Source organism: Cyprinodon tularosa, unplaced genomic scaffold (genome assembly GCF_016077235.1).
Source record: "Cyprinodon tularosa strain WSP-4 unplaced genomic scaffold, ASM1607723v1 ctg43, whole genome shotgun sequence".
Classification (NCBI taxonomy): Eukaryota; Metazoa; Chordata; class Actinopteri; order Cyprinodontiformes; family Cyprinodontidae; genus Cyprinodon; species Cyprinodon tularosa.
The window spans coordinates 97,678-378,500 of record NW_024039152.1 but is presented as its reverse complement, the minus strand read 5'-3'; the positions used below and the strand labels follow the sequence as shown (position 1 = coordinate 378,500).

Below are 280,823 nucleotides of genomic sequence, written 5' to 3'. Positions count from 1 at the left end.
AAATCTGACTGAAACGCTGTGAGGAGACCTTGAATGTTCAAAACCTTTTCAATGTGGCTCGTTTAAAACATTTCTGAAAAGAAAGGAAGGTCAACATTCCTACACAGCAATGTAAAATACTAAGCAGGCAGCTAGTAATCCCAAACCCTTGTTTGTAGTCATCACTGCTACGGGTGGGGTGGGTTGGTTTTGTGGTATTTGTCTCACTCACCATACTGGTACCCCATGCTGCCTAAATATTCACAAGTCTAAGAAATAAGCATTTATTGAAGAAATCTGTGATTTAGGACTTAATGTCTTATTAAAGTAGGAGTACTTTTGAAAAACAGACATCGATACTCAATGTTAGATGTAGCAGGTAAGAAAGGTTCTTCTATAGATCTCTGCCTAACAGCCCTAACAGGGTGCTGTGGACGCTGACGTTCTAATTATCTTAGTTCTACATGTTGTGTATAGTTTTTCTCGATATATATTTTATGTGATTATTTTTATACTTGTGATCCCACTAAAAAGGCTTATTCAATTGTAAACTACTAAATAAAGATTATAAAAGATAAATAATTAAATACTCCTAAAGCTGTTTTGCCAAAGATAACCCATTTTTACTGGTTTTACATTTCTGGATAAAAGCATTTGTCAGACTTTAACATTTCATCATTCTCCTTTAACTATTTGCATTTGCAAGAGCAATGTTTATCATTAGCAATTTCAACACAATTTCATTAAAAATAATAATAGTTTTCAATCTTTTGTTCTTTTTTAAGCTCCCTCTTCTTTAAATTGCAACCTATGGTTAATATGTTTTGCTATTTATTAAATTTAAAGCAGACATGTGCCACATAAGTAATTGAAAAAGTATAAAAAATGTTCTATTTGTGATAAATAACTAACTCCTGATTTTATAAACGTATCTTCCTCTCCTTGCAAAGAGAGCATGGTCGCCATTATTTTCCCAGTATGTATAAATCAGGGTGAGGTGAGCGCTAATAAACGGCTTCAAACGTCGCAGAGTGAGGCAGAGAAAAAGGCCAGGCCTTGTTTAGGGAGATTTTTTTTTTTTCTCTCCTGTAGCATACAGAGCGTGATGTCAGTGGTGGCAGCGCTGTTGTAATGGACTTGGTGGGGGTGATGGCGTCATTTTCTGCCCTAGCGTAGCCTCCTGCTCTTGATAGCGAAGGGGAGACGGATCCTAGGCCGGCGCGACCGTGGCTCCCTTGGCCGGGACCGAGTACCGCGGAGTCGGACACATCACCCCGGGAAACATGGAGGCTGCGGACGAGGAGCTGCGGGCCGGCTCTCGGGTACCTGTCACTATCGATCATGTTGTTAACGACACGCTGGTGGTGACGCTGACCTTCCGAGAAAGGAGCTACACTGGGATTTTACTCGAATCTAACAAAAAGTGAGTAATATTTGAGACTTTCTATTTATCTGGGAAATTATTAATTGCTGCTACAGCGTGCTAACGGCTAACATAGCTCGGTGCTAACCGAGATGCTAACTCTGTAGCTATGTAGCAGCAAACGGGCCTTCAGATAAAATACATGGGTTATTGTAGCTGACAGGGGAGCTAACGGCTAACTTAGTGGCTAATCATAAAGTACTATTTAACTTAACCTAATGATACAGTAAAATAACTCGACGTATTGATGGGAAAAATATTTAACATTAGCAGCCAAGATACCGCAGGAATTAATAACTTATATTGTGCAGCCTCTACTGTTACTGAATTGATCAATAGCTTATTGTTAGCCTTATCAAATGCTGAAGAAGCTCAAAGCAACTGAATAAAAACAGTTTGGTGAATCAGTTGTTAATGCATTTATTCAAATACAGTTAATATAATTTTTTTGTGTGTTGAGAATAATTTTAAGAGTAAAGTGAATGTTGTAAATTTGAGATACAGCTTTGTTATAGACATGAACTTCTAGTTCATAGCAATCATGGAAAATTACTAAAACAGGCTTTGATGGATTATTGATCATGTTTGACCATTTGGCTTTAATCAAGGCTTAATAACCTGTGACCTTTTATGTTGTTTGGCATTACAGGCCCTTTCTGGGTCTATAAAGCACAATCATGTTTAAGCATAAGAAAAGATGAGAGACTAAGAACATTGTGATATTTTTAATGGTATTATTTTCTTTTCCTGTCAGCTCACTGTCAGCTCTGTGTTGCTCACCTTAAAAGCCATGGGCTTAGACTATTTATAGCCTAGCAGAATCAAAATCTGACCAGCTTTGGCCTTTCTTTATGCAACAGCTCAAACTGCTGAGAACAACCCAACCAGATTCGGGAAAAGAAGGCCTTGAAATAACCTAAAATAGACCTCTATTCCTCTATTTCAGGCCTTGTCAAATGACAAGTTTGACTCCTTCTTCCTTTTAAGGAAAGGAAAATCTTAAGGAAAATCATTTCCTCACATTGTTTTTTTTCTTCTCTCCTTTTTAAAAATATCCTAGTATAGTTGTATCATTCAAATCTCCCACTATCTAGTTGCATTGAGCGCAACATGAAGTGGCACCAGCTTTAGTGAATCACTGCTTATCATATTGTGCGTCCTTGTGCTATGTTTAACAGGCACGGCCTGTTCCTTGTAACAGGCAGAACTGTTTGTACGCTGTCAGTCGCAGTGGAGGCTAATATTTGGCAGCTTTGGGGCACGTATAGAAAGGTTTGAGAGGAGCAAACATCACCAGGAGACTATAATTCACAGAACCCTGCCAGCTCCTTCTCTTGGGGACGGAAATGGGCTCCCCAAATGTGCACTAATTAATAATCTCAGCACACAGGAGCCCCTACGTAGACACGGATGCAAAAACAAACCGAAATCTCCAGATTGCATCTTTGGATCCCGAGTGATTCATGGGATTGTTTTTGTTCAGTCAGATGTTGGAAAGGCGAAGGGGGGGAAGCGCCTGGGCATCCTGTAGACTCTTTTGTTTGCTGTCTCCTGACTACAGCAGCTCAGCCATGTTACTTCTTGCCTGCCAGCCACCTCTTAATGACTTCTCGGCCGTTTGGCCTTCATTAGACATGTTTATTGATCCCAGAATATGAAAGAAGAAGAGTACAATCATCCAGAGAAAGTCACTGGTACTATTGCTCTGCTGTTGTAGCCTGAGGTATAAGGAGAGATTAGCACACAGCAGAACCCAACCCCCACTCCGTAAGAACTTTTACAACGCAGGTGAACGGAGAACGGTTCCTTCATAGTGAAAGCAGAGTTCACATTTCTTTTTCTTCTTTTTTCCCTTCCTATTATTTCAACATTTGTATGCATAATCCCGCTTACTGGAATCCCTGGTAAGGCTGTGTTACCAGAAAATGAGTGGAGAAAACCTCAAAATGAATTTGATTTGTGCGGAAACAGCATAATATTGCATAGAAAAAGAATGTTGAAACTTAACTGTTAGTTTGGGAACATTTATTATTTGTTGGGGCACAGATCCAAATTAAGAAATACTGTTTCCCTTGTCACAGTATTACTGCTTCAATCCAAAGTAGAAATCTTAATTTGTAACCAATGATGGATTACAGAAAAACATTTCCTTTTATTATTATTAAGAATTGATAACTTTAAATATCTCTGAGGTGTTTATATGACATGGCCAGAGCCATTCTTAGCCATCCTTTAGTAATTAAGGGGGAGAAAACAAGCAATTAAAGAAAGATCTATGTTCTACTTCATACATATGGAAATCCTTACAAAAAAATGGCTACATGCTGAAACATCAGGAATGAACAGTAAAATATGATCTTGTCTCACTGTATGACGAGCTGAATTTATTTAGATTTAAAAAGACTTAATTATTTTAAAGGAAAATTCAATGTTTAACCAGGCTTCCTGCGTTTCCTGGACCTGGGAACATTGAGGGTTGAGCCCACATCCCTATTAGGGCAATCTCTGGGAATTTAACTAAGAAAAGGGGCTTTTCATTCAAGCCTTATTGAGCATTCTGGCACCTTGTTTGAAGCCAAATGCTGCAATATGTACAGTCAGCTGTACATATATAAACAGCTAGAGACATCATTTGATTTAACCCATAAATATCAGATCAACGGAGTATTAAAAAAGCTTTGGAAAGAAATTAACGTCACTCTTGGATAAAACAAAAAGGAGTGAAAGCAGTTTTACACTCTTGCTGATACTATATAAAAAGCTTCCTGGTCATATTGTTTTTTTTACACCCTGCATGCATCTTAAAAAGTATAGACAATTATAACCTAAAAATATAACAGTTGAATAACACCTTTTATTTTTTGTTTCTAGTCTCTAACTCCTACATTTTGATTTTTCCAAAATGATAAGTAATACGATTTTTTCATTTTACCTATACTGAGCCTGATGCAACACTTACAGAGGGCTTTCTTTATATAAATATATAGAAAATATTTGGGGTTTTTTTAAATCGTGATTAACAAAAACAAATTAATCAGTTTAACTTGACCCACTTCAATTTTTTTCAGTCATTTCAAAAACTGCCTTATAATGCAATGACAGTCCTGAACATAATATAAAAAAAGCATAATTTTAATGACGATACAAGAAATCAAAATCCTAAGAAAAAGGAATTACAAGACAGAAATATTCCAGGAGGGTCTGTGCCTTTCATTGTGGGGCTTTTTATAGAGTAAAATAATTAAATATTAATTTTGAATTTAATACAGGGATTTCTTTGGTAGAAATTAAAATAAAGTTTTAAACCAACTCCCATGAAATGGAAGAAATAAAATCCAAATGTTGGACAAAACGTGCTGAAGATGCAGTTTTTTCCAGAGCTAAACACACAAAGACCGATAGCAGAGCAGAGTTTCTTAAAGTTATAGCACGCAGCACACACCTATTGAAAAGCATGTGAGGTTTAAACACACACCAAGTGTCTCACTGCGATCAGAACAGGGCGTGGATGGAGGTTTAGTAAAAAAATTATCAAGCTTTTTTATGTTTTCATCATGAATGAGTTCCCTGATATTTATATAATGTTGAGAACATCCCAGAATGAAATGTTTGTTTGTTTACAATTTCCATAGAGGCTCTTTCTGCCAGCTGCCAGCCTCCACAGGAGAATTATTTCCCTTCTTTCTTTAATCTGCTAACTTTCTTCTGTGACAACTCTAAATATTATCAGCCCTGATGGACAAGGAAAGATGGACGAGTGCCCGCTTCCACCCAAACTCCTCTTTGATTGATCATGCTTTGCCTGTGTTGCATTCACCGGAGCTGGGAAATTGTAAAACTTCTTTTTATTTAATAACGTAGGGCGGCTCAGACTTTTATTACCTGAGTGAAAAATAATCCTTAATGAGAATCATCTTGGACTAGAGTCAGGCCAGGTGACGCTTCTGCTTCCTTCTGATCCTTAAAATGTCTTACAAGGCATTGAATTGATGAATCTAATAACAAGGCCCTAATTAGCATTAAAATGCCTTAAATGCATCTTTCAATTCAGTTTTTTATATAGCGCCAAGTCACAACACATGTCATCACAATTGACTTTACAGAGACAATTCAACTGGATTATACAGTCAGATTAGTTCAAAGTTTTCTATCTAAGAAAAACCAGCTGATTGCATCGACTCATTGACTCAACAGCAATCCCTCACTGTTTCAAAGGTCTTTTAACACATCATTCATAAGATTTCATGATTGTAATTTGTGTTAAATCCTGAAATAAATTGTAGCATTTATTTTTTTAGTTTACCAAAAGCGTCTCATGTTAAAGTTACATAACCAAAATAGCGGAATAGTGTCTCTCATTTCCTCCATAAAAGCTTTTTTACTGGACCCCAAGTGTTTTATTTTAAAATTTGGGGGATTTTTATTTTTCCCTTATCCTGTGTAATTTATTAAGTATAAAATAAAGAACCTCCTTCCAAGGTATTGAAGAGGGTTGGTGATGCTGTGGGCCTGTTTCTCTTTTAAATGCCCCTAGGAGAAATGCTAGCATTCAGTAGCATCATTAATTATAAGAATACTTCTGCTTTTTAAATAAAACCTAGTTCCTTTTCCCAGACAGCTGGAAAAGTGATTTATGGAAAATATTTGGGTATAACAACAAGGACATAGTTCACCAGGGATATAATAATCCATTATATAGTCATCTCACTCCCCAGACATAAATTGTTTAAAAACTCTGTGGGAACAGGAAAAGGGTGCTATTAATTTGTTATTTAAGCTATTATGAGACCACAATAAGAGCTGAATTTATAGTTTTTTTCCCCTACACCTTTTAATAAGCGATCCCAAAGTGTGACTGGTTCTATTCTTAAGTAACCGTTTCTCATGTCTTTTTTTTTTAATCCTAGGACCGGGCTCTTCTGTCTCCCAGATTTGACAGCCAAACTTGGAAACTCCCCGGTCACTAAGCCAGCCTGTGAAATCCCAGAGATCCTGAGCGAGGAGCCAGTTCCTAAATCCCCCAGCCAGGCCCCCCACAGACCAAAGGATGAAAACTCTTTCCCTGAGAGCAGCGAACCTACTGCACCTCCAGCAACGCCCTGCCCCGCCCCCACCCCGGTGCCCGCTGGACAGACTCCTTTTCCTCCTTATTTTGAAGGAGCCCCCTTCCCTCCACCCTTATGGGTGCGCAACACCTACAGCCAGTGGGTACCCCAGCCCCCTCCGCGGCCAATAAAGAGAAAGAAGAGGCGGTCGCGAGAGCCAGGCCGTATGACCATGAGCACCATCCGCCTGCGGCCGCGACAGGTGCTGTGTGAAAAGTGCAAAAACACACTGAACAGTGACGAGGACAGCAAGGATGGCATTAGCAACACTAAGACTTCTAGAAAAGAGAACACGCTGCAGAGTGACGATGATGGTGACTATAAGGACGGCCCAGCTAAGCTGTCCAGGAAAGAGGACGTCATTGCAAAGGATGCCAAAAGACGAGAAAACGGCCCCAGCCTCGACAGCAAGCGGTTCAGAAAAGACAAAAGGAGTGAAACTGATGTGGAGAAATACGCCACAAGCGATGTTATCCCTCACAGTCCCGTCATAAAGATCTCCTACAGCACCCCGCAGGGAAAGGGGGAGGTCATGAAGATCCCATCCCGAGTTCACGGTTCAATCAAGCCCTTCTGTCCGAAACAGCTGGTGCAAAACGGCGTGGGAGGAAATGGCAAGAGGGCCAGCGACGCCTCTAAAGATCAGCGACACATTCTAGACGCCACCAGGTCCGGCCTGACGGTGTCTATTCCAAAACTGAAATTAACCAGGCCTTTTGCAACAGTGAATCAAGGCTCATCCTGTCCAAAGATCCGCTTGAGACCCCCACAGAGTCAGGGAGAGGAGACCATGATGGAGTATGAGGCAGAACTGGTGGAAGGCAGCAGGAGACGGAGCCCCAGGGGGCCCTCCTCCTGTATCCCCCACTCAGAAGACTCAGGGGAAGGGAAAAACTCATTAGAGTTATGGTCAGGAAGTTCTGGAGAGGAGGGGGATCGCAGTCACAGCGACCTCACCCTCCTGATCAACTTCCGGAAGCGTAAGGCGGATTCCTCCAGCCTGTCGGTGTGCAGCAGCGACAGCCTGGACGAATCCAAGTCTTTCAGCTCAGAAGGGACCTCGCCGGAGATGTGCGATCTGGCACCGGGCGAAGACCTGTCCGTCACCTCGTCCTCTGTGACCCCGCGGGACGAATGCAAGACAGTGCCGCCGATCACGGTGCGCCTTCACACCCGCAGCATGACGAAGTGCGTAACAGAGGAGGGGCACGCCGTGGCAGTGGGGGACATCGTGTGGGGGAAGATCCACGGCTTCCCCTGGTGGCCAGCTCGCGTGCTCAGCATCAGCGGTACTCGGAAACAGGAGTCTGACGGCTGCGAGGCCCAATGGCCCCAAGCGAAGGTGGCGTGGTTCGGCTCGCCCACCACTTCCCAGCTCTCCGTAGCCAAGCTCTCGCCCTTCAGAGAGCTCTTCAGGTCCCGCTTCAACCGCAAAAAGAAAGGGATGTACCGGAGAGCCATCCTGGAGGCAGCCAAGGCCGTGGGTCACATGGGACCAGAGATCACGTCACTGCTCTCCCACTGCGACACGTAGGTCAGTCCATAGCTGGTATCGGTCATGAGACCATCATGAACTTGGGTTGATAGATATAAAATGCCCTCAGAAGAAAATAATTAAATTTGATCAATACTGATGGATGGTTGCCATTTAAAAATAGTTTCAAATAGTTTTACCCAGTTGAGTAATAATTTAATTGTAACTTTTAAGTCCTTACGAAACTGAGTCAGTGCTATGCATAACTATTGATCACAGAACAGTTAAAAATGTGTAAATCGGTCATAGCATAGCCAAAAGAACAAAGGTTATCAACAACGTATGGAAGCTAGATGGGCTCTAGTTAACCAACCAGTAAACCAAACTAAACAAAATGACCTCGAATGACTCGGATTAGTGAGTCACAGGTTTTTTGTGAACGCTTGTTTTTTCCTGTTGTGAGTCAAGACCAAAAAGATTCTGTTGTGGGGCAGCAGACATGAAGAGAAGCAGGTTTTTCTGATTCTCAACCCCTCAAATTAGATGGCTGTTAGGGATCTATGTGTTTTTGTTTACGCACAAGGGAAATAGTTATCCTTTCCTTCTGAGGAAATGACAAAGGATTTTGTGTGTATTTTTGGCCAATACTATAATAAATACACCTACTTCATCATACAATTAAAAAGGGTTAAGAGCTTAAAGGTATTAACTAGAATTCTGTGAAATCTGTCAAACTGACTCTGTAATCTGAAACATGTACTGTTACAGCCATTTGTTTATAGTTATACTGTTTGAAGGTGAGCCTCCATAAAGGGTCAGCCTGTTTTAGCTAATGGTTGTTGTCTGTCACTACCCGATATGGACTAGAAGATTGAACCGTACCATCGGCTCATTCGCGCACGTGCAAGCAGATATTCATCCAGGTCATCACAAATAATGTAATTTTGATTCTAAAAGTACTTATTTCTATCCTTGAATCAAAAACAAACAAAAAATCTATGACTTTTCTCAAACAATTTGATTCTATTTACATTTTCTCTATTAAACTGCTTGTCTGACGTCCTCATCAGACATGCTCAGAGTAGGCCGGCAAAATATGATTAAACCGTGTTAATCTGCATTTCAGTTGTTTCTTCCTTTAAATTACACAAATAAACACTATATACCATAAGGTTAACACGAAATGAAATAATAAAACTCAAAAAGACTATATTAATATTTAAATCCAAAGCTGCAAAAGTTGGCTCCCAGAAGTAGTGTAGGATCCTGTTTTTGGCAAAGATGAGTGATAAAACTAAGGATTTTAAGGCATTAATTTTTGCAGGAAATACATAATTAAGCTTTAACACATTATAGTTTAGTACGCTTACTACTTTTAGGGAGGGAAAAACCAAATTTAGGTCTTGTTTTTTATAGAGTAAAGTTGGGGTTGACTTTATATCTGGTTAAGCAAATGAGCTGATGGTACAGTTCGTTCTACTGGTACAGTTCGGGTTGTGACAATACCTCATATTTCCACATGGAGATTGTGTGTTCAGGTTGAACCATGTTGTTGTGGCTTTTTGGAGTCATCTTATTAAAATTCAAGCTTCCATTTTTATTTTTAACTTTGTTATACCCTTACCCTGCTTTAAGCTCTGCTGCATTCCTTGGTCCTCAGGATGCTGTTTGTTTGCTGATGTTTAAAAACTTTTAAATCCTTCTTAGAAAAGCTGGATTTATAGTGAGAATAAATTGGGAACAGATGGTTCTGTTTACTAATTGAGCTGTTTAATTTTTTTGGGAAATTATTTGGACTATTTATTTAGGTTTATGAAAAGAAAAAAGGAACTGAAAACTCATGGGGTGTGATTACTTAATGTTTCTGTTTTATATAATAAAGCTGTCTATAGCTAAAGTGGTGCTGCACCTTTAAACGCAGACTAAAGTTTGAGCCCAGTTAAAACTGGTGAAATGCATAAACATGTGGTTTCAGTTATGTCTCCAAAATACTTTGTCATGTGGCTATTCTGAGCTCCTTCCTCTGGTTTCTGGGGGCAGTGACTGAGGAAACCAGGCTACTGCACGAGCACTAAGTGCTCGCATTTAAGTGCAGCTCTTTGACACACACTTAAACGAGAAATCCTGTCCCATTTCCAGAGACGGGTCCACATTTTCCAACCCTTTGTTTGCCTGGTTCAGAGCTCAGCAGTCAGGAGACGGTTGGTTTGGTTTGGTTTTTTTGCCCACTCAGCCACATAAGGCTCTGAACCAGTTGAAAATCAGCTGACATTCACTTTAGAGTTCCTCACTGTTAAAAAAAGATTGTAGACCACCTTGCAAAAAATTTTATACCCTAAGCTTTTTTCCTTTTTTGTCTCCCATCCAGATTCGTACTGATTTTATTCTAAAGACGAACAGAAGTAAATCCAATCCAGTGCTACCAGTTATCTGAAAATTCGCCTTACTGATAAACTGAGTGCATCTGTGTTTGAGCTAATCTCAGTATCAATCCAGCTGGTCTAAATGGACATGTAGCATCATGAGGACTGAGGAACACAGCACAGACGCTGTGGAGAAGTTTAAACTTTTATTTCCTGCTGACTTGATTTTAAACCTGCTCAGGTCTTACTCTTCTTTTTTTTTTTCTTTTTTGCAGAGGCTGAGGACCAAACGACTCCTTAGGTTTTTCTGGATTCTCAGACTCAGCCATCAAGGCCCAGGAAGTGTGGATGTGCCGTTGCCATGGCTACTATTTATATACCTTTTTTGTGTCCCTATTCTTTTTCACAACGTTGATGGAAGATGGATTATATCGATGAGAGTGGATAAGGGAACAAAACAACAACAAAAAAGATCAAAGGCCCGAATCTCGTGGTCTTCTATGAACTCAAAACATTTTGTTTTTTTCTAGGTTTTATCATATTTCTATAGAGCCGGATAACACTACATGGACCCAAATGTATTTATTCTCTTTGAGTGCCCCTCCCTCCCTGATAGTTGTTTTTGAATATTCTGTTTGCTGCTGTTATTCTGAAGCTCTCTGCGGCGAGGTCCGACCTGTCCAGCCGGGTGGAGCCCCCCCCCCCCCTCCAGCCACGCCCTCCTAAAAAGTCTTACTCTAAACCCTCTTTACTTTGGAAAATGTGAATGCTCCATCCAGAGACAGCATTGACTGCAGCGTCCCCTCCCTTAGGGGTCGGTGGATGTGTTTGTAACAAACTGTCCATCTCCGGAGTCGCGTCGCATCTGTTCCCCATTTCATTTCCCACTACACCGCCCTCCTCCAACTATTCAGATATCCTTAAAACCATTTTTACATTTAATTATTTAAAGTGACACATTTAAAGAAAATAAGCACTTTATCTGTACCTTGGTGGCCTGCTGTAAACTCACTGTCTGAAACACTATTGAGAGATACAGCCTCGATAGGCAGCGGGGGAGTTCAGAAGTCTTTGTGGTTGACTATCTATGGCCTTGGAGATACAAAACTGAAATCTACTTTTTGTTTTTATTTAATTTAAATTTTTGATCCATGGGGAAACAAGACTCTTTCTTTTCTGACATTCTGACTTTGCCACAATAAGCGAATCCTCTCGCCATTTCCACTGGAAACTGTAAACATGTTAACACCCCCCCCCCCCCCCCCCCTATGCATCATCAGTTAAAGCTTTATGAATTCATTTCAGAGGAAAATTCAAAAACGTTACCATGCTGTATGAATACTGTGAATTCAGCTGCTGAGTGGACTGAAGGAAAAACATAAAAAAAAAACGGTCTTGCTTCTAGTCGTAGTATTTAGTCACAGGGTAAATACCGACTGTAGCACTGACTTTTTTTTTACTTTGGGGGTTTAAAGCCGGGCGTGCAGTGAGGCTGTGAGTTGGTCAGTATTTTTAAAAAAAGCCGTAGGTTGCACAGGCACACTCGGCCAACCAGCTCGACTCCTTTCTTCCAGCCCAGAACTGGAAAAGCAGGCTAAAAGTTTAGGTGACAGAGTTATTATTATTATTTTTTAAAAGAGATGCTCCCTTCTTCCTGTTTTGGTAATCTTTGTTGTGAAGCTGCCGTGAGGCGCAGCTGGAGCATTGTGAAAGTGTACGACTGAGAAGGGAGACGGTCGTCAGGATCTTCCCATGGATAAGAAACATGGCCATTTACTGCTGCCCATGTCGGTCAATGTTATTGGCTAATTTTTTTTGTTCATTTTTCTTTATTTTTTACATGTACTGTACATAAAATAAAATATACAAGCAATATTTGTGCAGTTGTGTATAATTTCCCACCATTAAAATACACAAGTATTTATATATATATAAGTATTTAGTACAGATCTAATCTAAAAGGGAAATGGAGCTGTACATTTTCATTTTGTTTTTTGGAGTAATGTAAACCTAAATTTAAACCCAGTGATGGTTATCTCAATGTAAAGCTCTACACAATCAAAAGGAGAGATGCCACCAAGGAGGTTAAACCCCAAACGGTTGTTGCTAAAAACTTTAGCAGTTCATTTTTACATATCTAAATTTATAAACAATTTTGTAATTTGTAAATTATTTAAACTGAAAGAACAGAAGGAAATTGGACCATTTTCATTTTGCAAAGTCACTTAACTGTTTTTTTTTTTTTAAAGTTTGAGAACAGAAGAAAAAGCCTAACCATGACATGTTGGTATATTGGCACAAATGAAAACCAAAGAGGGACATTCTAGATACCCTTGATGGCAGATGTCTTCTTACGTTTAATCCTTTCTTTGACTAGCTGTTTGCTCTACAACTAAGTCGTTTCTATAAATATGAAAACTAGGGAAATATTTTTACCACCATTTTAATGAAGTGACACATTTGTGTTATTAAACTAGATAAATCGATAAGACCAACTGTTAGTTTGAATAGCATTAATAAACAATACATTTGCTTTTACATCTGCTTTTAAACGTTTCAATTGTTTAGACGTGTTTAAAGGTTGAATAAAAGGAAATGGTTCCTTTAAATAATGAAGTAGTTCCAAATTTTTTGGATCCTTTTTACAACATCTGATTTAGTGTATTTCTTACATTTTTAATTATTTAACAGTAAAATTGCTCTTATAAAGACCTTTTCGGTTTGATTTCTGGTGAAATTTATTGCTTTTTAAGACAATCAGATTGGGTCTGGTAAAACAAGCCATTGTGTTTGGTGCACTGGAAAAACGACCTAGAAATAAGTAAAACATTCTTAAATTAAGTGTATTTACACTTAATTTGATTAGGTAAATGAGAGAGTTTGCCATTGCAATGAGTATTTTTACTCTTAAAATAGGATAATTAGATAGTATGCACTTGAAATAAGACAATGCAATTGTGTTTATTTATTTGAAGTGTAAATTGTCTTGTTCCATTGGCAAAATGTCTCTCTTACCTCCTCAATCTAAGAACAAATGCGCTTACTTTAAGACAAAATTACTTATCTATTTTCAATTTTTTCCAGTATGGTTTTCCATTTTCACTAAAAGTATTTTGAAAGCTTGCTAAATTGCTTATAGGGTTAATTTTAGCAGCATAGTAATTAATAACAGGTAGAAAAACATTAGGTGATCCTGTAATATTTATTTCTCCACTGCTCCACACCCTTAAACCAATCCATACAGCTGAGTCAATGTCAGGCATGTTGATTTGTTGCCTCTGTGCCTTAGATAGGACTGGTTAGGTATGTCTGTTGCATAACCAGTCTTCAGATGAGAGGATAGGCTGTTAAAAATCAACCGACCCATGCCTGGCTGACTGTTTCAGCTGTTGGTCCCCCTTCCCCCACAAACCCATCTTCACGGCTCCTCCTGTTTCACACATCTGACCTGATTGGGTCCGGCGCCAGACCTTTCATAACTGCCTGCTCTGTTTCCAGAGGACCACAGCCCAAAGTAAACTGACTGATTCAACAAAGAGAGGCCTAAATAATGGTGGGTGGTAAAATGGATACTCTAGAAATAGACCACTTTGAGTTTTAGATGTCAACACCAACTCTACGTACAATTGTAAGCCTTATAGATGGCCTCATAGGACTCTTTTTTTTTTTAAATAATCAGATAATGTTTTTCTTTTGCCTGGTTCTAAAACAGCAGGGCTAGTGGGTCATTTTAAGGCTAGATAATGAGAAGCAACTGGCCTCACCCAAACTTGTAAACATCTTGTTCCTTTAAAATATATCATCAGCTAGAAAGCCAACCAGAACCTGTTATTTATCACTGTTGTACTCTAAATATCTACAGCTGCAGTGGGCATACATAATCCTGTAGCTTACAATTAAAGTCGTAGCTTATGTGGAGATGCAATCTCCTGCTGATGTGTTTGGGATAAGGAGAATGATTAAATTATACAGAACTATTTTCTAGCACATACATACACACTCCTGGTCTGGTTTATTCTCCAGAAACCTAGCAATAATGTGCACTGTAGTCAGCTGGAACCAAACTTGAACTAGGCCACAAAATCAGCTTCAAACATTAGCAAATGAACAGCATATTACCTGCGGTTTTTTGTTGGGATGGACTGCGGTTTTTCATTAATTTAGATTAAAGGTATAGAGAAAGATTTTCGTGAATTTTTTTTAAAAGACCTGCCCTCTCCACTTTAAAAAAAAAAGAAGGAAATGCACAACCCTGTACCCGCTCCTTAGAGGGAACACCTATTAAACAGGTGCGAGAGCGTGCACAAGGAGAAATGGACTCGTGCACGCTCTGTTTAAAAGTTGCTGTATGCATCGCTCATACAAGCTTACTTACCTAAAGAAGATTTGCAATTTTTCCACTATGTCAGACTCACAACTGGTAAGTGAGAACGAGGACAAGCACATATGACAGCCTTATGTAAAATATCACCAGAATGACTGACAATTAGGAGGACCACTTATTTTGATGATCCACCCGGAAAAAGAACATGCTCCACCAACACTATCATAAATCTAGAAGGCTGAACAGGCTTTTACTCATTTATCCTCACTAGTAGAAACATAGATCCTAATCAGTAAGGAGGATTTTATTAGAGAGGATTAGACCTCTGGATCGAAAAAATCAGATTTCATAACTAAATCTGTCAGAAGAAGTAGAGGGAGGTCTCATGAAGAGGGCTGTGGACAAGATATGTCCTCACAATCAATCACAGAGCTGGAAAACTCTGCATATATTCACAAGTTTAGGAATCCTGATGGACTCCTACTGGTTTAATCCGGTTTATTTATATACATGTCATCTTAAGGAGCTTTACTGAATCCCTTCAATTAGATCATACAGACAGATTGGTTAAAGGAAACTCAGCAGATTCCTTTTTGTTGATTTTTTCGGCAATCTCTCACACCAAGCATGCATGCAGTGACAGTGGAGAGGAAAAAATGTGGCCTTCTGCTGAGGAACAGTGAGAGTTTGAGACAAAAGAAGCAGATGTAGATAAGGAAGATATTAGCACCGATCTGTAAATATTTAGAGACGGTTTTGGTAAAATAGAACCATAGGTGGCAACCAATGAAAGCAAAAGGTGTTTTAACAAAGTATCAGTTCTACAATGTGAATCCTTGTACAACTAGATTAAGGTACTTTTCTTTTATTTTACATTTTTAATCTTAAAATTCAGTTTAATTCAATTTTACACGTGAATCCAACATTGAGCATTGAACACATTTAGAAAAGATTTATCTTTGTCATCGTAAACACCTGGCATTTTAATGAGTGAATGTACAATCCCACTAAATCTGTAGCTTTCTTAGATTACTTAATTAAAACCTGTATCTGTTTATATATTTTCTTCTTTCCTCAACTATGTTCAACGTCTGTTAAAAAAAAGGGGGTAAAATCCAATTTATTTTTGTAGTATAGTGCATTTGCATTTCAACCTTGGCTGTTTTAGTACAGCATGTCCTGAACTAGTAGGAGAGAACAGAAGTTCTAGTGTTTACATAAAAACAAGAACACCTCAGCTCAAGCTTGCACAACAAACACACTCCGCTCTGGCGTGAATCTCAGAGTTTCCAGGAGATGACATGGAACCTCATCTTCCATCCACATGTGCACCTCTGTCTAAAATTCCCTGTGTTCCTCTCATGGACAGATGTGCAGGCCAATAAAGTTGCATCACTCCTTCCCCCATCGTCTTTTTATTTGGAGCTGCGCGCTGCTCCTTCATGGATCAACGGAGCCTAAATCTGGAACAAAGATGGAAAAAAATGCGAGGCACATGGCAGTGAGATGCTGTGTGCAATTACTGCTAATGATATGCCTCCATGCAAGCTGTGGCCTTAATTAACTTTGCAGGAAGCCAGGCCTGTGTGAGCTCAGCATGAGGGGATGCAGACGCAGAACTTGTAGCTGAAGCTAAGAAAGCACACCTGTCCTTGATGTTGCTCAGGCAACACGCCTGTTATCCCTCATTCACGTGTTGGGTGGTCTTGTGTGAGGAGTAACATGATGCGCATGATCCCAAGGGTTTGCAGAAGAAGTTCTGGTGAGAAGGTGGTTAAGCGGTTCTAGAAAGGTGGATATTAGAAGTATGGAAAACAGTTTCACTAGAGGAGAAGAGGTCCATTAAAAAAAAAGTTTATAAAATAAAAGAAGAGGAGTGGTTGGTGTTGTCTCCTGGGTTCAAACCGTGGCTGGAACCTATGCATGTTGAGAAAGCATCCTTTATCCCCAGGACCTCCAGTTTGTTTCCAAAGTCCATAAACTAGAGAACATAAACCAATCCAACATTAAATAAAAAACACTGACATTCAGTTTACATTGTTCATATGTTAGAGTGAGGAAAAATGGGCAGATCGGCTCAGAGCATCTTAAAAACGTTTAACGATAAAAAGTTATCCAATGCAGCTTAGCATATCAAAAGGACAAGCTGTACTAGTTCCAATACTAAGGCTGGTTCTGATGGAAAGAAGGCAGAATAGACAGTGCATGGCTGCAGAGCAGTCAGGGTGTCAACCGTCGGCATGCAAAACACCAAGACTTTACCAAAGAGCAACAGAGGAAGGTGGCTGCATCTGGTTTCTCTTTCCGTCTCATGGATATGCAGGTGCATTGTGGGAAGGGAGCAGTAAGCAGAGATATTGTGATAGTTTGGATACTGTTCTGCTTCACATTGCACCTACCTAAAATTGTTCTAGACCATATACACCCTTTGAAGGAAACTGAATTCCCTAAAAGCTGTGGTCTATTGTAGCTGATAAATGACTCAAAGAAAATTTGCTTTAAGATTTAAGAATATGGGGTGTTCGGACTGACTAGGAAATCAAAAGCTCAATTTTTCAGGTAAGCTACAAAATGGATGTGAAAGAAATTATTTTTCTATGACCACATTCAGGCTTTTTTAAATTTTATCCTAAATTGAATATTTCAATTTGCTGAAAACAAGGACCTTTTTAAATAGATGATGACCCAATACACAGATTTACAACTTCATCTAGTTCCCCTTAAAGTTTTTTTTTTTTTTTATCAGAGTTTATAAACTCCTAATATGAACAGAGATGAAAAAATAAATAGGTTATTTTCCTTCTCCCGCCTCAGCAGATGCTTTTGCTCTTTGGCTTCTAAAAACACAGTAACCTTAAAGGCCATTAGATACAATGAAAACCATCCCACCTAACAAGTTGGTGTTTATTCGACACATTCCAACTTCGGCTGAAGTTGCAAAACAAAAGGTACGGTAGCTTTAGGCAAACGGCGTTGGCCTGTGTTCAGAGCCGCGCACAGGAGACCTGTCACCTTCTTTGTCCTTGACGTCTCACAGTCATTTCTAATTCCTGCCATCTATTGACAACCACCTTTTGCTGGGCGGACTTTTTAACCAAGTCGTTTTTATTGATCCTGGTTAATCATTCGGGGATTGATTGCTTTACTCCTGGCATTCAGATGTAGATTTAGGATAGTATAGAGTTGGAAAACAGCCAGTGTTTGATACCTTATGGGCTTTATCTCCAGTGAATGTTAATGCATAATTATTTAGTACATCAAAAGAACAATGATTACTTCTTTATTCCAATCACGTAACAGAACATGTTGGTTTAATATGACAGTTATATAATGCAGATGATAGATAGAGCTAAATACCTAATCTGAAGGTTTTCTAGTAGTCAAAATGGTAACAGAATCACTTTATAGAAAAATAAAATACTCCAGTCAGCTCTGCTGCTGCTCATTTTTCCATGATGACTTGGCATCTTCATGGGGATTTCAATATAATCTACTTTTTTTCTCCTTTTACTAGAGTTACAATGGGAGCTCCATTATGTGTAACTTATGTAAACCAATGAGTGCTGATATTTTCCGAGATTAAAGCTTTTTGCACAACCCTAGTATAGTTGTTCATCAGATTGACTAGCTCTACTCATTCTAGGCTATTAAATCGATTGCATTTCTTATGAACTGCTGCATTTTTTCTTCATTTCTGTTTGATATTTTCCCAATCTTTCCAAATGGGACTGATATAATTCCAGAGAGAACCACCCATAACCTAAGGATCTGGGTGTGGTTCCACAGGACAGTTTACTGGACCAGCCTTTAGGTTAAACCAGGTGACCTGGATAATCACAATCCAGGCCCTGGCAGGAAGCAGCCGTCACTTATGATGGACTTTAAACCTGTTAAATACTGGCGTGTTAGTGTCTTGCGCCTCCTCCCACCCACTCAGACACGCAGAGCTTCTTTAAATGTTGACACAAGTGGACAGACTGAGTAAACATGGAGACTTCTTTGTGAAGGCCGTTTTTATTTTCAGGCTGATCTGCTTCATGGCCGTGAGCACGCATGAGTTCTTCCCTGAGTCTTCCAGGATGTGGTTGTGGCTCTGCTCGGCCATAAGCAGCAGCCCCAGGCCTCCACGAGCAGCTGTCAAAGGGCCCCAGGGACTGGAGGAAGGCAGAGACAGGGAGCAGCCCTGCCCCCATCTTTTACCAGACTTGCATGCTCTCTCTGCAGGCACTGAGAGGGGGGGATGGGCTTTCAACCTCAGACATAAAACGGCAGAAGCTCCTCTGCATCTACATGCAAAATTAATTCAAAACATGAAGGCTTGAATGGATAACCCAAAGCATCTTAATCCGTTTGTCTTTTTACAAATGTTACATTTACTAACTCGCCTTTAGTTTGGCTTTTTTTTTTCTCAGCCTCCTGTTTCTCACCTCCTCCATTGTCCTCTGACTTTACTGTAGCGTTTTACTGGAAACCTTCAAAATGAATAAAAAACAACTGCAGCAGCATAGAAATGAATTAAAATCTTAATTATACCATATCAAGAATGCTGGGGAATCTGATTATAGCAATGCAACTCAAAAATTAAGATGCATATTTTTTTTCACATGAGAAACAGAGCAGATATGTTCTCAGATTGGGGGTGTAATAACTCGTTTAGCGACATGCAATGTCTTGTCAAGACAAGACTGAGTCACAAGACAAGATGTTGATGATACTCTAGAAAACAAAGAACCTTGTCTTTTGTTTTCACTCATAAAATAAAGGTTTCACTTAAAGCATCTAAAATCAGTGTTGAATGATTCAGTGCAGCTTTGAGGCCCCTGTACATCCCATCCTGAATGCAAAATGCAAAAAAGACACAAAGTGGTATCATGTATTTTATTGTTCTGCCTATAAAACAGAAATGTTTTCCTCCAAAGAAAACTAAACCTGACTAAAATCACCTAAACCCTTGTCACGGACTCACACAGGTGCAAAACAACAATGAAACATGGTGGTGGCAGCATCATGCTCTCAGTTTCAAAGGTGGGAACAAGATTTTTTGAGTCTCAAGTCGTCATCCTCAAGTCCCACTCAGGTCTCAAGCAGAGATAGTCGAGTCAGAGCCGTGTGTCAAGTCAGAAAGGTAACAAGTCCCAAGTCTAAGACTTCTAATTACAAGTCGTTTTGAGTCTAAGAAGAAGTTAACATAAAGTCAGCTATTGTAGCAAAAGAAAAGATGGAAGTTTCCCCATCTCTGATTTTTTTTCTTTATGTATTGCATTTTTATTGAGTACTCTGAAGCAGACATGGGCAATGTGGAGTCAACAAGTCATCTCCATGTCATGTATTTGTTCTACCCAGCCACTGAAGCAGGTGAGTCCAATCTTCACCGTGAATTAACCTGTCACTGCATGAAAAGTGAGATTTTCGTCCCCGTAAACTCCCGCAGATCTGCCTGATTTTCGTCAGTTTCCGACAATTTGCAACCCGTGCTTGTCCGCGTTTGTCGTGCCACAAATTGTCGGAAACGGACTCTGACGTATGTGGAGAGCGATCAGCTGTACTGATGGCCCTAATTAGCATATGAATGCAGCAAACCCGCGCGGCTGGCCAGGTCTGGCTTGAATAACCTTCTCAGTATTGGCTGAAACCACTATTCTCAAACAAATGAAATCGCTCGTGATTGGCAGCAAAACCAAACGTGGCCACGCCAGGCTTTAATTTTCTTACTGAGTATTGGACGGAACCACTTCTTTTTAAACAAGTAAAGTCGCTCGTGATTGGTTGGCATATATATATATATTTACATATAAATTTACATATATATATTTATTCATATATATATATATTTATTCATTCATATATTTATTCATTCATATGGTGTGTATTTATGTTATCCTACACTACTACACAATTATTATGCTACCATCAAGGACATGAATGAATTTATACAGGAAATGAACATTTGCCAGGAAGCTGTTTATGCAAAGAAAGAGCTTTATTAAAACACACACAACTATATACAACGCGTATCCAAACACATGCGTTTCTAAAAATTACAACTCCGTGAACGGTCCGTTTGCTTCCTCGGGGTTGGAGGTAACTGACAGCATTCCCTCCGAGGCAGGTCCGATGTGCAGACGCCTACTGTGCGTGGCTCTGTACTTCGGCATCGCTTCTAACCGGGACTGCAGCTTAACACAGAGTTCAGTGAGATCCGGCCTACGAAATGGCGGCGACCGTACAAATCCGGAGTTCCACTTCCTCATCTGCTAGCACACTCTGCCTCGCTTTCAGCAGCTGAAAAAAAAACAATGAATCAGCGCACTGCGTATGGACACAACACATCTATTAATGCACCTGAAAAATAGTCACCAAATAAAGTCTTACCTTCTTTCTTCTGGCCCGACTCCGAGCAGATTGCCTCCGCACACAGCGTGTTGGCTGGCTGCGTATATCTGAAGCTCCTGCGTACGGTCTGAAAATACGTCTAATGCTGCGTTCACACCGGGGGCAGCAAAAGCAGCAAAATCGCGTCTGCTGCTTCATTTTTGCTGCTTGTACCAGTTAGTTCTGACGCGCGGCTGAAGCAGCTTTGCTGCTCTGCCTGCGCAGTCCAAAAGTGGCTCTGACGCGCGTTGGGCGGAGCTTCACTATCCTTTCTCTGCCTTGCAGCTATATTTGCTGTGATCAGTGGGAATAAAGTAGTTTTAATATGTTTTTAAGTGAGAAAATACACCTGAAAACTTCATCAGTGCAGTCAGTTCATCCAGATTACGATCCTGCCTCCCAATATTATTTCTGTCGGAGCCGCTCAGACCCCCACATACCGGCGGTGCGCCGACAGAAGGAATCCATTCATCAGCAGCCTCTGGCGGGTCGCCTCCTCGCGGTTTACCGCGGCGGCTGGTAGGTGTTTTTCATCTAAATAATCCGATCTGCAGGCACCACAATAATAAAACCGAACATATTCTGCCGGCAGATGTATATATTTTAAGTTAATTATGCGTTAATAAACTGTTTAAGAGGAGTAATCAGAGCGGTCTGTGTCATCAGCGCTGTGTCTCTCTCCCAGCCAGCTCCCAGATCAGCTTCTCTGATTGGTTGACGCGGCGCGTCGAGCAGCAAAAATTAAATTTTTCCATCTCGAGCAGCAACGCGTTTGCGGCGCGTCACGCGCGTCAGATGCCAAAACGCGCCCGACGCGCTGCTTCAGCTGCTCAGACGCGCTGCGCTTGCTGCTCGAAACGCGCCGCAGGACCTTTTGCTGCGCCTTGACGCTCGTCAACCATTGACTTTGCATGTAAACTCGCTGCTTCTGTCGCGCCAGCTGCCCCCGGTGTGAACGCAGCATTACAGGCAGCTGGAAAACAATTAAATGAGAGTGGTATAAATAAAAAATCAAACGCAAGTCACAGTAACAAGGAAGGAGAAAACATTAAAACAAGTCACTTACACACAATGTCGTCTTTATCAACATCGTGCAAATCTGGACTTGCTGATATGGCTCCGAGCAAATAGGAGGTCACCGCCTCATTGTGAGGCGACAGTAGTCTGTGAAAACAAAATGTAGAGCTATGATCGGTATCTATCCATATCCATTGCCTTTTACCGCAGAATGAAAGCATATTCTTTAAATCTTACCCTTGCTCCGGTTCATAGCGCCTGCAATTAGTCTCCGAGTTGTGAAGACGGCGTACTGCTTCCTGTGAATCACAAAAAATACACTTAAATAAAGCTTGTTCTTGCAAGGCTACTATTAGTGGTAGCTTAGGCTAGGCTACTATTAGCGGTGGCTTAGGCTAGGCTGCTTTTAGCCTAGCAGGCAGTAATAGAACATATATTTACCGCTAGCATCTCTTCTTTGAGTTCGTCTTGTTCGATGCAGAGTCGCCATCGCGTCCAAGAGGAGTTTTACCCCGAAATCCAGACTCTCCAGACCGCCTGCACAAAGCAAAGCATACATCCTCCACTATGGCTGCTCACCGCGCCGCTCTGAGTTTCTTGGAGATCGTAGAGAGCATGCGCGAGATGAACCAGGGTTTCCGCGGATCAATAAAAATAATTAAAAAATCATTCATTTTTTTTAAATCAAGGTCTTAATTGGCACTAAAATTATTTAAATATGTTTATCGAAGTATTTATAATTCTTTAATAAAAAATGCTTATAAAAACAATTTCGTCAGATATATTATATCGCTCCAGGCGGAGAAAAAGCTAGAGGATATATATATACGTATATATGTGTGTGTGTGTGTGTGTGTTTACATACATACAGGAGTCATGGAACTGTGCTTACAGATCCTTCATATTTCATGTACACTAATAACTTGTGTACATGGTTCTTGTTGATGGCATTAAAATAATTTCAAATAGCATTAAATTAGAGTCACTCATTCCTGTATGAACCCTGTGAGCGCTTAATTTAATATGACATATTAAAAAAATCCCACCATCATCCAGCATATGTTCAGTTTCTGCCCAAAGATATATTTATATTTTTGTAGATTTTTGTAACGGGGATAAGGATAATTCAAAACTGCTTTTTTTTAATGAACTTGTTCACTACTTCCAAACTCAGCATATCTTTTCATTCCTGTAATAAGAAGTTTCTTTTGAATGGATTTGATTAAAGTTTAAGTCCCTCGGTATAAAATAAATATTTTTATGGAGATGAGAAATCTGCTTCCTCGTTGGTGAATAACCAATAGTTTGGATCCAATCATTTAAATAAACGGTGTTAGTTTTTTTTTTTTTATATATAAGAATTGTGCTATAATTTCTAGTCACCGATCTGTTGCTGCTATATTTTAATTTGACGAACCGGAATTTGTCGATGTTCTTTTTCCTGTTTGGTGCAATTGCAATTGCGGATCTTGACCTGGCCGGACCTTATGACCACAGTGTACCAATCTTCTGATGGCTACTTCCAACAGGATAATGCGCCATGTTATAAAGTGAATAATCTCAGACTCATTTCTTGAAACTTTTCCACTTAAGTTATTGTGAATTGAGCATATTGACAGACAACATTTTATTTTTTATCTTAAATGCAATTTTTTTTTTTTTTTTTTATAATTACTGCTCTAAATGTATTGCTCTGTCAGCTAAAGATCTGTTTTGGTCTCTATACTTTAATTAAATAAATCAATTCAAGCTAAAATGTAAGAGGCTATACTAAGCCTGATCTCTTTGTATCAGAGATTTCTTACCTTTTAGAAAAATGTCACTTGGAGTAAAAACCCCCTGCAACCCTGATTTGCATTTGTATAGCTCACAGCATGTTCATTTACATGTTAAAGCCTCCCCTAGAATTCCATGGGGGGGAGGCATGGGGGGAACACTGCCTAACAAAGTCCACGTCAATTTCTGACAATTTAGGGGAGTTTTCGGCGAAGCCTGCAAATTGTCGTAAACTGCCACTAATCTGAAGTTCCACGACAATCTACAGTGCCGCATATTGACGAAAATCCCACTTTTCATGCAGTGTGTGCAGATTGGACTCACCTGGTTAATTGGCTGGGTAGATTACGGTAAATACATGACATGGAGATGACTTGTTGACTCCACATTGCCCAGACTTCTGCTCTGAAGTCTATGTTCCTGAAACATTGTTTTTAGGATCCCACACTTATTTAAATACCACATTTATCTGAATTAATTTAATTTGCTCACACGCAGACACCTAGAGAGTGTGCAAAGAAACTTGGGTTTATTGATAATGATGGTAAAAATTACTTAATGGTTTAAAAACGTAAGATTTTGGTAGAAATTTCCAGCCTTTTCAACTAAACAGGTGTTAGTCATACTCAAGTTCCAAGTCATTGGCGTAAAAGTCCAAGTTCCAAGTCTAAAGTCATAAAATCTAGGACTTGTATCTGGCTTGATACCTCTTCTTGGCTTTCCTTTTTTTTTAGTTGGAACTAGAAGTATGCAAAGATGTATCATTTATAGCAGTAGACTGAGACTAACAATACGTCCAGACAGATGTTATTTTTAACAGTGTCCTGTCTGGTGACGTGGCAATAAGAATAATTGTCTTGATGCCAAAAAGAGCCCAACAGATTTTGCTTTCACAAGCAAAATCTGAAGCAGTACGGCTATCGCCATAGTGTTCTGCTTGTTTCATGCATATAAATAGCTTTATTATAATTATGCTGGGAGTTTTACAGATTATATGGACACTGCAATGCAAGTAGAACAGAAAAGGAAAAAGAAAAAAAAGGAGAAAAGATGAACAAAAGAGGAGATAAAAGAGGGATAATGACAAAACAATCAGTCTGCTTCATCACCTGCAAAGAGATGTAAAAAGAACGGAAAAACCAACAGACATGGTGGAATTTAATGAAATGATTAAAATTTCCTGAACCAAAAGGTGAAAAATATATGCAGCACTCGTTGGAGCATTTGTTTGTCAGTTGAATTTTTATATAATAAAGATACCATTTTATGTGGAAAGTTATTAAAATCATTCATGGAGCCTCTTTAAATAATCAGTCAGACCAATCACTGTCTATGGTAAATAGCCCCACTTACTGACTTTGGTGGGTATGTCAGACGGATTAAACAATGTTCTGATGGCGACTTTAGACCATTTAACTAAAAAAAACCACAAAGTCTTTATTATAGACGCCATGTTTGGTCCTAATGTGTATCTGAAAGGCTTTATCAACACTGCACAGACTTGTCACAGTGAATTTGTGTTAAGGTGTTCCTACAGAGTTGTAGGTGGGGGGGGATGAAACACACAGTGATTTCAACATCTCAACACTTCGCTTAGATATTACCTCTTCTCCATCTATTGTCTCAGTTTACGTGTGTAAATACTTTCCATAATCCCGAATCCCTGTCGGTTGCTTCGTATCTTTTAGACTGAGTTTGTCCTCTGTCTGCTTTCGGCCATCTTTATCCATCAATTATTATGATCCGCAGCAGGTTGTCTTTGCCAGCACTGATGACATCTGGCACACAGGAAGAGGACATTCCAAGAGTATGTGATTCACACACAGACACAAGCTGAGTCACACATCCTTATAGTCAGTATTACTCAAAAGAAACCAACAGGGTTTCTGTTTCTGTTATATTTCTGGAAGCTAATTGATAATAACCGGGTGACATAGGTGGGAATATTTTAAAACTATATTCAGCTCCATTCAATGTACATCACAGCTGAATGATATCAGTTTTAATATAACTTAACAAAAATTAGAAATAATATTTATTCTCTGACAGAAATGTATCATGGGTGCAGACAATGGCGTATGTTGCTGATCTTCCTCACCGCTCTTCCTTGCAGCATTAGTAGAATTCATTTAAACTGCTTGGTTTTCCTGTCAGAGACATGATTTTTAATAACCCACAAATTATTTCCCAAAGGATGAGATCTGAGCTTTGGGGAGTTCAATGCCAGCCTGTTAGCCATTTAAACCCTTTTTGGGGGGGGGGGAATATCTGTAGAAATATCTATTCTTGTTCAAGGTTCAACCATCTTGGTAATAAATTGAAGTGACACTGGCAGTATCAGTGTGTCATAGCATGATGCAGCCACCACTGTGCCTTACTTTATTCTCACAGAATACTAATCTTTGTTTTTTGGATTTTCCACATGGGAGGCTGTGATTTCGCCCAAGCTTAAGCTCATGTCTGGTTTGTCTCTTGTTTGTTCATTTGTTCCTCCAAATGTGACATTTTGGGTTGGATGGTTTGGTCTCGGACAGAATTGGATGTTCAAAAAGGGCAATGATAAAAAAAAAAATACATAAAAAATAATAATAATCTGATGGGATTAAGCTGGCTAACTTTTCAATTCTGCAAAACCTTTTTCTGGCAAAAAGATGTAGTCTAAGGAATAACTTGCAAACAAAACAAGCACTATTGGGGGATGTGTGCACATTTTCCTAGCCTGTATACTTACATGAGTTTGATTGTATAATAAGCCTACAGAGGAATTACATGCAAGGAACCTATTCTTATTTTTTGCTCATTTATCTTGCCTAATTACTTCAACCTCAGTTTTGTTAGATTTGCATATGCCAACTCTATATGCATAATGTGTGTGTGTGCAGTGTTGGGAAAGTTCTCTTTCTACGTGAACTAGTTCAAAGTTCAGTTCACACATTTTAAAATGAACTAGTTCAGTTCATAGTTCACAATTCCAAAAAATGAACTAGTTCATAGTTCTTTTTTTTTCATTTTTTTTTCATATATTGCTCAATTACACCATAGCCTACTGTAGAACCACAGACAGCAATTATTTTATCAGTTGTAACTCTGAAACTGTGCGTCAGATTTCATCTTCATATCCAGTTTTGAATCCTTATCCAACCAGGGTTTACATTAGCATTGAGGGGACAGCATTTCCATTCACTTCACACTAGTAGCAGCTGCAGCTTTCACCCCTACAGTATATTCTCAAAAACATCAGGAAAAATGTGCTGCTTGAATGGTCTTTTTTATGAGTAATTATTAAAAGAAAAATAGGAAAGTAGTCTTTAAGGTGCAAATGTTTTTTTTTTTTATTTTAATATTTTTTTCCATTTGAAATTCCATTTCAATACATACTAAAAGGAATCCTGGAAAATTATACCAGGCAGGTTTAACAAACAAGTTACATGGATAGTAAAACCCTCAAGAACAGGGGTCTTCTTTTCCAGACCAAGAACCCCCAAACTGATGGCGAGATGGAGCGGGGACCCCCTAACTATATATATTGTATGAAATTGTGTCCTATAGTCACTCTATTACAGATGGAGTAATGTAAAGAAATTAATTTCTCCCTGGGATTATTAAAGTTTTTCTGATTCTGATTCCTGGTTGATGGGACAGGTGTTGTGAAGGAAACGGTGCCCAGCTTGAAAGAGCTCCTGTGTGTCGCTGAATGTGAGCATTGATGACTGAAAGACATCTTTTGTCTCCATTTATCTGTTTACTACAGTGTGTTGATTTCATGTTAATGAGTATTTAAAGACATTTCAATTAGTGGGGGAAAAAATGCGGGGGGGGGGGGAATATAAAAATATCAACTAACCATGCAGACCCTCATGCAGTACCTCCGTAGACCCCCTAGGGGTCGCGGATCCCCTGTTGAAGACCTCCGCTCAAGAAGATTTTACTAACACAAACTGAGGGACCAGGCTGAGGTAGGAATTTAAGGTTACTGAAGTGCGGATTTATTTACTGAAAGCCGGCGGGCAAACTTGTTGCCATCATCCTCACCGACCACCTGGTCATAAACCTGTTTTAAGTCGCCTCCATGCTGCTGTAGCTTCAACGCTGCATTTTGTTTTGATGACGCACGCGGCTGTAGGCTACGAGGCTGGTAGCTGCTGTTGCCAGATTGGGTGTTTTTCCCTCTACATATTAAGGCCTGTTTACGGTGTGATTTAGCCGGGGTTTCGCCTGGAGGGCTTTATAGAAATCTGGCAACCGATTGAAAGGAACTGAACTGAGAGAGCGTGCCGTTCACAGACACCAGAATGAACGAGTTCACAATAACGTTCATCAGGCAATAATGCAGTACGTTCAGTTCACGTTCGCCCAAAATATGAACGAGTTCATGAACTTTCGTTCAATGAACGCGTTCAGGCACAACACTGTGTGTGTGTGTGTGTTAGTGTGTGTATGAATGTGTGTGTTTACAGCCCAGCCCTGCAGCTATGTTGATCCCATCTGTGAACCCTGCCTCCTCACAGCTTGATCCCACCACCACATCTATTGTTTGACTAATCCACACTATTACCACGGCAGCACCACGACAGGCACTCACAGGAGATCCGGATGGCTCCTGAAACCTTCTCCACTAAACTGAGAGCAATCTAATTAATCTAGAACAGGCCAGGGTGGCCGGGGGCGTGCGGCTAGTCGGTACCTGTGTGTTTGTGCATGACGTTAACAGAATCCAATGGATTAGTGGCTGTTTGGTAATGGGGTAGAACCTGCCAGTCACAGGTGGTGATATAGAATGACCTCAGTCAGGGTTGATCACATTAAATTATCAGGCAGTGTGCGGCATCAAAGTGTCCCATTGTTTAAAAAAAGGATTGTTTTATGTTTTCGAAAGGGAAGAATTCTGATTTATTGTCAGAGAGAGACTGAGAGGGCAGCTTTCTCCATTTAAATGTTGAAAGAAAGTAAATTATTTCTTATATTTAACAAACACAACCATTAATGTGTTTTATTACTTTTCTGTTTCAGACGTAACGCAGAACATAATTGAGATTTGAAAGAAAATAACTTTTCATTATTCATAAGAATAATGTATTAGGTCAGTTTTATCCCAGCTGTGGGTATTTTTCTGTGTTTCTTCTATAAGCTGAGAATTGTGCCCGCTGTTTACAATATTGTCCATTCAGATTTAAAGAAGGGATTTTAACCATTGGTTTTCAAGTTTAATCAAAGATCATAAGTCAGATTTAGGCCTTTGACGAGACCATTCTAATACCAATATGCTTTGTTCTTAACCACTGTATTGCAGCTTTGGGGTCTTGGTTTGGGCTATCGTCCTTCTGGAAGCTGAACCTTGCCACAAGTCCATAACAAAACTTTCTATAACTTTTTGAGCTCCCCACAGAATGATGCTGCCACATCCATGTCTTACAGAAGAAATGGTTTGTTGATGTGATGTGAATTATTGGTTTTCAATCCCACATATTTTAATAAAACATTGGTTTTATTCCATACTTCTGCTGTATATATCTTTCATCAGTGACTCTCTGTCTTTTGTCTCTATTAACAGATTCCCCCCTGAGCTGTGCATCTCTGCAGCTCCACCATGCAAGCTGAGGAGGGATGAGGGGGGATGGCGTCCCCCTTCTTAAATTCTCATCCCGCAATACCATCCCCTGTAACATTTTGTTACTAAATGTGCAAAATCTCTACTATATATTAATAGTAATGACAATAATATAGCCCTTTCAACATTTGGAAGGCTGTGGGCTTATGAGTAGCCTGAGCAAAATAAATAAAATCAAAGAAGTGTCCTACCATGACTATGAAGCTGATCCCAGAGGGAAATGAGTCCCTAACTATGTAGGGGCAGTGATGGCCTTGCCAATCCAGGGACTGACTGCAGTTCTGCTGTAAGGTGCCTTGGTAAAAGTCAATGACCGGCATACCTGACATGTAACAACCACACCATACATATTGCTTTAGGTTAATAGACTATATTAATTAGGCTATGAATGCTCCAAAAAAAGAACAAAAAAAATCCACCATCCCCCTTCTGTTTTTTTTACAACTAGGCTACTGGCGGTAACCGTGGGCATCCTAGCACTTCTTTGATCAATTCTTTCCTTTAGGGCCTGTACGTTAAGTTGGACTGCCATTTCCACCTAATTCCTTTTAGAAGTCCCCTCTCAGATGTTCAAAGCTTGGGACATTGTTTTATGAACGGATCTTGTCTTAAAGGCTTTCATAACTGTCCTACCTGGATTTTTCCCCAATTTCTGAAGCTGATGGTTGTTGTGGATTTAATTAACTACTAATTTTCAAAATGACCAGGTAGAAATTTTGAAAACAGATGATTTATAATGTATCATTTACCTTTGGCTTAACACATTTTGAGTTGGTCTCCCACATAAAATCCTGTTGAAACGCATTGAAGTTTTTGTTGTACCCTGACAAAATCCAAGGCGTTATAGATGTCTGTGGCCACAAACACACCTTTGTCATATGTTGGTTCTTTCATTATTCTGTACAGTCTGTGATTCTCCAAGGTACATTTTATTACAAGGTAAAACAATGTCAATTATATATACAATACGTTTGCTTCATACACATTTTAATCCATTAAAAAGCTTTTGACCTATGCCTCAAACCAAGGAGGTTGTTATTCTTGTTTGAAACGGCTGGTTTTGCTTCTTCTTTCAGTTTAACATTTCAAAGCATCTCATTTGTTTGAAAGTTCATAAAGGATGTCCATCTGCTGAGAGAACAAATTATTTCTGCTTTCACTTGTTTTCTTCTAAATGTGAAAAACTTCTTTCCCCTCAATCCTCCCAAGCCTTTCTGTCATTTCTCATCAGCTTTGCAATAAACTGTTTTTTCCGAAACGCCTAGAGGCTTGTGGTTTAACTGAAGGATTATGAATAGTTCATATGAATAGTTCATGCAGATAAAAATCAGATATCATGACAGGGTACGGGCAATCATGTGTTTGCCTCCAGTGCTTCAGGTCCTGTTTCTAGCTGTTCTAGTTCAGCTCTGTCTCTGCAGGAGAAGAAACAGGATCTGTCCTAAAGTTGAGGTTAATCCAGGGAGCTTTCTGAATGAATGTGAGAGGAGCTGACTTCGCAAATATTCCAACTCCTGAACCCTGGGAACTGTTGATTCTTCAAAATGTCTGCCGCTGTGTGTGTGTGTCTTTTATGCTCAGATATATGAAAACCTAGCAGAAGTCAGCTTGATCTAAGCTCCAAGCTAAGCACTGAATCCTGTGATTCAAAAGCCAGAGAGCTCTCTCTGCAGACAGGCTGCCCTTCCCCCACAATTGACATTCTTCAGCCTTGTAGGGTAGATCAGCTTCAGATGTTGTTCCAGAGGAGAATAACCGCAACTCCCCGCGTCTACTGTGCACCTCCGCCCTGTCCACTGAGAATAAAAGAAGCTGCTTATGTCATTCTATAACCCTGGCTTCATTTTTAGCCACTACATCTGGAAAAGCAGGAGGATGTCTGCACAAATGGTGGCGATAGAATAAGAAATGCACCGTTGTCCTTCTGTGCCGATGAGTAACTGCTTTAGGCCTTAAAGCAGGACTGAATCCTCAGAGGAAGGAAATGCCAATCTGCAAATTCATACCCAAAGCAGCGTGGTCATTATCCTCACAGCTGTTTGTGTAAAACTCATGACCTCTCGATTCAGTGAGACGTCAGCATGATTTCGGGCAAAGAGAAAGGCAAGGTATGCTGTTTGTTGAAGCAAGCTGGAAAATGGGCTTGTAATCGCTGCTTTATGCCTCGGGGCTTCACAGCAAGTTAGGCTTGTGGTTTTGGCTTTCCCTGAGGAATACTTGGAAATGTTTACAGTCATCAGAATGAAGATCTGATGTGAGATGACAGGGCAGTGAGCTGTTTAAGCAAAATAAAATGAATAAGAAACTAAAGAAATCCTTCTTATTATTAATGCTGAAACAATGGTTTCTGGAGGTTACTGCAAACATTTACATCAAAGTAAATCTAAATGTGTATCAGTGTTTGTATAAGTATATGCTTTATGTGGTGAATTTTTAACCAAATGGGTGTTCACTTTGAGCATTGCAGCAACATTCTGATCCAAACGTTTTGATTCCTGGGATCTCGCTCCCTTTTTCCATTGTATTTCTCTCTGTCGCTTCATGCTTCTCCTCCCCCACCTGGTTGGTCCGATTGCATCAGCCTACTTACCTGTCACGGCTCAGCTAATGAGGTCACTCCAGTTTGTCAAACCATTTTATGCATGTGGTTTGGGAAATTAGTTTTCTGGCAGAGGTGATCAGATTTGCAGCTGTGCAACTTACATGACACATTATTTTTCTGTCCAAGCCTCTCTGTGTGGAAGAGGCTTATTTGTTCTGTGTGTACATGGATTTTCTTTAAGGTTGTTTTCAGACAGTCTAAATACGTGTATTTCTGCTTAAAATGACTAACTGTGAGTTTGCTTCCCTTTTTGTGTTTATTTTCAGTGGGAGAAAAAATTAAAAAGACAGTTTTTTCTTCCAGTAAATCAGTGGTTTCATAATTACTGGCATCTCTAACCTAAATTTAGAAAACAAAAACCTATTTTTAAAATCATATTTACATTTAGTTTGTTGTAAACATGAAGGAATAAATTCTGAAATGTATTAACAGAACAAGATGACATCGATGCTAACTTTCCAATTCACAACAAACTTCACCTGAAGGCTCATTATGGAGACAATCCAGTGGGATCATCTAGTCTGATTGGTAAACAACTATAAGAAAGCCAGCTTGTTGCATCAAGTTATTGACTTTGCAGTTTTGTTCGCTTGCATTATGTCTTTGACTCTTCAGCAATCCCTCACACCGACTATGCATGCAGCTACAGAGAGGAAAACTCCCTTTTAACAGGAAGCAACCTCCAGCAGAAGCCTTTGTGTGAGCGGCCTTCTGCCGAGGCCCACTGGGAATTCAAGGAGAAAGAAGCAGACATATAAAACGAACATTAAAGCAATGATCTATAAATACTTTCTATGTTAGAAAAGGTAACAGCGTATTAGCTCCACAGGTGGCTCTGCATAGGAAAGGAGGAAGCAGACGAGCTACAGCAACAAAAAAATAAATCCTATGAGTTACCACAATATTTGATTTCCCTTTGGGATCAATAAAGTCTTTTTTTAAATGACTTGAACTGAATTTGGGATTATTTCTGTTAGACTTCTGTTTGTTTTTTACCCTTGATTAGTGGTTTCTCTGCTGAACCTGTTTATTAGTTTTCCTCTGCCTACATTCAGCCACCATTAATCCACGTAGCATCTGATTAGCTTCTCTGGTTCAGCTTATTTCCACGCTTGTCTCATTATAGAAGCTCACAGGCTCTCTTTGCTTGTTCTTCTGTTGGTCTGCCTGTTCCTTTCTTTGTTTGCAGTCTATGATCCTTGACCAACATACAATTCTATCTCTAATTTATCTTTTGTTTATTTTTAAAGGACTCATATGTGCTTATGAGTTCTGTTAGTATTGATGCCTAGATTTGTTTCCTCACTGTCTGGCTAAACCACTTTATAAGCTGCCCTGGTTTGTTCTTTTCTTTTGTCAGGGTTATAAGTTAGGTTGTGAATACCTTTGTTTGTTTAGTCATTTTTTAACAATATTTTAGTTGAGATATAGTTAGTAAATATCTTTATGGGACACGTTTCCTGGGAATCTCATGCCTTCAATGCTCAGTCCCTTAGAAAGGTCCTAGCAGTTATTACAATAGTGTGATGGTGAATAATTTGCTGTCATGGCAACAGTGGTTGGATTCCCACCAGAGCATCCTGCTCTTTCGGAGAGGTGTGGATGCACAATCAAACTCTGTTGCGGCTCAAAGAAAGCAGACTCTTGGCTGCCTGAGACATAAGTCTTGAAACCGATTGCAGAAATTGGACTTTGGTGCATTACGGAAAAACACAACCAGATTAAACAGGCTTGGAGGATAGTCAGAACAAAATGCATCATCCGGACGATGATTTAGGATGAGGAACAAATCTCTAATAGAAATAGGGTAAGAAGAAAATACACACGATTAATCAAACGTTCAAACTAATTAGCATTAAAACAGAATCCAGAGGAAGCTGGCGAGGTGCACATCATACCAAAACGCTTTCAAAGATGTGTTGGTTTTTAAACTTTCCTTTCAAAGACTATTTCTGCTATTTTTTTCCCCATTTTTTAAAACAACTTCATCATAAATGCCAAATTTGCAGAAAGAAAAATCTTAAGAAACCCTTAAGTCTGTAGATAGTGCTCTTAATGTGCTAGAAGTTGTAAATGTGTAAACAAGACATACAAGACATGTCTTACCTAAAATAAATGATATAGTGAGTCTACTGTAGGAGAAAGTAACTGGACCACATATGAATGAGGCCCCTTCATCACTAATGGCTGAAATATAGTGTTGAAATCAAACAGAGATGCTACACATCTCTCTCACACACACAAATCCCTGCAGACGCAGTGTATCTCACAGCCAGCTTACAGGTTTCCCTCTCTTCTCATCAAAGACATCTCCGAGCTCCAGCCCTCCACACTCACACACACACAAATCAGTAGGGAGGAAATCAATGGCTGCCTCTGTACTGAATTGCTGCTTAAGCCATCCTAGCTGCTCTTTCAGCTGATCAGCATTATCCTTCGAGTGTTGACCCCCCTAACCCCTCCCTCCCAGCATGAATGTATCTTTGATTCGTCCTTAATCAGAGCAGCAATTACAAGCTCTCTAATTATATCTGCTGCAATCTGTGCTTAATTTGATAGCGGAGCCAAATTTGTAATCCTCAGTGTTTTTCCCTCCACAGCTCAGGAAATATGAAACATCTTTTTGTGCTGCCTGCAGTTACAAGACATGCAAGGAAGCATTTTAACCACACAAACAGCCCATATCTTCATTGTTTATGACTGCAAGATTAAAGCAAGTTAGGATCCAAGTTCAGTGATGTAAGCGTAACAAAGCATTAATACCTGCTGTGTAAGTCGGACGGGGTGCTGATCGACGTATCTTACATCACATCCGTGTTAATATTTCTGAGCTTCTCCCTACTGGGCGTGGTGTTCAGTTTAAATTCTTAGTGCTAACCTTTTCTCGCAGGCTCCTGCCGACATTAGTGACCTAGTTAAGCCCTTCAGCCCGACTTGAAGCCTGTTAATGGTTCCACGAATCTTTGAAACTAGGAGTGACTGTTCTTTTAAAGCTGATGCTTCTTGACTTTGGGATGAACCTGCTCTCCAGCTCTGCCCTCTGGACTCATTCAATGCTTATAAAGCTCCAGAAAACCCTTTATTTTAGGGATTTGTGCATCCGATGGTCCAGGTCCTGCACTTAAAAAATGAAATTGTCTAGACCTGTTTTAAACGATATTTCTTTTTGTTTACATTCGTCTATACAAAATGAAAAAATAAAATCTGTGTAATCTAATCTAATCTAAATGTTTTAACTGTGAAGAAGAACTTTGCGTCTGTAAAAAGTGCTATAGAGATAAAGCTTAACAAATGCATTTGGGTAAAGATATTGCATTCAAATAATGATAACAGAAGATAATATATAGAAATAAGCTTTTTTTTTATTTCAGTACCGTTTTTAAGGAAATAACTAAAATGCTAAATGCTGCCTTCATTTGATTGTTCTGTCTCTAGTAACTAAATAAATAGGTCAGTCTAAATGGTTTATATATGGCTCATATTATGTGTAGGAAGATTCAGTGATTTATATATCAATAACATTTTAAATGCTGATGCAGTGATCTAAGGACTGGCAGCAGCATTTTTGATTCTGTAACTAAATGTTTGTTTTTTGTTTGCAATTAATGTGTTTTATTTAGTCTGAATAGCATTTCTCTTAATATGTGAAATAAGAATTTGAAACAATTTTTTTTTTATAATACTGAACTTATCTTTGTCTGAAAATAATATATTTTAATAAGCAGAAAGATTTGAAAAGCAAAAACAGGAAATCCATCACATGACCCTATTTATATAAACCGTATTTTGGATGTTATCATCTTTTAAATACTAATGTTTAACATTTAGGTATGAACATTTATAGTTTAACTAAATGTTCTTGACTGCTAGAGTGAATAGATCTAAAGTCTGTAACCTTAAATGTTCACATCATGTACAGAAGACCTTTAAACAAAAGAATTTTCCATTAGGACATTATTTGGCGAGCTTAGCTCTATGATCTCAATCTAATTTCTTTTACAGCAATTTTTACCTAACTTTTTCAGGTGCCGTAAACAATGTAATGGTTGTGAGCTTAAATACAGGAGAGTTCCCATCAAGTATTGTGATGAGAGGTACCTAAATGTGGGAACAGGATTATGAATCAAATCAAAGGATTTATTACCTTTGCTTGATTTAACTCCACCTTCATGGCTCAGAAAGAGATTCAGCAAACAAAGAAAGGGAAGTTCATGATCTGATTCCTGTTTTGCTTCTTTATACAGTATGTTTTCCCACACTGGGAAAGCATAACTACTAGAGTGGTGTACAGACAGAAGGAGTAATCTCTCCACAATTCAAGATCAAACCATTCTTAAATTGATTATGAAGACAAATCTTTCTTTATTTCAAATAATGCATGATAAAATCTAAATGATCCTTTTGCAGTAAAGAAGGACAATCTATTTTTGTTTAAGTAAATGAAGCTTTGTTGAGAACAATCCATAAAATTAACAATTTAAGAAGAAAAGCTGATTTCTGTGAGCTTGGCTCAGCCTGCAAAACCATTTCGATTATTACAATATGAACTGTTCCGTAAGGTTTCTGATTACACAGTTCATTTGTTTCGAAATATTGAATTGCCCTGCTGACTAATGTTACAGGATTTATAAAACGTACAGCAGTGGTGACTAAATGTTAGTCTTTTGTTAGCAGTTTTAAATGAGTCAGCCTGTGTTCATGACCTCTGACCACAAATTATTACCCAAGAATCAAGACTGGACGGAACATTCTTCTTTGTTTCGCAAGAAAAATATGGATAACAGCATAGTCATAAAAAAAAAAAAAAAAAAAACATTTTAGTGTGTCCTTTTTGTTAGCTGCTTGGCTCACTGGAAGGCCATTGTTCCACTTTCCCTTTAATCTTTGCTAAAATATCTCATCAGTCATTGGTTTAAGTACTTTAAGGTTTTTTCTGATATTGGAAAAAAACATTAAGTGTTCCTAATCATTTTTGTTCTACTCCTCAGCTCTATAGGCTAAGCTAAGCTAGTGGTTTGATATTATGAAATCTACGTTTCTGGAAAATTTTTTGTTTTATACAAGTAATGAAAATAATAAAAATTCAACAAATTTTGTTCATAATTCTACATTAATGTAAATTAGGATGACCAGACGTCCTCTTTTTCACAGACGTCCTACTTTTCAGACCTAAAAAAAAGAGCAGCACATAGTCGAAACACACCGGGGACTCGAACAGAGCTTTCAGCTCCAGGGCCGGTCCAGGAACCCCGGCGGAAGGGTGCAGGGAGCGACCGAACCCAATGAGGGTAGCCTGGAGATCTGGTTACCCTACTGTAAATATTAACATTAAATTCTAGCTGATACAATGAGTTAAATTAGGGCACAGAAAATAATAAAACATAGGCCGACCTTTTACTTATATGTTTAAGTTTTATGAAGGCTTTCTTCAGAACATTTTAGGCTAAGCGATCCTCTTACAGTCATGATTTTAGTCCTTTCTATAAAAAAAATGGAGTTAAGCTTTAAAGACGTGTGTCTTGTCCCATTCCCACATTTATTCAAATTCTGTAGATTTCACTTTCTAAAATTACATTTAGCAAAAAACATTATTGTGATTTTTGAGATTGTAACCTATACAATTATTTTGAAATGATCCATTGATCACACTTTTCAAAGAAAGTTCATTAAAAAAATGTTATGCTCAGACACTGAAATCAATGAGACAAAAACAGCTCAAGATGGAAATTACTTGAGCTAAGAGCACATCTGTTGTCATGACAAAGTGAGCTAAAGGTTATACTATTGAAATCTAACAATAATTAGCGATAAATAAAACTATTATATCAAAAAGCTCAAAGTATTTACAGCTGGTGCACTAAGGATAGCTAAAAACATATACAATATAATAAATAAACATATAATTGTGATCTTCTAAGATACTGAGATAATTATCAGTTGTTATGATAATAGAAACTAAAGGTATTTATTGATATAATAAGATAATTTTACTTTTATAGCAACACCTGGTCAAGATTTTATACTTGAGATGAAACGAAAATGAAAATATTGTCACTGCAACCTAATGTCAAGGCTGTATGTAGATTCACTATAATAACTGTAGACCACTGAAAGATCTTGATGTATTAAGATAATGAGATGATTAATATGTGGTGATCATAAAAGTAAGTTTGAAAGATGAGTCTGGCTTCTTGGTTTTTGTGTTGTGTTTGATTTCTGGAACTCCTCTGATGCTGTGATGAGCATAATGTTCAAAGTTTGCATTACCTTGAATGTGTTGTTTTCTTTTTACTTTCTGTTCCACTTTTTAAAGGTTATCATGGGTGGATATTTCTTTGTATTAACACACCTGGCCTCAAACTGTGGTCCCCACACCTGTTGTTTATTTCTTTTCCCTTCCCTCAGTGTATGCAGTCCTTCGGTTCCTTTGTCCTTGCCAGATCTTGTTTCTCTTGCTCCTTTGGTTTCTGGTTTGTGTTGCACTGTTTTATATTTTAGTTTAGATTTATTTACATTTTTGTCCCATGCATCTACAGCTTCTTGGATAGATAAAGTATATTAAACCCCTATCTATCTTTAACTGATCAGTTCTTTATTTATCCTCTGTTTCTGCACCAACGCCAAGAAGATCACCTTGTTCCTGGTTGTTTTTCTTTGCTTTAAGCTGTCGTTTTTTGCGTAAACTCGATTGTTTTTGTCGCCGATCTGTATTCGTCCTTCATATTATTAACAAGTGTGAAGGTTTGGAAGGTCAGCAGGTTATGGTTAGATGTAATGATGTGGAAAGCTGTGCTGCAGGAGGTGGGTGAGGGTGAGAGGGGGCTATGACAGCTGTCACACAGTAACAAACGCCTCGCTCTGTGAGTGGATGCCTGGTGATGAAAGGTGGGGGCAGGCGGGGGGGGCTCCCTCACCACCCAGCTGCTACAGACTTGTCACTCAGGATGTTATCACAGATCCTCATCTGGATGCTGGTCGTCGGCTCAGTATTATTAGCTGCACATCTCCACGCCTCTTCATGCCTCTTTTGCAGCAACAGGAAGTGTTTATTCATGGCCCTCCAAAGCTATTTATCATGCAGTGAACCAAAAATGTCCACAACCCTCTGGCCTGGGAATAACTGGTCAATTTAATTGGTAGAGGGTTATTTAGAATTAGGATTACCTTGAAGCCATGTTGATCACAAGTTTAGATGATTTCCTCTCAGTATAGGCAGCTGTGATAAAACTATTATTCAGTTATTTAGAGCAGTCTTACAAAAAGAAAAGACTCTTACATAATTCAATAGCAGAATAAATGCAATGATGCCACCTTGTGGTAAAGGGATGTAACTGGCAAGATTACGTCTATTAGCTGAGTTCACTGTGATTAGCCAATCACAGTGAACCATCCATTATAAATTGTACCAAACCTGCATGGATTTAGATCAGGTCAAATAACCAACAGTTTTATGGGATGCTTTTTAATTCAATGGTTTAAATTCAGGACTTCACATAAACCAAAGTAGCTGTACATTTGAATAAAATCACTTAGATGGTGATTTAATGACTCTGATCTTTGGAGATCGAAGGATAATATTTAAGTTAATGATAGACACATCTGTCCATTGTCTTATAGACCAACATTTTAAGAGACAGTTTGTTTGATACCAAGAAAAAATTAGAGGGATAAGTCAAGGCATCTCATATATCTGTTCAAATAAGTGAACAGCATGGGAATATCCAGCTAGCAAAGGTTTCAGAAAGGAGACTGGTTTATTGGTTTTATGGTGGAAAGTGTTTCAGTGAGAAATGTGTTAGTCCAACCCACAACGGAGAGAAAAGACCTTGTGATGATTCTGGCCCAAGCTAGTAAAAGACAGAATTCATTGCTGATGAGTCCTGAAAAACCATGAGCTGAAAGGCCATTCAGGAAGGAAGAAGCAATTGTTCTGAAAGGATTCATGAAAAAGATTTACACAAAAATAAATATACACTGGGAAAAAAAAATAGCTCAACTTTTGGAGACATATCTCATGATCTCTTTTTATTTAACCAAAATGATAATGGTTGAAATTTAAAAACACAGTTTTTATCTTTTTAATATATGGGCTGGCGTCAACATGATCTCAGGTTGTTTGACTTTAGGAGAGATTGGTGCATTTCACAAAAAGGCAATCAGAAGAAAATATTAGAAAAAGTTTGTTAAAATGGAACATTTTCAAAGCATCAAATTACTTATGTATTGGTAGAGTCAGTGTTTTGGAGTGGCCTTCATAAAGTCTCTCAGATGGTTAGTGTGGGAATAAATTGCAATGATAGTGATAATCCTGCCTGATTTCCTGCAGGAAATGACTAATTTGATTAAATCATGACAGTAAGAAAATACTGTGACGTTCCTTATTTTTTCATGTCTATAAAAGTGTAAAATAGAACCATTTTTACACAAACAGAGAATTAAGATTAACTGCAAATATCTTTGTGAAGGAAAACAGAATTTAAATTCATTTTACTCTTCATAAAGTTTAACTTTTTTCAGTACCTTTCTTTTATGTTAGAGCAAATTTTGTATAATAATTAATTATAATTGTCAGAGGAAAGGTAGAAGATTTAACGTTTTAATTCAGCTTTTTTTTTTTTTTTACATACATCATTGTACATTGGAGGGATGCTGCTTTCATTAAAGGTGCTTGTGCTCCATCTAGTGGTAAGTAGAAGTTTTACATCATCTTATTTCTAACCGAGGTATTTACACATGTAGTTTGTTCCACCATGCAGGCCTCTCATTCAATAAAGTTTTTTCTTCAATGATGTGGATCATTGCCTTTATATAGTTTATTATTCTATTCTTCATAATTCATTTTTGAATTCAGTCATATTGGAGGATTTCTTTCAGCATCAACAGCCAGGAAATCCCACAGCATCTCAATCAGATTTAATTCCAAACTTTGACTAGACCACCTCAAAATCTTTAATTGTTTGTTGTGAAAAGCAGGATGTCTATTTGTTTTTTCTAGTTAGTAGTAGAAATCTTGGTTCAGATAAAAAATGGCAAATGAGTTTCTCAAGCAGCAAAGTGGGACTATCACAGCACAACGATTGTATGATGTTTTTTTGGTTAAGTTTATGGTTTTGCTTTATGACTAAAATAACAAAATGTGTGGCTTCTAGAGAAGGTTAGTTCTGTATTGGAGAGAATATTTTCCCATAAGACTTGAGATCTGCAGGATCTGAAAATATGAATCAGATCTTAGTTGTCATCTTTTCTAGAAGTTTGAATAGCCTTGAAATTCTCTCATGGGCATGGACGGTTCTAGATAGGGGCCAACGGGGGCCAGTGCCCCTGGCCCCTTTTATGGCCCCTGTACTGAAGACATAATACTCTAACGATGATATGCACTGGAATAGAAATGGTTACTGATAGATCCATTGGATCTATTTCATTCTTTTTCTTTACAAATTCTGTTTAACTAATTATTTAAAATCTTAAATAAAATCAATAGGGTGATAATTGTATTTAGATAGGATCCCAGTTTTCATCTGTTAAATGTTTAGTTTTCAAAACAAATAAAAAGAAATACTGTTTGTTTTTTACAACTGAATTTATCAGTTTTTCTTGAGTTCTAATTCAGATTCCATAGAAGACGGTAATTTTAACTTAAATTAAGTCAAAAATATGTAAAATTCCTAAATTATGAAGGTATATTGACCTAATAAGACATATAATTTCAATTAAACCTAATTGAATAGAAATTTTACTTCTTGCAGCTATATTAATATATTTAAATCCCTTGCCCTGTTTTTTTTTTTCTTCTATTTCATGCTTTTCTGTACCCCTTTGAAAACAAAGCTGGCCCCCTCCTGGCCCCCTGGTACATTTGGTCTAGAACCGCCACAGCTCATGGGTGTAATGATCCTTATGTGTTTGGGTTACGGTTTTCCTTTTTTGTGTAGTTTGTTCATTTCCTGGTTCATCTTATCCTAATCAGACATGCATCAAGATCTGTAGTGAACGTCACCTAAAAGAGCCTCATCAGTAGTTTGGCTGCCTTCTTCCTGAACATTAGATTCTAGTCACTTCCTTAGGATGCCTCCTGAATGTTTTACTTTGGGGGTTTTCTTGTCAATTCCCACTGGGAGGAAGCCATGAAAAGCTCTGGAACTTTGTGAAAGGAAATGGAGATCTCCTCTTTTTATGATAATACTTACAAAACTTCTCTTTCCAGGAAAGTATGAGGAAGAAGAGTGAAATTTCAGGAGTCTGTCTTATATGGAACACAAGGAAGGTTTTCCCCCTTTGTTTTTTTTTTTGTCTCTAAAGCTGAATTTAAATTTACTGTTTGAGCATTTCTAACCTTCATTTACACAATATGTCCCCACAGCTTAGAAGATGTATTATTTTTTTAATGCGATGCCAAATATAGGGTAAAATAACACAAATCTTGAGAGTCTAAACTGTTCACTTCCCCTCAAAGTCAGTATTTTATAGGCCTTTATGCGTGGTTAATAAGGTTGCTTATGATGAACCTCTTGCTGAATCTTTCCACTTGGATTTTTAGCTGTTCTTCAAGGTAAATCTGCTTAGTCTCCATCTTGTTTGATGATTTTCACTTGTTAGCCGCAGCATTCAAGTCCAATCACTGATTCTCAGTTTGGTCTAGACTTTCACAGGCGGATTCAGCAATCTTGAAATGTTTTCTTTTACACCTCTGGACTTTTGTTTTTACAGTATGCATTGGGTTGTTGAGATGCTAGTAAAAACTTTTCCCAGAAGGTACCACCATCCTTAAATGCCTCAGACCCGTTTTTCAGATCATTCTGCTGAGAAATATCCCCACAGCCTGATGCTGCCACCACCATGCTCCATATTTTGAATGGTGTTCTTGGAGTGAAGAGAACAGCTTTTTTTTTCTTAAAAAAAGAAAAATGTCCATCTTTGTCTTATCTGTCAAGAGCCCCTATTTGTATTTTTGTTGCAGCTCATTGCCATCCATTAAAATTAGCAAATTACAATCTTTGCTGTGGAACTCTGTAATTCTGTCAGGTTTCCTATCTAATTAATGCCATCCTTTTTAGGCAGGGTTGTCAGATCTGTCTAATTCTTTCCAGCCTTAACACAGAGTAAAATCCACCCAGCTCATTTCAAATTAGGTCAGATTTCACTGCTTTTGAACCTTCCATTAAAATGGAATCATGAAACTATGACATACATAATAAAGAGCACAGCTTCAAAATTGTTTGAATCTTAAAGTTTCACTCTGATTTCTTCCTAAGCTGAAATGAGCAGTGGATCATCCTCTGGGAAAGGGACAATGTGCAAATTTAGCAACAGATCAGCCTCCTATTCTTTCTGGTACAACATGATGACATCTCTTAGCATTGAGTTGAACTTAAGAGCAAAATAATGCTGTTAAATGCACCTTTTTGTAGATTAGTTAAACTTTTACAGTTTATGTAAACTGGCATCATTTCACAGTGAAACTTAAACCACTGACTATTCACTGATAGTAAATGGATAGTCATTGGAAATGTGCAGAACTTCTGCACATTTTAAAATAGTGATTGTCTTAAAAACAACTATTGATAAAGTCCAATTTTTTCTGCTGCATAGGAAAACATTCCCAGTCTGGCAATACAGTTGCACATCTTGGATTTCTGGTGCGGTCTTCCTGTGACAGGTTTGTTGTGTTGGTATCGGCTTTCTGTCAGAAGATGATGGATTCAGTAGTGCTTTAGTCGAACATCAGGGATTTTGATTTTTCTTTATTTTCTTTTTACCTCACACTGACTTCTACTTCCCAACAACATCTGACCTGCCAATAAGATACTTCAAGCTTAAAGGTGTGGCAGCTTCTGAGGCCTTTCAGAAAAAAAAAATTGTTTATACTGACAGACAATAGGGCTCTATTGTGTGATTATGTGACTTTTGAAAGTCATTCTGGTGATCTTTTAAAGGTGTTTAAATGGGTGGAGACATGCCAACATGACATGTTCTGTTTTCATTTTTGTTTTATTTTATTTTTTTCATTTCACCATCTTAGACTAGTTTGTAGACATAGAATTAGACATTAATTACATGCTGGACTGTTGAATAAACGATTGAATACTTTTGCGAGTCGTTGTAAATTCGGTGAACTGTCTTGGTTTTTGCTGCCATCATATGGAAAAAGGTGAGAATGCACCCCTTTCTTTCAGGGTTTGTTTTTTTTAAAAAACAGGTTCTCTGAACAATCGTTTTGATCTTATCATATAAGACAGGCTTTAAAAAAAAACTATCAATCCTCTCTCTCTGATAGTGCCTGTGACGTGAAGATTTTCAAACTTACTGTGATTGAATAGATCTTTTACACTGAAAAAAATAAAAGTTGGATTTAAAATCAATTTGTGGTCAAAAGGTGGAAAATTAATTTGTTAAATCCAGCCAAAGTCTCCAGTTGATGCCAATTTAGCTCCAGTCTGCAGGGACACTTACATAAGGCTTGAGTGCAGTTTGTTTCTCATTTTGGCAACTGCTGTTTCCTAGATACACACAAGCCTGGTTTTAACACCTTCATGAGCTTTGTGTTTGACAAGCACCAAAAACACACAAAAACAAGCCTAATCCCTGAGGTTTATATTTAGAACAGCTGTCTCATTACAAGATCTCTGGATCACCGGGTCGCCGGCCTGACATGCTGCCAGTTATGCTTTCAGTTTTAGAAGGAATGCAACATGAACGTTTTTCTTATGACTTTTTAATGTTTTATTTTACTAATGTGTTTAAAAAGGGACCATGTTTTTGGGACACTTGGAACGATCTAGAAATAATCTTTATGCTTTTAACACTAAACTAATTAGTCTAAAGAATTTTTGCTTTGAAGAAATGAATTTAGAGGCTGACAGTTTCAGAAAACATCAGTGCAAGCAGAAATAGACTCATTGGTTTTAAAAGTGACAGAATCCAACAGGTTTATAAAGACCTTTTTGTTGAATCTGCTTAGGGGTCTAATACCTAAGTTAATCATGTTTGGTTCTGAAGATAAAACCTAGTGGTGAATCAGGGACATAGAAGTTTCACATTTTGTCATGTTTTACATCATTTTATTTACAGGTTTGTTAAATGTTGTGCAGCAAACTTTTAACAAGGTCCAACAGGCTTTTTCTTCATAAAGGAACGATGAGCCTGCATTCAGTCTGTGGCATTTTAGTACATTAATTGTTTTCTTTAAAGCCAATTGCTCCTGTTATTTTTAGGGTCTTTCTGAAGCTCTCCCTGGGGTGATGGGTGGAGGTAAATGGGGGGTCAGGGCTGTCCACAGTCAGGCAACTCTTAACCAATCATTTCCCACCCCCTCCCATGTTATTTGTTGTTCCCATGTAAACAGCAGTTCCCCTCTAAACCAGGATGACAGCAGTAACAGAGCTAGATTTTGAGTTTTATGGGGAGAAAGGAAATGTCTCTGCACTCATCTGGGATCTTCTGTGTAAGTAAAGATAAAGAGCAACTCTTCAGCTCATTTAATGTGTGTGTTGTACAGGTCCATGAATTGTTAATTTGGAAAGCATAGATAGATGAATGTGTCTTTAGATTTATTAGCAAGATCGTAATGGAAATCTGTGTAAAAGCAGCTGGTCCTGGTAGTTTACAGTCCAAAGATGTTCTTTCACTTCTTGATTACAGTCCCCATTGAAATACATAAAAGTTTAGAAAACCTTCTACTGTATGACCAATCAGCCATCACCTTTAGTAATTATAGGCCTACAAACGTCTTGAGACAGACCTTCACTTTCTCCAGCTCTCTTTCTTGTATTGTTCAATTCCTTATGTCATAGGTTTGTTGGAAAATACAGTGAATAAATAGCGCCATTAAGACCAAAGCACAATGCAGATAGTTTGGCAAGAGGGTTGTAAAAAATGTGCAATAATAAAATAACATCCTAAGCTTAGAGAACTGCTTGATCCATTTTCTGAAAGAGGAAAAAGAAAAGAATAACACTGAACCTACAAAAACCTCCATGTGTTGTATGCCTTTTATATTTAAAAATCCCTTCATAAATAGCAATATCAAGCATACATTTCTGTATTTTGATGTAATATTCTAATCTTAATTGTTATCTACTCATTTGCTATGAGCTGAAACTCACGATTAACAAAAATAACCACTTTAAAACATCAGCATGTGTTTCATTAATCTATATATTGTGTTTAACTAAGCAAATTCTGTTACTGAAATAAATCTTATTGGATGAGCCTGTATGTTAGAATGTCCTGGAAAAGTCCAACTCAACAATCAGCTTAGAACTAGGGGAAAAGTGGATATTTAAATGCTCTGCATCTGTCCAAGTGAACATAACCTCAGCTAAAAAACAACCAAAGGTCTGACACTAAAGATTTGTAAAGCCGATGAAGAGATACAGAGTAAAATGATCAGGGTTAATGTAACACTTGAAGAGTCAATTTCAACACTGAGCCAGGTTATATATTGTCCTGCCCTGTACAGTGTAAAACTAACATTGATCATAGTGTCAGGAGTTAGTTTTACTCTAGTAGGAGTCAAATTTAGTTATAGAGTAAAATAAAAATTACTCTGACAATTGTTAACTTAGTTTAACACTTGTAAAAAAATCAACACTAAGTGGAATAAAATTAACTCTAAAATTCTGAAACCGAGAGCAGTGTAAGGGCAGAACCATATGTAACCTGGCTCAGTGTTGAAAATGATTCTTGTTGTTAAAGTACAATTTTCAAGTAATAACAATAAAATTTTGAGGGAAAACAACCCTAAATATATCCATGTTTTATCAATTTATTAATTTCAGCACATAAAAAAATAAAAAACTTGGTATAGAATAAAAAAAAATTGCATTTTTCTATTTGGAAAAGAAGAGGATTATTTTTCATATATAGACCATCTTTTAAATCTACATACAAACCAACCTTTGAAATATTGTCAGATGAAAACATTTCACATACATTTGGATTTGTAAGAATAGATTGCAGTGTATGGCTACCAACTCATCTTTTTTTCTGTATATTTATTTTAAATAATTTAATAAATTTACAGTAAAAGGACATTTAAAATGTATTTATAAAAAATATATTGGAAACACAGTTATTTTAACAAGAGTTTCGGACTTATGTCAGATGAAATTCTGAGGGGAAAAAAGTTAAAATCGCGGCACTTACCGTGGTTTTCCAGCGAGGAGAAGTAGATAAATGGTGCAGAGAAAATTCTAGACTGTTCGGAGCGTCAGGGTTTGAGATTTTCAGAGTAATTTTCACCATAACTCCGAAAGAGTGAACTTAACACTTAACAGATTACACTATCAAGGGTCCTCACCAAACCGATTTCAACTGAATAATTTCAACAACACTGCAATACGTAGTTAGGCATTTTACACTCACTGTTGTTGGAATGACTCTGACAATTTGACTCTCTGAATTTTACTGTGTATCCTAAATGTTTTGCTTCTGTGATTCAGCATTCTGCTAGTTAAAACTTATAACTGGGCAGAGAAATGGTCCTAGCTACGTCCCACAGCAGGTACGATTGCATCAGTCTGGCTCTGCTACACCAGAAACGATTCAGGCCATGCTTCTGGCCTCTTTCAGAAAATAACTGACCTTTTCTCCCAGTAGAGGATCATGTTCCAAATTAATTGGTAGGGGAAAGCTAAATTAGTAATGGAGCAATATTCTCAGGTCCCCACTGGGAGCTCAGAAATAGGTTTCCTCACAGTGGGATCCATTCTGGCCAAGAGAGAGAGGTGGAGAAATATGCCACAGATTTAAGATCACAGTCCAGAACAGAAAAAAGCTAATTTTATGCATTGACCCAACTAAAAATGATGTGACAGGGTTTACCAAAGCTCCCAGCTAATCACAGGCCATAGTACATAATATTCCACTTATACTTCAAAGTATTGTTTATATTTGGATTTAAACTATCTGTGAATATAGCTGTTTGATCTAATGTTGGAAATGTCTTCTTTTGACTCTTTGACTCAGGAAAAGCTTTAAAGTCTCCCTAATGTGTGCTTTTGAGGAATCGAAGCCCAAAAACAGGAGAGGAAATACTGTTTCTACTTGTGTGAATAATTTGTTTTCGTGATAAAGTACAACACAGAGAGACGCAGACATACAGATAGCATAAGTAAATACAGGAACATGAACATAAACAATTAAATCTAAGTTGTATATTTAAACCATGGTGGCACCTATTAAACAATTTATTATATTAATACACATAATATATGTATTACTTTTCATATATTAGTGGGAAAAGTGTCAGTGGGGGACCTGAGCCTTGTTTGTGAGGCTAATAGCAGATGGGAAGAAGCTGTTTTTTGTGGGTTAAAGGTTCTGCTCTTGATGGACCGCAGCCTCCTGCTGCCAGAGGAAAGAGTCTGAAACTGTTAATGTCCAAAGTAGGAGGGGTCAGCTGCAGTCTTGCCTGCTTGCTTCTGGAGGTGTACGGTTCCCAAGGAAGATTTCAGCCAATCAGCTGCTCTGCAGAGCGAATGAGGCACCCGTTCCTGGTGGTCACAGCAGTATGCCAAATGATGGTGAAGGATAGGATGGACTCAGTGATGATGGAGCTGAAGTGAACCATTTGAGAGGCTGGACATCTTCCATACAGCAGCAGGAGGTACAACCTCTGGGTGAGGGAGTTGTTTATGGCGCCCAGAAGGTGGAAGGAGGACGATGGAGGGAGAACCTGTGCTCCCTTTCTTAAGTCCATCACATCTCTTCTGTTTTTAGAGCCAAGCGGTTAATCAATCTCCCACCTTTAGCGTATTCATTTCCCTCACACTGTAAAACCTGATAAGAATGAATCGATTGCATTTAAGCATTTAATCCTATTAACTACAACTATTAAGTTGAATAGAAAAATCCAATGAATTAAGTTTAGATATTTTTTGTTTAGGTAACATAAACATTTATTGTACCGTTTCATTCAGAAAACTGTATTTGAAATCAACACGTTTTCTAGTTTGATGCATTATTTCTTAAAACTGATCAAAATGTGTGGATTCTACTCTACTCACCTAACCTAAATAATTCAAAATTTTAAATTTGATTTGTACGTCAAAATTTACAATTTTTGTCTATTCAACAAATTAACAATATTTTACAGTAACTTAACATGTTTGGTTAAGAGGAAATTACCAAAATATTGAGCTTTAATTAATTATTCTAATAAACCACTTACAACATTCAGGCTCACATTGCAGAGGTGACTCCAGTGAGGCTGGTAAGGCAAGGCAAGGCAAGGCAAATGTATTTGTAAAGCACAATTCAGTACAAAGACAAGGCAAACAACTTTACATGATTAAAATATAGGAATAAATAATACTAATGATAATAAAACAGAATCAAAGCAAGTAGGAAAATAAATAAATAAAAAATGCAGAAACAAAAAAGAACATTAAAAACTGTTGGACTAAAGAAAATAAAAAAGTTGAACTAATGACGTTTCAGTTGAACAGTTTAACTAGAAAAGTCGAAGGCAATCCTAAACAAATGTGGTTTTTAGTCTTGATTTATAGGAACTGAGGCTTTCCGCACTTTTACAGTTTTCTGGAAGTTTTTTCCAGATAAGTGGAGCATAGGAACTAAATGCTGCTTCTCCATGTTTAGTTCTGGTTCTAGGTATGCAGAGCAGGCTGGAGCCAGAAGACCTGAGTGGTCTGGAGGGTTGATACACTGATAGCAAGTCTGTGATGTATTTAGGTGCCAAGCCATGCAGGGATTTATAGACTATCAGAAGTATTTTAAAGTATATTCTCTGAGATATAGGGAGCCAGTGTAAGGACTTTAGAGCTGGGGTGATATGCTCTACTTTCTTAGTTTTAGTGAGGACATGGGCAGCAGCATTCTGGATCAGCTGTAGCTGTCTGATCCACTTTTTAGGCAGACCTGTGAAAACACCGTTGCAGTAATCAATTCGACTAAAAATAATCGCATGGATTAGTTTTTCCAGATCATGCTGAGACATTAGTCCTTTAATCCTGGAAATCTTCTTCAGGTGATTGAAAGCCGACCTTGTAATTGTCTTTAAATGCTTTTGGAGGTTCAAGTCTGAATTCAGCACTACACCTAGATTTCGGGCCTGATCAGTGGTTACTAGCTGAAGCGATTGAAGCTGTGTGCTAACTTTAGATTTCTCCTCTTTTGGTCCAAAGATTATTCCTTCAGTTTTGTTTTTATTTAGTTGAAGAAAATTATGGCACATCCAGGCATTGATTTCTTCTAAGCATTTCCTTGATTGGTTCATAATCACCTGGTGACATGGTGATGTAAAGCTGTGTGTCGTCTGCATAGTTATGGTAGCTGATGTTGTTTTTTATTAACTGAAGTTTTCAGATGGTGTCATCTGAAAACTTTTTGGCAATATATTGTTTGTTTTTTTCCAGTCACTGTGTGTTTTGCATAACTTATCTTTTTTTTTTTTTGCTTTCTTTTTCTATTTTAAGGGTTATCTCTGTGGTAATTTTGCTTCTTTTGTATCCAAAGAAATGCTGCTTTTTTCAGAGCCACGGCAATAAAATCTCCTTTGTGTATATTTCGGGATACAAATCCGGATAACAATAAAGATAAATCTGCGTTTATGTCTAACTAACTGAAAAGTTTATTTATTTATTTTTTTAACAGTGTCCTGTCTGGCAATGTGGCAATAAGGATAATTGTCTTCATGCCAAAAAGAGCCCAATAGATTTTACTTTCACATGTGGAGCAGTAGGGCCATAGCCATAGTGTTCCGCTTGATTTATGCATATAAATAGCTTTATTATAATTATGCAGGGATATACTGTACAGCGTATAAACGTTTCTGAGGACAGCAATGTAAATAAAACATGCAAATCATTAAAACACCGGACCAGATTTATAGTAAATGAGTAAACGTATTTAATAAATTGTGAGTAGGTAATGGTCATCATCTGTCCTCAGCAGAGAACTCAGGCAAACACTGAAAAGGGAAGATGGAGAGCCAGGTGAGGAGAACTAAGGAAAGTTGTTCAAAAGAACCAGCATGATGAAGATAATAAAGACAGCTAATTGATTTTGCGTATTGAGTGGATAAAACTCTCTAAATCAAAGTGTGTTGTTTGGTTAAATGTCCGTCTTATTGAGCTCAAAGATGAGATCAAATGATAAACATCAGATTTTTATGCCAAACTTTGGAGGCAGATGGCTTATTGTAAAACACATTTTTCAAGGCAAAACCTTTTGAGCCATGTCCTCTTAAACTATATTTGCACTTCCGTGCATCAGTGTTGAGGCAGCATATATAATACCACAATCTGAATATCTTCGAGGGATCTCAGAAAGGACAGATTTTAATAATTTTTTACAAAAATGCTGGAAATATGTTGAGTGCATGGCAAAATAAAAAAAGTGCTGGATTTGTAATTTTGTTGATTTTGTCACAAGCTTGACTAAAATAACTAAGCAAAGTACAACGTTGGCACAATGGTGCGTATCACAGCTGCTGAAACAGACAAGTCAGGGTTACCTTTCTAAAAAAAACTCAAGATAATAAAGAATAACAGGCCGACTGACCTGATGCCATTGTGCTTCATTTCCCTCTGCAGAGTGCTGGTTTGTTAGGCCTCGATGCTACTGCTGTCATACAACATCTCTCCTGAGTTCTTTATCCCTTATATGGTAAATTAATATCTAAACCTTCACTTTATAATCTCAATCTTGACCTGCAGACTTTATTACTGCTTTAGTCTTGGTATGTATTGATGCCTGGCAGAGTCTTTAAAACATGATGTCATCACATTCTACAAGTTTTGGCTGAGTTCGACTTCCCCTCACAAGCTTCATAAGTTAAGTCCCTTAAAACAGAGAAATTGGTTTACTGCACAATAAGTTACTGTATTCCAAATTGCTTTCCAAAATGCCAGGAATATTTATTTTAATAGAAAACAGTCCCATGGCCCTGAAATGAAACCATATCAACTCTACATCACATGTCTTCACTGCTTTAAAGGCATTTAGCAGTCAGGCCTCCGCTCCAACGATGAAATATTCTTCTCATGTTCCCATGGTAGCAACGCTGCGTCTCATGGGATCGACATATTGGCTCCACATGACCGACTCCCGACTTTCAGATGGAGATAAGACCTCACGTTGCCCGTGTCTGGATACATCATCACGTGCTTGAATTTCAGCTCCCTCAAAGACGTTAGTCCCCTAAAATTTTCCATGTTTGTCTATTTTTAGATAACTACATTTTAGCTGTAGTATGATCCGGGTCAAAGTGCACATATTTGCTAGCACTCTGGAATTCCAACACAATTTATTTTCCGTCAGCCGCAGCAGATGAGGGGGGGTTGTGGCCACTGACCAGTTTGCAGAGCTTCTTTATCAGTGGACACAAACAGTCAGAAATGTTATCACCCCCCTCCCATACGTCTCCTATGTAGTATATTCAACCTACAGAGAAGAGTCCTTATGTCAACAGTGTGGGGACTGTTGTTACCTGTGTCCACCCAGAGCTGCACACATGTCTCACATTATTATGTTTTAGGTCTATACCTACTCAGTTTTTCCAAAAGTAGGGAAAGTTGGGGGATAAAAGTCTCTGCATGATGAATAGAGTCCATGGAAATTCCAACTGGAAAGAGAAGCTTGGCCACATCTATGAAAGGGTTGGTAGTCTGAAACACACAGGTCTTTGTAAACAAAGCCAAGCTTAAAAGACACCAGCTATGACCGTAGAAGGTGGCTGTCAGTCAATGTGGAAATGGTTCTGATGTCATTCCTTCACTATCCAGTCCATCATTTCACCTAGAGAGAGATTATTTAAAGGAAAACTTGTAGCTGCTGATCCTCACAGAAAGGTCGTTACAAGCAAAGATCCCAGTGTGCAATTATAAAATGCTCTAACTCAGACTCTACAGATATCTGTTTATGATTTATACCTTTTAACTTATGATGTTACAACTAGGCACAATTCAGCATACATGGCTTTGATTGCAGGGTTCCCTAGGAGAACCCCTGATATGGCAGCACAACTTTGGTTTGCAAAGGTGCATTGGAACGGACCAGACTCTAGGTCGGATGTCGTTTAAAAAAATGAAATGATTAAGAGACAGCTGGCCATAATGCGGCTCCATTGTTGCTTTGCAGCAAGAAGGTCCTCGGTGTGACTCCCGGCATCGTGTCTTCCTGCCTGAATTTGTATGGAATGTGTGGGTACTTGATTGACTTCTCTACGAGGTGTGAGCGTATGTGTGGGTTTGTGGATGGTTGTTTGTGTCTGTGTTACCCTGATGGATGGATGGATGGATGGATGGATGGATGGATGGATGGATGGATGGATGGATGGATGGATGGATGGATGGATGGATGGATGGATGGATGGATGGATGGATGGATGGATGGATGGTCATTTCTTCAATGTGGTGGTGCACTGCAAACCCAATTAAGTTGACTGAATCAAAACTTATGTGATAGCCTTGCCTCAAAAAAGTCACCTAAATCAACTCTTTTATACAAAGAAGTATTATAAAAAAACAAACATTATTTTCATACTTAACTTAAAATTTTGTAATTTATTTTGATTTCAGGTCACTTATAGATGATATATTTCCATTTAATGTGGATACAGTGTTTTCCTTTTAAGACCAGGTTGCTTTAAACTTCAAACTTTCAAGTTCTGCTTAGATGGAGTTATCTCAATCATGCTTGACTGACACAAGTGCGAGCTGTTTTATCTTAGACTTAGAAAGATTTATTTAGTTATTTTGTATACACATGTGTAAACAAAAATAAATTTCATTAAGAACAGCTCTAGAAAATTCCATTTTTTAAAGTGCAGCCTTGATAAGGTAAGCAGCACTGATTAAAAAGATGTGGTGAAAAAACAGTAATGTAAACATATGACTGTAAGTTACAGTTTTAACATTCAGTTTTTTTTTTTTTTTTTTTAGTTCCTGGCTTACTTTAAAGACCTGCCCATTTATGTCCTAAGTAACTCAACAAAATGTGCTTCGGATTATATTCAATTCAGTTCAGTTTATTTCTATAGTGCCGATTCACAGCACATGTCATCTCAAGGCACTTTACAGTTCACCAGGTCATACAGTCAAATTAATTCAAAGTTTTCTATTCACGGAAAACCAGTTGATTGCATTGACTCATTGACTTAAAAGGCAATCTCTCACACTAAGCATGCTTGTAGCGACAGTGGAGAGGAAAAACACCCTTTTAACAGGAAGAAACCTCCAGCAGAACCAGGCTCAGTGTGAGCGGCCATCTGCCGAGGCCGACTGCGGTTCAAGGAGACAGAAGCAGAGATACAAAAGGTAACAGTTCCAGGAAACAACCAAGCCAGGCAGACAAGCTCTGGGCCAGCTTCCATGTCAGAGGATGAAGAGCGCACATCCAGTTAGTAACAGTCAGAGAAATAGAACTACACTGAAAAACAGAAAAAAATCTCCAACATCTATAAACAAAGGTGTTGATGGCAGCAGCATAGCTGATATTTCTCTCCAGGATGGAGTCACAGCCAGAAACAGGAACAGATGAGGCCAAACTACTATGAGAAAAAGCAGAGAGAGCATAACGTTAGAGATTATAAATATTTACAGCTAATAATAACACAATGTTAAGCATGGAATATACAGATTTATTATGTTATCAAAACTCAACCAAGGACACTGGTGATTTTCAGGTAAGTGTTAACATGATGTGCAATGCACCAATTTACCAGCAATAGGATGATATAAATGCCCAACATTTACATATAATACCACAGATTGTAACAGCAACCTTACCGGAAGCAACACAATAGTTTTTTTTTTTATGTTAAGTGGGGCTTTTCAATCTTAGTTTCATTTGTGAGAGAAGGAAGTAGGATCTATGCAACATTTAAATTAGATCAAAAATTAGACCACTCAAGGTGATTATTGTGTCATTACTTATAAAACTCTGGAAGTGAAAGAGGATTGAGTGCTTTTATATTTTGTGAAATCAGTAGTGTTTTAATGTGGTTCTTCTTCCAGTCTAATGATGAATTTCCAGAGAGTTCTTGCAAGTTGAGACAGCTACCTTGTTCTGATCAAAAGCATTATGATATATTTGATGTACCACCACAATACATTAACTAATTTTAAATTAAAAACTAATAAAAAAAAAGATAGAACTAATTTACTTTTAGGTTGGATATGATTAGGTGTTAGTGATAGATTTGGAATAATAAAGAAATCAGTTATTTATCTCCACACAAGCTGCCAAATAATTCTAGTCAGAATTATGTGTGCTGCTTTTGACACAGCTCAGGATTTGTTATGTTTTCTTTTTTCTCAGGCAGTCCTTAATGGGTTTACTGATATGATTGTGGTCATTGTGTAGCAGGACCCAATTCTACTTTAGCTTCACGATTTTGGTGGATGTTATAGGTCCTGTGATGACATTTTAGCAGATTTTCGCAACCTATTTTATGTGAGATGGACAAGATTCTCGCTCATATTCTTCAGATGAAAGTTAAACTTGTGACCTCTTTTAGCATCTTGCAGTCAGCTCTCAGGATGAACATGCCGGGTCGACCAAGCAAAAAGTTTCCAGTAAGTTTTCAGTTGCTTTGAAAGTCCTCTGCCTGAGGGCTATAGTCCATACAGTGTTAGATCCTGTTGAGACCCAATAAGATGAAAATGAAGATACCAAATGAAAAAGAAAGACATGAAAACTGAGTCAGGATTTAACAAGACAATGCTTGTTGGAAAAGCTGAATAAATTGTTCCAATCATGGAAACTGAATGTTAAATAATTTAGGTCATAGTGAGTGGGAAGAAATGTATTATTTCTAACAAAACTACACTTTCCCTGCCACCACTTTACTGTACATAACACACTGTATATATAAGTCACATTAAATCTCTCCTTTATTTTTATACCATCCACTGTATATATCTAGATGCACTGTAATTATATACTTTATGCACCTTTTCCTCCTCCTTTGTGCTCCTTCTGTTTGTTTATGAGGACCGATGTCACAAGCAAATTTTTCCATTATCAGATCATTAAAGTTCTATTCATTCATTCAAACATAACATTTTTAAACTTTATTTTACATGAAATTTGAAAGGTATTTTCCACAATTTTTATTTCGTTCATCCCATCAAACAATTTTTTCCTGATGTTGCTAAAGTTGACAAGCATATAGACTGCCATTGGATGTCCTGTTTTACTTATTTTTATTTTTTTTTTCTTCATTTTTTTACTGTGACTGTAATAAAAGTGAAAAGTCAGTTGGATAACTAAAAACAATCTAAGAAAGGCAATGAGATGCTAAATTATTCTTGAAGTTTATGCAGCTCACTGAGATCTAATGCTTCTTAATTTGCTGCAGAGGGAGCTGGGATGACACTGGGCTGAAGAGATATTATCATATTTAGATTGTTTACAGAGCTGTGTTTAATTAAAGCTCTCAGTGGTTATTCCCCCCCCCCCCACCCCCCACCCCCCACCACCACCACCACCGCACACACAGAAACACACCCACACCAACAACAACCCACACCCATCTCTTTCCTATGCCAAGCACAGCTGTGAGCACTCTCATTTGGGTGATAATCTCTTAGCTCTCTTCATAGACTCTTTGTTAGCCATGACTACCCCAACACACACACACCCACACTCACTATCTTAAATAAAAGTAGCTAAAGTCTGAGGATGACCACGGTACCCAGTGGTGTCTTTGAACAGCTGGATGGTCATTAGCTACAGAATCATACAGTCCTCCTGACCTGCAAGAAAACACGGGAATTACTTGTAATAGCCTTGTTTTTATGTTACCAGATTCAGCAGTTTGTTTTGATGGTTTTCATATGACTGAACTGTGCTGCAAAGGTTAATCTAAATGGTTTAGTTCAAAGCTACACTTCTAGGGTGAAACAAATCCACAATTGACAACTCTAACTATTTTTTTGTAACAAAGCTTGTTTTCACACATTTCAAATGTTTTGTGTATTTTCAATAATCCACCTTCTTAAACATATCAAAACATTAATCTGAACCTTTTAAGTTATTCAATTCAATTCAGTTTATTTATATAGCGCCAATTCACAACACAAGTCATCTCAAGGCTTTTTACAATTCAACCAGATAATACAGTTAAATTGGTTTAAAATGTTTTATCTAAGGAAAACCAGTTGATTAGATCGACTCATTGACTTGAAGGCAAAATCCCTAAACTAAGTAGTGGTGCTGAAGGTTCTGTGTTCTGTTTGGTGAGCGTAACTGACTTCAGGCAGTAGTTTCGCTTTAGGGCTCAATTGACTAATTAATGCTGCAAAGTTTATTAGTTAATAAGTTAATATTCCCATGCAGTGAAGCACAAAAACACATGAGCTTAAATTGATGTCAGTACTGTTTTGCATATTAAATGGTTGGATGACATAAAAACCGCCTGAAGGAATTTATTGAATGAGGAAATGAATACCGTGGGTGACATGCTTTTATTTACACCCACCATATGAGATTTGGAAAACTTGAACTGGGAAAACTGAAAGTTCTCAGTTAATTTTGCAGTCATTTTTAGTGAAACTTTAAAAATTACCATTTCTGAGTTCTGCTGCAACCCACAAGCATATTTTGTTGGTCTCATTGGAATATTATGAATAGTTTCTAAAACTATAAAACTAGCTTTACCCCCCTTGCCAATTTTTCTCATTTTTTTTTTTTTTTTGCATTTCTGTTACAACTAAAAACTCATGACATGGTTTTCTGGTCAAATACAGTCGACACACAACAGTTGAAGAGGAAGGTAATCCAACATTTAAAAGTATTTCCCTCCAGTAGTAGTCTTCCTCCCTCTTGACTTTGCACCAGTATCCTTGGATATTAAAAGCTACCCTGTTTAGCAACAACCATTTATGGGCTAACTCTTCTTGTAGGGGGGAAACATTTGTGATATACTTTTTTTTTTCTACATACCCAATTGAAAAGTAACATCAGATAAGTTCCCCCCTCTGCAAATAATAGCAGTAATGATAGTAATAGAGATCCAGTTTAATACCAATACCTGGGCTGATACTGTTGAATGGATAAACCCTGTACCATGCCATTTGAATGAGGGCCTCAGGCTTAACATAAACATTGTTCACAATGATAATTTTAACTGTATTGCTTTATGACATTAATGAAAAAAAGATATGACCGATTAGAATGTTGGATCAGCATCATTCAACCGATATCCAACATTTATACAGTCAGTATACTGTAGGGGGCTGATATCTGATTGGATTGGTGGATCTCTAGATAGTAATTATAATAACAGCTGTATAGCAGTAGTAGCATTTTTGTTGTGGTAGCAGCTATGTACACTTTATTGCCACCAGTATTCACTTACCAGCCTTGAATCATGTATGAGCTTAAGCCACATGCCATTCCTAATCCATAGTGGCAGGCATCCCTAAAACTGGTCCCCGGGGCCCCCTGTCCTGCAGGTTTTAGAGGTTTCCCTGCTTTAGCACAGCTGATTAATGATTTCAGTAGACCAAAAGCCTGTTAATCAGCTTTCAATTAAAATCAGCTGTGCTGGAGCAAGGAAACTTTTAAAACCTGCAGGACAGCGGGCCTTGAGGACCGAGGGTGGGAATGCCTGAATAGGGTTTCAATATGATATTGGTCCAACCTTTGCTGCAAGAGCAGCTTTAACTTCTATGGGAAGGCTGTCCGCAAGGTTTAGGAGAGTTTATGGAAATCTTTGCCCATTCTTCCAGGATTGAATTTTTGAGAAAACACACTGCTGTTGGAAAAGAAGGCCTGATTCTCAGCTGTAATTCATCCCAAAGGTGTTCCATTGGCCAGTCAATTACATACACACCAGACTCTGTCACCCATGTATTTATGAGCCTTGCTTTGCACCGTCATATTGAAAGAAGAAGGAGACAACATTAGGGTGAAGGTACTGTCCGAAATGTCCAAAAGCATTCAAAAACACCCCCATATCACAATCCTCCCTCCACCAAACTTTACACCTGGCATAGAGCTGTCATACCAGTACCGTTCTCCTGGTAACCACCAAAACTAGATGATTCTATCAGATAAATGACATAATTCAAAATACTATCTTCTCAATTTATTTGCTTTTTAATATTTTAATTTTTTATTACTTTGCACCGTGATGAGTTTATCCTATGCAGTAAAAAATAAAGAGGATTCCAACATATTGTGTATGATGGGCCATAATGATTGTTCTTCAATTATCTGCTTTCTCAAATCTTCCATTTTCTGTCTCGCTTATCCCAAGGGGTGCTGGTGCATATTTTCAGCTGTCTATGGGCAAGAGGCGGGGTACACCCTGGACAGATCACCATACAACACAGAGACAAACATGACAAACACACTCAGACCTAAAGAGAATTAAGAGAAGCCAATTAACCTAACAGTCATGTTTTTGGACTGTGGGAGGAAGCCAGAGTACCCAGAAAGAACCCACGCATGCTCAGGGAGAACATGCAAACTCCATGCAGAAAGACCCCGGGCCAGGAATCGAACCCAAATCCTTCTTGCTGCAAGGCAGCAGTGCTATCCACTGCACCACTGAGCAGCCCCATTAGTGGAAAAAACCCCCAGTAAAATCAAAAGATATAATTTCCTTTCATTATAATAAGAGACTTTTGTTGATGCTACTGACCCTTATTAAAATGAAAAGTAAAAAATGCAGAAATTATGTTATGGTTTTCAATATAGTATAAAAGGGTTGTATGTGAAAAGCGAAAGGGAATGCCCTGCTGTGTCCGATAATGGGTGCAGCTGAGGCGGTGGCTGAGGGGATCCTGTGTTTACGGTGAGCTGGCCCTTTAAGAGAGTCCCGTGTTTCCATTGGCACGGTGACGTCAGAGCAGCGGAGGACTTCAGCCTATCCTCAGCTGACGGTGAAGGCTACGGTCCTGGCACAGCGTCCAGCTTCAGGAGGGGGAGTTTTACACAGCTCAAAAGGTTGGAAAGCCTTCCCCGCTGAAGCCTTTCAAGCGCACACCGTGGATTACAACGGGAAACTTTTTCACGATGGCACTGAGCGTGGAAAAGTAGCGCGAGAAGCATCCGCCGCAGAAAACGGAGCCTCTCTCGCTGCAAAGCAACAACTCCTGCTTAGATGCACGAACACTGCTGAGGAAAAAAAATATGCTCCAGCCCAGCCTCTGCAGCAGCACCAAGAACCCCGGCTTCAAGCGCAGATTCCCCGTCTTTTAACCACTTTCCCGTCGGCCCATCACCCGGTTCGGTTCCAAAGCCTCTAAGCCTGCAGAGTCCGCCGTCAGAAAACCGAGCCTCCAGCAGCCGGAGAGCCATGGCAGGGAAACTGACAGCCGCGCAGGACGCAGGGATACTGCTGGTGACAGCCAACGTTGGATCTCTGTTCGAAGATGTGAGTCTCTGTTGATAAACACGCTCTGTCTGTGGCGTTTGCGCACACTAAACGCTTCTTTTCCTCCCACGCAGTCCACGCTTTATTCACGGTCTGTTAAGTAACGTCTCATCTGGTCACGACTGGTACCGTTATAGTATCACCTACAAAAATAGGCGTCTCCAGACCCACTTTACTAGGACGCATGTCCTCTGTGTCCCGGGCAAATGGGTGCAACATTTCAGCAGCTATACAGCATCTATAATTGAACTTTAAATCTTAAAACAGCCTTTCCATTTTAATGTTTCACTGCTTTCTTAAGTTTTTGCTTTGGAACATATTTACAATCATAAAGAAGAGTGACTGAATCAAATTTCTAGGTTTAATAGATCTAAAAGATGTTTCAAAGTAAGCAAAGTTATCATTAAAAATAAAACTGCACCATGGAGAAGCATGGTGGTGGCAGCATCATGAGGCGGGATAAAAAAAAATACAGTTATAATTAATAATACATGTGGTATACTTTTAGTATGAGTGTTTTTTTGTTTTTCTGATATCTCAGCTATTATTAGTTTCAGCTTGACGATCGGTCACATTGTGTTATGAAAGCTATACTCTCTATATGATCAATTAATTATTTAGGAATCTCCGAATTAACATTTGACCAAAGCATCCCCAGATCATGACGGTCTGTGTTGCTTAGTTTGTCTCAGCAGTTTAGCAAAAACAAAGTTTAAGTTTGTTTATAAATGTTGTTTTCCTGCCTGTAACTCTGTAAGGTAACCCTGTGTGGCCTGCAGATCTGCACCTTGATGCCTGAAAAGGCAAAACTTTTCAGGTACTTTTTTATCCCCAAAGGTTTTCTTTAATGATGACTTTTTAAGAATCAACCTTGACCAGCTGTTCAATCCCTATTGAATAAAAGCAGCCCCCCAGCATGACGCTGCCCCTGCCATGTTTCACTATGAACGTCGTGTTTTCACCCTCAGGATTCTCTGTTTCCCATAAAAAAAAAACATGTTCCATCTTCCCGTTCTCTCACAGCCGACATACGGTATCATTATGGTTATTTTTATTCAAAGGAATAACTTATGAATTAAAAAACTGAATAAAAACAATATTTATTATTAATATAAAATGAAATGTGAAGAGAAAAAAGACATAAGAACTCTTACACATTTTGCTGTTTCCACCGTCAACATTCAGCTCCCAGTACAATAATTTCATTTTGTATAAAAAGTGTTTTTCCAAGCAAGTTGTGTGACTTTGATTGACTCGCTGTCTCCCTGCTGAGGGGGGTTTTCTCTGGGTGTTTTGCATCCTTACAATTGTCAAACACTCTCATAACAGAAAACTACAGCCAAGCATCAACAGCTTTTTGCATATTTATGAGGACCACCAGTCTACCTTTGAGAGCAGAAGTGTGTTCTGTATATAAGATCAGTTCTTGTGGCCTTCTGTGGAGAAGTGCTGGAAGTTGTTCAGGAGAGACCCACTTGGTTCTAAGGACATAACCAAAGGAGGACAAGGCCTCAGCTTTAGGAACCAACCTCCTCCTCCTTCCTCCTCTCACTCATGTGAAGCGCTGATCCCAAACATAAGGGAAGAGCTGTCTCCAGCACTGGAGTAAGCCTATAAATAGCTCGCCTCTCACCAGCATCATGTTTTGGCTGTCTGTTTTTTTTTTCTCTCCTCCACACTAAAACCCACTGAGCCCAAAATGCACATTTTGAGCTTGATTCCTGCTCTGAGTGGGAGAGCCGTTCATACATAAGGCAACTTCTCCAACATGTTGGTACCCCTTGTGAAGAATATGTGGGCTGAATGGATTCTTTGTCTTTTAAAAGCTGTTTCTATTATTAGCCCTCTGTGTGTGAAACGGCACCGACTGACCCTGATTTTTAAGAGCGAAGAAGGAAAATATTTCAGCCTTTCGTTGTGAATTACCCAAATGGAAAAATGATGGTATGAATACCTGTGTTGTTACAACCCAGATGCTGTTTGCTTCTGCGTCGTTTTCTGTGGTTTTAGCATCACTCAGGTTACTGTTTACTCTCCTCTGGGATCTTACTTATGAAATGTATCTGATTTATACTGATTCCCATTTTTCTGGTGCTGATTCCTGTTTTGATTGAGTCGCTTTCTTAAGGCCGACCCTCCTGCATGATTAGATCGAATAGAATAGAAATATTCTTTATTGTTCCACAGTGGGGGTCTTCAACAGTAATGGCAACAACATGACACATTCAGATTAACACAAAGATGAAAAATAACAAGGAATTTACAACCAAAAGAATATGTTTTATTGTAAAGAAAAGCAGCTTAGCAGAGGGATTTAAAAAATGTTCAAAACTTTCATACATAATTGGAAGAACAGTTATTCATTTTGTTGGAAGCAGTGATCCTTATGAAGTCTAACCCCTGCTTAGAGGAAGGATCTGCAATTATGCTTCTTTGTGCATCTGGGATTCTCTGACCCTTCCTATAAAGAACTATTTTATTTACAGGAAGTTCAAGCCAGCTCCTTGGCTGTTTACCGCTGCTGTTGAGGCAAGAAATAAACCAGTAGCTCTGGTTCCACCGGCAGCAGTTCCAATGTAGTGCCAGTTGATGATTAAAAAGAATGAGCTCAGTTCACAAGGATTAAAATGAACTGTGCAGTATGTGCAGTGAATCCTTTATTTAGCTAAATTACACAGAACTTCAGAAATATACAGGAACGTTCAGGTTCTGCTAAAAAGATATGCATCAAAAATAATTTCTTCCGTTCCTCATTCAGTAGCAGATATTTCCCAAGATAGCTCGGATGCTTTAACGCGACGTCTCGCTTTAAATTTGAAGTGGACGTGGCAGATATACAAACTTGTTTGTTAAGTCCTGGTTGGCCCAGTTTGCACAAAAACGCAAGTTTTTCTTTTCTGAGTCTAAAACTCTGCCAAGTGCTCTGCAAACCTGGCATCAGAAATATCAGCAGATGAGTCTGAATCGCACAGACCAGTACTAGCAGTGGACATGCTGGTCTATCATGTTGTTTGCTATAAGTGTCATAAAACCTGACGTTATCCAATGAAAGGTGTCGTTATCAATTGAAGGCAAACATAGGCTGTGTGTCTCTCATTCTTCTCGTCGCTCTAGTTCACATTCATTACCTCAAAACAGATCAGTTCAGTTCGCCATTCACTAAAACTATCAACGTATTCAGTGAACGCTGTCATTGAACGTGTTCGTGCACAACACTGACCAGTCCACTAAAATCCTCTGTCAGCTGGCCGTTATCGGAGTCATCCTCTAATGTGACAATGCTGACTATGACAGTCATCTGATAATTTGTTGAGATGATAATCTCGGCAGTTGATGGAGAAGCCTGCAGTGAGGAGGGCAGATTAAACCTTGAAACATTAAAAAAACAGCGGGATTCTGGTTCTTGAGCTTCAGGTCCTTTGGTGGAAATAGTAGGCTTTGAGATGCTTGTTTTATCACAACATTTAACAGCAATCATTTTAATTCTTTTATTTTATTCTAACTTTATCGCCTCAGTAGTTTAGCAGAGTGGATTCAGTTCCCTAAATTGTTTCAGAAAGTAGGATTCATTTATTCCCAGACATATACAATCAAACTTGGAACAACAGACCATTCAGGGCTCAGTATTTGTCTCAAAAGTGTAAATCAATACCTGGTGAGTGTAATGTCATCAGATTTCCCTGTTTGTACTTACCACCTGCTGCAGACAAAGTCGATGCATCCTGTATCTTTTGGAGCAAATAGCGGCATTCTCCCTCCTGCATTCAGATTTCTTTTATTGTGATAAACCTTTTTTAAAAACAAATCGACCAGTTTTGTTCCTTTTTCTTTGCAGCAGCCAGGTGCTGTGGAATCATACAGCTTTTCTCTGTAAACAGAGATGTCTCATATAGATTGTGCACCATTTCGATGCAGCTTCTTTTTAAAGAAAATCAAATTCAGACAAATTTAATATCAGTTTTAAGGTTTGATAGCACAGGAAAATCATTGAATGGAAAATATACTGTTTGGCAAATAGATGTTAGCATTTACTTTTGTTTGACTTTGATCGATCCGACCCCTCTCTTTGCATTGGCCTGAATTTCTCTTGAATAAGTCGACAGGTTTTTGCTGTCCGTTTGCCGTAGATCGTATGTTTCCAAGCAGCAGCACAAGAAGGTAGCAGAGTACAGAGACCGCTGCATCATTTCCTACAGGAAGCCACTTTTAATTTATTTTCTTTTACTATTTAGCAACATGTTTTGCTTAAGTGTATGCCGTGAGTTGATGTCTGGTGTTGTAAACAGAGCTGTTGTTTCTGTTGATAAAATAACATCTCTAGTTAAAGGCAGAAATTTATGAAGGAATGAGAAGCAATATAAGTGGCATCTCTCTGTCAGCACGGGTTAAAAGTGGTTTAAGGGTTTGGGTGTCCAGGGAACCAAACTGGGAGACCAGTTCCACATATGGGGAATGCAGATTTACAGACACAGTTTTTTTTTAAGGCCAATAGCAATTATGACATGCTGTTGATTTCCTTTTTTCTTTTTTAGGGCAGATTCTTGAGGCACAGGTCTCAATTTAAACAAACAAATGAACAAAGCATTAAATGGATGGATACATACATTCTAAGGGACATCAAGCAATGGCTGCTGAAAGCGTAAGTGGATCAGCGAATGCATTCATGTTTAGCTGATGCCTCTAATGGAGAAGATATAGACCAGCCTACTGGATATAATCAACAAGTCCCATTCTATGTCTGCTTCTCTCTCCTTGAACTCCAGTCGGCCTCGGCAGATGGCCGCTCACACTGAGACTGGTTCTGCTGGAGGTTTCTCTCTGTTAAAAGGGAGTTTTTCCTCTCCACTGTCGCTACAAGCATGGTTGGTGTGGGGTTTGCCTTCGAGTCAGTGAGTCGATGCAATCAACTGGTTTTCCTTAAATAGAAAACTTTGAATCAATTTGACTGTATGATCTGGTTGAATTGTCTCTGTAAAGTGCCTTGAGATGACATCTGTTTTGAGTTGGCGCTGTATAAATAAACTGAATTGCATTTAATTGTCATGCAGGAGATGATTTGAAAATTAAAATTTCCTGTAGTTATCCTGGTGTGAGATAAACTTGTTTGTGACTGGAAGAGCTAAGCTCCTCCACATTGTCCGGGTCATCGTCGTGAGGTTTGCCTTCAGAAAACGTCACCAGCTGATGACACTGAGCAGTGATTCATGGCTTCCACAGAATTCACCTTCTTACAGTAAAAACTTTTCTTACATGTAGTTAATTATAGATGCAGCTTCCTGGTGCAGTCATCAGCGACAGGGTGGCTAATGGGTTTTACAGGAAAGACAAGTGAAAGAAAAATGAATGGAAAAAAAAAAATTGTTTCTTCAAAAGTGAATGATTGTTGTCATGAACCTGAGTGGCGGCAGGTTGATGTAGTAACTGGAAAACTGGGGAGTGGCGGCCTAAAGGTTAGGGCATAGAGCTTGGAATCCTGAGGTTCTGAGTTCAAGACCCACTCCCACAGGCTGCCACTCTGGGTGTCTGAGCAAGACGCTTAAACCCCACACTGCTCCCCGACCGCCGCACAATGGCAGCCCACTGCTCCCCGGGGTGATGGGTTAAATACAGAGAGTTCATTTCGTTGCTTTGTACTTGTGACAGTGTAATGACAATAAAAAAAAAACTGGAAAAACACGAAGTGCTGGCTGAGGATGAGCCGGAAGAGGTACCACAACTAAGCTGAAAATCTGGCTAAATGGACACGTTAGAGAAACAGGAAAGCGTTTTCTGTTCAGTGTTTATTCGCACAGGTGAACCTGGGTGTCAAACATTAGGATACGCGTTTGTTTTGAAATGCCATCCTGGCAAAGTCACTCAGCACTGCGATACAGATCTTAAACAGAAAGCTTTGTTCTTGGAACTCGTGCTTGGATAAAAGCACAACTCGGCAGAATGAGCTGAAAGCTAAATGAAATCCAACTGTTCAGGTTCATCGGAAGGACTGAGAAAACATCGCAACTCATGAGCCGGTGCAGATTTATCTGATATGCTTACCCTAAAATTATGTTTGGATTTAAATCTCTTAAAATGTCTTAATTTGTCCTGTAGTAAATTAATTAATTTACTATAAAAAGACTTTTTTCCACTTTTGATGGTAATTGAAGACCTGGTGTTACGCCTTTTGTCTTCCCCTATTTTAGTTTTGATCCTTGAATCAAACCAGAATAACTTTGGAGGGGAAAAATTCAGCATCCAATCTAGAAATAAGTTGAATAAATTTTAACGTTGAGCTAAAATCTGGCGACACACATACTTTGCATTTGGATCGATTAAGAATATTGCAGCAGTGACTTTGAAAGAGAGGAAATCTTTGTCCGGATGTAACCTTGTAGTTCCCGTCTTTAATATATTCCCAAGGTGACGATATCGCTGCAGCAATCATAAATCCTCGTCACTACAGGCAGCTTTTAGTCACATGCTGGATGGTGTTGTATATCCTGACTGAATAATGTAATTGAGAGTCCATGTTTTAAGTCCTTAGCGCTGCAGCTTCCTGTGGATGTTTGATGGGATGGAACAGAGTGTTGATACATAGAAGGAGAATCGATTTCAGTCTAATGTCAAGTCTTTACAACAGTTTCATATGGAGAACCTCCGCTGAGCGGATAAATTGCTTCATCTGAAGGGTTGGGTTTCGCCTTTCTTCTGCTGCCAAAGTTGCTCCAGCATGCTGTTGCAGGAGTGGAAAAGTTCATAAAAGAAAGTTCAGATGGTTCTATTTTTGCTGGCCTCCTTTCTCAGCCCTCCTTCCATCCCACCCTAAGAGACAACCAGTTTATAAAAAGGAGAAACAAAGAAAGACGGATATAATGAGTGAATCCTGAATTATCAGCAGTATATGATTGACAAGGTGCCACAATCAGCCTGTTCTAACACCTCCTTGGTAATTATAGATAGAGCTGTGAATGACAGGCTGTCATTAGTATCCCTGTCAGATCTTATTCTGCACCAATAAACAATAGGCTGAACATATCACGATTAGAAAGCGGTCAGTTTTTATAAAAACCTCTGACGAGACGAGGAACGATGATCCAGAATGTTTAGAGAAGCTCAGGGTGAAAGCTGTGCGGGTTTTCTGATGCCTCATCACTGCATGAGCTGAGCATCAGTCAACATGTAAACCTTCTGCTCTTATCACTGGAAGTTACTTTGCAGCTGTTTCATTATTCCCTGAACTGAGTTTTTATTTTTGTCACCACAAGAAACAGAGGCAGTCCAGCCCTAAACTTAAAAATTTGCAGTTATGGGAACTCTGGCTTATTGGTTAAATATGATGTAAATTAGGGAAAACGATGAGCTTTAGCAACAAGCAGAGATTCTAAACTGCTTTTTAAATGATTTTAACCGACAGCACATCAAAGCACAGATTTAAATACATAAACTAATGGCATGATTTGCAAGCAGACATTTTCCAACTTTTAAAAAAAATTGTAATTTCACTCTGCATTTAACAGGGTTTCTGTGGGTCATTAAAAATCATTAAAAGTCATTCAATTATTATTTTTTTAATTAAGGTCCTTAATTGGCATTGAAATTCATTAAATGTGGGGCGGCAGTGGCGTTGGATGTAGGAGTTTGCCCTGAAATCGAAGGGTTGACGGTTCAAGCCCCGACTCCGACTTTCAGTGTCGTTGTCTCCTTGGGCAAGACACTTCACCTGCATTGTCTACTGATGGTGGTCAGAGGGCCCGGTGGCGCCAGTGTACGGCAGCCCCGCTTCTGTCAGTGAGCCCCAGGGCAGCTGTGGCTACAATGTAGCTTGCCACCGTCAGTGTGTGAGTGTGTGCATGAATGGGTGAATGAATGTAGTGTAAAGCGCTTTGGTCAAGTCTCCTAACTTGAATAAAGGCGCTATATAAGTACATGCCATTTACCATTTACCATGTGATTATTGTGGCATTTAAAATGTTTTATAAAAAAAAAATGTTTATAAAAACAATTTTATCAGATATATCAGATATAACTGTGTTCTGAGTTAGGGAAAATGCAAATTTCAACAAAAGTGGCTGGAAAACGAGGAATTCGGGACATGGCTGCAGCATATATATATTTATACTATATATATGTATGTATATATATATATATATATATAAAGACTCATGGGTACTTGTTGAAGGCATTAAAATAATTTCTAAGAGCATTAAAAGAGCATCAAATTAGAGTTACACATTCCTACACAAACCCTGTTTAACCCATCGCCTTGGGGAGCGGTGGGCTGCCATTGTGCATTGAGCAGTTTGGGGTTAGGGGTCTTGCTCAGGGATCCAGAGTGGCTGTCTGTTGGAGTGAGGCTTGAACTTTGAACCTCTGGATTCCAAACGAAGTGCCCTAACTAATAGGCCGCCACTACCCTAGAAATGCTCCAATCTAAGCTGGAGATTAGGAAGAAACTCCTCACTCTCGTTTAAATCTATGTAAAGTCGGAACTCTCTTTGTTTTTGATCTATGCTTCCATCAATCAAGTGTAAGCACTTTTATACATGTTTTTTGTAGAATAAACTTCAGATGGAAATCATGGACACGTTTTGATGCATGCATTTGCAAACTCTTGTAATCTATTAACACTATTAACTTCATTTTTATATGAAAGTAATACAGCTATTATGCTCTTATGCAGGCTTTCAGGATCATGTTTTTAGATCAATATTTGAACTTCATTAATTAATCTAAGATGAATTTGCCCTGAATTTTGTTGTCTTCTTTTCCTGCCTGCATGACCCAATTCCAGCCAAACTTCAGCTGACAGGCAGATGGCCTCATATTTGAGTTTTTTTTCTTTGTATTTCTATTTCTCTTCTATCAACTTAACAACTGCAAGAAGTCCAGATCCTTTGGCCCATATCATCAGCCCTCCTCCACCCTGTGTGAAAGCCTGTGTAAAGATGTTGCTTCTGATATGCTGTATTTGGTTTTCTATAAAAAGACGTTACTGTGCACCTCTGCATTACCCTCAGTGTCTAAATGTCAGCCTTTTCATTTAGATGCATCTTCCATGCTTCTTTTTTTCCTTTTAAAGGAGAAGAGGTCTTCCTATAACAACTCTTCCATACATGACATGCTTTTTCAGTTTCCTCTCGTTAACTATAACATTTACCTTGCCTACTGAGACCTGTAGAGTCAGAGACGAAGCTTGTTTTTAGTTTCTCTAAGGCTTATTGCTCTGACCTCTGAGAGCATAAATTTGCTGGGACATCCCCTGCTGTGGATGACTGCCAATGTGTTAAACATTTCCCTCTTGTGAATAATCTTTCTTACAGTAGAATTCATTTCAGACTTTTTTTGGAAATGGCAATTTAACCCTCTCCATATCAATGGGACCTTGCTGAGGTCTTTCCAACCTCCTTAGTATCAAACTGCATTAATAGATGAGATTCCATTGATGGTTGTTTGTGTTTAGTAGCAACTGGCTGCTATATAGTGCTTATTAATAAGGCATCATTAATATTAGAATGTATTTAATTCAGATAGACAGTTGTGAATCATTTACACAAAGAAACACACAATTGTTGCTTTTTTCCACACAGAGCCATGGTTAAACCTGTTATTTTTCACATATTCTAATAAAAACACAAAGTTCATAATCAGAAACTCCAGGTTCGGATATATTATGTAATGACAATGTTATAGTACTGAGTCCTGTGTTCAGGCATATTAATGAAAGGTTAATTGGAAGGAAATTAGATAAAACTGCACAGGGAACAAAGATAATTGGAGTTTGATTCACAAGGTGCCGACTGCTACAGCTCTCACATCCCTCATGGGAAGCTGAACTTTTTTCTCTTAACATGGGTTAAGAGGAAAAAAGGTTGGACCTTTGCTCTTTGGCTGAGGGACCTATTTAAAAGCACATTTCATTTGGTCTTAGAGTCTGAAGAAAAAATAGATGAACCTAAAATCCGAGTTATTCAGATTCACATTGAGAATTTGCCATTTCACCTGCTGGTGTTTGACCTCTGTGTTTTATTTGGACCTCAGAGAGCAAGCCCATCTCTATGCACTTCCTTCTGAGGTGAAATTTATGGAGATGTAGAGTAGAGTGTTTTCCAGCTGGCACCTGCCCAAACTGCTAAAAATAATTTAAGGGGTGTCAAATAGAAGATCAGAGACACCACACCCAACAGTGCAGAAGAACTAAGGGCTTCCTGGACACTTCTGCAGCTCTGCAGAGCCAGGACCTCCAGGCCATGCTGCATGCATGCAGTAATTTATGAAGACTGAGCCTTAACCAACACAAGGCAAGGTTGTCCTTCTCAGTAGGCCAAAGTTTCATTGGTTTTATGGAATCAGGATCGATAAATGTACATACTTTTAAACTGAACAGTGCATTTACAGTAATGTATTGAGACTCATTATCACTGTCCTGAAATACAGAGAACCTTTGATTGACTTCTTCCCATTTCAATAACACTGTGAAAGCTGAAACCATTTCAATATTCGGATTTTTCCAACTGAAAGGGGAATTGTTAATAGCTGGGCGTTTAAAGTTAACAGATTTTTCTTTTTCTCTCTCCTTTTCACACTTAGAATATTAAATTGCTTACAGAAGGAGTTTTCCTGGGTTCTTGAACATCATGTCATAATCTTGTTTTACATTAGTTTATGTTCAGTGGAAAAGCTTGCCTCTGTTTATTGGAAAACATTTGGCTTGACTGTATCTTGTAAACGCAAACTGCAGCACTTCAAGAGCCCCGCTTGGCCTTGGTTCCTCTCTGAGATGCACACCCATTTCACTTTCTCAGAGGCTTTTCTTTCTCCTGCTCTGTTTGTTACAGTCAACACTCTCACACCTGCACATGCTCATGCTAGGCTCTGTCCTGCTGTGTTTTATCTTAGCAGCTGGCGGTTGGGGAGAAAACAGCAGCAGCTGAATGATTGCAGGAGGACTCATACCTCTTTTATCACCACAGAAGCCAACTATCTGCAGAAGCCGTCTCGTGCCGTGGCTAAAGCGGACGTAAAGTGAGACTGTGGTCGCCACTGTGCTCTACGACTTCAAATAAAAAAGAACCCTTACAACCAGCTGCTGCATAATTTGATCTGAAAAGACAAAGATTGATCTGCTAACCAATGGGATGCAAGAAAGCTTTCAAGTTTTGATTTCTGGGGGATATTTTTGTCCAAGGCTTTTATCTCAGTTTGATTTAGTTATCAGAGAAACAGCTTAGAGCTGAATAGGTAGGAAATGTTGTTTTCTTTTCAAGCTGTTCTGAACTAATATCTTTCCGTTATAGTTGAGGATTTTTGTGAATTTTTAAGACCTGCCCTCTCCACTTAAAAAAAATGCACATGCACAACCCTGTACCCGCTCCAGAGATGGAACGCCTACTAAACGCTTGCAAGTGCATGCATGAGCTCATTTCTCCTCATGCACGCTCTGTTTAAAAGTTGCTGATTGCATCGCTCATACAAGCTTACTTTCCAAAATAAGATTAGCAATTTTATCACCATTTCAGACTCACCATTGGTATGTGAAATGGGGACGAGCACGTAGGACGGCCTTAAATAAAAATACCACCAGAATGATTGACAATCAAGAGGGCCTCTTATTTTGATGATCCATCTGAAAACAGAACATCCTTTAAGGCATTTACTACTTTTTGAATACATTTTATCAAAAGATAATGGGTTTTACTGGATTATTTAAACGATTCAATCAAGAGTTTTTAATTATCTCAACTAGCCTCTAAAAAAAACGCGAGTTTCTACTCTAAATGGCTGCTGGTCACGTTAAGTGGTGCTAAGCTCTGCATGGTGGCGGGAAGTTTCATTTCTCCATTGGTCATTGGTCACACATTCGAAAGTGATGGCAATTTAGAGAAATTGATGGCTTTGGTTGGTGACAGGACACTGGAGTACCTGGTGGAAAAACTACAGATGGCTCACTCCATCCAAGTCGAGCCAGACTGAAACCAGGACCTCCTTGGTAGAAGGCAGCACTGCCAACCACGTTTAACGTCTCTAAGAGATCCTGGAAATATGATTTCAAAGTAAAACAAGTTCATCTTGCTACTTACACAATCCAAAAGCTTCACGTGTTTAAAATAATTTGTGTTCTCCTGTTTTAGGAGGTTTATGTATAAGTATGTTTTCAGTGAGCCTTGTCATTTATCATCCTATGCTATTATATGGTATATTGTTTTGCATGTTCCACCCATCCAAGCAGGAAGAAAGTAAAATTATATGCATAATTATATGCATAATGTGGTTTGCCCCTACAGTATGAGGCCAGAACAGCCCTCAGAATTTTGATTATTTCAATCCCATTAAATTTTCAATCTCCTTTGTTGAGAAAAAAGGCCTCTGCTCAAAGAATCAATCATACTGAGTCATCTTTTCTAATTTAAATCTCCATTTAAAGGGTTTGTCACCAGGCAGGGGCTGGTTAGAAATGTTCACTATGATCACGTTTAGTTAGAAAACACATTTACACAATATTTACACCAAAAATCAAGATACAACATATGTGAATCTGTCCAGGTGGTACAAGGCTAATACGATCTCATTAATTTTTTTCAAAACAGAAAAACCATTGCAGTCGCCACAATGTCATGTATTCTTGACATTAAATGATTCTGATGGATGGACTTGAGAAAAAATATAAAATAAAGCCCCATAAAACAGTAGATTTCAGTTTAACATGCCTATGCTGTATGTTATTACACCCATAGCTCCATAGTCTTGTATAATAAGCAGGTGGTAGCCTGCCTTGTTGGAGAGACGAGAAGCTCTGCATCTGTAGCCTTAAAAACCCTTGCAAAACAAACTGTTGCAAACAGGAGCCTTCTTTGAGCCAGCTGGCAGGCAGTGTACAGGAATATGACAGGAAGCGGATGAACTCTGCTACTTTGAAGTCAAGCCGCTCCTGGGCTTAAAAATAAATGGCTGATGGTGGAACGTCTTGCGTTGTTTTTAAACCACTGTTATGTCAGTAACTGAGCCAAGCCTGTTTTTTAAAATGCAAAAATAACAACTGACCATCAGGAAAAAGCCTCCTAGATACCCTCAAGGGCATATACTAGATAAAACTTGCCTCAGATAAAGTTTAAGGATGATAAAGCTAGAAAGTTTGGATACTTTGAGAACATTTCCCTGGTGTTTAATCTCCAAACTGGCCTGTTTATATTGATTCCTGCAGTGTAAGAATGCTGCATAACTGAGTTATACTTCTGTTGTCTATCTGCTGTGCACAGTCAATATGTCACCCCAGGTTGGACGGTGTTTATTTAACCTCAAGTCTTTCACACAGAGGGCCTGTTTTCTCTGGTCCATCTACAGTCATTGGTGAAGTACTTTCCAGTAAAGGCTATTGTTTAGTTGTTTTTGTTTTCACCGTGGCTCTAGCATAAGGAGCACAGACTCATCTGGCCAAGTCATTAGGCTAAGTCTCGTAGAGGCTATCCTTATCCTGCATTCTGTCGCCCTTTGGGATTTCCTGCTCTGGACTCCTACTGTGCCTCTGAGTGCTCAGGATACCTCATGCTCTGCTTCTATAAATACCTGGTATCCCTGGGTCATGCACATACATTAAAATTTAAAAGCAAGCTCATGCATCATGCAGTTACGCTGCTCAGACATTGTTTATTTCCCCCGTCAGTCAGAGCTGAGTCTGGCTTCTCTCAAGAACTTTTTCTAACCATCCAGCATCAGTATTTCACTGTTTAAAATCCTCTGATTCCCATTTAAGGAAAAAGGGCTACATTTTATAGATAAACAAACCACTATATACCTGCTTCTGGTACTCAATCTGTGTGGATATAGCTCCATATTTTCTGATATTTTCATTCTTACTCTAGTTTGCATTATACTCTAAAGTTATGCAAATTCTGTATGGGGAACATTGAAAAATTTGTATTGTGGCTTTTGCTTTAGTCGTCCTGTTTCGGATGCATCTATAGTGTTCGTGTTTTTCCCTTGCCACAGATGCAAACGGAGGGTAGGAATCTATGGGGGGTAGCAGTGGCACTGGGCGTTCCTCCCTGTCAAGCTGCTGCATGGTAAATTATGGTCTGGAACAGTACATTAACACGTTAGAACAGAACAAAGCCTGTTTAGGTCTAGCACTGACCAAAAACCAGATCAATTAGACTGTCCCACTCCGGCTCTGCCTTTGATGCACATAGAAGATGTATTTCTATACCCCTCATGTATTTCCTCTCATGACGGGTAAAGTTTCTCAGCCAGCTTATAAACGAGCCGTATCACACAGCATTCCTTTATGCTTTTCCATGCAAAATGCTTTAAATACACAGCATTTAACATCATATTGGAGCTTTTTTTTTTTTACATCTGATTTGCAGTTGGATGTGTTTTATGTCTAAATTCTTTATTTATTTGGGTAAGAAAGTGAAACCAAAGGAGCCTTAGTGTTTTAAAAGTTCATTACTTATCCATGTTAGGATCTAAAGCAACAATTTGTTGTGGATGAAGCATTAAAGTACATGACTTTATTGTTGGGGTTGATAGGCTAAAGCATTGTGATACAGGAACCAAAGTTACTTTAACTCTAATTTGGCCAAACGGCTGCAAATAGATTCAGCTTGTTCCATAATAGAGACGGTTTAAATCTAAACAGGATAGAATAGATTTACCTGTGCTGTATTTTTTTAAGCCTTACATTATATTTCTACTAAATTAATGTCACATGTTCAAGTGTGTATTAACAGCCAGCATAGAGATTCAGGCTTTTATAAATCATGAGCTTTCCCTTTGATTCTCAGTGAAAACCTCCTTATGGAAGATTTGCCATTTTGCTCCAAACGTAGCTTTACTCTGTTGATTTACTAAACTGAAATTAGATGATTTTTGTTAAATTTAGGTCAGGATGATGGAGCTTAAAATATTAATTAATTCAGCACCACAACATTATTAACATTCACAATTTAAATTAAACTGAAACTTAAAAACGTGACTAATGTTTAAGAGAAATTAGGGAATGTTCTGTAACCTGTTAGGAATGACATGTCAATTTTTTTTAAAGATAGATGAGAACAATATCTGGAATTCATGTGTGCATAGGTGCATCAAAAAGGCGGTTGTGGGGTTTTTCCTTGGAGCTTCAGCTGCTTAACCCGTTTCACAAAGCAGGTTTATTAAACTGAGACTCAAATTCTCAACTCTGAATTGATCTAGTCTAAGGTTACGAGACGTTTCACAACAGTTGCTATGAGTTAGTTTAATCAACTCTAAGTAGGTCCACTCAGAGTTGAGCACGTGCGTAACACGTACAGTATGAAAAGCATCATCAAGAAAGACAACAGGAAGTGCCTGTTTCATACAACTTGAACTAGAGATTTTAATGCAGAAATTTAAAAACAGGAGAAAGTGTTTAAAAGACAGAGTAACAGAGCTACAGCTGCAAAGGAGAGGTAGATGAAGTAGGAGAAGATAGCAGCTAGAGTTTAGTAACTTTAGTAAGTTTGCAATATGGAAGGCCATTTAATTTTAATTAGAAGTACTCTCCCCTGTTGTTCCTTTTGTAGATCATTATAATAGGATTTTGAATTTCAGAAAGTAAAAAACAAACAAAATTGTAATAGTAAGATTTAAGTTTTATATACCTAGAAGTGTTTGCACATTTTAAGTTGCCATTTTGACATTTAACAGCTTGAATGAATATTTATTCATGATATTTGAAATAAATTTCTTCCTTAATACAAATGCTGACCAGTAAAAATAAGTATATTGGGATCTTAAATTGATTTTGTTTAAAAAGTTAATTTTGACAAGGAAAAAATATATTTCAGATATCAACAATACCTATTCAGACAAATTAATAAATATCAAAACAGCCTGCTGTAGCGGTTCTAATCATCATAACATTATGAGGGAAAACTAGATTAGTGCTTGAATGATAGTGGATCAAGGTATTCCATTCTAGGTGCAATCATCTGTGAGCAGGTGAAGATGAAATATAAAAACGTTCATTGTTCTAACAGGTAGGACCTGTGCATCATCTCGTGGGATTCCTCCTCATGTTGATCCTATTCTCCATTACACAGTAAATGCTAACCAGCTGTTTGACTGTGCAGCTGTTTTCTATAATGCTTTTATCACATATTAATGTTCTCTCACCAATATCAACTCCTGTTAAATATCTGTTAAAGAAGTCAGTGTAATACTGCTAATCTGAGGACGGATAAGATCTGGATCTATGTGACGGATTGTGAGCTGATACCGTAGGGATCATAAAGATAACTTTCTGAATATGTTAGGTACGCCTAAGAACCCTCTGCCTATAGATATTTAATTCTCTGCTAATTAATGCAGATCATTCTTTGATTGGATCCTCGCCAAATGATGTGCTTTTTTAACACCCAGTGTCTAACAGACCTAGAGACAGATTCTCTTTTTTCACAACTACCCAAAACTCTGTAAGGAGAACAGAGACAGAGGACACTCTTGAGTTTACTGAACAAAACCTGCTCTGGGAAGGTTAACTCTGGGAAGAATGTTAATGGTAACAGAATCAGAGGTTGAGGAAACTCTTTTTGTGAAACGACTTTCCTTGATTTCTGGTTCAGAAAACAAAGATTTTCAGTAAACCTACTTTGGGAAATGGGCCTGCAACCTAGACCTGCATATTCACATATGGAGGGAGTTTTGTTCATTATTGCTGCAAGCAAATAATTTTTTTTTTTTTAAATGGTAATTTGGAACAAAAAATGCAACCCTTCATGTCAAAATTTGAAAAATACAAACTAAAAAAGAAAAGTTTTTGGAGTGACATTGTGGTTTTCTCTGATTCTGTTCTGCACTTTCTTCCATATTTTGTTTTATTTCTCTTTTGCTTGATTTAGTTTTTTGATTGCATTTTTTTTTTTTTATTGTATTTTGCAGATCACATTCTCCTCACTTGAGTGAGCAGGCTTTTGTCTGGACAAGGATCAAAGATGCATTTCTGTCCTTGGCAACAACATTTTGACTGGTCTTAGAGTGAAGGAAATGTAATTTGTAATTTAAAAAAGAATGCAATTCATAAAAAACAATCTGAAGTACAGAAATTGGACAAAATAAACTTTGAAGTTAAAGAATTTGTAAAGGATAAAAAAAAATGTTTAAATAAATAAAAAAAAATATGAAAGACAAATTATTTTGAAAATTAATTAAAGTTGCTCTCAAAACCTTTGTTTGATTGTAGGACCTTTCAAAGTTTCATTTCTGGATTGCATTTTTCTTTTCTAGTTTCCATTTACTAATTATGCTCTTTGCTTACAACAATAATGGACCAAAATTCACTATACACAAAGATGATACTGAAAATATTAGTCTTTGCGAAAAGTGTAAACTGCCCACTGCATATTGGACCCATCCAAATGTTTATCTGGATAACCGGAACCCTTATGGGATTTACATAGGCTGCTGGTAGTAAAAAAATACGTACCTCTTGTATCTCACCATTATACCTGACTGATGTTCATTTCCCTTCACATATTAGACCCTTAGAATATTGGTAGAAAAAAAAAATTAGGCTCCAGATGTGACTATCCCCTTTTTGTCTTATGGACCAGAGTTTAATTCATCTATAGATTTAATGTAAAGTAACTGCAGGTTAAGTTGGGACAAAAATGGGTCCAAGATGGGACGATGACCGATGCTGCTCATGGGGTTGATCAGTCGGAAAGGCCTCTATTGAAGTTTGTTATGTTATTCCTGTGATGCTGTTTAAATACCGGGTCCAGATTAATGAAGCTGACCTAAAGATATAATTATTTTCTGTCTACATTATGGTACTTTGTTTATTACTCAGGTTTTATGCAGGGCAACTGGACCACCTATGTGAGTTGTTTCTTAGAAAATAATATAATTTGTTTATATTTCTGTTCTGTATTGGCAGGAAATGGACTAAAAAGTATTTTGCTCACTAATTTTATTATCTGCTTGTTACATTTTGTTCCTTTTTTTATGTAAATGTGACGAAAAGCCACTTTGGAGAAAATTGGGAGCCATGGGGGTCGTAGAAGTCTTTGCATACACTTGTCGGCTTGGAACTACTTTCTGTCCAGTGAAATGGCACTATTGATTTAGACTGAGCTATGAACTCAGCATTATTGCAGCACATTAAGACATTTGATAGGGGATGTTGCTAATGGAGGCAAAATAAATTTTCTTTATGTGCAAATGATCACATTAACAGTCCTAAAACGTTCTGCTGATTTTTCCACATGGTGAACCAGAGGTAATTTAACCACTCCCCAAATGATTTCCTCTGTGTTTTCAAACAACGTGGGGGCTCTCTGCCAGTTTTCCAGCTCTATTGTTATTTGTTTAGTTCCTCTCACTGCCTTATCGCTGACCTTTGCCGAAGGTTATCTCTTGCTCTTCCACTGTGGACATAGTAGTTTCCACTGTGGACAGCTCAAACAATGCAAACCCTCCCTACTTGTCTCCATCATTTCTCTAACTCTCCTGGTGGCTATATTTGAACACGTTTGTTCAAGACGTCCTATGTTTTTCTATTTATGTCACTGCTGTAGAAGGTTCCCTGGTTCAGAGATGTTTGGCCTGCGGTTACAAAGTTTCCTCTGATAAAATAGCTAAAAACTGTGAGAATGTCAAGAATAGATAAAGAAGAGCTGAGTTGGTGATTTAAAATAAGTGTTTTCCTGTAGGGAATGTTTTGTGTTTGGAGGCTCTGACTGTTCTGATCAAAGTTTTTGTGGGCATAAAACTAATATCGTGTTTGATCTCCTACTAAATCGGTTAAACCTAATTTTATTTTAGTTAAACATCTTTTCCAAATCTTGTTTTTATTTGTGCTTGGTAGAATTTCTAAGATGGAACCCCCAGTTTTCTCCACATTTTACCCCCTGGCCCTTTGGCCAAACCAGCATGTGATCATAATTGATCAAAATCAGATCACAGCTACACACATCGATCTTCCATCTATTATGAAAATGGGTTTAACAGTTGAAGGAGATGCCTCAAGACAGTGTGTGTTTGGAAGAAGCTTGGGCTTAAAATATACCAGCAATGTGGAATGAAAGTAGCTGAATCATGTTGTGGGACTATTTAGCCGTCAGTAATTTTGTAGCTATTTACACATTCTGCCAAGGAAAGTGGCATACCCTGGCAGTGTTCGTTTTTTGTCCTTCCATCCTGAAAAAGTGTGTTTCATCACTAAAAGCTCCAAATGAATATGACAGTTATAACGAATTTGCCTCTGTGCTATTATTGGAATGCCTAAAGGGGCTTAAGTGGGTGTCACTTTAGTAGGAAATCAACATTTTTTCTCTGGAACGAATGTATTTAAACATAGGTGAGGATTCCCTTGACTGACAGAGGGACGACAGAAGAATGTATACTTCACACTTGGCCTCTAAGCACACACTTGTCTGAAGAGATCTCTTGGCCATTTGCCCACAGCTTGTCAGCGCTTGCTGACAAGAGTCCGTTCATTTCCTGGACTCCATGGAGCGGGCCAGTACCATACCCTCTGAACAGATGGCATCATCTCCACCTTGTCTGCTTCATGGGTTTTTATGACCCAATTAGGCCGACGGGAAGCTTGTTAGAAACAGAAGACAAATGCTCCCTTAAACAGGAGCCCATTTAATCTCCCTCTGTGTGTTTTTACAGGTATTTGCTTTGCATGTATAGCAGATGGAAACTGTCTCAATTTCTGAAAAAGTAGGATTTTAAAAGGACTTCATAAGTTGGTAGGTGCATTACAGATAGATTTCACTGATGATAAAGGGGTGGGGGGCAGCCGCAGAGGCTGTTTAGAGACTGTCCAGGACACATAAAAACGTCTGAAACAAAGCAGTATGTAAAGTTTACAAGGCTTGGCCTCTGCTCTGTTTTTCTCCTTCAAAACAAGTAAATTCTGACACTTGGCAGCCTCTGTAAGCAGTATATCTTTATGACCATCATACATAGAGATACACAAAGATATGATGGAAAATCCTACCATATTTATAGTTTTATGGGCACCATTGACTCCTTACCCCCTGACCTAGTTAAGCTGATATCAAATGTTCTCTTCCTCCTTTACACGTGTAATAAGTGCATCAATAATGATTTCAGTTTGTTCTAAATCCCAGAAGATAGAGCTCTGCCTCTGTTTATTTTTGTCTGACTGATGCACCCATCGTGACAGCAGAACTGCTATGCAGAGCAAGCAGGAGCAAAAGCAGGATTTGAAGCTCCACTGAATGAAGAGAAGAGCAGCATTTCTTGTCAGAGTGGCAAGTCAGTAGCAGACTGTTGTTTGCTCATTTGTGCATTTTATGACCTCAAGACAAGCAAGCTGTAACTATTTTCCACTTGTCTGTCAGACTATTTACAAGCATGTGGAAATGTTACACCAAGTTTTTGACTAAAGTAATGTAAAGTTTTGAATTTTTGGAATATGAGCAAAACTTTTTTGGTGTGGATTATCTGATCCACACCAGGAAAGAAACTAATTCCTCCACTAAAGGGTTTGCACTCAGTGATCCATCTTATCTGATCTGCTGCAAGCTTACATAAAGTGGTCAAGTAGAGGCAGTGAAATAAAAAAAAAAAAACCTGTTGATGACAGAGGTCATGGCCATTAGTTTTCTTATTTCCCTCTTCCTGTGTAGATAAATGCACTCTATAGCTCTAGTAATGAATTACACGGACTGAAATAGCTCTTCATGTGGGGTGTGGTCTCTGTAAGACGTGGAATGACGATGTTAGTGAGTTTGCAACACCTTCATGCCACTGAATACAGCTCCTTGCAAGTTTAATATCTTACCTGATAATCACTGATCTGTAAATTAAATGTATCTCAGCCAGATTGTAGCATTCTCTCTGTGGGGTATCAGCTGTTTCCTTCAGGGTTTTGGGAATTCTGTAGAAATTCTGGAAGATCATCAATTACATAGTGCATGGCAAAATTATTAGTATTTCCCCATTTTATTGAGTTGTCTAAAATGCCCATCCATGTGTTTTGCATTTCTGTATTTTACACAATCCAGTGCCATAAACAATATCTGTTCACATGGGAATTCTTCCATACAGTAAATATTGGCTAATTGATTTTTATTGCAGCCAGCACAGCGGTGTAATTGTTAGCTGTTTCCTGAGTTAAATTCCGTGCTGAGAACCTATTTATATATGCAATTTGCATGGTTTTCCAATATGAACTAAGTTTCTCTCCAGGTTTTTTTTAAATTGCTCCTAAGTCTATTTGTATGTATGTATCTTTATGTCATCACGTATGCACAGTGTGTGTTTGTGTGTGTCTCTGTGTGTGTGTGCATAGCTGTCTTTGTTGTTTGACTCTCTATTTCCTTATGATTAACCTGTCCTGGGTGTAGACCACCTATTACCTTTTGGCCACTCTAGACCTTGTTATGATTTTAGCGTTTTTATTGTCATTACACTGTCACAAGTAGAGAGCAACGAAATTCATCCCAAAGGGGATGGGTTAAATGCAGTGAATGAGAACCAGGAGACTGAGAACCACTGGGCCGCCACTCCCCTATGATTAAACGCATAACAGATAATAATTGTGTTTTTTGTGTGAGTTATTAATGTCAGCTTATTGAAAACAGTGTATCCACCGCATTACCATAAGTATTTACTCACTCATTTGATTGGGTGTCTCTAAGGAGCTCAGTAAAATCAAGCTCTGATGGAGTACCACCTGTTTAATTAGTCTAGTCATGAAAGTTCTTACACTTACATTTTCAACCATCATTTGCCAGTGGCATTATAGCAAAGTTGAAGTGATTGGGAACAACTGCCACTAAGGCCACACATTGGTACTGTAGGCCATAGCTGAAGAGCATCATATGGAGAGCTTCACTGATTGGGTTACCATGTGGGAGCAGCTATATCAAAGATGTACAATACTAAGTGTGATGCAAAGCATTAGATGCAGTGGTGTAAAGTGCAGCACAACTGGAATCCAGAGCGATATAAGCTCTTTTTTTTCTGCAGTGATGAAACACATTTGTCCTTTTAGCGATCTGCTGGACACATTTGGGTTTGACAGTTTCCTTGAGGACGATACTTTTCTCACCTTACTGGACCAAGTGTAAGGTTAGACTGTGCAGAAATTATGTTGAGGGGTTGTTCTTCAGGAGCTGGGCTTGGTCCTTTGGATCCAATGAGAAGAACTCTGAATTATTTTAGACAGTGGGAATTACCTCTTCCTTTTCAAACACCAGTACATAAAGCAAGGCCAATAAAGACATGGACGGGAGTACTTGGTGTGGATGATTCCTGTTCTTTACCTGAATAAACTTTTGGGATCAACTTGAGGGGATATTGATAACCAGGTCTTCTTGTTTATGACCTTAACCATGTCCTTCTGGGGAGGCATAGTAGAAAAATGTCCATAAAGACCCCTGTAATCCATGTGGATGGTCTTTCCTGAAGAGTTAAAGCTGGTATAACCACGAAAGATCAACCAACATAATATTAAAACTTATGGATTAAGAACAGGATGTTGCTTTAGCTCATATAAGAGTAAAGGCAGATGAGTGAATGCTTCTGGCAATATATAATATTTTTATAAAGGCAAGACTCTCATTGGCAAATAGCTCTGAAAATTAGATTTTAGGTAATAGTTGGTGATCAAAGCCAGGTGAGGCAACTTGTTTCCCATTGTCTCTCCTTTTTTTCTTCCAAGACATGTTTTAAAACATAATGCTATAGTTAGATCCACTGCTTCACCTGTAATCTACTGTTAATTAAACTTGATGGCTACCCTGTAAGTGATGCAGGTCCATCTAGAGTTTGTTACTCAAGTATCATCTGTCAAGACAGAGCTTTTGCATGACACATTTGCATGTTGGAGTTAGTTTAATCTCCTCTGAATGACTCAGCCTTGCTTCGCTCCTGTGAAGGAATCCAATGTAGAAAACATCTAATCTCCTTAATTGTCATGACTGAATGTGGAAACCATCATATGAAAGTAGATGGATGCATTTATTCGCCTTGAGGACGTTCGCTGCCATCAGTTCCTTGTTAGGGGAATTTTATCTAATGACTGACCATGAGAAAAGCCATCAATTAGCTGAGATTTGAGGTTAGGAGTGTTTTCTTTTTCCACCTGTAACTGAAGAAACGACCCTTGGCTTGAGAGTCAATGTTTCACCTAATCTGTTAGGGCTCTACAGATAATGTCTAAGTTATGCATTTAAAAAAAGTGATTGTGGGAGGAACTGGTTGTTCTAAGAAGATGAATTGTAAATTAAAAATGTGAAGAGAAGAGTTTCTTTCCCTGAGTTCCAGTCAGTTAGCTAAAATTGCTAAATTGGTTCGACCCTTGTATCTGGACCAGAGAGATTACATTTGAATTTGTCCTCCACTTCCTGCTTACATGTCTTCCTATTTGAGCAATTTTAGCTCCTCATCCTGTTTGTACGACTTTGCGCTTTTGTCTTTAACACCACTACAAGCATGTAAAAAATAATATATTTATATCTATTTCTTTTGACAAAACTACACAAAGCAGCACAGTTGAACAAATATCTACAACTGTGCTGCTATGCAACTGTGCATCTTCTAGATTCTTTTGATCCCATCATGGCTGCAATATAGTATTTTGGGGCATGTGTCTTTCAGCTCTCTATCAAACCCTATTTCAGTCAGATTGTATCTGTAAACATAAACATTCAAGTCTTGCTTATATCTTAACTGGGTTTAGGTCTAAACTTTGACTAGACCATTCCATTGTAGCTCTGTTTGTATGTTTAGAGCTGCTCTAACAGTTTATCTGCCAGGAATTGGCTCCATCCCTTCACCAACTCTGCACAGTTTCCAGGTCTTCTCTGGAAAAAGATACCCAAACATTCCTAATGCATACTGTTGCCAATGCTAATCACAGGGTGAGGTTCAGTTTCATCGTCGTGCCTTACATAGCGTTTGCATTAACGCTAGCATTTTTTGTCAGTTAAACAGTGCAACATGTTTCACATAGCTTCTCTGTCCTTTCATATGGCTTTTGGCCAAATGTGATCTATTTTTAGTTGGGGTGCCCTGGTCCGCTATCAATATTGGAAATCAAAAGCTGTAATATTCGTATTGCATCAGGAATGGTGGTTTAATGATAAGGTCATGTTTGGTCATCCATAGTTGTTTTATATGGCCTTCTTTTGAGGTCTTTATTCTTGTTGTGTGTCCACAAAGAGCAGATTTGTAACTTTTGTTGCTAGAAGATTCTCCCTCTGGAGGTGTTGCTACGTCCTCCACTCATTTCTTATGGAACTTATGGGATGAGATGACAATCACTCCGCCACGCTCCAGACCGCCTGCACAAAGCAAAGCCTACAGCCTCCGCTGCGGCTCCCGTCCGCTCTGCTCTGAGTTCCTTGGAGATCGTAGAGGGCATGCGCGAGATGATTAAATTCAAAGCAGCAAAATATGTGGAAATAATCCAGAGTTTCAGCGGATCATTAAAAATAATTACAATTCATTAATTTGTTTGGATTTTTTCATTGATTTCATAAATTTTCATAAATGTTTATAATTTTTTAATAATTTTTGTATATTTCGGTGTAACAATAAACATTTACCGAACCGAAAACCGTGACCACGAAACCGTGAACCGAACCGTGGATTTTGTGAACCGTTCCACCCCTAACGCGTAGGCTTGCGACTCAACCCAAGCTATTTTAAAAGTGTTTAACTTTTGTTGCTTTTGCACAGAACAGAACCAATCAGTGAGGGTTTTACTGACTAATCATAAAATACAGAGTTGTTCTGCAGTCTGCAACATCTTTAAGCTGTATCCGAGTTTTTCTATCGTCTAAATTCAGTCAGTTCCAGTAAAATCTTCTTAATCTTCATCCTTGCTGCTTCGTCTGTCATGGATTACTAGGGAAATGTCGAATTCCCTATTTCATAGCTAATAATATTTCTTGAGCTTGATTCCAACTGTTGCTACTGCCTCCTCCTGTGTTGGGTTTCAGGGCGTTGTGGGTTTCGATAAGAGCCTTTTGATCCTGTTGCTTGTCGCTTCCAGTGTATTGAACCCATAAAGCTGCCAATCATCCACTCCTTTGATGTCACCACAGTTTGTTTTGGTTGACTCTCTGATTAATGCCATCTATGGGGACTCTGCTTATAATTTGAGTCCTAAAGGCAATTTATTTCTCTAAAGTTTATTTTGAAGTATAAGAGTAAAGGGGTCTGATAGCAATTTTTTTATTATTATTTGTGAAAAAATTTGAAAACCATATATGTTTTCCCCCCCCTTTTCCTCCTATGCTCATATAAAAAGGTGATAAATTTGAGGGGATGTTAAAACTGGAACATAATCGTTGTCCCCCGGTGCTTCATGAAGAATTCACTCCTGACAGCTGATTCAGCTGATTTAAAGAACACAAAGACCTTGTTTCTCTTAGGATTGCTGTCTATAGAACATGTGCGAATAACTTAACGGAGTAACAGGAGGCACTCCTATTTAAATTTCCTGTATGACCAGAAACCTAACCAGTGGTGTTAAAAGGAAAAATGATTTACTTTTCAAATAGCTTTTTTAATCCACCTCACTTAACAAACTGGTTCTATGTGATGTTACTTCTCAGGAAAATTACTAAAGCGAGTTGTGAAATTTCTCAAGAGTTCTCATAAAACATGAGCTCTTGATGCCAAAAAAGGAAAGCGGCTAAGGGAGCGTGGTTCTGTGTATGCAGGGACCTTAGCAGGGCTGTAACTCACACTGAGAGCCTCTGCAGTATCAAGGGTTTTTGTCGCGATGTATGTAAAGGTAAACAGGAAAACCGTATCATTATTTAGCTAATTTTATTCAGGAGGGAGATGTGGGACGTTGAAAATAACTCACTTACACCCCAAAAACTTAAAGCCCATTTTACTGCGTGTCATCTGCCTGAGTCCCGTGTCTTTAATGGATATTGTCCAATCTGTTTTTGTTACTGGGAACCTTTTGTGGTGGTCTTGGGCTGCGACTCTTCCTCTCCGGCTTGATTCATGGCGGCGTGCTGCGGAAAATCCACCGCCTCCCTCTTTGTTTATTTTGGAGGCCTGGTTTTGTGTCCGTCTCCGGAGAGCACTGCTAAGGGGAGAGCATTGAAATGAGGGGACTTCTTGGAAGGTTTGACATATTTCCGACATTTTAGAGGAGCTTTCAGAGTCTTGGTTGTCCCATTTGAGGCTTTTATTGTGAAGATGTTAAATTATAACATAGAGCCCCCATGTTGACCATTCTGCCTGTCTGTGTTGCAGAAGAACATAGTAGAGACACAACTTTTTAATTTGGGTTGGTTAGAAACAGAATTATGGCCCCCCTCCATCATCCACTTATTCCCCGCCTTATTATTTTTTTTCTTTCCTTTCCAACTTCTCACTCATTCCCTCAGCAGGAAGAAGCTAATTACAGAGATATCAGAGCCACGCTGAAAGTGTGATACTCTGTGAAATGTCTTCGGCATCACACAGAGACGATGTTTGTCCTGCTGCAGCGCAAACAGGATGCCGAACGCAGACAACGCCATGAGATAACACGCCGCACTACAAGGAGGGAAGACAAAAAAACACACAACATGCAAGAAGGCGGTGGACTGCTTGAACAAAGAGAGGAAAAAACAGCTGTGAGACTGATGATGCAGAGGTGATCCAATGACCTCATCTCGAGCAAAGACGAGCACTAGACTTACAGGAGCGCTCAGATAGTTCAAACCCTGCACAGGAAGTAGAGCTGTGTGCAGTACAACCTGTTGTGTAGATAATGCCTTGTTTCTCCTCCTACTCCTAACCATTTCCGGTCGGTTCCTGTTTAGAGTTCTCTTATTCAGGGCAGCTACAAACCTGATCCGAGAGACAAGTCATAGTTTCTGCATAGTCACCAACCACATTACTGACACAATCCCTCAATAATCACTCCCTTTCTATTTGGGCTTAATATTTCTGCAGCATTTTTATCATCATACCAATAAAGAGTCTGTTTGGTTACATCACAAGTAAAAACTATGATTATATGATGCACAATGTCGTTATCTGCAGATATGTTTTTTTAAATACATATTTGAGGGCAAAAACCACAGTTTTTATGTCATTTATCATTACTTGTGTTCGATACTGGCTACAACCCCCTTTTTTACTGCAGAATCTGGTCTTCCGCAATAACATTTCTCTAAGTTTCTCTAAGACTAAATATGCAGGTTCTTCCCCACTGTCCCATTTTCAACTGCTCATCTGGGTTGAGTGGGTTGAGTACTGAGTATTTGAAACCAGGTGGCACGCTTTGTTGTTCACTTTTTTTTTAGATAATTTTTCTTCCAAACAACTTATTTTTAATATCTTGCTAAGTATAGTGGAAAAATAGTATATATTTTCCTGGAGCCATTTTCTGACAAACACTGACATTCCTTAGCTAATTGTAATGCTCCCATTTTTCCCATATTGAGGATTTCCTAAGTTGAATGGGTTTCAAATCCATTGTAACACAGCGAAACAGAAAGTCGTGCATAACAAACAATCTTTAACAATTCTGATAAACTGCAGGAAGTAAAGTAAAAAAACTTCAGCTGAATTTGTTTTAAAATGATTTTCATAAATGCAAATATTTCTTAAATACAAGTAACACAAATGTGGATTAATTATAAAAGATTGACTGATAGTTTATTCTTTTTAAAGCTGATGTCAATGCCGACCGACTATTTTGACATCAGTCTAACTGATCCCTTATATGTGCTTTTTCTAATTCTTATTTACATTTGGCAGATCTTTTTTTATGCTGCTTTATGCCATTGCTCTATAACACAATAACAAAAATTTTAAGCAAAAACAAAACAAAAAAACAAGCAATTATTAATGATTTAACAATAGCAAGCAAATGGAGAGGGGGTGTTTATAAACAAACCAGTAATATCAGCCCTATATTTCGATCAGCTGAGGTTTCTGTCTGTTTCTGTCGTTTTACAGCCCCGTGTTTTGCTTATATCTTACAGGCCCTTGTCTAGCTGTTTTCATCAGAAGACATTTCTCAATATTTTAAGCTGACAATAAAATAACCTTTCAATGTTCCATCTGATCGCTTGAACTATTTCATTTCACACTATCAGAGCCTTTATTTTATGTTCTTGCTTTCACTACACCCTAAAGTAGATGCTTATTCTGCATTAAAATAAAAAAAGAAAGAGCCTTTCTTGCAGTTCAACATTTACAGTAACAAGGGATTGCTGCTGCAGCTCCCAAAGATCAATCTAAAATTCCCTCTCTTGTTGTTTGTTTCATTTGATCAATATGGCTAATGTGCCTGAAAGCGACACTCATCCGCTAGGATCGATTCTACAGTAAATGCTTGACTTTTAGCTTTTATGCACAAATATTTGGACATACACTAGAGAGGAAGAACTTTCTCTATCTCCATCAAGCATTTCTGCACTAATGCCCTAAGATCGGCAAGGCAAGTTTATTTGTATAGCACAATTCAGTACATGGACAATTCAAAGTGCTTTACCTGAATTGGATAATAAAATGGAAGAAAAATAAAAGCAAATGAAGATAAAAATGATAAGTGCAAAAAAAAAGTTAAATTACTCATACCTTAGTTAGCAGTTTAACTTCAACAGTCAAAGGCAGTTCTAAAAAAATGGGTTTTTAATTTTGACTTAAAATAACACTAATAAAATCAGGCGTTCCTCACTTTTACAGACTTCTGGGAGTTTGCTCCAGATCAGTGGAGCATAGAAACTTCAGTGAACCAGTGGAAAGACTTCAGAACCGGGCTGATGTGCTCTACTTTCTTAGTTCTAGTGAGAACACAGGCAGCAGTGTTTTGGATCATTGCAATGATCAATTCTACTAAAGATAAATGCATGAAGAGTCTTTCTAGATCCTCCTTGGACATTATTCCTTTAATCCTAGAAAAGTTGTTAAGGTGATAAAAGGCTGATAGTTAAACTTTATGGTGTTTTTCTCTCCTATGATTTCGAGCCAAAAAATGAATCACTTACTTTTTATTTATTGCAGTTGTAGAGAAATCATCTTAAAGGCTTCAAACTGCTTAAGAGTAAGAATTTCTCTCTCTTCAGAGAAAAAGATGGATCATGACCAGAAAAATAGTCTCCTGTGGCTTTGAGACTTGCGGGGATTTCCTTCTCTTTGTCACACATTCTATTAGGAAAAATAAACAATCTCTGATCTTTCTAGAGTTATCAGAATAGTTGGGAGCATGCGACCAATAGCAGTATGAAGTAACTGCTGTCAAGTATTGAGTTATTAACTTGAACACATTTGCAAAAGTTCAAACTCTACTCCCAAAAAATCTGTGGGAAAAGTTATTTTGGGGAAGAAGCACCCCAGCATACTCTGAGGAGCATGAATACTCTGCATCCACTGATATATCCTGACAGGGGAAGCAGCCATGTCTGCTCCCTGTGCATAATGGCTCTGCTGGTAGCAAAGTAAACATTAGGATTAACCTCCATGGCATTGCATTTGTCTGCTTTTATTTCTCAAATGGAAGTGTCCAGCTCTCTAGCTGAAACCTAGAAGTTTTACTTTAAACGTTTTCAGGATGTTTTTGTTTAAGCTTATTGCTTTTAAAGGCGATTTTCCACTTAAAGTGACGGTAACCAGGCATCTTCTGCTTCTTGGTTGTTTTTTTTGTTCATCTTTCAGTTGTCGAAATCTTCAGGAACGTTGATTGGCTCTCCGTAAAGTAAGTTATTTTGAAACGTGTCAAACTCAAGGCCTGTGGACTGAATCTGGACCATTAAAGCAGTTTATTAGGCCCTTAAGAGCCTAAAAAGGTTTATGATGTCATAAAGTAGAGCCAAACTGGTTTAAAATACAGGATTAATTGGGAGTAAAGTTAAGGTATTGTTGCATTATATTCACATAAGTTTACTGGCACCACTTTGAAAGACAGCTTTTAGACTAATGGTCTCTGTCCTTTGTTCTACACTGATTCAAATGGCTGAACTATCTCCCTCGCAGCAGTCCAGGTCTGAACTCTTCTGCTAATGAGCTCATATTGGAGTCAGGTGTCGTGAAAAAGAGATGGATCTCGTCCCAAATTCCCACATCTTCAATAACTTCCCTGCTTGGTTCCAGACTGCCTTCGTAGAGCTGAGCCTACAGCATCAGCAGATCCTCCTGTCTTGCCGCTGAGTTCCTTGGAGCTCAAGGAGGGCATCCGCGATATATTACAACTTGCAATCAGCATCCAGTATAAGGGCTGCTTCTGACCAAACCTTTTATTTTCATTTAATAAAGATGCCCAGGATTCGTCCATGCCTAGGAAAAGAAATTTAAAGTTGCTGCTACTGGATTTGGCAAACTTTTTAAGCCTTTTAGAATAAAGTAAATATTTTTGATTGAGTTGACAAATCCACTTCCTTGTATGTTGAAATACCAGTAGTTTGCATCAAATCATTAAATAAAAGTTTCTTCTTTTCCGGGACTATTTCAAAATGATGTTGTAATTTGTAGTTACTGATCTGTCATCATTCCAGTTTACTGTGACAAACCAGCTTTTCTAGATGTTCTATTTCCCGTTGGATAAAATTGCAATTGCAGATCCTGACTTGGCTGGATTTGATCGGACCAAAGCGTAGCAAAGAATAGATTTGCTCTGTATCTTGGAGTAAAAGGACAGAGATGTGGACGGTGATGTTTGGAGGAGTCACTGTGGATGTGGAATAATATTGATTAACATGACTGTGCCAGCACTCCGCCGGACGTACGTGATTGAGGATGTGGAATCTGGGGATAAACCGGCAGGACCCCACCACATCAGCAAGCTTTTGTAGTTGGTTAAGGGCGTTGTGGGTCGACTGTCATATAAACAGTTTTCTGGAACACAAGATAACATTTCTGTTTGCTAGTTTCTGTTTCTTAGTAATATACATAGCAACAACAGCTGAGAATTGACAGGAAAACATATTTGACAGCAGTCATTATAGACATTGGAATGTGGACAATAAGGACAGCTCACTATGTTATTTATAATATTTGAAAAATGTTCCCAGGAAGGCATAACCAAGAGGATTGCAGAATATGCAAAGAGGTGAAAACTGGAGGCGGTTTCTCCTGTGACTGACAGCGACACACTGATATAGTGAAACAAAAATGCTCTCATGGTGAAGGTCAAATATTTGAACCAAACGGTCTAGAGAAAGATTAATAACATTCACGTCACGGATCCATTCACACAAAAAGAATGAATGCTAAATTATTATTTTAGATTATTTTAAACAAATTTCTGTCAAATTTGAGGGAATTTTCTATTTTTTATAGAGGTGATCGATCTGATATCTGTGATTTGATATTGGATCCAATCCTGTGCGCTTTACATGGAACTGTTCATTCTTTTTGCTGCTTACTTGGTAATAGATTATACAAAGTATTTTTATATCTGAGTTAATTTGTTAGGTTTCTTTAAACAATGTTTATGTCGAGGCTGAAGACTTTATGGGTCATTCATTCAAAAGTTGAATCAGATCGATATCGGATTTCACCCAATAGGCTAATCTAGGGTCTCGGTATCAGTCTAGATTGGAAAAAGATAGATTAGTGCAGCTCTAAGTTTTGTATAGTTCTCTTCAATATCATTTCGTTTTCTCTTTCAATAGCTTTCAGGTCATGTGACTGATTAATACAAACCTTTTGTCAAGTCATTATAGTAGACTGGACAGATGTTGCAGACATGCTTTTATGCAATTTTAATGCATTACCAGTTGTTTTATTAACTTTTATTATGATTTATTGTCGTGATCACTTATAAGAAACTCACTTTTTTTTATCCATCCCTTAATGACCATTAGGAAGAAAAGCAGAAAGCAAGGTAGAGCTGCTGATGACAGTTCTTCCTTGATAAGGTCACATCCCATGGTTAGCCAATAGCAGAAATCCAAAGCAGTGACCTATTTTAACCTGAGGAGGGCACAAAAAAAGGTGTTAGGAAAAAAAAAGCAGGATTTTAACAAATAAGCAGTTAATTGTCAAATATAATGACAGGGGCATGTAGAGCATAAGAACTTCTATTTATACACTTATACTTAAGTTTTTTCTGACTTATACTGATCTTTGACTGAGGGATTGCTTTCGAGTCAATGAATCGATGCAATCAGCTGTATGATCTGGTTGAATTGTCTCTGTGAAGCCAGGCATACACTGTACGATGTTTTTTCAATCATTGCACGCACACAGCATGGTTTAAAAGTTTGTCTGAGAGGAAGAAGAAGAATCCTTGTTGGCGCATGCGCTTTGAGCAATTTGCCCACGACCACCTCATGACGGCCGAATGAATTTCAAACCACCCCTCATTAGCCCCTGTACACTACACGACACATGATCAGACTGATATCATCTATGAATGTATGTCCGGCTTGAGGTGAAATTTGTTGTGATTTGGTGGTATATAGACTGAATTTCATAAAACTTTTAGGCCTAAAGGCTGATTTATATTTCTGACGCATAGCCTCTGCAACCATCAAATCTGTCTCTGTCCGCAACCATGTCCCCGGCGCAAAGGCTCTGCAACCATTGTCGCTTACCTCAAAAAAATCCTAACTACACGTCGGACGTTCGCAAACCTGTGCAGACCTCAAGCGGAAGTGCGCAGACACAAAGCAGCTTTGATTGGTCCTTGGTATGCCTTTCCGGCTGTCTGTGTGGTCGTCCTTCTCGATTTGGTGCCGGGGCGCGCCATTTTTAAAAACCGAAGAGTAATAACAACAATGGATAACCACGACGAAAGGTTGATCGAGGATGTTCGGAAGTACGATGCCTGAGACATGTTGTTTTGGAAAATAAACACTCCCCCCAGCACCACCGAAGAAGTTCTCGTGACCATCCGCCGAAGTTCTTGCAAGTTCTCGAATAGGCTCCCCCTTGCACTTTGGCGGGAAACTGCTGTGCGTCCCTAGAAATTCCAGACCGACGGTGCAGAAACATACCAGAAAACTGGTTTACTATCAGACGCAGGCGACATTTAATGTGTGCGGTTTCAGAAGTATAATCCGCCATATAGCCACCAGTTTCAGCTTATAACACACATTAATAAACCGCTCAGATTCTTTAATAAAAAGTACTTTTGGATTTAACATGATTAAAATGAACAAATGTAAACATAAGAATTATATGCTGAAACAACATACTTAGCATAATGTTTAAGGAATAAGAAACTAATCAGTTTTCTTTTCCATATCTGAGCAGCTGATCAGGATTAAGAGAATCAGAAATACTTTAATAATCCCAGAGGATAACAGAGAATATCTTGACTCCCGGTTTGATTTGTGGATCTCCAGTGCTAATGATTTGTCATACACACATATTTTCACTCTGAATTTTCAAGGATCTTTTGATTTCTAGGTTTTTTACTGAAGAGGAATTTGCAGCAGTGAGGTGCATCATATTGTGGTGCTGACTCTGCTGTTCTTCGTTGAGTAACACATGGCAGAGGTGTGAGTGGGAGAGCAGGTTTGTTGGAGATCCATTGAGGCCTCCTGTGGATTGCACAATGCAGCATTTTGTAGATCTCTGACTCTTACTGTAAAAGGTCGATTAAAAGTTGATAAAAATTACTCGCCCATATTTTGAAATCAACACAATCTGGTTAAATACAGACACAGCTGGTTTCAGGGTGACATCCTCATCACGCCGTCTCACCTGGCAGAGAGTGAATCACTGCATGAGCTGTGTCGTCTTAGGCTGTGAGAGGGGAAAAGCCTTTTGAATCACACAGCTGTGGTTTCTGAGGGCAATCATTTCCTGTCTTCTGGTGACACATCATTGACACAAATCCCAGCTGACTGCAGCGTTTATTCATCTTTAAGCTCTGGGCATAGTCTACAAAAATACAGACATGCAAAGAAATCTAAATAACACAGAAAAGTATCGGAACATTTATTTCAGCAAAGCTGATATAGCGATTTATTGTTCTTAGATTTATCTATTTTAAGTAGGGCTGTCAGTTTTAATTATGCGTTAACTGTTTTAGACTATAACGGCGACATTTTTTTTAACGCCCGTTGATCGCGCATCAAAACACACTGTTCGCTTATGTTATTTTTGTTCCCGCAGAGCTCTCTGTACTATTCGTTTTACCCTCGACGCTTTCCGTAGTTCCAGGAATGCTAAGTGTGCGGGAGAGTCCGCAGCATAGCAGACCCTTGCTTTGAATGGGCAAAAATGGGCAACAGACAAGGTATCCTGAATTATAAGTTTCTTTTTAAAGTTATGCCAGAAGGCTCTCTTGACAAAACCCAAGTCGTCTGTCTATGTTGTCGAGAAAAAACAAGCATCACACTGGCTTAGTGCCAACAATACAAAGAAATGAACTAAGACTGCGCTGCTGCTGCAATTCCTGTGCAGACCAAAGGAATATTAAAGCATTTTGAAAATGTTCTACATGTAAAATGTTATGTTGCTGAGATGACTGCTAAAGCCAGTTATTGTAATTTCGTTAGATTTATTTATCATTTTGTGAGTAACTTCATTTTATTTGAATTAAGTCTGTATTTCATAACACAATGTGCACTTTATTTTAACAGTACATCTTTATTTTTGTCCTATGTTTGAGAAAAAACTTAAGTTTACAAAGTACTTTGAAGTACTGTTTACTGTTGTGTAGTTTTGTACAGTTTTGATGGAAGTATGAAACCTAATTTTTAAAATTTTTGAATAATTATTGGCCAGAATTTAAAAAAAGGATATTTTTATTCTAATTTCTTAAAAGTGCTTGAAAAATAATAATAATAAAAAAGCTTTTTGTATAAGCATGTTTTTTTTTACATATAAGCATGTTTACATGTCATTTATTGCACAATTGCACAAAATTTTAAAACATTTTACAGCACTAATTTTAAGTGTTTATTTCACCTGACTTGGATGTTTATGGCTTAAAACGCCTGAAAAAGGAAAAATGAGGAATTAACTTCAGATAATTTTTTAGTTATTGTTCAAAGGCTTTAGTTTCCTTTTCAGGTTGCCTCCAGCCAACCATCTGAAAGCTAAACATCTGTTTACACTTGTTAATGCTAAGAGGACTATAGCACGCTGTGACATTAGACTCGTAGAAAAAGGTTTTCTTGAGATCTTCCGATGATTTTAAGGGTTGTCTTCCGAGATAGTGCTTTGCTGCTTTTGAATAGTGCATTTGCATATTAAACTCCCTTACTTAAATCAAAGCAGATTGTATTTGGTTACCAAATCATTTAATTATCCAACTCTGAGTCCTCCAGTGTCACTGTGGGCTAATCGATTGAAAGTTTCAGTCTGTGAGGAGATGATAGTTGATTAAATGTTCTCCAACTGTGTCAAAATTTAAGATCGCAAACTAAGAAGAATCCATAGTTATGCAATTTAATAATTAAATCCTACATATGTACATGATAGACATTTTATTCGGTACACCTGTTCTGTTGCTTGTTAACACAAATTGACAGCCAGGCAATAACACACTAGCTTGATTGTCTAAAGGTAATTGGTGCCAGAGAGACGGGTTTAAATGTTTCACAAGCTGCTGCATCTCTCACCTTTAATACCTGCTTATAGCTTGGTAATAAAATACTCGCCTATTTGGGCGAAAGTTCAACATATTCTGTTTTTGGAAATGCTTTTCTGCAGTCTGTATTACATTTAGGGAATGTTTATTATTGGAAAACTGACCAGTTTCTACCCAGGGAATTACCAAAAAGGAAGTGAGATCAGTGAAAAGCACCTTAAGATGGTTATCTGACTCTTTGGTCAAAAAATAAGAATCTCCAAAACATAGTTTTTTTGTGTTATTCATTCTTATCTAGGGCTGCAACTAAGGATTATTTTGCAAATCGATGAATCTATAGATTATGTTTTCGATTAATCGATAGTAATCGGATAGCAAAACGTGCATTAAAGAAGACTTTTTAAGAAGAATTCTGGATAGTACAGAGCCCCTAATGGGACATGAAGGGAAAAAATAAACTTTTGCAAGATCTCGCAAAAGTATTGCGGGATCTCGCAAAAGTTCTTTTTTCCCCCTCCATGTCCCTTTAGGGGCTCCGTAGGATAGAGCATATTGATAGACCAAAAAGTTATTTTATCTTAAATCCAAAAGGTTTCTATAGTTTTTTACAAGTTTTATATAATTACAACTCAGAGTGGGTTTTTCTATCAGCTAAACGCATGTTTTAGAGTCTCTATGCTCCAGTAAATGAATAATCGATTACTAAATTAGGTGATCATTATTCACGATTAATCAAGTTAATTGTTTCAGCACTAATATTATCCATTATTAAAAGCGTTGCAGTCTTTGTAACAGTGGTCAAGCAGCTTTATTTAGCTCTTGGTTTCATTAAAATTATTAACCAAGAAACTATAGCTTCGATTTGTCTAAGTTAACAGTATATGGATGCGTTCAGATTTGGATGCACTGATACTGTAACAGACTTTTAAGTTTTACACATGCGGACGGTCGTTTCTTATTGCTTTGTTCTAGAATTGAATTTGCCTCCCAGCGATGCACATGTAACATGTGGGCAAAGAGCTCTTTAAGTAGACATAAAACGCTTTGTTTGAAGCATCCCTCCTCCATATTTCCACCTTAGTCTCCAGATGGATGAAGACATCTCACAGGAGCCAGCCTCGGTCTAATTTAATGCTTCAGAGCGGGTTTGCTCTAATTAATTCCTTAATGAGCCTCTTTGATGTGGAGTTACATAAAACACAGATGGGACCCACCTTTCCATCACCCTGCCTCTGCGGAATAACTATAAGGTAGAGTTGTTTTCAGCTTCAACCTGTTGAAAGATACTGGGTCAGCCTATTCTCCCTCATCGGACCCCCTCCCTCTTCTTTGGACCCGCAGCTTCATCCTGTCAGGGTATTTTTAGTTAGCTGTGTGCTCCCCTGAAAGCCAATAACCTGCTTTCAAACAACTTGTCAAAACACACACACACACATACACAAGCTTCAGCTTTCAATGTGCAGCAAACAAGGCCCTGATGTAAAATACTTCTCTTTTATTCCTACTGCTAAATATGCTGTATATTCTAACTTTCAATTGCTATTAACTAGGTGGATGGGTTAAAGTTCTGCAAAGAATAGTCCTGTTTGTAAGAGGTAAGGTATGTAAGTACATCAAAGCAATGCAAAGATTAATCTGGGAAAGCTTGTTTTATGAGGTATTTGTTTCCAGACACTTTCCTCGCTGTAAAAGTCAGGCTCAGATTTATTGTTGCGTTTTGCATGGCAAATGAGGTGGTCAAAAATCTGCTGCTATCACTTGTTGGCTGCAGTTTGATAAAATGAAAGGTTCTTTTACATGCAGTCACTGGCTGCTCTCCTGGAGCCTGTGGTCAGCAGCTGTTGTGGGGCAGGGATTGCTGTTTCAATAACACTGAGCTGTGTGAGAGCAGAACCAACAAAACATCTCCTTTCTTCCCCTCATGTGACGCTCAGTTTAACCTTTAGGAAGTTATTTTCACCCCATCTGGATGCCTTAATTCACAAAGTTGCTGTCATTAAATAAAGTGGTTGTGAAGGTATGACCTATTGGACCAGAACCATGAAACCAGTGATCAGTGGTTCAGTTTTGAGGCTGTTTTAGGTACGTCTGGAATGGACACAGTTTTTGCAGTTTAGTTTAATGTAATTATGTGTAACAATTTTAATCAGAGTTGTGCTTTTGTTGTACTGGAAACCCAAACTAGTCTTTGCTTTTGTTTTACATTAATACAATCATTTAACTGTCTGTCTCTATATCTCCGCTTCTGTCTCCTTGAACCACACTCGGCCTCAGCAGATGGCCGCTCACGCCGAGTCTTATTCTGCTGGAGGTTTCTTCCTGTTAAAAGGGAGTTTTTCCTCTCCACTGTTGCTACAAGCATGCTTAGTGCGAGGGATTGCCTTCGAGTCAATGAGTCGTTGCAATCGACTGGTTTTCCTTAGATAGAAAAAGGAATCAATTTGACTGTATGATCTGGTAAACTGTAAATCGCTTTGAGATGACATGTGTTGTGAATTGGCATTATATAAATAAACTGAATTGAATGAATTAAACTGGGATTTCCTTCCTTGGGGGGCTTTTGGATGATCTGCAGACCAGGAACAGTGGAGAAAGCAGAAAAGCCCTGATGAAACATGTTGAAATGAATAAATTAGTTTTACCATCATGTCCAGCACATTAACCTATACGTAACCATGAGCATTTCATCAGTTTGTAAGCCAGACTTGCCTCAGGTCAAACTAACTTTCACTCGGTCACTGCATTTGATCTGTCTTTTAAAGATTGATGAGAAGTCTGCAAAGATTCTCAGGAGGCTGTGCAGCCTTTTCTGTACGCAGAGGACATGTAGTACCACAGTCCCGGAGGTCTGCTGCGGTTTAAAATGGATCTCCTGAAATAATTGCTCCCTTGTGGGCTTGCTGTTTTTATTTAGTTTTATTTTAGCATATTATCATAGACTCCTAATAAAAGCTCCATGTTCCAGCTGTACTCAAGCGCGTGCTGTTTTCTGGTTTTGAAGGTTGATCATCTGCAATTAGTCTCAGGTGTAACCAAGCAACCAGTGGCTTTTTTCCTTAAAGACTGCTCATCCCCGCTCTCTCATATCAGTTTTAGAGTTTCTTAGCTACGGACGTAGTTGTAATAAATCTTTTAGTTTTTCCTGGTCTAAGAAAGAAAGGAAGAGCTTTTGGAGATGTCCTAATGAGAAGCTTTTAGCAGAGATGCAACTTTGAACACAAGATTGTTTCAGTAAGTCCCAAAGGGTAAAATGACATAGTTTATAACGGAAGTATACTGTCATTGATTCGAGTTTCATTAAATTTGTAGTTTGAAAGATTTATTTGAACAGTTTTTTTTTTAAGGGTTAAATGAAAGAACAATAAACAGAAACAACAAAGACTCCTGAATAGGTGTCAAATCGTCTTCAGAAAAACTGAGCGGATGTTTGGTTGCTTTCAGTTTAAGCCCATTTTGTGGTTGCCATACATATCTCTAGATGACTTAAATTTACACAGGCATTAAAAACCTGTGAACATTTTGTGGCTGTCAGTCTTAATTCTACATGAAATTCAGACCCCTGTTTTACTTTTTATTTAATGGCAAAATTAATGGAGCTAATTGCAGCAGCTGACAGCAGCACAGCCCCACAGTATAATGCTGCCACCTCCATGCTAAGCCAGTGTTTTTATGTTTGCGAGCCTTACATTCTCATCCATCTACACCATGTGTTATATTAGGCAAGGCAAGGCAAGGCAAATTTATTTGTATAGCACAATTCAGTACAAAGACAATGCAAAGTGCTTTACGTGATTAAAATATAGGAAAATAAAACAGAATCAAAGAAAATAGGAAAAAAATAAACATAGAAACAAAAACGAACATTAACAATAGTTGGACTAAAGAAAATAAAAAAATGATGTTTCAGTTGAACTGTTTAACTAGAGCAGTCGAAGGCAATCCTAAACAAATGTGTTTTTAGTCTTGATTTAAAGGAACTCATATTTGGTTGATATCCTAAAGTAACGGACACCTCAATCATGTCTTCTTTGTTCCGTCTGCATCTTCCTGACATACGTCTGTCTAGATATTTTACTGCTGTTCACGGATAATATGATTAAATTTTTTGGCTTGTTGTAACAAAACTAGATTATTTTAATTTCTTCATGCAACATTTGTGGCATTTAAGGGATGCAGTTTAGAGGAGCTGTTTTGCTACATGTGTTGGAGGGATTTTACTACATGACAAGTAACTTAACACTGTATCCAGCATCCAAGTACTACATCACTTGACATTTTTGTGTTGTTATCTTTCCAGCTACTACACTAGGTGAGTCCAATCTGCGAAGGTTAATTCACTCTGCAGATTGGACTCACCTGGGCACTTCACCTGCATTGTCTACTGATGGTGGTCAGAGTGTCTGTTGGCGCCGTTGTAATGCATCCTTGCTTCTGTCAGTGATCCCCAGTGCAGCTGTGGGTACGATGTAGTTTGCCATCAGTGTGTGAGTGAATGGGTGAATGACTGAATGTAGTGTAAAGCCCTTTGGTCAAGTCCCCTGACTTTAAAAAGCGCTATATAAGTACAGGCCATTTACCATTTTACCATTTACAGCTATACCCCCCACACAGAGTGCACGGGACTAGCAGCTCCCATGCCCAGGAGATGCATGGTGAGATGTAGAGTACTAATTAAGGTCTTCTTAAAAATCTCTGTAAAATGTTGAGATGTACGGTTGAGTTAAATGAAATGGTTCGAAGTGATGATCCTTGGATCTGCATTTATTTAGAAATCACCAACAAAGAGATGTTTATATAGTTATTAATAAGCCAATGAGGGCAAAGAGGAAATATTGGCTGTTGTAAATCAAGCTCACAACACAATTCTTAATATGTTTTACCCTATTCCAGAAAAGACTTTACAGAAACTAACGCTCCACTTATTTGAGTTACAATATGTGTTTTGCACGATTGTTCTGTCTTCAAAGAATTGCAACATAATGTTCTGTTGTATTGTTTTTTTAAGAACACATGATGCATGGCTTCAACGTTGTTATCCATTATTCCTATACCTAAACCTGTATTTCAGGATGGTAGGTTGTTGGCTGTGTGGTATTTGTTTAGACATCTTTCAGTAGTAATGATTCAGCGCAGGATTGGCTTAACTGAAGCAGAGAAATAATTATTTTTATTACGGGTTGACAGGGTAGAAAAAAATCTTTTAAAATCCACTAATATCAGTCAATGGCCCCTGCACTGATGTTGATATGAACTGAAAATATTCTTGTTGATGCATCTTGGTTTGTTTTAGTAATTCAGCAACGCTTGAGAACAAGTGGTGTTAATTAATATAAAAAAACTGATGATGGCACGTTGCTTAGTTTTAGGAGCATAGACAGCAGGATAAGTTTTCTCTTTGTGTTGGAGCAGGAAGAAGAGCTCATGTGTTAACCATGTGCTCCCAGCTGATCACCACGGGGGGGGGGGGGGCCTTTAATGTGATGAGCCCTGACGTAACTCCAGCACTATGAGTTTACACAGCCTGCTACGCTGCAGTATGCTGGCGAATGCTAAACGACTGTCAGCGAAGGAATTTCTCACTGAAGAGCTCCAGTGGAAAGAACAGCGAGTCCACTTTAGGTCACGACCTCAGAGTCATTGTGGGGGACTCAGGGTTATGACCTGACACTACTAGGAGAAAAGCAGAAGGGAGTTTCTCTGTGATGGTCTTATTGCCCCGTGGGGAAACCTATTGTTGGTTAGGTTTAGGACGGTCCTAATTACAGGCATATTGGCTGTGTATCTTATTTTGCCATGATGGTAGACTTGGATCTTGGGTTGAACACACTTAGAAAAGACTTAGTAATATATGTTTGTAATACAGAAACTGAAAGGACAAAGTCTTTGCATGCTACTGCAGTCCTGACTCTGAAAAACAGCGTCTTTTAGTGAGTTATCGTCACAGTGAAGGTTTGTTTCCACTCCTATTCTGCCGAGCTCAACTGTTTGAATAATCCCTTTGAGGGCTGTCCCTTTTTGCTGCTTTTGATGGAAAAACAGCTTCACAGAGATCTCAGCTCCAGTGTTTTGCATGCCTGTATTTCAGCTCAAACATTGAGTATTTGCAAGTGGCAAATATCTTGTTACAAGACACTCATCCCTGCAGCCGGTGCCCTGGGGAAACACTGACCAGGGTGGTGGCCTAGTTACGCTGATTCAATCCAGGTTTTTATTTTGCATGAAACAAAAAAACAAGGCTAAAGGAATGAGTTCCAATATAAGAAGTTACATTATTACACTCTGAGGCACAGTGATTTGGAACAGTGTTTTTATTCTTGGTGACTTAAGTACATTGTGTTTCATCTGTATGTTACTCACTAGCAGGAAGTACAGTGTGGTGGGTATTAGGGCTGGGCGATATAGAAAAAAAGCTTATCGATAAAAAAAAATGCATATTGATCGATATCGATAATTATTAAAAAGATTTGAAACCATATTTTATGTGCAGCTCTGCCTGGACTTTTTATAATATTGCTAAATGATTTAATTTTAATAAAAAACACAAACACAGACTTCGAATTAAATCTTTATTTAACCAACTTTTTTTAACCATAACAGAATTGTTTTAAAGAAAAATAACTTAAGAGACCTGAGTTATGTTATTAAACACTGACAAAGAATAAACTAAAGTGACCAGAAAAGTGACCAAAATAAATATAACAAATAAATAAATGCCCCCCCACCGCCGCCCCCGTTTCCTGCTTTAACCTGAGTTATTACTTTGAAGTTTCTGGCCCCTCAGCATTTTTATCTCAATTGTTAGAACTACGTGGGAAACTGCCCAGAACTGAAAATATATACATATTTTCCGAAGATTCCTCGGAGGAGAGCCGCGTCGGGGCCTACACAGCTCGTACTCCTGCGGCTGTGAGCGGCTGAGATGATAAAAAAAAGTTGGTTGAGTTATCAGACTGGTTTTCACTGGTTCCCGACACATTTTACAGATGACTGTGGTTTGTTTTTGGTCCGACTTGCCATGACCGAAATACTGCCAGACTGCCGAACTACGAAAACCTTTCTTTGAAACAATTTCCTCCGCCTCTCCTTGCTGCACATCTTCATGTGCTCTGTGTTGTGGTTTGAGAGGGCGGCGCTTGGTGACGGCATGCCTGGGTCCGCGATTGTGTTTGGTTGGGAGGAAGTAGTGACTAGCATAAACCTACATGCTAGGCTACAATGAGAAGGAAGGAAAACTGCGTTTCTTTTTTATCGAACTTTTATCGACCCTCTTTTTTTCTATTGCGCCACACGTCTATCGATCGATATATATCGTTATTGAATTATCGCCCAGCCCTAGTGGGTATATATAATCATCAAAGTATTAACCTAAACATAGAGGTTTGTCTATCAGCTTTTTTCCTCTATTCAGAAAGTAAGAGTTGAGGAAATGCACCTTTGAACTTTGCAGAATTGACATTTAGATCTATGTCTGGACTTTGACTAGGACATTCTTAATCAAGATGCAGCACTGGGTTTGCGTTGCTTTTCTGGGTTTAGCTTCATTCGATGCTGTTGAAAGAAAGCGTTCGTACAACATCATGTCGCCTCTAGGGTTGGGTTTCTAATCAAATTTCAAGATTTTTTTTTTTACTTATAGGTCAAATTGTTCCATTTTGACAACATATATGTGGAAGAACGTTCTTGCACATACGTTTGTCTCCAGCACAGCCACCCACAAACGGAATGTTATTTTGCTGTCGTACAACAGTAGTAACTTTTCCTTTAAGGCTGAAACTGTACGGCTGTATTTATGCTGCAATTATATTAGATAACGTTGGCTCTGTTTATTAATTAGGTGTCTTCTGAAACTATATTGTTTTTTTAGGGGTTTTAGAGAAAATTAGACTAAATAAAGCTGGTTTTAGCTTTTAAAGAGGTGTTATTAAAAATGTATTCATGTTTTTCTCCTTTACGTTTCTGCTTCACACACAGTCCAGATAGAAATAGTTGAGGTTTTTTTTTGTAACTTTGGGAAACCTTTGAGAGATTTGGTTATTCCTATTCTCCAGTTTTCGACATAAAGATTGTTTTTCGACCCTGGTTATAAGCAGTTCAGATATTTAAATCCCACCTTCTGTGGAGGTTTTACTGCTAACCTGATTTGTTTTGCAGCACAGTCTCCTCGTTCCTCTAAGGGTCTGTAAAGGAGGCCATGGAAAACAGGCAGCGCAGAGACAGGAGGTGGAGACAAGTGAGCCAGTCAAAGTTTCACTGAAGGATGAGGAGACACTGGGGAGGGTGTGGGTCTATTTATACCCCTCTGTCTGCGTAGCCCCACTTTCTAATTAACTCCGAATGAACTGGTGATATGTTGAGAGTGGGCGGCTTTGAGCCGAGGCTACAGATATAGACGTTTCTTCTCTTATTAGCCCAGTTTCCCTCCTCGGCTCAGGCCTCGGAGGCCCCCCCCGGTGCTCCTCTGAGCCAACCCCGTCAAGGCCGACATCTGTTCCCCAGAACCATCTTTGCATCACTTCAAAGCTGGAACATCAGCCTTATCTCAACTGATAGAAAGAAGCTCTCTGTAGTTTCCTGCACCTAACAGGCAGTGGTGACACACTTACAGACCTGGTTGGAAGACTGTCACCTGCATGAATTTATTACCCTGAATTGTATTCGGATAATTAGCCATTATGTGAAATGAAAACAGGCTGTATTGTTTCTAGATTGTTTTACCAGGAATTTGAAGGTCAGGATGAAAACATAAGGCATTACTGTTTGTTTGTTTCTCCATTACCATGGCGGTCAGGTGGCATCTTCATGGCTTGAACCTGTTCTCTCCTTTGTATGTCTTCATCTGTCTCACTCTCTTTCTGTTCCTCCATCCCTGTGACTAATGACAGGCTCCACTGCTCATTTCCTTATATAGAGCAACACTCTGTCTGATTTGCCTGCGATTGAGGCAGCACACACACTAAGCCCTCAGATATTCAGGTACTCATTGGAAACAGTAGCATTAACAGTTATACAGCATTTCCTCTTTAGCCTGTGTCGTCTAATTAGCTTGGTCCAGGGATGTGGATCCAGGGATACAGTTATTTCCTGTAAACATATAAAGCCTCTACATTTATTTTAAACATAACAATATCAGTTATAGCTTTATGCTGCTTTTAAACCACATAATAAAACACTTTTTATGCCTTTAAGAGTTCAGTTTTTGCCTTTTGGTTCCACATAAATGATTCACATTATTTTGGTATCTAACAATATAAGCGAACATCTATAAAAGGTTGCTTTTCATTTGATGATCACTACAAGTAAAAAAGAATAAATATTAACTGTTTGACAACATGAGGTTTGCTAAAATGTCTCATTAAAATAATGCAAACCAAAAATCCAACATATTAGACAAAAAGTCACTGACATTGTTCTACAAACAAAAGATTTAGACTTCATGTTTAATTAATCTCCTGTATTTAAACAAGTTTATGTCAAGAAATCCAGTTCCATATAAAGACCCACAGCCTCCACACAGCATACTTATCTCTTGAGCATCTGAACAAAGCATGTTTTTTGTGTGTTTTTACTCACACGTCTTTGCCAGCGCCCTATTCCACCATTATTAAAGGAAAGCTTCGAAAACGAAGATCAAAATGGCTTTCATACACAGCAGAGTATATGAGTACAATATAACTGTATTGATATGCTTGGCTGATGTACAAATGTGTTAATAATTTGGTAAAAACTTGTAATACCTACTCAGCTGGAGAGCCTCATGGCCTGAAATCTGTGTCTGTAATTCTGTAGCTTTCATATAAATGGTCCTTTAGTTAAGTTGACCAAAACAAGTATGTTTGGTAAGCTTATGTAACATTTGACCCAATATTACTGCTATTTCTGGCAGTATACCATCTCTTTTCTCTACAACTGCCTTCACATATATAAATAAGCGTTGAAAGAATAAATGATTTGTAAATATTATTCAGTCGTAACAGTATTTAATTATGCTAGGGTAAATATCCCTCAATTAGAGGCGATAAAGATTTCACAGAATTCTTCAAGCAGATATAGTTATACTCCTACATAGTTTAATACAGATTTAATCTATGTAGATTGAAACAGATTTTTTTAACTGGAATAAAAGGGTTTTTTGATGGCTTTAAAGATTGGTCCGTGCTTTTTAAGTTTCCATCGAAGTCAGAATGCCGACATTCGACATTAAACTCCTCCATTAAAGATGCTGCCTGTATTCGAATTTCTAGGTTGACAAAAACAAAACATTTATTAACAAACAAAACAAAAACATTGACATCATTTACATTGAATAGCAGGTGGAGGGAGCAGGAATACCTGCTCTTCACTTGGTCTCAAGGCATGGCTACTGAATGCGCTAAAACATCGGCAAACACGAGCACGTATTAGCTGATACTAATACATGAAAAAACGCTAATTTCAACCTAAAACATCAGCTGGCAGATTTACCGGTGCATCTCTAATATCGCTGTTGGTTCGATAAGAAAAACTGGGCCAACATTAGGGATGAGTATTGGCATGGGAGTTGCGATACAATGCGTGTCACGATACTTGGGTCACGATATGATATTATCACGATATTAGAATATAGCGGTGCAGAGTTTCTGTTAAATTGTTTAGTTTTTTAAAATCGATATTAGGACCAAAAAAAAAATCAATGTTAAATTTTCCCGCACCCCTAGCCAACATTAACAGATGTTTGTTTTCATTTTGACAGGAGCTGATCAGTCATGAGCTGTTAGCTTATTGTTTAACATTGATAGTGTCGTACCAAAGAAATATTGGTTATCGGCCATAACAGCAATATTATTATTGCTTTGGGATTTCATAAGATTGGTGGAAAGTATCATTGGGGAAATCAAACCAGATAGGTCATTATATCTGTGAGATATGAGCTTTGTGCCTCGTTGCCATCCTGGGATACTGAATCTACTATTTTATTGTATTCGCTCTTTGTAATAAATGCCAACAAAGTCTGTGAAATCCCCTATGTGCTCTCATTATAGACTGGTCACGTTAGGACAAACTTTTTTGTTTCTCTCTCCAGCGCTGCACTCACACTCACACACATGGCCGTTCATCAGACCTAGTTATCGACATTGGGAGATCTCTCCTTAAATGGTAGACTGCCCTGGGCCCTGTCTCTGTTTCCACCACACAGACTAAATGAAGTCCAGGTCTAGGAATAGCCTTTTTACAGGGGAGGGGTGGGAGGAGAAGGGTGTTAGAGTGAGGGAAATGAAGCAAAAAAAAAAAAAAAAGTCTAGAGGAGAAAGATGGTGAGAGGGTCTGGAGATGTTTTGTTTTAAAGATAAGGCCATGTGAACTAATGATGTTTATGTCTTTTATGAATTTTTCAATTTTTTACTTTGAAGTTTAATAAAGTTTCATAGTTAATCTTTTTTTGCAATTTGTTTGTATATTCCTAGTGGGGTCCTTTTAAGGATTTATCCACTTCTGAATGTTTTTATGTTCTTTCTCTGTACTTTATGTTGCATTATGAGCCATATGTCTCACAAATTTTCATTATGGTCTCATAATGACAATAAATATTCAATCCGTGTATCATTCGTTCTTTCTATTTTCAATTGTCAATCAAAAAACAAAAAATTAAAAATTGACTGGTTATTTTGTTTTTTATGGTTAAACCAAAAACGAAAAAAGGATTTGTTTTTCATATATCAATTCTAAGCTCAGATCTAGAATACGAAATGGAAAAACGGACAGCAACGCAGAATTTGATTTTAATATTTAATCGGTACAGTTTACGTGACCCGGAAGTTTGGTGGAGCTTTAGCTAAAAAAAACAATTGGCTTACCCCCATAGATATCCATAATAAAGGCTTTATTATGGATATCTATGCTTACCCCCACCACGTTCGATCAAGCTGCACCAGATAAGGCACTCGGACCTATCAGCCATGGACAGTTACGGTCGAGGATCCAAGCGTGTGACTCTTAAGGAGGAGGACATGACAACGGAGAAAATCAGCAGGATTTTCCAGGTATAACTTTTTTCTTGAAACTTTTCTGTGCACTGTACTTTTAACTAGCAACAACAAACAGCGTTCTAGCGTCGCCATGGTAGCCACTTCATCACCCCACTGCCTCGCAAAGAGCTATTTCCGGGTCACGTAAACTGTACCGATTAAATATTAAAATCAAATTCTGCGTTTTTCCATTTCGTATTCTTGATCTGAGCTTAGAATTGATATATGAAAAACAAATCCTTTTTTCGTTTTTGGTTTAACCATAAAAAACAAAAAACAAAATAACCAGTCAATTTTTTATTTTTTGTTTTTTGATTGACAATTGAAAATAGAAAGAACGAATGATACACGGATTATATTCTTGCTTCTTTATAACTGAACTGAAGAGAAGCAAATTGCTACTATATATATATATATATATATATATATATATATATATATATATATATATATATATATATATATATATATATATATATATATATATATATATATATATATATGGCAGGTGGAAAGAGTAAAGACACCTCTGTTAAAAAGGCTTTTCAGTTCAACCAAAAAAAAAAAAAATCTGTTTAATGTGGCATCTGCAATCACCCAGGTGAATAAGTAACCGCACCTTTACACTAATTCTGCATTAAAGCTCAGGTGTTTACTGTGTCAAGTCTGCTGAAGTTCATGGCTATTATAATTTTTAATAAAACTGATGAACTTACAATATATTTTAAGCTCTTATGAATGGATTTCCCTCAAAGTTATCTCTTTTAATTCTTTATTTAAAGTACATATTTCTTACAGAATGATTATTTTAGAGAAATGTTATAGTTAGTGCAATGTTTTTTGCACATTGTATCAATTTAATGGAGAATTTAAAGCAGCTCAAGATTAGGGTAATGGCAGGGAGGCCCTCTAACCTCCAAGAACTGGAGTCAATCATTTCAAGATAATGCTGGGCTCACAGTGACTGCGGGGGGCCGCTGTAAGGAACCCAAATCATTCAAAGTAGTGCATTAGGGCTGAAACAATTAATCGGATTAATCATGATTAGCTTGATTAGAGAAATAATAATCACCTTATTTAATAATTTTTAACTGGGAGTATAGCGACTCTAAAACACAATTTAGCTAACAGAGCAACCCACTTATAGCAGTTTCTACATTAAAACTGTAAAAAGAAAATCAACAAATAAACATTTTACATTTAAGTTAAAAAAATATATATATTTGCTCCATTAATATGTTCTATCAACAACACTGGTAAGTGGAGAAGTTTTAGTTTCACCTGTATTTCTGTAAGGAAAATTTACCATCCGATTATTAATCAAATAATCTAAAAAATAACTGAAAGATTAAACGATTTGCGAAATGATTATTAGCCTCCTACTGTGCAAACTCACATTAGCCATAGTGCTTTTGAATTTCACAAGGAAAAGTGAGGCGCCTGTCGGTAAATGTCAGAATAAAATCGACCCAACAAAAAAATTCCTAGGGTCTGCTGAAAAGAGTTATACAATACGTAGGTAGTGCCAAGGGATGATGGAGATTGCTGATAAAATGCTAACAAAGAAGGCAGAATGTTGGAATTAAATTAAAAGCAGTCAGCTACATATTAATTGCTGTCAACACTGATACAAACAGGTTAGAGGAGGTGAAACTGTCTGAACATGTATGAACATTTCAACGGAAAATGGCTGCTTAATTTATCTGTTTATTCCGCCTGTTCCTAAAATAAAGATTTATTATTTTGCTAATTTCACTAACTGGTCTATCCTCTTTGTTTCAGCTTGAAAATCTGAAGAAGACGTGGCTGAAAGAATTTTACCAGGTAAGACTTGCATGACACAAACTCAAACGTTCGGTGATAATTTCAGTAGTTATGGGGGTTTAGATCTGAAGAACAGAGCTAGAGCACATAGAGATAAAACTGTAGCTGAACAACCCAGTACCAGCATGCAAGTCTCTCTGTTGATGATGGGAAATACTCTCTGTTTCTCTGTCCATCAGGAGTAAGATTTATCACTTAGTGGAACGTCAACTCTGAGCATCTTTCCTTCCATTAAAAACCACCACGGTTAGATGTGAAGCCGGGTCTGGTTTCAGTTTTCTTTTTGTTGTGTAACAGTTTGACGCTGCATCCTGGAACGTTACTTAATGCTATATTGAACAGATGTTTGTTCTGCTTTCCTCTGTACTTAAGAGCACTAAGAAAAAAGAGAGATTAACATTATGATTAAGTATTTGTGCCGTTTCACAGAAGGTCCTCTTTGAAATGCATATAAATAGAGTAGAAGCCGTAATTCAAATCTTTCTTAAGGTGACCTTAAAACTGAATGAACTTGCGATTTGTTTTTTTCACCCTTCCTTTAATTATGAAGGATGAAATTATATACATGCTAAAACTTCCTAAAGATGTCTTTGTTTAAAACTTTTCATGTTGGAACTATTAGCTGAGTGCGTTTAAAAAATGATGGAAACTGAACAAGTGGGTGAAACCGAATCATCTACCAGATATGTCAAAGATCTGACAGAGAACTCGAGATTTGCATATGACCCCGTTTGATATTGTGTGTTTTTTTTCCGACCTTTTATTGGTTTTGATATTGTGTAGCTTTTAATCCACATATCCACATCCCAGTCTAATGTAATTGATATATAATAACATTGGAAAGTAGCTTGAATAATTTATGTTTTTTGCTTGATTTTTATCTGTTTAAAAAAATTTTTTTTTATATTTTGTTGGGTTTACTTGGGGGTCAGTGAACTACACTCTGCAAAAATATTCAATCCTGCATGCCTCTCGAACCACAAACATCAATTTATATGATTTGCATTTTATATCATAGATCAATACAAAGTGATGCATAATTGTGAAGTAAAAGGAAAAAGTGTAAGGTTATCAATAGAATTTTTTTTTTAATCCATATGGTGCTTATATGCATTTTACTCTGGTACTTCTAAATAAAACTTTATCCAGCAGAGCAGCAACCCTATAGCTACTGTAGAATGGTTTTGATCAATCTAGGTCTGTCTAATCTGACTAAACTGGAGCTAATTTCTGTTGCTATAGGGATAAAAAAAAAATGACAAATTCACGCCTTTTTTTTTTTTTTTTTTTTTTAAATAAAGGTTTGGTTCTCAATCACATATAACAAACCCAGGCAAAAAAAAGCAAAAAACATTGAAGTGTACTTTTGGATCCCACTAGTCTATTAAAAGGTTTTTACAGACACCCTGTGTTTCCCCTGTGCAAAGAAAAAAATCATATTTTCCTGTAAGAGAACATGTCCAACTCTGTAAGAGCAGGCAGCCTGATGTTAATGTAGCTGTGATCCTGATGTCTTCATGCTCTAAAGCCTTTTTTTCACAACAAACAAGTGCTTGAGTTCTCACGTTGTATGTCATAGTGTTTTATCTGCCAATGAACCCCTGACTAACCACAACTCTTTCCACTTGGTTAAAGGACGTGAGACAGCTAACCCTCCTGACCAGTGCTGCTAATAGTGAATAAAGAGAGACTGATTCAGCTTCCCAGTCAGCTAGGTTTATATAGACGGTAGAAGGTAGAATGTGAAAGGAAGTACATGTAATTTTAGCTTAAGAAGTTCATTTACTGTGGTTTTGGTGTGCAATGCCAGATGCCAGAGTGGGTTCCACCCTGCAGGGGTTGGTAGGTAACCTAACATACATTTTTATCTGCCAGGTTGAAGGAAGGCAAATATACACATTTTAAGGCTATACATGGGTCGAACATGCTTTCCACATGATGGTCTATGCTAGAATTTGAGGCTCTTTGTTGTACAAAACCCAACAAAAGAAAACAAGAGACTAATTATTTAGTGGTTCTTTCTCTTGTTAGGTACCCGCCTAAAAACCAAGATCTGTCACTTTTTTATTTCTAAAAGACTCAAAGAGCACCTACTTCCTTCCTCTGGAGTTTAGTGTTGCTTTTTCCTTTCAGCGTCTCCTTTTTTAGTCCACGTCATAAAAATATCTCACACCAAAACATGTTCACCCCTCAACTGCACAGGAGCTGGATGCTCTGATGTTGTTTATGCTTGCAGGAAACTATTTGAGCAGAGGTATGTGGCTACTGCAGAGATTTGGAAATCATACCTAAGGATCAGACAGTCTTATAAAGGTTTGGAGTTCACCTCTGGATAGGAAAAACAAATAATTAAGGAACATGAAATGCTTAATCTTTTTTATTCTCAGAAGTTAAAGAATAGCTGCTGTTTTTAATTCGGTTTTGTCAAATGTCTGCTTTCAACTTTGCATCAGGTGTGTGCAGAAAGAGTGTGAAAGTCTAACCATTTGGCCAAATGTGTTTTTGCCAAAAAAGGTTTGAATGCATGACATCTAGCTTATTGCACATATTGCATGCATGCAGCCCTTTGTGATTACAGCCTTCTGCTTCTTAAAGTTGCACAATTAGACATGTTTTGCAGAGTAATCCCTTACACACAATTGAAGACGTGGATCCAGAGTTAATTATGTTCAATAAGTTATTGTGTAACACAACGTTGGTCAACACACCCCTGGTGTTGCTTAAAACATATTTATGTGTGTGATATTAGCCTCATGATAAAATGAAAACTGGAGTGCATGAGTTAAACTCAGCGTTTCTGTAACATAGATCCCCGTTACGTATGTTAGGGCCATCAGGCTGTTGATGAGAAAAGGTTTTAAAGTTTTTTTTTCTTTCAACAGAGGTCGAGTTAGTGAGATTTTCTAAGCAGGAAGTGGTTTGACCTAGAGCACTTTTCCATTCACCGTTTTATCTAAGCATAAAAGAGTGACTGCTGTATGATTTAGAAGTTTGTGTTGCTTTAATTAACCTGTTAATTGTTAATATATATATATATATATATATATATATATATATATATATATATATATATATATATATATATATATATATATATATATATATATTTATTTATTAATTTTATTTTTTGGATTTGCTCCCCACAATGCATTTATAGCAGGTGCAAATGAGTTTTAAGAATCAGATTGTGTTTGTAAAGGTTAGTTGAATGATAACTTGGAAGTGTTTTTTCAAGTGCTTCTGTTTGCCTGCAGGGAGAAGCAGAAAACAAACAAACTAGAACTGCAAGCAATTATGAACACGTTCCAAGCCCATCCCTGCTATTTGTCTGCTAATATTTTTGGCTACATGGAAAGTAATTTACAATCCACATTTACTTATGCAATTCCCCAGAAATATTTTTGAACACTGTAAATGCGTAACAAACACTATGATTGCTCATAGGACTTTCTGCCTCGTAATTTTTTACACCTAAAAGATTGTTTGTTTTCACTTTGATGGAACCTAACCAATATTAATTTGTTTGTTTCTTTAAAAAAACAGTCAAATTTTTTTATAAAGAGGATAATAGAATAAAGAATCGAATATGGGGATGCATTAAAAATCCATATACAACGATAAAATTCCTAACATATTTTCAGAGCAGTAGGAATACAAGAAACACTACAAATGTTGACATACGGCCCTGTTTTCTTGATTTTATTTTTTTTTTTATTACAAAAAATGCTAAATTTCATTTTAATTGTCCTTAGTAAATATGAAGAAAATGAATAAAAGTACATAGGTTATGAAATAATTACTGAAATATTATCTGTTAATTAGCACCATGTCTGCATTAATATGCATTTTTCATCATGTTCCTAGACCTTTAAATTATTTTAGAAAAAAGCGAGAAAGTTGAGAGTGAAAAGTAGGAGTGAATAAAGACCTCAACATTAAAATTAATTAAAAATCCATATTTCATCAAATAATTACCTAAATAGTTGTTGAAAGACCAGTATTCTTAATACGCCCTATTAGTATTTTGTCAGGTCCACGGATTGTGAACTTTCCTGAATAAATACAATTTTCAGTGTGACTTGGTCCATATTCAAATAATTGTAAAATAGAAAGGGAATAAGTTGATCAATTTACAGATGATGTTTGCCCAATAAAAAACATCCTTCAGAATTTTAAGTAATATATAACAAAATTATAAATAATCAGTCTATCAAAACACAAAAAAATAAATCACATCAAAGTTTGTATCACGAACCAAATTCATATTAGTAATGCCCAATTAATGTAAACATGTTCAAAATGTATTAAGATTCTATTTATATAAATATGCAATACTGATGGAAATTTTATATCACCTGTTTGTCTAAAAAAATCCCCAAATATTCACAATGAGCCTCTTCAGCTCTTTAGCCAAATAAGTCGATTTCAAATTAAATCAAAACCATAAATATCATCGTCTGAAGTGGTGTTTAAAGTTTCTTGGCATTTGGTCCTAATGAAGTGGAGATAAAGTTGCTACCTTAAAGAAATTCTTTTTTTTTTTTCATAATCACAATATAATTTGTGATATCTAATTAGATTTTATGAGTGATATTAAGAAATAGAATTAGAATATGTTTTGCAAGTTTCAACATTTCAGATGTCACGGCTGATTTTAAAAATTTTTTAAAAGGTGACCTGTAATTTTTTTGTGCATAAGCCCCGCCCACTTTGGTCAAACTTTACAATACTGATAACATAAGTCTGAGGTTGCATACTGAAGATAACTACCAGGTTTATTAAAAAATCGCTGTAGCCATTTTTGCTGTATGATTTTTCTCCTGATTATAACGCCGCTACTGTTTTATTTTGTTCTAGAAACAAGAACTCAAAACATCCTTATGCACATTTGTTTTAAAAGTTTTGAGGGAATCTTTAAGTTTTTAAAAATTAAAGCAAACTAGATTTAATTTAATGAAAAGATTGTATCAGCAGTTTTTTTGGAGCATAAGCAGACAACTGTTTGTAACAACTGGTATTTATCTTTTAGAGGAGTGAAAGAAAACATGTTCAGCATATTCTGCAAATTAGCAAAGCTGTGCTATTGTTTTCAAAACTGATAGTAAAAGAAAATCTATAAAATATATATGAATGGAGAAATTGTGCTTTTAGCTTAAAGTTTTAGAGAAATACACCTAGATGAACTTTTTGTCAAAACAGCGCCACCCAGTGGTCAGAAGAATCATGTTTCTTTGAGTCTGTAGATCAGTGGTTTCCAACCTTTTTTGACTTGTGCTCCCTTTTGGGCATTTTGTCTTGCCATGGGTACCCCCTCACTAAAAAGTATTGATGATTGTCAAAATGTGAAGTGCACAATAATTGATTATAGTAAAAGTTAAAGGTTACCTGTAAAAGTAAAATATATATATATTTTTTATTTTATAATCAGAATCAGAATCAGAAATACATGTAACAAAAGTAATTTCCCTCTGGGATTATTAAAGTATTTCTGATTCTGATTATAAAATTAAAAACTATTTTACTTTTAACTTGAGAATTTGATTCTTATGAATTTTATTATTTCCATCTCAAATAAAAACAGCATAAAAATGTTGCCTGGCTTTTAGTAAGGAAACAAAATATATTCAAAATAAAATCATAATTTATTTATAAAACTGGAGCTCCTCTGACTAACTCCCTTATAAATACATCTAAACTTGACGATTCAGGAACAAAATACGGTAAAAAAATTATTGTTAGACTGACTTTGATGAGCTCTGATAGCTCAGTGTGGAAAACGGCAGATCCAAGGCTGTTCTCTACATCCAGTCTGTTCCTCTGCTTGGTTTTGATGTGTATCAAAGCTGAAGGTCAACTCAAAGATAAACTAACTTTTTTGTTGATAAAAGCTTGTTAAATTTTTCAATTGGGTCCTAACAAAGCAAATCAGATCCCAAGTATATTTTATTTTACTACCCAAGAAATAAAAATATTTTAATGTACCCCTTGCAATTCACTTGCAGACCATTAGGGGTATGTATTCCCCCGGTTGGGAATCACTGATCTAAAGGACTACATACTAGCCATATTATTTTTTGTCTTATTTCCCATAGGTCAAATGTGAGTTGGCATATAAGCCACACCCACTTTTGGTTAAGAAAACCCCCAAAGGGGGACTACTTGACCATATATCCAAAGTTTTATGTCAACCATATTTTTAAAATAAACTTTTGATGACTATAGCGCCCCCTATACATGAAACTACATAAAAATGTATATGGGCAGAACATCTTATTCACTAATAGTGTATAAACTCTTAATCTCACAGCATGGATGGGATGTTATCAATTAACTTTAATGCAAGAATTTGCTTAATGTTTGTCCATCCACAAATGAGAAAAAAAAAATAGAAATCCCTCTTCTTTCATTTCAATCAACTATATCTCTAGATATATTGTACCAAGTTTCATGCTGATTGGACTGGAAATGTAAGGGAAGTCATAGAAAGTAGAAATTAGCTTTGTGGCTATGCAGCAAAAAAAAAATCTACTTTGGTAATGTCCAAAGGAACCAGTGCATATAAGGTTTTTAGCCCAATCCTAAACTGTCTGCTAAGCACTAACCCTGGGCACTAACCTGCCGTTTGTGTGTTCCAGCGGAGGGTCCGCCACATTAAGTGCCATCCCAAACCACACAGTGAGTCTGCATAAGTGCGGCTTAATGGCAGAGGAAACATGCATTTAAATGTATGTTCCACCTGTTTGCTGCATCTTCATCACACTGATGAAAAATCCCAAGTTAGGTATAAGAAAAAATGTAATGAATTCCGAAAGGGAAGGTCCTCTTTGAAATAGATTTTTCCGACTGTATACATTTATCTTAAGAAAGGGGAAAATGTCTTTTATGTAACGCTGCGCCACAGAGCTACAGCCACGCACATGGGTCATCACTCTGTTTCCTTAGCAACAACTCTTTTCTTTTTCTGTTGGAGGAAAGAGGCCGTCCCATTTATAACCCAACCTTCATTTAAGGCGCCTTCCACAGCTGCAAGTGAGACTTTATAGCGAGTGAGACTTGATAGTTAAGGGAGCGGTTTGGGATTCAGCCTTTGTATTTGAGGTATTTGGTTTAGGAGTTATTGGCCAAAACGGGTTGACTTTCACGATAGCACCCCTGGTTATCGGATGGTCTGCTTATTTTATGAGTAGCGCTCACGTTTCTCTATCACCTTATCAAGTGTTTCCTGTATTTTAGCGCTCTTCCACCCAATACGATTTAGTCGACATTAATGATAATGATAATAATAATAATAGTGACAAATATACAAATAAAAAAAATGAACAAATTCAATATGTATTGCCTGCTTAGCATGGCCCTTGCCTGCTTCTCCAGGCTTAGAACCCTAAAAACTCCCAATCGTTTTATTTGCAGCCTCATTTAACCCGTAAAGAACCTAAGCTTCACTTTCACGTTGACAAATGTTGTCAGGCCCTAAGCAAGGACACGTCCCTCTAACTGTTTGCTGCAGCCAGATGATTCCACCCACCTGTCATATGTCATTAATTCATTTAAAACTGTTTGCGTTGTTTTCCTTTTTCTACGCTCGAATGCTAAAACCGTCATGCCCTGATAAGTAGGGATGGGAATCGAAAACCGGTTCCTGTTCAGAACCGGTTCCGTATTTTCCGATTCCATGGCATCGTTTGGCAGCTCGCTGAACGATTCTTTTTTCGATTCCCACAGCACCAGAGCCTAGAGCGCCGGCTCTGGGGAGCACGACTTACGTCACGTTTTTTACGTAAGTTACGCAAGTTACGCAAGTTACGCAAGTTGGAAGAATTTCCTGTGGATATCTTGATCTTGTTCATTTTGTAAGATTGTGCAATAGTTAAGTAAACAAAGTTGATGCTGATAATCAAACTGTTTGTTCTCCTTTTTCCCCCAAAATGGAATCGAAAAAAGAATCGATAAAGAATCGAATCGTTTCATAGAATCGAAAATGGAATCGGAATCGTGAAAATCTTTTCAATTCCCAACCCTACTGATAAGAGATGTAAACTTAAGCTCATATTGTTTTTACAGGTTGGCAGAGAGGTAGGGACTTTCTGGCTGAGAGATCCGTGCACTGATTGCTGGGTTCATCAGACTTTATCTTTCAGGCGATATTTGTCAGAATCTGTTCTGCACTGTTTGCAGATTTTACTCCACTTGTTGCCAACACAGATGCATTTATCTTTGGAGCAAAGAGATGAACAGGCTGTCATCAGATAAAACCAAACATCACATTTATTTGCTTTTACGTAGGCTCTTCTTGCATAAGCTGGGTGTTGCCTGTGGTTCATACTAATTTGTAAAGAAAGCCTCAGACCCTGACAGGAAATGGAAAGTTATTAATCAATAGGAGGAGCTGAAAATTGGATAAAGGAGAAAATATTCCTGTCTTTGGATGCAAAAATGTAAATGGAAAAGAAAGAAAAATCTAAGCGGCTATAAAATGCTTGAGAACTAAGTGTTTTCATCCAGTTAGTGTACATCTTAGATTAGCTGTTATACATAGCTGAAGGCCGGACTAATAGATTCATGGATTTCCTCGTATTAACTGAAAAGGCATCAAACAGATTGAGTATAATGCAGAGCTAATAGCCAACAAGTGAAAGCTGTAATTCCTGATTCAATTTCCTGCTAACTGCCAGACCACTAAGAGCCTCTTAATGTTTTTTTTAATTTTCCAAGTCAATAACAGGGATGTTTTGAAGTATTATGACGTTGGCAATAGAAAAGGTTTTTTTTTTTTTTTTCCTTTTATGAACTTTTTCTCTTAGCAAAACAAGCTTATGGGTTTTAGGTTAAAGATCCCCTTAAAGTAGCTGATTTTGTAATTTTTTAAGGTAAAAGATTAATAAAAAAAAAATGTTATGATGGATTATAGTCTATAAAAGAATGTTGTGTATTTGTTGTCCATCTTTATCTTTATATAACCTTTCTTACAAAACCAAATTATAACCTTTGTTGGGAATAAACTTATAACTTGTTATTTTGATCGACTTGAATGGGTCTTTACAAAGACTTTGGTTGCACAAAGTTTTATATATGGGTATCATAGAAGGTATGGAAGAAAATTGTTACCATATTTCATTTTTAGAAATGCCTTTTCATTTTAAGAATGTGGCTGCATTGTTTGACTCATAAATGAAATTAGTAATCAATCACCCTATTTGCATATGCATTTTCTTCTTAAACACTGCTCATCCTTTTACTTAATTAAAATGAAAAAGAAAAAGACATTTTAAATTTATTTTTCAAAATGTACCCTAGCAAATACATACCAAAATTCAATGTGAAATGTAAAATTTTAAAATGAAAAGCATTTCTGAAAATGGTTTTTCATTTGAAATATGGTAATGATTTGCTTCCATAAGAAGGATTTTATTTTACTTTAAATATATTGCACCCTTTTCCCTTCTACTTCAGGTTTACACACTAGTTTGTCTTAGTATGCAGTGTGCAGTTAAAAAAAAGTGAATACTTTAAGGATAAACTGTTTGAAGCGTCATAAATCAGAGCAGCAGCTGTTACTGTAACTCAGCCGCTTTTGTTGATCATCCTGCTTGACAGTGACCTAACCAGAAACCAAATTAGTTCTCAGGAACTGAAACAGAGCATGCATTTCTAAGCTAATTATATCATCGTTTTATTAACCCAAATCCCATGCACATACCTTAAAGACAATGTTGCTGAAAGCTTTATTAAATTAAAAACTGTGAGTACATATCTTTTTGTGTTTTGTTTATCATTCTTCAAAGCCGGAAGATTTGGAGTCTGTATATATCGCCTATCTGAAATAAAACGTTTTTTTCCAGGTGAGCTGTAATACACCTGAGAAATGTCACCGTGCAGAAAAATTGGGCCTCCATGTTGTTTTCATCGACCATATTTAAAGGTTATTAAAGTTGGGTGCAGGCTGGCTACAATAAACAGAGCTGCTCCCAGCAGGGAATATAAACAGTAAAAAGACTTTGAACCTCTCACGCCCACCTGTGCAACACCTCAGATCAATGTGCAATCTCAACTGGATTTCCCCCACTTGACAATAACTTGGTTTAGAGAGATAAATTAATTACTCATAGGGTCTGAATGGTTCTAAATATATTTTAGAAATTTGAAACAATGCTCAGTGTTAACAAATTCTAATCCTTGAACTATTTCTCATTTTTTGATGTTTTGACCAAAAACCTTGATTTAAGACTTTTTGTCATTGTCCAACATAGAAAAATGCATTGTTGTGATGTACAGTAGAAGGAAATGAAAATCTGAAAAGTGTGGCCTGCTTTTGAGTTAATCCCCTTCGTGTCAGACTGCGTAGAAACCTCTGATATGTTTATACAACTGCAGGCATATTAAGGTGGCATTCTCTTAGTTTTCCCCTTTAGCAAACTGAAGTATTTAGTTAATTATTATCTGTAGAATAACTTAAGATCTGTCGGATTAGATGAAGAGAACATCAGTTCTAAATTCTCATCTGGAATACTGTCTGGACTTAACTGGGCCATTCTGGAACAAATTAAACTAAACGCTCTGGTCTTATCTTTAGGGTGATTAACACTTTTTTTAGGGTAACCTTCATTAACTCTGTGTAGCCTCCCTCTCCATGCTGAAGACAAAGTAAACCCGCATCATGATGCTGCCACCACTGTACTTAACTATTAGGTTAGTGTGTCCAGGGTCAGGTTAACATCAGGAGATCCTTTTACTTTCCTTCTTTTCAATCTGCCATCAAGGTCAGATCTGTTTAATTTAGTATTGATAGTCGCCATGGCAACAGAATCTCCCCTATGCCATATGCCTTTTACCTGCATATTTCTAATGGTAGAACCTGGACTAAACTTATTATGGTTATCTTTCTAAAAGGGGCTGAATTTACACTTTTAAATGTTTATAAAAGCTCACTGTTGTTTTGGTCTATTAAATAAAGTCCAGTGAATTCTGGACATTTGAAGGGAAAGAAGGATAAATATTTTGGAGAGTTTTCATAAATTTGGAGACAATTCTTCCTTTGTTATTTTTTTTTATTTCGGGAGGTTCCTTTGTTGCAGTGACGCTCTTGTTATATCACTGAACAGAATCTGTAAATGATTAGCTGATTCCTGGTTTTCACTTACTTACATTTTTATTTGAATCTTTTACTCTTTTTAATTAAACATTTTAGAAAAAATCTTATTGCCTAAGCTGAAGAAATAGAAAAATCCTATCAAAATGTTGATCCTCTCTGCTTCTGGATATCTCAGTTCTTTTTTTTAACCTCTACTGTCCACCTCCCTATAATTATTACCGTCACCAACATGCCCAAGCATGTTGTTTGCTTAGAGATTCTGTTGCTTGCGTTTGCTTTGCACTCAGGATATCGGATCCATCACTTTTGTGTGTGTGGGAATAATGCATGTCCTTGTTGCGGCTGTTGAGGGATTCTGTTTGCACTGGGCTGCAAGCCTGTGTGCTTTTGGAGAAACGTGTCACAGTTGCTTGTGCGTGTGTGTATGTGTGTGCAGTAAAAAAAGAGGGCAAGAAAAGCATGCAGAGGGTGAGGTGTGCCCATGAGTGAACGAGGCAGGCCTGTAGCCTCATGCCAGCTCCGCTGATGGCTGACGTCATGGAAAGAAGCATCCGACTCTGAACTCTACTCTGCTGGGAACAACCAGCAGGGACGGTAGAAGCTAGCGACCATCGGCCAGGGTGCCGGTCCACTCAGGCTATGAAGTCCCTGATGCATCTGTAAGCCTGCTGTTTGATCATGACTCCTCAAAGCTACAGCCTCTGTTCCCTGAAACACCTCAGTAAATATAATGAAGAGCGAGAAACTCTTAAGTTAGCCTTGGCAAGAGTCCCAAGGAATGTCTCTCATCCTATAAACTGAGTCAGCGCTGTCATTTGTCCTGTTCAGTTGTTGAACAAATTACTAATTAGAATAATACTTTCATATTTGACTTATTAGTTTTTTTTAGTTTTTTGTTTTTAGAAAATAATAATATAATAAAAATAACAATAGTCATAATTTATTTAATCGTTAAGGGTTTAATTAGTTGCTACAAAGAAACCAAAAACACCAACTAGCAGCAATTAATTTGTTCTTTTAAATTCCTGTTTGGATTGTTTAGTGGTTTAGACAAACTCTGTGGGGCTAGCCTGATTAGTTAGTCATATCTGGGCATGTTGGTACACATGTCTGTCAGGTGCATGGTGGCTTTCTTACATGTAATAAAAGAAACGTGGTTCAGCTCTAGGCTTATAGCCATCAGAACTGTGTTGAAATAAGCTTTTCCAGATTCTAAAATCTAAACTCAAGCTTAGGATATTACACTGCAAGACTATTTTTCCAACCGACATTGCTTGGTTCAGTGCAGTTTGTAGCGATTCCCAGCATTTTAATAAAGATAAGGTGTGGACTTTGACTAGGCCATTTCTGCACCTCAGTTCTTTTCTTTCTTTTCTCTTTGTTAGCTGGTTTGATTGACAGTCTGTACTGTATTTAACTCTTGTTTATTTTGTATAGCAAAGGTGACAGCTCACTTAGTGACTTCTAAAGAAATCGAAATTATCACACCTTTTACCAGCGTACTTGTACGGAAGAGGATTAGGGCCACTGAAAAAAAAAAAGTTAACTGATTTTTACATTTTATTTCAGTTTAACATGGGAAAAAAGTCAGAATTCAGACTTTTTTCTCAGAATTCTGACTTTTTTCTCAGAATTCTGACTTTAATGTCAGAATTCTGACTTTAATGTCAGAATTCTGACTTTTTTCTCAGAATTCTGACTTTTTTCTCAGAATTGTGACTTCAATCTCAGAATTCTGACTTTTTTCTCAGAATTGTGACTTTAATCTCAAAATTCTGACTTTTTTCTCAGAATTGTGACTTTAATCTCAGAATTCTGACTTTAATCTCAGAATTCTGACTGAATTCTGACAATAAAAAAGTCAGAATTCTGAGAAAAAAAGTCAGAATTCTGAGATTAAAGTCAGAATTCTGAGATTAAAGTCAGAATTCTGAGATTAAAGTCAGAATTCTGAGAAAAAAGTCAGAATTCTGACTTTAATCTCAGAATTCGGACTTTTTTCCCATACTATACTGAAATAAAATAAAAAAGATCTGTTACCTTTTTTTTTTTTCAGCGACCCTAATCCTCTTCCGTATACTTGACAGTTGGTGTGAGGCGTGTTTTATTTTTTTTTTGTTTTTTTTTTTTTCTTCTTCCAAATATGGCACTGCACATCAGAGCTCTGGTCTCATGATGTTAAATGATATTTTTTCAGCAATCTTTGTGGTTTATACGATCCAAACCAAGAATGTGCTGTCAGGTTTGGTTTAGTGAACACTGGCTTTGTCCCGGAAGCCCTTCTTAAAGGCCGCACCTGTCGTGAACTTAACATTTAATAGTTTCCTGAGGCTTGTGGTATAAGGTTGTTGGGTTTGTTGCACCTGTCTGGTGTGATTTTAAGCTGATTTATCCCAGATTGATGGAGGTCAACAGCTGCTTCTCTAAGGCTATTGCTGCTATGATTATTAATTGAGGCTGTGCTTAGTATTACCCAGCTATACCTTTTTGGCTTGACCTTTGTTTAATATAGAACAGGCATGTCCAATCGGATGTTTTAATTCTGTACTTTTGTTGATTTTGATCATTTTGTAACCCTATAGACTTAGTCTTAATTTTTTTCTTGGTATAATTTTTGTTTTCATTGTTTTCCAAGGACCAAAAAATGCTAATAAACTATACTGATGCATAGAGGCATAAAAATATGGTTACATTTAAAATCTACCTGTTAAAGTGCTTCAGTTGTTGAAGATGCTTGCAACCATATACAGGCGGAGTGAACGCTCTGAACCTTGCTGTATTAGATTTCTCTCCTTTATTGGATCATATAAGTGAAGCAGAGGAAATAAAACTGCTCCTTTCTTCTGTTACCAGTAAATTCAATCAAATCTTACATCAAGGCTCTGCTCGGCTCTCATGCTTTTGCAATTTAAAAGCTCACATACACATAAGCAAAGCAGGGTCATTTGCCTGACCCACTTGTGCGCAGTAGACTGGTCTAAATGGGATTCCACCAGCACTGCTGCAGGACTGTAGACACCACTTTGCATCGTGCTGCACTGAAATCAATGCTTGCTTGGCTGATTTGCATTGGAAACTTCCCTGGACGGAGATGAGCTACTGGTTGTGTCACATCCAGTCTTCTGATCAGACGCATTCTTTACTATACAGAATCTGTTTTGGTTTATGGGGAGAAGAAGCAACTACTCAAATTGATGAAAAATAATAAACATTTATTTGCACTGGTTCCAGTGTGTGCCTGTTTTTGAAAGTATGCGGCAGGATTACTGTTGGTCTTTACATCAATTACTTTTTAAGGCATTATAGCCTGTTTATCAAATGAATCAACCAAGTTCCAATCAAGTTAATCATTTTTTTTTTCTTTTTTTTTATGAACCTGAACTAGAGGTGCATCAACACTATCAGGAAAAATAAATTGATATAAGAATATTTTGAATTCGCCTATTACTCTTATTTTTACTCTCTGCAGTTTGTTAGCACTTTTACTTAAAGGTATAGAGGACGATCTTTTATTTCCGGGTGGATCATCAAAATAAGTGGTCCTCCTATTTGTCAATCATTCTGGTGGTATGTTTACGTTAGGCCCTCCTACGTGCTCATCCCGTTAACTATATTTTTCAGCGCATGCAAACTTTCAGGCATATATCTTTGGTGAGCTTCGGTTTCAAACAGTCATTGAAGCTCACCTTTTTCACCGCGGTTCTTTAAAAATTGCTGAGGGTCGTAAGAGAAAAAGTGTCGATGAAGTGTATGAGAAGAAAAGAAAGGCCTTAGAAGAGGCAGATATATCCCGGAATGCTTTGCACGGAGAGCTCTCCTCGCAAAGCATTATGGGATTTGCTTTCACAGCAGCCTGTCAACATAGGCTGTTGCTACCCGACAGTGGCGACTAATAACAAAGATGGCGCAGGCACTGCACGGTGGAAGAGGAGTTGCGTGACTAACGGGGAGCAAAAAGCAGTGATCATCTGTCCAAACGGTCAGTTAACTGAGTTTGCTATAAAGTCTACTATATAGTCCCTATATAGTCCCATACACTATACTATATATAGTGTATGGATTGAGAGATTTAGGGGTTAGGGCAGACGTTCGGGCACAGTAAGCTACTATGAGCTATGAGAACAGCAACTTTTAAACAGAGCGTGCACGAGGAGAAATGGGCTCGTGTACGCTCTCACACACTTTTAATAGGCATTCCTTCTCGGGAGTTTTTTCGTAAGGTGGAGAGTACGGGGCTTTTAAAATATTCGCAAAAATCATCCACAATACCTTTAATTTTAACCCTTTATTTTAGTTCAAAATAAATTATCTATTGAATTTTCACAACAGAATAATGGTTCAATATATGTTTTTTTTTGTGTTTTACAGCTTTTACAGAAATGTGAAATTAAAGAGGAGGTAAAACTTATTTTTTTTTACTCCTAAAGATACAAAGGTTGTAGTCGTTAACCTCAAAGGAAGCCAAAATGATAGAATATTTAATTATAGAAATTATTTATTACTTATTATTGATATTTTTTTTTTCTCTTATCAAAGGATCATTTTAGTTCTGTGACTTTATTAGTAATTTTATTAGTGGAATGGACTAATAAAATTAAAGATAAAATTGGTTATTATTTTGTATGTGTTGCTAACCACTTATCTATTAAATAAAACTTCAATAAGAATCTGAGATGTAGCTGTAGTAGACACAATGGGAAAAATGTTAAGCTCCTGATTTGGAGTATATTTAGTAATCCCTTGATGGCAGATTTGAATGTGTGAGATGAGATTAAAGGTGAGGTCTGCCAAAGAAAGTCTGACAAATGAGATATTTACACAAACGGGAGCCTCCTTGGAATTCAGACGTTGCCAAGAGTCAGGTCACTGAGGGGGAAGAGGCAGGAGGAGTGGACATGCCTACAAATCAAACACACCAGTGTCAGACTGAGAAGCGGTCCCATATGGCAGGTCTCTGTTAGCCACGACAGCATGTCAGGACGGGCTCGTCTCAGCACTCACACCGAGCAGCTGTCACCGTCTGAGGGTGGCTTTTATCGGCCTTGCACTGTTGCTGCTCATCAGTAGCTGCATAGTGTAAAGTCAATATGGCACTTGCTACTTAAACGTCAATGGTTACCGGTATATGTAAGCTGTGTATCTGTAATATGAACCCAGAAAAAAGTTTGTTTTTTGCAGAAAAAAAGGCAAAGCCGTTGTTTAATCCGTCTGGTTTAGAGCTGGTGATTGGTTTGCCATCTTAGAGCTCCATGTAAAGACTTGACTGATAAACTGAAGGTGGTGAATAAACACACGCACATCCAGCGTAGATCGTACTCACATAGACACTCATTTTTGTACATTTTACGGGTTTGGATTGACTTTTGTTTAAAACAACTTTTTTTATGTGTTTAATCTAGTAATGATCTATCTACCTCTTAAATTAGACACTTAAGTATGCAGTTAATTGGTTTATATAATATTATATAGTTTTATTTTATACTACAGTATGTGTTCTTTAAACTTTAGTTTTTTTTTCAGTTTACTGAGGTTAGTTTACTGTTAATGCAACAATTTGGGTATTTCCTTTTGTTTTTTTCTTCTTATTACTATATTAGATATTCTTATCCACTTGCCAAGGAGGATGAGCTTCACTCTATGGTCTGTGGGTTAAATACTCAAAACTTCCTTAAGCCATAGATTTTCTTTTCAGTCTGCAAAAGGTTAGTGACTATATAGAAAAGGTCTTAGATGGACACATTGTGCTCCCATAAAAGGCCTTTATTTTTTATTCAAATTGTTTAAGTTACTTAATTATTGCCTCACCCTAACTTTAAGCATTACCATGTTACTGTTAACGCCAATCTCATCTTACCTCTAACCTAAGACCCTTGCCTTAAAAGTGCCATCTGCTCCATTAGGACTGGTCCCCCTATGGCCCATCTATCTTCAGTAGATTAATTACCAGGAAATGTCCTTAATAGGCAACATAAACACATACACACACATTAGTGGTGAGATCCTTGAGGCTGTGACCTTTTCCTCTGAAGGTTTGATAGAAGATTGAAACGCCAGCTGTGAACTGCTTGTGGTCAGCAATCTTAGGTCATCCAGTTAAGTAACAAGCCATAGGTTGATGGAAAATCCATAGCGTTTCCACTATACATTACCTTTATATGGTTAGGCTTGTGGAGAGAGGGTTCCTCCAACTTGATGGGTGGGGGGGCAGAGGGGTGTGATGGTAAAGTAACTATGGGGGCAGCATTTGGGTCCGGGGAGCATTTTTAGACCACGACCTTCTGTGACTTTGATGCACGGTCTCGCCGTCCACTGGCCGGACCCCTGTGAGTGCCTGCGAGGGCTGTAAATCACTCCCCACTATCGATTTTCCATTAGAAGTCTGCCGCTCGGTGCACCTCTGACACGATGCTCACAAACACCTCGATGAGTGGAAGAGGGCAGTAATATGAGGGTCACATGACTCAAGGAGAGCTTGCCGAAGAGAAAATGGATCACGGCTTCATGGCTCTGATCATTGTGACTTTAGGATCTGTTCTTGTTTTGTGGCAGAAGGCTTTACAAATAAAACTAAGAAGAAAAAAAAAACAGCAGAGCTTTATAACAATTAGATTTTATCGTTTTTCTCTGATCCAAGCAGGGGGGTATTACATACTACGGCAATGCTCTCTATCATCATAATTGTACTGTTTTCTCTTGTTTCTTTCTTATTTCTTGTTTCTCTCTTTATTTCAATCTAAAAGGCATGTAATTATTGTTGAGTTTACCAACTGGTGTAGGGTTATATGCTCAGTCAGTCCATTTAGACATCCCAAGACAGGACTTTCCAATAAGCAACAGCAGATAATGGCCATAATGGACCCCAAGCTTTGTCACAATACTTTGGTCAAGTTGTATGGCTTTTATTAAATTGCTGTGTAAAGTGAATAAACACTTTAATTAAAATTGCTTTAATCTCATACCTGAAGAATCAAAGGAACAAAGTTATGAAGACTAACAAAGACCTTGCAATGCCTTCAGATTTTCTCCTCTTTAGGCTTTTGGTTTATTTCTTGTCGGACACTTGACTAATCTCTGCAGATTTGCAGGAGATTAAATTAACCGTTTGGTTTCCTGTAGAGCTGCACTATGCAACAGGTTGCAGTTGTCATTTAAAAAAAGAAACAGTGGAATATGAAATTAAAAGCCAGAATATCTGCTAATTTTGATTTATTTGCTAATGAATCCTATCTTTCCCTTATGTCTGAACCAGAAGCCGGTATTTGTGAGGCTAAAGGGAGAAAAGTGTCAAGAAAATTGCAAATGCTTAGTCCACTGAGTGTTTAACATGACTGAGAGTCAATCTTTTGGAAGGGTGTTCTTAAAGAATAACTTTGGTTAGAAAATTGTTATGATCACCAGCATAGGTTAAACCTACCCTGACTGAAGAACTGCTGCAAATCCAGTATCCGTTAGTTTGAAACCAGGCAGAAGCATCATGCTGGATACTCTTAATGAAGTGAACAGAACTGAATAGTATAAAGATAATGAAAAATAACTGCAGATCCTTCCACTTCACCCTAAAAGCCAGACGGGTAAAAGTTTGGCCACAGCCTGGTGCTCTGACGAAATTATCCTAAACATACATCAGAAATGCTTTAAGAATTACCAAATCAGACCAACAAAAGCTTTAGCAATGGTCATTGCCTCATCTTAAATAAATGATTGTCATTTAAAAGGGAAGCATCATGTTTTTCAATAAGGAAATCCAAATTTCTATCTAGACTAATAAGGTGCAACTTTTTAAGCAACATTTATTAGTTAGAATATATATATTTTTATCTGTATGATAAACCCGTATTTATCCTTGATAAAAATCATTGCGTTTTTTTCCTTGATGAATCTGCCCTAAAAAAGTAGTTCAGATGAACTGATAAAAGCCCTGAAGTTCATGACACTCGTCGATACGTTACCAGATTTTCCACTGAGACTAAATTTAATATCTTCTCTGTTTGTTTGAGTCTTCCTGGAACAACAGAGTTATTATCCGGCTCTTTTCGATATTTGACGTCTGATCATCAGTCACACCCTTCGTGCATACAGAGCTGCAGGAACATCCCTGATAGAAAATTATGATGGGAGCTTTGTTGAAGCTCATATTCACTGAATCCCACCTTATTTCTGCTTTAGCATCGATAATTGCCCTCCCTCTTTAGAATACATTTGACTATAGAGTAAAAGCAGTCAACCTTTTGCTCCTTTGACCCTCTTCTTCCTGTTTTGTCTCCTTTATCTCAGACAGTACAAATGCACAAGCCCCACTTCATTGCCATCCACTGCCAGGAGCTGGGTGGGAAGAGTGCAGAGACATCAGCTTCAGATGTCAACAGTTTTGTAAAGTAAGTAAGACTTTTACTCAGTATTATTGATTTGACAGTGGTAGCGACAACAGGGCAGGCTGTTGGAAACTGAACGGACTGCTCCCCCCTCTGGTCACTTTACGTCAGCTCAGGAGTCTGCTTCCTTGTGCAAAATGTGATTTTGATCTCAGATAATTCTGCTTTATAGAGTTTAGCAGAGTATCTAAGGTTCACAGGAGGGTTTAGATTCTGATAAATCTGTGTCTCCATCAGCGAGCTGTTCTACAGTGATCCCATGAAGGAGTTCACCAGAGCCCGTGCCTACCTCGATCAGAACTACAGTTCCCCGGAGCTTTTCACAGTAAGTCCAGACCTGTGATCCTGAACAAGAAGCTGCTGAAACACATCACTCATCCGCTTTCATTCCATTACATGCTTATTTTAAGGCAGTTTGAGAAGAAATCTTTAAAAATATATATTTCTGGAAGATACATGATTTAAAGTCGTTTATAGACCGAGTTTGTTAGGTTAGACAGTTGCTTAATCTGAGGACTTATTCTCGCTACACAGAAGGACTCGTCATTGGCTTGAGTGTTATTTGTGGCATTTGATTATTTATTGCATTTTTTGGGGGGGAGGGGATAAATATGCACTGAACAGCTGCACCTTGAATGGATCCTGGGTACTCTCTAATTCACTTATAAGGTTACACTTACAGGTTCATTATCAATATAACTTTAATCACCCTGGTTTTGAGGCTCCTTATCCTCAATCAAAGGAACCAATCAGCTTCTGGATCGTTTTGACCTTTCTTCTTGTCAGAATCGATGCAGTTTATTGAGATGGATTGGTTAGTTTAATAGTTTCCTCAGCTTTTGAACATATTCTGTCTGTGTTTGGCAACATTATCCAGTTAGAGCACCCAGCTGGGTCCAAGGTTCAACCATCAAATCTTTGCACTTTGATGAAATTGGAAATGAGGCACCAGGTAGAGGCAAACAGGCCCACATCCTAAAACCTCCAAACTCTTCATGCGGATGTCTTCTGATATATTGTCCTGAAAACCCTGGAAACAAGTTATTAAAAGCCCCAAATTATACGGAGATTCCTGCCAGAATAGCAGCTGCGGAGTCTTTAATTTGAACTACTTTACCACGCAAACATGTTTGATTAAAGAGAGTCTCTGGTAGATAAAGGCGTCTCTTTATGTATAGAAGATGAAGAGCAATGCGACACCTAAAGAAGACAAAAGAAAAAAGAATAGACACATATGCATTTGTGTTTTTTATGAATACAGGATTAAATTTGGCTGTTCTTTCAGTTTACTTTAAACAAGCATCATCTTGTTTAGTTGGACTGGTTTGTCAAGGTCAGACTGCTGATGATTGTTTTGATGTTCAGGATCTGTGCTCATCATTTGGCAAGAAACTGTTTGTGGTAACGCTATACTAGATAACTGAATAACGGAGAGTGTACCTCGTTATGGTTCGTTGGTTTAGTATAATGTAGGAATATATACTGTATATATATGAGGTGTGTAAGTTAAAGATGTGTTTTTGCTCCAAAACACCTGACTGAGATACAGGAAGTTCAGCGTTATGCTGCTTATGGCCCTTCTATGGAAGTTGCTCTTGATCCTTTGGGTTTATGCAGTAGATGGCCAGCAGGGGGCAGCAGATGTTTAGAAATAACTTAAATTTATATTTGGACAAAATATTTTTGTAATAACTAGCCATGATGAGAATGTCTACATATATAATATGAGATGTACTATCAGCATTTCAAATGAGTGAACTCATAATGTGTTTGTTATAGACTAAGAAAGAGTGGCTCATTGTTATGATGTGGAGGAAAATGTCCGTATAATCTCAATACGAATATGGTTGTTACCTGAAGGTTTCAGAGTTTTGTTAGAGGACATTATTAATAATAAAAAAACAGCATGGTGAAGAAGACAAAGCAAAACATTATTGACAGACGATAAAAGATTACAGGGTGACTGTGGAGGAGCTGCAGAGGTCCACAGCTCAGGGGAAGAATATGATGTCAGGTCAGCTGTTACACTTAGACTTCTTTGTCATTGCACAAAAAACACAAGGTTAATCTTGACAATGATATGTCGATTACTTGGCTACCAGTGTAACAGAGCTAAGACCTTATTCCTGCACAATAAATATGTTTTCTATGAGTAAGAGCTAGCTATATACAGGGTAAGAGTATATATATTTACATATATATTGCAAGTGAGCACCAAATCCCAAAAAACGTAGAGGAAACAGTAAACCCGTAAACCCGGAAGACATTGCTCTGTTCAAATCAGGTCCTTGTTCAACATTTTGGACATAAACCCTGCATGCGAAGGAAAACAATATTCACGTCAACCTGAACACACCATACTCATGGTAAAGCATGGTGGAAACACCATCATGCTGTGGGGAGGCTTTTCCTCAGTATGGGCAGAGATGATAGTCAGAGCAAATTTATTTTGATTATAGCTATAATAACCATCTGTCATTAAAACTTTTGCACATTTTAATGATTCTTAACATTTCTATTCTGTTGAGCCTCTCTAAGCATCTAGGTTCTGGGGACTGAATTGACCATCTGGTGGATTCCAGTAGGGAAACTTGCAGTCTTTAAAGATTGTTTTGGCCTCTGACCACTAAGTCCCCTTAATACTGCGTTTAAAAACGTGTACAGGCTGCAAAAAGTCTTGAGACTGAAGAAGAGATTCAGTTTCCAATGCAACACAGTATAACCAGAGCCATAACAGGGCATTTTAATTAGAAACATATTCATTTCTTAGAATGTCCTACAGTAGTCAAAGTACAGGTCTGCATCCCAGTAGGAAAGTATGTTAATAGTTAAAATCTGATGTTACAAGAAGGAGAAGACGAAGGGGAAAGGGAGCAAAGCTAAAACGGACCTTCAGCTGAAAGTCCCACAAAACAGTTATTCTCTCAGGGAGGCCAGATATGCATCGTTTTGTATTTTTTCTCTGCTTCTCATCTACCTTATATTGCTTTATCTCTTAGAATCTCAATAAGCTGCTTTCGCCATGGAACATGACAGACAGATAATTTCTAAAACATCTAAAGAATAGTTCTAATACTGTTCACTCACTGGAGCAAAATGCTCAAACTTGCAGACCTTGTCTATAAATCTGCCCAGAGTTAACAGGCGACATTCAGTCTGATGAGCTTAAATGTTTTTAATAATTAAAGTCATCATCTGCACATTCCTAAGGAGCTACAATGCACCGCATCCATGTGTTTTCTTTATGGACTACAGCCTCCATTTAAGTCTGCCCCGCCTTCCTGCGAACGCTCTGAGTTGTATCCCCACGCTACGCTGCGTCTCCAAAAACGCTCATTAATCAAAGCGCCGGCAGAGTCACATTTGCTCTTTAAAAAAAAAAAAAGAATGATTCCAAACGTTGGCCTTTTCAGAAACATAATTATCTGCCGTTTCATATAAGCTCTGCACCCGCCTGATCCGCCGGAGCTGTTTGTTCAGCGCTGTTTGTCTGTAGATTAACCTTTTTAGTCCTATTTTGATTCGCATCAAATAGAGATAGCAGTTTGTGCGAATCAGTCGGCGGAAAGAGAAACATCTGATGTGCTTCCTGTGGCGTTGATATTGAAACCCCAGCAACAGTAAATATGAAGAGACTCTCCAGTCGTTCTCACACTGGGCTTGCCATTTAGCTTTGATGACATCACACGTGTTTGTTTTCCCGATCTTCGATCTTTCCCCTCAACCACGCTCCTGGGATAATTGTTTGTTGTCCGCCCCGCCTGTCGGTCTTCAGATAAAATAAGTGGGAACACTTTTTTGTGCCATTGTTTATAAAGTGCCTTTTAAAGGAACGGTTTGTCGGTTTGTCGTGAGTGTATAATAAAAAAGGCCCGTCGGAGTGTTTACGTGCCTGTCCCAGTGTGAGTGTGTTTGATGGATGAGATAAAAGCGTGTGTGTGACGCTCCGTAATGAGACTATTGATTTATCTTCTCACAAATCTGAAAAACGGTTTGACAATCTCATGTTTCTGCCAACGTTTCACATGAGGGAGAAGGTTTTCACTTTAAATACACAGATTTGTGTCTTCTTATAATAATTTAACATTTGTTGATGTTTGAAAATCTACAAGCAGATCTCTTACTGGTATATTGATATAAATCATCAGTACTTTTCTGTTAATGAAAACCCAACTTAGATAAAGACTTTAGATAAATACAAATATGTTAGTTTAATTATATATTTTTTTGGCTCTCCTGCACATGGTCTTCGAAAGCCTCAGTAAATACAAAAGGTCGCTGCTAAAGAATCTAAGCATGTTAATGAAAAGTTGAGTGGAAGGAAAAAGTGCTGTAGCATTGATGCAATTCTGCTAAAGTGGCAGCCTGTAATCTGTTTGCATGTTAAGATCTTCATCTTGATTGCACTGTATAAATTTTTTGTGGGTTTCCAGCAGAGTGACTAGTTTATACAGCCCCTGCTCTCCTCTGGAGCTACGCTAAAGTTTCAAAGAACATACGCTGACAGCTTATTAAAGGCCTGCGAGTGGTGACGAATCAGACCCCAACAACTCCTCCCATGTATTTTAAATTGGTTAAAACTTCATCACATTTTTCTTTCATTTTTGGTGCAGCTGGACAGTTCAGAAGTTATATCCTTACAGTGGATGAGTACACGGAGTGCAGAGATGCTATTTGCTGATAACTGTGCATTTAATGTTCCTTCGTAAGGTTATAATCACCTATGCTAATATATGCAGCCCACTAGCAGATCAATGTGCACAGCTGATAATATGCACATACACATATAAATATGCCCATAAATGCCCTAATGCAGCATGTTTTTAAGCAAGTCTTTGGGAAACTACTTTGACGATCCGGAGGCTTGTTCATTTTGCCGATGGTGTGATGAGATATCGGAATATTTACTGTGTTCTTGCTGCAGCATGTGGTAAAAATAGAATAGAATTGAATTTTGATGGTTTAAGGTCTTCTCGCTGCCACCCTAATGCCGGAAAATGCTCCCATTGATTCAAATTGCTGCGTATTTTAAGCATTTTGCAGCTGGGTGAAGCAAATGCTGTGTAAATTAGAGCAGTGAGATGTTCTACAAGTTTCTGGTTGAAATGCAAAACTGACTGAACCACTACACAATGCTCCTGTTCCCCCTTCGCCCATGCATAATGTCTGAAATGATCTCTTCTTCAGGAGTGGCCTTGGTGGATTCCAGCCACTGACTATAACTCATGAGTCCTTCTCCCAGAATCTCAACTGGGGTTTCCTCCATGATCCCCTAGAAGCTATACTGTATTTATCCCTGTGCTGGTCCCATGTGATCTGCTACATTTTTCCTTCCACTCAACTTTCCATTGTTATGCTTAAAATCAGCTCTATGTGAACAACCACCTTCTTTATCATCACCTTTTTGCAGCTTATCCTTCTTCTAGCATGTAGGCAAATACTGGACAACTATGAAGTAAGTGTAACAAAGCATGTTTGAATTGACACTTTGTCGTACATTTCAGAATGTAATTCTTGAAATAAACAGGCATTTTTACAATAAAGCAGCATCTAAAATTACAGCTCTAATCTATTTTAAATGCATACAAGAGGCATATAATCTGAAAATATTTAAATTTGGCGAAAAAAAAACAAGACATATTTTTTGTTTTTATAAGCCTGATGTCTAAATTGGAGAAAGGCAGGAGCTTGACTGACATCATCGCTTCCAGGCCTGGCGTTTTAAGCACGGTTAAGGTATACAGCAGGTAAAATGTCAATTAGGAAGGCCTGCCCTGATAACTCAACTCCCAGTCCACTTGTTCTTGGTCATTAATATTTATTTGAGCGACGTGCGCCGACGTTACCGATTCCTGACATACAGACTGGAGCTGCGGTGTCCCTGCAGCTTAACGGAAGCGTCCGCCGCTGTCACACACTTCAGTCAGACACCCGACACACACATGCTGCCTCCTCTACACAGAGTTGTTTCAGAGCATTTTAATGGGAAATTAAAGGCCTTTCTGGTGTGTGTGTGTGTGTGTGTGTGGGTGTGTGTGTGTGTGTGTGTGCGGGGGTCTCCAGGACAGGAATAGGATCGGTGACAGAGGATAAATCAGGATCTTTGTCTTGACAGGATGCTGCTGTCTCCTTTTACCCCGGGCACATGCATGCACATGAGTGTAGATGTGATGTCCTGAGACAATAGAGTGCGATCAAGGACTTAGTCTGCTACAATTTCTCTCCTGGGCTCAAATTGCTGTGCCAGACTGGCAGTTTTATGTCGGTCTGTATTTGACTGGTTGCTGTCCTTTTTATAATTTACACAGATCAGCTGCTGAATGTGAACTGACTCATTCTTGTATGACAATAAATCTTGTTTGCATTAAATCCATCGTATTTGTTAGGTTCTAATCTGGCATAAAATGCTTTTGATGAAGAGGAGAAATACGAACCAGGATGAAAAAGAGGAAATGCATTTTGTTTTGGAGCGTAGACGGACGGCGAGCATGTTCTTGTTCTCCTGTCAGGTCATGCAGCGCCGTCTGCAGGATCGTTCTTTGATGCAGATTAATTTTATTCAGATGCTTCAACTTAAACCACAAAAGAGAGAGATTATTGTTTTTCTGCTGGCTGTCAGATCGGGCATCCCTGCTTTTAGTTCCGTCTTTGTTTGCACTGTTAATTAAAGGTGGCATTCTGAATCTAAACATCCTTTAGGAATCTCCAGCCATGCTGTTCTATCACTAAGAGAGTTTCTCATGTTTTCCTGTTTGACTGATGTGATAAACTTCTAGTAGACAGCTGCCTTTTTGAATTGGTTAGGTTAGTGAATTTTTAGTGTGTGTTCAGAGACTCTTACTTTTTTCTTTTTATTCATTTTCTTTTCTCTATTTTCTGTTTTTTTTTCTTTATTCACTTTTTTTCCTTTATTGTTTATTTATTTTTCATTTTTTTATCTTTACTTTTTTTCCTTGTTTTCTGGCTACATATTTTAACATGAACCTGCTCAGTTCTGTTTAAAGTATCCAAATGTATACAGTATGTCATAAATACCAATCACACTCTGAGAAATATGTGCAGACTGACAAATCAGTATTTAATGAGGTGGGGTTTTTCATAACTTAAGATGAATCCTTTATTACACCATCAGTTGGTAATTTCCATTGTGCAAATGCAAATACAAACAAAATGAATGCATGAAAAACATTAAATTGAAAAGGAAAAAAAAAAAAGCTTCGATTTTTTTATTTGAAAACCAATGTAAAAACATTAACTGGTAAAAAAAAAAAAAACATTAAGCCAAACACAGAACTTCCTTGATGGACAAACACAGAGTCATCCCTGCTAGAAGTAAAGATTTTTATTCTTGAAGGTGCTAACGTTGCCCTTTTCTGGGGGAGCATTAGCTACAATTCATGTAGGGAACACAGTGAACATGAAGGTTCCCTGGTTGATAGGGGTGAAAAACCAGCATGGCATTTCACCCTTAACACATCATTTCCTCAGTGAAACATGGTGGTGGCAGAGTCATGCTGAGGAGACACTCTGCAAGCACTTGTTTCCGGTATGCCTGGCCCCTGACGATTTATGTTATTTCGATCGTTGTAACTGTTGTCGCAAATTTTCAATGTACCTATATTTCTATAATTTTTTTATGCAGTAGTTAAAGTAATAATCTCAATTAGGCAGTTACCTAAAGGCAAAACATTTTTTTATTTATTTATAAATGATCATAAGCTTAAGAGTCAATGGGTTAAAGTGTTGCAGTGTCCCATTTAAAGTGCGCAACTAATTTCAAATAAGACATTTTAAAACAGAAATGTTTTTTCACAGTTGCTCTTCATCACTTCCTAAAGAGTTTAAGATGATTAAGAAATTGCAAAAAATGTCAGCCTAACAACTAATCGGATTAATCGAGATTAATTGATTATCCTACTTATTACTTATCATTAAATGGAGTATGGAGACTGTAAAACATGGCTTTAGCTGTCAGAGCAACCCACTTAGAGCAGTAATTATACCAAAATCGTAAAAAAAGATCAAATAAAATATCAAAACATTCTCCATTTAAGATAAAAAAAAATAAAAATTCGTCTGTCAACATGCTCCATCCAGAACTCGAGGGGAAACTTTTAGTTTAAGTTCATAAAAGGTCTTTTTTGAGGAGCTTTTTGCAATCAGATTATTTATAGATTTATTGAAAAAATATATACGAGATTAATCGATTTGCAAAATAATCTTTAGTTGCAACCCTACTGAAATGCGGCGATCAGTTCATCTCTTAATCTTTTCTTAATATTTCTGTCTGCATTCATTTATTTGTTTATGACAAAACAAGACTGCCTAGAGCTTTTATTTACTCCAGTGGAGGCAGCATCACATTGGTGAGCATCAGTCGCCTTCCTCCTCCTTCTCTATGTTGGTATTTAAAAAAAAATATCCTGCAACCTCAGAAACCAGTAAAAATATTCCAAACTAAACCCGAGCAGACTGTTTCTTCAGTACAATGAGAAGTGCGCCGCCGACTGAGGCCACCCAACAGAGTAAATGTCTGCTAGGTATTATCGCCCGGGGCATAACTCACCTTCGCCATCAGTCATGCCATCAGGGCAGCCATAAGTGGAAACACGCACACGTGTGAGATGACAAATGCAAACAAACACAACTGCCAGCGTGCACGATGGGAAACACACTTAAGTCGCCGACACGGGCTCTGCAACAATCAATGAATCTGCCATCAGGCCTGAGTTATGACACAGAGAGTGTGGGCATTCCCTCTGTGAAAATATTTAGCCCTAAAATGTAGATGTAATTAATGGATTGTGTAAAGAGGTGAAGCAATTGATGCGTTTCTGACAAGGAGTCAGATCTGAGCCTTTGCCCTCGTAGATTGTTGCTGAAACACACACAGCAGCTTCTCCTCATAAACAGCGCTGATAAAGTGTCTCCCGGTGAGTGTGTGTTTGCAGAGTAAATCAGTGGTGTTGGAGGTTCAGGTGCAAGGCGGGATGCTGTGGTGTGGGGGTGTCCGAGTGTCTGCTGCCTGTAGATAATGATGTGATTGCAGCAACGAGCCGAGCTGGGTGTACTTCGCCACCGTCCATTATGATGTACACAACCCCCCACCCCACCCACCTCAAAGCAACCCCCAGCCACCGAGGGGGCAGAGTGAAGGTGAGCCTGTCATATCGATCTTTTTAGTGCTAAAATATGAGCCACTTTACTCTGCTCCCCGGCGCAGTGATGTGAAAAATAATAACTCGAACCCAAATTAAAAATATTGATCGCTTAGAAGGTGTTGAGAGCAAATAAACACCCTGTGAAAGATTTTTATCCCCTTCTGTCCTGCGTCCAGCTTGTCCTGGCATGCCCAGTGGAAGAAACAGAGTCAGGGAGGAGTGACTACATGGCCTTTGCAATACCATTCTTATCTCTAACTTTTTCACATTTCCTCACAGCCTCAAACTCTCATGGTCTTATTAAGATTTTACATAATAAAACAACATCATCATGGAGGAACCTTAAAGTGTTCTTTTTTATACTGAAATCTGAAAACTACAATAGAAAATCTCTTTATTGTTCTACAATGGTGAAATTGTGCAATGTTGACCTTAGAAAAGTGCATAAAAATAACAGAATAATAAGAAACTAAACAATAAAATTCAGTTTTACAATTAAAATACTGTGTATCTGGAGAATAAATAATCAATAAACAGCTGTGGACATTTTTACAGTAATGGATACGTGAAAATAGCATCAACCAGAGATGTGCAGATTATGTGCAGCATGTTATTTAACTGCCTAAGACAGAAACTGTGCAAAAATCAGCATGAATGTATCAACTTATTCAGGTTGTTGGAAACAGTGATGGTTCTAAAGTCTTATAGCTAGCGGGAGGAAGGATCTGTCATAATGCTTCCTGGTGCATTTAGGGTGCAGCGGTCTGTCAATGAAGGAGCTTTCCCGCAATAGCTTCATGCATGTATTCAGCTTCATGCATGGGGTGGGAGACAAGTATGGCCTACCTTTGTAAATATTTCGCCCAGTATTTGATAGGGCTACCTTTGACAATTACAGCTGGAAGTGTTTTAGAATATTGTTAAGAGGACGGAAAATTCAACCTGTAGATCTTTGAAAACTAGAGCAGCATCATTCAACTGTAAACACAGAGTCCTAATTTGATCCAGATGTGGAGAGAAAGGAGAGTCAATATGGAAGAAGTCCACTTTTTTTTTTTTTTTTTTTTAGAGCATACTCATCCATGTGGAGATGCAACAATATTTCTTTAGGATTACAATCAAAGCAGATGCTTGTTTGATGGAGAAGGAGAACAACTATTTCATTTTGGTGCAGAAGTGGTTAGTTATAGCCTCCAATATAACAAAGTGAATTATCAACAAGTTGTATCCAAACTGTGGAAGCAAACTGGTGTATAAAGCATTTGTCAGACTTAATGATGCTAATACACATTTTTTTCTAAAATGTAAATTTATATGGGTAATAGCTGACCAGATATTTTATTCTGGTACAGTTATATGCTTGGTTTATTTAACATAGCATTGTAACAGTAAAAAAGCGCATTCAGCGCGGCAAAGAACTCATGACCAAACCAGCTTTCATCTGGTTTGGTCTGCCGGCTTCCGTAGCGTCGTGATCGCGCATGTGCGCGCTTTCAGGAAATCCTATACACTACTGTTTATGCTCTAAAAACATTCTAAATGACTTCGTTTCGAGTAAATTCTGGATGCTACCCACTCAGGACACTTGGAATACATTGGACGAGCAGTATGGAGGAATATTGAAACGTTTTTTGTGGACTTTTATGGACCTTTCTGCCTCGGGCGCTGGGCACCTCCATTATTTGAATGTCAGCAGACGGCAAGAAGCCTCCCAGATCTCCAGATGCATTTGAGATATCAAAAAGGTACTCCAGAGTGTTGTTCAGCATGGGGGTGAGTAGAAAATGAAGGCTAATCATGTTTTGGGTGTACTATTCCTTTAACAACAGAGCTTAACTAAGTGGAATACTTCCTTTGGCCTTTAGGGACACACCATCCTGGAGAGAAATATCAGCTGTGCTGCTGCCATCAACACCTTTGTTTATAGATGTTGGAGGTCGGCCTGTTTTTTCCAGTGTCCTGTTTCTCTGACTGTGACTGGCTGGATGTGCTCTCTTCATCCTCTGACATGGGAGTTGGCTCGAAGCTCGTCTGCCTGGCTGTGTGTTTCCTGGACGGGGCCGCCTTTTACAGTTGCTTTTACATCTCTGTTTCTGTCTCCTTGAACCCCAGTCAGCCTCAGCAGATGGCCGCTCACACTGAGCCTGGTTCTGCTGGAGGTTTCTTCCTGTTTAAAGGGAGTTTTTCCTCTCCACTGTCGCTACAAGTATGCTTAGTGTGAGGGATTGCATCGAGTCAATGAGTCGATGCAATGTTTTCCTTAGATAGAAACCTCAATTGAAAAATCTATTTAACTGTATGATCTAGTGACTGTAGAGTGCCTTGAGATGACGTGTTGTGAATTGGTGCTATATAAATAAACTGAATTGAATAGAATTTAGAGGGAGTAAACCTGGAAACACCCGTCAAGCACACCCTGGTGGCTAAAAGTTACACAGTGTTGCTTTAACTTCTGCCTCTGTTGTTTTGATATTTCTGCATGTTATTGTGATTTAACCTCAATTTATTTGCTTTGTTTATCTTGGATACAAACCACTTTATTTGACGACATAAACCCATGATGCAGGACAAAGTTAATTAAGTTTGAGGTAGAATTTCTGATTAACCTATTGCTTTTAGTCTTTTCATTACGTTTCACTCTCAGTCAGAATCAATTAAAGCAGCTTCAGATAATAAATCATAAAAGGCATAAGGAGACATTTTGGTTGCTTACAACCTAGTTATTATTAACTGTGGTTTTGGAAATTTAACATCATGTAGGAAGCATGACCTTTGGTTGCAATATTTGACATCTAAACCATGACCTAGTTTTGGCTCCATTCTATGGCCTGTTGTTCTGCCTGTTTCCGAACATTCAGCGCAATCTAATGTTTCTTCCATTTGCTGCATTTAGGGCTCCTATCTTCCCATCACCGTCCCTTTGTCCGCTTAAGTAAACTACTTCAGCACCATGATGCTGCCACCACCGTGTTTAAGCATAGGAAAGATGTAGTTCTTAGTTAATCCAGTAGGATTTACTAGAATGTTGTGCGTACACTGCAAAAAGGACTATCAGTTCATTAACAAGGCGGCGTCTCTCCATTTTGCTTCTCACTCATCCAAATTACTGCTCTGTAGTTTCCAAACACAAATCAACAAGCTAAGTCTTTTTAGCTTCTCTCTTACACTGATTGATTGCAATTTGACATCCCGATCTGGCATTAGCTTCGCTCTATTCAAGGTCCAACTCTTCCTCACAAGCCATCATTTTTGTCCACATTGCAGCCTGATGTTTTTTTTTTTTTTTATGCTCCTCTATCTTAACAGATGAGCTGACACAAGGGCCATCAAACAGGTGGGAAAACAATTGCCACAAGGTTAATTTTATTGCTTGCTCCATGCATTTGTGAGCAGGCGGGAGGTGTCCTCTGCCCAGACCCTGATGGATGGCCGCACCGAGCGGGCAGGAATGAAAATGAGAGGGGAGAGGCCAGCAATGCGAAGGCAGAGTGCCGCCGCTCCCACCCGAAATTGAAATTTTTTCTGACATGCTCAGAATTGCTATTCTGACATATATGAGAGGAGATGTTTAATTTAGTTTGATGGGGAGAGCCGTCGTGTGTCCCACTTGATTGTGTTTTACAACGTTCTCTTTAGCTCATATGTCTGGAGAAGGTTAATATCCACCCAGCCTAAAAGGCACATGTCAAATATTACAAGCTGCAGGAATATAAACTAATCAGTGTGTCCAAATGCTGTCGCAATACCGGGCTGTCCTGGTCGCCATTTTTATTGGTCGTCCGTTTTGTTTTTTGTTTTTTACCCGGACAGGTGGACTCGTTCTGTGATGCAGAATAACACATATCAATGTCAATGAGGATTTGAGTCAGGCATGAGGAGGATCACATGCTGCCTGTTGACATCAGTGAAAGTAAGCAGGAGCGGAGCTGGCGATATCTCCTCTTCTCCACTTGAGCCGGCCCTCCTGCTGAAAGCTCACTTCTGTCCACTGGCTTTGGGCCCTCGCTTTATTTAGAGTGTGATTGTGGGTTGTTCTCTGCGCAGACACATACATGTCTATGTGGCATTGGCGAATACTGGGCTATATCTGGACAGTTCTTTGTCTATACGCATCGATTTGTCCTCCACCACCAGCTCTAGCTGCTTCATCTGCATGACCCATCTGATCCCAGCACTCAGGGGCTATTATGTTCCCATTAGCTGATCTCTTAGCCTTTATTTCATGAATTCCTCTGACTGTTTAGAGCTTTCTCAGCTCTTGCAGACTCTCTCCTGCCATCCATCAGAAGTCTTCAATTCAGAAGAAATTTTCACTGTAGGATCATAGCCTCAGGACTCTTCACAACAAAATGACGATGAAAGTGGATCCCAATTCAACACTTATCTCAAAGATTTCCAATGTCCATCATGTTACCGGTTAGTGATCTGATCTCGAAAAAAGCAGAATGTGATGATAATGATGAGCCTCTTTTTGTTGGTTATTAAAGCTTTGAATGATCAGGAACCATTTCTGTGGGCTTCAAAACTAATTATTTATCTAATCACTAAGGATTTCTGATTCCCAGATGCCAAGTTCAGCATTGCCCCAAACCTCTTCTGGGAGGGAATGTGCAAAGAGTCAGGGGGATCTGACCTTAATCACCCTCAGTGGAGTTCTCTAACTGCGATCAGTTACATTGATCAGAGCATACCGAAAACCTCCCACCCTTGACACCACCCGCCTAAATGAGCTGATAATTAATACGAGCTGGCTCCTGCTAACACCAGTCAACAGACACCATGTGATGGATTGGACAGCTTGGATGCTAACCAAGATGTTGCCTGGGCCTTTTTCTGGCCCTCTGGGTGTCCTTTATCCTGCCTGATCAGGGATGTATGATAGCACCCGCCTCGCTAATTAAGCACACACAGGTTGCCTTTGTTTTTTCAGACTCTAACTATTGGCATGTATTTACTAATTCATGGAGCTAAATGCTGATGACGGAGCTTTGCTTTGGTGCTTAAACGTTGAATCATGTATAGGTGGATTTTAATCATTAACATCTTCTAGAAAATTCTCATCATTCATCTGGAATGATTGCAGCATTTGCTAAGATGCTGCTGAATGATTTATGCTGCAGGCAGTCTGCTGTCACTAAGGTGGGTTGACGAGGTGTCGCCGAGTCGCTCCGTCTTTTGACAGCTGTTTACTTTGCACAGTGACGGACACTTCCATCACTAATCCATGCCCCCGGCATCAAGCCATCTTTTTAATCAGCGCTCTTCCTCTTTTTGTCAACATGTGACTCGTTAGCTTCTAATTAAGAGACATAGGTCTCTTCCTCAGTGTGAAATTCTGTTAGCTGCTTCGTTAGAGTGTCTGAGCGCTTCAAGGGTTAGTATGATCATTAGCAGTGACACTTTGTGAGCATTATCGCCGTTCTCAGTAGCTCTTTAGAACAATGAGTTACTCAGGCTATGACTTTATAAAAAAAAATGCTGGTTTTTATGAGCACAGTTTGAAAAAGCCTTTTTATGGCCATGCATGTTGATTCAACAATCTGAGTGATTTTTCTAGCTGTGAATGCCTTTTAAATTAGCAACTGGCAGCAGCTCAGCTTTATGTCCATTCAAATCAGTCTGTGTTATGTTTCTAAACCAAAACTGCTATCTAAAAAAAAAAAAACATACAGACACACTTTATAGTTTTTCGAAGAAAACACCTTAATTTTCCCAAAAGCTTTTAGATAAACATTAAGGGACGGAGGAAACAAAAGTAAAAGGTTTATGGAAGGTTAGCATTAATCCCACCGGGAGTGAAACTAACAAATGATTTCAGGTAAAACAAAATCTTTGATGGTTTTTGCCTGGAGTTCCTTTTTTGGACCTGGGTCACTCTTAAGCTGGGCGATTTTCGGGGCGATTTTCCAGCCGTGCGAGAATCTTTCGATCGGGCCGACTTTCAGCCTGATCGTGCGTCATGAGCCGTGTAGTGTACAGGGGGTTACAAGGGGCGATCAGCCTCTCACGACCACCTCCCGATCGGGAATTGTGAGGTCTAAAAAACTATAATGTGCGTCTGTGTGTTTTGTTTTGTTTCTGTTTTTTTAGATAGCAAACATGTTTGATTTTCTCCCGATTTGCCCACGAACAAACATCAAACATGTTTCATTTTCTCTCGACCGTCGTGGGCAAATCGCTCAAGGCGCATGCACAAAAAGTAATTTTTCTTTTTCTTCTTCCTCTCAGATGTAAACACAGCAGCATGGCAGGGATGCAATGAGTGAAATGCAGTTATGTCTGTAAAATTGACCGACCGTAGTAGCCACGTTTGCTCAGCCATGTCTTTTTTCCAAATACGTCGTCACCTTTTCTTTTTAGGGCTTTCAGCACAAAATTGCACAAAATGCCAAGGCAGCGTGTTTCACTATAGTGAGCTTATTATCCCTCTTCTATTTGTTTGGCTTCCAGATAGACGAATCAGAGCAGCTCTATCTCACTGCGGAGCTGAGTCCGACGTGGTTTTTAGTCATGCCGTGTGAGCAGGTAGATCGCATGAGAGCGTCGGGCCGAACATTAATCGTGAACTGTGAGCTCACACTGTACGACTAAACCCTGCGGTTAATCATACAGTATGAGCAGTACTGTAGCTGCATGCAAAACTGAAAAAAATGGCACAGTGTACACCCGGCTTTAGTAAGAGATATTGCCTCTTCTATAGTTAAATTCTGGATCAGGTTTCGGATGAAATTTTTTTGAACATTTAGTTCAGGGAGCATTTGGTTGTTATGCAACAGGACTTTGATCATGAACGGCACCAGCAAGTCCATCTCTTAATGGCTCAGAAAACGGGACCAACCTTTTGGATTTATTTAGGCATTGCATGGATTAAATCTGATGGTCAAGCTTTAAAATGGTCTAAAATAGGCTTTTTACACAAAAATCTTTAAGCTTTACTTGCATAAAAGTTCGGTGGATGAGTTATTACACATATAGGTGGCTTTGGACATGCACAGTTGGAAGTTATTTTTCAAGACCTCTGTTATTTTAAAAAACTCTCTGTAAATGAGCTTAGTTTTATTCTAACTTACATACTGAGGGAAAACGGTGGGAAAACAGGAAGAGTGAAATCCTTTGAGTGTGATTGGTTGTAATTTTGGTAAATTTGCTCTGATAGGAGTTAAACCTCAGCAGCTGCCGTTTGTGAGGCTGACGTATTAACGGCCAACAATGTAATCATTTCATTTCCCTTTCACTTCCGCATCACCTCACTTGAGACAGGACACACAGAGGGACAAGGTTAATGTTGGGTCTCATTCATTTCCCTCTAACAATGACTCCAAATAGCCTTTCAAAGGCAGAGCGCGGGAGGGAGATGAAAATAATCCAATCACACAATTACTGCTTGGTTTGATTCTATAGTTAAGTGCTTTTTTATTGTGTAACGTTACTTTTTTTTTTCCTTCTTCTTCTTCAACCTATCTCACCCCCCGCCCCCCCTGCTCTATTTACCCTGCCTCCCTCAGCAAGCGTTCTCTCCCTGCCACTTCTCATCTAATATGGCCATAATTGGGTTTGGTTGCACAAATCAGATTTGAACAATTGGGTTATCGTCCTCTGAAATTGGAGAGGTCTCTGGGCCGGCCAGGGTGGAGAGTTAATCTGCTTTTGTTAAGCTCTCTCTTTCTGGTTGCAACATTGTGCCGTGCCAGTTAAAGCAGTTTACCTGTCACTGTGGACACAGCTCACGAGTCCGACCTAAAAAAGCCCCCACCCAAACTGCTGGTGTGTACACGTCATACTCCTTAGTCCACCCTTTGCCTCTGTCAGGCAAATAATGACATTAGAATTGAGCATTAACTCGCTTAATTGCTTTAAAATCGTCGTTTTAATTTACACTGATATAGTATTGATCACCCAAGCAGAGATTAAGGCCCTCAATGGAGCGCTTGATGTGGAATTAAACAGGGCCGGGTTCTCCTGGGGCCCGCCTGGCCTGTCCTGCCGCAGCCAGAAGAGGAATGACATCCCTCCCCTAATGAACTGGTAGCATGCGCAGACATGAATTTCAGGCCCCGCAGGAGAAGCAGGGAAATAATGGGGTTTGGGGAGACATGGCGGGTTATTCATTCACTGCCATGCACCAATTCTCCTGTGATTCATCCCCAGGCCCTTTGGACCCCCGGTTCCTGTTTGCCAAGCACATTCAGGCTGCCTGACCTTTCTCCTGCCTAAGTGTATATAGATATCCCCTCCCTCCTCTGGGAACACCTTACCTCACAGAAGGTGTCATGTAGAGAGGGAGAGAGGTGCCGGGGGGGTGAGGAGGGTGACACATCTTCAACGAGCCTGCAGCCTGTAATCCAAACATCCCCCACAAAGGTGGAAGTGCCGGTTCGTGATTTCCCCTTTCATGGTGGCTCAGCCAGCCATCTGACGAGGATGCTTCCTCCTTGGGGCATTGATCTTCTCACATGAGCCCATCGTCACGCACAGATGGTTAAAATATGGGAGGAAATCGTAACATTAAATTCACCCGATTTCTCTGCGGTTTGATCAAATCCTGTGGCTCTTGTGCTAATCTCTGTCTTGTGAACTAATTAAGTCAGCACAACCTCTTGACTCTCGTCTCTAGTGAATGCACTCAAACAATCACATACTGCATAAGTACCTTAAACGACTTGATTTTGGAATGAGGGGTCCAATAAGAATGTTGTCTTAAGGTAATTTGTTATAAACCATAGTTAATTCTCTGTCTTCTAAGGGAGTCTCTTGGAGGATTGTTTCTAATATACTCATATAGTATCAAGGCAGATCAGCGTAAGCTAACAAGTCTTTGTGTATTTTTCTTTTTTCTTTTCAATTATGCCACCCAGTGTGACCAAAGAAGAAGGAGAGGATGAGATGTAAAAGCAGCAAATTTGAATAGAGGAAGGAAAGGTAGAGGGGAAAACAAAGTCGAAGAGGAAGATCGAAGAAGGAATAATTTGAAAAGACTTTGCGAAGTGGTGAAGAGGTGTAAAGATCATCAGAAAATCAAGATAACCGGATAATTCTGAAATCTCTAGTCTAAACTATGGAGAGACAAAAATTCTTTTGTCCAAAGATGCTCCACATTTAGTCTGACTGAGCTTAAGCTAGCTTGCAACAAATAGTTTTTAAAAAATGTATCTCAATTTGTAAGCTGACAGTGGGAAAGACCTGCACCTGTGGTCAGGCCAGCCTTGGCAGGGCCTGACCACAGGTGTGTTCTAATGTCATATCTTTAAATAAATTAAAATTATAAACTGAAGTCTTGATTGATCAATTAGTATAATAATGAAATTTAATAATCTAATAAAACTTTGAATCATGCATAAAAAAATACGTTTCTGAATAACTTTTTTTTGCTTCCTGTGCTAAAGCATATGATGAAAGTCAGCTGCAGACCACCTTGAAAATCACTATGTTTGACTTTCTTGCAGCAAAAATTATTTCAATTTGTGTGGCAGAGAGAAAAGCATTTTCATTCTGTTTTAGGCTCAGGGCAATGAAGGAAAAAATGTATCCTATATTAACAAATAAGGTAGAAATAAAAATATATTATTTTTTAGTATTAAATTGTGACAAAGATACACATTATATTAATCCATGAAATTCAATTCATATTACATGTTGTCATTTACAAATAGTTATATACAACTTTTTAATATATTATATTTATTGTTGCATTATATTTATTATTGCATTGTTCCTATTTATAAACCAGTTCTTATAGTATATGTTTAGATTTAAGCTCTCTTCCTTCTTCAGCAGCTGAGTTGCTACTGCAGATTCTTCTTTGTATTCACTGCAGCTCATTTCCAGCCGGATTGTGCAGGTGCAGAGGTGAACATGCATCGTAGTCAAATCAGTCTAAAGCAAATTAGAAACATCATCGCCTCTAAACCATATTATTGGATTGATCCCAGTTATAACTTTGCAAACATAGCAAAGAAACTCAACTGCTCCCTTACACAAATATTTTAAAACTGTAAGCAGAAGCAGAAGATACAGTTTCTAAAGTGACGGAGAGGCTGCCTGACCCACAGCTGAGTGGCTGCATCTTTTACCCTCCCAACCTGTGCATTTTGGGCATTACTGGAGCAATCAGATATTGTAGGAGGAAATTAAAGGAAAAAGATTTTATAAAGCCTAAATATTAGGTATATGTTATTTACAAAGACTGTTTTTGCTGATTTTTTTTATTAGCTATTTATTGATAATTGGAGAGGCCTTTATGTTTAGTAAGTTGTATCAGCTCTATATACCTCAAGCCATGTTGGACATCTCTCCATTTTTTGACACAATTCTGTGGTCCAAGTCTAGCAGAGTGTCCAGAGTTTCTGGAAGCTTAAAGGCCTTGCTGCAGACTGACAGACTGGGGGACTGTTTGTGAGGTCCCTAATTGATTGCATTACATTACCTGCACACGGATGTCTGAAGGCGGAAGCCATCCTGACAATGAAGGCTAAACAAAAAAAGCTTTCCCTCTCTAGCGACTGACTCCCCGTGACGGATATCAAGATGCCTCCAATACACATAATGGACTTGGCACGGTCTGAGGGTGGCCAGGCTCGGGCCTTTCTACCCACTCTGTCATGCAATCATCTTATTCTAATGCTATTGCATTGTTTAGTCAACTGGGGCGTCCATTTACATCAAACCATAACCACACAGCCACACCGCAGGAGCACTTAATAGAATTAGCAGGTATTGTGCAGCACATTTTAAACACATAGACCATTTTAAATACACACACTCAGTCACCCTACCTCCCACTCTGGGCTGGGTTTGTTGTCAGATGTGGTATCACAAGCTCTGCATGCACAAGCCTCCGTCCCTCTTTATCTGTCATTACTCCACTCTCTCTCTGCCGTGGACAGTTTATTCACATCTTTAAATGTTCAGCCAATATCATTGCCATGTTCATGTTATGTACTGCATATTAATAGGTCATAAAGCTCATTTGTTCCATTATTGAATCCTTTTTCACTTGCTCTTCATTAGAAAATAGGAGGCCAAAGCTTTTAAGTGAAACAGCCGATTCATTATTGAGCTTGTAATTTCCCTAATCGGATTTTTAGGGAATGTTCGCTGCTCTGTTTATCCAGTCAGGTTATAAATAGAGAAACAAAAATGAAAGTGCCTGATGGCTTAGAGATTTGGAGTCATATGTCCCTTTTGCCTTTCACTGAAAGCTTTATGTTCCTCTTCAAGCTCTCATCTTATTGAGCTAATTGCTTTTCATATGCTCTTTGGTGGCATTAGACATCTATGGTGTTGTCTGTTGGAGCAGCAGCATATCTACAGCTGAGGGAAAGCAGTTAGATAAGCTCATCAGGGTGGCTGACTCTCGGCCCAGGATGCCCCCTCAGCCCAGTGTGGGAGGAGGGAAACAGGAGTACTGTAGCAAAGTAACATCATTGTGGACAGTGTCTCCCAACTATTCTCTGCTGCAAAATGCATCTGCAGAGCTGGAGAGCTCTACCTGTGACATCCTGCTGCGTCCTACATGCACAATGGTGCGTTATCGCAGATCCTTTCACCAACCTACTGTTAGAAGAACTATGTTTTTACATCTAATATTTCGGGGTGTAAATCACATCCATCGTGGCGACTCGATTCAGTATCGATTTCCTGACCCAACGATTCAATTATTTTCTATACTCAAGAATACACCACGATACGATACGATTCGATTCGATTAATTGGTTCATTTTTTTTCCACCTTACAGGCTAGACAATGTTTCAAATTGGAAATAAATCAATGAAAGCTGTAATATCGTTATGCATTTGTTTTTAGAAACAATAGCAAATAACAGAAGTAGAAAATCCAGAAACGTCCAGAGCAAATGGATAAAAATAGACCGCAGGAAAAAAAAAAACATGAATCGATACTCTTGCGGACTTATCGATGTATGGGATCGTTGGCTGTTGGATCGATGCATCGATACTAAACGATTATTATATACACCCCTATTAATATTATGTTTGCTTTATCATATATCTTGTCAATGATATGATTTCCTTGTACAAATAGTTAAAAAATTGTATTTAATTTTTAAATCACTGGCCTCATATGCACATTTTTCATCTAAGGTTGCTATCTCAATGACCCCGAAGCCTTTTTGTAAGCTGTAAGCCCCTTGTTATATAACCTCCACTTTCTGTTTCTATACATTGTGTTTCTATACAGTGTTAATCAACACGCTTCAATTTGCCTGTCACTTTCCTACTGGTAAATCTGAATCTTCCCCTCAGAGAGCCAATAAAAGCTGTTTCTATGCTTTTTTTTATGCCGTTCCCTTCCTCCTATTATTACCAGTTTTTCTAATTATAAGTTTGACTGGTGTAAAAAAGGCCATGTTATAGATTGAATTTCTCGTAGCCACCATGTTTTCTTAAACTATTACCAATATAAATTGGACGGAAGGTTTAGCTTCCTGTCTCAATAAATGCCGTTCTCCTTCTACTGTCCTTTGAACGATTGATTTTTGTTTCAGAAATTAAAGCAGATACAGTGAGGTTCAGGTGAGGTCAGAGCAAGATGGGCTATGGCAGGCGATGGGCGGAGCAAACATAAACACCAAACACGTTCCCACGAATTCTAGTTTCTGTCTGATGAATCTCGCTCTGCACGAGTTTGTGGGCGGAGCTTGCAGTCACACAGATGATGTATGATAGACCAAAATGCATCTGCTGCAGTATACCAAAGAATACAAAAATACTCACTCACCCGTACAATATTTGGTACATATTTCCTTCCTTCCTTACTTACTTAAATATCATGCATAGGAAGTGTCTCAAGCGTTCATTTTCATCTCACAGGTTATTCCTTGGCTTAAACACATCCTTTCTCTGTGACACCTAAAACTTTTATCAGCGGTGACATTTCGTTTTTATTATGTAAAAGCTGGTAAATCCTCTGTGTGACCCCTAGAACATACCAAAGTGATTTCTCATGAAGGTATGAAGCAAAGCATAACCATATTCCACTGAATAATGTCTCACAAGTGGGAACTAATCTAACACAAAGGGTGCCCCAGTCAGTCAGAGTTCCTGCTCCAGTTCAAGCCACAATGGCACCCTGTGTGCACCATGATGTGGCTAATTACCAGCTCATTAAAGAGCTCTCTAATTAGATCAGATCTTATGCTCTTTTACTTAAACTTAAGATCTTAATTTTAACAGCCTAATTACATTTTCCGATGTAGGAAAAAAAAAAATGTTTCAAAGCAATCCCTGGCCAAGTGGAAATGAGGCAATTCTGTAATGAGATCTAAATGTTATACGACTGTGTTTGGTAAACTTTTGGATCTGAGAAACAGGATAAGATTTTGTTGAATGACCCTATAGCATTCTATTGATAACTGTATGAATAATAGGCAGTTTTTAGCTGATAATGAAAACTTTGTCCTACAGGGAAAAATTGAATTCATTCCAAGGATTTCATCAGTGATAAAATGCCATTTTATAATATGCATCATTATATAACTACGCTATTTCTGAATATTGCTATAATGACATAAAATAGGATTTTTCTGCTGCTTTTTACCATTTCACAGTCCCAGATGCTTGCCATTATACTATTTTAACTACTGAATTCACAAGAAAGGATGACCCTTAAACATAGTATCCTACCAAGAATTGCACACGGGCAGCACTTTCTGATTTTAAGTGTCATGCAGCTGTAAATGAATCCCCTAAGTATGCCCAACTGTCCATCAAACTTGTGTGGAAATGTCGCTGTATTTTGTTCAAAAGGTTTCCCCTATCTTTCCCAAGATGATCCTGCCCACCTCAATTTATGCAGCTGCACTAACTATGCTCCTTAACTGCAGCAATACAATTCCCAGTCTGGTGGCAACAAAGAGACAGCAATACAGAAAAGTAGACTGAACCAAAACAGAAAAATCAGATGCAAGCTGAAAAAACATCTTATGATTTTATTTGACTAAATCTGAATTCAAGAGGTCTCAACTCTTTTTTTTAATGTTAATCTAATGCTATCCAGGGTAACAAGTGTTAAAAAAAAAAAAGACGCAATGTAAAATACCAGATTGATCCATATGCATACCGATCAAAAGACAAATTCATTGTGATGCAGTAAATTATCGAAGTAACTCATAACTAAACGGAAAATACCAATTAATACATCAGGTCTCTTTGTCATGGAATCTCATTTAGTAGTGAGAACCTACCACTTATCTTGGCCTACTACCAGTAAACACAGCCTACTGCTGCTCTGTGCCTGTAGTTTACACCATCACCCTCTATTCAGCTTAAATATCAGAGACTGATGCTGTCATCATAGACTAAAATATATCAAAATAGAATAAAATCACTGATATTGTATAAAAGTATGTAAGTATATATATTGATATTGAATTAGTGCCCAGCCTTAACTTTCTGCAGATTTATTTAGCAGCCATGCATCCTTTTCCTTAAGCTCCACAATTATGCAAACCACTCTGTCTATCAATAGCATCAAGTCTTAATAAAAAACACTTATTTTTTGGTTTTGTAACCTGGGAAAATCTGGAAATGTTTAAAGCCTATGAATACTTCTTTCTTTACATGCACCTGCTTTGTTAAACTAACTCAGATGAAGCAGATGTGTTGCAGACTTTACGTTGTGGTGTGTTGATGGACAATAAGGGGGCACCTGGCCATGGCGGAGCTCTCAAAAGGGGCTGAAGCAGGAGACCTGCTGCGGACATGCCTGCATGGGCCCCATCCAAATCCTCTTTTCCTCCCACGCTTCTTGTTTGTGGGTTGTTTACAGCATATCGGACTTGGGTTTGCTGCCACCTTTGCTCTTGGCACTGGACCCCTGGTCTCTCATTTCTTAAAGCTGTCCTTAAAGGAGGAGGTAGGTCGCGGGAAAAGTCCGGATGCAGATATTGTACGGATAAAAAGAAACATCTGCGCCTGAAAAGTCCCTCTTTTTTTTATTTATTATTATAATAATACAATAAGACGAAAAAGGCATGACATAATTTCTTGTTATCTAAAAGGCTGAGGCGGCATTTACATTTGCTTTTTATGCGGCGTCCATGTGCTCTCAGGGGCGATGCACTGGAGTATAACTAAGCTAGCATGGAGGATATCCAACCATTTAAATCAAGCCTCTGGGAATTTTACATAACACATCATTGGAGAGCATTGGTTTTTACATAAAGACAAAGAGGGCCACAAAGAGGCACCGGACGGGCGTCTTAGCCTGAGACGAGCCGCTGCATGTGCTCCGCAGACTCCTCTAAAGCTTCACGCTCCCGTGGTCACTGTTGTGCTCCGAGAACGCCTCTGCTCAGACCCAGACAGCACACAGACAGAAAGCTGCTTATTTTTTTTATACATCCCAGGGGGAAAAAAATGATTTTTCTGAACATAACCCCGAAACTGAACCCTCTGCTCCGACTGCTTCGCTTCATCTCTAGAGAAGAAACATTGAATCTCTGTCCACTGCGTCGCTGCAGGCCAGCATTCACTCTCCCTGCACCAGAAAGCTTGGAGCTGTCATATTTTATTGATGTTTCATGAGATAGCTCATGATCTACACGTGTTTTTGTCATTTAGGAAGAATTGTGTGTTTACTAAGGGAGGAGGAAAGGCTCTAGATGCAGAGAAATGGAGACCATCCTGATAAGTTTGTCTCACATGTGACAAAGTAATGCCACTAAGATGTTGCAAACTAATATATTTCAGTCCTAAAGTGCTGTTTCTCACTGGACAGCCAAGGATAACAGTTTGTCATTGCAAGGCCAACTGAGTGAGTCACAAGCAGCAACTAAACGGAGGCTGACTGATTCATGTTGCAGCTGACATCAGCGCTCTTTAACCCACCGTCCTCTGGGAGAATCAGCACTGATGTTTTTAAGAACAAATCAGATCCTCATATCATCAGGTGTTTTAGAGCTACTTTAATTATCAACTAAATTTAAATCCTTTTATTATGAAGGAACAGCATCCATACCACGGTTCCCCAGTACTGGTCCTTGAGGTCTGCTCTTCGGAAACTTTAAGATGTTTCCCTGCTTCAACACCTGAGTCAAATAATCAGGTCTTTAGCAGGACTTTAGAGAACATAAATGTATGCTGAAGAGGTTAATTAGCCATTTGTTTCAACGACGCATCTTAAAAGTGCAGAACGATGGACCTCAAGGACCATCATTTTGGAACCATGCTCAGATAATCCGGTTCTACCCCACAGTGGCACTTCCATCATCATCTATCATATGATCAATCGTCAAGCCATCGCACATCATCAAGGGGCAAAAGTTTGGAACTCCACCACGTCATAAAAGTCTCTCCGAAGATCCAAGAGGAATCCACTTCGTCCACTACCCTCTTTAGCAAGTCCAGGTATCTGTAACCTGCGACTCCAGAACCACAAGTGGGTCTTTGGGCCTTCCCTAATGACTTCTGTTTTAAAAGAGAAAGTAGCTATAATAAATCCAGTTTTTATTTCATTAAATATTTACTTTAAATTTCCAAGAAAAATTATTTCAACAGTAGTTGAAATATATTTTTTTATCTATTTTTCTTGCCATAGGTTGAGCCGGACATACACTTTCCTACCTTTTGCCCTTTTCGGGACCATTTTCCAGTCGTGCGAGAATTTTCGATCGGGCCGACTTTCAGCCTGATCGTGCGTTGTGTAGTGTACGGGGGTAACGAGGGGTGATCAGCCTCTCACGACAACCTCCCGATCAGAAATCATAAGGGTGGGAAAAGAAAAAAAATCAAAAACGTTTGACATTCAGTCTGCCGTCGTAAGGTGGTCATGGGGGAAATCGCTCAGTGGGTATGCGCAAATAAGGCCTCTTCTTCACAGAAGCATGGCAGGGGTGCAAGTGAAATGGTATACTTCCTGTAAAATTTATTGTAGTAGCTGCGTTTGCTAAGCGATGTCTTTATACAAATACTTTGTCGCCTTTTCTTATTAGGGCTTTCAGCACAAAATTGCACAAATTGCCGAGGCAGCGCGTTTCACTCTAGTGAGCTTCATCTTCCTCTTCTACTTGCTTGCCTTCTGGATAGACGAGTCAGAGTAACGCCATCCCACCGCAGAGCTGAGTCCGACGTGGCTTTTAGACGTACAGTGTGAGCAGTTAGCTCACATCAGAGCGTCGGGCCGCACAGCGTGAGAACATGCATCATGAGCTGTGGACTTTTAAACCCTGCGGTTTTGTCGTCAGTGTTAGTTGTAGCTGCGTGCAATAATTCATAATCCAAACAAATCAACATCCTGTAGAAGAAAATAATCCCATCCTTTTTATCCAAATCAGTTTTTTCTTTATTTTAAACCTCAATGAATTATAGATAATAGATGTTTGTCAAAATAATTCGTTTTCATTTTTAAAAAGGCAATTTAACAGGTGCAGCTCTTAACAAGTTCTTGGTTGCCGGATTAAATGCAAAAATAGCTCTTAGGATCGTTAAGGTTATAGACCCGTGTTCTAGTCAACAGTCCTGACCTTCTGAAATAAATGGTACCAGTGGGGTTGTAGTCGAGACCACACCAACCTTTAACAAGGATTACCGAGACCAAGACGAGGCCAAAACCAAGAACTATATGGTCTTGGTCTCTGCCTTTCAATGTGTTGGGCTTCGCCTTCCGTTGGTTTTGGCCTCTAAAGGTCTTGGACTTGTCTCTGTACGACTTGGTATCGGCTGGTGTGGCCTTGACTATAACTCTAAGGACCAGCAGTTTCCTTATTAATTTAAGATATTAAAAGATAGTTGTCGCCATCATCATTAGCTCTGAGCTTTAATTTGGTTCTTCGTAGACTAGAGTTTTGACATAAAAATGTTTATAAACCCTGTTAAGACAAATAAAATGAGATTATATAGGTTGTTTTTTAAGTCAACAAACTTTTTCAAACTTCTTATCAGGACTCCAGTAATCAGTTAAAGATATATTGCTTCCAGCCTCCCCACAGTCTGTATAATCCTAATTTAATCAATTCCTTCACAAATGAGACCGCATGAATAGGCACGTTATTGAATCAGATAAAAATATAGATTGATGAACAGTCCATGACAACATTAGCAGCCTTTCCAAAATGGCGGAATGAAGACAGGATAAAAATGAAAAGAAGAAGGAAAAAGAAAAATCAATGAGCTCAAGGAGCTGTCGTTTCCATGGAGCCTCCTCCGCTAATGGGAATGCTTTTATAGATGGGAAATTACAAGTTGAAATATTCTTTTTGATTATTGGACATCCATAGCCAAATATGATTTACATTAATGAGCATAAGTATATTAAAGACTTTGTATCCCCGACATCTAAAACAATTGAATAATGGGTTTGGCAAGCAAGCAGTGGCAGAGAATATAGGGAGGATGTAATGTCATTTTAATTACTAATGGGTATCTCAGTGGTACGGACTTTGATTTTTCATCTTTAGCAACAATCTAATAAGGCAAATATTCATCATCTTCATATCCCCTTTTAAAATGATGATTTTGTCGAGCCAGGACAGCATCGTCATTTAGAGAAAGCGAGTATTTATGCGAGCCCCCAAGATCAGCGGGTCATTTGAAGATTGCTTTTAGAAGGCTGTCTTCCTGCGAGGAAGGAAGAAAGGTCTTTTCATGGCCAGTCGCAGATGTCTGATACACTTAGTGCTGAGAAGTTGACCTTGTTAGCGAGCTAAATTTCTTCTCAGAACCTTTAATTTTCTTCATATTTCTCTTTGCTGTTATTTATGAATGGATGTTAAACGAAGTTTGGAGGTTGTGCATGCATCTTAATTTAATTGTGGACTGCTCGGCCTTGACCTGAGCTTCATCAAGGACCCAAACCATCTTAATAGAGGGTTGTGTAAACCAGTCGACTGAGAGATCTTTTAAAGCTCTCCTTTTCATAAACGTCTCCATTTAAACAGCAGCAATTTACCGCTCAATGACTTCTTTGTTGCTTTTAACATATAATCCCAGAGTTTTTCATACGCATGCAGATTTAGGTGTAAAGAAATCTTTTAATTGTAGAACACGTCACTTAAGGCAAAAGGTTATGTTGAAGTTTTGGAGAAATATTTCCTTTCTAGATGTTGCTTTCTACCCTACAAACCTACCTAACATGAACCTTTACCCTAACTTACCCTTACCTGACAAGCCAGACTGATAAGGTGTTTGACTTATCTTTGGTTCTACACATTGTTAATCTGGAACTCCTCTAATTTAATCTCCATCTATTTTCCTTCACGTTTATCCCAAGCGGGGTCATGAGGGATGCTGGTGCCTATCTCCAGCTGTCATGAGATGAGAGGCATCCTGGACAGGACGTCAGTCCATCGCAGGGGAACACAGAGACAAAAAGGACAAGCAATCATTCACACACTCATATCTAAGGAGACTTTAGAGAAGCAAATCAACCTAACGGTCATGTTTTTGTAATGTGGGAGGAAGCCGGAGTACCCAGAGAGAACCCACGCATGCTCTGGGAGAACATGCAAACTCCATGCAGAAAGACCCCGGGCTGGGAATTGAACCCCCTACCTTCTTGCTGCAAGGCATTAATTTAGTCTGCGTTAATTTAATCTGTTTAAGGGAAAAAGGGCCATTCAGCAAAACCTTCTGAGCCGATTGGGCCAAGTGCCCGCCTATCAGTGTTTGGTTTTAGCCTCATGAAAACAAATGAAATAGCAGCGGTGCCTTGAGGAACCTCACCAACTTATGCTTTTATGTTCTTCCTCTTCCATCGATGAAATTGTGGATCTTGACAAAAATAGATGTGACAGCAGCTACTTAGCGTAGGTTCCCCTGCGCTGAAATGTGCATTTTGCTTTGATTGTGGACTTTTTGTATCATTATACTGTAACGTAATTGGCCAATTCATTTTGGGGTTGGTGGATTGTTTTTTGTTTGTTAACATACAAATACAGCAAAAAATTAGCCTGCAGGCAAGGTAAAACCTACCTTAACCTAAATGAAATGATCACCATACCTCCAAAATGACACACTATTTAAAAAAAAAAATTGGGTCCACTGTATAAGGAAAAGACTTTGGTCTCCATAAGGCCTGCAGGTCCTCATGAGGTTAGTTAATATACCAGAAAAGCCTCTATAATAGATAAAATAAGCACCTTGTTCCTTAAAAAAATGGAAAATATTGGTAGTTAACTACTGTCTCTAAACAAGACTGCTTGAAAACCTTAAATATTGCAATCCCTCTTCAAAAACATCCATCCAAACTTTCCCTCTCCACCAGAGCATTTTTTTTTACAGTACCCTGTTCATTTGTTTACTCCTTGACAAATGCTCTGAAAATGCAGGCAGGTAATAAAATGCCAATTGTTACTGTAAAACTGTAAAGGAAAGATGCCATTAGTAAAACATTAATCCTCATATGCTGCACGCCTCTCAGTTTGCATCTTGCACATGTCCAGAGCTGCATGTAAAGTGCCCTTAATGTAATTTTGTTATAACTGTGAATTCATGGGTTCTGATTTCATATGCAAATAAATGCTTATTTTTTCCCGGCCATATTAATAGGTCGATATGTCCAGTCAAACCCCAGAGGTGCTGTTCCTGATCCTGTTTTAATCCTGTTTTTATGACCCAGTTAAATGATGCTGAAGTATTGGTAGTGTTTAAGTAAACATGCAGCTGGACTGAGCGTTTGCATGAATTATTCTCAATCATTTGGACCCTGGAGGCTTTTTTTTAAATAATAAAAGGAGAAATTAGTTCAGACATTTCATTTTTCTGTTAATGATTCCAACCATGATGTCCAGCATGCATTATATCTAAACTTGCATCACTTTTCATCCGTACAGCTTCATCAGAATACGTTTATTCAGAAGCTTCTCTTGCAAAAACGAGGTGCTATTACTGTATGTATCAAAGGTTTTTAACAAAGTTATCAAAGTCTTCCATCAGAATTAAGCTAAATCAGCCAATAATGAGATCAGAAGGGGAAAAAAAACAGGATTATATACAAGCTGCTTTAAAGTCTGAGTCATATCATGTACACTCGTATTCACTTTGTTTCTTCTTTTTTGATGAATGTCGCTGCTGTGATGGTTTTATTGCTTTAGACCCCTCTGCCGGGCAGGTTAGAGGAGCGACTGCACGACTGATGAGCGTGGCAGGAAATTGGCAGATGGAAGCATCCATTTCACTGCTAATTAGGGGGTCCAGCAGCCCGCCGACTGACAGGGTTCAACTGGGCAATGTAGTGCCTGCCAGCTCCCATCCCGAGCGCTTTATAAAACGCTCTTTAATTCCCCGGCACAATATCATTAACTTTGTAAGTGGATGAACACAATGGACAAGCAATTTAATTAACTTCTACCATTGAATGTTGGAGGGGAGACTAAATGAAATTAATGCACAATATTTCCCAGGGAGGCAGCCAACCTTGGGAGTCGGTCTGGATTGTTGGCAGGTCAGGCGCTGCCGTGGGTTTGGCCAATTATGCCTTGTTTAGACCCATCCATAATATCTTCCTCAAAAGAAAATAAAATCAGTGGTTTTGAGATCAATCATGAGCGCGTGTCGCTCTGCATTCTGGGAGATTTTAGAATAATGAAGAAGAAGGCCGGAAACGGTCTCCCAAAAGCCTTGAAAGTCAACCTTTGAATGATCCATGCTGCTCTGGGGACTCGATAAATGATAAAGTTTGGGTTCAGGAAATGGAACACTTGAGTCGCCCTGGAATTTTATTCAGATTATTAAAGAAGTGTAAAAGAACAAATAGGAGCAAGAGACAAAATAACTGAGCTACTATTGAGCAGACTGCTTTTTAAATAACAATTGAACCAAAAGGGGCCAATCATCAGCTGATTGAAAGTTCAACACCGCAGCCTTTAAAAACCAAAACCTAGGTGGAAATGTGGATTCCATGTAAAATCCAGTTATGTATTTACACTGTTGAGACCTGCTGATAGCAAAGGCAAAAACTCTCAGACTTTGAATGTGGCAGGAATGTTGAGCTGCATGAACAAGGCTCTCACATCAGGAGGTTTGACGCCGTCATTTTGAGTTTCTTAAAATTTCCTTAAATATATCAAATGTTGAAATCTAGTAGTTAATTGGGGATTTTTTTCCTTAAATGACACAATGGAGCTCCAGGCTGTGCAGAGGCGTCCAACAGTGGCTGGTTATATGTAGAATCTGCTGCTTTTTTTTTTGTAAAATGATGGGTTTTTTTCTCAATACTGATAATCTCTCAATAACATTCATTTGTCTGAACATTGTTGGATGTTTTTCCTTCTTAAATGTAGAAAAACTTTCATGAAAAACTGCCCACCTCTGCAAAAATTATTATTATTTTTTTTATTTACTGCTGGATTTAACTGGGATATCAGGGAAGAATTAAAAAAGTCAGTGTGCAAAACACGCAGCGCAAGCTTGGCCTGTAGCTTCATTACTGTATATATTATGCAGGATAAGGACATTGGTTTGTACAAAGCTGTGGCGATTGAGTAGGAAAACCCCCTTCTGGTTAATTTAGTGCTTTATGTTAGCACTGATCATTATAGTATTTATCCAGGCCAAAAGGTGGATTTATTAAAATTGCCTCCTAAGATCAGAATGACTAATCTTCATTATTAGGATCCATTTCTGTCCTGATTTGCTCTGTAACCCAATTTTCTGTAAGCTTTGTACATCAGTTTTCTCACCATCGAAGGAGAGTAAATGTAAGCTAAATCTCAATTACTTTGTAATTAATTGAATTCAAATGAACTTGTTTCCTCCTTGCAGAGTGTAATTCCTTTCTATGTGTCCCTTACCTTGAGTCTTTGGCACCCTCGTCCCTAAGACAAGCGGCTCCAGGGCCCTGACGGATGCCCCCAACACTCAGGCTGCTTTCAAATCACAGGAAGTGACAGAAGAAGTTTTAATGAGAGTTTTGTCTGTGTATCCAGTCAGGCCTACCCGGCAGCTGATGAATAATAGACACTGTGGCTCAATACTCTGAATACTCAATCAATGGCACTGGGACGGGGGCTTGGCAAACACATATGGAAGTTCAGGATGGCTGCTGGGCTCTGGAGAGGCAAAAAATACTAAAGCGTCTCCATCTGTATTTGTGGGCAAAAAAAAAAAAAAAAAAAGCAAGCCGTCTCTATTGATGCTGCTCACTTTTGTGCCGTGGTGTTTTCCTTTCTGGGGATGACAAACAGGCTGTTTGTGCAGTATTGGAGATTTGTGCAGAGAGGCTCCTGTGAAGGTCCTGTTTGAGGCCCTGATCCAGCATATCAATGGGTCTTTGATGGCCTTTACCATCTATGGTTCTCCATATCAGTCAAAGACAATGCATTCGACACCACATCTGTCTCAATGTTTTACATTTACATTTTCATTCAGGGTGCGTTTAGATGAATAAAAAAAAAACAAAAAACTTTTCCTGCTGACTTTTATGGATATTCTCAATCTATTAATCACAGCTTGTGGCAACTGTAACTGATGCATAGCGCCGCAGTTCAATCAAAAGGTCTAACTGACCTTTCTGAGTCTAGAGTCTGAGGTAATGAGTCTGTGTTTAGGTTTACATGGAGATGAAGATGAGATGTGGCATTTTGGAGCAATAGGAAAAAAAGATGCAACGATATAAAAATCTGTGCCGATTTATCAGATTATATTGCTGTTACAGCAATAACTGAAATGTATTTTTTTAAGTCTCTATATTTATTATATTTTTTTCAAACGCCATGAAAAAACATCCATAGTAGATTAACTGTCACAGACTAAACAAACACCAAATGAAAAAACCCCTCCTGAAAAAAAAAAAAAAAAAAAAAAACACGTGGAAATCAGTTGATAAATATCGTCCCAGTTTGTCGGAACGATACTGATAATATCGCTGATATTTCACGCACTCCTCAATAAGAATTAAACCTTATCAATCATATATTTTCTTTGAGAAGATATATGCATTTATTGGTAAAAAAAAAAAAGGATAAGGAATACCATTATTAAGTTTGAGGGTTTAATGTTTTAGGACTTCATAAAATCTGATCTTTATTTCCATAATAACTGGCCTCATATTTGACTTTAGTGTACTTTGGTGAACAGAGAAAGTCGTGAAGGACTTTAATATAATTGCTCGGTAAAATTAACATTTTAACCTGGTGAGTTGGGCCTCAGATGGAGGCTCTGGGGTTGATGCTCTTTTTTTCTTAGTTTTTTGTATTTTAATTATTTTTTTTTTTTTTATTTGATGCAAATTTGCATGCATGATGTCCTTTTTATTTAATTATGCAGTTTAAAATGATAATTATCTACATTTCCCTGCTTTAAACCTTCTCTAACACACTATCAAACCCAATAAGACTGTGAGCATCCGGAGGGCGGCAGAGCGTTAGCCTCTGGAGTAGCTTGGTGACACTGCCATGACACCAGAGTGTGTCGGCCCTCCTGGGACTGACCACTCCTCCTTAGCACAGATTGGAGGTGAGACCTTGAGGAAAAATTATTACTTTTATGTTTGCTTTATGGCTCATTTTTCACATTAAAAGCCGAAAATCTATGCGGGGGTCACAGAATTCCTGCTTTTTCTCCACAGACCCGCAGCACTTTTGGCAACCCCCGGTATTGATAAAACATTCAGCGGAGCAAAGTATTCCGGCTATGTACTGCTGCTTTCAAGTCTCTATTTTCCACCAGCAAGTCTATTGGGACTTGTTCAGCTTATATCTGCTGGGGTTTTGGAAATGTCAGCCACACACATACACACACCCCGCCATGCAGAGAGAGAGAGAGAGAGAGCCAGCCTCGTGTCAGTGTGTCCTTATCTGGGAGCGCCGTAGCCGACATGACTTGTGATAAGAGATAGCATTGCCAGAACAGGTCATAAAATCCCAGCTTTTATGGCGCGGTTATTGTCTTTCTGTCTACAATTATAGTGATTACTCATTTCCCCTCACCTCCTCCCCTCCACGGCCTTCACGGTGCACTTAATAGACTGCATTTTACTAATGGAAAATTAAGCAGGCGCTGTGGCAGTGAGGTTTATAAATATGTAAAATAATCTTTTAATTATTTCAAGTGAATCTGGCAGCTAATCAATAAAGAGGGACGTGACAAACATACGTTTGACACAGGCCATTGTAAAGCCACTGGTAAAAGATAAGCACGGCCTGTCAGCGCAGTCGGGCCCTAATGAATATTTTGAGGCTGTCATGTAAGGAGAGAAATGGATTAATTGTGGCCCCCCGCTAATATAATGGCTCCTTCATGAAGAGTGCAGGAGAGAGGCGGAGGGGAAGGAGGAAGAGGAGGAGGAAGCAGCACAGTGGCTGCTGGGCTCAGAACCCCAGCATCAAATGAATATTTATTAGGGTTGGGGTTAAGTAGATTTTTGCGATTACACGGTTAGCCACTTAGGGACGGCTGTTTATCATTTGTTTGATAATTGATTTAGTCGGTGTCATATTAATTTTGTTTATAGTCATCTGATCTTGATCTCCTGCAGAAGCACCACCTTCCACGGAAATCCGGATGCTTGTGGTATGAATTTGAAATATCTATGTAGTGTAAAGCGCAATAACGGTTTTCTGGCTTCTGTTGGCTGTAAAATTGCAAAACACTTTAAAATAAAATGACATTAGAGCACAGAATTAATAATAATAATTAATTTTATTTAAAAATGTAGCTGTAATTTAAATGTTGACATTGGTAGCTACAGGATTCTAAAAAGTTAAGTTTGTATTTCAACACAAGTTTGAGTTTTGTTGATGGCATCTTAAAGCATCTGGAGTATAAATCAGCCATTAAAAGATGCATAATCTGTCATTATTTAATAAAAGCTTGTTTTCATTTTAGTTTGTTGATTTTAACTATGGATGTTATTTTTTTCCTTGAGATTCTTTATTTTCCTACTGTTTTAAAATTATTGTTTTTGTTGTTTTTTTCTCTCACACATTTTCTGAAAAGAAAATCTACTTATGGGAACAATAAAGTGATACCCATACAGTTTGTGAATATAAACGAATGTCAAATAAAAAATATAAGATTTAACCTACACTGTTGAAGCACTACTATTAGTAGTACTGCTGAATTCTTAACCACTAAACCCATCAGGGATTTATTTAATATTTTTTTCCCCAAGTGTTAAAATAGAAACAGAATAGAATCCAGTTACTTTGTTATTAACATTGTTACCGTAATAATATAATTTTTTGAATTAATGGGAAAAAAGATGCTGTTCTGCTCTAAACAGGAGCAGTTAGATCAGGTAATACACTTAAGTTTTAAATTTTTAAATTTTTATTATTTTGATTTTTAAGGTCATTTTATCTTGATGGGTGTAAAGTTCATTTATTTTCTGTTGACCATCTGAGCTTCGACCTTTCAGACAAATTATGGACAACAGTTTAATTCATAAAGCAAAACTATATCTCTTTATTTTTGCTTCACAGGCCTCTGAAAGTGTCCCATAAACACTAGCACTTAGCAGGGTGTCACTAGTTTGACAAATATTACATTTTTCTCTCCCTCCCTGTTTTTGTATTTTTTTATTATTATTTCTTAGTCTGGTCTTGGAACCTTTAAGGTGAAAGACAGTATAAACAGAAGCGGGCAGAAATAAAGTGCAGCCTCCGTTTTCCTGGAATCTGTTCTCGCTCCGTGGGAAGTTTTGACCTTGAGCCTCGCCTTTCTCCATCAGAGCTGGGAAGAAGGAATGACGAAGGGGAAGGGGAGGGGTGTAGCGCGGCGGAGGTTCGGGTCACCAGCCGCAGTCCTCATCAATTAAATGTGCGACGGTGTTTTGTGTCGGCTGAACTTATATGTCAAGGAGATGGGCAGGACCTCATGTTTGTGCTTTTGACAAATCAGCAAATGTTTAATCTCAAGATGTGCCGCGAACATAAATAATGCAGAGGCCCGGCCTGAACATCGTCTACTGCATAGGAAAAGACCAGAAAAGATCAAATCTTGCCTCATGCTTTTCTCCCTCCTATCGTCGCCTACTCTTAACAATCAAACCACTACACCACCCCCCCTCAACATAGAACCTGCATTGCTGTAGCATCACAGCCATTGAACTTCTCTTCTCATGCAAATACAAACAAAAAATCCCAGGGTTTTTATGCCATGACTTAGACAGGTTTATTTTGTCATTTTAGTGTATACAAGAAGAAAATTTGTTAAAACAGCTCTAGAAAACTTCATTTTTCAAAGTGCAGCCTTGAAAACAGTAATAAATACATAAAAAAAATTATAATATAAACGTATGACTGTATATTTACAGTTCTAACATTCATTTTTTTAATAAAATAACCCATTTTACACAATATTCAACAGTCTAATGGCAGTAGGGAAGAAACGTGTGGAATCTGCTGGACCTGCATTGGATGCTTCGAACCCTCTTCACAGAGGGCAGTCCATGGTGGGGGTGTGAGGGGACATTTATGATGTTACGGGCTTACCATCGACCTCTTAATAGTCCAAATTTGTGAAATGAAAGAAAAAATATCACATTATTTATAAATATTATCCATAGATCCCTAAAAAACATGGTGTTAGTTTGTTTTGAGTCTCTACTAAGGTTGGAGTTTGTCTCTTCCAGCTTTGGACATCTAAACGCCAACATTTCTGCCCATTCTTCTTTGCCAAATACAATCTACCAGTTTTTAAGTCTTAAAATAGTTTCTAAACTGGTGCTTGGGCCATTTTTTAATAGACTTTAAGTCAGGTTTTACTCCAGAACTAGGCCTAATTCAGCTCTGTTCATCCTCCCTTCCCTGCTGAACTAATACCCACAGCATGATACTGCCACCTTCATGTTTCCCCATGTATGAGTGTGTTCAGTTATGTCACCTGAGCAGGGAATCCATGCAGCTGCTCCAAAGTTGACTGCTTCCCAAAGTAATGATCTCCGGTTGGTTTCGGTAGACAGCTATGTTTTAGTAGCTCTGAAGCTGTGCCCCTTCTTGTCCATCCTTTGGATTATAACTGTACAGCCATCTGTGAGCTGTTGTTCTTGTACGAGAGGAACTCTATTTACCAATCAAGTTAGTTCAGAATTTTACCTGTTGGCTGAATGGGCTCCTTCTGTTTGTATCAGTCACAGAAAATTCCTATTAAACACGTTATAATATTTGTAAAGTGACCATATATGGGACAATTCGATTGGAATGAAGAATTATGTGTAGTAATAGTTTTCTGTACCTGTGAATCTAACTTGGTTGTATTTGATTTCCCTTTGCCCTTTTTGTTTTTATTTTGTCGGATCAGCTCTTTCCAGTAAAACTGACTCACCAGCTTTTTGCCTCACTGTTTGCAAAAGAGGGGAGGGGGCAGAGATTTACCCTGAGCCAAAGGTCTGCTATCTCAACGACACAGGGGATTGAGCTTGAGCTTAGCCTCCATTTGCCCTAAATGTAAAGAGGCCAACAGAAAGCAGTGTAGTGGAGTGTGAACCGCATCAAATCCCCCCATTGCAGCTCTCCCACTTCTTCCCACAGACTTTGATTGGCTCGTCCACCGACTGGGAAAGTTTCCCGATTGTTCTGAGGGAAAATTAAGATTTTAAGCCTATTGAAGTTGATCTTTGCTCATTGAAAAGTCCATCTGAATGTGTTCTTTGAAAGTGTAAATTGTTGCGTTGGAGGAGTTCAGAAAAGGAGCAAAGTGTACTGTACTGAGAGGATGGTGCACCTGTCGTGGTGGTGCTGGTTGGTGTGTTTCTGCAGTACGCTGGACACTTTCTAGAACCATTGGCTTTTCAAGCCTTCTTATCAGCCTTCTATAGTTAGTTGAATAAATAGACATCCATCCATCCATCCATCCATCCATCCATCCATCCATCCATCCATCCATCCATCCATCCATCCATCCATCCATCCATCCATCCATCCATCCATCCATCCATCCATCCATCCATCCATCCTTTTAAATGTATTCATTTTTAACTAATTCCTTCAATGCAAATATTAACAATCCAGCTAATTCTTCTTTTCTCTCTTCCTACAGGCTCTTGGAAGTATGTACTTTATCCACGATTCGTTGAAAAACATCCGTCAGTTTGATTTCGAAGGTGAGACTTTCCCCCTCCCGCACACATCACCAATCCTTAGAAATGAATCCTCACATCCATCCCATTTACAGGCTATTCTTGCTTCCATCAAAACCAGTGATCTAAGATTGGTTCTGCAGATAAAATGAAGGCAGCAGGATCAGATGGTAATGCTTATTAATATTAGGATTTAATTCATACATTTTCGGGGCTGCCGGTAATGGTGTGCTGCAAGTTATTGGACAGTTACAGCGGTCTCATCAGCCCGCGGTGTCAGAGGGCCCCAGGGTCCGGCGACCGCGCTAATTAAAGAGAGGATATAGATGTGGAGGCGCCTTGCCTCCAATCAGACACCAAATCAGCATTAGCACCTGTGAAGGACAGGGCGACGGCGGGCGGGGGAGGGGTCAGAAGGGGAGATGACCGCTCTGTATGTATGCACACATTTTACTGACAGCAGAAGAAATGGTCGAATCAGACATGTTCTATTGGCGCAGTAAGCTGCTGCAGGGGATCTAAACTGTTCAAACCTGTTCCAGTATGACAGCAGGTGTGAATCATCAGAATATCTCAGATTGAGAGGACAGAAGTTTTTAGATCATGAGCTGAAATCTCATCTCTGGAGACCCCTCAGTTTTAGTTGTAAAACACAGACTGGACCATCACAGCAAAGCTTAATTTCATCCTCTGTGGATGAAAGATCCTTCCTCTTTGAGTTAAGAATGGAATCCCAAAGTATAGTGCTGCCACCACCGTGTTTCACTGCAGGTATATTGTTATTGTAGTTAAAGCTCTAACGAGCTTTCTTCAAACCGTAACACATTTTACTTAAATAAAGGGTTAGACTTTACGCAGGCAGGTATGTTTTTAAAACTCACTCACAATAGCTTTCCATACATCACGTTTTTTACCTGCTTGTGTTTCTTTCTCCTTTTTTTGGTGTTGGTTTAAGTTTAAGGGATTGACTTTAAATCCCTGCTTCATCATGACTGAACGGCCTTCCTTCCTTCATAGTAAAAGTTGCAAGAAATCTTGTAATCAGCTTAGCTTTGGTAGCAATTGTTGGATGTTCCTCTGGCTGGCCAGTCTAAGATCTGCTGTTTTTTAAGGCTTCTTGGGGCTTTTTTTTGTTTCTCAAGATTAGGTCGAAAACTAAGAGTGAGAGAATTTCATTTCTAAGTGGATAGATTCAGAAATGTCTGAGTCCGAAAACAAAGCTTCAAAAAGTTTATTTTATTTTATCTCTCCACCTTTTTTCAGTGTTCATGACTTTCCAGCAGCTGAAGTTTATTTCAGGTTAATCAGATTCAATATAATTGCTGGCAGGTGTTTGAGCTTGAGGCGACTGAACGCAGAGATTGAATCAAAAGGTGATTTCAGGGTTTGCACACTTATGCAACCAGGTTAATCCACTTCTTATGTTTCTCATTTTCTCTCTTGCTTTTTTTTAAGTTTACAAGCTCAGTTAAATATGTGGAAAAAATAAAAGGGTTTAACATTTTAACTCGTTTTAAAATGTACAATTAATATAGACAGAGGTGGAAGTACATAAAAATGTACTTCAGTAAGTAAAATTAGTCATAGAAGAAAGTACTTAAATAAGCATAAAGTATTGGGTTAAAAAGTTACTCAAATACCGAGTAACCGATCTACCGGTACTTATGGCAAATAATCATCACAGATTTAATATTCTAATAATTATGTAAAGTTGCAAAAAAAAAATTGAAAATTTATGTTTTTTTTTGTTAAACGGCCATGTAAAAAAAAAAAAATAATAAATATATATATATACATAAATATATATATATATATATATATATATATATATATATATATATATTATATATATATATATATAACATACAATAGTAAAAACACAATGACAGCTTAGAAAATGAGAATGTTCCGTATTTACGTTAGAATACGGTAAAAAAAATTATAGTATATTATTTGCTGTACACTCACTTGACCTTCAAATGACATTGCATAATCAGCAGATAGAAATAACAGCCAACCATTGAAGCTTGAGCACAAAAATAAGTCTCACTTTAATATAAACTGTCATTATGTGTCTCTATGGAGCATTTTTGTTTAAAACAAGCTTGTTTATGTGAAGCTCTGTATGATTGGTAGAGCAGCCAGACGTTTTATTCAAATAAAAGTAGTGAAAGTTTATTATTTTTACTTGAATAAAAGCAAAAAGTACAGCGCGATAAAACTACTCCTTTAAGTATTGTTTATTTTTCCAAACTTTTAATTAAGTAAATATAAATTATTTCTATCCACCTTTGAATATAGCTTTGCTTTTCCGGATTCAACATTAGAGAAAAGATCCAAAAACTCTTTGAGGATGTTCAGGTTCCTGATGTGGCTTTCTATTATGAGCTTTTTGATCAAGACTGAAGTTTTATTTAGGTTTTTTGATGAAATTTTTTACATTATCAGTGACAAAAGGTGAATATAGCAGTAATAATACAGGGGTTGTATTATGAATTCTTTACCTGATGTTCTTCAGTCTGACCAGCAGGTGGTGCAGTTGCCACTTCTGCAGCCTGAGCAGTTAGAAGATCCAGAGTCTGTCATGGAGTCTCCAAATATGAATCAATCTAGTTTTATGACTTTTCTCTCCTTTTTTTCCATTTCACCTCTTCTTCCTTCTGTCCTTGTCCGTCTTCCTCTGTCTCCTCCTTTTCTTTTTTTCCAGCCAAACAATTTCAGAAGTTAACTGGGAGGGAAATCTGCGCAGAGAAACTACACAGCTCACCCATGGTGGAGAGGGAGAAGTTTCCAAAGGATTACTATCCAGGGGTGAGTTCTGGAAGAAATAAAGTTTAGTGATGGACTGATGAGGGCTAACGTCATCATTTGGACATATTACAGAAGACTGAACGCATAAATGTTAGCAACATTTTTACATAAAATATTTTTCAAATTCCATATGGATTCCACCTTTTTCTATCATTTTGCATGATAAAAATAGTGGTTGTGTATCATTTGAAAGGGGAAAGCCTGCAGATATTACTACTACTAAAAGAAAACATAAAAAGCAAAGGTGCGCTTTAGTTCCCTGTTAACTCCACTATGTTGGGTTTGCCTCTTCCGTAGACGGCGAGCTGAGCGCCGCACTGCTGATATAGTAATAAAGAGCACGGCTGCCCGCGTGTCATCCCTGCACTCCCCGCTCATCCGTCAGCCATGCTCCGACGGCCGCCTCCGCGAATATATGCAAAGCAGATGGATACGGCCCCTTCACACACTTCCCCTTCATTTCCGTCTCTTTCACACACTTCAGGTCCCCCAAAAACACACACACGCTCCCCCACCACATCATTGTATATCCTTTCCCACTCCAGAGATCCACATCAAGGTCTCCTGTTACAGGGATGATCTGATAACAATTAAGGACAGAAAGTGTTGTAATGCTCTGGATTAAAGATGGGGAGCAGAGAAGGCCAGGAAAACAGCGCGAGAAGGATGAGAGGAGTGATGGAGTGAAAATGGAGGCGTGTGTGGGCCGAGCAGATGAGAAAAGTTTTGGCCCGTGATAGATGCCTCTTCCGCAGCCAGGGTATGAATCTGGGATGATGCTCCAGAGAGCACCACTCCACATAATGTTAGCCCATTTAAGAAGAGCAGATTTGTGTAGTCTATCAGGGTTGCAGAGTATTTTCCCCCCCTCCCGCCTCCCTCCCTCCCTCCTCCTGCGACCCCTTCGTAGTGAGAAATTGGTTGTTATCATAGATCACAGATACTGCTCAAACCTCTTATGAAAGATGAATTAATTTCACTAATGCTTTAATGCAAAGCTCTCATGAGGGAGGCAGACTGGTGATAACCCCTGCCTCGTCCCCGCTTCCTCCACCAGTGATTTATGCCCTCTTTTAGTAGATGAAACTGCCTAGATTTGCCATCCATCTGCAGCTTTGAGGAATCCCATTACTCCGGAGGAGGGCTGGGGGGGCCCTTGGATCAGAGGGGACGCCATGCGGAGTCCCGAACAGAGTCGCTCATTTAGTTCTGGGACATTTTAAGATTTGAGGGGCAACTTTTGCGACAGATGTTAACGGTTTATCAAGAAGCTAATTTCTACATTCAGAGCCTCTCAGGTGGTTCATCTGAGGAGGATGATATGATTACAGCTCAGGTGGATGTGTGTTTATGTCTCACATTTAGAATAAAGTCACAATCTGAGTAAAAAAATGCCACAGAGGAGAAGATTTTAACCATATGGAAACGAAGAATCTCCCAGAAACAAGAATAAGTGATCAGAGTAGAACAGTTCAGTTCAGCTGTGACTTCTCTAAAGGGCCCCCAATCTACGCTGGGAATTTTCCATTTATGTTATGTTTCACAATTAAATTAATGGTTTCATAGATTTATACCACAGAATTGCCAAATTCTTTAAAAAAGGTGGAATAGCATCTATCTGTGGCAGTGTATTACACGCTAACTTTTCCTTTTTTCTGTATGGTGTGAGAAACTTCAATGAGAATGTTAGTATGTGTTAAAACTTTCTCATTGGAAATTAGTTTTTAAAGATTCTCTGTGGCTATCTGCCTTTATTTGACATTAATATGACAGGAAGGAGTGTAGAAAGAGAAGGAAAGGTGTCCAGTAAAGACCTAATGGTCGATAGTGAAACTCGTTACCCAGACAGGTTCACCTGATCCAGGCTTTAGCCCCAAACCTTCAAACCATCTCTAAGCAGTATTCAGCAGTTCAGGTTTGATCAATTAATTTATCTAAACAAGCTTTATTCTAAGGTATTCCTGTCTCCAAGAAATTACTGCGTTTATTCTTTCCACATGGTCAGTAACAGGTTAACGAATCCCTGCCCTGTGAAAAGTATCCAGTTCATATTTAATCCAATGAAGTGTTTTAGTGGTTACTAACTGAGAGCATTCAAAGGAGCTCTATCTTATTAAACCTGTAAAACAGTATTATTACTACCCTTTGGTGTGGTGATAATACCAGATACCAACCTCCACACACACCTTTATGGACTAATAATATCTGACTAATAATAATCACTCACTAATAAAACTCTTTGGGTTTCGCACAAACAAAACAATTACACTATATATATATATATATATATATATATATATATATATATATATATATATATATATATATATATATATATATATATATATATATATATATAAAACACTATAACTTTCAGAAAACTGAGTTTTCAGTGTGCAGCTTTAGGTTTGGAAGGAGAAGAAGTTTAATGCTCACTTACAGATTAAATCCAGGTGTGATATCTTTTAGCTTTCAATAAAATATAATGAAGTAGTTTTAACAACCCACAGCTATCAAAGCATTAAGGTTTTTACAATTTATATTGAATTTGATTTGCGTGAAAATCATGATTAGGTTGTGAAACATGAAAAGCTTGTGAAGAACAGGCACATTTTTTCAAGTTTCACTTTGATTGAAGCGACAATCCTTCTATTTGCTAACCGTCTGTGTTTTCCGTAACATGTCCATGAGCTATAGCTGTAAGTCAACAGGAGAAGAAAAACGAGGAAGTTTATTGAAATGCTGAATGAGAAGAAAGTGGCCAAAATCATGGGTCGCATTTCTTTTGAAATGCCACAGTGATGGATTTTGGCGGCTTGTCGTTTACCGTTGTTCCGTCAATCTCTCCACCTTCCCCCCCGTGGGAATGAATGAATGCATTTATTCCTCTGGCGCTGTTGCCGTACGTGCGTCCGAAAGCCATTGCATCATAAGGATTTGTCATTGCCTAATATAAATAAAGTATACGACCCAGACCTTAATGTGCCCTTGGTATTGATTGTTTTACACAAGCGTTGGAGGGGGGAAAAAATAAGTGAGAGAAAGGAAGAAATGAACAGACAGGCTGTAGATCAACATCCATATGAGTTTGTTGTTTGGCACCATCATCGCGCCCATAAAAGCCCCAACTCTTCATACCCTTTTAGTGCCCCCTGTAGTAAGCTTCTGTTTCACCACTGATTACTTTAAAGTTCAGACCTCGATGGAAGTTAACTTCCCTCGTCTCTTTCCCCTCCACCGCCTTTACGGCGCTTGTGATTCATGTATACGTTAAGGAGATGAAGTCATTTAAACCGGCGTTACTTGTAAAACGCTCCCCGCATTTATCACCTGACAAGACACCTGTGACACGGATGCCGTCCCCCGTGACAGTCTTGATCCATGAGACGGTGAGGAGTTCTGAGATGAGGGGCTAATGTTGAGATGAAGGCTTGCAGAGCTCATTTTCCCAAGTAGAAGCGCAGTAAACTCTGCTGCAGGAGTACCTTTGCGGCTGTAAACCCTGCAGAAGCCATACTGTTATTTAGTGGGTCCCCTTGCAGGATGATGGAACAAGGATAGATGTGGCCGTCTACTGGGGCTCACATCACTCACTGTTTGTGTGTATTATTATTATTGCTCACTGTGCGTTTCTACCCTGAACTCTTCCAGCACCACTAAAACACCCTTTTCTGAACATCATGCTGCCATAATATTATTTATGGGGGTCAAGCTTTCAGCTGGAATATACAAAAGGTCAAAGAATCAAAGGAGATGGACCAGGAAATAGTCATAGGAGGGTGCTGTGGGGCTCGGAGCTCTGATGATGGATCCTGACATTTGGATTTTTTTTCCTGTCGTCACAGCTGTGTAGGTTTCCAGTCATGGCTGAAAAGGAAGTGGTCTGATTTCACGGTTGTAAAACAGGAAGTGCTTACGGAGATTGTGCAGACATCCCAGCACAGTACAGCCTGAAGTTTTAGGTCTGGACATTTTGCTGTGATGCTCCCTTAGGGTTTTCTGCTGCCGTGTTTGGAGGTTTTGTTCAGTCGGACCAATCTTTCATATTTGACCCTCGAATACTTTGGTGTCCTGAAAAGTTTGTCAGTCGAAAGGCGGGAAGGTGCCCCGATCCTGTGGCTGCAATCGAAACATCAGTGTGAAAGCTGGCACAAGGTGTCTGTGCCCATATTCTGTTTGGTTTTCTCCCTTTCTGTCCTGAAGACGTTGTTTCAGAAGCTGCTAATTTTTTCTTAATGAAAATAGGCTTTTCCTTTTAATTCTTTCCACTGACTGGGCCATTTTCTGATTTGACTTTGTGCCCTTTAACATGCTAACTGAGGCCTTTAGAGTCTGATTGTATGTTGTAGCTGAAGATTGGACACTCAGACTTCAGATGGCTTTTCAGGGGTGAATAGTCCTTATTGACGTATGATGTCAATCAATATGGACAGGGAATATTGAAATTTGACATCATTTGGATATGTTTAATTCTCGCTGTCATTATTCTGCTTTTTTTTGTCAAACCCAGTGATTCCCCAATCCTTAAATACTATTTTTCCTCCATCTCTGACCCTCTGCGTTGGTCCGTGCTATAGGTCAATCGGCGTATCGCCCAACAGGCATGGATGCAACACGCTCTGCAGCCGCCGTTCATCACTGTCGCGGGCGGAGACGCCATCACTGACCTGTGGAAGCTGAGCCAATGTCACCCTGAGCCTCGTGGCCTTCCTGCTGCCCCTCACTCCCACTCATCAAACCCCACCCCCCACAGCCAGTCATGACATTATCGTTTGGACCAAACGTGTTTCTTTATCAGTTTATTCTTTTACTGGTTAAACTCTGCATTTCTGATTATCCTTTTCTCTTGGTTCTGAGGTCCATGTAGTCGCTCTTTAAATGTCAGCTGATCATGATGTCCTCCTGACAGTTTTCATTAGGCGATCTGCTTCAATGTTGGAGATAATCATCCAAACTCAGAATAAAATTGGTTTCCTTAGAGCAATAAACGAGTGAAGGCTGCCTTTCTACAATAATGTGTGTGACAAACGTATGGCTTTGTGTGCTTAACCAGAGCGTGTTGTGTGCGCGCCCGTGTTTGTGAGGAGCAGGAGGTCAATCAGTCATATGTGCAGGAAATGGGGTAATCTGGGGCCAGGTGTCAGGAAAGTGATGGATTTTAATGCTGTGATCGTAGTTAATGGCTCTTTAAATTAAATCGAGATTAATCGTCTCTGGCGGCAGTCAGATCTCGTACGGGTACTGAGCAAATCCACCGCCCCCCTCGGAAAACCACCAACCCTAACCTTCATCTTCCACATCCTCATCCTCTCATACAGTTAAGACCTTCCTTCCACAACTTTTAAACTGAATGATTTTTCCTCCTGCGAACATATAGTCCATTGTTTATAGTTACTCAGCCGTTATTGTGCTTGTTTGTCTTTTATTCACTTCCAGTGTTTGTAAGGTCAGTCTGTTTTTCCAGCAGGGTGAAACTCATATCTAATTCCATTTGCTCTTTTCAAAATCACAACATTGGACGAGCGAGTTATAATTGGGCCCATGCATCCTGCAAAGGCAGTATGGATTAATTCAAGTATGCTAATGTAATTCAATTTGATACAGTTAATCTTGTACTAATGCAGATTGAAGGATGCGAGGCGCAATCAAATACCTCTTAGCCCTTTAATTTGCATCTGGGTTTTTTAAATAAAATTAGTCAATTTGTAATTATGCGACCTGGCCCATAATTAGTTTATTTATCACCGCAGTTAACTCCAATAGCGAGAGAGAGAACGAGATTGACTGGAAAATAAAGAAATAGGTTGTGGAAAATGGACTTATTTATCTTATCCGAAATGAGAACACTCACAACATCAATTTGTCTCTCATTTAATAACCAGCTTCTTGGTGAATCATGCGCTATATGATCATGTGCTGTTGGCGGAAGGAGCTGCTGGTTTGATCAGATCTCTCCAGGAGAGATCTGATGCAAACAGGATCACTCTGATAACAGTCTCTACTCTAAGCTCAGCCTGTTTTAAGCCATGTTGCATTTTGAATAAAAAATAAACAGAATAAAACTCTTACAGAAAGAGGTGAATCCAATAAATCAGAATAGCATAAACAAGTTAATGCAATTCACTAATGTAATTGAAAAACAGAAACTTCTTCGTCGTATAGATTCTTTACACCTTAATTTACTTTGAGGGTTTATTTCTGTTAATTTGTTAATTTTGTTTTACACCCGATTAAATCTTTTTAATAAAATTAAACATTACATAAGAACTATATACATCTAAGTTACATTTAAAACAGAAATAGAAGCTGGCTGCTCAGAGGGCTGTATCCAAGCATATTAGCAGAAAGTTCAGTGGAAGGAAAAACTGAAACCATTGGTTTTCCTTGGTTTAAGGAGAAACCAAAAACAAACAGTACTGAACATCATTATAGCAACCCAGCTTTTTCAAAAGGTGGCCGACAAAGTGTTTTTATAAACTTTACATCATATATAGTACCGTATTTTTGTTGTTGCTACAACCGTCTCTTTAAAAAAAAAAAGCACTTTTTAATTAGTCTGACATGGAATTATTTTCATTTATCACAAGTTTCATTTTTTGAATAAAATAAATTAAATATATGTTTTAGTAAACTTACTTTTTCTATATACTTATTTTTTTCCCTTTGCTGATCACCTGTGTCTAATACAAAGACTTTTATTTTGTAGCATACTGTATGTGCTATTTAGAGGAATAATACTCATTTAATAATTTCGTTTAAAAGTGTTAATAGTTATAACTTTATGCTTGTAAGGAGTCTTAAAAGTTTGGCTCTCTGCTCAACGAGATTGATATACCGGTAGTTTAAGAAAAGCATCTCTGCATGTTTAAAAATGTGAAACTTTGAAATACTTTTATTTTCTTAATGCACACAACAATGTAAGATAGACCTTATAAGTTTTAATCCAAAGTCTGCAAACATTTTATAAAAGAACTGAGCACCTCTGCCATAACATTTTTGTTACTATTAACAAGCTTTTAGCGTCATCCTTGTTATATATTTGTCCTTTCTTCTTGACAGGGTTGGAAGATTTTAGGTTAATATTGGCAGCAAAAACGGCTTTTAAATATGAAATAATAATTAATTAAATAATAGTATAATAATAACCATTAAATAATTGCCTGTTTGGAAAACCAACCTATGTCTAGGTGTCAACTATATGATCAACATTGTCATTCTCAGGTTAAATGAAAAATAGTTAAAATGCACCTGGAGCCACTTGGACCTGCTTCAGAATGCTTTCTGGTCAGACGAGACGGTGGCTGAACTGTTTGGCCAAATTGACAACAAATCTGATACAATATGCTTAAAGAAAAAACTCAGCACTGCCATCTCTCATGCATGGTAGTGGTAGAATCATGCAGTGGGAGTGCTTTGCTGCATTTAGTGCTTGCAGGTTGCACAACTTGGATGAAAAAAAACTTTGACTTCACCTCAGATCAGCAGCTTGGAGTAAAAAGTTTGGAGGTCCAGGATCCGCAAAATCAATGTTTGAATGGATAAAGCAGGCTGGCATTAAGCTTCCCACAACCTAAACCTCAACTTTTGTTAATCATTTGAACATTTGTAGTTTAAGAAAATATCATAGGAAATCGCACTGGAGTTGACATACTGAACATAATAGCTTCCACTCATCTTTCTGTCAAATTGTGACTGATTCTGCTTTTGTCGTACTGAACCAAATCTCTCTGGTCTGCAGTCCAAGTTCTCCAGAAAAGGATTCATCAGAACTCGATGGTCCCTGGCTGACTGGTGAGTTTTATTAACAGGTCTCTACACCTACACGTCCCACCCACTTCATCACCGTTCAACCCTGAATCATCACGACTCTATCTGTGTGATTAGAGACGGAGATCCAGATATGTCAGTCATGTCTGATGTCTCTCACAAGCGGCAGGTTAGAATTAGAGAGTTCTTAACTGGCTGTACCCTCTCTGTGGACCAGGCCCCACAGTAGGAGGCCAGGATTTGATTAGACCTAATCCCCTTAGTCAAGCAGCTGCATATGACAGATGACAGAAAACATTAGATGCAATTGAACCTGCACGGCATGAATAGAAACGCTGCTCTCAGTGTGCAGAGTTGGGGGGCTGAGGGGGGAAGAAGGGGATTGTAATCTAATAGAGGGATGACATGAGGACTAAAGAGCTGAAACGGTAAGCATTTAATAGGGGCATGACGTTTGACAGGAGCAGTAGAGAGCGGGTAGGCTGCTGAAGAATAGGAGATCAGATCTGGGACGGGATAGACACGTATTGTTTAAGCCATGAATGTTGTCATTTGTTCAGGATGTCACTGCAGAATAAACCTTGTGAGATAGGATCAATTCCTCTGGGCCGCCCCGCTGAGCCTCACGCTGATAAAATCAGCGGGGAGGTGTTCATCACTGCACACTAAGTCGCCTTGCTCTCCTTGAACAGGACAGGGTGAAATATAGCCAATCAGGGTTTAGGAACATCACACTTTGCTGGAAACTGTGCACAAGTGCCTTTCCTCCTAAATACTGGTTGTTGTTCATCTTCTGCTTTAAAGGAAATTCCCTAACTGAGTCTTTTTCCCCACAGTGCCTTCGATCTGGTCAACATCCACCTTTTCCACGACGCGAACAACGTTGTGGCCTGGGAGGAAAGTCCTTCCTCTTATTCTGGGATGAGGCAGAAGGCGCTGCGCTTTGTTTTAGACAGGTAACTGATGTAAAGGAAAGCTTTATGTTCACATCTTTAATCCTTCTCTCCCCAATTCTTTCCTGAGAAGAACTAACAATTTAAAAAAACACTTCATAATGTAAATGTATTAAATGACTATGAGACATGACAACAGTTTTACAGAAATAAGAATCTGAAAAACTCACATGGAGAGAAAAGACAATTAGAAGAAATGTATTGATACAATTCTTTGGCGCTCAGACCTCGACAAGAAACATTGCACAGAATTTTGATAGATATGCATGAACAAGAAGCAAGAAAAGGGCTGTTTCCCCCCAGGCCTGAAACAGGTGGTTTGAGTGGAGATAGATGAAGTTGGTCAGTCTGTAAACTGCTGGTTAGCAAGATGGTATGCTGAGCTTTATGGGGAGATCCAGTGGAATGCGTGAGCTGATACTAGAGCTTCACTCAGGGACCTAGAAGATGGAAGTCCAGTTGGATAACACAGGTTGAGAGAACCTGTCCATAATGAGCAAGCATGAAGCGACAGTGGAGAGGAAAAACTCCCCACTGGCAGAACCAGGCTGGTCTTCTGCCGTAGTGGTTGAAATGAGACATGGAATGCAGTAAGAGTCTGGGAGGAATGAAACTCTGATGAAGTTTTAGCTACAATGGTGGAGGAGGGGCTGTAGGTGGGTTGAAACGGGGTCATCTGAATGAAGTCACACAGCGCATCCACCGACTGCACACTAGGTAGCAGACGAGTTGCGGATTGGAAGCCTTTTAAGATGAACTTTTGGATGCTGATAATAGTTAAAGAAGCATTTTATACATCTTGAGTGCCGCCCCCTTGCCACATCATCACATGTCACATCATTACATCACACATGTTTGCAAATGAGACTTCACTGGCTCCAGCCACATCAAGACAGTGTTATAGATCAAGAACATTCTGAATGCACAGTGACAAAGAGCAGAGTTTTCCACTCTGACTCTGCTCCCATTTCATTCCCAAATCTTTATGTACATAATGAAGATGATGACTGTTTATCCTGACAGAACTGTCCTAGTTAGATAAACTGCTTGAGAAAACATTAGCCTTAACACGCAACAGGCAGTTATTAGGGTTTAACAAGCACATATATGAATAATTGAAACTAATCCTGACACCGACCAGCTTTAACGTGCAATCAATGATATTAGCAGCAACTTTCACTGGGCAGAAAGTCATTCACGAGGAAGTTAATCCTAAATTAATCATTCTGCCATCATATAAGATGTGAAATTGAAAACTGATTCATTACCATTATGCATGATCTATAATAAGAAACATGCCAATTGAAATGTATTTGTAGTAGAGTAGACTGTCATATAGTTATGTTTTTTTTTTTTAAGTTTTTTTTTTTTTTTTTTTTTAGCCGTACAATTTAAATTTGAGCCAACAATTCAAGGCTTTCCTTTATTCATGATGTTTGTGACTAAAAGCATAAATTTACTTTCATTTTATTATTTAGTTATTTCTTAGAATATTGTTATAACGCTATAATCAAGTGATACAAGATATTGAAATTTAGGCCAATTTAACATACACCGATATTTTACAACTTAACATGGCTAGAAAAACAAAATATTTTATAAAGGGTCCAATTTGATTTGTTTTTTTCCTATTTTGGATGATCTGTGTTTTATTTTATTTTTTTTTACTAACGATTTGGTATGATCTTAACTTTATTTATATTTAAACTCTGAGGAAGCAGGTTCCATTAATCATGTATTTTAAATTTCCAGATCCTTTCCTTTGTGTCAGTGAGGCACAGTCTATGCTACCCATCCAATAGGTCAATCTGAGTAGCTCCAAACTATTCTGAGACCCACTAAAAGACACCTAGCCTCAGTAATAGATATCGGTTTTACATCGGCTTATTTAGCAGAGAATTAACAGCTATATATGATGACTGCTAATATGACTGCCTCTATGAAGACTAAGTCTAGTTATGCTCCATGCTTAGAGACTCCCTTTCATTTGGTGTACTTGATAAGATGAAGCATCAGGTCTGTTTTTAGACTAGGCACGCTTTATGAAAGTACATGATGAAGATTGTCGATGTTATTGGTGTTGTTGAAATGACTCCAGTATTCAGCAAGAAGCCTCTATTCAAACAGGCCCCCCCTCCCCACTCCTGGTCCACGCTAATGTGATTTATGGCTTTTTTTATTTATGGCTTATTTAGGCTTTTTTGGAGTGGAGCGGGATGATGGAGTGCACAGTGCCACCCCTGCTCCCTAACTGGCCATGCTAACACAGAATAAAAGCCCGGTACCAGGCTCCCAGACGGTGACCTCCCATTCAAATGCTATAAGAATGCATGACGCGGCTCCCCTCCACCTCCGCTTTGAATAACTACCTACATGCATATAAAGGTGGAATACATCACCATATTTCCCTGGTCACTTTCAGATGCGTCTGTATTATGAGGTGCTTTCTAATCTCTCTGAGGTGACATTTAGCCTGCGCTTCTTTGTTGATTTAATAAATGAATGCCTTTAATGGACAGGGAAGTGGGAGTGTTTACAGAATATAGCAGCTTTTGCAGTTTTTATTACACAGTAATTCACCTGACATAAGGTTTTTAAAAGGACATCTGTTGTTGCTCTCCTTGAAGTGTTTGCCTCATATTTTCACAGCTTACGTCATGCTTTTTCTGTGTTTTCCTTTTTAGTGCCGTAGTACATAAATCTTTAAAGAAAATACTTAATGTTTGGTTTTGTGGCTGAATTTCCACAGAAGAAGGGGAAAGCGGTCTGAGACGAGGAGGCAGTGGGAATGTCTTCCCGTCTTCTTTCCTAGTTTCAGTGCTTCAACCTGCTAACAAAAATACTGTAATATAGTTTTTTCAGATTTTTTTTTTAATTCATTTTTTGTTTAATTTATGAAATAAGTTAAATAAAACAAGACCATGAAATAATCATCCATCCATCCATCCATCCATCCATCCATCCATCCATCCATCCATCCATCCATCCATCCATCCATCCATCCATCCATCCATCCATCCATCCATCCATCCATCCATCCATCCATCCATCCATCCATCCATCCATCCATCCATCCATCCCTGCAGTTTCTCTGGAGTCTTTATGTCCATTTTTTGAAGCAAAGCAAAACAAGCAAAGGATGCCTTCCAAGCAGCTCCTTGCTTTCCCCACACACCACTTCAGGGTGCAGTTCAGTGCTTTTTTGATGTGACTCAATAGACGGCTGTGGCCAGCTAAACGCCTTTCCTTCTCAGCATTGTTCCCCAGAGGCCTTGAAGTACTTTGGAGATAAACACTGTTTAGCAGTTAAAAGGGCCACTGAGGAAAAGCCTTATCAGATGTGTTCTCAATGGGCTATAAGCAGTATTATTAAGCCAGACACACAGATAAGGTGCAGGTTGAAGCTTGATGCCCGGCTGCAGAGCTCGGTCCAAGCACGACATGTGATCGCGGTATGATCCCCTCCCATGTCAAAGTGAGAGATTAGGCCTCGGAGTGGAGAGAAACAGAGAGAGAGAGAAAGCAAGTAGGGAGAAAGAAAAAGGTGGGGGGACTGGCTTTAGGTATTCCCCCTGTCCCTTTTCCTGCTTTCCTTCTGGGGGTAGGAGTCAGAGTTAGGACAATAGCCAAAAAGATGGTTCCCAACCAGCCGTTGAATGGAAACACTGTTGGTGGTAGCGCCTCATTCAAAGCCCAGCCCTGGAACATTGTCCTCCCAGATCGGCGGAGTAGAATGGAGTTTGCTGGTGGCTGCCAAAAGGTTAGCAGCTTCTGTGAAAGGACCGAGCCATTATTCACTGCCCTTTACAGAAGCCGAGCAGCCTTTGTGCTCCACCTCCTCTTCCTTCTGAAAACCATCAGCTTTTTCTCACTCCGGTGCTCCGGATCTGCGGACGACAGCTTCCCAAAAAGTGAGCAAGCATGAAGTGCTGCACCCACCATCATTCCCTAGCATCGGCCGTGAGGAATTACAGTGTTGGTGCACATTTTTGGATAACTTTTTTTGTGTAAATTTTCAAAATAATAATTTCATTTCATCCCATTATAGATTCCCAGTATAATCTCTAAGGGTGGAGGGGACAATAAAGGAATGTATGGATAGATAATAACTTCAGAATGTCACTTGGGAAAAAAAAAAAAAAAAAAAAAAAAAAAAAAAAAAAAAAAAAAAAAATCTGTATTTTTTGTTTCCATATTTAATTAAAAAATTTTTTTGCTTTAATTGGCATAGAAAATTTTTTTGGATTTAAATTTTAACCAATGAAATTAATTTAACTCATCACTTCATTATGCGTTTGGTTGTTTTCAATGAAATCATCATGAAAATTAGACCGGGAGGTTCTTTTTCCACATTTTTCAATTCATTTTTCATTTTTGAAAATAAACTGAGTTGTAATATGGCTTAAAAAAAACTGATTTTTTTCTAAAAAAATATGATCAATCAATTTTTCTTCTTCATTGACTTTAATGATTAAAAAAAATGAAATAACTTAATTTCACTCATCCCCTCTGGGAGGCAACCTTACTTGGAATGGTAATGAAATTCAAGAGATTTCACAAAAAAACTAAGAAAATCACACAGTGAGCTAGTTCATGGGTTATGTGCAGATAAGAACAAAAAGAGATGAATTGATGTCGCTATGAGCTATGGATGCCCAAGAAGTCCATTGGTTGGGTAAAAAAATCCTGATTTTGATACATCTAAAAAATCCGGATCCGAGAATTTGATTAATCAATTTCATCGATTGATTACCCAGTCTTAAAACAATGTTATGACAAAATATATAAAAAGTATTTTATGCAAGAACATGAAAAGGACCTCAGATATGCTTACCCCACACTTGAATATTGTTGACGTGTGTAACATGTGAAAAGACAATTATTCCCTTTGCCACATTCCCACACAGGACACTGGAAAATAAAAAAAAGGAAATGCATTTTTTTGTCTAATCTTACATGGAACTTGTTGCCACCTTTGTTTTTAGAGATATCACCTTATAAAGGAAAAAAAAAAGTAAACTTTTTACCAAGCATAGCATAAAAAAAGTATCTTTGAAAAAATCTTTTTGGCTTCAGTGAAGCTGAAGCTCAGGCTTCTCCGTTGCCTGGAAAACTTTGGCCTCTAAATGATAAAACCAACACCTTTTTTCTATCTTGCTTAAAAAAATGTCCATTGTATGTTCAAGTTTGTTTCTTTTTCCTACCCCCATTCAGAGTGGCTGGTCCGGTTCAGGGGAGAACAGTTTTACATTACAACTGTGAAATCCTGGTATAAAGGCTTCCTTTGTGGTGCACCATTATTTTCACACAAATATAGTCCATTGTCACAGTGCTGAAGTTAATTTGATCAACATTGGAGACATTTAACTGTTTTGTTCACTGAAAAGACTTGTTTCATGCTCATTTTCGGGGCCATTGAGAAGGAATGATTGGCAGAAAAATAATGTTGCCCTTAACAATTCAAAGCAATTAGTTTCCCATGGGGAGGCAATGGGCTGCACTGGCCACCACACAGCGATGCTTTGTCATTTTATGGAGGGTCATCAGTCAACTGTCAAAGCGTCTCAAAGAGCCCTCCAATCTAAATGTTTCCCTTTAGGCTTTTCCCAGAACAACAGGCTGAAAGAGCTGAGAGAGGCCGGCTCGTCTCCAGCCAATAGACATGTTGAGCAGCAAGAAGGAGGAGTGGATAATCAGAAGGAGATCCTCCATGAAGCCACAGGGAATTCCTTAAGGTGTTCCTGTCTGTGCAAACATGCTAATATTCCCAATGCAATTAACACACTGTAGTGTGTTGAATTCATATAACAAACATTTCTTTATTTTCTTGCAAGATCCAATAAAAAAAAACAGAGGCACTGATTTGAGGATTCCTCCATTGTCATGTTCATTCAACAAAGATGGAGCCAACATAAACAAAAAGATACCTATAAAATCATTGTACACCCCAGTGTTTCTGCTCTTTACAAGTAGGTCAGTTCATCAAGGAGAATTTTTGTGCACCTGTTTATATAATTTGATTTCCATTTATTAAGATTGCAGGCATGTACTTCACAAAAATTATCTTAATATCAAATTAAAACATTTAATTCATGTTGAGGATTCCTTAATTTTTAGCTTTTCTTTTGGGGAAATTATCCTATTGATGAATATGTTGTTGCACAGAGAGGTTTGTGCTTACAGGATGGCCAGGTTCTATAGCTGCATAAAGAAATCCCATATCATCACCCTTTACCGCCATGTTTGACAGTATGTTTGAGATATTTGCATATATATTCTTAGAAACCATATGCAACATTTCATCAGGGTTTTTTTTCCTCTCATAAACTTAAACATCTAGAAAGTAAGATGGAGCTCTTTTTGTTTGTTTCAAGTTGATTGGATGTAATCATTTCCTCTCTAAAAGCATTGGTGGTTACACTCCATCCCACACCTGTATGCACCGAGCCAGTGAACCGGTTTACCACTTTCTTTATAGATGAGGTCACGTTGACGATTATTAGTTAGTCATTTGATTCGGTTCACCTGGTCGATACTTTTCCTATTGAATACTTTCCAAGCTTCAAATGTTCCCTAAGTTATTCACTCCCAGCTTTTGAATTGTAGACTCTTAAGTATTTATCTTTACATTGTAGCACCACATTTTTAAAACAATTTAATTAAAACTGAGCCATTTACTTCCCATCTAAAACCAATCTGTGTCTTTAACTATTGCACAAAACTGATTTTCTCCATTCATTATCCATAGCTTCAGTCAATTGTATTGTTTTAATAAATGGTGTTCTTACTTCTCACAGGTCTTTTCCTTAATTTAACTTTGTCTCGAGTGGTCACTAACCCCTGTGTGACCGTAGTCCACTTATGAACCCCCCACCCACACTCAGGACCACATCTTTCCTGTATGGTGTTATTGGGGTAGGCGTTACTAAGGAGATGGGTGGCTAACAGCGGGGCGATGCCACAGTTGTCCAGCAGTGTCAAAGGTCCTGTCAGAGGCCAACCGCGGTCAATTCAAAAAAGACGTCACCGGCAGATTCTTCACAATGTTAACATTCTCCCAAAGTCTAAGCATTTACTTACAATGGATGACGGTGTTCAACTGGGCTATTGTGTGCAAAGCAGGAGCTGCTTTGCTAGCGTATGGTTAGTCAACTTGTCAACGTAATTGTGACATGGCCCCACGTTGCCCCTCATAATCCTGCAGAGCCCTCCTGATATAGCTCAGTATAGCTGTCAGTCATCAGCATATTATCTGACCAAGAGACATTGAGTGATTGGGGCTTCAGAAAAAGGAAGAGATGAGTGGAATTCAGAAAAAAAAAATTATAATTCATAAACGGGGGTTGTATTAGAAACAGAAAAATGGGTGTCTATGCATGATTTTAATGATTTAAAGAAGTCTTTTCGTGATTATTTGTTTGCATGTTTGTAGAAAATTTGTATTAAAAGAGCAAAACGGTGCCCTGATTTGCTTTGTTGGTCAGAGGAGCCTGGGAGCAAGGTTCTGGGCCATGTAATAAATTAACGTCTATCCCCTATCAATGTGTTGCCCTTCGGAAGGCCTGTTGAAGACCCCAGCACAAACTCCAGTGAGAACAGGCCCTATGAAGAGGGCTCTTTCAGGGGTGTCACCGTGCGATGAATTGGCCAGAAGAAAGCTTGTTTATAGACTTTGCAAAGGAGTGTGTCTTTGTGGGGAAATGTCACTGACACTGGTACAGTTTGCCTGAATGGACTATGATGACGAGGCTGATGGGAGGTCCCACCAAGTGTGAGGGTCAGCAAATTGGTGGGGGGCACCCCTAAGCTCAGGACCCCCCACCCTCAGGCTCCTTTCATGCCTAGTAGCTGTAGCTAATGTTGCAATTCTTCGATCCTCCACAATGGCCCTGGAAAAAAAGTCAACTTTCACACCAGCGGGTCACCATGAGTGCTTTAGGAAATGATCGTGTAAACAGAGTGTTACCTTCTGACCTGTGGCTGAAACCTCAGAGCCGCAGACAAAACAGCCAGGCGGTGGGTATTAGACATGCCTGTTAGCAGGAGAAAGACCTCAGGCTGTGGATAAACGTGCATTTCCTTTCTCATCCCATTAAATTATCACTCACATTTTAACTTTGCAATTCCTTGTCTCAACAGCAAACGCATTTTTATTGATAAAAATCAAGACTTATTAGGTCTACTTGGTCTCTTTTGGGACTGCTGGTAAAATTCAGTTGTCCAAGAGATGTGTAGGAGTTCCCACGGTTATAAGAACATCTTATTAGCCTTGTTACTGCCCTCTACTCAGCTCAGCTGGATAAAGTGTTTCTATACAACTCAGTCTCTTAGCACCCTCATGTCAGGTCGTAAATGACACCAGTCTGAGTTAATTAATGAGCTGTGGGACACACAAGCACTCACAATCCCTCCGGATTACTGTGGCAGTAGTGTACACTGCGTCAGTTGGTTTTGATATCGCGGCTGTAGGATACATTTCACAGGGAAGTGAAAGGTTTCCTTCTTGTGGCTTGTTGCTAATGCATTCGGCAGGTATTGGCTTTCTTGATGCTGTAGATAATTTGACCACTCAAAAATATTCATTGAAATTCCTTGTATAGAAGTGGTACATTGTCGTTTAGATTTTCCAGAGAATAGCAGTCATCTGCCTATAGGTCTTTCTTTCCTTGTGCCAGTTTCTCATATCTCTGAACCTAAACTGGTGTTTGAAAATCATTTAGCATTTATTTTATTTATATAACAGAAAGAATACACACAATAAAACCATCAATATAATATCTGTTTTGTTGCAGGCAATTGGTTGGGCAAACAAATTTTTTTAAGTGTAAAAACATTTAAAATACCACTCTTCATATTTGTATAAATGTATAACATAGAGAATAAACCCTGATTGTGCTTCAGTAATGAGTAAAAAGTTGCAGCATTAAGCGTTTTTTCAAGGATGAACATTTACATCCTTTTAACTTATAATTTTAACAAAAAAATAACAAAATTGAAGAAAAAGATTTATTAGGAAAGGAAGAAAATAATAGCTAATAAGAATTTAAATTAGTAACGAATATTTATTCAGTAAATCAACGAAAGAATAGATGATGCAACAAGTGAATTATGTAGAAATGTGAAAACAAACGAGTGAATGAGTAAAATGGTTGAATTAATAAAGATCTGAATACCATAAGGTGAATTAGAAAATGGCTTAAAAGTAGTAAAAAAGAAAATAAATAATTAAGAGAAATTTTAAATAAAGAAATGATCAAACTGGATTTGATCTAAATCTCTAAATGTTTATATTATTTATATTGCTAAGTTAGTTTGTTTGGTTTTGCATTTCAGTATAATTAGATATGACTTGCATTCTTGCATCTTCTGGGTGCATTTAAATGAAGCTTCTTATGAATAGGTGCTGCATTAATATAATGATTTGAATTAAATACAATTAAATTAAATTGAATTGAAAACAAAATTACATCAGCCACAAACATTCAAAAGGAAATTATTTTGTTAATTACCTGATTAAAGAAAAAGTAATGGAGATTAACCATTTTGTTTTTTAATCCAGTGAAATATTGAAATGAAAGGGTTCCTTTTTTTATGTGAAACCTTTTTGCACCTCCTTGCAGCCGGGCTTTACGACAGCCGGCCAGACTGAGACCAACCGCTGTGAAAGGTTTTTTTCCCCTCTCTTTACGGCCTCATAAATATATTGTTATCTGTGCCTGAGAAGTCAACGGCAAGATTTATTCACACAATTAGTGGAGATAGTGAGCCAAGCATCCTGACTCATTAATTAAACAAGCGCGAGCACTACATCCACCTTAATTTCTAATCTCTGCTCAGTAGAAGAGCCACTTTTAAGTAGGTGATGAGGCATAAGAGTTCATTATATGTCGCTTAGGTGCATTTTTTTATTTTACTATATTTTTTAAAAGCACCGAGATGCTGGCACTCTGCAGAACTTGCGTAGATCTGGAAGTAGTCCATGTTACAGAAAATGATCCACTGTGACTCTTCTAACATTGTACTCAAACATTGAGTCTCATCTTTGTATACACATTCATATAAGTGAACCATAGCTGGTCTGTATGTTAAAGCTCTTTATAAGATGTAAATCAAAGATAATTCTTCAGAACCACATTCCCAAAGTCTTTTAGAAGCATTTGGATCTTTAGAGCAGACCTGCACACTGTCGTGTTAGCTCACTGTCCCTTTGATCAATGCAGCAAACTGAATTTTCTGTTTTTCAAAGCAGCCTATCAAGGATTATTGATTTAATTGTGCTTCATTTACGTCGTCAGATGATGATTAACTGTGCTAAGGGCTTACTCAAATGCCCTGAATGGATGGGAAATGCACCGCAGACAAATCCCAGAGGATGGAAGGAAGTTGTTGCTGTAGAAGAAGGTCCCTGAGTTACATTGGTGATTTGCCCTGATTTAGATTATCTGAAGAAAATTACTCAGACACGGGGTTCCATTTCAGTCTTAATGGACCAGCTCTAGATACATACATACTTCTTTATCAAGATTTCAAGTGTTTTATAATAACTGAAACATTTTGACTCTACTTAAGTCGAAGATGATATGTTAATATGCAGAAAATAGTGGAAAGAATAACATAATTGAGGTGTTTGTTGCAGTCTTAGTCTCATCCGACCAATACATACTATTCTCCATGAAGTCCAAGAAGAGTTTAGGAAACTCCATAGTTCTGCTTTTGTGATGATACTACAGAAAAGCTCTGCAAGGACTGGTTGGCCTCTAGTTAGTTTCTAATGTTTGTTATGCAGACCTGGTGACTCCAAAGATCTCTGATGTCACGTTCTAACAGTGAGCTTTTATATGTGTCTCTACATCCAGGGGTCCCCGACTCTGGTTCTAGTATACTACAACTTTTAGATGTATCCCTTCTTCAACATTGCTAAATCAAATGGCTGCATTCTCTCTCCAGCATGTCATTCACCTCAGCAGAGGTGGCCTAGGGGCGTGGACTGCCTGGGTTGCGATTGCCTGGCATCCATGGGTATGGGAGTACAATAGGGATATGGGGCGACAGTGGCGTTGGATGTAGGAGTTTGCCCTGAAATCGAAGGGTTGACAGTTCAAGCCCCGACTCCGACTTTCAGTGTCGTTCTGTCCTTGGGCAAGACACTTCACCTGCATTGTCTACTGATGGTGGTCAGAGGGCCTGGTGGCGCCAATGTACGGCAGCCCCACTTCTGTCAGTGAGCCCCAGGGCAGCTGTGGCTACAATGTAGCTTGCCACCATCAGTGTGTGCGTGTGTGCGTGAATGGGTGAATGAATGTAGTGTAAAGCGCTTTGGTCAGGTCTCCTGACTTGAAAGAAGGCGCTATATAAGTACATGCCATTTACCATTTACCATATGGGACCTTGAAGGGCTGTTACTGGTTCAGGATTTGGCCTTCGGGGTCCGGGTGCTCCCGGCTGCCCTTCTCTGGTGGGTGTGGCTATCCTTATGTCTCCCCTACTTGTGTCGCAGTGATCTGGGGTGCTTTTGGATATCTGGGGCCAGGATAGCCTCTTTATCAATCCTGGGCCCTGTTGGGGGAGTCTGGGGCCGCCCACACCTGCTATTAAGCATATTTTCATCCTGAAGAAACTTGGTAAATCCTTTATACACAAGCATGCCCATGCCTACATACAATGGAAGTTGGGTTCCAGGTGTTCACAGATGCACAATAATGATGAATACTAAGCTGCAGCTACAGATATATAAAACCCTGAATAATATTATGTAATAACCATAGGTTTTGACTTTGACACATGTAGATATCTAAGGGATACCCACTGCTTTTGAAGCTTTTTTTTATGTTTACTTTGGTTGTGTTCTTTTTGCTGTTTTTATGGTGTTTGTTTTCTTTATATATCATCTCAAACAGGTGTAGAAGCAGACTTCTAGGGGTTACTGTATATCTTCTGGGATATCCATCTTTGCTGTTTTGTGTTATTGTTTCTCTTTTCTTGCCCTATTTCTTGTCTCTATCTCTTTTTCTCTCTTCCTTACTTCTTATTCCCTCTATCTTTGTAACCTCTCCTTCCGTCTTCTTCCGTAGTATTCGATTTTAGTCCCCAAAATTATTTTCAATAAAGATTCATATATAAGAACCAAGTGGAACCTTATGGCAAGAGTCATAATTGACTGCTTGTGAAAGCAAATCACTTGATGTATTTTCTAACTCTGGGATATCTTTCCCACAGACGCACACAGAAACACAAAAATCCTTAGAATAAACAACACATTTTAAAAAGTAACCTCCTTAGATGGAATTGTTCAGCCCACCAGGTGGTGCTGTAACCCTCACAATCTAAATCCTCTTCCAATTAAAAGGCTTCACTGATTATTGATTGTTATAAAGTGTCTTTTTTTTTTTGGTTTCTGTTTTCTGACATTTTCTTTTGGATTAATTTCTTCTCTGATTGTTTTGCAGGATCACAGACCAACGATATGACAAGCTGCCTTACTTCCTCTTTGGGGACTTTAACTTCAGGTTGGACTCCAGGACCTTATTTGACGTGAGTGTCCTTTGCAGAACTTATTGTGAAGCATGAATGTTTCACAGCCAGCGCTGCCAAATTCATGTTGATCTAAAGGCTTTGTGTGTATCAGAAGGACACTGCAATACAGTAAAAGCAGTTTTAGCTTTGTAGGGTCTGCTCAGAGTTATGAGTCATTAAACACCTCACTGTTTCTGCCCCAGCTGTGTTTGCCAACTGAGCCTCCAAGTGCATTGTTATGTTATGGTGCCATTTACTCCTCTTTTCCCCTCCTCCTTCACCTCCTCCTCCTCTGCAAATGAGGCCAGTGAGAAATGAAGCAGTGCAGTTAGTCTGCATTGTCCATGAGTAGTTGGTGGGGGGTGGGACAAGTCATGAAAGCCCACCACAGACAGTGATATGTCCGATGATAACAGAGTGGGAGAGACACTTGTAGGGCGATCCTCTCTGGCACAATGGTCCTCGAATCAGTGGGCCTGTTCAAGGTGTGTGCATTGTTGGTGTCAACTAGAGCCCCCATTCAGAGGAGAGAGGAGGTGGGAAAGCTCTCTGAATGGAGAACTCAAATCACTTGGAGAGCTCTTCACTCTGTGTGGCACGGAAGAGGAAAGCTTTTGTAGTTTGTTATCTGCCCACTAGGGGATAACCAGCTGAGCTGAGCTGAGCTGCACCACATTCACATGTTTTCCACTCCACTGTGGGCACTGATTCATCGTCTCCCAGTTGGTGCAGGACATTTGATTTTGGGGCTGTAATCAGATTACATCAACCGCTGGTCATATGAATGTGTGTCGCTTTGGAGATAATAAATGCAAGTACGCTCCCCGCTTTAGCAGATGTTGAAAACACATCAGGCTATTCAGTAGCGACAGTCTGCAGTTAAATGTCACCTGGCACACATTTAGGTTACTACATTACTATTATTACATTGATATCTTATCAGGGCTCGCTGGGATAAGAGATGTTGTGTTCCAAACTTTGAAATATTCAAAGAAGCAACAGTTTTTTATGGCCTATAGATAAACGTGGCAAAGTCTGAAAGCATCAAATTAATTTATCTTATATTTGGCTCATTTCCTCTCCCACTCATATCCAGTTATTCTGGTCTGATAAATCTGTTTCCCTCTATAGCTTCATCAAATATATAATTCAGTCTCATAATCTGGGCTGAAGGCAAAATGATTATTATCATCTCTGCCATTTGATTGAGCTTCATTACAAATTTTAAAAAAACAACAACAAAAAAACAGTTTGAGTACTTTTATATGTTTTAGATTACGATTGAAAGTATATAAATGTAATTACAGTTTAGCAAAGGATTATTAGAAAGAATACTTAAAAAGTTGTTTGATCGATCAATTTTTTTTAATTGAAGATATGTAGTAAATGAAAACACAAAAATAAAGGAATAATGAAAGATACTATTGCTTACCACATTACCATCCATTTATTAAAATGTCAAAAATGCTATTGTTATTTAATAGGAACATTTTTATTCAATATACAATTTTTTCGGGCTGATTGTAAAATCTCAACTTAAATCACGGCAGTTCTAATAAACAGGGTGGAGGCTGGAAGGCTCTATGTTCTGGTTTCCTTCATTTCATGTCTTGGCAGGTATTTTAAAATAGGAAGTCAGTGATGTGAATGAAAAAAAATATATATATGTATATATATATATATATATATATATATATATATATATATATATGTATATATATATATATATATATATATATAAAACACATGCAGGAGTTTCAGATTAAACTTGGAGACGTAGCAAAGAGCTCAACACAAGCAGATACTTAATACAAACCGAACCGGAACGAGTTGGTTAGACTTAGTTTGGCTAAATTTTCTGCTGCTTCTTGGTCTAATTTGGCAGTTAGTAATATGAGTTCATCATGTAATGGAAACAAACCACTTAAAAAATGTAAGAATTTTTGCAGTTTGCAGTCTGAATAGTCAGTATCTCAGTTGATCTAGAGAAGAAACATTACTGAACCATGAACATTGAGCGGCCAGTTGGACATAAATACAGATTAAACTCTGTATTAAATGTTTATCATCGCAAAACAAGGTTAAAAATGGTAAATATGGAACTACTATGTTAAATGTAGCATGGGCAGGATCCTCTTTTACTATAGTGTCAGAAAATAGGGACTATAACCAGAAAAAACACTGAGGGAAAAGCTTTAGGTAGAGCCTTAATGCAGTCAGGCGATGATGCAATCGGTGCAGCCTTCATAAACCCAAGTTGAGGTCAACCTGCCTGATCCACGCTGAAACCTTGATATAGGCCAAGACAGTTGCGATGTCACAGATAAACAAATGGACTGAAGCCTCTCCGTAGGATGTAAGTCACAGCTCGGAGGCCGTTTTAAGCCCTTTAATGACAATTAATGTCAACAGGACAATTAGTGCACATCCTCTGAAGTGCTTAGCTGTAGATGGGCTGCTGGTGGATCGATCCGCAGATTGATTCAGACACGCGGAGGTTGGCCTCTCTGTCTCAGTGTTGGGGAGTCCATTTTTTTATTGCTTTATTTTCTTGTTCATTCTGCCCGGAATCAACCGATTAAAAAAAAAAGACTCAAAATTTCCTTTCTTTTTTTCTTTTAAAAATGATGACATAGAGGTGCATCTTTAATCAGTTAGAAAGTCATTAACATCTCAGTTGAAAAAATGATATGAGATTATTAATGATTAGGGCCTAATGTTATAGAAATTCATTTTGCAGTAAATTTATTATAGAAAGAAAATTTAATGTATACTTTTTCTATTACACAAATGTGGGCCCGCTGTGTCTGTGTAGCTACTGTATGTTATTTACAGGTGTATTTTAGTTTTAGGGCTCCTTTTGCATGAGTTGTTGCATCAGTGCAGTCTGGGATAGAGGGAGTCAATCAGTCTGCTGGTATGAGGAAGCCAACTTTGCCTTTATAGGGACCTTTAGATCGTATGTGGTGCTGATTCTCTTTTGGGGGTTGGATGTGGCCGATAAGGCTCTATCCATGATCCATAAAGCAGGTGTTGGTACGTATAGCTGCGTGGAAGCTGCATAAAGCATAGAATCAGCATTTTTATAAAGCTTTCAACTGAGGGAATCGTTAAATCCTCTTAAACTCTTTTAGGTGACAGCATAGATTCTGGTGGGCTACCATCAGCAGATGACTTTGCTCCCTATCTTCCAAGCCACACATTGGACTTCTGCTTACAGTCAGTGTCTCTCCACTCTGCCTTGAAGACAAAATGTGCTTTAATCTGATAAACAGGACTGAGCAACAGTGGTCTGTTTTTTTCCCTCCTCCTTAGCCCAGTAAAATGTGTCCATCACCTCCAGTTCAGGAGAAACCTAAGATTAAAAATGCTACAGTTGTAGCCAATAATCTTAACATGGCTGTGCAGTGACCTTCTTAAATGAGCTTTGCTTCACAGTTGTGTGCAAGCCTGTGCTTTTTGACTTGTTTGCTCAACTTTTGTTGTTAAAATGTTTTCCTTCCACTTAACGTTCTAGCAATCTGTGAAGATACAGCACTGTATTAACAGCCATTTTCTCTATAAACAACATTTTGAGGTTTACCCCTCATATTATTGGTTTTATTGGACAAGTGGTGGTAAACATCCTGAATGAAGATTACTTTTGTGCCATATTCTGCAAAACTGAAGGGTACTTTTCATCAGCTTTAGGTGATTGTTTTTTTAATGAAAAGAAATATACAAGTTAAATAAGTAATTGTGGTTCATCAATGTATGTAATTTAATATTAAGGTTTTGACTTGAAATGCTATACATTTCTATAATGTTTTATGGATAATATTCTAAAGGTGTTGCTGCTGGAGCAGAAAATGAACGAATGAAACCAGCAGGGAGGATCCTGTTCTGTTCTGTACAGTTTTTACATTTAGTCAGGATGGATGGTTCAGGGACAGGTTCGGATACATCACTGAGAAGGAGGTGGCTTTGAAAGGCTGTGGGTTTGTTATTGTCAGAAGACAAATTTCAGGTGGCAAATTCCCGACATGCTTGTGCGCCGGGATCAGTAACCACAGACCTGCAGCCGCCCCCCCTCCCGCCCAGCCCGGGCAACCCCATTAATTGTGTCCGACAGAGGGAATTGGTTTCAATTGACCCCCATTCAGCAGCCCTTTGACTGGCAGACAAAGGACACAGCCACGTGGAGACTAATGCAGGAGCTGAGCAGCCTGGAGGTGGTCCAGGCCCCACCGGCCTCCTCTTTCCTCTCCCATGGGTCTTATCGTGCCTTGGCTTGATCATGCTCTGCATCGGTGCTGATTAAAACAAGAAATCACAAAGGGTGTCTTTTGAACATATAGTCTGAATCATACGTTGTGGGATGCTTCACAGAGCCCCCATTCATGTGCATTCTTTAAAATCTCATTGAACGTTTCCACTTTAGTCAAATTGAAGTCGGTTATTATTGTTAGAGCACAGTTGGGCTGCAGACACTCAGATGTTTCTGATACCAGATCAAAGTTATTTAATTTAGCCTTTTATTAGCCATCACATAGATACAGACAAAAGAAAAGACACACCTGGAGGTATGCAGACAAACATGGCTTCCATTGCTCTATAAAAACAAAATGTTTTAAAACATTTGGTTCTAACAAAGTTAATTTCACTTTTTTCCTGGTTATTTTGCTCAAAAGTCCTGAATAAATTTTCCTTATTTCAACCTTTCTACTCATTTTACCCTTTAAATCTGTCTGTATTTGGCTGTCTCATTCATTTTAGGCTCTTTACTACGTCATGTTAACTCCTGTAAACTCTGTAAGCTAAAGGTCAAAGCAGAGCTCTTTCAAACGTCTTTCTAGTAAATACTTATCGAATGAGTTGACTCTTTTGGCTATAGTTTTTAGGATTGGGAAAAGGATGTTCAGCAATAAAACAATGAACCTATTTGTTTACCTGGAGGGCATACTGTCTGTATGTGCCATGATCAAAGGACACAAACAGTAAATTCTGAGAAAGAGATTGTTTGCGTTCATTAGTAGTTGCTTTGTACTTGTATTAATAGAATAGTTGAATTCTATAATTTGAGAAGCTTATAGAGGCCCATCTGCGAACATGAAGGGCAGCAAATTTAACCCCAAGGTCAGAATCTGGGAAGCCCAGTTAAACACCAAAGTGGCTCCAAAAGTTCTCTCTCCGTCAAGTCTTAGGTCTCATGTCAAATGTTAAAATTAGCCTAGTTATAGAAATATTGCATAAGTATGGTTTTTCCAGAATAATTTCTATTAGAACTACAGTTAGGCAGCACTACCTGGGTTTTTCAGCTGTCAACTGAATTACCCTTTTGGCCTCTGGAACAACTTCCTCTGATCAGATGACACCAAAGTAAAATGTTCAGCCCAGAAGCACAGCTTGTGATCTAAATCAGCAAAACAGCACAAACCCCTCACACAAAGTTTAAAACACAAAGATGCAAGGTCCATGATTTGGACCTTTTCTGCAGACACGACCAGGATGCCCCACATCGACTGAGATCAACATCCTATTCTATCCATCCATCCATTATCTGACACGCTTGTCCCAATTGGGGTCGCGAGGTGCTGGTGCCTATCTCCAGCTGTCTACAGGCGAGAGGCGGGGTACACCCTGGACAGGTCGCCAGTCCATCGCAGGGCAACACAGACACAAATTCACAAACACATTCACACCTAAGGAGAATCCAGAGAAGCCAATTAATCTAACATTCATGTTTTTGGACTGTGGGAGTACCCGGAGAGAACCCAAGCATGCTCAGGAAGAACATGCAAACTCCATGCAGAAACCTCGGGCCGGGACTCAAACCCAGAACCTTCTTGCTGCAAGGCAGCAGTGCTACCCACTGCCCATTGAGCAATTTTCTGGACTTTGTTTAGCCTCCCCTGGCCGATTGGAGCTCCAAACACAGAAGCAGATCTGAAACCCTAATGCAGACATGGCAACGGCCCAGTCAAAGTCCAGGTCTCAGTCTGCTTGAAATGCTGATTTGAGACTTTAACAGAAAAACTTTCAGAAAAACTAAACGCCTTAGATCTCACAGCTATTTTTGATACATCTATATAAAAATACATCTTTATTCTTTGCTTCTATGATTCAGGCAATACATTTCAGCAGTGTGCGCTTCAGGGGGAGTGATGCTATGTTTGGCATGTATCCCCCCTCCCTTGATGTGACCATGAATCAGCAGTATCGATGACAGACTAAGGGCCCAGTGCCCAAATTCCCAGTATATTTAAAATCCCTCCTAATTAAACTTAATAGAATGTAAATTTAATATCTGCAGAGAATATGTGCTGCTGGCCGACTTGCTCCAATATAAGGATTGATAGAGGCCAGCGGGAGGGGTTAATTGCCGACTTGATCTACTGTCGCCCGGACATGGTGTGGGGCTGTTTTAATTGAGGCTGATCTGTTGGGCAGATTTCATTAGGCTCAGCTGGCCGCTCGCTTACTGGATTAGCAAGCATCCCCCTGTCGGCTTCAGAGGGGAGTGCAGGGGAGGCTGAGGAGGGGCCAGAGTGGGCATCAATCTCTCTTCCTTTGTCCTGTGTCCTTTCTCTCGCTTGAGCAGCATGAAATTAAAGGTGGGCCCCTTGACTATCCCTACTGAAAATGAATGCTGTAAAATGCCTTGTAATGACAGACCAGTGGGGTAGATCATTCATTTTCCTCACAGCGGCGGACACACGCACAAACGGCAATGTCAGGACAGATAAAAAGCTAGCAGCTTTAATGTAGGAACTTTGTACGGCTTGGCAGGAACACCATGTTTCAGCTGAAGTTTTTCATCAACTATTCAAAAGCAATTTTCTTGAAGGTGTTTTGATGTTGATTAGATGTTTGCAAGCCACTATAATTAGGCATATATGTAAAAAAAAAAAAAAAAAACACAGGCAGAGTTTAAAGGAATCTATAATGAAATCAGTCTAATCATATAGATTTCAATGAAATTACGTCATAATTTAATTGTAGTTATTAAAGTAGTCAAATATAGTTAATGATGAAATTGAGGCAATTGTCAAGAGTTATTTACTTTACACTGATCTTTCCCCCTGAGAAGCATGTGGCAACAGTGGAAATGAATGACTCTGTTAGCAGCCAGCGTCTATGAGAGCTTGGCTCAGTATCAAACCAATAATTTACACACAAATCTTAGTTTCTCTTATTTATGTAGATTTTATGTCTTATAAGTAAGGAAAAACAGCAAAACTATACATCTGACCTATGAAAACTAATACCAAAAAGACTATCTCATGTAAATTACATTATTTTAATCATACAGATTTTTTCGAGTTGGTTGAGGTATGTGATTTTCAGCTGGTAAATCATTTTATAATGTTGCAGGTAGGGTAGCGACAGTCGAATAAATGAAGATGATCGTATCGGAGCCAACTGAATGTCTCCTGAGATGCTCTGGATAATATATCTAATATAATGGGAATTTAAAACCAGACCACATCTTGTCTGATGACTTACATTGTGTAAAGCTCTTTGAAAGCACATGGCTAAATTAGTCAATTAAATTTTTTTCACCAAAATATAATTGGAAAAAAAAGTCAGAGTGAGGTTATCATAACTCATGCATGAAGTGGTTAAAATAAATGATGAGGGATAATCTAACCGAATGCTTGTTACCTTCAGCCCCAGGCTGAACCCCCAGCAGTTCATCATCAGTTCGTCGATGGCCACCGTCCTGGCTGCTGAACCTAAACCTCCTAAATAAATTTCAGCATTCTTCAGGCTGACTGTGACGTTCCTGCGTGCGCACTGCTAGATCTGGACGGCTATAAATCAAAAGACAGTCGGTGTAATTTAGTGTACACTACATTAGTCAGGCTAATTAATTTTGGGGGCCATCCATCCATTAACCATCGGGCCAGCACTGATTGGGTCTCTGTTCTGTGGAACCCCTGACACCGGGGACCCACCATGGCGGCTCCCACATACACTTACACAGATGTATATAAAGCAATAAACATCCCAATTTCCATGTAATTTAGCTAAAAATGGAAATACTTTTCCATAAATGTGACAGTTTTATATATTAACACTTATTGCAGAATGAATAGCAGGGCTGTATTTGAGTACATCATTACTCGGCCAAACTGTATTGACAAATCCTCTACGTATAATGCCTGACCTAGTAAATCATTGTACTTTGCTGGGAAACACAGCCTCCTAGAATCATCTTAATTGTCCTGGAGCATTACACCTCATCTGTTCACCACTATCTGCAAGTCGAAGCAGAATTATTAGCGCCTCCTGTTTATCCCATGTCTATTTATTAGCCTCCCAGGTGATGCCTGTGGTGATATTTCCTCGCAATACAATACAGACATTTTATTTGGCAAGAAGAGTCCAATCTATCACAATGAGGGCCTATTATCTGGCTGATAACCCATCTGGATATAGAAGGAGACTATTCTCTCTAGACAACAGCTCCTGTTCTCTCTCTCTCTCTCTCTCTTGCTCTTCTCTCTGTTTGCTTACTCTGCTAATGAATACAGCTATAAGACACAGAGGAAAGAAAGAGTTCAGCAATGAGGGCGTAACTTGAGCTATATGGCTTTGATGGGAGCGCTGTCCATATAATTAAAACGCTGGCAAATGAAGAACAAGCAGTGGCTTCTGTTGGCGCTGCTCATTAACAACAGGCCGTTTGAGCCTGGCGCCAGTCATGCTATTGCCATTGTGTGTTTGAAAGGGAGGGGGGAAACTGTGACTGGCAGCTAGGAACACCGGGCCAACACCAAGCCAAAGATGAGCGCAGAGCCTGGCACCGACGGGGCCTGTGATGGAGCTTGTTGGTCCCTCGGGTTGGTCCCGGTCAGGGACGTAACCCGATTACCACTCAGTCCCTCATGGCTGCTGTATGGTTCTGCTTTTACTCCAAACACACTCTGTTAACCAGTCAGTAGGCATGCCCACCTCCCACTGTTGACTTTTAATATAAATAAACTAATGAGGGATTCATAAACAGTTCCATGCTGTCAGACAAAGAATAGGCCATTCCTATTCAGTCATCTCTCCTATCCATAAGTGGATGTGCAATATGGCAGAAATACAATAGAAGCAATGCAATGTAAAAATCCCGCTGGTCAAATGATGGCGCACTTAAGGGAAGGATCATTGCATGCCTTATATCAGACCTCATTTCTACTTTCTAGTTGTAAAACTCAATAGCATTAGTTAGTATTAGAAGTTAGTAACAAAGGGATACATAAATAACGGATGCTACCTTGTATTTATTATGTATATTATACATATATTATACATATATTATGTATTTATGTATTATTAAACCTCTTCACATTTGGAGGAGCTATTCATTTCTGCGCTGAATTGAAATGTATAGCGGAAGTTAAAGAGTGAAAGATCAACAGAACATTGTTACCCATGTCAAAGGAGTCATCACCCAGAAATCCAACTTTTTCATGTCAATTTTCAAACCAGAAATGCCCACAAGAGGGTGCTGTGTAAATGGCACAATTTTTGTACCTTGTATTGACTCAACCCTGGAAGAGAGACGCCCGTCTCTCTTCCACCAATGGGGGACTCACCTGCAAGCTTTCGGTAATGGATTATCTCTACCTATTGGGTAAGGGAAGGTAAATGAATCATGATACTCCCAATGATGCAGACACTGCATCCACATGAATGATAAGTCATATTCTCGTGTGTGCTCTTGAAATAAAAAAGGGATGATAAAGAAGGGTCGGAATTAGCTCTGTTTATTTACTATTTGTCCTAGAATCGATTAAACTAACTTTGCGCCGCAAGCTTGATTGTTGTGAGATCTGAGTTTACATAACAAATGCCTTGAAAGACTCCCGCTAATATGTCCATCTCGTAACAACCAGCTAATCGGACCGATGATATGCCAGCAGTGTCTTTTGGGGTGGGACATGTGGGAATGATGACACACAGAAGGGCTTTTCCGAGGTATTACCAGGATGGCTACACTGGAGGACTTGTGTCGATACGGCAATTGACTCAGTTTTAGCTAAAATAGCGACATTTCTCATTTAAAAAAGGAGCAAAGAGAAGAACTTTGTGCATTTGTAGATGGGGAAAGATGTCTGTGCTTTTCTTCCAACAGGATTTGGAAAAAGTTGGATTTATCAACTTACTCTGCTAGTTGTGAAAACACCCAAGAAGATACGATTGGCGGAAAGCGTATTATGGAAGGCGGGTACTAGCTGGCACGTCAACCAATCATTTCAAAGCATTGTACTAAATGTCCCTCCTTTTCACGGACAGACTGAACGGCAGCCATCCCAGATTGATAACGTAGAACTCAACTTAGTTCTGCACATATCAATCTGGCTGCTGCCAGGTTAGGATTAAACATGAATTTAGATACAATTTCAGAAGGATTATATAAGTAAAAAATAGGTTATGACTCCTTTAAGTAAATTAGACTCTAGTTTTTTTAAGGTTTTATATAAAAAATATAAAATCTTTTAAAGGGTATATCTAAAAATTATTGAATCCCAAGAGGCTGGGTGTATTTTTAGCAATAGCATTGAGTTTATTTAGGTATTTTGTTAATTTTGAGTCAATCAAAATTGAATCAATTTGAGTAAAATACATTCAATTTGATTTATAATATAAAATAAAAATATTTAAATGTCTTGCAGTTGCTTCTTTTGTTTAACCAAACACATGTGTAGTTTGTTACAGTTAATTATACAAATATGAATGGGTGGGTATTGTTTTATAGTCTTTGAAGAGTCACTAGGTATTCTAGAGTTTCATAAAGTCCTAAAAAAAATTTAAATAATGGTTGAAAACATTGTTGCACAATAAATAAAAAATACAAAATTATCTTAAGGCTAATTTAATATTATACTAATTTGATTACTTTATTGACATCGCTTCATTAACACCTCAATCCTCAATTCATAGATTTAAAAAAAAAAATAGGGCAGGTTCTGATAAGATCATTCTAAAGTCATATTTTGTCTGATGGTTTATTTTGTTTTTAGTATTTCCGTTTGACTTTGTCTATGAGGATGGTGGAAAGAGCCTAACAGTGACACTCTTATTTACTGCTGAAGAAATGTGGCATAAACTGCGAAGGATAGGGACTGCATTGTGCCTGGTACATAGTGTCCGACTTATATGATGTCAGTCTATTTTTGACTAATGCAGTCTTCAGCCTTTGTAAAGCAGAGCACAATAATTGTTGTCTTTTGAGGGATGAAGGAGATAACACTCATAGTCCCATGGGATGGGGGGCCACAAACATCCACTACAAGTGTCATTGGCTTTTTAATCGTCCTTAGGTTGCACGAGAAAGTAAGCAGATTCTGCTGTTTTGCATCAGCCCATTGAAATGTTTTACATTTCATTACGTCACAATCACTGAATTCATTGTAATTTCTTCAGATTTTATATGAAACAGCAACACATTTCCAGAAGCTTACAATGGGGAGAAATTGATAGAGCGGGTTTGTATTCAACATCTTTAACGCCCTATGTCAAAGCTGTAAACGAGACAAATATCAGTCAAGTAATGCAAATTTCTGTCCTGTAGGAAGGAACACCATCACAAAAAACCATACTGGATAAAAAACCAGTAAAAATCCAGTTTGGAACTTACCTTGAGTAACTTTAGTAAATTAGCATGTAACCATGAGAGCACTATCATCATTGTGAAACACATAAGAGGCAGTATCATGCTGCAGAGACAGAGTTGAAAAGAAGGTGACTGGAAGAAAATCAAAAAATAACTTTTTCCTTGTTTTCTCTTTTTGTGCCACTTTTAATTTAAAATCCAAATAGATCACAGTCAGGTTTCTGTTTTTACATGCATAAATGGGAAAAATTATAGAGCGACTAAATACTCCAGTACAAATCTCTAAAATAATGACACTGAGAAATTTGAAATAATGCAGATTATACAACAACATAATCTGCTGATTCTTTGACTATTTTTCTGTTGCTTGGCTTCCTTTTTAAGTTTTGGATCGCATCAAGAAAAGGTAGAAAACCTGATAAAGGAAGCATGAAGATTATTTAAATCTGCGACAGTCCAAGCAGTCAGAAGTGATGTTCATCCAGCTTGTTGTAACATAACTGTAAACCCAGCGTTGGCACCACTGGCTTTTAAACTTCTCTCTCCCCTGACATTAACAGTCACTAGGCCCCATTGACACCACACACAAATATCTCATCATATTTAAGAGGGCCTATTAAGGCTCGTATTGAGAATTCATGGGTCTCATCGTGTGATTTATCTGCGACAGCCATGCTACTGGGTCCTTTCAGAAGGAGTGGCTGCAGGTTTTGTCTTAGAGGAGGCCTAAACAATGCCTTTTGGGTTCAGTTCTCCAAAAAGGGCCTTCCCCTTTGGGTGGGGGGTGGCCAGTGAGAGCTGGGGCTGGTCTAACATCTGTTTGTGTCCAGAGCCAGGCGGGACCGGAGCACAGCGCGCCCCGGCGGCCCCCTTCTCCTCGCCGTGGGGGTCTTTGTTCCCGATTTCATGCTATCACAGCGGCAGCATGTTTTCCTGCGCAGAGCTGTCAGGGGCATAAAGGGTCCCGAGTGGGGTCACATCAAGAGGGATGGGCATGAAAAATTGGTAAAATGTATCACAAAGCCCACCCACTAGATGGTTGCCTAGCATCCCCCAACACTCTCCTGGGCTGAATTTCACCGCTCTCCCTCACCCTGGTGGACAAGCACATCATTTGGATGAAATGCTGTAAACAAATTAAAGGCTGCTTCTCAGAGTAAATCAATGCTCTTTGTGTGGAAGGAGGGTTTTTAAAATTCCCTTCCCAGCAAATGAAGCCCGTCTGCCTAAAATCCATCATCGCTTCCCAATAAAGAAAATTTAAAAGTCATTTTGATAATAATAATACTATCCTTCTAGGTTGATAAATGAGGCCCTTTTCTGTTTGTGCTGTGCCAACAAAGCTCTGTCTTTCTTTAAGCCAAACAGAAATACATTTATTGAATAGCAGCATAATGAAGTCTGCATACTCCTGCTTATTGGACCATCGCTAATCACAGATTGGCTCTTCCGTGCTCTTTAATTGACTCAGCAGCAACAGATTGCCTCGCTGTATGTTTCCTGTAATTGATTCCCACTTAGAGGTGCAGCTTAAAATGTAAATCCAGTGAGTGTGGAGAATTTTCAGGTGCTTAGTACATGTTTATTTTTCCATCAGTGCTCCCACTTTGAGTTGCATTTAAAGGTATTACATTATCAGCAGCTCGTTCTTTTTTAGCTGTGGCTGGGCTTATGCTTCACGATAACGATATCCAGTTAAATGAAAGCAGTGAAGAGGGGATAACAAAATCTGCAGCTTTATTAAAAATATAAAGATTTATGTGTTTTTGTTATTAAGTTAGGATGGAATAACTTGAAGACCTTAAAAAGTTTTTCTACCGAGTTATCTTGCATTCCGCCACTGACATAGATCAACAGATGGTTTGTTTTAAAAGAGGGAACATTAAAAGGAAAAAACATCTTAAAATAAACTTTTTTTCTTACTCTATAAAAATTAAATAGTAACTCACCCCAAACTCAAATTTTCAGACAGATAAACTATATAAAGTGTGGTGCTACTCTTTTACTCTGCATTTTATCAAGTAAGCGTCCTGAAGTTTTACTGAGCTCCACATAGTCTCCCTCAACCTTCGGTGGGTCAAACATCCTGCACCTCCAAAGATCTATCTATGGCATAACTAGCAGTATCATTCTTCTCACTCTCCATGCCTCAGTACATCTAAGCTAAACTAGCGGTTAATAATGATATATCAATGGCTGCCACTTTCCTTCATCCTCTCTACAACCCTGCCTAACCTCCACCCCCCCTCCTTGCCCCTCAGAGTCTCTTGGCACGTCCGATTTGGTGAGATTTTTCCTGATTTGTCTGGGGGTGTGGTTTTCTTTTTACATCAGGGTGCGTTACACTGTAAGCTCACAACACTGACAGTCGCCTCCAATGCCGGGTTGAATCTTGGCTTAAAACCTACATGGATGGACCTGAGAAGTTACACCTGTTTATTCTATATTTATTTTTGGACTATAACTTGCAGCAAGAAGGTTGCAGGTTCGATTCCCGGCCTGGGGTCTTTCTGCACGGAGTTCTCTCTGTGCATGCATGGGTTCTCTCCGGGTACTCCGGCTTCCTCCCACAAACCAAATACATGAGTGTTAGTTTAACTGGCTTCTCTAAATTGTCCTTAGGTTTGTGTGTGTGTCTGAATGGTTGTTTGTCCTGTGTGTCTCTGTGTCTGTACGCGACGGACTGCAGACCCGCTCATAGACTGCCGGAGATAGGCAGTCTATGGGCAGTCTATTAGTATTTCCTACCTTGATTACTCCTTAGATTTTCTGCCTTAAAAGTTTGATGGCATTTAAAGCTAGCACAGTGTTGGCTCTGGGTTTTTTTGCTAGTTCTCTGGATAAAGGCTCCCCTGTAAACCTGAGGTGTTAAAAAGAAAACACGATTTACTCATTTGAAGACAAATGCAGCAGATATGTAACCATATGGCTACGGAACAATATAAGCCCGCCCAGCTTCATTGAGAGGTTAGGAGAAGCCTGCACGTTAAACAGTCTTGCAGACATCTGCCGTGGTTGGTTTTCAAAGTGCTGACTTAAAGTGGCACGGGAGGTTTCTCAGATTAAATCTCTCATTAGGTTTTCTTTGTACAGGTGGCAGTAATGTGTCAAGAGCCTTGCCTGAGACAATGTCGTCCTCTTACTGGGACTAATATGCCTCAGGAGAGCCCACCCTCTTTTTACTGCCTTTGCTTTATACAGAGGAATTGCCACAAAGAGGCATCTGGTGGCCTTTTTCCTGTTGAGAAAGCTTTTCCTTGGCCTTTGTGTCTGCTGCTTGTCGGGAGCATATGTGGGAGAAATAGTAGCAGAGATCAGGAGATGTAGGGAATTTCTTTTTCTCTGAATGTGTTGTTAAGTCTGTCTTGTGTTGTTTGTTGGAAACCTTACAGAAAATCTGAAAAAAAAAATTCCAAATAGTTGTGTCTAAGAGCTCAGATGGGTGGTGTGTGCTTGTGCGTGTGTAACCCCCTGAATAAAAGAAGGTCAGGGGGGTCAAAGTGATGAATTTTTATAGGCCTGTTCTCTGTGTTTCAGTCCTGTCCCTTTCTCTGCGCGCTGCACTGCTTCTCAAAGACAACCATGCAGGGCAATTTGTCCTGCAGGGCTCTGCAGAATGGGCCAGCAGAGGAGTTAAATGCCAAGGACACACACACGCATACACACACACATTCAGGTTCCCTCAAACACAACCCTTCGTGCTGTTGTCCTGAATGATTTGTGGCCTGTCCATTATCCATTTTGAAGGGACAAATGCTTTTGGTGGGTTTCTGAAGGTAAAAGCAGAATGACAGCCCTCAGTGCTCTCTTTTGTTTTTAGAGAAGTTTCCCAGATGTTATAATGCACAAGATAAATAGGGCACATTATCGCTGTTGCGCACGCCCTCTTACCTCTCCAATCTCTATTTTGCCGAAGGCGTGGTGGGTTCGTAGACCTCCTACGAAGCGCTCTCTGCCATGGACTCTTGGTATCAATTCTCACATCGCCAAACGAGTTCATGGGAAGGGGTTAGTGTTGGAGAGAGTTTACTGGGGTCAGCCGCTGACCAGTAGGTCATGTAGAGACTAACTTTGCGGTTGATGATGTGTCCACTCTCACCTCTCCTCCATGCCAATTGCAATCAAGCTCCGTATGTGTCAATAATGAATCCATTGTGTTTGGAGGCATTAAATAAGCCTGCCACAGGCAGAGAGGAGAGGATAACTCTGGCTGGTCTCCAGCCATATGAGGTGGGAAGGGTCACAGCTGATTTACTGGCTATCATTTGTAATAGCTTGCAGGAAAGCAGGAGACCACATCTGTTGTTGCCTACTCAGGCTGCACTCATTCAGCCAATTTATTTTGATGAAGATTAACATAGTGAGTAGGATAAAAGTTATCATAGTGCAAGCTGGACCTGCCACCCTGGCTGGCATACCTTAAATCTTCTGGCAGCACTGCCTTGCGTGTCAAGAGGAAAATAATAGTGCATTCTGACAATGCCAATGCCCCAGCTGACAGGGGGTCACCCCCGTCCAAAATATCTGGTAATTAGCAATGAACTGTTCATTTTTTAAGTCCTGCTCTTTGCACACTTACTTCTCATCACATACCTTTTACCTATCCCCAGAATCTGTATATTGGTTTTTTAACATAAATGTTTTCTGTGATTCACTTCCTTTTTACTTGTATGCAAACCATGCAAGAACATTGAATCTGTTTGTTGGTGAAAAGTGTCCAAACTAAGAAAAATGCAAATACAGAAAAAGAGAGGTGTTCTTAGATCAAAGAAGTACACCAAACGGATTTGAACTAAGACATCACACAGAGGTATATGATTTTTGAAAATTTAAGTGGAAAAGTTGCAGTGAGTTTTTGCTAATCAGATGCACCTGTTATCTCAATAAACTGTTCATCATTAGTGTTATCAACTCTTTAAAGCAGGAGTTAGGGCAGTTTTCAAGCTATCCAGGGTTTTTGTTGACAATACTGCTTAAAGGTGCATTCGGACCGAGCATTGTGTCGATTCCAAGGTCAATGAATTAATTCTCTATGCAAAATGCGCGGTTAGAAGGCTGGGAAAACAGCCAGCAGTGAATCTCAAGCATTTCACTGTCACGCTCTCACTTCGGGCCACTTGATAGAGCTGAGGTGTTGTCAAACAGCAGCACCGCATGGATAGAGTGGAAAGGTAATTGCAGAAGTTAAAAAATCTGAACCTTTCTATGAAATTGCATCACTGCAACCAATAAGGGACTGGTTGTGATTGTGATGTAGGTTAAAGAAGTGCAACTGAGGTGAAGCTTTTCTCAGCTAAAATTGAATATTGAGGAAATAATGTTAGAAAATAATAAATGAAAGAATGCTCTTAAAAGAATAGTACACCCAAAACATGATTAGCCTTCATTTTCTACTCACCCCCATGCTGAACAACACTCTGGAGTACTTTTTTGATATCTCAAATGCATCTGGAGAACTGGGAGGCTTCTTGCTGTCTGCTGACATTCAAATAATGGAGGTCTATGGTGCCTGAGACAGAAAGGTCCATAAAAGTCCACAAAAAACGTGTCAATATTCCTCCATACTGCTCGTCCAATGTATTCCAAGTGTCCTGAGTGGGTAGCATCCAGAATTTACTCGAAACTAAGTCATTTAGAATGTTTGTAGAGCATAAACAGTAGTGTATAGGATTTCCTGAAAGCGCGCACATGCGCGTTCACGACGCTACGGAAGCCGGAACTACGGAAGTGCAACCATCACAGGAAATGCTATGGTGTTGCCAAGGGTAAGGTAGGTCCAAACTGAAGGATCTGTGAGGATGTTGAACTAATAAAAAATGGGAAACAATCACTCCACCCACTATGTAAAGTAAACATTCCCACTGTTATATTCAATGCCTACACAGGAGTGCCATATTATGTTATGCAATAGCTTCATATATGTGGAGACATGCGCAGCCCTGTCTGCTGGGATGCTAACATTATTGGCTGAAATTGAAAATGATTCTCAAAAACCAAAGTACCACAAATGACAGTTTAACCTGCACAAATCATGTAGCATTGAAAAAGTAGATAATTCTTAATCAATTCAGAACTCAATGGGGGATGGTTGACCACTGGGTGGCCTAAAAAATCAGAAACAAAAGAAGCACACATGATCTTTTCTGTATTATTTATTCATTTTTATAAATTATAATTTTAACAGCAAAAACCTGGACTAACGAAGCACTAACCCTTCAGTATATTTGTTGAGTTTGGTCACGTGGATGGGGTATCAGTTTCACACAGCTTAAGCTCCTTTTAAGCCTGTCCATTGTGTTACATTTGGATTTCCTAGTGTTGTAGTCATGACCACAGAGACCAAGACCATAATGTCCTGACCTCGTCTCAATCTCTGTACTTCTTGGTTGGTGTGGTCTTAACTGCAATGCTAAGATTTCCGATGTGTTTCAGTTGAACACAATTAATGTTGTTAGTCTGGTTGAGTTTCAGTCTATGTCATTGATCTTAAAAGTGCAACAGATTGCTTTAGCTGGTCTTCCAAGCAAAGCTTTGTGCTTCAATCACTCTATCCCTGCCATCTCCACCACTGCTGCTTGTTAATTTTCTCCCATTGCCTACCATCTTTTGCCTCCTGGAGACTGATAAGCCTGTAAAAAACAAGGAGTCAATTGCAAGCACAGGAATTATGTTATTGGTCTTAATGCATTTAGGGTCATCAGTGTATGTGTAATATGTTTAAGGAGCAGCAGCTTTGAAGGGAGTAGTCTGTTCAGCAATTCTGCACAAGCACCTGGACAGGCTGTGCAGCTGACTCTACGAAGGACATATTAGTGCTTTGGTATGATCTTAAGTGACAGCATGGGGTTCTCATTTTTCCCATCTCAACACAGTGTTTGCAGGTCAGATTTTATGACAAAAACACCAAGATCAAGTGAGACTCCTGGAGGATTTAACCATACTTCAATGAGCCATTCGGGAGAAAGACAATAGGTTAGCTGTAATCAATTGTGTTCAATCACCTGCCAGCGGCTTCACTGATACTTTGGTAGCTCAATGATTGAACATATGGATGGATCAATCGTTTTAATGTCAGCCTGCAGAACTATGCAAATCTACAGGACAGAATAGCTAAAGGAGATCCTGCAGCAGTATTGATCTAGCAAACTTTAATTTGTTAAAATATTTTCCCCATTAAGCTCTTGTGCATCCTCCTTAAAAGAAGCGCGTTGTGCTTCTGTGCTGCTTTCCCTACAGGCCAGCTGGAATCATACATTACCCAGAAGCTGAAATAATTGAATTCAGCCAGGATTCCAAAGAGCAATCATTCTAGGAAAAGACATTTTCCTACAAGAAAAGGAAGCATTAGCTAATTGTTGAGCTGTCCTGGCCGAACTCTCCTGGCAAAAGCTCGAGCCTTGCATAAATACTAAATATATGGACCTATCCTATCATTGGAACATCCATTATTTCTATTTTTTTCCCTGTAAGTTATGTGAATGATTTGTCAGTTTACAATGCCAAACATAGCTCTTAAATCTTTTAAAAAGTTGTAAGTTTTCAAACACAAACCCTCAATGCATTTTACTATAATTTTCTATAATAGACCAAGACAAACTTGTGTTTAAATGTGAAGTATAACAATATCTATTTATGTTTGGATCTTTTTTCATATAAAATTAGAAAAGTTTGTGTAGCACAGTTGCTTACAGGACCGATGTCCTGTAAGCAACTGTTATTTAGTTGTAGATGTGAAAGGAAATATTCAAGTATTACTTAGATTTGAAGCATTTTGTTGTATGCCTGATTGTATAGTGAGTGTGATACTTTTTTTTTCTGGAAGGAGAAAATTCACCCCAATTTCAAGGATTCTGCAGCCTTAGGGTTTCCTTTCAAGGTGCAGGGTTTTGTTTGGTGACTATATTATGTTTATTGCTGCTCTTTCTTTCTTCCCATCAGCTCTGACCAGCCTTCCTTTCTTGTTAAAGTAAAGTTGCTTCATGACACGGTGATGGCATCAACATGTTTCTTCTGTGAGGATGCACATAGTTTTCCAAAACATAGAATTTTGCATAAAGCAAACATTTAATTTTAGTCTAGCTGCAGACGAAACTTCCAGGGATTTTCTTTTGCTGACTCTTCCATAAAGGCCAGGATTTGTAGACTGCAAGCCTAATGGATATATTATCAACAGATTATCTAACATGAGCTGTGGACCTTTAGATGCCTCTTCAGTTAATGCTTTACTTGTCTGAAGTGCTGCCATGTTTGCAGCTTTGCCATGTGCTGGTGTTTTCAGATGATGAATGAATCAAACAGATCTCTGTGAGATTTTTAAAGTTTGGGCTCTTATTTAATAACTAACACTGATTCAAATTTCTTCACAACTTTCCTCCTGACCAGCTTGATTTGTCCCTTGATCCTCAGGTTGCTGTTCTCTGTTAAACCGTTGAACCCTTCACAAACCATATCGATTTATTATTAGATTATGTTACAAAAAAGGGCATTATTTACTAATTTGGTGATTACTGAAGACCGCTTGTTGCAATGGATTTAATTTTGGGTGTCATTGTAAAAAGGTCTAAATCTTAATGCCAATGTGCAAAAATTGTAAAATTATGTAGAAAATTATTTAACTTTACAGTTATATCAGGTGAAATATCTGTGAAATATATCGGTGTGATTATAAGCTCATATAATTTTTAAAAAGTTCAAGGTGTTTGAAATCTTTCATGACACTATATAGAAGACATAAAAGTTTAAATAAGTTAATTTTACTTGAAATGCTTGTATTCTCTTTTGTTTTGAGAAGGTAATTAAGAGGATTTGCCAATAGAATAAGATGATATTTAAAATAAGAAAAATACGAAAAAGTGAATAACATCTATTTAGCATATTTCCAGGGAAAAATAACCAATTTCATTGGCGAATGAAATTATTTGTGCTCACATTAAGAGCAACTCTCATTTTAAGACATTTTTCTTTATTTTCAGATCAGATTTTGCAGTGACATCTGTGGGCTATTGGAGCATTTTTTAAAAGCAATGTTTTTAAAGATTTGAATTTCTGGGAACTTTAAGATCTTTTTTTATTTATAAATGATTCTTGTATTAGAATCAAGAATCAAAAAGAAAGAAAAAGATATAAAAGAAGGAAATAGAATAATAAAAAAAGAAATGAAATAATTTTTGTGAAACTAAAGAAGGGGAGGTCTTATGGAAGAAGTAAGAAAATAAAAATATAAAAGATGTCCAAAGTGTTTTTAAAGGGGGGTTTATTTTTCACTTAATAATCATATTAGGTCAAATCTGTATACTACTGACAGTAAAGCCATCAGAGAAAACAAAAAAGGACCTTCTGAGGTTGTATTTCCTAATGTGGATACAATGACTTTTTGACAGGGAAAGCATCTCTTGCCCTTCTCACTAGCTCCTTCTTTTGCCTATTCATTGCACAAAGCTGCTTAAGCACACTTAAGCGCATTAGCATTTGGCTGCCAGGGGACCATATTGACCCAACATTTGGATGGCCTAAATGAGTGAAAGATGGAGCGATTTGTTGGGGCTTTAGAAATTTCCTTTTGGGAGTGGGGGGGCAAGCACGAAGGAGGCGGTGGAGCTGTGTGGGGAGGGGTGGTCTGCAAGGAGTTGTTCCACTTTCTCTCAGGGTACGGTGTTTGTTCTAATCTGGTGCGCCATTTCTTCATGGCCGAAGCAGGTCTGATTTGTGACATTTCAGCCTAAGCGCTTTTTTTTTTTTTTTTTTCTACCGGCTGTATTGGCCTGACCCGATTAGCTAATCTGTGCTTTGAATTTCAATCAGTCCTCTCAGCCTCTGCTGTGTGCTATGGGAACCTCTGGCTGAGGGATTTCCTTATTCAGCTGTCTTCAAACACAGATGGCCGAATGTTTAACTAATTGTTAAGAGAGTTCACAAAGCCGAATTTAACCCTGCACACAGGCCAGGGGCTAAGTACATAGATGAGACAAAAAGGAGGGACAGTGAGGTGGGAGTTTGTGGGATGGTTCTTTAAAACAAGCATTTGAATGCAACACAGTGTTTGGTATAAATGAACATCTGGTTAACTGTAAGGTGTCCCTGATTTGAACATTTGATCTGCAGTATCATGATAAACAGTTGAGATCAGCAGTTAAAACGCATGCATCGCTCCAGTAATGCTGTCTGAAACATTTTTAAAGCAATAATCAAGCTTCTTGCATAATTCTGACTGAATAATGATTCATTTCATGTGAACTTTTTGGTTGCCATGCCTCTATGATATTTAAGCATGGCCACCAAAATGAGTTCACCGAATTCCCTTTATGCAGACACTGGAGTCTACTGCATAAATTAAATTGAGACATTTCAATCAATTTAAAAAAAAAAATTTTTTTTCCTTACAGATTTGATCCACACCTGCACAAAACTGTTGGTGCTTCTTGTTTAATGAAAGAAAAACCCAAATTGTTCACAGACATAACTTAATTCTGACAAATGTAATGATAAAAATCTAATGAAAATGAACAAATTAAAGTCAGACATTGCTTTTCAACCATGATTCAACAGAATGATTTAAGAAATAAACTCATAAAACCGGCTTGGAAAAGGTACACATACAAAAGATGGAAAATAATGTGAGCAAAGGGGCATGTTGGATCAAGGTGTGTCCACTAATTAATATCACAGGTGTCGACAATCTAGTAATCAGTCAGTTGGCCTACCTATATGTACTGTAGGGCATATAGGATCAGATTCTCAGAAGAATTGTTGGAGTTCATTTGAATCAGTTGATCTTCCAGTAACCATTTTTTTCTTCAAAAAGACAGTAACTGAACAGTTGTGATGAGGAGGATCTACAGTACAGAAAAATGACGACAAACTTTAGTCCATAAATATAGTATCAGCTGTTGCCAATGGGTGGTTTTACTGCCAAAGGAACTGGTCCATCAAAAAGAGTCGATGGCAGCAGGGTCGGACTGGGAATGAATTTTGGTCCTGGCATTTTTCCATCTACATCGACCCACTACCACGTGGTAGTGGGTCGAAAAAAATAGAAATAAAAGGGGAGTCAAATCAGTACGATTACACATTGTGGATTAAACGATCATCACACGACAACCATAACCAAGACTTCTATAATGAGGTTTTACTGGCTTTGGTTATTTAACACGGACTTGACAGTGAGTGCTGCTGCGCAACGTCCACACTTGCACGAAGCCAGCCAGACACCCACTCACACGCACCAGGTCTACAACATAAGCACGAGTGTTGCAAAAACAGCAACATAAAACGATACAATATAGAGGCCGACAGGCAGTCCTTCAAGAATGAATACATGAAGGCTTAGCGTTGTATAAACATTCACTGCGAGTCTAGGTGCCATTTAGGCAATAAAATTAAATAACGTAATAGATGCAAAACCCGTCATGCACCGCAACGTATTTTTGAAAAAAATATTCAAACATAAATCCGCCAAATATAAGAAGAAAATCATAGTTTGGTTTAAAGAAAGCCTTTTTGTTTTATTATAAATATATTTTTTTGCAAGGATTTTACAAAATAGAAAGTGACACCATATGCCAACCATCACAAGGATGTGCATAACAATGAAGGGCTATATATAATGCATGTATCATTTAGTAGTTAACATTGTATTACTTCTTGAGCTGCTTGAGTTATTTACTGTCACAGGTAGGAGGTTCGGCTGCAGAGTAAGTGTTGGGACCGGTATGATTGAAGGAGGGCGGGCCCTCGATCACTGAAGTTAGAACCGGCACAGCGGGCAAATGCCCGGTATCATAGATTACCAGTCCTAGCCTAGATGGAAGGACCCAGAAGGAGGGCTACATTCTATTTCTTCGGCCTTGTGTCGGATCAAGAAATTACTGGCTAAACGTTAAACACAGAAGTTTAAAAGAGGCATGATTTGAAACGCATATCCATACTGGTTTTTGAGATAGAAAAAAAAAAGAGTAATATTAAGGTTCTGAAATAGATTTCCCAAAGCTCTATGTGGCCTCAAGATAATTAAAATTTTCTCAACTATGCTTAAGAGCAGAGGTCTGGGAAAATAAAAAAATTAAACATAAGAAATTGTGCAAAGAACAGTGGGTGAATGTATTGCTAGAAGGGTTTGAAATAGGCAAGTGGTTGAGGTGAAACTGGCCTTTGAATTTCCTCCAAATTATGGAAGAAAATACTCAGATTTAAAATTCAGTGGCTGGAAAGTCCTTTCCAACCAAAACTCCATGCTTGTATTTTTGCTACCTGTGTTTCCGGAATGCCTCACTATCTTCCTCTCCCTCTCTTCCAGACTCTCTGTTCTGCTGCCACCATGCAGGCCGTCAAAGACCCCAACACCAATGAAGTGGACAGGCTAATATTCAGAGAAAGTGGTAATGATCAAAAGGTTAGTTGTTTATTATTCACTGATTACAACTCACCTGCGTTACTCTGGGATATCAAAGATGCATCTGTAATTAGGTGTAAAAACAGCTTTATTGCATTGTTCTTTAGCTCCACCTCTCTTGGTTTAAGATTGTGCCTGACCTCAGCAGCAATAACATGATGCCGTCTGCCTCTGCTGCTCACTGATGTTAATTAAACCTCTAATTACCTCTCATAATAACTGTCATTAATCAGAGCACGTTTAATCTCTTTCTTTTCATTTAGGTTATTCTACAAGTTCAAAAGAAGACTTTTGAATATGTCAACCAGAACATTTTCCGGGAAAACAATGGGACCTCAGTAAGTTGACCCTTTACATCTTAACCCATCAAATGCTCACCTGCCCACTGATCTACTACTAATCTATTACAATATTAAATTTATCCTAACAGCATCATAGACTCACTCGTTTCTTTATGCTAACAGCAGCTGCAGTGTATAACAATTTAAATGGATTATCTGTGAAATGTTCAAAGGCAAATATAGCATGAAGGAGTCACAACAGATTTGTTTGAATACCGTAGCTTTTACAGAGTCCAGTGAGAATAAATAAGCACATGCTGAGAAAATCTATTTGCAGTTTATAAAGTGAGTCATTGAAGAACGCCCTGCATACAGTAAGTCGGCCTTAAAAAGCTTCCCATGCCTTGTTTTGGTGCTAGGGTTGTAATAACAGTAAGACCAGACCTTTGCAGGCAAAACTGGTTCTAGGGTGGCACCAGTACTTTCAGTGCCGCCCTAGAACTGGATTTGCCAGTTTTGGGGATAGAGATGGGATGAATTTTAGCAGGCAAGAGCTGGAAAGAAGTTCACCTTCATGTAAAGATGGCATTTGAACCCAGATGTCTTTGGAATAAATTTTGACTAAGCCTGTATGCACAGAGATCGAGTGTTAAGTATGTGCAGCTGAAAGCCCCTTTTACATTCCTCTGCTTTTATATGCCTGTATATTACATTAAGTAGTTCAACATTGCAGCTTGTTAAATTCTTAAAGAGGCATACACACCTACGAACACATGCATCGACAGAATGGAGCATGAAGCAGGAGCTTATTAAAGCTGTTTGACTCATAATATAAAAAGTTAATATAAGCCCAGGACAATAAATCAGCAGTCATTTATGAACCTCTAAAGCCAAAATAGCCAAATTGCTGAACGCTAAGAATCACCTGGATCTGAATATAAATTTAGAACATAAAAAATCTCTACTCAATTACATAAAGCAGCAGATTTATTATAAGAGAATGGAACAGAAACACTTTTTGTTATCTGATATGTAATCATATTAAATGGTTTTTCAAAATATATAACATTTCCTTCAACCTTAGCCCCAATTTAATGGTTAGAAGCAAAAGTCTGGGCTGGATTTTAAGCTGGCAGAGTATGACTCAGCATTTTACCTTCCTGTTTCTGCCCCTATCACTGATCACTTTTATGCTTTTCATGGACTGGATCCCAATCCATACATGCAGAGTGGCAGAAGTCTTTACTTCTTGCAGATGGTTTGCTTCTCTAAAGCCATGACCCTCAGATTGCACTAAAGTGATTTTCAGCAGGGCACAAAGCAGCCAGGATGAGGTGGCATCTCTAAACCTGAAGTCATGGTTCCTAACTTGAAAAAGGTGGATCCAGGCTGGAGGTCAGTCTTTGCCTAAAGCAAGAAAAGTTAATTTAAGTTAGTGTCTTGTTCTGAAGTGACAATGGGTTGGACTGTGAGACAAATTGGAGCCTTATAAAGTTATGATTTACTTTTTTTATCCTACGTTCAGGCCTTATTAATGGTCTGCAGATATGAAGCCCAACTGAAAAAAATAAGGTTTCTTATACAAGAAGCTTAATTCACCAAATTTATTCTCATCTAGAAGGTGGAGGAGCTAAATTTTGGGGATCCAGAGTGGAGTAGCGCTGAGTGGTTCTGTTGATGACGTCCAGGTGTCTGATCAGGAGGATTCTTGGTGACTAAGTTTGGATTACCTATGATCTTGAAAGCTCACACTTTTACAGTATGTTGTTCAGGCAAAACATGGTCTTTGAATAGATGTGCAGAACGCTTAGAGAGTTGCTTATTCAAACTGAGACAGTCTACTGTAACAGGGTTTCCGTGGGTCATTAAAAATCATTAAAAGTCATTAAATTATAATTTTTTAAATCAAGACCTTAATTGGCATTAAAATTTATTACATTTGATAATCGTGGCATTAAAATGCTTCGGAAAAGAAGCTTGAGGCGGAGAAAAGGCTAGAGAATGGGGAAAAATGCAAATTTGAACCAAAGTGGTGGGAAAATGAGGAACTCGGGACATGGCTGCAGCCTGTCCACGGTGAAGATGACGAAGGATTTTCCCGTGTATATATATATCAGTCATGGGTACTTGTTGATGGCATTAAGATTATTTCTAAGAGCATTAAAAAGCATTAAATAAGAGTTACTCATTCATGTATAAACCCTGTGTAAAGCAGCTGATTATACTCTTTGCAGTGTTTATTCAGCAAGTCAAAAACCAAACCCGACTTAACAGATCCTAATTTATTTTTTTCTTCATCTAACATTTTAAACTCTTTAGCAACTTTCTCACTAATGGACCAATTAGATTTAATGATATACAACTCACTAAAGGTGCAAATTAAGACTTCTATAAGGTCTCAAAATCCATTATGGATACAAGACAGACAGAAGTGATGTTTTTGTGCCTTTCTGTTAATTTTTCCAACTTCAAACTTAGAAATTAAACTTGCAGCTGAATTCATTAACCCCTAATCCATTGTATAGGTAAAGTTTCCTATTGTTCCTTTTTTTTGTAATGATCCAGATGGGGTAAAACTTATTAGACCACTCTTGTTTTTTTATTTTTTTATTTGTTGAATTTCTTCGGTAATACTGTATACAGTTAGAGGAAGAAATTGAAGAAAAAAGGCGCCCTAATCATGCTTTCTGTGACTCTATAACACAAGAAGCTTGAAAAAATCAGGTTTTGTTGTGCCACTGCTCAGATGTCTGACTCTGTTTTCAGATGAAAACCAGCTATTTATTAAGGGGTATCAGGGGTTATGAGGCTGTCTGTGAAACAGTTCCTCTATGAGGCTGATCCCCCCCCCTCCGCCTCAAATTCAGCACCTCCTCTTCCTTTCCTTCCTCCCCACCTCCTCAGCCAGTCAGACAAGATGGATGACATAATGGGGGCATCAGAGATAATCTGATGGTCATGGTCTAGTTAAACACACCGTGTTATGATCCTTATAAAACAAACTACCTTTCCAAAAGGATAAATGTCCCGCCTCCCACTCCTCTGCCGGGGCAGGGTAGAGAAAAAAAAATCCATTGCATCCTTCATCAACTGCAAGACTTGTACCAGCTTGACAGAAATTTAATTCGAGGCAGCTCTTGAAAATAATTATTGTATTTTGAGAGGAGTAATCATTGGTCGGGACATGATTGAATGTGTCCATGCCTATTGACTTTTGCTATGATTAATAGGTTTGTTTAGTCGATATTCCCATCGAAATTGTATAATTAATTATCCCCGGCGCTGTCACGGCAGGACGATGGAGAGCCCTGATGAGTATTTGGGAAGATTAAATTTTCCAGGCGCTCGTGGCGTCAAGGGGCACCATGGGGCCTTGCTCCGGCGGAGGGATGGGAGGAGAGCGGCTTTCGTGTTCTTGTGTGTGGCTGTGCACACCTCTGAACTCCTGCAAATCAGTTTCCTCCCCTGCAGCACACACACCCGTGCTCTGTCTCTCTCCCCCCATCCGCATTGATTTTGTTTCACTATCTCTTTATTGTAACTTTATCAGTGTGGTGTTGGCAGATGGGGGAGCAGGATGTGTTTGTGTTGTGATGAACCTTCCTGTCCTGCGAGCCTCTGCTCGTCATGCTGCTGGCGTTGGTCCTCGGCATTACTCACAAACCAGGAGATGTTTTAAACAAGAGGAGAACCGCTGCTCGAGCTTAAAGTTCTCTGATACGCCGCCTGTCACTGCTACTAAGTGGCACTTCAAGATCAATGCTAAATAAAATCAGATCGTAAGTGATTTAAATGGATTCTGCAATAGTTATGTCATTTATATTGGTTTGGAAATGTTTACTTAGCTTTATCAAAATAGATAGCTCCTGTGCTGTAGTTATATCTCCCAGTAAAAAACATGCGCATTTGGGGTATGCCATTATGAATTTTCCAAACCAATCACTCCCCTACATCACCAGTAGAAACTGAATTAGAAGTTTTTTAAGCAGAATTGATGATGGCAAAAGATTTTCATCAGAGATTTGGAGAATTTGCTCTTTTTTTTTGTGGCAAAATTTAGATCAAAACTCATTAAGTGCAATAACATGAGAGAAAGTGTAAAGAGGAAAATATTAAAGCTATAGATTCAATTCAATCGGCTCTGGGTCAGTTTCCCAACACATACCTTCATGTCCAATCTAGAAATCAACATTAACCCTTTACAGTTCTGTTTCATATCTCTTTACAAACACTTATCATAACTTTGTACTTTAACAGTGGTGAATCAGTTCATTTTTGTTATAGTTGATTATATTGATATTAATTATGAAGTGAAATAGTCAGAAATTAGCTCAATCCTGACTTCCACTTTAATTGTGGTTTATTGTATTATCTAGAATGTATTAAATTATACTCTAGTTTATTGTTTAGGGCCAGCTGACTTTCTGATCTAAAGAAAATTATAACATATTGCAGACCTATAACATATTTCCTCATCAAAATACTAATATATGATTATAAAAAGTGACTTTAAATCCTAAACTGTCCAGATTAAAAACAGTCCAGCTTTTGGTCATAGATGTGGTTGTAAAACCAACTCTAACTGCCTCATTATTGTACTGGTGAATAAAACTCAGGCCAGACTTTCTTTCTGTGATGTACAACAGTGACTGGTGACCACTGACATGGCAGCTTCCCTTTTGGTCGTTATTTCTAATGTTTCGTTTGCTTTAAGATTTTTATTGTTCCTTTTTTAGAGTTTTTGAGAAATAAAATGCTTCAGATATTAATGATCTAGTTGTTGGTTTTAAATGTATCTATTTTAAATATATTTGAACATTTCCTCAGAATACTTATTGACATCATGATTATATTTACCAATGATATCAAACTGGACTTAAGGCAAACATTCATATGAACTTGTTCACTCTCAGCCTAAAAATTGTAAAATACAAGTATTTGTTTATTTATTTTTAATAAAAGTGACTTAAGTTTTTTAATGACATTGAAACGCTGTCTAAATTTCTCCTGAGTTTGACTGCAGTTCTGCTGGGAGTGACTCCTCCTGTTCTGACTCACACCACTCTCCCGCCGAGCGCCCATGCCACTGACACTTTTTTATTGCTTTTTCACACAAAATAATGAAGATACCATAAAAAGAAGGGGGGAAAAATATGGCCACCGCAATGAAAGCTGAGAGAGATGGGTAAAAATCAAATTAAATGACCTTTCACCCCAGCTGTTATTGATGGTTTTCAGTGGCAGCAGGTGTTGTCACAGGGACTATTTGACAATGCATAAATCAAAGCACAATTACAGGTGGTGGACATGCTCAGAGACACAGCATTGCCCCATTTTTTTTATTTTTGAACCCATCTTCTTAACTATCGGCATCGATCTGATTTAGGAGGGTGCGGATCATCCAGACGCAGTCAGAAATTTGAACCTATGACAGGGTAGTTTTTGCCCTGACACTTCCTCATCTTTTTTCCTCATGCGATATTACCGGAGAGACATTATCCTGCGCCGACCCTTCTCCACAACCCAAGGTCATTTCTGGTTGACAAACTACTGCTGGCTTTATAATGTCACAGCGCCTTAAACCTGTATAAGCTGTGTTTTTTGTTTTTCTATTATTTTAAGCCACCGACCCAGTAGAGCAGCAGAGCATAATGCCTAATTGACCTGGGATGAAATGTAGCGTAAAATCTCAGGCCGCAGGGTTTTCCATTCATCTGGATGAATAACTCAAGATTCACTTAAGGAGCTGCTCTCAGTGTGCTTACACACAGCCATATGTCGCTCATCCTTATTGCATGAGCTGGTCTATACTGTAGAAACATAGCCAGCAGTAAACATCTCTGTAAACTATGACTAACATGGTTCGAGATGCGACAACCTTAAAATAAAATAGCACATTTGCATGATAATTACAGTAAAAAAAAATAATTAAAAAATGATGATCCTGCTTTGATTTGAAGCAGAAAAAAACTATTTCTAGCTTAATATAACTATGTGGAATTTTGCAGTAATATTAGTATTACCTTTTACATTTATATTATTTTTTTTTTATCTTTTTGTTAAACAAAGAATAAAAATATGTTAAATTTTGTTTTATATTTCCAACCAAACTTGCAGAACAGCCTTAATATCATAATTGTAATTCATTTTCAAACAATCTATGTTCCATATTTCTAAACAAAGTGATCTGTCCGGTGAGCAGAGGAAAGAAAATATAGTAGCCAACTTAGTAGTAATGGGTAGTAACATGTTGGGGAGGGGCGCTGTTCTGTTATGGTATTCCTAGAAAAACTCTGGTCCTTTCAGCACTTTCTACACATTTCAATAAGGAACTTAAAAGCATGAAAACATAATTAAAGCAGTTTATATCAGGGGTAAACACAAAAGGCAATCAGCTCTGATCAATTCTCCCCCCTTAAATCATTCTCTCTGTACCACAGTCGATCACCAAATAGGCCTAAATCAGAGACAGCTGGACTTTCGCTCAGCTATTCTGAAAATGTTGTGACACTTATGGAGTTTTCTTTGTCAAAGGTGTTGAAATGTTTTCAGGAAAATTCAACATAAGGCAAGTCGCCTCTGATTTAGGCCTGTTTCATGGTTGCAATGACCGGATGAGTGAGAATTTGCACGCTCATATCACATCCTATGTTCACCACAGCTTCTTTACATGCAGTTAAAAACTTATATAACCCAGCTTCAAGTACCAGTAATCAATTCTTCTCTGTGTATACTGTACACCACAGGTTTTCCGGTTCGATCCAGATCCTCGTGTCTCTTGTCAATCCCTGTTTTTTTCCCCGTCTTTGTTTTCTGTATTTTTTTTTTTTTTACATGTTTAAATCGTACACATATATTTTTCAGCTTATTCAACAAAATCCACTTTAATACCTCCAAAACACATTGGATCCATCATCCTAGGAGTTTTTGTTGCAAATAGAAGCAACTCTAGTCCATCAGAAATAGTGATGATCTAGATTTAAATGACGATAGAGCAAAATGCGTAATTTATAATAAAAAAAAAAATGATAAAGCCAGACAGTAATTAGACACAGGAAAAGGGATTACAGATTATATCCAATAAAAGACATGAAGTTGAACATTTCCATGCTCGGTTGTTGTCGAGTGGATGAACAGATTTGGTGTAAATTGCCTCACAGCACACTTTGCTAGCAGAAGCAGTACTGATGCCACATAATCTGCCTGCTTCCAACTTGTCTCAACCTACCAACGCTGGTATGAAAGAAGTATAATTTCTCCACTGCCATGCTTAATACATGATAAAGTCATCCCTGCAAATCACAGGTGTTACCAAGGCGATGGATGGATGGATGGATGGATGGATGGATGGATGGATGGATGGATGGATGGATGGATGGATGGATGGATGGATGGATGGATGGATGGATGGATGGATGGATGGATGGATGGATGGAAACAGGTCATGTAGGATAATTTCCACTCACCTTCTTGATTTTAACTACTTTTTCATTTTGAAAATTGCATCTTAACTCTGTCATATTAGATTGGTTTAAATTTCAATGCAGCAAAGTAATATTCCAGAATTTCTCTCAATGGTGTTTTGTAGCCAACATTGGTTAAGCTGTTAAAGCAGATCCTCCACCATGGTGATTTAGAGAGCCTAGCAGAGTGTGGGGTTGCATCCTCTGCACTGCCATCCCTCATCCACACTATGTGAGTCTCTCCTGTGACCCCCAACCACTCTCCCCCCCTCAGCGGTGTGAGTTTGATGAATGCGGCACATCTGCCCTCCTGAACTGCTGAGACTCTGTCTGGGAGGCCGCTGCGGTTGCAAGTAATGGCTGCTGTTCTACACCGCTGCCACATAATCGCATACGCAAGCAGAGGACGTGTGCGGTTGCAAAACGCTTGTACAGGACTCGTTTCTAAGTGTGTACTTACCAATGACATGGAGACGATCCTATATTTACAAGATGGAGATGTCACTGTAGGTGGGAGACAACCCTTACCTTCTGCTGGTGTAGTAATTCCTGTATGACATCTGCTTGGTGAGGACGTCCTTCCAAATATTACCCATGTGCACCACGTCATCTACAATGATGTTTCATTATGTACCCATCAACATATTGTCAGGTTTAATGCAGCAATGTAATGTCATTAATGTCAGGGTGCCTATACAAACTGCTGTCAGGCTTATCGTGGAGGATGTCTTCATCAGGACATAATTGTTTCCCAGTGTTTGAATCATGTTCAGAAGCCCAAATTACCAGCAAACCAACATGGCTCCCCTTCATCTCCCTGTCTTCCTGTCTGAAGGGAATAGGGCATGGCTAAAGTGAGGTCCACCAAGGGTTGCCTGGAAACGTGGCTGTCAGTCTCTCAGGGAGGCAGCCATGCAGGTGCCCTGGCTACCTGTTCATCTCACAGATAATTAATGTGTACAAGGAGCCGCTAATTGCACTTTTCACTAATGATTTATGGGTTTTGTGAAAGGTGGGAAACAGAGGGAAGTGTGTGTGTACACTCTAGTGAGTGAGTACAGCTGGGTGAGGAGACATGATTGATGAAGAGTGTGTGTAGATGCTCTGTTGTTATAGAGAGAGACACACCCCAGTTGGAGAGAAGTAGTGACACACACACAGATATAGTTGTTCAACTGACATCAATGCCCCGCACCTCTTTCAGGTATGTAGGAGTAACTGAACGAGTCCAAAGATGAGATCCTCATCACGTGCAGCTGACTCTTTCTTATCCTCACCTCTCTGAGACTATAAGGCCCGGTGATGAATGGGTATTGACTTCTTAGCTGAACCCAATGAAGCTGCTTGAATTAAAAGCTACTGAACTGTTTTTTGGCTAATGCCTGCTCTGTTCAGGAAACTTGGATTTTTAAGCAAAGAGGATGAAACGTGTGTGCAGATTTTGCTGATAGAAATTTACACCAATCCATGTTTTCATAGTTCAGTTCATATCTTGGTCTTACTGTGTATCTGTCTCTGTTTATTTCTATAGCATCATTTATTTAGAGGGCTCCAAGGTGCTTTAAAGGAAACAAAGGAAATACATTATAATAATGAAGACCTTTATCATTGTGCACTAAAGTGATTGCATAAAAAGGAACTAATCTTTAAGTGCAAACAGACATAAAGAACTATGGTTGGACGCAATAAACCTTAAAACCTCGTTATTTTTTATTTGATTTTTTTTAATATATAGATTTATCATGAGAGGTAGCTATTTTAACTTGCAATCACTTGCATGTCTGCTTTTGTTTATTTTAACATTCGAAATTGCAGAAGAAATGTCAGCTAATTCAGATGCTTTGATCAAAAGCTGTAGAAAATTTTCAATCCAGCTTTAGAAGAGCTAACAGTTTCTATACGTCTTACGTTTTCAGGCATTTTGTTTTAGAGCTAAGCAGTTTGGTAAATGAATGCTGCTTTCCTTGGTTTAATTCATGTCCTGGAAATCTGAATTAGCTAGTCTCCCAAAACCTGGGCATTCTACATGTTTCATACTTGAAAATAACCTCAGAAGTATGTTTTGAACATATACCAGCCATTGCTTTGTTAATCAATGGCTGTATTTAAAATCCTTCCTTTGTTTTAACATAAGCTCAGATCACAGGTTTCAGAAATGTGGTCATATGATACATGTTCTGATTGTTAATGTGCTGTTTTAATGAAATTGGGCTAATTTAGTAATAGACTTAATGTACTTTTTAAAATGTAAGTTCGAGTTTAGAATAACTCTTAAATTCCTCCCCTGCTCTGTGCCCTTCATCCCCATTAAGTCTAGTTACGGTAAGCACTAATCTTAATCCTTAGGTCTTTTTTGAAGGTTTTCAATTAAAAGGCTTGTTGCTATACAAACATTTACTCTGAAATGTTGCATCTATGTGAAAATATAATTTATATTTCTGGAAATTAGAGTCTGAAAAGGTTGAAAGTTTGACATAAATCCTAAAAGGTTGATGTGGACGACTAACCCTGCTTCAGATCATCTTAATTATTGCTCAAAAATAGTCGTGATTACTTGTTATTTAATGTCTAGGTATAATTTTTTCTTATTATTTCTGTTCTCTTTGCTCTTCCCAGCTTTTAGAGTTTGACAAGGAGCTGTCGGTGTTCAAGGATCGGCTGCATGAGCTGGAAATCTCTTTCCCTCCCAGGTATGGTCCAATGCACTTTTAAAACCTTTGCAGTGTTTATGGATTTTTGGATACAAGTAATTCAAGCTGGTCTAATTAACATTTCATTCCAAAACAAAAAGAATTAACCTTTTTTCTTCATTTGGAATTGTAGGAATTCTACCTGAAATTAATATTTAATTTCCAAATAAATAGCATAGAAAACTTAATAAAGCATTGTTACATGTAATATGCATTTTAAATTTCCAGTAGTAGTTTGTGTTAGGCATTTTCAAATGTCATTTTTCCTAGTTGAAATGACATGTTTTCTTGCTTTACCGATTTGAAAGCATGGCTAAGACAAATTGGACTCTTTGGTAGCTCATATTTATGCCAGATACACAGGTAGTCAGGGTATTGCATGCAACTTATATCCAAGCAAAGTGTAAATTAAAAGAAAAACACCTTTGATTTACTTGGTTCTTTAACTTTTCTAAAGGCAAACACATTTTCTTTATTTAGCTTTGTTATTTCAGTTAAATTGAAGGTTTGATGTATAAAAAAAACAACAAAAACCCATATGAAACTCTGCTACTGCAACCAAAGCTTAGTTTATTTGATCAAGGAAGCAAATAAATCTATACATTAGTGCATTGCATCTCCAGAATGACAGTTTTATAGTTTCAAACACATCATAAAGAAATACACTCAGTTTGTTTTAATAACTCCTGGTTTATAAATTTGGAGCAGCTTGTTTATATTCTGGACAAGATGCTTAAAAATCAAAGCAAACAGATTTGTTGTCAGGAGGCTTTAGAAGCTCTGAAGACTGAGGTCAGAAGCAGAGACTGTCATTTTTTTTCACCAAGGAGTACAATAAAACCTCCTGAATTCTTGTTTTATAGGGATCAGTATGATTGCACATGCTCCCAAACAGCTCCCATGTGAATATAGGCGTGTGTGCTGCACATAGCGCTATGGGCCGCATTGATAATGTAGTCTCAGCGGGACGTGGCGGAGATGGGAGCTGGCGGTCTTCTCTTCCTCAAACAAATGCATTTGCAATTAGCCCTTTCAGAGGAGAGGGAGGGCAAACATGCGGCTGGCGTGGAAATATGTTTCGGGGAACGCCGCGTTAATGGCGCTTGACCTTTGCCGTCGGTTGTGACTCAATCAGTGCAGATAATGAAACGCTGTAATCAAACAATAATTACTTGATAAACTGCTCTAGTGGCAGGCGCAGGGCGGCGGGGGATTTTTAAAGTGTGTGTGTGTGAAAGGACTTTAGAAACCTCAGACGTTCTGAGTGTGTGTGTGTGTGAATCGATTAGAGATTGCGTGTTTGAGGCTCAGTAGGTGTGCGGGTGTCACTTCTTTGCCAGTCCCTGTTTTTTAAATGACTCTGTGTCTTAATCAGGGACCCCATTTACATCACTTTGCATAAGTGACAGGTGGATTTATCGTCCTCTTACACTGCCTGACTCCTGCACCTTTCCATATAATACTGAATCATCTCTCCACGGGGAGGCATGAGCACGCTGCTGTGAAAGAATACAAATGATTTCCTCTCATTTGAGGTGACGATGAATCAAACGCATGAAGCGGCATATGAAAACTGATTTGATCGACTCTGCGACAACACGCATCATTCTCAGGCTTGTAATGGGAACTGGAGGCCTAGTTAAACTTAAACCACCCATCTCTGTCACTCTCATGCATGGACCGGTACCCCTCCCCCTGTCAGATTCGCCTCGTGCTCCTTGAGCAATCAAGCCTCAACGATTGTTCACCGTCACACGCTGCGCTCAGGTCCGTCCCCTCACCATCTGTGGGGTTATTATTCTTTTGTTTTTTTCTTTTAATGCCGGCCATCAGAAAAACCCCTCATCTCTGCACACAGGCATGCACACGCACGGCTCACTTTGCTCCTCAATCTATAAATCAATAATAGCCTCAAATGTTTAATCGTTAAGTTAATTCTCTCCATGGATTGGATTGGATATCACCCTAAGATAGCTGGGCACAAATCAACAGGATCAGACGGAAAAGTCGAAGAAAATGAACGCTACCTGACGATATGTAAAAGTACAAGTGAATCAAAATAAATTAGAACATCTTTTAAACAAAAAGTAACTTGTCTCAGTGATTCAATTTAAAAAGCTATGATTTTATAGATCGGTTTATAACCAAGGGATTCATTCTGCATGTTTAGTTCGGTTTATTGTGATGATTAAGGCTCTAAGCTAATAAAAATCAATATTTAGTTTCTCAGAAACAGAATATTACATTAAACCATTAAAATATGCAGTAAAAAAAAGACATTTCCGGTTTGTTCAGTAGTATTTTAAGGATGGCTTTTTACTGTGGCATTTAACATTTTTGACTATTTACTGTAAAAATGTCCATAGCTGTATATTGGTTATTTTTTCTCCAGATGCACAGTATTTATATTCTTATAAATCTTTACAGTACAGTATTTTATTTGTTTATTTATTAACACTTCACTATTATATTATTCTTATACAGTTTTCTAAGAGTCACATTTGTGTGACAATTTTTTCTATTATCTTTTTCCTTCCGTATCACCAGAATTTCCCAATTTTGGAACAATAAAGGGACTTTCTATTCTATTCTCTTTTATTATAATCTGTTTCTCTGCTGAGATGTTACTTCATGTATGTGAGGTTATGCAGAGGCCACTAAGGAACCATACATTTGGTTCTGTTTCACTTCAGAAACATTAAGGGCTAGAACTGGCCACCAGTTATATGGGCTATATCATAGTGATCATAGTATTTCCTCACTTAAAATTCTTTCTTTATGGTTTTCTGTAATATGCAGTTCGGGTTTCTCAATTTTCTGTTTAAAAGCTACATTCAACGGTATATAAATCAGTTTTATGATCATAATCTGTTCTATTGAGATACAACCTTTGTGTTGTCGTAACAGGGCAAAGGTGATGTTTTTTTAGCTAGTTTCTGAAGCCAGGTATTCCACCTTCTCTGTAGCTGCCGTGGGTCGCAAATTTTTTATTTCTTCTACTTTTTGGAAGTCATCTGTCAAAGTTGGCGGTGACAGATCTGAGTACTTGGGCACTGGGGTGAGGAATTTGCCCCGGCCTTGTGACAGTTGGACCTGGAGCCAGCCGGCTGCCCCGCTCTTACGGGCCGATGAGCCGCTCAGCACCCTCACAGCGATGCAGACGGGCTTACATGTACGCTCAGAGGAAAGATGAAACTATTACGCTTATCGTTTATTTAGAGACGGTTTCTCTATCAGCTGTAATACATGAAACTGCCAACCATCCATGAGGCCATGGACTGCAGCACAGCCATTATTAAAAGTAATGGTAAGTTTACTGGAGATCACGGTAGCTTTTATTTCATATTTTAATATTATAAGGTAGGTAATATCCCCCTAAAATCATACAAAAGTAACAGTAACTTATTCATGTATTTTGATTGATTTAAGGGAAAGCTTTTAGTACTCCTCTGATCTGATTTCTCTTCAGTTTTTTTGCGCAAGATCGATGCAAAAATTGAATTGTTCCCCAGCTACTGAAAAAAATAAATGCAGTGGCTGATGAGCGAGTAGGAGAATGTATTCTTGTTGTAACGTGGTTACTGGAGTGGGCTTTGAGGGAGATTTTGAGTGACATCAGACCAGCGGCACAACTCTATCAGTGGCCATATCATGAGTGATTTCAGAGCTGAAAGATGATGTGGAGGTTGGTGTTGGTGGGGGATGTAGGAAAAGGATATATTTATAAAGGACTAGATTTTTCTTTTCTTTTTTTTTTATAAGAGCAGCATTGCTGGTACCTTAAGCAAAGGTACTGTAAGATTTACAAAAATAGCTTACAGGTTCCTGGAAAGTAATCTCTACATTCCTTAAAAATAACTTGCAAACTCCTAGAAAACAAATAACAAACTGTATTATCAAGAGAGTAATCTCTAAGTTCTTTGAAACTACTGTGTTAATGCCAGAAAGTAAGAATGAAAATCTGGGGTAATTGCAGACAAATGCAGAAAAAAATTTACTTAAAATGCTCATATAAAGTAACCTGTTAGTTGAAGAAAATAAAAAAAAAATAACCTGCAGGTTCTGGAAATTAACTAGAAAAGTCCAGAAGGGAACCTTTGATTTAAAAAATAATAAAAAAAATAAGTGAGTTCAAGAAATTACCCTTCAAGACAAATTGTATCTTTAAGAAAGTAAACCTTTAAGTCGCACTAAATAACAAGACAGCTAACATAACTTTCTGGTTCTGGAAAATTCCAGACAGAACCCTTCATGTTCTATAAGAAATAATTTCAGTTAATCCAAGTAACCCTGAAACTCATCTAAAATAATAAGTTGCAAAACGTTAGCAGTCATAAGGTCGTTTATCTTATGTGTTGCTATCTTATTCTTTTTAATTACCCTTTTGAGTTAATTCAAGTGTATTACAGTTGCTTTTTAATTATACAAAAAATAACATTTTCAGGATGGTAGAGTATCTGGTAGCTCAAGTGGTAAATCACCCATCCTGCAGAATAGGAAGCCTGGGTTCATATCCCAGCTGGGGAAATGAGCTGCCAGTGTGGGTTCTCAGACCCAGTCCAAGTCCAAGTTAGTGCAAGACCCTTAATGCCTGCCTTGAGGAGTGGCAGCCTAGTGGTTAGGACATTGCGCTTGTAATCCTGAGGTTCTGAGTTCAAGCCCCACTCCCACAGACTGCCACTCTGGGTCCCTGAACAAGACCCTTAAACCCCACACTGCTCCCTAAGGGGATAGGTTAAATGCAGAGAGTTAATTTCGTTGCTCACTACTTGTGACAAGCGTAATGACAAGAAAACGCTGGGGGGGGGAAATAACTATAAAAGACCAAGTGCAAAACATCTTCACCTTCATCAACTTTTTTGGCCATGGTTTGACACAAATTAGCTACTGAATATCTAGAGATCTGCTCCCATTATTCCAAAACTTTGAAATATTATTCAATTTCTCAGCTGAACATTCCTGTAGGTGCCCACAGTAGGCCTGTTGGAAATGTCTCGGAGGAAACAGGGTGTCTTGATTGCTGCTTCATTGCTTGTCAAGTCTAGACATTGTTCGAAGCAGAGAAGCCCAGACTGACCGAAAGGTCGGGAGGTGAGTTTCTGTTGAGAGGCTGAGACTGATAGATGCTTGTTTAGTTGCTGGATGGAAAGCATCCTGAGATCAGCCGTAGGGCAAATGTTTTTAAAGCTCCAGCGTGTAGAAGGATGTCGCTAAATGTGCCACTTATGTGATGAAACTGATACCTGCTCAAACGCATGAGGCTATCTGCCATCTTTTCAGTTAATAGGAGAATATTAGGACTTTATCAGAGAGTCTTATGGCTGGCCTTTTTTTTTAATACCGTATCTGTGAACAAACCTCTTCATTATGCCGTTACCCTCTCAAGGCCTGAACAAATGATCTCACCCTCTCTGCATGTGTGTTTGATTGTTAATACATTAGTTCTGCAGCCCTTCTCTTTACACATATGAAGGAAGCTGCTTGTTTTCTGCTCTGTGACAGCTGTGCAATGCTGTAGTCAGATCATGTGACTCCATTTAAGGAGCACCACCGAGATAGTTTCGCCACAATGTTGGGTTGAAAAGCGAGCCGCTGTGAGTGTGTGGGGTTTGTGTTGGCTGCTCTCAGCATTATGGCCTTTTCTACTGAACAGGAACATTGTTTTACGACCAGCAGTGCATCCATCATTCTAACTACAGGAGAGCCAGCGAAAATGATGAGGGGCTACTGTGGTGATAACAGCTGAAGATTCGCTGCTGTCATGTATCGTTGCCTCTTGCCTGAGACAATGCCTCTGAGAGGGAGGCTTTGTTTTAAACAATCTCACTCAGAGAGGCTTAAATAGATGCCATCTGTGTCTTCCTGTCTTCATTTAGATGGGCTAAGGGCAGAAGTTGTTGCTGAATCCCAGCGAGCTGCAGCCAAACCAATGGTGTTCCACTCTGTTTGTGCTCCTCTATGCCAGTATTGACTGTAAAGCCTCTCAGCTCTTCAAATTCAGAGTTATTGATAGCATTTGGCTGATCTTCTTGTATCTCTCTGTGTATATTGTATTTTCCAAGCCACCCCCAACAACCACATGCAAACAAAGATGTAGAGGCAGCAAGTCGTTAGAAAGCCAAGTCTTAATACTTTTAGCCAATTCCAGCTCAGCATTGGCCACTCCCACCTGCCACTATGCTGGTTAGCACCCATGACATCATGTCTCGTATTTGAGAACTCTTATCTTTGGCTTCCTGCCCTACCTATATCCCCAAATTTTTATGGCACTCATTAAATACTCGGTAAGTGAATGGTCCTCTGTTTGGCCTGTCACTTTTTCGTTATTTATTGGCCCTTGCTCTTGAAAATAGAGATAAAGTGTGTGGGTTCAGGAAGTCTGGAGTGTCTGGCCTTAGCTGAATGGACTTTAAAATGTTGAAAACTTATTACAATTACATAGGGACATACAGGGTGGAGCCACAATAGAGCAAATACATGCAGTGCATTCCGGAGGTAGTTCTAGTTGTTAATAACTGCTGCTGAATATATTGTTTTACTGCAACCCTAAAATTTTATTTACTTGTTAAGGATTTTATTTGAAAAAAAGCTATCATGTGAGGTTTTTAGATTGTTTCAGGACTTAAAAATAGGGAAGCTGGTCAGAGTTGATAAGTATATGGAACTAAATACAAGACAATCCCGAAAGAAAAAAATGTAGGAGGCTAAAAACAAAGAAGATTGCTGGTGACATCCAAAATCCAGAAGGAAAGCGACCCCAAACCTTCTGCCAAAGAACAGTGGATTGGTTTAGATCAAAACTTAGTCCTGATTAAAAGTCAAGACCTAAATCTGTTACTAGATTTTAAATTCAATGCTCATTGGTATAAATCATTGAATCTAACTGAGATTCAATCATTTATAAAGAAAGAATAGGGAAAATGTCAGTGTCCAAAACAACAGAGGGTGCCACTGAAGCTCCTTTACCATTTTGTGCAGAGAACTTTTTTTTATTACTTTTCCTTCTTCATGGAATTCCTATATTAAGATCCCAATATAATACATTCAAAGCGGGGAATCACCTGTGAAGATTATGATTGTTGCCTTTCCCATTGATGGGTGAGGCCAGGTTTTACTCTGTTCTTTGGGGCCATTCTCACCTTGCCATTTTTTTTTTTTTTTTTTTTACTTTTGCAAGACAAACAAGCTGACAACAGCAGCAACACATGTGAGTAATGTGCCAGCAGCCAAGTCAAACATTAAACCCTAAACCAAGCATGAATGAATGAGCTGGCAATAGCTGCTAGAGGGTCTTGCTATGAGACTATACACACATGTATCATCTGCAGAGTGGCCGCCTGCACAAAACAATGGATTAACTGGGCAGGCTCAACAACAGGTCTCTGTCAGGAGAAATATTTCACTCTCAGGTGAAAATGTATTTATTTTTAAACCTGATGTTATTAAACACTGAGAGGTGATGCACAACTCTTAGTTAGCAGAAAGTTTTATTCAGAACTACAGGTGGTAGAGTCCTTTTTCTCTGTTTGTTTGGTGTGTCTGTGTGGTTTCCCTGAAGTGCTGCACAGCCTCTCTCCAGGCACACAATAGTAGAAGTTATCAGCTGTAGCTCATTAATTAGCGTAATTAGCCCTGCTGTAGCTCACACACCCTCTCCGACAGTTTACCCTCCCAGATAAGTTTGTGAGTTTCCTTATCGGACACATTAATCACTTTGGATCCACTGTTTGCAGTTGCATTCATGCCTGTTATCTGTGTTAGAGGCAATGGAGGGTGCGGTATCGCAGAAGGAAACATGTTACACCTCTACATGTAGAGGATTGGAGTTAAATGGAAATAGCTAAGTGCTTTTAATCTTTATTTTATGACTTGCCATCATTAGAAATGACTGAGATATGTTGTTGAACTGACCCGGGGAAGTTATCCAGCAGGACTTCATTGTCTGAGGGAGGTGAGGAGGGAAACTTGATTTTCTCTCTATCTATTTAACACCAAAATGACCCCAGTCTTGTTAGTCAATAAAGCTCCAAGAAGCAACCCTGATTGGTGGATTGTTCTCAGGCTGTCGCCTCAGGAAGTGGCAGCATTCAGGCCACCCTGAAGTGGAGCTGCTCTCAAAGCTCTTTGAAGACTTTGCTCTTTTCCACCCTCTCTTCTGTCTGATCCATCTTTATCCCCTCTCCTCTGCCTCCCGCTCTCTATCGGTTTCACTCATCCTATTCTTCATGCTCCCTTTTATCCTGGGATCACTTCTTTAGCCCCTTTGATTTGCATGTCAAAACCTCCATACATTTCCCCCGGTGTTTGAATGTTATTAATGCTAATTGGAGGCGGAGAACTTTAAAAAGTTCTCGGCAGGTCTGTTTGTACACCTGGTAGGGTTTGGGTCTGTGTGTGTGTGTCCATGAGCCAGAGAAATCGTATGCCCCAGCTTTAACCCCTTTTACATCCAATCACATACAAATGCATCTAAGTAAACTGGATTGTGATCAGAAAGGGAATTTATTTCAGTCAATCAATTTTGAAAATGAATAAGATTTTAAGTCTTTTCTTATTATTATTATCATTATGGCATCCAGCTACTGAGCAATGCAAATACTCAGATTGTCAGATGGAGAGTCTTGCTAAAAAGCAATAAAGAAATTATTTTATTTGCAGATAATGTCATCATAATCTTTGGAACATTTTCTAGAGATAGGCACTGACATCCTTCCAAAGGACAGCAAGGCACTCAGTGTAATAGCTTTATTGGGTTAGTTTTCACTAAGCACTAAATTTAAGAATATTTGTGGAAAATTAAGTGAATGAAAGAAGTCTGGTTGATAAATGGGTTCAAGCAAAACAGTTAAACAAAGCAAAGAGAGAAATATGGAATTAGACAGACTTAAACTCCATAAGACTGTTGGTCATTACAGAGATGAAGAGACATTCCAACCGGCAATGCAGAAAAGCAGTAGGCCGCTATTAAAGCCTGGGCATCTATTACATTTCAATAGTACCTTAGGTTGAACATCTCCATGCTATAGTACATTCATGCAGTAATTCATGAATGTAGCACCCCACACCCAACCCCAGCACATGGACATACGTTTTTAGCAGGTGGAAATTACCCTGATAAATACAGATTTATTTGGCTTTTATATAATAGACTAGGGAGTGGCTACCTAGTGGTTAGTGCATAGAGCTTGGAATCCTGAGGTTCTGAGTTCAAGCTCCATTCCCACAGACTGCCACTCTGGGTCCCTGAGCAAGACCCTCACCCCCCCCCACTGCTCCCTGAGTGCCCCATGATGGCAGCCCTCTGCTCCTCTAGTGGATGGGTTAAACGAAGAGGTAAATTTCTCCAATTCCAATTCCAGTTCAATTATTTTTATTTTATTATCTATTTTCCCCGTAGAAATTGTATTTTTCAATTTAAATAAGCTGTAAGATCATTAACTAAATGAACATAAAGAAACTCTTAAAGAAACTATCAAACTGTCAGTAATTACTCCAAATATAAGTCTAACTTCATAAGTGAGAAGAATAGGTTTGAGATTTTAGTTAGATTCCAATTCAATGAGTTATGAAAAATAAATATATTAACATTTAGATTAGATTAGATTCAACTTTAATGTCATTACACAGGTAAAGGTACAAGGCAACAAAATGCAGTTTAGGTCTAACCAGAAGTGCAATAGCAGCAAGTGCAGGATAAATAATGGTTCCATAAATACAGAATATGCGTTTCTACTGAATAAATATAGAGATGAATACCATTATAAACAGAATCTTAATAATAGATTTGTCCTATGAATATAATATATAGATAACTAGTGTTATTAACTAAATTTACAGCTGGATATGTACTGAATATAATATACAGGTGGATATTGCTATAAATAGGTTTTTTACAGTTATGTACAATAGCATAACATACAGGTGGATTTTACTATAAAATGAATAAATAAAGTTTGGACAGAAGCTATCTAAATTAAAGTGCAATGGAAGGTAATTGCATATTACAGTTAAAGTACGTTATTGCAAAGCTATATGTAAACAATTGGTACTGTGAATAAACAGTCGGCATTTAGACATTTACGGCAATATTCATAAATATTAGCTTATTTTCTGTGATTGCTCTACAAGAACGATTGCTCTTCAGATAAAACTCATACAAGGAAGGTAGGATTGTAAAAACATAAACATTTATGTGCTCACACCGTGTAAGACTTTATAAGTATCCAGTTTGACCTTGAAGGGAGAGATTTATCAGCAGATGTGAAGTAAAGGGGTGAACCAAGTCCCACTTTTCTCTTATTTGACAAAAACTGTGTTTATAAATGTTCCACCCTCTCCAGCACCGAATTATGCTAAAGGTGAAAGATGAGTGCCGTCCTGTTAGCAGGAGAATAAGAGGCTTTAAAACTTTAAGAGTTATAAAAATACGCATATTGCCAAATATCTTTAGAGGAGATGGAAGACAGCTTCAGGTCTAAATTGGTAACAGTTCACATCCAAGCACAAGGATCAGCCTGTCAGCTGTAGCTCCTACAGCTTGACCTGAAGCTGCAGATATTGACAGAGCTTCAGTACATTGTCCGTTTATGCTATCAAAGCTTGGCAGCAGTCATGCATAACCCCCCCCCCAGTGTGCGCCTGTGTTTATTTTACCATTAGGGTATCATTGTCCTCTGAGAAGAGGTGCTCGCTGTTATGCTACAGTTAGCACGCGTGGCACTGAGGGAGCAAATTGGATTGGTATTACAGTATGTAAGCCTGCTGTTACATCCTGATGAGCGCAGACAAACAAATTGGATTGGTGGCGTGTAAATCCGAAGCAGTTTGATGAGCCGGAGGGGCAAATTGAATTCTCAACAATGTAAATCTGCATCAGCTCGATGGCTCCCCGCCCGACTCCGCCACTTAAATCACGCGCTTGTTCCCGGCTGTTCCAAGACACAATTGCTCATGGCCGTTTGCTGAAGCACCTAATATGTTTTTGATGACCGTGCTGGGGTGTAGCTGTACATATGGCCGGCTGAATCTCCCTCTGGCCCGCTCTGCCCAAATCACACTTGTTCTAGGGTTTTTTTTTTTTCCACAACCCGCACATTTGGCAAAGAAAGATTGCTTTGATAGAGCCATCTTTGTATGTTGATTTAAGTGATTACTCAGATGATTGGTCATATTAATGGACCTCCTGTTTTCTTGTGATCTCTATCTCTGGGATGACAGATGATGTTTATTTCTCTTTTCAAACTCTGATTAATAGACATTCTGTTTATCGGCATCTTCAGTAGCTGTTTTAGGAAATAAATACCGGGGGATAAAGGGAACGCTTCTGAAATATAGCTTCTCCTTCATGTTTGTTGCTCTGATTTATTCCTATTTTTTTCTTTCTTCTCCAGTTATCCGTACAGTGAGGACCGGCATCACGGGAAGCAGTACATGAACACCAGATGCCCCGCCTGGTGTGACCGAATCCTTATGTCACCTTCAGCTAAAGACCTGGTTGTAAAGGTCAGCCCAACTTTTGGTTCTAACAATTACATTTCTCAAGCTAATTGACATCTAAATGTGCTTTTCTTTTACATCTTTATCCAAAATGATGGCACCATCCCATGTTTGGCAAATTTCTTTTTGTAATGTCACAGCTGCTATTTCAGGGATTATTTTATGGATTTTATGTGGAGGGGCTGCAATGGTAGAACCCTCCGACCAAGTTATGTAGAAGACAACAAACAGGAAAGAGGCTGCTGCCTTTTAATCTGCATCCACACTTTTACATGAGGAACACAACAGACAATAATAGTTGAACTTTATTGATCTCACATTGAAGAAATGTATCTCTGCATTTAACCCCTCCCCTTGTGGAGCAGTGGGCTGCCAATGTGCGGCACCCGGGGAGCAGTGTGGGGTCTAAGGGTCAGGGACCCAGAGTGGCAGTCAGTAGGAGTGGGTCTCAAACTCAGAAACTCAGGATTCCAAGCTCTATGCATCACCACCACCCTGAATGCACCATACTCATGGTGAAACATTGTAGTGGCTGCATGTAAGCCTATTAGAAGCAAAGTTCTTCTAACTCGAGATGCGCCCTAAATGTTCACCCAGAATAATAATCTGGGATCAAATGGCCCAGTTAAAGTCCAAACCAAATACAACTGCAAAGTAAACTGGTGTCCACAGATACCCTCACCCCTAGCTGAGCTTTACATGCTTTAGCTAATTAAAAATAAACTTTTCAGTCCCCAGATGTGCAGAGCCAATAGAGACTAAAAGGTTGCAAATGTCTTTGTAGAAAAAGGTGGTTCTATGATGTACATATGAGAAAATAAACTGGCAATCATAAAACCTTCCTTTATGAAGGTATACTTTGATTTTTGTGGGTCTGTCACATAAAACCCCAGTAATACAATGTGAAGCTTCTAGTTTTAGACGGTTTAGGGACTTTTGCAAAGCTTTTTGTTTTCCCCCTGTGCTACTTCACAGATGGAAGGATGAGGTGTTGCTGAATATTATTTTTGACCCACTGATCCAAAGTTGAACCCAAACAGTATTTATCCCAGCCCTTATAGAGTTCTGTTGGGCTCCATCTTCTTCATAAATCCTCATCTTCCTCAGAGAGATTGAAGCCCTGTTTAACTTTGGATCTGACTCAGAATTGCAAACAGCAGCCAATCTGCCACCTTTTTGCTCCCATCCTCTAACAACCAGTGCTGTTCTCAGTGCGCTCTTGACTCATTAGTTTGTCTGCTGCATTACTAAGTGATCCTGCCAGCAGTCGAGGCACATTTTCCCAGATTTCCTTTACTCCTTTTTCTCTCCCTTACACCAAGCCCTCGTTAATCACAAGCCATCCAATTTCCATAATTTCTGACCTCCAAATATTGTGTTTTCAGCCACCAACCTCCTTTTTTAGGATGAATATCCATGCTTTAATCTGTAAATGTGTGTGGGAGAAGTGCAGCCGTGTGTTGTACAGTACCAAACCACAGCAGCAGGGGGGTGCTCGGGAAGTTTGACTTTCTTTTGTAGTCAACAAATGAGAAGAAATTCCTTCCTGACCTTTCTTCTCCAGTGACTAAAGCTTCAATGGATACCTGCAGCTTTTCTAAAACATCAAGTTTCGCCTGTAGAACAAAAGTGAAGGGAAACCAGTAACTATAAACCATTAAAAAGCTGCATCTCTTCTAATGTGTTACTTTAAACCGGATGGTAAAATTGATCTGGTCCTTACCCAGATGGAAGATTAATTAATTTTAACCTGAAGTGGACAAAAAGATACCAAAATATTCCATTGTTAAATATAAAGTACATTTTAAGATGTATCCTTTTTTAAATTTTACTTTATTTAAAATTCCAAGAAGCTCTCTTACTTGAGTGCAGTTTTTTTGTATTCTACCAACCTCGGCTTAAATGTCTTTTACTTTCTTTCTCCACAAGAGTAGAAAAAAAAATGTTCCCCAGTATTTAACATTTCAGTAACAGGATAAATCAAAGTTATGTCCATGAGAAGAAAAAGAAAAGTACACTGCAGTGGCATAAATGATTAAAAAACAATAAAAATGAACAAATATAATGAGATGATTGTATTAAAAAAGATGCAATAATTGAATAAAAATCAAAGGAACATTTGATTGGAAACAAAACGAATAGATTAGCTAGATACTTAGATTAGGTTAGGATTAGATAGCATAGTCAAAACACATACATGTTTAATCTCTTTTTAAAGCAATTTATAATAGTTAGGAAACAGCAATGTTGTGATCCAGAACAGCAATACCTACAGGTGCTGCTTTTTAGTGAGTCAATCCCACTGATTGTAATCAGATATTAGTCATACTGATGTAAATATAGGGTTAGGTTTAAATAACAGAGCCTAGTTTCACTAAATTATTTTGTAATTCGTCCTTATTGCTAAAACCATGAAATTCTACTGTGATTTTATTTTTAATTTTTTTTACCACAACTGCAGGTTCACAAATGTGTCTTCATCAGCCTAATTTATCAAAATGATGTTAAAGGTGAATCTCACTCACAGCTGGCTCCCTGTTTGCCTTTCTCCCCCTGAAGTGCCGGCTAATTGCTGGTAATGCAGGGCCGGAGTGGAACAGTTTAGTGCTTTCGCATATTGGCTGATGATTCACCGAGCACACACTCTCTGGCTCTGAGCGTTACAGATTGTTGAGACATGGGCCCGTAAACAGCCCGGCATGCGGCATCATCTATCATGGCACGGTCGGTTAACTCGCCATCATGTTATTTTCTGCTTGCCGAGCCCTAACACGCCAAAGGTTGCCCGCTGGCTGCGCGGCGCGCCACCAGCTCCGGGAGCGCCGGTAATGAATGTTTAGCCGAGCGAGCGCTCCCTCCCTGCCGGAGGGGCCCTCGGGTAATTTGTTTATCTGTCTAAAGATTACGCAGCCCGAAAATCTACAATTTTATGCTGCCTTTGTAAATTACCAAGTGTGTGTTTGATGAATGAATCTCGGGCTGCAGGAGGCAGCGGGACGGGGAGGCCCGTCACACGAATAGAGAGGTGGCTGCTCGCTTGGAGAGGTAGGGAGGTGGAGGCGGGCGGTGTGCTGACCCCGCTCCACTGCAGGATTGCTATGAAGTTAATTCTGAATTTGCTTTATCGCTCATTCTCAAACTCTGTACCTCCTTCCTCAGAAACATGACTCCAGATCTGTGTGCGTGGCTGTTCAAAAACTCTTTAGTTCAACTAGACAAGTCATGATTTATTCTACAGTCTGAAGGTTCATGTGTGGATACGTAGCCTCTAGGTGTGCAGAGAGGCATCCAGAAGCCCCGTTGTCTTACACTGCCTCTCAGATAAAAGTGTATCCAATCGAGAAGCAAATACCCATTCTGGGAATTATTCTGCTCTATTCCTTCCCACATCTCTGTACACAGATCTGAGGTGCAGCCTCCTGCAGACTGGTGGAAGGGTTCGAAATCAACTGAATGGAAAATGAAAAAAAACAACATTTGATGTTCCCACAGTGCAAACGTTTTTGTGACTTCTCTTAGAGTAACAAATAACTTAATGTTGTTTTTATATGAAATGTAGCTCCAACTGCATTTTATACCTTTTATATAAAGTAGTGGGTTTCGGTTTTTCTCTATTCCTAACCCAAACTTTAACTTTTTTTTAAACACTTAAAATCATAGTGAAGTCTATGAAATCTTATGTGTTTATATTATTAAAGTGAGTGTTTTAATACGCTTCATGGTGCATTCAGGGACAGACTGCTGCACCCTAAATGCACCATGGAGCGTTATTACAGATCCTTCCTCCCAGCTGCTGTAAGACTCTAAAACCACCACTGTTCCCAAAAACCTCAATACGTTCTTACATTCATGCTGATTTTGCACAGTTTCAACCTTAGTCAGTTAAATAACTGCTGCTGTCATTTTGCACTTATATTGCAAATTCTCTAAAATTGCAGCTATTTTCAAATATCTGTTACCGTTAAAAATGTCCATACCTGTATAGTGGGTTTTTAATCTCTAGGTGCACAGTATTTATATTGTTAAAACACTTTATAGTATAATATTTTATTGTTTATCTTTTTACTCTCCACTATTATGTTATTCTTATACATTTTTCTACGGTCCATATTTTTGTGACCATTTTTTCTATAACCTTTTTGCTGCTGTAAACACGCGAATTTCCCCAGTGTGGGAAAATAGTGGGATTTTCTATTCTATTCCATTATGATTTTTTGGGCATCAAGTTAATAAAAACACAAAGAGTAGTTTCTCAGAAATTTTGAGTTTTACATAAAGGGACTAAACAAAACATTTTAAAACACAGAAGCATGAACCTATTGTAGATTATCTTTATATAATGTGGATTACGTGCACCTAAGAGATGGTCTGTGGTTTAATGGAACGGCTTAATGCCAGGTGTGGAACAAATGTCCTGGATATACCTGGAAACTGAAATAGTGAAACCAGCTGCAAATTCAAACCTTAGGAATCCCATTATCTCTGGAATAAGCTTTGCTTCACAAAACTTTCAATGCTCCTATTCTCCTTGATGCTTGTGCACAGTTTCCTTCCTTTTAACTTTCCCTAATATACTTGGACAGAGCTCTCTTTAAAGAGCCGATATGTTGGGGCTAAGGAAAACATTTCGTTATCATTTTTTTTTAACTATACTTATATGCAATGTTCTGGAAAACACTTGAATTCCATAATAAAGCTCTAAGCCATAAAAGTATGAATAACCTAATATGTTTCACCTTTATAGAGATGGAAAGTTGGTTATGTCTTTCTTAAATCTAAGCTGTCTGATGACTACAGATTATGATAGTTTTGTGTGGTGTTTGGTTTAAAAGCAAAGACCATTCTTTACCAGCATTGACAATAATTTATTAGTATTTATTCTCTCTGCTCATTTAATTAAGTATACCAAAGAAAATGACAAAAGCTTGTCCATAGTGTCGCTGTCTGAAACCAGTGTTTGTTTGGTCTGCAGAATAGCCATTCTTCTTTCTAACATGTTTTTATTTTTTTGTCTCTACAGCCAGAAAATGAGGAGAAGTCTATATTGTATGATAACATTGGGCCAAATGTCTGCATGGGGGACCACAAGGTAATACCAGTTCTACCTTTGCTCACATCTTTCTCCATGTTCTGTTATGATTGATGCTTCCTTTTAATAGAAGGAGGTATAAATCCCTATTTGTGTTTATTCAACAGCCCAATGTTTATTTTCCCTTGTTTTCTGTAAATTCTGAAGATGAATTCATTGTTTTTCACGGTTATGATTATCAAATATTATATTCAGGGTTAGTAATGCATAGAAATGAAAAAAAATATACTAAATATTCTTAGCTGTACTCATTTATGTAAATCCACTCCTGTTAGATTGCCTGGTCAAAAAAAGTCGCCTCTAAAAAACAAAACAAAAAAAACAAGGTTATACTCTTCAGCAGTTAGCAGTTTGGACCACCTTTAGTTTGATTCAGCACTCATTTCCTGCACAAGCTTTATTTCCACCTAGTGTTACATTACTTTTTCACCATGATCTTGCATTAATGATGGTAGAGTCTGACCACCGTGCAAACCTCCTCCTGCACACCCCGAAGATTCTCAATGGGGTTAAAGTGTGAACTCTGTGGTGCTCAATCCAAATGGCACCTCGTGTTCCTAAAAAAACTCTTTGACAATTTGAGTTTGATGAATCCCGGCATCGTCATCATGGAATATGGCCGCACCATCAGAGAAGAAAATATCTATAGATGGATAAGCTGGTCATCCAGGTAGTCAGCTCATTCTCTGAGCACATGCTGTTACTGAACCTACATCTGACCAACTGCAGCCTCTCCAGACCATTGCACTGCCACTAAAGGCTGGTACAGTAGGCACTAGGTATGATGCATGCATCACTTCACCTGCCTCTATTCTTACCCTGATGTGTCCATCACTCTGGAGCAGGGGAAATCTTGGCTCCTCAGACCACATGACCTTCTTCCATTGTTCCAGAGTCCAGTCTTTATGATCCGTACCAAATTAATGCACTTTTATTTCAGTTTAGCCTTACTAATTACTGGTTTTCTAAAAGCTGCACAGTGTTTCACTCCCAATCCCTTCACATTGTGCATATGGAAATACTCTTACTTTAGGATTAGGGTTACCCCAATCCTCTGTTGTTGTTTTTTTCTTTGATTTGATTTCACCAAATATGTAAGTGAATGCAATCACATACTTTCAGGGATTTCTTCCGGCCACCTTTTTCCCTTGAAGACAATGGACCCCCCTATATAATTCCAGTTTCTAATAATGCTTTGGACATCACTTCACATAGTTTTGGTAGATTCAGTAATCTCCTTACATGTTTTCTCATCCTGATGCATGCATGACATCTTTTCCACGACCACAGGATCAGTTGTTTGACACAGTTGAAGAAACGAGAAACAATTCATTGCTGAAGTTGGTGCTAAATAACTTTTCCGAGCAATAGAATAAATGTTAATCCAGTAATTATCTGATGGGAGACTACTGACTATTTTCTTAGTTAAATTCACTTTGCTTTTTTTTTTTTTTTTTGCTTTTTGGCCAAGCCGTACACTTTGAACGCAACTATCTGTATGTATAAGGATTTAAAGTGCAGTCTGCTTTGATTTGATGAATCAAACTTGGAAAGAAAATTGTTGGTATAAATAAAACACTCAGTATCACCAAAATAAAGCTACTGTACAAAATATGGTAGTAGCTTGATTACTTTTCCCTAGATGGAACTGCCACTTTTATCGGGTTGGGTTAGAGGGGTTGCTCTAGAAAGCTGAGGATAATTTTTATTTTTAAGCGTCATATTGAGGCCAAACGAACATCTGGATGAATGAAAAATAACATTAGGAGGAAAATAAAGAGGCTCTTTGTGTGATGGAGAAGGCAGATATTATCAGCAGGTTATTTTCTGCTGGAGTCTTTCCTAAAATATGAACGCTTAAAAGCAAAGTTTTAAATAAAAGAAGTAATTTTTAGTTTCAGTTTTTTTTTTTAACACATTTATTTTACACTAAAAATGTAATAAGATTCCTTATGTTAAAATCTGTTTTGCAAAATTAGTTGGAGGCCAACAAAAACCGCAGAAAACACACATCAGTGCTAAGATCTCGGCTGCCTCTGGTTAAAAAATGTCCAGTGTAGTTGACACCCAGGCCCGAAAAAGCGCAGTGTTGCTGTGTGAGTTTAACCTGCATGTTAAAGGTGCTCAGAGGTGAGAGGAGAGCAGCGTGTCCTCTTCCCACAGAGCATCAACTGAGTCCATTTTCCTTTTCCTGACTGTGGTATGTTTCTGTACCCCCTGCCAGCCCGTCTTCCTGTCCTTCCGATTACCATCGCGGGCAGGTAAACCTAATGAAAATAAGCGCAAGTGTTGTGTGGTGCAGTAATTTCGTGGTAAATATCATTCTTTTTCTTTATTAACATTCTTTCCATTGTTGCAACTGTTTGCCTTGATTTGCTTGTTCTTTTTTTCCATTACCTCACACCAAAGCGATTGTAACTGGAGGTTTTCCTGTATGAAGAGTTTTATCCAGAGATAAAACTTCATCAGAGGAGAAATGTTAAATGATCGCTAAGACCTTAAAATGCCATGTTCATTTTAAGATGCTAACATATAACCTAGAGCTACATTTGTTTATTGTAATGTGAGAGAGAATGTCCTGTAGATGATAAAGTGCAAAAGTACAGCTTGGACCCTGTTTTCCAGTTTGTCATCTTACAACCACAAAATTACGTTTTTGAAGTTTGTTGAGATGATGAAGCTGACATAAAAGGTTTTATGTTGGATGCTGCAATATATTTGGAACAGAATAACTGATCCTAGTCAAAGTTAAGGCTCTTCAGCAAGTTTGTCCATTATAGAATAATCCCAACAAAGCAAACTGAAGTTTGTGATTGTAACATGACAACCTGTGAAAGTTCAAGAGATCTGAATACTTTTGTAATGCAGCCATCTTTTATTTCCAATACTCTGTGAATTGAATGTGTAAAAGTTTTTCTTTTTCTTTCCCGTCCCACAGGGAATTCTTGCCAAAGGGGGTTAGAACATATTCCATGAAGAGCCCCTGTGAAAACACCGGGGAGAAAAAATACACACGCACAAACACACACACGCACACCCAGTTTGCACAAGCACACACTGAAGATCCCAGACAAGCTTCTTTTATTTTCAGCAGCGCTGAGTTTTTTTTCCGGACGGCTCATCCGCTCCGTTCTCTCTCCATAAAACACTTGTCGAGATGCGGACGAGCACCCGAAGAGGGCCCCGGCTCTGTGCAAGAGATGCACATTGCTGACCTCAACGTTGCCATGCAACCCAAATACCCCAGAAGAAGAAGAAGAAAAAAAGACAATCAAGGCAATGAATAAACCACCCCTTTTTTTCTTTTTTTTTTTGTTCATGCCACAGCCTCATTTCCAGAACTCTAATCTAGATCAGACATACTACATGCTTTTAGACACCGTTTACTGGCCATGCTTAGGTATGCCTATATGTATAAAAGCTACTTTCCAGACAATATGTAATGTGTTTTAAAAAAGGAAAAAGAGAAAAGAAAAAAGTGCAATGCGACAAATGTTGTATATCTATATTGTTTAGGTTTATTTGTACATTTGACAGCATAATATAGAGCCTTGAATGGTTTTAGTGCAGTTCTCTTCTCTGACCAAACTTTATGGTCCCTGTTGGAATAAGTAGGACTTCTGATATTAGTTTATTATGAAACTATATTAAACTATATACTCTTCCTTCTGTTGCCTGACACATCAGTGGACTTTTTCATTTTATATGCTGTACTTTTTAAAGCGATAATTTATGATTCGTACCAAAATGTTTGTGCTGCAGCGGCAGCGGAGAGCTGAGGGAGTGGGAACGCCACGGAAACCTTCGGATAAGTTCACAAGGAAAACCTCTTCAGTGATTTATTGCCTATCCAAGAATGTTTTAAGCAGTGCCATAGACCATGGAATATATATATATATATATATATATATATATATATATGAATGATAATGTTTGATATATATAGTACCCTCACATTATGTCATTATTATTCCTACTCTAACCTCTAACTTATTTCTATTATATTATGGTTCTGAATGTGATATTTTAAGTAGCCTTGGGTGTCCCTTTAAATGCAAACTGTTTTCTTTGTGTCTTGTTTTTTTTTTTCTGTTACTGCATTATGGTGCCAAGTATCCTACACAGACATGGAGTGTGTAAGAGTTAAGAAATTCCATCTGTTAAGGTGTCGATTTCCACATGTAAGACTCTAAACCTTGAAAAAAACAAAGAAGAAAGCAGGGAGAGCTTGTTCTCGTGTCTGCAGCCCTCAGGCTTTGAGCATTAAAGGGGGCGACCGGAGATGGCAGCGTTTGTTTCTTTTATTTTATTCACCACACTACAGGTTTCGGACAGTTTGAAGCCGTCATACTGATTCTTTGTGATTGCTTTATTGTCATCTAAATGAATCACAGCAAGTGGTAAAAAATTTAGTTTTTCTGTGCCTGCAGGAGAGTTTGTACTTTTTTTTTGGAGGGGGGGTTATCTAGACAACAAAAAAAGCTTGTTTTTGTCCCTGCTGGTCATTCTGAGTATGCTGTAGGAGTATAAGCCACAGTCGGGTTTTTTTTTTTTTTTCTTCACTCCATCTTATAAAAGCAGACAGAGATTTTATTCTAGTCCCTTCTGGAAGGCCTGGCCTCTATTGTAGGTGATGCAGTTCTTAAGCAATAAAACCATTAGAGCTGAAAACATGCTGTGTTGTCTTGTGTCCTACTTCAGAATTGCCTTATATGACAAACAGGGTAGGTTTTGTTTAATAAGGGAACATTTGAGGATTAAAATAATTAGATGCATCATTACTTCAGTGTTGCCTATTTAGTTTTAGTTTTTAGATATTACATATATGCAAATTAAAAACATTAAATATATATATACAGACCTCTTTAGTTTCTTTGAAATTTTTTTTTTTTTTGCATCTATAAAAAGTCTCTAATACATAAGAAGGAATTTCATTCTAAATACTTTAATCTGTGAAATAAATTAAATAATATTCATTTTGTTGGTAGGTTAATGACCACATCTAAAGAATTCATCCTAATGCAGGAATATTCCTGATTGTCCAAACAAGGCCTCAGAGAGATGAACCTGTCAGCTGCAGTAGCATGTTTGGTCCCTAGGGGGAGCTCCTCTCTTCTGCAGTACTACTTATTTACCACTTTCTTTATACAATTTTCTGACACAGTTCATAAATGTAATACTAATTTAAAAGTTTTTTGGTGTATGCAAAATTAAAAATAGTCATAGGCACATTTTGTGTAAAATAAATTGTTTCATTTTTATTTTAAATGAAGCCCACCCACACGTTAAAATAAGACAAGAAAAGCTTGTTAAATAATTTATTCATAATACAAATTCTTTTTTTTTTTCTTCCTATATTCTTCCCGGAAGCAATAATACTTTTTTCTTCTTTTTTTTTTTTAAGCTCAACATAAAGATGCTGCAGTTTTTTGTCCCACTGCATGATGAGGTAAAACCAAAAAACTCCTCTGAATGAAAACAAAGATGTTAAAGAAAAATGCATTTTCTTCTTCATTTTATAATTATTTACAGCATCCATTTTTGCCTGCACCTCTGCGTGAAAATTTGAATTGAAAGTTGGAAAAAAAATAAAAAATGGCTCTGCAGATATTAGAAACTTTAACAGCTGATCATTACAGCTGAGGAAGGGAGACAATAAGCGCAGTTTGAACCAACATAACTTATCCAGTAAAAAATATATACAATCTCATTTCACTCATTGCAAAACAGACCCCTCCCTCCCCGTCAACACTCCCAAAAACTAAAGACACAATTTTCTTTTTTTTAGCACAGCAGATATACCCTGGTTAAAGTGAACTTTTTGAAGCCTCACAGGCCCCGTTTACGCCTGCCATTGGGATCATGCGTCTGGGATCCGGATCAGCATGGGGGTCGATAACGGAAACAAACAAAAATAAAAAAATAAGAGCTCACAACAGATTATTACTGTTGTTGAAAGCAAAAAAATATTAGAGCAGACCTTAAACAATACAAAGGATCAGGAAATGAATGTAAGGATTGTATCAGGAGATAAAGAAAATCCTGCACTAAATAGGAAGTTTAAATTACTGTTGCAATGATCAGGCTATTTATGGACAAGTTTTACTTTTTATTTTTAAACAGACTTAAAAAATATATCCCTACTTATGTGCCTTAATATCAGTCCCTGACACTTTCCAGGGTTAATGCTAATATTAAAGGATGAAAAAGTGCATCAAAGCTGGTTTGATGTGTATGGACCAAAAAAAGTAGGAATTCCTACTTTTAATGCATTTAATGAACGTTGTTTAAAAAAAAAAAATAAGAAAAATAAATAAAATGAGGGAATGGTACTGATCCGGATGTAATGTTTAAATTTAGCGTCGCTATTAAAAGTCCCAGTTTATGTTGGAAAAGGCAGGCTTCCTCCTCGCTTTTATTGTCCTCTTCACTGACAGAAACTCAGTGAATCTGTCTCAGTTTTTTTTTTTCTTGAGGTTCAGCTCAAACAAGGCGTTCTGGAGCTCTATGTGTCCAGTCTAGATGAAGCCCCCCTCTCTGGCTTTTTTTTTTTCTGCCCGAGCAAAAACAAAAAACAAATGCGCTTCCCTTCAAACGCATGTTGTTATGTCAGGTGGGAACTAATCAGGACGGGTCTCTGCCGGACCCCTTTGGTCTTTCGATCACAAGGTGTCCGAGCTGTTGCTGCAGGGGCTGATCAGGGCCAGGTTGGTGGTGGTCTTGTGCTTCTTCAACAGTCTCGTAATTTTCTCGTCGTCAGAGTTGGGGTCCAGCGGCTTGTTGTATTCGTCGTCATCCTCGTTGTCTGAGCTCTCCTTCATCTTCTCCGTTTCAGAGTCGTGCTTCTTCTTGGCTGAGGCCATCTCTGCTGCGTGCCTCTTCCTCCACTTTGTCCTCCGGTTCTGGAACCAAACCTATTAGTACAGAGAGCAAACTGTGAATAATATATACGTAAAAATATAATTAAATTGTGCAAATGAACAGACTCTTTGACAGGCTTTACCTTGACTTGACTCTCTGTCATTCCTAAGGAGTAGGCCAGCCGGGCTCTCTCAGGTCCAGCCAGATATTTGGTTTGCTCAAAGGTTTTTTCCAAAGCAAAAATCTGCTGTCCTGAAAACGTCGGCCTAGAGTGCTTCTTCTTTCCGTCTTTGTCCATCATGATGTTAGCCTGAGCTGAAGAGGAGCAACACAGAGAAAACTAAATTATTAAAAGTTTCATTTTTAAAGAAGCCATTTTCCAAACAAAAATGTTGAGTTATAGGATTCCTTTTTAAATAACAGAACAACATTTTCCAATGTTTTTTTATTATTATTATTATTTTTACTTCTCTTTTTAAATTATGATTCAAATTGTTTCACTGTCAGATCTTAAACAGAGAAATAGGATCGACAAAAAGTCATTGAAAAACAGAGGAGCGGTCATCCAATCAAAGGACACCCTTAGAAAATAAATGTATGGATAAATTGTTAAAATATACTATTTTACTTTGAAGGACTTAAGCTTAAAATGCGCCATTTAAAATAATCTCCCCTTAATTCCAATAAAAAGGTCAGCCTATTTCTGTTGTAAGTAATTCTGACATAAGGTCTACTGTCCATGCTCTTTTTTTTTTATATAATAAATATATTAAGAAGCCATTTAAAATATTATATATGCATTGTATTTTATGCTACATTGCTTTTGTTTGTTTAAGTGAGCGTTGTGCCCAAAAAAACACACTTTTTATGGTATTTCTGCCTGAAATGCCATTAAATATATAAAAAACATATTTTGCAATATTATGATATATTCTATAAAACAAAATAAAAAAAACTAGAAGGAAACGTCTTGCTGCACACATCCAAATTTAGATAATTTAGTAAATAATATAAAGTTAAATTATGTTAAATTAAATATGACAGCCTTTATATATGTATACACCTAAATTTGTTAGAAGAAAATATATTTAAAAAAGAAAGATTTATTTTGAAAAAAATAAATAAATAAATAAAATTATTAAGTGAAAAATCCTTACTTGGACAAGGAACCCGTGGGTCCCTCCACGGGGCCCCCTGCATGACCCCGGGCCAGAAAATGGGCGCCCTGCCGGGCAGCTCGGCCAGCGGCTTCGGGTACCGAGACACCGCGGGGCTGAAGTACATCCCGGCCGCTGTAGTCGCCAGGCCGTTAATCCGCGGAAAACCGGACAGCAGCTGCCCCGCGGTCGTGATGGGTCTCCCCAGGATGTCGCTTATTCCGTGAGGGGTCCCGCCGGAGATCTGCGAGCTGAGGTTGGACAGGGAGGGCGCCTTGAAACCCGCCGGGCTCTGCTGCAGCGCGTATGGGAACAGCGACGTCTTCATCTCGGTCATGTTGTGCAGCGCCGCCAGCGGGGTGCTGCCCAGAACGAACGCACTCTGCCGGTTAGCGTCCATCTGTCCGACCGCTAACATTTGTAAACATGAACCACCGAACTCACTTCAGTGGAAATAAAGCAGTTAAATTACTAAGAGCTCTACGCTTATTCTCGGCTTTTCCCAAAGTATCCTGTTTGATGAGAAAGATGGGAGGAAAAAAGTTCTTCTCTCCTGGGAACTTCAGACCCTGATGAAACCCCCCTGAAAGTGTCTCTCCGTGTTTGTTCAGGTCGCAGTCCGCTGCAGGAATCCTCGCCAAAGTCAGTCAGTGCGATGATGTTTTTAGCGGCTTTGATGGGAACCATTAAACAGCCCCCTTTTCATTCCATAAATTGACTCGCTCTCTGCTGGGAGGGAAGCAGATACTCACTGATAACACCACAGCCACCTGCAGGCGCTTCCTTCTCATTGGCTACCACAGAGCAATACCCCGCTCTGATTGGCTGAAGTAGTTCCGCCGCTGATTCACTGATAGGTTTCTTCCAATGATGTATTCATGTGCCGTCGGAATTCTAAAACATATTGTTGACTAATTTTTTCTCGGGATTAATGATCAGTTGAGATTAATTAGTTAAGACTGTCAATAAGTTTTCCTGCTCTTATCCTCTTGTAAGTTATTATTGCCCGTTACAAATCATTTTATTAAAAGATTTACAGCAATCTTTACAGTTTAGCTATGTGTATTTAAATCAGAAATACATAATTTATATTAATATACAGATATGTATAATGAAAGCCCCTTGCATGGGTAAATTAATTGGTTATTTGTATTTCTAAATTGAAAATACAATACTGTTGTTTTTGTGTTGTTTAATGACCTGAAAGGAAAAATTTTCAAGTCTTTAACATCATGATTTTAATTCCCCCAGCAATTTTTATATATTCATCCCCTTAGCATGAGATTTATTTCTAAATGTCCAGGTAAAGTTTAGGTTTTTTAAATGAAATAAAGTTTAAATAAAGGAAATAGAGGGGGGGAAAAATAACAGCGCCTCCCACAGTTATGGTATATGATGGCAGCAGGCAGAATTAAGAGCCTGAATAGAAATGTTTAAAACTATAAATTTGGTTGTAATGTGGTGGCTTTCAATGGTAGAATATCAAAAATCAGGACACCTTCAGTCGATCATCTGATTTTTGATATTCTACCATTGAAAGCCACCACATTTGGTGCATTGGCCGGGAAGTGGTAGAATTCTCGCCTGCCACGCGGGAGGCCCGGGTTCGATTCCCGGCCAATGCACCAAATGTGGTGGCTTTCAATGGTAGAATATCAGATGATCGACTGAAGGTGTCCTGATTTTTGATATTCTACCATTGAAAGCCACCACAGTACAAAGTTCAAAGTTTTTATCATGGGGAGCATATAAAGCAATCAAATCAAATTTAAATTCTGATGCATTTTTACCAAAAAAGACAAAGAAACTCACCTGTGTTAAAATTCTAATATGGTTAATTTCACCTTTATGATGCTTCAATTCAATCTCACATCAATAAACATCTCAAAAGATATCTGATAATATTTGTTAATAAATTCCATCCCAGCTGCTGGTGTCTACAAAAACTTTTAAACAGTCATTTTATGTTGAGTTTGGACTTTTTCACAACTGTATATTAACTAATGATGTAAAACATTGTATAAAAGTATCTAAAAAGACTTTAGCTTTTGTAAAACAAACATTACTGATAATAATCTTTCCTTTTGAGCTATATATATTTGAGCTTTTCAGATATCTAAAAGGTTTTACATCTCCGATATTTAATATTAAGACTATTGCATAGATTAATATACATCTAATGGTTTAATAAAGATATTTCTCCAGTTTTAATCTTAGATACCTAAGCTGGAACATGTGCCAAAATAAATTCATCATAATATGAAGTTTAATTTATTAGGTCTGAGACATTCATGAAGGTTTTAAACATAGGTGACTAGCCTTTTTTTTTTTTTTTTTTTAGGTATCTAATGTTATGTTGTACTGCCAATTAAAAAAAGATTTAAAGATGACCCCTACCTTGTATTAATTCAAACCATGATATTTCTTTTTCTGTACAAGAAGCAACTTGTAGTACTAACGTCATTTCCTGACACAGATTATTGTTTGAGGTATTCGGAAGGTTATTTGTTGACAAAATAAGATGAGACAATATTTTACGGCCATTAACCAAAGAGTGTCTCGGCCTCATATTTTCAGGCAGGACAGCAGTAACCCCTGATGGTGTGCTGTAGAATCTGACACCAAGATGTTAGCAGAACATCCTTATTGAGATGGGCCCTTCATGATCAGACTAGTTTGTACAGCATATCCTACAGATGCTTGATTGGATTGAGTTCTGGGAAACTTGGACAAAAACATAAGATCTTTCTAAATCATTATTCCTGTTTGTCATAAATGAATACCTTTTATTTTTACTTAAATAGAAGACATAATCTGGAACAATGATTATGTAGTAAATTCTGATGGTTGGAAGCACCCAAGGTTTTTTTTAGAACAACATCGACCCAAAGCAGCATCCAGCTTCAGCTCCCTACTTCCAAACCCCCTTCTTCCAACCCTAAATCGATATTAAAGCAGTTTTAGCGACACTCCTAACAGTTGCTCAGTCATCGCCGCAAGTCCTTAGTCAACATCACTCAAATCCTTATTTTTAAAACACTAACAATGAGGAAAGATCTTCTTTCTCCACACAGCAACAGGTGCCCTTATTTAAAGTGTATCAATATTCTTCTATTCAATTGTCACTGGGTGAAAGAAAATATGTTGTTTCACATCTACAAAATCAAATTCACAATACAATAGATTAACAAAATGTATGCTGTGAGTGATTTTAGGTGAGGTGTTTCGAAGAACTTCTGCATCTAAAGGGTCCGACCACTGGTGGGTTCACCTCTGGTCAGACCATTAAGCCTCTGTGAGTATTAAAGTTTGCCCTAAGGAAGTCTTTCATTATGAATTTTAGTATCTTGGCTTCATAATCAGGAATAAAAGTTACTTCTGTGCTGATTAAACTGCAAGCTGATTTACATCAAGTTAATCAGCAGGTGTGACGAAACAGTGGGCCTCTATGCAACTATCAGCAAATTATATCATATATTCTGAGGTGTTCAAGTTACATTTGAGATGTAAAGTAATTCTTCAGAACATTTACAGTTTTTCATTTACTTGATTTCTTTGCACATTTGTCCATCATAGGATTGCTAATATCCCTCAAATAGAGATCTAAAGGCTTTAAGAGTGTTTTAAAGTTTCCTAAAAAGCTTTTCTGAAAGTAAAAAAAAAGAAAAAATCTATTTGGAAGATGAAAAAAATGACACAGGAAGGAGCAGACTTTCAAAGGAACAGTAAATAGTTGGCTAATAAGGCATCACATTAGGAAACCATGTTGAAAGGCATGGTAGCCTATCTTGCTGGGAGGGAAGATTTTATCATAATTTAACAGATATTTTTTAGCTAAAATGCAAAATAAGTCTAAAAATCTGACCATCATTTGTTTTGTTGCGGGTGATAATTTATATCTAAAGCGAGTCTGCTGATTTTACAGCAAAATCGGGCCCCAGCCATAAACTTAAAGAGAAGAGAAAAATGTCGGACGGGACCTTGAATGCAGCATCAGCTGCAGCGATACACTCCATCAGTTTTGCTCGCAAGAAGCTGGAGTATCTCACACTGTAGGAGTTTTTGTTTTCTGGAATTAAAAATATAATATTTGCGTATATTTTAAGCGTTTATAGCAAACGGGGATAGTATATTAAATGCAAAAACGAACTTTAAGACAACAGTTAAGAAAATGCAATACAGGTTTTATACATTAATCGCAGTAAACTGAATAAACATTCAAATTTCTTTCAAAAAAATTTATTTTTATCATGCAGATGATGATAATAATAAACATAAAGGAGCTTGTTCAGTAACTTTTTTATTTCTGCACCGAATACCAATTTTAATCTAATTCCCGTTTTCTCCTAAAAGTGCGCAGAAATCTTTTAAGGTTTTTAGTCCAAAGTTAAGGTCCTGCAGAACATCATGCTTTATTTCTGAGTGCACGAAACCAGGGGCTCCGTGCACTCATCACCTTGAGTGCTGTAATATTTTATGGAGATGTGAGAAGCTTGAGAGAGTGAAATATGGCACCGCTGGTGTTTAAAAGGCTCCAACCAAATGCACCTTGCGTCTGATTTGCTCACCGCGGGAAGATCCGGGGTTTTAAGAGGTTTTCAACGCGACGTGATTCACAATTTTGACTGTATTTCTTCAAGCTTTCTGCAGCAGACGCGCATTTTCCAATCCTCTAAATGGCCTTCTATTTCTAATTTATCCCCCCCCCGTATTTCCCCCTGATTGTGTGCATTTACTATCACATTTGAAGGTCTTTCTGAAATGATCACATATCGGAAAAAAATAAATATCTCTAAATATGGGAAGCACAGCTGACAGAAGCAGGGCTCAACAGGAGGTTAAATGTGGGATCATCCAGAGGGAGATCAATGACAGAAAGATTGGTACTTTTTTTCTAAGCTCATCTGCAGCCAAAGATGAAAGCTGCCAGGATGGCCATCCCTGCAAACATAATCACAATTTAACTCAATGAATGATGAAGGTTTCTGGGTCGGAGACCTGAAGGTAATTCAAAGTGTAAACCATTCAACTGGGTTTAATCATTCTATTATAAACTAATAATTATAAGAGAAAAACCTAATTAATGTTAAGAAGAAACTTATCTATTAAAAACCTATTTCTGTCCTTTCTATATATATCATAATAACACATTAACTATTATTTTCTTGTAATAACTAAATTCCTTTTTTTATTATTATTATTATTATTAAAGGACAATTCCTTGATAAACCCTGAAGGTGAACTGAATATTACCAAGAACGAATTTTATAGATCGCTAGGTGCAAAAAAGAAAAAGAAAAAAAAAGGCTTTATTTATTTATTTTTTTTATTTAGGGTGTCTTTTCTTTTTTTTTTTTTTTTTTTTTTTTCTGGTACCTCAGCCACCAGTAGCTCCTGCTCACCTATGGCTGTCAGTCTGTCCTCACTAGTACGGTTTAACTTTATACATTTAGGTCAGGGTTTTTTTTAAGACAGAGCACCCACTATAATATCAGGCTTCATTAGACAGAAAATAAGAAATATGCAGTAGACTCCTATATTACTTGATCAACAGCGCCCTCTGGTGGTAGAAATTGGAAACAGCTTAAAGTGGATCTGAGAACCTAACTTAACATTTTGTCTGGTTTCACCCAAAAGCTTCAGTCTAGTTTGTTTCTATTCTATGTCAATGAGCTATTTAAGTTGGTAAACGAATGTGACGTTAAAATGAAAAAAAAAAAAAAATAAAAAAATGTTTTTTTAAGCATGCCGCACAATTGAACAGGGGCTCCTTTCTTTTTATACCTATTAATAAAGCACATTTTGAAAAAAATACATAAAGACCATCCACTTGTTTGTGATTTAAGCTTTGTGGAAACACATCTATGAAGCTCTCAGATGTTTCTTTGACAGATTAATGAACAAATACAGATACAGAGAGAGGAAAACAGCTGACAGGTTAAGGAGATAATTGCTGAAAAGTTTAACCTCTTAATATCTACCCCATTTTGGGAAATTCTCGCCTATTTTGCATACCCAAAAGGAAAAGTAAACAACTGAGAAGCTATAAGCCCAAATTACATGTGTGATACATTATTTGAAAGCTAACACCTTCTAGTTTCTGAATATACAGGTGCTGGTCATAAAATTAGAATATCATGAAAAAGTAGATTGATTTCAGTAATTCCATTTAAAAAGTGAAACTTGTATATTATATTCATACATTACATACAAACTCATATATTTCAGATGTTTATTTTGTTTAATTTTGATGATTACAAATGACAACAAATGAAAATCTCAAATTCATCATATCAGAAAATTAGAATATTGTGAAAAGGTTCAAAATTGATGGCCCCTGGTGCCACACTCTAATCAGCTAATTAACTCAAACCACCTGCAAAAGCCTTTAAATGGTCTTTCAGTCTAGTTCTATAGGCTACACAATCATGGGGAAGACTGCTGACTTGACAGTTGTCCAAAAGACGACCATCGACACCTTGCACAAGGAGGGCAAGACACAAAAGGTCATCGCTAAAGAGGCTGGCTGTTCACAGAGCTCAGTGTCCAAGCACATTAATAGAGAGGCGAAGGGAAGGAAAAGATGTGGTCGAAAAAAGTGTACAAGCAAGAGAGATAACCGCACCCTGGAGAGGATTGTGAAACAAAACCCCTTCAAAAATGTGGGGGAGATTCACAAAGAGTGGACTGCAGCTGGAGTGAGTGCTTCAAGAACCACCACACACAGACGTATGAAAGACATGGGTTTCTGCTGTCGCATTCCTTGTGTCAAGCCACTCTTGAACCACAGACAGCGTCAGAAGCGTCTTGCCTGGGCTAAAGAGAAACAGGACTGGACTGCTGGTGAGTGGTCCAAAGTCATGTTCTCTGATGAAAGTAAATTTTGCATTTCCTTTGGAAATCAAGGTCCCAGAGTCTGGAGGAAAAGAAGAGAGGCACTTCATCCACGTTGCTTGAAGTCCAGTGTAAAGTTTCCACAGTCAGCGATGGTTTGGGGTGCCATGTCATCTGCTGGTGTTGGTCCATTGTGTTTTCTGAGGTCCAGGGTCAACGCAGCCACATACCAGGAAGTTTTAGAGCACTTCATGCTTCCTGCAGCTGACCAACTTTTTGGAGATGCAGATTTCATTTTCCAACAGGACTTGGCACCTGCACACAGTGCCAAAGCTACCAGTACCTGGTTGAAGGACCATGGTATCCCTGTTCTTAATTGGCCAGCAAACTCTCCTGACCTTAACCCCATAGAAAATCTATGGGGTATTGTGAAGAAGAAGATGCAATACACCAGACCCAACAATTCAGAAGAGCTAAAAGCCACTATTAGAGCAACCTGGGCTATCATAACACCTGAGCAGTGCCACAGACTGATCGACTCCATGCCACGCCGCATTGCTGCAGTAATACAGGCCAAAGGAGGCCCAACTAAATACTGAGTGCTGTACATGCTCATACTTTTCATGTTCATACTTTTCAGTTGGCCAACATTTCTATAAATCCTTTGTTTTTATTGGTCTTCAGTAATATTCTAATTTTCTGATATGATGAATTTGAGATTTTCATTTGTTGTCATTTGTAATCATCAAAATTAAACAAAATAAACATCTGAAATATATGAGTTTGTATGTAATGTATGAATATAATATACAAGTTTCACTTTTTAAATGGAATTACTGAAATCAATCTACTTTTTCATGATATTCTAATTTTATGACCAGCACCTGTATACATGAAAACTGGGTGAGTAAAACACCCAAGATGCATCAGTTCAAACAAGACTCAAAGTTGTTGTTTTTTTTATTCTCAGAAAATAATAGCTCTTTTTTTGAACAGCAGTTATAAAGACATGCTTGCTTATTATGGCTGCTTTGTCATGCATCTGTGTTAATTGTGCTTTGGTGCTCGAATTGTGCTTGAATTGTGGAGAATCTAAGCTTTCCAGTGATGTCTAACATTTCTATATTGGTAAACATTTTACCAGTGTAATTTTCATGATTTCTGAGTTATTATTTTTATTTGCTTTATGGGTTTGAGAGGTTAAACCTTTGAAATTTTAATTTCTGTTCAGAACATCGTCTACAAATTGAAATAGTGTTGCAAAATCGGAAAGCTATTTAGAAGATATGAGTGTCCGTATAAACTGGAGACTCCCATGATGCTGTGGAGGAGCTGCTGAAATCCACAGCTCAGGTGGAATAATCTGTCATCAGGACAAGTGTCAGTGGTGGACTCTGGAAATCTGGAAGAGCGTTTAAGGAGGTCTTGTTTGGAGTTTACCACAGGTCATGTAGGACAGCTCTGATTGAATGAAACCACATTATTTGTTTATTTAAACCTGAAATGATGTGAGTGTGTTGTGGGAAAATAGAATAGCACATCCTCCTGGACAGCCATGGATGCACATGGCAGTACGGGGATTATTTCACTTCAGTCAGATCAGGGAATCCGCTCAGTGCAGATGGGGAAATTGATGAAAATAAATGCAGAGTAATCCTCGAAGAAACCCCCTAAGTGGCTGCTTAACACATGAGACCTGTGCTGATGCTCATGCTCCACCAGGAGAATGGCTGTAAATATATGGAAGGAAACACAATAAAAATGATTAGAACAAAGTAAATTATATGTTAGAATGAGCCACTCATAATCCAGAGCTAAATCAGATTTAAAAAGCTGATGTTTACACACTTGCAACATCAGAGACATGTTGACTGTTGGGGGTTTGAACATAAAAAAACATCTAAAGTTTTTAGATTTCTGGAACATAAAAATGTAAAGAAAAAACAAAAAAAAAAAAACATATTGTTACCCCTCCACTTTAGAGCTCTTTGGTGCTTTTTGTTATTCAATCACATAACAGATGCAGCAGATTAAACTGGTTTGCACCAACAGTTTCCACCAGCCTGTCCAGTTTCCCCTAAAATCTTCCCTGCCGTTGCCTCAAATGTTATCTTGTAGTTGACTCTTCTTTTTCCTTACTGTTGTAATTCCATCTTCTTGACCAAATCTACTGACAAGAGCTTCTCTGTTGGGTTGGAGGGACATTACCTCGGAAAATGTAATGTTTGACTTTTGAGCCACTTTATCCCAATTCCCTTAATACCTAATCCTTACACTGGAAAATACATAGATAATTTCCACTCTACTCCTGTATTGCTGCAATATGTAATTCTTGCAGGATGTTTACTTATCAAATGTATCAGTTTATTGGTGCAGGGGACAAGACAAGTGTTCAATTATAAATAAATTATAAATGTAAAAATCCAAACATTTTAGCCTAAATCATCCTAAATGATTAATGGAAATGTTCTTTACCAGAAAGAAGAGAAAGCCATCCCTCACATGGATGCTAATCAGGATACCTCACTATTTGCTGCACTATGGACCCAGCAGCTCTTCCAATCAACAATCAGAGGAACATTTTATCATGTAAAATATCTCAATCACTCTCCTGCTGTCAATCAATGTACAATATTCCCTGCACAAAATGAGTCCATCTTTAAAGTCATACTTAGACTGATTTCTATATTTTCTTCTGTAGTGTTGCGTTTTTTATCATGCTGTGTACTGGTGACCACAGGATTTTCACTGTTTATGACTTTGCTATTTATTTATAGCACTAATTCTGTAAATCAGATGGAAATAGGGATTTCTTCGAAAGAGGTTCCACCGCTTCTTTAGCATAAATAAAACTGTGCTTCTATTAAGTTAGAAAGAAAAAAACCCTCAGCATGCAAGAATGAAATGTATTAGTTGTAGAATGTTTGGATATTTACATAACTGCATAAAGAAATGAATGGACTAAGAGATTATGCATTTAAAACGTAATTGCTGCAAACCATGGATGGACACAACACTTTGTTAAAACATGTAGTTTGGGTGTTTTTTTTTTCTTTAAATTTTCCTTTTCAGCTTCTTGTTTGCTCAATAAATTGTCAGACCAGAGAAGTGATAGTATGCCGTTTTTAAAGAAACCAGGTCATGGTGATCTTTTTTAAATGACTGAAATCCATGGCTTCGAATCTGTTGCATCTTTTAGGATGTTCTTAATAAGAGCTCATTTTAAAACCGATAAAGAGAAAATCTTCTACCTTTGTGTGTTTTATCAAGTGAAAACACTAGATGGCAACCTGCAACAAGATCATGGCTAGGAAACATGCCAGGGGGCTGAGGTGAAGCTCACTAGTACCAGGTGGACACTGAGCAGTGAAGACTGATAGTGGGCTTCACACCATTACAATCCTTTAGGAGCCAATAGAAGGTGGAAAACATTAAGTACATCCATTTAAAATCAAAATCATAATTAGAATTTTATTAAAAACAATAAGCTTTCTTTAAAACCTTTTTTATTTAGATGTAATTTTAATACATTTTAAGACTTGTGGTACATTTTTCATAGAAATTCAGTGACGAAAATGTGAATTGTAATTACTTAATTTATTTATTCTATTAATGTGCTTATTCACAGTACTGCAATGTCCCCCCATTTTGGAAAATAGTTTTACTTTTTTCTCTCACTGTGTTTTAGATGATTTTAATATCAGATCACAGGGTGCATACAAATAGCTGTTTCTGAATAATATTTTCTGTTTAAGTGAGAATGGCTGACTAAACCAGCCTTATTCTGTGAAACAGTAACTGCCCTCTTTTCATCATGCCTTAACTGTGATTTATTACACATTTTGGAAGGCTGGGTTCATTTCTCAACTGTCATCATTAAGATCGCAACTTAATTAAAGGAAATAAAAATGGTTAAGAAAATAAAATAAATACAATTTATCTTTGCTGAAAGGGTTACAGAGACGTTTTTGCTTCTTTGGGACAACTACAATGAGAATCATTATCCAGCTAAATTACAAAATATATATATATTTTTTTTGGTGTGGCCTAATCAAAGTCAGGACTTAAGTTAAATTGTAAAGCTATTGCATACCCTTAATAGTGAACAATTTACCACTTGATGCTGCCAGTTTACAGCAGCCTGGCTTCTTTCAGTCTGCCCCGGGTAGCTGTGGCTATAATGGAGGTACCGCCATCAGTGTGTGAGTGTGAATGGATCCGTAAATGACTGATTGTAGTGTAACTCTCTTTGGTAAACTTGATAAAGCACCCTACAAATACCTTAGCCATTTACCCCCTAACATATCAAAAGAATCCTTCCGTGTTGCTGATCTAAAACTATTTTGCAAGAAAGAAGTATGCTGAAATTGTTTCACAGGGACAAATGAATAACTTCCATTTATTGCAAACACCTGATGGAAGATTTTGCTGCTAGTGATGCACCCAGTAATGAGTTTAACGAGGTAATTGTTTCTGTCTGGTTGGGTTAATACAAAGGAACCAAGGTATAAGAGTTGAGCGAGGATGTTGATCTAAATTACAGTGATTGGAACGCAGTAACTATTTTATTTAGAATCCGGATTAATATTCTTAGCCTTTGCTGAACATTTGCATGTGTGATTGAATTTGCATGCAGCTGCTTTCTTTTAGGTCAACTACATGCAATGCCTGCTTTGGATTCAATGCAAAGGTCAGCATGTTTATCCAAACTCCTCATGTTGCCAGTTGAACCCCCAAGGTGCCTCAGATTTCTCCTGCACACACTATGAAGTTTGCTGGAATCAGTCTCTAGAGTATACTGGGTTTGTTTCAGTTAATTATATAATTCTTAAAAACAAAACAAAAACAGTGTTTGAAATGCAGTCAGAACAAAGAAAGTCATCGTTCTGTGTCACCATCCATCCATACCTAGAATGAAGGTCTCTGTTATGTGTCCATATGAAAAGCAAAACGAGCACGGTGCCTCAGTGTACAGATCATGGAGCAATAGCTTGGGGTACTTGAGGGAAATGAATGTGCTGGGTGCAGCAGTGCAGCTGTGATTGACTGGAAAGCTTGGGAAAACATTACAGGTGCTGGTCATAAAATTAGAATATCATGAAAAAGTAGATTGATTTCAGTAATTCCATTTAAAAAGTGAAACTTGTATATTATATTCATACATTACATACAAACTCATATATTTCAGATGTTTATTTTGTTTAATTTTGATGATTACAAAGGACAACAAATGAAAATCTCAAATTCATCATATCAGAAAATTAGAATATTACTGAAGACCAATAAAAACAAAGGATTTATAGAAATGTTGGCCAACTGAAAAGTATGAACATGAAAAGTATGAGCATGTACAGCACTCAGCATTTAGTTGGGCCTCCTTTGGCCTGTATTACTGCAGCAATGCGGCGTGGCATGGAGTCGATCAGTCTGTGGCACTGCTCAGGTGTTATGATAGCCCAGGTTGCTCTAACAGTGGCTTTTAGCTTATCTGAATTGTTGGGTCTGGTGTATTGCATCTTCTTCTTCACAATACCCCATAGATTTTCTATGGGGTTAAGGTCAGGAGAGTTTGCTGGCCAATTAAGAACAGGGATACCATGGTCCTTCAACCAGGTACTGGTAGCTTTGGCACTGTGTGCAGGTGCCAAGTCCTGTTGGAAAATGAAATCTGCATCTCCAAAAAGTTGGTCAGCTGCAGGAAGCATGAAGTGCTCTAAAACTTCCTGGTATGTGGCTGCGTTGACCCTGGACCTCAGAAAACACAATGGACCAACACCAGCAGATGACATGGCACCCCAAACCATCACTGACTGTGGAAACTTTACACTGGACTTCAAGCAACGTGGATGAAGTGCCTCTCTTCTTTTCCTCCAGACTCTGGGACCTTGATTTCCAAAGGAAATGCAAAATTTACTTTCATCAGAGAACATGACTTTGGACCACTCACCAGCAGTCCAGTCCTGTTTCTCTTTAGACGCTTCTGACGCTGTCTGTGGTTCAAGAGTGGCTTGACACAAGGAATGCGACAGCAGAAACCCATGTCTTTCATACGTCTGTGTGTGGTGGTTCTTGAAGCACTCACTCCAGCTGCAGTCCACTCTTTGTGAATCTCCCCCACATTTTTGAATGGGTTTTGTTTCACAATCCTCTCCAGGGTGCGGTTATCTCTCTTGCTTGTACACTTTTTTCGACCACATCTTTTCCTTCCCTTCGCCTCTCTATTAATGTGCTTGGACACTGAGCTCTGTGAACAGCCAGCCTCTTTAGCGATGACCTTTTGTGTCTTGCCCTCCTTGTGCAAGGTGTCGATGGTCGTCTTTTGGACAACTGTCAAGTCAGCAGTCTTCCCCATGATTGTGTAGCCTATAGAACTAGACTGAAAGACCATTTAAAGGCTTTTGCAGGTGGTTTGAGTTAATTAGCTGATTAGAGTGTGGCACCAGGGGCCATCAATTTTGAACCTTTTCACAATATTCTAATTTTCTGATATGATGAATTTGAGATTTTCATTTGTTGTCATTTGTAATCATCAAAATTAAACAAAATAAACATCTGAAATATATGAGTTTGTATGTAATGTATGAATATAATATACAAGTTTCACTTTTTAAATGGAATTACTGAAATCAATCTACTTTTTCATGATATTCTAATTTTATGACCAGCACCTGTATTTCTGGCTGCATCCTGCAGGGTTTTTCTTCTGCCCAAGTCAGGGTAAAACAGAGATCCAATAGATTTAGAAGATCATCCAGAAATAAGCCATCCATATCTCATGCAGAGACTTCATGCTGAGGTTTATTACTTCACTTTGGGAGCAGCAATGCTTCTTCAGATGTAGTGAAATTGTAGCTCACAGAGAAATCTGTTTCCCTTATTCTAAATGTAATTCATGCTATTGGTAGTTCTCTCTGGCTAAGTGAGTGAGTACTGTAATTAGCTGACTAGAAGAGAGGGCCATTATTTAAGCCTAACCTAACATAGGCTGTATGTTGAATTTTACGCAACTGACAGGACTATTGCTTCTGGGTGTATCTGAAACAGAAAGCCAGACAGTCGTTAGAAAAGTTCTAGCTGAGGTTTGACTGCTCAAGGAACGAGATCAGAGAACTGAACTAAGCCACATTATTATAAAATAGATAGAAACTATAGGAGCCATTATTGAAAAGATGTTTTCATCTTCATTTGTCTGGGTTTATAGCTGTTATGGTTTTTTATTTGGTTGTTTGTTTGCAGAGGAATGTTCAACTAGATGTGGGCGGTGATTTGTACTTGGGCATATTACTTCACCTGATGGAGTGTCAATGGGAGAGAGTTATTTATTTATTTTTATTTATTATTGGTTTATTTGAGTTGCAAACAGAGTAACAAATGCCACCACAGGAAAATACGTAGATTTGCAAACTCAAAGGGAGCAGGTTGAAGTTCACAGAACTTATGAAAAACCCACCCTTGACTTAGCATACATGAGCTGCAGTTTGATTTTCCCCTTACAAAAGCTGTTTATATAGATAACAGGTACCAATAGGTGCATAGCATCTGTTTGTACCGCCGTATATTGATACAAATTATACAAAAGTTGAAAAAAAGTTGAAAAGTTGAAAGGAATACAAAAACATTTACTAAGCACTTTCTTAGTGCTTTGATAAGTCTATACCACTAAGGTGGAGTGGGTGAGTGGGCCACTGTATTTTTTGTTGAAAGCTGAAAATCGCTGGTATTTACGTTTGTCTCAATTCATCTGGCTTTCTCCCATGGTCCAAAAATATGACAGTCACTCTTCATGACTAAATACACACAACATATGCTTTGTTGTTTCTCATGTGTGTCTCTGTGTTGCCTGTTGATGGAATAAAGAAATCTGTTCATCATAGGACAACATTTATGCTACCTTTTACCTCAAAGTTTGGTCTGACCTGCCAACCTAATGTACAGGGGAAGGCTGCCTGTTGCCAATAGTGAAACCCTCAATAGGATACCGATGGAAAGTGTCTTATCTCATCAACCCAAGAGTGAGGCATCAGACATTTAGCTCTTCTCCTAAGAGGAGCTCTATTCATGCTGCACAAGAAGAAACACCTGTCGAGGATAGGCAGAGGTGTGAAAGAGTCTTAAATTCCTACTTCACATCAAAGTGATTCTTCGCTCTGAGATCTGCTGGCCTCAGGCACCAGGCTCAGCTGCTTGAAGGCACTCAAAGAGTACCATTTTGGCTGAGGAGCTTTCACTGACCCAAACTGAAAGTAAAGAAACACCTGCAGGGATTTCACAATCAGAAATCATTCAGATGCTCACGCATAACAGCTCTCATCAGAGCAGGGGTGTAACAGGTTATGGTCTGCAGCTATGTGTTCGATTGAGGGTGCAATTAAATTCTGACTCTTTTTACACATCCCTCTCTATGCAATTATCCAAGAGGCATAAACAGAAAAGTTTCACCTGCCTGTTGTTGATCAGTCTCACATTCATAATTTTTGCCTTTTGTAATTTGAATGTTTATTATTTTTCTCCCGAATGAAAAGCTTATTAGTTGGCTTCCACATATTCAAAAAGTCACCAAACTTCACAGAATATTGTCCCCGGTGTGAAATTGACTTATTTTAATGGAATCAGAAATGGACATGGCCAAACGTCTCAACAGTACCACCTAAAGTTAGCATACTTTTATTAGTAATTTAAAATGCTATAACTTTTCAAAAGAAAATGTGAAGAAAGTCACCTTTTTCACTCGGGAGGGTCCCTTTCTGATATTTTAACGCCATTGACTTGAGACTAGCTCAGAAGGTAGATGACATCTTAATTTATTGCAGTATTAGTTATACAGCGTTGTGATGGCGACATGGAGAAGTGACCATACATTTGACTCTAATTTCTTCGAATCTGGACCAAAATTGTTACGATGGATCCTATTCCTACCTCACACAGGAATCAAGCTGAATATTTGGTGGCTGTGGCTTAAATCCTCTACAGCGCCCTATAGAAACACTAAAATAACCCGCCCCAAGCCAAGATTTGGCACACATGTGCATGCCTCCAGGATCTGCAAAAATGTCTCCTGGAGTCATAGTCCAAACCCCGCAGGAATGCGGCCATTTTGGATCAAACAGGTTGCTTTCTCTCATTTACTGATGTTGTATCAGAGTTAACTCCTGGGTTAACCTTAATGGTTTACATTAAAGTTGGAGACTTCAAATTCATTAAGCGGAGACTAAAATCATTAGGGATCAAACGTTTTTCTAGCTAACACTAATATTAAAGACAAGGTAATCCCACCATCCTTTGACGGAAGATTGCAACACATGGTACACATGTGTAACCTAACTAAACCTACAAATATTGTCTCTTGGAGCCATTATCCAAACATCGCAGCAAGTTGGCCATTTTGAATCAAAGTCATCACTTGGCTTTTTTAAATCTCCTGTCTTATCTTAACTCTTACTAGAGCTTCTTGGTTACACAGTTCTAAGTTACTAAGCCAAGACTTATGACATTAATCACAAAAGTTATCAAAAGATTTTTGCTGCAACAAAGGATGTGGGTTTTACTGTGGATTATGGCATTTGGCACATATGTATAACCAGCCATAACGGACAAAAACGTCTTTTGGAGCCATGGTCCAAACCCCACCGGAATTCAGCCATTTTGGAAAAAATTTACCAACTTCTCTCATTTACTTCTATATCGTATCTAAGTGAAATCCTCCCAGACCATTTGAGTTACAGACTTCAAATTGACAATGTAGACTTTACACATTTGGGATCGAAAGTTATAAAAAGAAAAATTTCTGCAACAAAGCATGTGGGCTTGGCCAGGATCAAAATCTGACCTCTTGCCATACATCATCATGATTTGACATTTTCAATAAGCAAGGTCAGAGGAGTATAATTTTTTTTGTGTGTGTTATCTCAGACCATCAGATAATAATGACATCACTTTAGCCCCCCCAATGAAAACAGGAAGTCTCATGTTTCACTGATGAAAGTCCCTTGAGATGACATGGGTTGTGAATTAGTGCTATATAAATAAACTGAATTAATTCAAATTTAATTTAATTATTTTCTTTTCATTGCACCCCTATTACAGAGAACATTGCCAGAACTGTCAGGAAGATCAGATTTTGGCCAAATTGGCATAGGCACACAGTAGTGATAGCAATAGCGATAGCAGTACTGAGCTTTGAGGTCCGCCCAATGCCGCTCTGATATAATAATTCACTAAAAAGGAGCCCTATCTAAGTATCATCAGTAGCCAATATTTACTTCATTATAAAAATAAGCTTAAGTTCTATAATGGTTTTGTGAGAAATTGAATTTATTTGTTCATCTGGTACAAGCCATAATCCTCCAAGTAGGCGAGCATAAAGCCATACTATATGCACTATTTATACTGTGTATTTTAGAAGTTAACCTGTTAAAGCTAACTTGAATCACATGATGAATGGTTCATTAAGAGGTCTCTGCAAAGCTTAGGGTTCAGCATTTTAATCTAGTTGTGTTGGAATAATAATGTATAAAAAACAGGAAGGTATCAGCCTTTGAGATTTTACTTTATCAAAATTAACATTAAATAAATGCTTTTATCACCTAAGGAATAAGTTTCACATTTGAAACTTAATGAGTGAAAGAAATTATATTAATATTTCCAACAATATTCTATGTAGTGAGCATATTTATGACACTCTTTACGGCCTGTTTTATTATGTGAAGCATGTTATATTGTCAAACCCTGTTCGACCATGTGGGCTAAAATGAGCAGCAGGGTTGTTCAATGTCATGACATAAAAAATGCTTTAGATTAATAATAGATTCAGTAAATCTGCTGACTATAAGGATCTCCATGCTGTGCATCCAGAATGAGGCATTGTTGGGTAATACTTATCACTCCTCTGCATATTTCTGCTATCAAAGGTTAATCTTAGATCCTTCTGACAGTTTTTTGGTGACACTTCCTTGACCTCCGTATGAAAGAAACCTCCCTCACCAGTTCCTCACTTATATACAGCCTGTCCTTTTTAGAACTTGTTTGCACTTTCAGTGTGTGTGCAGCCAACAAGTCCACTTCCTCTGCTTGTTTACCACCATTGAGTTTGCATTACAAATAGGTGTTGTCTTTGACCTGTTTCTGGCTTCATTTCTTGAATTTGCTCATGTGAATACTTATATCTTACCTTTTTTATTATGCACTAAAGTTTTGATCTAAACTGAGTAACAAAACAAAGTTAAAGAAAAACAGAAAAGTTTTTGTAAGAAAGAGCAAAAAAGAAAACAAAAAAGAAAACAGTATTTTGCTTCACAAAAAAAGTTTGGATGACTTCAGACTTCTGCAAACTGCTATAGACTGATATGTTTCTCATGCCACTTTGTTCAAGGACTCAAAAAGCCGTCTTTTGTTGAAAATTAATTTGTTGGACATTCTTTAAGTGTATTGAATTAAACTCCTGTGAAGGGAGGCTATGAAAAGTTGGGCAGTGAATCTGAATCACACAAACAATAAAGCTAAACAGATGAGACAGGCTTGGGCTTCAAAAACCATTGGGGCGTTAAAGAGAAAGAAAAGAAACGAGTGATATCTGAAGGGACACGACTACTATAGACATCCGAGAAAGATTAAAGTTCTTGATTGAACACATTAAAAGTGATTAAAACCAGCCCACCAAAAGATTTTCACAACTATGAGGGCAGAAATGATTTAGTCACAACACACAAATGATGACAGACCCCCATTTCATCCCCCCCCAGACAGTTTTTGGATTGAAGGTGTTTTGATGTAACTTTGTTTGCCTGCTGAGAGTTGGAAATTAAATATCTGTCGATTGTGAAAGATTAACCTTTCTAAAATGTTATTGCCTTGGAAAAAAATGTGGTTTAGAGTAATCTGAAAGTTCATTTGTCAGTGATTTCCAGCAAATGATGTCTGTGTCCTTTTGGTGAGACAGCTTGAAACTCAACAGGAAAGAAAAACATTGCTTGTGTGGGGGATTTCATTGATGGAAAAGGACTTAGCTGGTCAATACAAGTCCACTTTAACAACATCCAGAGATTTGAGCTCTGCATGTACAGTGGAAGGGCACAGCATGTGGCTTTATAAGAGAGGACACACAGGTATGGATATGGATATGGAGAGGCCCCTGATGCTCCAAGCTCTCATAAGCATAGTCTGCAAAGAGATTAATGTAATGCTTTCTGTTAGGCAGATATCGAGGGTACAGTCTGGGCCGTCTACAAGTGCCGGCTTACACACAGGGTCAGACTGATTGATTACTCCGAATACAGAGTTAGCTGCTGCTAAGGTTCTCCCACATCTGACGTTGCTCGAAGGTCTCGGCAGCCATCTCAGTTTGGACTTTTCTAAAAAAAAAAAAAAATAAATCTTTGTAGACATTTGTCAGGGACGGTCTGCCGATGTCAGCTCTCCTTGGCTGCCTGTCGGCACGCTGTGGCTGGCGGTTATTGATGACAAAGCAAATAAAAAGCGAGAGAATTAAAAGCACATGAAGCATAAGGAGTTTATCAAGATGAAGACAAATGAGCGGCCAGGTGCAAGAGCATGGGCGTATCTAAGAATTTGGCCCAGGATTTACAGTTTTTTAAGCTTCAGAGATATTTTACAAGCAATACATTCAGCGAGTGGAGCTAAATTGTTTAATTACTGCTTTGAAATGGGTTTTTAAGGTATCACTGATTGGTTTCACAAAGGAAAACGATGCCACATTAGGGGGTTAGTTGCTCCTCAGGAGGGCAGATCAACATTCTTCCATATTCTATTGGACAACTCATTTGCTCCCTAATGGAGATGAACTGGTCAGAGCATGCAGCAGCACAGGAAGGAGGAAAAGGCTGCCTCTCATCACTCCTATATTTCATTGCATTCACTGAAGCATGTCAGATGACCTGACAAAGTTCTTAAAAACTGCTGCTAGAGAAGAAACATCATGTCAGCCTTCAAATGAAGACATACAGTCTTTGTAAAAGGAAGGTACATTCTGGTTCATTTCTACAGTTCGCAGACAAGGAAAGAATTTTTGAATCTAACCTCAAGCGTACAAAAGCATACACAGTTCACAATGTCATTGTTTGATAAAAAGAGATGAAACCCTCTCATTGCATTTGAGTGATGCTGCACATTGGGGCACCTTGCAAAAGCGCTAAAATCAGACTTTGCTGTGATTTCACCACAAAACTTCTTTTTAATGACTGGGATCTTATTTTATAGACCATTAAAAGTATAATATGATTAAGAACGATGATAAATACGACGATATATAAGGAAAAAAACTTTAATATTCCAAATAAAGACATAAACCACTGCATGTGGGCAAAGAAGTTGGTGCTTTCAGCAGAGAGTAGTAGTAACTATTTAACATCTACTCAGTTACATTTACTTGAATACATTTTTGAAAAAAATGTACTCTTAGGAATACGTTACATTTATTTTGCTTTACTTTTTACTTTTACTTGAGTAAATATATGATAAAGTATCACTACTTTTACTTGGCTGCTCCATCCATTGTGAATAACTTTACTTAGTGAAAACAAGCTTGTTTAAACAAACCACCATTGAGAAGTCTGCCATGTTCAGTAAAAATACAATTTGGTAAAAGTACAGTTTACTGTAATTCAACCTTTTCTAACACTGTATATATTGATTTTGTAAGTTTTAAAACTCAAAACATGTATTTGGAGGGGTATTTATTGCACCTATTTTTTTTATTTTGTAATTATTGTATGTTAAATATTGATTTTTACCTTATTCTTTAAAACACCATTTCTTTAAAGGCAACTATTTACTTTTACTTGATTAAAAATAGGATAAAGTAGTGCTACCCTTGCTAAAGTACAAATTTTGGGTACTCTACCCTCCTCTGGCTTCCAGTAAGTGGTGTTTTGCAGATGATCTATGGAGATTGCATGTTCAACTGATAAAATGCACTAACCAGTTCAGTCTCTCTCCATTAAAAGCATCATGGTGCAAATTCCAGAGTTTCTACAGACAGACCCCCACTTCTGGCATCAAGTTGAAATGATACCAGTGTTGCACATCGGAGATGAGGCAGAGCATTGTGGTCTGTTGATGTAACTCCAATAGCCCGCTGTTTAGAGGACTTTGGACTTTTGAGATAAGAAAGTTATCAACAGTGAAGTGATTTTTACCTCTTTACCTTTGAACATAAAGCAGCCCAACTATGGCTCCCTTTTCATTCTCAGAGAAGATCTGAGCTCTCTTCATTACCCTCATCTCATTCAGTTGATGATCAGATCCCAATTTGGTCCTTTTCGTTTCGTTCTGTCAGTGAGCCCCAGGGCAGCTGTAGCTACAATGTAGCTTGCCACCATCAGTGTGTGCGTGAATGGGTAAATGAATGTAGTGTAAAGCGCTTTGGTCAAGTCTCCTGACTTGAATAAAGGCGCTATATAAGTACATGACATTTACCATTAGACAAAATTCTTATTTTCTTTCACTTGTGTGCACTCCGTGAAGCTTGAGGTTAACTTGTATGATAAGTTGGTGTCATGATTCTGCTCTTTTTCGTTCTGTTTAAGTTTACTTTTTTTTTTTTTTTGCACTTTGATTCATGTCTTTCTGTGTTTTCTAGTGTATTGGTTTCATTTCCATTTTTTGTCATCGTATTTGCTTTCTGGTTATATTTGAGTTCTTGTGTATTTTTTGTTTACTCTCTGTCGCCCCCTTGTGCCAGTCTCCTTTCCCTAGTTCCCTTCTAGCTCCATCTGTTCGCACCTGCTCCCAATCAGTTGATTATTCCATTCCATTCCATTATTTGTTCTGTTTAGCATTTATACTTCTCCTCAGTCCTGGATTCTCTTAATTCCCTTCTTGACCCATGTGTTCCCCTTTGTTCTGGTTCTTGTTTAATTGATTGAATATATTTTGGGATTTATGCTTCTGTTGTCACTACTTATAAATCAGCAAGAAACCACTAAAGCTTCTGTCTCTGCATTTAGGTCCTCTAAAAACCTCCACATAACCTGCCAGGTGGTTTCTATTTGCAACCTTTGCTTCCTCTGGCCCATGCTTGACAGAAAGGCTTTTGAATCTGAATGGTTAAACTAAAAAAAATAATAATTACATTAAGCCAACTGAATCAACAGGATTTACTTACCTTTTTTTTTCTTTCAGGGAACTACAGTATTTCCTGATATGTACAAACAAATTAATTTGCAGAGGGTGTTTTTTAAGGAATAAAAGAAATTTTTCATTTGAACTGAATATCTTTGCACGTATTGTTATGAGTTCCTGTCAACATTAGTACATCATACGAGTACATTTGATGCACTTCTTCTGTTGGCAAAGTCATTACCTTTAATAAAGAGATGTGGTTAGTTCATTAGTGTCGAGTATAATGGTTTTTGAGAAGATAACAACCTTTTTCTAGGACATATGCAGGTTCTCATTACCTTTGAGCTTCCGCTGATCTCAAAATGTGTGTCCACATAGTGAATGAAAAGAAAATCTGAAAATGGGAGTACTGTTCATAAATGTAGTCTAAAATGAGGCCATAGTCATATCTGTCATGTCCGACAGGTAAATATCTAATTATAAAAATGGTTGCAGATAAAGGCATTGTTCAGAGGTCCACTGCATAACCATTCAGGCTAATTTCTCTTCTGAGCTGCAGAGCTGATTTGGGAAGCAGGATGGGACTCTGACCAATCAGTGATCTGGCCTCTTTTCAGTCTCTTTCTATGACTTTTAGTCTGTTTGCCTTTCAGAACAGAGAAAAAAAAAATCCCTATAGCTGCAATATTCTGATAGAAATATGCTTGACTTTACTGCTGAAGTCGATGTATGCTTTGAATACAAAGAGATAGATTTAATAAAGAGTCAAGGGAAGAAAAAAAAGAGACTTTATTTACAGATACAGCCATGTTTCAAATTATTGCTTTTTCACTTATATTGATAACCCATCAAAAAAAAAAATGCTTTTCAGCAAATTAATGCAAGGATGATGAAAACCATAAAATGATGATTGATGCTGATTGGCTCCTTGACTTTGATGAATTTACTGCCAGATCATTCATTTCTGTATTCATATTTTCTCTGATGTCAAAAGCTCCTAAATTTTCTCTATCTCCCTCCCCTTAGTTCTTATCCCCTCTTTCTTTCTTAACTCCCTTTCCATCTTAGTGTTCCTTGTGTATGATTTTACTCCCTAGATCATTTTCATATAATGTAGAAATACCAAGCCAAACTTTATGGCAACAGTCATAAAGTTCCATGTGCAGCCCATTATGACTGTTATCAGCTAGCTCTGACTGTTATGACTGTTATCAGCTAGCTCTGGGACATCTATTCCCGGAGCTGCTTTGGCAAAAAAGGAAACACAAAAAAAGAAAAAAGACTCCTAAATTTCAACATATTTTGAGTTCAACGTGAATTTTTTAAAGTGTTTTATGATTAGTTAATTTCTTTAGGTCTTGTTTTTCAGAGGTTCTGGGTTCAAACAAAGCAGCAAACAACCATTATCTTCATGTTTAAATTATCCCAGCTACTGAATTTGGACTCTTAATATAGTTCTACCTCTTTTAGATCAACTAGCTATGCAGAAGAAAGCTTTTTATCAACTTGTCATAAAACATTATATTTTCTCAAAATAAGGGGAGCCAGCCAGTAACCCCGACGTTTGTTATTGAACACTTTCACCCTTACTTGGATTTAATGCTCTGGAAGCAAGTGCTGTATGGCAAAGAGAAAACCCTTGGAGATCAGGCTCTTCAAAATAAAGAGACTCTGAAAATTCTGCACTCCCCTTTCTAATGGCAGGCTTTCTTATGTGTGTTAACTGTGACTTTGAGGAATCATATCACATTCAGCACATGTCAAAACATTTGCACACCTTATAAGATACTCAAATTTTCATTAGGAATGATCCAAATTTAAATGTTTATTCTTTTTTCTCTGGATTGGAAATGATTTTAATTGCACTTGAATAATAAGAAATAATATGTTGCCAGCAAACCTGATTAGATGTTTCAATTTTTTTATTTTAAGTCAGCATTCTGCTATATGAAATGGTGGCACTCCTTTGGCGAAAGGCTGAATCTAAGCAGTCTTAGTTATTACAATCATCTTGTGGGAGACAGAAAATCATACAAAAATATATTTTTGTGCTTGGTCCACTGATTACAAAAAAATCTGTCAGTCGATTTAAGAACCTGGCACAGAAAGACTAAAAGCAAAAGAAAGCTCCACAGAGTAATGATCTTAGTTGCATGAATGCAGATGTCTGGTATCTTAGTGTGATTTTTATTTAATTATATATTTTTACAACAATGCATTATTTAAAAAGTCTGTGCTTCATTATTGCTTTTCTCGTAGTGGCAACTTATTGTCAGTTTTAATTTAATGCCTATATTTGCATGCATGTGTTTCCTTTTTTGTTTTCAGTCTTTCCCTTGTTTATGATTAATTATTTAAGTTAGACTTATTAGTTCATGCTTCTGTGCTCAGTTTTGAAAATATCCTACAGTATGTTCTGTTCTGTCATCTTTGTGACTCTTATCAGCTCTTTTCATGTTAATGAGTTTCTCCCCTTCAATTTGCTCTTTATCCTTCTGCCACAGCTGGTCCACACCTCTGATTGCTCTCCTGGTTTTGCCTGTTATTCCTTCACCCATGCCTCTGTATTTAAGCTAATTTGTTTTCAATGATCTCAGCTGTATTGTTCTGTTGTTCTACTCTGGATTGAATCAAACGACTATTATTTTCAGATAACCTGTTGATAATTTTGTTTGTACTCAGCCAATACTCCTATACGACTTTTCATCATCAAAGTACTTTCCTCTTTCTTCATTCAGTCCTTGCTGTTGGGTTCTTCTCACAAGAAATCATGACAATATTCCATCCAACAATCTCTTTCCACGGTAATTATCAGTTACATGGTAAAGGAAAGAAAAGCAAAACATGAAAAAAGATAAACTTTTGCCTTTTTTGATGCAATGGCTTATGAGATTTTTCAGCTATCACGCTACCCGCTAGCTGAGCTGCAGTGCTACTATGATTGCAGGAATCCTTCTAAGATCGAACCTCTTTCTCTCCTTTTCTGTGTCTTTTATTTAGTCAGTTATATGTCCCACTTCCTCTCAGGCACGCTGGAAGCTGTTTCAAGCGAGGGGGGCTGATGGCTGGGTTGGAAAACACATGACGTCATTATGTTGAGGGCTGTGGCTGACGTTTTTAACATAATATTGTAGGCCTACATTTGCCAATAACTGCCATTTAAAATGCATCGGAACAAAGCATGAACATTTTAAACTTTATTTCTTCTCTTTTAATCATTCAAAACAAACAACAGCTCCCAATCAACAGGATCAGGAATACTTGAATAAAACATGGCCTAAATATAGCCTAAACTGAGCATTGAACGTCTTGAAAGTCCATTCGACTATGGATATGGGGAATGATTTCATATCTGAAACAAAATACACACAAAAAAAAAAATAACTAATTTCATATTTTATCACTAAATAGCTTAATACAGACATAATATTTAGTGATATGCAGCCTTATTCTAGCGTAGACTTCTTCAGCCACAGGACTATGACGAATAGGCACAGCATATAGAAATAAATAAGAAATAAATAACCCCAAATAAATGCTCGGCGGCAGTATAGGGGAATTAAAACCATTTCTTACCTCTTCTGTATGCAGTGGATTAGTATTTGTGCAAATGCGGATTCTATCTGCCCCTGATGTTTGAACTGTGATCTACGTAGCTATGACACCACACCCGATTCTACAGTGTTCTAGTTACAATATAAAAAAATAATTACTGTGCTCGTTGACATGGACATACACAAGATATACACTGTTCAAATGTAGTCCAACTCAAATTTTTATAATAACCAAAATACGATTTAAGACAAAGAACCTAAACATAGAACTATAGAATTAAAATAAGCAACTTTAATTTCATTAGTGTCATCATAAGCCTATAAATAAAATCTTCATTTTGGTGCTTAATTTTGCCCCAAACCTGTGATGTTTTTTTGGCTTACTGATGCTAAGGTATATGAAGAACACTTCATATACTGCATCCAACACCTTCTGTCACACCTTGACGATTCGTATGCCTGACCTCCCAGAATCTTCTAAAAGTCTGGCATACGCAGAAACTTCTATGTATTTTTTCAATTTGCGGCGTATACATAGAGTATTCATAACGAGTCTAGAACTTAAGTCCAATGACAGCCTAACTTATGTATAACGCACAACAGCTTAATGCCCATGAAATGTCACAAGCCAGTGTCCTGAGGGGGGCAGCAATGCACCCAGTGGTGCCTGGCCTACAGAAAAAGATTTCTTTGAGGGCGGTATAACCTTGCTGCCTGCCAAAATAAACAGCAAATAGAATAAATAAATAAATGAAAGTAATAAAAAGAAAGAAAGAAGGTTTGCAGTCGCAGGAGATTCAGCGTCATGTCTGCTTGGAAGTCTGTTGGTCCTGGCCGTGCACGTGAATGCAGGAAGGATCCATCACACTCACCTTCATGCTCACCCTATGATGGGGAAGAAGTCTGGAGAACTGAAGGTTTGCTCATGTGAACCCCCTTTTATACCCAAACACTACCAATACGCCATTAAACAGTATTTGTAAGTTAGAAACAAGTTCAGCTGTCGTCTGGAACACGTCACATACGTTGATTTGCGTTGGAGATGTGTTCCAATGCATATCAACGTTGATAAGTCATGCATAAGTTATGCACAAGTTACTCATAAGTTTCGAATAAGCTACACACCATGACTTATGAGTAACTTACACTAACTGTAACGTATGTCAATGATCAAATAACTTACCTGTAACTTATGTCCCACGTTCAGCATAAGCTGGCATATGTCAAGAAATTTTGAGCATGTTCAAAATTTCTCAAAGTACTCGCCGTATGTAGAGATGTGCCAGCGTGCTTCAGTGCGCTCACAACTTAAACAAAACTATGCCATAACCTATCCAACGTATGCCAGCGTTTTTACCAGAATTTTTGTCAGCAGGCATACGCTGGTGTGACAGGCGCAACACATCATTCATGACGTGGCTCCAGACCCGATGTTCCCCTCTGCCTGTGAAATAGATATATATATCTATACATTTAGTGTATTTTGTTAACTAGTTTTCACTTCTACAGATGAGCATTTAAGATAATAACAAATACAAAGTTTTATGCTGCTGTTTTATACTTTTTCTAAACTGATCATATGTGTCAATTATTGCATCAGGTTTAACACAGACTCCTTCTTTCAGAACACATTATTTTTAAATTTGATTATAGCCAAAAGCTGTAGGAAGCTAAGAAAATTGACTTAAGCGACACATGAATGAATCCTACTGACATGACACAATGAAGACATGACCCTCGGAAAATGTTGTAATAAAATTATACATTTGTGCAGATATGATCCTTCAGCATGCAAACATCAGTTAAGTTGAAACGAAATCTTTTCTTCCCCAATAATAAAAACAATAGATTCAGCTGTACTCTTCAAAATTGAAATGAAAGACACACTTAAAGGGAGGTCATGTGACCCTTACTTGTCCATGAAAGTATGTCTTGATGAAGCTGCTCAGCTGGCAATAAAAATGAATAAACACTAAAAAGATGTTTCTCTTGTAGATGTTAAACTTTAGTTGAAAGCCAAATCCATATTCCAATTCCAAAGCCAATTTTAAATTAAACTGCATTTCTGTTGTTCATGGTTTGGCGTAGTGGAGTTATGCAAGCATTTATGATTAAACTGAGTGACCCTCTGTTTGTTGTTGATATTTATTGGAGTCATACAACCTAATTTAATTACAGAAACTATGCCCAGATGTCAGGAGATCACTTTAAATTGTTGACTTCCCACACCAAGGATATGCAACCTACATTTCAAAAGAAGGAAAAAGCTTTTCAGACCTTTCACAATGGCCATTAGTAACTTTGGGTAAAAAAGACAAAACAAACTAACACTTAATAGTGTTAGTGTGATAGTGTGCTATCGAGATGTCTTCCTCGATAGCACACTATCTTTCCAATCCCATATAAATAACATTACCCGGTCTGCCTATTTCCACTTAAGAAACATCAACTGCCTCCGTCCCTCACTTACCCCACACACTAATGCCATACTTGTGCACAGCCTTGTCACCTCCAGACTAGATTACTGCAACTCCCTCCTCTTTGGACTTCCTCAGAAATCACTCCACAAACTACAACTGGTCCAGAACTCAGCTGCTCGCATCATAACAAGAACTCCCTCTATCCACCACATCACTCCGGTCCTCCGACAGCTCCACTGGCTCCCCGTACAGTTCCGCATTCAATATAAAATTATCATGATGACTTTCAAGGCACTTCACCACTTTGCCCCCCCATATCTGTCAGACCTCCTGCATGTTCCCACCCCCTCCCGTGCTCTTAGATCCTCATCTGCTTTGCACCTGTCTGTCCCCTCCGCCCGTCTCACCACCATGGGGAGCAGAGCAATCAGCCGCTCTGCCCCCCGCCTCTGGAACTCTCTACAACCCCAACTTAGAAACACAGACTCAATTCTCCATTTTAAAATGCAACTCAAAACCCATCTGTTCAAGAATGCTTATTCTCTTTAAATATCAATTTCACTGTCACAGCCTCTGTATTTTTTAAATGTTTTTACATTTATTTTTTCTGACACTGTTTTTATACTTTTGTACTGTGACCTTGAGTGTCCAGAAAGGCGCCTTTTTAAATAAAATGTATTATTATTAATGTCTTTAAATAATGTATAATATAAATATCTAATTCAGGATTTAGCTGTTTTATTTTACATTAAATAATTGCATTGAATTTCCATACTCCAATGAGATAGTTAAAAGTTTAACCCATCCCAGCTAGTAGGTGTTACTTTTTTGCACCTTGTTCTTGTTTCAACTTTTAATTGTTCTTGCCATGAAGAAAACAGTTACCTGTGTCACTACCAGATCCAATATGGGTAGCACGATCTGTACCATCAGCTCATTTGGGCATGGGCAATCGGATATCCATCCGAGTCACCTTCGAGGGCGAACAGGTCCGCCCTTTAGGAATGGGTGACTGCCCATTCCTAAGATGCGGACCCGTTCGTCCGGTTCAATTTTCATGTTTTCTAAGCCAAAACAAGGTTTTGGTTTTTGTCCACTGTCTCGAACTCAATGCTATTTCTGCCATTTTGAATTGAAAAAACTTCCTGGATGGGAAGTGAAATGTCTTCAAACTTGGAAACAAAGTCCAGTGGATGTTTTTTTTTTGTTTTTGTTTTTACTTTTTTGGAATTATATCCAGTGTTTAACAGCCCATGTCTTTTTGAGTTTTTCAATGAGCAAACTCTACTCTAGCAGGACAGCTTGTCCCTGGGTCTACTTCTGTCATCTGTTCAAGTAATGTCAAGGTAAATTACAGCAAATTTAACTTTTAGTTAGCAACACTGGAATAAATTCTTGATTTCATTTTTCCTTCTTCCAATGATATCAATGTATTAGTTCAGATTGGTTGTTTTTTTATAGTGACCCCCTGGATTTTTGTTTGCATAATTCAATCTGAAAAACTCACAAGAAGAGAAAAGACAATTAGGAGAAATTTATTGATACAATTACTTTGTCTTTGGCGTTCAGACCTCGGCAGAAAACATAGTGTTTAATTTTGATAGATATGCATGAACAGAAGCAAAGAATAGGGCTGTTTCCCCCTCAGGCCTGAAACTGGTGGTGGAGTGGAGATAGATGAAGTTGATCAGTCTGTAGACTGCTGGTTAGGGAGACGGTATTCTGAGCTTTATGGGGAGATCCAGTGGACTGCGTGAGCTGATACTAGAGCTTCACTCAGGGACCTGGAAGATGGAGGTCCAGTTGGATAACATCGGTTGACAGAACCTGTCCATGATAAGCAAGCATGGAGCGACAGTGGAGAGGAAAAACTCTCAATTGGGAAGAAACTTCTGGCAGAACCAGGCTCAACATGGCGGTCTTCTGCCAGACCAATTTAAATGAGACACGGAACACAGTAGAGTCCGGGAGAAATGACACTCTAATGAAACTTTAGCTACAAAGTTGGAGGAGGGACTGGAGGTGGGTTGAAATGGTGTCATCTGAATGAAGTTATAGAGCGCATCTTCCACCTGCGCACAGGAGCAAACGTGTGCATATTGGAGGTCTTTTAAGATGAACTTGGATGCTGATTGGCTTTCGTGGAGGTTTGGTTCAAAGCTGATTGGCTGTGTCGCAGGTGGATAAAGGAAGGCAACGAGTTTCTTCAGTTGTACTTCCGCCTAGGCTACATTTAACATTAGTATCATTTTGAAGTAAGAGGTGTATTTTTCATGTACATTTAACATTTCTTTAATTATTCCGTGCACCAACTTTCATGGATATACAAATCTGCATAAACAAACTTTGACTGATAGCATGGTGTTTTCTTTGCACACAAAAACATGAAATGAAATGAAAGCAGGCAAGAGTCTCCCCTGGAAAACTCAGGAGGGAGAGCACAAGTCAACCAGATATCCTATAAATCTGCTCATTGCCCTGCCTTTTTACTCCATGAGGCTGTTTTTTTTATTTTTTTTATTACAAGTGTAGCTATATATGTTGGCACTGGCATGCAGTTTTATATTGTCTGTTGTTGTCTCTACTCTACTGTAAAATACTGTCATGGTCTAGATTGAATTTTCTCATCTAGATGATCC

General features: G+C 38.4%; 3 protein-coding genes across 4 annotated transcripts; 2 read left to right on the top strand and 1 right to left on the bottom strand.

Annotated features, from left to right (window-relative positions):
- Positions 1–1,042: 1,042 nt before the first annotated feature.
- On the top strand, positions 1,043–12,219 carry pwwp2b (PWWP domain containing 2B). Of its 2 annotated transcripts, none has more exons than XM_038299486.1 (3): positions 1,043–1,402; positions 6,310–8,041; positions 10,350–10,583. In XM_038299486.1, the coding sequence occupies exons 1-2, from the start codon at positions 1,263–1,265 to the stop codon at positions 8,039–8,041; spliced, it is 1,872 nt and encodes a 623-aa protein (XP_038155414.1). In that variant the 5' UTR covers positions 1,043–1,262; the 3' UTR covers positions 10,350–10,583. The 2 variants fall into 2 exon arrangements, with proteins under 2 accessions (XP_038155414.1, XP_038155413.1); XM_038299485.1 differs by lacking the exon at positions 10,350–10,583 and adding an exon at positions 10,620–12,219 and having other exon boundaries at positions 1,044–1,402.
- Positions 12,220–59,878: 47,659 nt separating this feature from the next.
- On the top strand, positions 59,879–245,740 carry LOC119792739 (inositol polyphosphate-5-phosphatase A-like). Its single transcript, XM_038299500.1, has 16 exons — positions 59,879–60,391; positions 109,607–109,648; positions 129,012–129,112; positions 129,347–129,434; positions 167,203–167,266; positions 169,950–170,053; positions 177,792–177,844; positions 178,657–178,776; positions 191,220–191,304; positions 215,169–215,264; positions 215,528–215,602; positions 225,625–225,698; positions 237,089–237,200; positions 242,215–242,283; positions 244,508–244,595; positions 245,222–245,740. The coding sequence occupies exons 1-15, from the start codon at positions 60,314–60,316 to the stop codon at positions 244,586–244,588; spliced, it is 1,242 nt and encodes a 413-aa protein (XP_038155428.1). The 5' UTR covers positions 59,879–60,313; the 3' UTR covers positions 244,589–244,595; positions 245,222–245,740.
- A 2,951-nt stretch (positions 245,741–248,691) lies between these two features.
- nkx6.2 (NK6 homeobox 2) lies at positions 248,692–251,043 on the bottom strand. Its single transcript, XM_038299508.1, has 3 exons — positions 250,302–251,043; positions 249,287–249,459; positions 248,692–249,197 (listed from the first exon to the last, which is right to left on the bottom strand). The coding sequence occupies exons 1-3, from the start codon at positions 250,717–250,719 to the stop codon at positions 248,946–248,948; spliced, it is 843 nt and encodes a 280-aa protein (XP_038155436.1). The 5' UTR covers positions 250,720–251,043; the 3' UTR covers positions 248,692–248,945.
- Between the last annotated feature and the right edge of the window lie 29,780 nt (positions 251,044–280,823).

Bases quoted from the DNA above. Each gene is read 5' to 3' on its own strand.
- nkx6.2 (XM_038299508.1), bottom strand. From the start codon at position 250,719: ATGTTAGCGGTCGGACAGATGGACGCTAACCGGCAGAGTGCGTTCGTT. The intron at 249,460-250,301 runs GTAAGGATTTTT...GCTCCTCTTCAG, and splicing joins CCCACGGGTTCCTTGTCCAA to CTCAGGCTAACATCATGATG. The intron at 249,198-249,286 runs GTAAAGCCTGTC...CTGTACTAATAG, and splicing joins TGACAGAGAGTCAAGTCAAG to GTTTGGTTCCAGAACCGGAG.
- pwwp2b (XM_038299485.1), top strand. From the start codon at position 1,263: ATGGAGGCTGCGGACGAGGAGCTGCGGGCCGGCTCTCGGGTACCTGTC. The intron at 1,403-6,309 runs GTGAGTAATATT...TTTTAATCCTAG, and splicing joins TTACTCGAATCTAACAAAAA to GACCGGGCTCTTCTGTCTCC.
- LOC119792739 (XM_038299500.1), top strand. From the start codon at position 60,314: ATGGCAGGGAAACTGACAGCCGCGCAGGACGCAGGGATACTGCTGGTG. The intron at 129,435-167,202 runs GTAAGTCCAGAC...CTCTTCCTACAG, and splicing joins GTTCCCCGGAGCTTTTCACA to GCTCTTGGAAGTATGTACTT. The intron at 225,699-237,088 runs GTATGGTCCAAT...TTTCTTCTCCAG, and splicing joins GAAATCTCTTTCCCTCCCAG to TTATCCGTACAGTGAGGACC.